The sequence below is a fragment of the Pogoniulus pusillus genome, chromosome 15 (assembly GCF_015220805.1).
Source record: "Pogoniulus pusillus isolate bPogPus1 chromosome 15, bPogPus1.pri, whole genome shotgun sequence".
In the NCBI taxonomy this organism is placed as follows: domain Eukaryota; kingdom Metazoa; phylum Chordata; class Aves; order Piciformes; family Lybiidae; genus Pogoniulus; species Pogoniulus pusillus.
Window position 1 is genome coordinate 16,281,249 of NC_087278.1, and position 288,358 is coordinate 16,569,606.

The 288,358-nt window shown below is 41.1% G+C and overlaps 1 protein-coding gene and 1 long non-coding RNA gene across 4 annotated transcripts; one reads left to right on the forward strand and one right to left on the reverse strand.

Annotated features, from left to right (window-relative positions):
• Nucleotides 1–902: 902 nt before the first annotated feature.
• LOC135181968 (uncharacterized) lies at nucleotides 903–3,297 on the reverse strand. Its single transcript, XR_010305028.1, has 2 exons — nucleotides 2,805–3,297; nucleotides 903–2,119 (listed from the first exon to the last, which is right to left on the reverse strand). It is a non-coding gene; the product is annotated as an uncharacterized LOC135181968 (long non-coding RNA).
• On the forward strand, nucleotides 2,455–241,160 carry DGKI (diacylglycerol kinase iota). Of its 3 annotated transcripts, XM_064155536.1 has the most exons (34): nucleotides 2,455–2,828; nucleotides 88,550–88,658; nucleotides 95,812–95,907; nucleotides 98,779–98,853; nucleotides 101,099–101,155; nucleotides 102,061–102,126; nucleotides 108,726–108,797; nucleotides 109,427–109,543; nucleotides 115,255–115,350; nucleotides 115,652–115,726; nucleotides 116,876–116,971; nucleotides 118,664–118,746; nucleotides 120,096–120,156; nucleotides 125,841–125,954; nucleotides 126,530–126,667; nucleotides 128,311–128,389; nucleotides 132,579–132,634; nucleotides 133,488–133,550; nucleotides 133,771–133,844; nucleotides 135,446–135,557; nucleotides 137,651–137,850; nucleotides 151,092–151,192; nucleotides 162,556–162,635; nucleotides 164,402–164,446; nucleotides 170,981–171,050; nucleotides 172,515–172,555; nucleotides 173,950–174,077; nucleotides 174,623–174,748; nucleotides 191,252–191,277; nucleotides 224,150–224,187; nucleotides 225,700–225,820; nucleotides 234,088–234,124; nucleotides 236,008–236,107; nucleotides 237,339–241,160. In XM_064155536.1, the coding sequence occupies exons 1-34, from the start codon at nucleotides 2,638–2,640 to the stop codon at nucleotides 237,453–237,455; spliced, it is 3,060 nt and encodes a 1,019-aa protein (XP_064011606.1). In that variant the 5' UTR covers nucleotides 2,455–2,637; the 3' UTR covers nucleotides 237,456–241,160. The 3 variants fall into 3 exon arrangements, with proteins under 3 accessions (XP_064011606.1, XP_064011603.1, XP_064011605.1); XM_064155533.1 differs by lacking the exon at nucleotides 237,339–241,160 and having other exon boundaries at nucleotides 109,427–109,528; nucleotides 234,088–236,035; XM_064155535.1 differs by lacking the exons at nucleotides 115,255–115,350; nucleotides 237,339–241,160 and having other exon boundaries at nucleotides 109,427–109,528; nucleotides 234,088–236,035.
• The last annotated feature ends 47,198 nt before the right edge of the window (nucleotides 241,161–288,358 follow it).

A 288,358-nucleotide genomic window follows, 5' to 3' on the forward strand; every position in this document is an offset into this window, starting at 1 on the left:
TGGTCCAGTCATGGCAGGAACCTGTCCTGTCAGGCACTCTATCAGGAGCTCTTTTTCAAGGTGGGAAGTCTCATGATGGGAACTCTCAAGGCAGTAACCCTCAAGGCAGATACCTTTTCCCATTCTCCCTTTCTCTATTTATCCTTTTCTAGACAAAGTGTCCATTTACCATTTTATACTGGCCGTGAAAACCCAGCCAACCACCAGCCTGACTCCAGTGCAGGCTTCCACATGGGTCAGCACACATGTTGAAAGGCACCTTTTGCTGTTCCCCCTTCAAGCCCACAGGGCAAGGGGGGGAAAGCCGTTTTTGCACTTCTCCCATTCAAACCCAAAGAGGGGAAGGGAGAAGAAAGGAATTTGGGGACAACCCAGGAAAAGGAGCTTCCCACCTATTGAAGCTTGTCAGATCTCCCAGATGAGCAGGGTAATCACCCCAGAGGTGATGCGAGGTGCTCCTCCTAACCCAACAAGCCAGCCCTTGGTATTAAGAAATGCTTTTGCCAGTATGAGGATTGCAAAACACACTAAAAATCTTTCTTTTTTTTTTTTTTTTGATTTTCATTCTTTCCCTCCTGATCCAGCCATATGTCTGCAGCCACATCTTGAAGCAAACATGATGCTCTGACGAAGTGCTGCTGTTGCTGCCTTTCTCAAACCACAGGAATTGACAGCTCCGCCACAGGTGTAATTGTGTAAGCAGAGCTTTACTTCAGCAGCCTCAGATTCTCTCATAATTGCTCACATTCAGAGAAAAGCCTAGGAAGTTGATTTAGCACTTCAACTTGCAAATGAGTCATGCAAATTACAGCAGTCAGAGGGAAAACAGGTAATCCCAGAGCACAGTGTAATTGTGATCATGTGGGCAAAATGGTTATTGACAAGCAGGAGCTACCCTAGAGTTTATGCTGGAGGAAGACGTGGCTCAGTGGTGTGGATGTTTGCTAGAGGTGGGAGTAGGAAATTCTGATTAGCTCTTAGGCTTTGCTCCAGATGCTCTAGGTGAGGTGGAGCAATTAGCTGGGGCAGTGGCCACAGAGCTGTTCTCATGTAGACTAAAGGCTAAAAGAATAAAGCTGTGAGATGATGCATACTGTTCTGCTCTCCAAGTGCAAGATTAATTTGCAGTTAAAGTATTTTTTTGCAGATGCCATTGACATCTTGTCACAGCAGCAGAACATAGGTTTTTCACCACCACCCAAACCTCTAAGATACTATTGATGAGAGAGGAGCTTGTGGCACTACTCCTCATCCTTGAAGCTGGCTCTTGGGTTAGGTCTAAACTAGTCTTTGACAGTTCCATCTCAAAATGATTTTGTTTCTTTCTGAAAAAAATACTTCACCAGGGGACTTCCCACTGAAGTCCTCTCTCTCCATGGGAAAGGTACCACTGGCTTCAGTAGAGCTTCATGCTGGTTTGTAGATCTTGCTGCACAAAGCTCATATCAGGATCCAGACCTTCTTTTACCAGTTTTGTGTTATAGCTTAGGTTTTGCTTCAAATAAGCCATGTATTACATTGCTTAATTATGCCTTTTTTTAATGTGCTTGCTAAGTAATTCTGAGATTTGGAGGACAAAAAGGTCAATACGTGTTGGGGGAAGCATTTGTGCCTGTAGATAACACACACATTGCTTATGCTTGGGGGCAGAATGTATTTTTGAAAGCTGGTGAAACTTGTAAAAGGTGTGGTACAATGATGCGCTTCTCATTCTTTGCCACTGCCAATCAGGGACAGGAAAACATCAACTGTTTGTCTTGGAGAGCCTGTCATGTTGAGGCTGAGGTGAAAGATGTGTACACAGTCTGTTTTGAGTGTGGAGAATCAGAATCGTTAAAGAGGGTTGAAGGAATCGGGTGTAAAGAATATCTCGGCAGTCCTAAAGGTGACTGATGTCCAAGATTTTACAACGTTTGCTGTACTTTTTAATCTTATTGTTAGTTTAAGCTTGTGTGCTTAAATAGCCCCATGCTGACGCCTCTCTGCAAAGTATTCCTTAGTCTTCCCGGAATGAGCAGAAGTGGAGAATGAAGGGGGAGGACAATGCATTATACTCGGGAGCACCCATTACAAGGCACCTCTCTGGAGCTGGGAGCGTTGATTCTGAGCACATCGACGCCTGAGAGAAAAATTAAGGCGATTAAAGCGTGGGGGGTGTAAGCAAACGAGGACGGCACCTAATGCTGTGGGGCACTTGAGTTCGTGTCCGAGGGGGTTTGTAACGTGACGCTGGGAAGGAAAGGGGCGCGGTCGGGGCCAGAACCGGACCCCTAGCCCCTGCAAGCCGGTATGCCCAGCTTCGCCGCTGCCCCCAACCCCGGCCAGCCCCAAAGACACTTTGGGAGGGGGCGTGGCGAGACAGGGCGTGGCGGCGCGTGCGGCGCGGCGATTGGCGGGCGGCAGGGGGGACGTGGCGGGAGGCGTGGCGGCCGGGAGTTTCCCACAATGCCCCGCTGCAGTGCGGCCGCCGATGGATGCTGCGCGGCCGCGCTGCCATTTGCAGCCGCCGCGGCTCGCAGCGCGCCCTGCAGCCCCGGGAGCTGCGGCTCCCCGGCTACCGCCGCCCCTCTGCGCTTGCAGCCGTTGGCTGTCCCCCGCCTACCTCCTCCTCCTTTTCGGTCCTATTGCCCCTCCGCAATGAACCCTCCCACCACAGCCGGCGGGGAGGAGACGGGGGCGGCGGGTGGCGGCGGCTGCCGGGGGGCCGAGGGTGGTGGGGAGGCGGCGGGCACCGCCGGAGTCCCGGGGGAGCCGGGGCTGTCTGCGTCGGAGGAATCGCTGGAGGAGAAGCTGCGGACCCTTACCTTCAGGAAGCAGGTGTCCTACAGGTGGGTACCAGGCGGGTGGGGTCGGCTCCGGGCACCCTCGTTGCCCTTCTTGGGGACATCTGCCGAGAATGGGGCGCCCGCGAGTGGGAAGGTGACGGGCAGGGTCCGGCGGCGGTGTGGCCGGTAAAGCGGCGTGAGGCAGCACTCTGGAGACCGACGGGAGCTTTTTTCTTAATCCCGAAGCTTAAAAGAGCCTCCTGGTATTCTGTTAAGCCAGTGACCTGCGTCCAGCCCCGCCGACGCCGTCAGATTTGCGGTGCTCCGCCGGTGCGGCAGCGCCCGGGGAGATAGTGAGGAGGACGGTGTACGTGGGTGAACTTCAGAGTTACTTAGGGAGGGAGTCGAGGTTCTTGCCTGGCTGCCGGTGAAATAGGTGTCTCTTTACGTTTTGCCCTTTGCAATAAAGACGCGGCCGCCCGTGTTCCTGGCGCCTCCGAACGCTCACAAAAGAGGTCGGAAAAGTCTTCCTGATGGGTTTGTGTTTGGGAAGTCTCAGGGAACACAGGTGTTCTCTTCTTGCCCAGTCAGTCGTTGCGTAAGCCCCAGCGGCTAGCAAGACGGACAGGGGCCGTTGTGCCCGACATCCCCACGCATGACTGTGAACAGGCCAGCCACCGAGATGTCATAGGACGTGGTACAGCCAAAGCAGGACATTACTCTGATCACTAGGGTCCTGCATTTTTACGGCTGTGCAGTTATCTTGTATCTTTGATGTAAAATAAACGAGCCTCTCTTTCTATAAAGACACCTGTATCAAAAGGCTTCTGCTGCGGCTTCTCTGATATTTTGTTGCCACCTGGAAGCTGTTAATGGTCAGCATCTGCTGAAAGTAGTTGCTCTCCGAGGAGCTTCATGACAAAAAGTTCTTGAGTCTTACCTAATTTTGGCTGCCTCTGGCTGCAATGCCCCAACAAAGGCAGCAAACTAACAGTAACTAGTATTGTAGTGTGCTTAGAGATGAGCTGTGTCAACTAGGATGATAGAAAATACAGAGCTGCTACTTGTCTCTTCAAGTGAAGAGGGACTCCAGGTATGGGTAAAGGAGCTAAAGAAGACATGGAGATACTTCTAAAAATATGCTGTCAATTTACAGCTGAGGTAACTTAGTAGTGATTCTAGTCTCTGCACGTGGTAAACATTACAATTAATGTAATTAAACACTCCTCATAGCTGAAGTTTTATGTAAGACTTCATGTATGCATAGAGACTTCCTAATAAGCGCTGATGATCTTGCTGGTGAATGTGAAGTTTGGGATGACTCATAATAAGGCAAGTGGTGCTTTTGCATCTCTACACTCATGGTTTTCCTCCCAGGTGTCATTTAGGGGCAAGTTGTATATTGTAAGTAAAGGAAGATTCTGTAGGTAAGCTGTTGAAGTACCTGTTAATGAGAGGTTTGCTAATGTGTCCACTCTCGGTGTGGAAAGCATGGGTCTTGCAATAAATCTTGTAGGTGCTCAGGCTACACACTCTGACTTGTATTTCATTAGTTTGCCATCATCCTGCTTCAGGGGCAGATATTAAGATCTGTTTATAATGTCCTATTCTCTAGATTTTCTACAAGTGTGTTAAAGACATGGGCATGCTTGAAGTTTGCCCCACACTGGATATTTGTAATGGTTTCACAATAAATACTTATAGAAGGAAATATTGCATTCTTTTCTCTTCCTCCTCCAGCTAGGCAAGTGTACAGCAAGTCCTGAACTTTTGGTTATAAAAGCCTTTTCTTAAGTATCTCTTGATGCATGTTACTCACGGTACTTGACTTAGGATATGGGCAATAAAGTACATTTTCTTTGCATCCTTGTATTGATTCTTCTGAAGCTGGTTTCCTACGAATAATGTGAACACCATCATTTGTCCATAATGAAAACAGCTAGTGTAGACAGAGTAGAAGACTTCCACAAAGGACCTCCACTGAGATCTTCACACCCTGCATCCCTGTAAGCTCCTTAAATTGCTACTGTTTCTCTCAGTAAATTATGGTTCTAAAACGTAAATGACTGTATTCTATATAGGGAAACTTATTTATGTTGGCAGTTGGACTGCCTTATCCACTAGGACAACAGAAGTTATCCAGGGGTTCATACAGACTTTCAAACAGGTCATATGGGATTCTCTGTGTAGGTGCACTACACTGACATACACCCATGCATTTGCATTTACATGTGCAGGAGAAACACTAGCAGTTGGAACTTGCTTAAAATAATAAAGATTTATGGAAATGTCTATAAAAAATTCTGTCAGTAGCAACTGAAGGAGTGAAACAGGTGGCTAAAAGTCAAAGTAGCATTGTAAGAGGGGGGGAATTTTTCTTCTTTGTACAAAGTTGACTTTAACCGTTCCATGTTATGAAGTTATGGTTTATTTCAATCTGGCTTAAAGTCCAAGTCCTGTCTTTTTCTTCTCCTTTCAATTTTTTTTTGTTGTTGTTGATAAACAGCAACTGTTTTCATTATAATACAGATCTATTTAGCTAATGACAGCTGTTGCATGCAAACAACTTGTTAGTTTCTCTACAATTTTATAAAACTTATGAGTAACATAGTTCAGAGAAACATTCTGTAGTGATGCAGCTACTGGCTTACAGTGCTGGAACTGCTGTATTAAATATGTACTGATGATGTGTACTAAATTTCAATGTAGGCATGTTTGTCCTCCGTATTAAAGCGATGATCTTGGAGGTCTCTTCCAACCTGGTTGATTCTATGATTCTATCAGGAGGAAAAAAATGTTTCAATAACTCAGCTGTTTCTGTAAAAAACTCCCTTGACCATGTCATGTTCTTGGCCATACCCACCCTATACTTGACATTCATAAAGCTTGTTGTCTTTCATTCCATTATGAGTAAATGTTTGCTGCTTGTTTTCTTTCTGGTAATATGCTGTAATTATGTATACACACACAGTGGGGATACGCCACTTATCCCTGCTTGTGTATGAGCTAATGGATTTAAAGTGTGTCTGGTTCTGTGTATGCATGCTGCCAACACACATCTCTTAAGTGGATCTTAACTTGCAGTCAAGGCACCTGCCCTGCCTGCTGTAATGGGGAGTGCTGCCACTGGAGCTCAGGTGGTGCGGTGGGTACTGCTGGTCCTGCTGACGGTGCGTGTCCGACGATGGTGGGAAGGGGCTGCCATCACCAAGGTTATCTATCAGAGCTGGTCCCTGTGCGAGCTGAATGAAAGCCTCTCTTTTCAGTTTCATGTGCTTGCTTAAATGAAGCCAGCTAACTTCACAGTTGAATGCTAACGTCAGAATGCCAACAGCTAAGCAGCAGTAGTTTTTAGGGCTTTATTTTTCACCCTATGAATATGGAATTAAACATGTTAAAGACTTTTTGACATTTCTGCTTAAAGTCTGAACTATGGGCTCATAAAATAGGGAAAAAAATCATGATAGTACCAAAAGCTCAGTTTCCCATCCCAATGAGCACAAACTGGCAACTTTATGGAGGGGGAGGAGGGAAAAGGCAGCTAATTGAATATGTACCACTCTGAGAGAAATGTTCTTTACAGGCTGGGTCTTAGAATAATATTTGTCCCATGTCTAGATGTAGCAGAACATTTACAAAACGTTGTGGGTATTTTTTTCTTGCTTTTTGATTTTTATTGTTTTGTCACTATGAAGTTTTGTGAGGAACCTTGTGGTCTCTTTTAGCTGAAGTAGAGATTAAGGTAAATTTCCCGAAGTAATTGCTGAAATAAAGAGAATTTTGGATTATATTAAAGAGATGATCAATAAGAACATTTCCACAACAACAACAAAAAAAACCCTATAGCAAGCCTTGAAAATACAGCTCTATCTGGAAGGCGTCCTGCAGGTGTTTGCAGCTGTTAAAACTTATCTGAAATGTTGTCTTGCAGTTTAATTAAGCTTACAGAAATAGTCAAAGGTGTAAAAACCAAAACCAACAATGACAACCCCACCCCAAAACAACAACAAAAACCCAACCCAAACCCAAGCAAAATCCAGACAAAAGCATCCAAACCCAAACAAAAACTCTCCCCCAAAGCTCAAAACCAAGCAAACAAAACCCTTAGAAAACCAAAATAATCAACATAAAGGCCATCTGAATTATCAGTGCCTTCATTTGATTTTTGAGTTAGCATCTTGTTAATTATTATTTAGAAAATTACTGGCTTTGGAAATAAAAGTACAGTTGTAAATTTTAATGGCTGTCTTGTGAAAGTTCAAGTGGCATTTGGCAAACTTGTCACTAGGAAACTGTTTATCTAGAGAAATGTAATTTCATATTGACCAAGTGGAGGAGTCCTGCCTGGTGCAGGGTGTTGCTGGCTTTAGAGTTCCTTCTTGTGTGTGGCTTGGGGACTTCCAGAAACAGGGCCAGAACAAAGCATTTCAGAGGTCTGCTCTGTTAATGGGCAGCAGGTAGAAGCTTGGCTGTTGTATTTTGGCTTTGGCTAAGGTGCTTGCCTGAGCAGGAAACACCACATTTCAATTTTATTAATGGAAGTGGCTGGAAGCACTGGTTCCCTTAATTCAGTGTGTCCATTGACCATCCAGTTCAACTCAGAAATGTTACTGTCTAAGATAGGCAGTTTGAGTTTCCTTGGCTGATGTTTTACTCCCACTTGCTTAATGCATCTGTTTGGAATGTGTCTTACGTGCAAGCAGGAGCCAAGAACCAAGCTGGCCTCTCCTTCTGCATTATCAGCAATAACTGCTTGTCTATCGAGGCAAAAACTATCTGGAGTTTTAGCTAGAGTATGCTTTGTAAGTGCATTTGGAGGGGGAAAAGTAATGGCAGAGAAATCCTGGGAAATCCCTGATCACAGAAACCTCACTGCTGTTGATGAGCATCTAAGTAGATGAAGCTTTCAGTCAAAACAAAAATTGAAGGAGAGGGAACATCTTTTTTCTTCATTTATTTACAGACATGGTAGAGATCATAAAATACACATCACTTCTCTGTAAATATTAAGTAGAGACAGGATGGTAGAGGTGTCTCCTATTACTAGGATTTAATTATTTTATGAAATATGACAGCATTTACTAGTGTACTGTGAAGCATTATAAATAATTAGAGCTGAATGATACTTGCAAAAAATGAAAATAACCAACAGGAGCCTTTGATCTTTTGTGTTGATTTCTTTTACTTAAGTTTCCTTGAATCTTAATACATCCTATTTCTATAAATGACCGAGCTTGTTCTTCATGAAAATGATGGCTGAGCTTTTATCTTCTACCAAATGCCAAGAGTATAATTCTGGATCTCTGGCCTAATCTCTTAAGATCTACCACCACCTGTCTTTAAGAGTTGTGGGCATGTACTGTACAGAGTTGTTACCACCCACTCGCATAGCTATGACTCAATTTACTTTGTTGTCCCAAACAACCACCACCATTTTATCATTTCTTCTCGAGCACATCACTGAATAAGCAAAAGTGCCTTAATAAAGCTTTTTCATTTATAAAGCTTTGAGGTGGAAGTTCTGTGTTGGAGTAAAGTGCAGAACAGAGCAGTCCAGAAAGAAGAATACTATAGGAATAGCAATTTGACATCTGAAGTTCCATCCTGACGTGGAGATGTAGCTGTATGTCTGGCCATCAATGTTTCTGGCCACAAAGTAGAATGACTGTTTTATGTTCTTCCTTCTGTGCCTGAGATTAGCAGCACTTTGTAAAAGACATGTTGTGGATAGTTACTTGGGGTAAAGCTGCCTGTGAGATGTGGTGGAATTAAGTTGCCTACTCAGAAGGAAATAAATGTATCATGCTTTGAAAGGGGAAGCCTCTAGGAGTGCGTAAAGCTGTTGTGTTGCACAGGCAACATGCAATAGCATGTGAAAAATCTCATCATGTAAAAAGTGCTGAATCATGTGCCACATAACTGATGGAATGGAAAACCACTTTTGTTCTGACAAGTCTTTTGTCATAAAGAAGCAGGTAGTGGATTCTTCTTGCCTTGGCCAATCATGGGGATGGTGGAAGGATTTGCTTTGAGCTTCACTTGGCTTGTGACAATATTTTTTTGTTTGGTGTGGTGGTGAAGTTAATTTGGTAAGTTGACCAAGATGCTGGGAAGCTGAGGTGTGTGTAAGAGTCTCTTCGGCTTTTTCTGTTTATGAGTAACCCAGCACAACCTTGGTGTGAGATACTGCCAACCAGCCAAAGGATTTCCTAGATATTAAGAAAGGAAGGGGGATGGAACACTGAAAAAAGTATTGGGCATGGGAGACTTGCAGCTTTGTGGGAACCTAGTCTCAGAACTGGTGATGAGGAACTTTGAATAAAATGGATATGGAAACTTGTAGTTCATTTTTGTGTTGCATTCTACAGAGTTGTGCTTAGATTGTTTGTATGTAAGAGTGATGCATTAGCTCAGTTTTGTTCTTAACCTGCATGTCCTGATGGTGATGGTTTTTATTTTTTGTGTGGTTTCTGAATGATTTGATCATTTGTTACTCTTAGCAGAGAAAAGCTGGGTGGGAATGGTGTGTGTGAATAAACGTGTGAGAATATAGTAAGAGAAGACTGTGTCTGTGCATATGTATGTTTATAGAGTCTGTAAGAGCCTCCATGTCAGTTAATGTTAGGTATTTGGTGTCTGTGTACAAGTGAGGTGACATCATGGTGAGTGACTTTCAGAGTAAAGGAGGGTATATGACAGGACATAGGCAGAAGGACTCTGCTGAGTGTTTTGCAGGTTGCAACTGTGTTGGAAAATCAGCTGTGCTTTCTACCAAATAATTGCTGGACATTGTGAGGGCTGAGGACAGTGTAGTGGGGTGGGGGTGTGTATTTGGAGCCTTAGTGTGTGCTCTGTATACATGCCCAGGAATGTAAAGAGAAAGGATGTCATCACGTTGCTAATTCTGATGTATGGTGTGTGGGTTTTCTCCCTGTATTTAACTGTCTTTTCTTCTGAGGTAATACATATTTATGTATATAAAATGTTAATGTGTTTGCTCATGGTGCAGTCCTTTGCCAAGAGCTGAGTCCAAGGGTTGCAGGCCCATCTGAAGCTACCATATTTCTCTGGTTTCACTTGTCAGTTCTGGCTATATCACACTTTTTATTTCTCTCTTCCTGCTTCTCTGTGTGGATGTGCTGGCTTGTGGATATAAGTGCTTCCCTGGTGCCTCTGTTAGGCTGGGCCTCTGAATTCTCCCATAACCCTCTTGAAGCACTGAGAAACTGGTAAGACTGTCACTGCTGCGCTTGCAACCCACTTTATGTTGCCAGCAGGAAAGTTGATAGCATCTCAGCTGGCTTGTAAAGGATTTTTTCTTTTCATCTCTGGAAACCTGATTTTTGTTTTGCCTAAAAATTCAGAGAGAATGTAGTTGGTGAAGATGAAGATGTGTGTGCAGCCCTCACACTAGCACCACCTGATCTAATGTGCTGATTGCCCCCTGCCAGAAGTTAGCTGTGATCCTGTAAAAACTTCCCTGTTCAGCTGTTACCAAATATAGCAAGAACGACTGCAGTTAGGAAAGTGAGGTTTTCACCATACATTTCTCTCAAATTGTTTCTGTAACAAAAGGCCTCAGCTTCCCTCTCTCAGTCTGAAGAGATCTACAAATTGAGTAGGAGACAGTGTAGTGTCAAGGAAGAGGATTGTTTTCTTTGTTTAATTAGAGACGAAAATGTGATGTGCAGGTCCGAGCCTTGCATTAAAAGAAAGTCTACAGATTGTCCATGATACCTCATCTCAGCTTTTTCTGCCTGTGAATCTCTAATTTTTAAGTGACAATACCTGCTGAATGCACAAGTGTAGGATTCCATTATTTGTAAATCCATTTTAAGTAATGGAGACAACAGATCAAGTAATTTATTTAAAGTAGTAGATGGGAGTCTGTGTCACAAAGTGGGAACAGATCCTCAGCCCTAGTTTTAACAGCAAGGTCTCTCACCTAGACTAAAAGGAGAGGAAATCAGGAAAGTATTGGAACTGAAACTTTCAGAGAAATCTTGGAAGTTGGGGAAAAGGCAGAGCACAGCTGCATATGAATATTATATTTTGATCTTGTTTGGAGTAAAATATAACCAAGTTTTATCTCTGAATTATTTGTGCATTGAGTAAATGGAAGAGTTTATTTTTAAAGAGCTTTGGTAGCTTGAGGCTGCCACAGGTCATTGTTGTTCTGGTCTCAGCACCTCCAGCTAAATTACTGAAATGGCTCAGCATAAAGGTAGGTAAGGAGTTAGAAGTGAAGAGAAAGATTTATTAACTATTACACCCTCTGCAAAGTTAGCTGAGCCTATCTGTACTCGAAGATTGAGCTTCATATTTCCCAGATGCTCTCTGCACTGCTTTTTTGAGGAAGGCTGCTGAAATGCTTAGGCTAGAAAAAATGCTCATTACCAATGAGGTCCTGAGCCTTTTGGTCCTGGATTACCCTTCACACACCGTCCTGAATAGCATCATCAGAATCTCCTTCCATTTAACAACTTTGAGAAAGCTTGGCTAACTTAAAAAATTACAGTTCACAATGGGAAGGTGCTGTTTTATCAGCTGTTTCATCTAGGGTTTTTTTGGTTTGTGTGTGGTGGGTGGTTTGTTTGGTTTTTGTGGGTTTTTTTTTTGGGGGGGGGAGGGGGTGGTGTTATGGCTTCCAATTCCACTTAGAAAGCTTTCCAGCTCATTGGCCCTACAGAATACTTAACACTAATCCCGGTTATCATAGACAAATGACCATGTAGTAGGAGGGAAGGGAGGTTTCTAACTGTACTTGCATTTGAGGCAAACTTAATGCGTTGTTGCTACTGCTGTGTGCCTTTATGGACAAACACGAGACAGGATAAGGTGTAAGATGCTACTTTGAGACTGCTGATAAGACATGCCATCAGTGATGAATTTACTCACCAGCAGCGAGGGATGGTGACACTGGCTGCCCTATAGCCTCAGCTAAGTCATAGTTGCATTGCAGAGATAAATAATGATGGTTTTGGCTGTCTGACTGAAGGTAAGAGCTCTTGAAGAGGGTCCCTCTTGAATGTGGATAGTGGGAATGTGGTGGGTGAATACCTTGTCTTGTTTTTTGTTATTCTCTTTGAATAGATACAAAGTTCTGCATTCCTCCCTTGCTGTTTCTAAGGGATGTGTGTTTACTGTGCAGGTCTCGAGTACCTCTTGTTATGATGATACGACACATGAGCGGTTAGGGGTTTGACCTGATGCTTTTTATGGAAAGAGAGAAAGAAATTCTCATATTTCATACAGAAGCACCATGCTTATGTAGAACTCACTTCAGTACTTCTAATTTCACTAATTTAGAAATATTTTGGAACAGTAACATTTGTTTCAGTGTTTCTAATTTCTTTCAAACGTTCCATGATTGGCTTTTCATAAAAAGAACAAAGCCCCTAACAGCCAGATTAGATTTCTTCTAAATTGTATGATTCATCAGGAAACTTGACCCACTGGGGAACATTTTCCAAGTGGGGCAGGGATTAAAGTTTGGTTGCATAGATTCATCAAAGATGAGGAGTTGAACATCTTAGAATCCCTCTGTGCTCTGAAACTACTCCCTGATGCTGTGTACTATGCAGGAGATAGGACTGCCTGTTATGCTCTGAGAGGTGCCATGGGGTTTCTGGGCACCACAGGAGAGGGTGAGGAGGCAAAATGTCTTTGAAGCCTGTTAGCATTAAAAGATGATGAGAAAATACCATACTGCCATCACTTTATTTTATTATGTTGTTAATGAGTTTCCTCTAGGGATGGTAATGGGGTAGTTCTTATGCTTTTATCCAATTAGTGAATGATCCCAGGAGTATTCCTTTTGTTGTGAAAACACATCAAGTTTCATCCTACAGGTTCTCTGAAGGTAATGAAATGCCATGTGTAGGTGCATGCTAGGCCAGGTATTTGTTGAGGGAGCTGGGGTTGTGCAGCCTGGAGAAGAGGAGGCTCAGGGGTGACCTCATTGCTGTCTACAACTACCTGAAAGGAGGCTGTAGCCAGGTGGGGGTTGGTCTCTTCTCCCAGACAACCAGCAACAGAACAAGGGGACACAGTCTCAAGTTGTGCCGGGGTAGGTATAGGTTGGATGTTAGGAGGAAGTTCTTCCCAGAGAGCGTGATTGGCATTGGAATGGGCTGCCCAGGGAGGTGGTGGAGTCATCGTCCCTGGAGGTGTTCAAAAACAGACTGGCTGAGGCACTTAGTGCCATGGTCTAGTTGACTGGCTAGGGCTGGGTGCTAGGTTGGCCTGGATGATCTTGGAGGTCTCTTCCAACCTGGTTGATTCTATGATTTTGACCTGATTTATGATTTCAAGATGATGCCTTAGAGAGCAATGGACTCCTGTGAAAGTAAATGAAGTGCCAAAGATTTGAATAAGTGTCATTGTGAGTTTTGAGGTTTGTTTTTCCCACCTCCAAGGCCAATGTGGTCTTGAAAGCCCAGTGCTGCGTCTTTGACTCCTTGCTATCAAGATGATTAGGATAAGCTGCTTCCTGTAGTATTGGAGGTTTTAAAGCCCTACCATGATATACTATGTTGCAGCGCCTGAAAAGTGGTAAAACATGTACATAGCCTCTCTCTTTAGATTCAGTTGCATGTTATTTTTTGTCTTCTCCCTGTCACTGTAATGCAAAAAGAAGGCATCAGCTGATGTCTCTTTTTGACTTTTCCTCCATTTTTTCAGCTGTTGAAGGCACACTGAAAGGTGCTTGACAAACCCTGCTAATACATAGCAAACAGTACTGGTGCAGACTCCCAGTGGTTCAGTTGAAGGGTAGTGTTGTGATGCTTGTGCAGAGTCTGTTTTGGCCTTGTGAATCTTGATTCAGCCAGGATGGCAAACAGCAAAACAATGCTTTTAATTTCCCTGAGTGTGTGGGCCATAGCATCATCTGATAAATGTGCTTTGATCCAGAGAGAACAGCAAAATTACTGAGTGCTGGGTTGTTGGTCTCTGTCTTGTCAGCTCCTAGTTTCTCTTCTTTCAGCAGATAGTGGGAGGGATGACTAATATTGGCTGTGATGCTGGGGCAGTTATCAGCTGGACCAAGATCAACGTAGCTGTTAAAAAGCTCCCTCAGAAAGCTTACATGTCACATTTAGGAACTGCTAACTGGATAGTTTTTAGATGAATGATTTAGGAGTGACAGTTCTTTGCCAAAACCTCCCCCTGCTTATCAAACCTTAATCCACTTGAGAGGGAGGAAAACCATAAACGTCAGCAGGGATGAATGTGGGCAGTTTGGCCTGAAAGATTTTGGTGCTCTCCAAGGGGAGGACTGGCTGGAGGACAGCTTTTTCTCCTTTCTGGAAAGGATGCTGCACGTTTTTCTCTCCAGGAATAGTTCTCCCTGCTCACAGAAATCTAGAACCCTCCTGGTTGATCTGATGGCCATCAACAGTGTGAGCTGAGCACTATGTATGTTCGTTCAAGCCTGTGGGAAGTCTCAAGCTGGAAGCACTCTGAAGAATGCTCTCCTGGGCAGGATGGACCCAGAGAGCTTTTGTGTGAGCTCTCTGTTTAATGAATGTATTTCAGAAAATCCCTGTATGTATATCTATATACATTACTTTTTCTGAGGCAGTAAATTCTGTTTCTCTGTTTATGTGGAGTTTTTTTGTTTGTGGTTGGTTGGTTTGGTTTTGGGGTTTTGTTTGGTTGGTTGTTTTTTTGTGATGGTTGTTGTTGTGGGTTATTGTTGTTTGTTGGTTGGTTTTTTTGAATGCTATAAAGCTAAGCTATCAGTGATGATTGTTACTGGTAACTGGAAGAGAACTTTAGTATGGCACACAAATATTTTTAATTTCCTCATATGTGAGTACCCAGAAGCACCTATTCAAGATCAGGTAATGTATTCTTCTCAGTTTTCACTCTGGTGAAAAAGTAAGAGATCAGATAACAGGGAATTTAAAAGAAAATCCTCCTCTAATCCTTTAGTTGGGCAATATGGTCTTTTCTTCCTAATCCTTGGCTTTCACAGCATGCTCTTCTCTCCTTAACCCCGCATTCTTAGTGCCAAAAGGAAAACAACCAAATACAATTCTGTCATCAGCTATGATGGGACTATGAAAATATCTCCAGCCTGTCAATGTTGTAATGTAATAGCTGCTTACATTTCCAATCCCCTTTTTGAAAGAAGACTTTTGAGTTTGGTGTTCTTGTTGGTATGTAGTCTTGCACTGAATTCAAAGTGAATACAGAAGACTAAGCCACAGATCCTGAATCCTGGTGTCAGAACTCCTTTCTTTCCATAACTCCTGTTGTCTCTCTGCAGGAACAGAAGAACTCGTCACTAATTTTAGTAGGCAAATGGAAGCAAGATAGGAACTGACCTGGGATAGTGAAAGTGCTGGGTTCATTCCTCCTTGCTTCCTAGTTGCTAAGGTTCATTGTTTGTCCAGGGAGAATTGCATCACAGGCAGTGGCAGGGGAAGCTCTTGTGACATGCTGGTTATGCCTCTCTCCTGACTTTGCAGACAAAGAAGGTAATTCACTTTCTTTTCAGTCCTTGGCTTTTATCATGAGATTACTTGCATGTTTTGATTTCTGAAAATTTGAGATGATCCTTTCATACAAGTGCTAAGATCCCAGATGGTCCTGCCTTTCTGTCACAAATGACCTTGGTTACTATCCTTTGCAGCTGTATGTCTTACTAAATGAAAACTACAGCTGACTGTCTCCTGAAGGACTTGGATGTGAGCTCAGGGTTGGGTCTGTCATCTCTGGTGTGTGCCTGCTTCTTCCATCTGCTTGTTTGGAGCTGCAGATCATAAAAAAATGTGACCATTTCAGCCCCAGACAGGCCTTTGGACCCTTCATCTGACCAACTATAGACATTTCCAGTGGATCACAAGTAACTATGGATGAGATGAGGACAGGAAGGGAAGGTAGGAAGTTGTGCTTAGCATGCACTTGGTAATACTTTTTAAACAGTAATTTTTCCAAGCTTGAAAGAGGCTGTGAGGAATGTGAAACAGAGAGAAAGAAAAGGAGGAGGAAATAAACTGGAATGGAAAAATTGTGCTCTGATGTACCCTGATTTGATTCAAAATCTGAGAAGAAGAAAGATATGGATTCCTTTCCTGGAAGGGAAGCAATCTGGTCTCTCAAAGCTGTTTCCTGGCAAGTTAGCTCTACTGGCCACTCGTGCTGGCAATGGGGCATCAGCAACCAGAAAACATGGGTCTTGCTGTGGCCAAGCCATGCTCGGGCAGTGGCTCCCCCTCACTGCGTGGTAACACTTTCCCCAGCCACCCCCATCCAAGCAATCCAGCAGGAGCTTTTTGTCTCTGATTCAGTTTCTCTGCAAACAGTGTCACAATTTGTCAGGTGCCAAAAGTGGTATTTGCTTGATGGAAATGTTGGCCCTATTGTGAATCAATCCTAACAGCTTCTCAAAGCAAGGTTGTAAGACAATGAGGAAAATTTACTATGCAGGCAGACAAAGCAGCTTCTATTATGTGTGAAAACACGAATAATAGGAGGATAAATGCAAAGCAGTGAGAACACCCTAGCACTAGGCAATTGCAGGCACAACAATGTGCGTCAGTCTGAGTCGAGTGCCAGAGGTGTACAAACAAGGCAGTGGTGGGAACAAGCAGGTAATGCCTGGAGGGCTCCTGCCTGACCAGGCTGAGCTGTGGCTGTGGACAAGATCGTGAGGAAGATTTCAAAGACCTTCTACAAAGGGTCTGCTCAAACAGAACAGCAGTGGGAAAACACATGGCTGTTCCTTAAAGCAGTGACCCCTCTCTCATTCTAAATGAAGAACTGGGCATGAAGATACCACTACTTGGAATTCCAGTTTTCTGTGGTGGAGAAGGGTGGCTAAAAAATTTCCAGTGGAAAATAATTTTTTAAATGATTTTTTTTTAAAACATAGTCTTTTCAAACTCAAATCTTCTGGAGAAGATGATTGTATTTGAAAGCCCAGAAAAGCAATACATTTAATAATTGCAGTACAAACAGTTGATATTACAGTTCTTTGGAATTTCTTCATGCTGACTTCTTTTTTCACTCCATTTTAGGAAAGTTATTTTGTTTTGATTTGAGATATGAGAATTTCCTGAAAAATGGAAATGCTGAGTTCTGGCAAGATGAAGTTGCTGTTTGGTAACATCTGTAAAACTGTCTTGGTCATTATTTTCCATCATAGAAATGTGTTGTAATAACCACATCTAGTGTTAATCATAGAATGCTTTTGGTTGCAAGTGACCTTTAAAGGTCGTCTGGTCCAATCCCACTGCAGTAAGCAGGGACATCTTCAATGAGATCAGGTTGCTCAGAGCTTTATCCAACCTGACATTTAATGTTTCCAGAGATAAGGCTCCTACCACCTTTCTGGGCAACCTGTTCTGTTGTTTCACTACCCTTCTTGGAAAAAGGTTCTCCCTTCTATCTAGCCTAAATCTACCCTCTTTTAGTTTACAAACGTTACCTCTTGTCCTATCACAACAGGTCCTGCTAAAAGAGACCATCTCCATCTTTCTTATAGGTCCCTTTTTACTGAAAGGCCACTATATGATACTTAATCTCTTCTGAAGGACCGACCAATAACATGAATGAACGTGGCTGATGAATTGTCCTCTGCCTGTTGGGCAGGAGCTGCTTGATACCATGATTAAAGTATACTACCAGGGTAATACTGTGTAGCGGATGACCACCCACATTTTTATAGCTAAACGAGGAAGCCGTTCTCCAGGGATGTCTGAAAGTACATGAGGTGTCTGGTTAATGGTGGTGCATTTTTTCCCTTTTGTTTCCTTCCCTTTCTGAGAATGTTCTGTACCTGGGAGTCTGCTTCTGAAGCTGCTGGCATAGTGCACCTGGCAAATAAACCCCCAAATCACTTGTTGGACATCAACTGTTGTCTTACACGGGCAATGAAAGTGATCTCTGATGTCAGAGCTGGAAAGGGAATCTTGACTTGCTCTTTAGCTCTTTCCACTACTCCTTTTGGACCATGGAGCAGTTGGATCAGCACTTGCTCTCTCTCAGGGAGGGGTACCCAGTTGGCTGGCTGATGGTCTCTCCCACCGTGCTCTGGTTTCTCTGATTAACAGGTTGAGAATTTTGTAGAAATCAAATTTCCACCACATTTGAGTAGCTCCTATCCAACCAATCTGCACAGAAGAGAAAGAAGGTGACAACCTATGCTAATGGCTGTGTGTGAAGGTTTTACCATCTTCTGTTCAAGCCTGAAGTATGTTAATAACTACTGCCCCAGAAGGACTACACATGGCAGACAAAATAGGAAGGGCAGTGTTTGTTATAACAAATTATGTCTGGGCAATGCTTTGCTGACTCATCAGTCAAGGAGCAATGTCTGCTTGTATTGGTTTTGGTGTTTGCAACATCTGACTCCTGCAGGATTTAAGAACTTTCTTGGGAAGAGACCATGTGAGTGTGCAGTGCTCAACATTAAGACTAATGCATTTCCTTCTAATGGCTCTGCTGTGATGAATCAGTCCCCGCGTGTATGCCTGCATGATGGGTGCCACAGCTTTCTGGCTCTGGAAAAAATGTGAGTACCAATGTGTGTGAAGTCAGGAGGAGGAGGGGAGGAATTATTCCTGAAGGATAATTTCAGTCTGGGGAGGCTACCTTCTCTCAATGTCCTCGACAGTCATTTGCAAAGGAAAGAGTCTTCTCCAGAGGACCATTTTGCCAGCCTAACTCAGGCTCTGGCTCCAAACTGCTCTGTGGAAGAGCCCATCTTTACTGACAGCAGGCAGTCTGCAGAGACCAGGCTTGCAAAGCTAAGATTATTTTTTTTTAATGTGGGCCCCTCCTACAGCTAGGATGAGTAGATATGTGTGCTTGTTAGCTTTTGACAAATGGTTCCAAATCGAAAAGAAACAAACCCCAACCATGGGAACTTCTTCTTGCAAAAAGCATGGAATTTTCTTAGGTTTTGGCTTTTTTTTGGTTTGTTTTCACAGGAGATAAATCTGGCTTTAAGTGGAGGTGGTGACTTCTTTTAGTGGATACTGGCAAGTGTGTCAGTTTTTAAAAGTGCTGCAGTAGCTCTATCTCCAAATAAAGATGCTGCCATTTTGCCTGCTGTGAGATTCAGCTTTCTAAAGGAACTCCTTTGCCAGCTGCAGTGGTAGTTGGCATTTTTTCAGTCATGCAGTCCCAGTGAAAGTAAATCTCTTGTCCTATCCATATTCCGCCCCCCCCCCCCCCGAATCTGGGCACACTTGTCATATTTTCCATGAACTGCAACAAACTACCTGAAAAGTAAAACACATGAATTGCCCATGGCTATGCTGGTCTCTGAGGCTTGTGCTTTAGTGGTTCAAATCCAGATTTGGGTGGTGAAAGGAGCATCTGCTAAAGGTGGAGGGTATGATGCCCTCACTGCAGATCCTTATCTCATTCTGTGAGTCAGCTCCCTTTTTAGATAAGCTTTGTTCTTAGCTTAACTCTTGCTGTTACCCTAAGTCATTCACCTTGCCAGAATGGCATAACCCAACTCTGTGGGGAAAGGAAGAATAGGAATGAAACAGCTTTGTGCTGAGCATGTGACACCTCCAACTGATGCTGTGCTGAATGGTCCCTGGTTGGCATTTTGCCTCTTTGTTCTTTTTTCCTGGTTTTCTTGATTTTTTGTTTCAATTTATTGAGGCTTGAAAAAGTACAGATGAAATGGAGGACTAGAGAAGGGTGATGTAAACCACACATTCAGCTGTAGTCGAGATTATATTGCAGGAAGAGGAGAGGTTGAGGGAGCTGGGCCTGTTTAGCCTGGTAGAAGAGGAGGCTCAGGGGTGATCTTATTACTGTCTACAACTACCTGAAGGGGCATTGTAGCCAGGTGGGGGGTGGCCTCTTCTCCCAGGTAACCAGCAATAGAACAAGGGGACACAGTCTCAAGTTGTGCCAGGGTAGGTATAGGCTGGATATTAGGAAGAAGTTCTTCACAGAGAGAGTGATTTCCCATTGGAATGGGATGCCCAGGGAGGTGGTGGAGGCACCGTCCCTGGGGGTCTTCAAGAAAAGACTGGATGAGGCACTTAGTGCCATGGTCTAGTTGACTGGATAGGGCTGGGTGCTAGGTTGGACTGGATGATCTTGGAGGTCTCTTCCAACCTGGTTGATTCTATGATTCTAAGGGAGATGATAGACTGTAGTTTTTGAGTTTGAGTAGAAGAAAACAGAATGAAATAAGTGAGCTCAGACCTTCCTTTACTTGCCTTAAAGGATTGTTTTGTGTGTGTTTAATAGGAACTTCAGTGTTACAGCAAATCATTGAAGGGAAGTACTAAGTAGGGTCCAAAGGAAGAATTAGGCATTTGTAGGAAAATGAATCACAGCTGTAGCAAGTCTGACTACTGGGTACTCAAAATGTCATGGGAATTGCTAGTGTCATCTTGCTTCAGGGAGCAAGAGAATTGACCCGTAGGAGCTAGAAAAGTATTCTTTCCATGCAATACAACTTTCCATCCTTCACTGAGCACATGCTGCTGCTTGAGTTTCTGGCTGCCTTCCCTTAAAATACCAGGTATTGGTGGGATATTGAAAAGAGAATTCTTGAACTCACCAGCCAGTGATTCTATTGGGAATGACAGCCGGTAGGGACCTAACCAAATAATGAAGCAGCTAATTCTGTTCTCCTATCTAAAATTCTAATTCTGTTTGTGACATCATAATTGGTTGCCATAGGGACAATTATGGTATCATAAAAAGAGGATTAATGATGAGTTTAAGGAATATGCAGCTGGAACAGAAGAACTTTTCAATAACTCCTGCCTCCTGTGAAACCTACTATTTTGTGCATGAAAATTGTAACTCCAAATAAAGACTGATGGGCTAGAAGAAATCCAGTAAATATGCACTGAAGGAACAGTTGTGATACAAAAGAATATTGCTCTAAGCTTCTGTAGTCTACCAGGATGCTGTAGAGAGATGTTAGAATGAGCAATAGATCTCCTGTCTCACGTGGACTTTCCAGGTATTAAGCCACAGCTTTTCCTTTTATGATAATTTATGCTCTCTCCTTAACCACTCCAGCAGTAACACATTAGCAGAAAGGCCATTGGCAAGAACTATTAATATGTAATGGCACAGAGAGCTGTGTGAACAGCTTCAGACAGTGTTGAGGATGGACTCGCTGGCAAGAAACTCCTGGAGGGCTTGTGTGTATGTGTCAGTGCTTTGTGTTGTGTCTTAGTCTCCTGGCATTTGCTTAAAACTCCGTGTCTTCCTCCTGCTCGCTCTTCTTGGTGCCTCTTTCATGAGCTGAATAGAAACATGTTTCTGCTCACACAGGAGCTCCTGATGTCTTTTGGGAATCCAGTTGTCTTGTTCATTGCCATGATGTTGGTCTTTGCTGTGACTTTTGACAAGAAGTGAAAATAACACCAGATGATTATTGTTGCTGTGTTTGAGCATAGCTATTCATGCACCCACTGTCATCGTGTGTGGGCATCCTTACCAGAGCATGATGGTGATGGCTTGCAGATACCTATATCCAGTTATTCCTGGGATGCTGTGCTGGGACTGTCCTCTACCTCGGGATGCAAGCAGCAGCTGAGGTTGTGTCCTTGATCTTCATAGAATCACAAAATAGAAGTGGTCTCTGAAGATCATCTACTCCACCTCTGTTGCTACGGCAGGATCATGCAAGGCAAATCACACAGAAACTTGTCCAGGCAGGTTTTCAAAGCCTCTATAGATGGAGACTTCATATCCTCTCTGGGCAAATTGTTTCAAACCTCTGATGACATCCTCAAAGTGAACATTTTTTTCCGTATGTTTATGTGGAAACTCCTGTGTTCCTAATTGTGCCTTGTACTGTCATTGGACACCACCAAGAGAAGCCTGGCTCCATCCTCCTGACTCTCACCCTTGAGATATTGATAAGCATCAAGGATATCCCCCCACCTTTGTATCCTTTTCTCCAGGCTAAACAGACACAAGTCTCTCAACGTCTCCTAGTAAAGTAGATGTTCCAATACCCTAATCATCATGGTGGCTCTCTGCTGGACTCTCTCCAGTACTTCCTTGTTCTTCTTGAACTGGTGAGTCCAGAAGTGGATGCATTATCCACAGAAGGTCTCACCAGGACAGAGTAGATGGAAAGGAGCATCTCCCTTGACCTGCTGGCCACTCTTCTATTATGCTTCCTAGGATGCTGCTGGCCTTCTTGGTTTGATCTACAGTGTTTCCCCTCCATCTACCCGTGTGCCTCCACACAAGGAATCTAGATGCCAGGGATCTCTTTTTGCATTGCTTTGGGAAGCAGAGGTTACAAATGTCATGAGCAGGGCTCTACATAGTCCTACCCTCTAAGGCAGCTATTCCACAAAGTAGAAATGCTGTTCTTCTGAGCTGTGCAGGTAGGCTGGGGAGCTCTGTGCTCCCAGATCCCAGAGCAGAATGATATAAACCCAGAACAGGGTTGTGCTAGTTTGAAGCTGTCTAGAATGTTTTGGTCAGGAGGATTAGATCACAGGCTGTGAAAGGGAAACAATGGTGATGTCTACTTCACTCCTAGGCTTGCTGAGATGTATAAGAACAAGAGTATAAACACAGATAAGGCATTCAGGCACTGCCTGGACTCTGGGCTGCATTTCTTTCTAACACCCTCCATCTCTTTGATTAATCCACTTGCTTCCCAACCCTCCTGGCTGACCCTCCCTTCTTCCTTGGGGCACAAGGCAACATCTGGGGTGAGGTTGAGGGGTGGGATAAAGTGGAAGGGTGGTTGGGAGCCCCTTCTGGGGTCTCAGGTTTCTGGGAGGGCTGTTGTGGTTTTGTATTACCTCTTAACTTGTATATTTCTGTGTGTAACTGTATGTACTGTAAGTACCTGCTTGTATATTGTGCTGAGCTGTAAATAATAAGCTTCATTCAATTTCCAGAGCCAGATGAGTCTAGTCTGGGCGATTTCCAAAGTGGGGAGGCAGGTAGCACCCAAACCACTACAAGGGCAGATGTCTGGTGTCACAGAGACTGCTGCAACTTAGGCTTTGGCAGGGAGCTACATCCCTCTGCTGCTTAGACTTAGATAGTTGTCTTCAGAAATACATGATCTATTGAGTTTCTCACTGGATTAGAATAGTAATTCCCTGGGGAATAATTAAAAGGGTCCTAACAATTTTATCAGCACCTCCAGACTGAGGAGATGCGCCCACCATTGGGTGTTAAAATTCAGTTAATTTGAGACTGTAATGCCTAAAGAACTACTCCAATATTTTCTCCATCTATGGTTATCCAGTGATCCATAAGTTCCTCAGCACCCATTGGAGATAGGGGGCTGTGGCTATCCCAGGAATGCTGGGTTTCACTAAGGTTTGTGCCAGGGACCTGAGCAGCAACGTCTGCTCTTGGAGACTTTCTGAAAACTCAGGGGTGCATCTGGGAGCAAAATCTACACCAGCTTCTCAGATGTAGTTTTACACCTTAAATTGTATGAGGTTTGGAGACACTGCCCTTGTGGAATCATTGGGATTTTGTTTACAGCACGGTGCATCACTCTCCTCCAGTTTTGGTTACAGCAAAGACAAGATGTGCAGCTGGAGGGAAAAGTGCCCTGGTGAGAGCAGAAGGAGGTGTGTTATCCTGGTGGCAGGACTCAGCTGAGTTCACATCTTTGTTGCCTGGCAGATGCTTATATTGCACTCTTGCTGATGTTTTGTGGGTTAAGAAGGCAGCAAGCTAGTATTCCTCAGATAAAAAGAGAGTTGACTGGTCTGATACAGATTGCTTTGTGTACAGTAACTGCAACTGCTGTGCACATAAAACACCCGATAAGTATATCTCCATTGTGGCTTGGAAACTTGTGCCTGTCTGTGTGTGACATGTGGTCAGTGAGAGAACATGGGTACGTGCCCCAGAGCTGGGCAGGAGAATGTTATTCATGACTGATCACATGCAGCTGACAAACTCTGGAGGCATATGATAAACTGCACCCTTGGCTACCTTCACTGGAGGAAAACAGCCTTGCTCTTCACTGAGCTGTGCTGCTGGGGCTGGTGATGGAGGTGGTTATTGTGACAGAAGACACAATATGTGACATGCCTCCACTGTAGGTGAGGGATGGGATAAGTCTGTTGTCCCTATTAAATGGAGTATGAAATGCATTTGTAGGCTAGCATACCTTCTCTCAAAGTCACCCTTCCTGTGTCTTGCCCATACACTGTGCTTTCTGCCTCCCAGCAGAAGATTTTCTAGAGACCAGTCCCACCTGCTTGGCCTGTAAAACTGTCCACTGAAAATTATCTCACAAGACATTAAACACAGACTAAACTCAAAAACATGTAGGTGCAGCACATCTGGGTGCTAAAATCTGCCAGAGTACAGGGGAAGTACATGAAGTGAGAGGGATTTTTCTCTCCATTGATATCTAAGTAAGAATCATGAGCAAGAATGTTACATGTGTTTGTATGGGAATATCAAGGTCCCTGCATTTTGCTTTCCAAAGCAGGGCCAAGCCTGATTTTAAGTGGCAGAAGGTGAAACAATTTCCAGTTGCTATTTCAAAATATCTCTCTTCTGCCCCAGTCTCTTATCTCCTTTTCATCCTAACAGATGATTAAAAACCCCTACCCAAATCTAGTGAGCAACTTCTAAATTCTAGATCGAGAATTTAGATATGTCACTCCAGTTGGGACTGAAGTCTGTTACTGTTTGTAAGTGACTTCCCCAGAAGCCTTTATGTAGGAGATGTTATCTCCCAAGCAGGCAATGGCCTTGGTTTGGTTTGGTTAGTGGTCTCCAGAGCAAGATGAGGGCCAGACTCTGAGGCTAGCCTGTGCATATTTTGAGGAATGGTAAAGGCAAGACATCTCCCAGTTACCATTACTGTTGATAAGATCTGCTCCTCAGCTTTCTGTATTCCTCTAGCAGCAATTTTTCCAATGGTTTAACTGGATCCACCTTTTAGGAGCCTTCTCTGGGTCAGAGTTCTGAGTCTCTAGCAGGAATATTGATGCAGGGATGTTCAGACATGGGCACTTGCCATGGGTGAAGCAGTAACTGTTTCTATCTGCCCTAAATTTTAGTCTTGCTTTTTAGGTGCTCCCTTTTTTAGATATTTTAGCAGTGTTAAGTAATAAATTCCATGGCAAATTATGTGTAGGGGGGGAATAATTTCTGAGCTGCTATTTCATTTCTGAAGTACTGCCATTCAGTTTTATCATGACAATTTTGCTCAAGCTAAATGAGAAAAAGAAACCCCTCTAGCAAAATATCTCTTGTATGGAGCCCCCTTTCCATATGAATCTGAGAACATGAAACTGCAAATCTGTCTCTTGCTGAAAGATCTCATTTCTGTTCTAATTTGTAATAAGTCTCTGGGTGCTGAAACTATTTTCCTTTCTCTGCAGATTTATCTTGAATGTCTCAATAGTCTGGAACTGAGTGGATGTTTAAAGTACATTTTGCTTTCTCCTTTCTTCCCCATTACATGTAGTACAAGGATATGGCTAAGCCACTTGCTGACCAAAATGAGCCATGGAGATCAGAGTGTTAAATATGAGTCAGTATATCTTGCATTAGAGAATGAGTCAGCTTTGGTTTTTTTTAAAGACATTTTAAAGAAGCTATTTGGAAAAAATGCTGAATGGAAATATTTCAGAAGAGTCTTTCAGTTGCTGAGAAAAGATGGGGTTTTATTAATTTCTGTGCAGAAATTATAGCAAGTGTGAAAAGCAGTAGTAATGATGAGATCACTCTAAATTGAAGGTACTTCTTTGTGAGTATCATGCCCAGTGATTTACAGCTGAGGCAACAGTTATTCAAGGTGAAGGTCAGCAGTGCAAGCCCAGGTCAGTGAGTCACTTGATCTACTAGGCCCAGGTGCCAGAAAAATGTGGCTGATGGGATGTCCTAAGAGAAGAAAGACTGAACTTCTATCTGGATGGCTTAATGACCTTTGGAGCTGGTTTGAGAGTTAAGAATGTGGAGGCTTGTTAATGCCTCTTTGGCAACAAAGTCTGGGCAAGCAGAAGAACATGGGATGCTATCATTGTCTCATGGCAGGAGACTGCTTTTTGTGTGCTCTGAAGCTCAGTTCTTTTGATAGGGGGTTGGATGGTTTTAAAGGGAAGCATGAATTTAGAGAATGGAAAAAATGAGAGTTGGCAGACATCTTTGAAAGGTTTTTCCTCTCCAGATTTTTTTATACCTGCTTCCTGTATCTCACAGCATTACCTTTTCAGAAAAAAGAATGATCAGCCCAAAGGGATAATCCACATTTGTGAGGCTGGAAAACAGAGAAGAGCTGATGCTGTGTGACACAAAATGGCAAACAAACCACCTAAATGGCCAGCCAAATTCCCAATAGAAAGAACATATTGACAAAGAACAGAAGGGTTGCCATTAGCATGGGATGGACTACTGCTATGCAATATTATTGTGCAAATTTATTCCTGAATCCACTCTAAATTTGTGTGGCTGTAAGTAAAGCTCCTAATATTTCCCAGATGAATTCAGTAGCTTATTCCTGCTCATGTAAAGATGTACCAGAAAACTGTGGTGTTGTATTATTATTTCACTGTATTACAAGGGTAAGTGTTATAATGTGCTTTGCCTGGCATTGCTACTTATTATGAAAGGCTACAACATTTAGAGCTTTTAGCAAAGCCACAGTGGCTATTATCTCTTTGAGAAAAAAACAGGGGATTCTTTATTTCCTACTCTAACTCTTGGTGCTCAAGATCCCTGGATTTAAAACAAGATTTCAGGAAGATCTGCAAATTTTATGGGTTTTATTTGTCTTCATGTTCAAATACTGTCAGGTTCTGCATATCAAAAATAAGCTAAGGAGGTTTGTTTTGGTGATGTGGTTGGGGTTTTTTTTCCTTTACAAGTAACTTCTCATGTTTTGAACCAAGTATAAAAAATGGGAAGTGAACCCTACTGATATGACATTTGTTCCAGTGACGTCTCGGGAACTACCTCTTCTCTCCCAGCTCCATCCATTGTCCAGTTGGGTACTCCTCCAGGTTCCCTGCATCTACTGCTTTCCTGCTGGGCAGCTTTAGCAGTTGTCAAGAAAGGCAGGCACCAGGTTCTGGGAACAGGAGGTGTTGGAGTCTGCAGAACTTCTCAGGGATGTGGGACCGGTGGAAAGAGAAGCATCCTTGGAGTAGACGGAGGTTGGAAACTTTTACATATGCTTCTGTGTATATATCTATGTGGCTGAAGTTGTCATGTGTGCATATATCAAGGTGCATTATCTACATGGTCCAAGTTGTAAATGTGTGTGTCAGCATATTGGTTTCTATAGGTTTCTGTCATGACAATTTGAATGAGAAGTCAAAGAAGAATTTTCTCTTTAAACATGACCAAGGACTAAATGGCTTTGGATGTGTTGTGTGGAAAACCAGAACTGTGAGGGGGTGACAGAGGGCTTTGCAGGCTCTGAATAATGTTATGCTTCTAATAACTTCTTGTGAATTTATGCTTTGAAAAGCAAACATTTTACAGAGGCTTTGTCAAGGGTGAAAAGACCCAAATTTGACCCACCCTGAGAATGAAGCTTGCTTGAGGCTTCTGATCCTTGTGGTTCCCGTTCCCTCTGCAGTTAGGGTGTGATGTTCTGAATGTGGCAGGTGTTCTCTGCTGCCAACTTGCTAACAGCAGGCACGGAAGGATGGGCTACCTTCATATTGCCAGTGCACTGAATCAACCTTTCCTCTATGCCTGCCCCTTTGATTACCTGACTGGACAGAGCAAATGCTTATGAGGGTTATTCCCCACACAGTTTCCACCAGTGGGTGAAATTCTTATGCAATCCATAGAAATGGCTTTCCAGTTGTTCTCCTTTTGTTGACGTGGATTTGGTTTTGTGTGTTACTAGTTTGAGCCCCAAAACTAGCAGTTTCAGAGCCACTCAATTTGGTTTGTAACTCCTCACAGTCAAGATGTTTTTCACTTTGAATGCAGATACATTGCAATGATTTGGAAGACTGGGTAATGAGTTTGAAGAATCCCTTCACAGAAGGTATTAAACACAGACTAATTTTGGACAGAGGAACCCAAATTACTGGTTCCTAACTCACTAATGAGTTTGGTGTAGCTCTTAGTAAATGTTATTTATCTGATGACTTTATTGTCTTCTCTCATCTGCTCTATTGAAAGATGAGGCCCTGTACAGGGGTTGAAGCTGCTCTTTTCTCACCTTGAGTGCCTGCTCACAGGCAGACATTACAATCCTGCTCTGCCCTCTGTTCTCAGCTGTTAAGCCCTCATGCTGCAGAGTGGTTTTTTTTTTTCAGTTCATCAGTTCACTGGTTCCCACTTGTCTTACTCTCTTGTCTTTGAACAAGTCTCTATGAATGTTTGTTGTTGTTTCTGTCTCAGCAGCATCCCTCACTGAAAACAAAGACTGACTTAGTATTAAAGCCTGTAGGACTCTTTTATTCAGTTTTGTATTCACACCATATAATATTAGAAGAAAAAGACTATCTCAGAGATTCCTACTGTCTCTGCACTGGTCTTTGCTGGTGTAATTAACCATAGGAGCAGCTGTAGCTGGGGTCCAAGACACTGACATGTCTGTTACACTTTTTTTTCAAGTTTCATGGATTATCTTTTTTCCTCTTTTGGACACATGACAAGGGATGGCAGTGTAGAACCCAAAGGGATATTAAATTTTATTTTAGTTTCACCCAACGTGGCTTTTCTCCAGGTTTAAAATTGTTCAACTAGCTAAATATCTAAGCACTTGGTGTTTGATATTTTAAAGTTAGAGAAGGTCTAATCTCATCTGGTAAGAAATAAAACTTTATGTAAATGAATAGCTGGGATTGTTTAGCCTGGAGAAGAGGAGGCTCAGGGGTGACCTTATTGCTGTCTACAACTACCTGAGGGGTGGTTGTGGCCAGGAGGAGTTTGCTCCCTTCTCTCAGGTGGCCAGCACCAGAACAAGAGGACACAGCCTCAGGCTGTGCCAGGAGAGATTTAGGTCGAGGTGAGGAGAAAGTTCTTCACTGAGAGAGTCATTGGACACTGGAATGGGCTGCCCGGGGAGGTGGTGGAGTCGCCGTCCCTGGGGCTGTTCAAGGCAAGGTTGGACGTGGCACTTGGTGCCATGATCTAGCCTTGAGCTCTGTGGTAAAGGGTTGGACTTGATGATCTGTGAGGTCTCTTCCAACCCTGATGATACTGTGATAAAAGTTGGTTTGGGTCTTTTTCATACTATCACATTTAAGAAAGAAATCCCATTTCATGGTTGTGACCTAAAAGCATAACACTAAGCTTTCTGATGGCATTGGATGTGGATTTTTTAAACAAACAAAAAAATAATAGCTAGTTAGCAGTAAAGGTTTTGCTAGATCTGTTCTGTGTATGGCTGCTTTTCCCCCAGCTGCTGATAGCCATGTAAAGTAAGTGCATTTAAGTGTTCTGATGTCATGTTATGGTAAAAGAAAAGGAAAATTTCGATGGCTTTTTCTTCCAAGTGTTCCTGGGACAGAAAATTTGTTTTTCTTCATCCCAGAAAGTACTTGTATTGGGAAAAATTTTTGTTCCTCATCCTGTCATTTAGGTTACGGCAGGGCTGCTGCTGGATGCTTCAGATGTGATGTGGTTCAGAACAAAATCAGGAGGATTTGTTGCTGGTTTTGTTTTCTTCTTTGACACCTGCTTGCTCTCCCTTTGGCTCTATGTGGAGCTGCAGTAAGTGGGGATGGATCTTATGGGGTGGGGAAGAGGAAAGGTGTATTGTATGGCGTGCTGCATTAATTGCTGTGGGAGATGTTTGTGGGTTTTGTCTACCTTCCAGATCCTGCTCTATAGCTTAACCTGAAGACAGGACTGAGGTGAGGAAATAGATCTGTCACCTAGTCTGAATTTGAATAGTGGTAATGATGATAGTGGTTTTCTTAGAAATGAAAGGTTTAAATGTTCCTAGAGAGAGCAGCTAGATGACTTTGAAGCTAATGTGTACTTAACCCTCCTGTCCCCAGGCATACAAATTCTTGCCGCTCTCTGAATCTCAGATCTCCAGCTTTATTTCACGACTTGATTGATCACAAACTTCCTGAAATAAGGGAGAAAGCTCAATGAGGCTGTTAAATTTGGGTATCCAAAAATGTTAATTGCAATAGAACCAATTTCCTAATGAGAGCTCTTCTCCACACAAGTCATCTCATCATTGTAGAAACAACACCATAATTAACAGGAGAGAAAGCACTTATTGGCAGCTCATCACAGAGGCCTAGGCTTGTATGTGTCCAGATGTCAGTATCTCCTTCTCTGGCATCAATATCATCATCACCACCATTATCATCATGATGCTCAAAATGAGGTGTCTTGGATTAGCTGCTGCCTCTCTGTGACTAATGATTTCTTAACTGTTCTCTTCATAATGAATATGTGGTCCTTCTGTCCAGTTATCAGGATCCATAATTACAGTGATTAAGCATCTGTCTGACCAAAGTAATCCAGTAACTTTCTAAAATGTTAAATAATCAACCCAGTAAAAAAATGAAGAGGACAACCTTTGTCCTGTGTCTCCTCTACCTAGATCTTTTTTCTGTCTGGTGTTTTATGTATGAGGATTATGCTGCACATTTTGATACTGAAGATAAATGCAGTGTGTCTGCCTCAGGCTGAGAAAGAAAATTAATCCAACTCCTATTATCAAAAAAGCAGGCTGGTATGGGGCAAATCAAAACTCCAGTCAACTGGAGAAGGTGGTTGGAAGGGTCGCAGTGCAATTAATGATGGGCCACAGTTCAAATGCTCTCTAAAGTCTCCAGCAGGGTCGTTTGCTTATGCACATCATGAATTAGACTTAGAAATTTTTACTCAAGAAAAACATTAATTTTGAAGTGGAAGTGGTGCACAACTAAAACAGCTTTACAGATCAAGTAAGAAGCAAAAAAAATATTCACAGAACGTGGAGTATTTTGCCTCACTCCAGGTGTTTCCAGCATTTTGCTAGTGCTTATGAAATGAAGACACGTGGAAGTATGGTTCAGAAGTGAACACCCTCTCTTAATCAGTACGAAAGAGTGATAGAAGATAATTTTAAGAGCAACTACCTTTGGTACAAAGGATGCAGATTCCCTTTTTACGTCTCGTCTGTGTGCTGCTTCAGCTTCAACTTTCTCCTCAGCCTTTTTCCCTACTCCCACCTAATGCTGCCAGAATTAGAAGTCTGTCCTCATTCCTATCAAAGCGACCCACGGCATAGCAGTCCTTTTGTGTCCTCAGTGTCTTTCTGGTTCAGGAAGATAACTCTCCCCACATGTTCCTGAATGTCAGGAACATGTTCTCTGCTCCCACCCTGTCCTCCTCCTCTATGCACATCCCACTCCGCCCCACCTGTTACTGGACATGGAAAAGCAGGAAGAAAAGCAAGAATGAGCATGTGTCCAGAATCCTGTCCAACAGCAGAGATGTTAATTTGAGCAAATCCCTAGCTCTGGAAACAAAACAAAACAAACCCAAACCATTTACCCCTTTAGTGTCAGTATTTCTTTGCAGACTGTTGTCCTTTTATTGCCAGTACAGGCAATGGCACCCAGGGGCTGGAAAGACTTGTCATGTTTCAGCTTCCCATTATGTCTACTGGAGTCCAACTGGCCATCCAAGCACTGCCTACAGAGTATCCACAGTGTGCTTGTAAAACCTGATGAAAAGGTTTCATTGTCTGAAATTCTTTAAGCAGATGTAAATAGTGATATAGAAATGACTCCTGTTGCATGAAACAAGGCTTTGCTCTGCTAAGTAGGTTCCAAAACAATGAACAACATGACTGTGGTCTGCACACAGCCTATAGGTGCAGACCTCCTATGCAGCATGTGCATTTAGCTGTAGCACAACCCTGTGACCTCTTCCCACTGCATGCCTGATCATGACTGGTCTTCTGTTTGTGACAAGCCTTGACTTTGCTGAAAGCTGTGCTTAGGGAAGAAGAGATCTGTGCTACCCGAGACCTGTTTGTCCTGGTGTCACAAGCACCATCTTGCAAACAGCTGCCTGAGAGAAGCCAGGGGTGTAAGTAAAGCTCATTTGGGTGGATTTTGAATAGTTTTGTCATCCTGGGATGTGGGAGTGCAAAACTATAGGAGGGAAGTTGGATGAGAGAGGGAGGTTGGGGAGGATTTTATGTATGTGCAGGAGTATGTGGCTTAATGCATTGTGTTGGAGGTGGTGAACTAGAAAAAAATAAGTGATCTCAATACATCTGAGTCACCGGGAGGGGTGGGGGTGGTGGCAGGGAAGTCTTAGCACAGCAGAGATTTATAAACTTAGGAAGACCCCATGAAGGTTTTGCATGGGCCGAACTGTGGAGGAGAAGGCAATGAAAACTGCTGTGCCAAGCTCTTGCAGAGAAGCCCACAAGCTCTTTGCAGTGCCCACCTATTCTGTTACAGTGCTTATCTTGAAGTTTTGAAAATAGTGTGCAAACCTTCTGAGTGACTGCAGGCCTCATTTCAAATAAACAGCAAATGATTAATGCTCACTGAATAGATCTTACACAGTTTTCTCCTTGGGCCCTGGCTCCCTCTTTCTAATTCAGTTGCAAACTCAGAAGAAACTTTATCATTTTCAAGTTCCTTTTTAAGGTTGTCCAGAGAGGAAATTTATAGGCACAACTGGAGGTGGGAGGCTCATGAGGATTGAAGAAGAAATAACCCCTACAATGTTTTACTGATGATTTCTGCATTCTGTCAGGCTTGAATATATATTATAAAAATGGGCTATCAAGCCACTTTGGGTGTCCTGTGTGCACCTCTTCAAAAAAGCAGCCCTTGTGGAGAAACAGAAAAAGCAGAGCAGAGAGGGAGAGGAACTTTAGGTTGAATTAAAAAAAGCACTTTTCTGAGGAACAAAGACCATGTTTATCAAGGAAAAGAGACTTCTGACAGAAGACACTCAGTTAAAGTAGATTTTTTTTTTCTTTGAGAACATGAATGAACTTTTGCTTGATGTTATTTTATTTGCTTGTCTCTTCTTTCTATTTGTGGGCCTGACCATACATGCATAAATATTCTCAGAGAGGGCTGCTTCAGTGCTGTGTTAAACCCTTCTGGGAATGGGAAGTAGCCTGAGTGTCAGGAGGGTCTGGATACTAAGAAATTATGGTTTGGTAGAGTAGGGATTAAATTGGATAAAGTCTACATTAGTAGACTTGGATAGTTGAACTCTGAACTTGCATTAAAGGACTGCTAATTTAAGAAAGTGTATTTCTCAGAGAGCAGTGGGGGAGCCTAGCTGCAGTCCTCCTATGGAGAAAAGCATCTGTGTGTGCTGGACAGGCAGGAACCTAGGTGTAAAGCATAGAAAATAGGGCAACTACTTGTGAAATGCACTGTAACAGCTCTTACAAGATGTGATTTTCCAGAACTGCTGGGTCTTTCAGCTAAATGCAGGCCAGAGCAAGACTTAAATGAGCTAGAAATCGGCAATCCAGCTGCTTTCAAAATTGTGCCTTCATTCTCTGGAGGCAGGGGGAGCATTGCCTTTCACGAGGACCATGATTCATATGCCAGTGAACAGCTGCTGAAGATCCCTGGGTATGCCCAAATGATCCTGAAACTGATGCCTATGCTATGGTGTGAGGTTTTTTTTATTGTAGTATGAACAAAGGACTACCTAAATTGTTTCAGGTAAGTAGGATGCTGGTTTGGTAACCTGCTTCATTGTTGCATGCAGTGGGAGTTCACCTTCTTGAGATTCCCCTTCTGCCTGTTCTTTCTCATCTTGACACTACTAATTATCTAGGTCTTTCCTTCCATGCAAATTAGCAAAGTAGGGTCACTCTCTCTGGATGATATCTGTTGCACTAGAAAGCATTATGAAGGGAAGAACAGCTTCAGAATCTCTGCATATAGCATATGTGTGTGCCTGCAGAGATGGAAAGCATGGTTAGACTATTGTGCATGCATACAAAGCCAGGCAGCCCTATTCCTTCAGCCAGCATCCCTTGCCACTTCAGTTGTTTGTCTCTCTTTCAAGTGAAGGCATGGGAAAAGAGATATGTCTTTGAGTGGGAGTTACCACCTTCTCGGGATTGGCTTAAGATCAGCTGAAACAAGGTTTGCTTGTGACCTACATAATTCTGTCCTAGATCTCTGGTCCATGGAAGGGAAAAAGCCTGCTTCATGTTAAAAAGCTCTAGGCCACTGCAGACACCCTGTGTTTTTGGTGTGGTGTTCCTTTGTTTTGTTTGGTTTTTCCCTATGTTTATCTTACTTTGCTCTCCATTTTCACCTTTCAGCTTTGAAACATCTTTTGGGGCTTTCCCCTCACTAACAGCATTAAAACTGCACTGTTTAAGCATAGTAGAGTAAGCAAGGTTGATGTTGCAGAGTGCTGAAGGTGGAAGGTGTCATAAGAAGGTGTTGGAAAGCTTTCATCTAAAATAATTTGAATTAGGTGTCTCTGTCATTGTAGTGTTTGGCTCTCAAACTGTGCTGTTTAACTTGTTGCTCTCTTGGCACTGCTTCTTTTCCTATCTGTTGAATCCAGAGAACATACAGGTCTGACTCACGCTTCTGCACCTTGGTGGCTGCTTCTGCCAAATTCGAGATTTTGGACTTGAAAAGCTCTGCTGAGAAATGGAGAGAGAAGGAAAGGAGGGCTGTCAAATATTCTGTTCTTTCTGATCTCTTTTGGGAGCGTGGAGGGTTAAAGGCAGGAGAAGGACTGAGCAGCCCATAAAGACTACTGATACCAGTGTATTTGACAAGTGAAACAGATAAAGATTAGGGTTCCTATGGCAACTGTCTACTAGCAGAAGCACCTCAAGGATTTGGGGGATGATGATGAAATGGTTTAGCACAAAGCCCAAACATTTTGGATTAAAAAGACCTTATCCCAGCTGCAGCAGCAGAATCAGCTCATAGATCAATATTTCTGCCTAACTCTGGCATCAAAGGCAGGACAGATTCTCTGGTGGTTCAGCTAGGCCTTAAAGTCACAAGGCAGAGTATTTTACAGGTAGTCCTCAGTCATGTTCTCTGTTTGAAAAAGTAGGAGATGGCAGGTGATGAGGGGAGAGAGAAGGGCCCTAGAAGATGAGTGACAAGTGCACAAGGGGTGTTAATTAGTGCTTGTGGATATGATGGTCTAGTTGTTACCCCTGCTCTGGGAGGTCCTAGGAGCCATGCTCCTTCTCTTACATCTGGGGAAGCCTGGAGAGCAGTTTGCTTTGCAGGCCCTCAGACCATCCCATCTCAAAATCAAAGGGCATAGGTCTATGTGTAAGCTTGCTCTTTCATCAGAAGCTTAAAACATCAGGTTTGGTGGTTTTTTGGTTTAGTATGTGTGTGTGTTGTGGTGTTTTGTTGTTTGGTTTCTTTTCCCCCTCAGTGGTGCTCCAGTAGCTTCAAAATCTGGGCTCTTGGTGCTTGTTTTCGCTCTCTGCTCAATGCCAGACCTCCTGCTGAGAACAACATAGAATCAACCAGGTTAGAAGAGACCTCCAAGATCATCCATTCCAACCTATCCTCCAGCCCTATCCAATCAACTAGACCATGGCACTGAGTGCCTCATCCAGGCTTTTCTTGAACACCCTCAGGGACGGTGACTCCACCACCTCCCTGGGCAGCCCATTCCAATGCCAATCACTCTCTCTGTCAAGAACTTCCTCCTAACATCCAGCCTAGACCTACCCTGGCACAACTTGAGACTGTGTCCCCTTGTTCTATTGCTGGTTGCCTGGGAGAAGAGGCCAACCCCCACCTGGCTACAATGTCCCTTCAGGTAATTGTAGACAGTAATAAGATCATCTCTCACTGGGTACTGTGGTTTTTCCTTTTGGAGTGAAAATGCCAAAGCATGTAGTCATATGACTGTGGGATTGAGAGGAGGCTGAAGGAGCTTAAGCATAGCACTTGTTTAGATTGGCACAGTATGGAAAACGACCGTCCTTATACAGCCTCAAGGCTCTGTATCGGAGGTCTTGCTGAATAGCTTCCTGATCAGCTCCAGCCCTGGAAGGCTGATTGACTGATTTCCTTAATTGGACTTTGTTTGATCTCACTTTCTTGATTTTTTTTTTTTTTTGCTTTTAAAAACTTATTATTATGCCCTTCTGTCTACTGGAAAGATACCCACACTTCATGCTGAGAGAGCTGTATTCGTCCTTTGGCATCTGGTGGTTGATCACAGCTTATGTTACTGCTAAGCAGTGAACACAGGGAATTTTTCTCTGCTTGTCCTGAGGTATGCACAAAACCACATGCTTGTGGCAGCAAGAGTGTGAGAGAGATTCTATTAATCAATTGGCTAGTGAAATCCAAAATCAGGATGATGTTGGTATTTATGAAGTAAATTCTAAGTTGTGAGCTTGTCCCACGAGAAAGAGCTGTTGCTTGAGTTGTGTGGTGTAATCTGTGCCTGATTTTATGAGCATGGCCTGGATCAGGAACAGTGTGGAAGTTATTCTTCCCCTGTACTCAGCACTGGTCAGGCTACACCTTGAGTACTGTGTCCAGTTCTGGGGCCTCTAATTCAAGAGAGATGTTGATGTGCTGGAGTGTGGCCAGAGAAGGGTGATGAAGCTGGTGAAAGGGCTGGAACACAAACCCTATGAGGAGAGACTGAGGGAGCTGGGGTTGTGCAGCCTGGAGAAGAGGAGGCTCAGGGGTGACCTCATTGCTGTCTACAGCTACCTGAAAGGTGGCTGTAGCCAGGAGGGGGTTGGTCTCTTCTCCCAGACAACCAGCAACAGAACAAGGGGACACAGTCTCAAGTTGTGCAGGGGAAGTCTAGGCTGGATGTTAGGAGGAAGTTCTTGCCACAGAGAGTGATTTGCAATTGGAATGGGCTTCCCAGGGAGGTGGTGGAGTCACCGTCCCTGGGGGTGTTCAAGAAAAGACTGGATGAGGCACTTAGTGCCATGGTCTAGTTGATTGGACAGGGCTGGGTGCTAGGTTGGACTGGATGATCTTGGAGGTCTCTTTCAACCTGGCTGATTCTATGATTGTATGACTATTCAGAGCTAAACTCTGTGGTTCATCCCTGGTTAGCTAAATATGTGAAAGATAAGGACCTATCATGATATAGTTAAAAGTAGAAAGGATAGATGGGGAATGAACATGGATGAGAAACAGATAGGAGGTGGGAAATAATGCAGTAACATGCTGAAGGCAGTATGTGAGCCTAGAGAAGACTGACACAAAACCCTGAATATAATTTGGGAAAATAAATTATAATATGAAGGTTTTAACTGGGGCAGAGGGAGAAAAGCACGATATATGCTGTGTGGGTAGGATTGAAGTGGAGGAGTAGAGAATGAACAGGATAAAAAGGGAATGGAGAAATGGTTCATAGAGGAAATGAACTAGGTAAGAAACAGAGAGATTTTTTAAGGCAATGGGAGGTAGGAGGTTTAATGGAGAAGGTGGAAGAGGGAAGGTAGGCAAAGAAAATTAGTATAATGAGAATAGTGAATTAAAGAGGTGTGTGGGGAGGATACCAGAAGGTAGGAGCAGGGAGGAGAATATGTCCTATTATTTAGGGAAATAAAGGGTTTTCAGAGAGATATAGTTTGCATTTCGAAGTGCTTGTTTGTGTGTGGGGAGCAAAGGTTAATTTGAGACATATATAGACATAAAAAACCTCAGGAGAAAAAATAAAGCTATAAAAGAAAAAAAGAATGGGAAAATAAAAGGAGAAATTAAAAAATGTACTACTTTCCAGATACTGCCATTAGGAACTCCTCAGGCAAATTCTTGTGAGCTCCCATGAAAGTTTAGACTTCTCCTAGAACCTGTAAAAAGCTCCATGGAGATATGAAGGTAGGCAGCCAGAGCACAAATGTCTTTCCCAAAGGTAAGTGAAATCTCCACAGCCACAGGGTATGACTGTCTTGAGAAGCTAAGAAAAATATCCTCCATACCACCTCTACCTATACATTTGGTGCATAAATTTAGGGTCTAATTCCTTCCTGCTGTTGTAAAATACCATTAGTGTATGTAGGGCTGAGTAGCTTGAATGGTTTAGAGTGATGTGTACAAAGCCTGACTTCAAAGATTTGAATTTAGAGTTTATACTGTCTTGAAGAAGATGTGATTGGTGTATCTTAAGTGGATGACTGAATGAACCATATAGTTACATGACCTATAATGCTCGATGTCTGTCCTGTGACCAATGGCCAAACTATGTTAGAACTCTGTTCTCTTTTGCTCTTCTTGGCTGCCCTAGGGCAGCTATGACAAGTTGTGGCAGGCAGAGTTGAGGGAAGTGCCTGTTAGCTTGAGCTGAGCAGCCAGCAGTGACAGAAAACATGAGGATGTATGGAATTCCTTGCGAATCTCTAAAACTTGCAGTAGCAGTGATGTGCCTAGAAATGCTACCACTTCTACACCAGACCTCAATGCTTCTTGCACTCTGGATGAATTCACGAGTATAGCCTGTGGCATACTGTTTTTCTTGTGTTCAGGTCTGCCTGCAAAACAGTGTATTAAGGAAAGCTGTGATACCTACCCTAGGAACTCACTTGTGGCTAAATTCTATCAGAAAGAAATGCCAAAGACACATTCTGGTTTGTAATCACCCTGAAGGAATTCTTCTAGAGGGGTTTGTAGTCATTCAACCCCTCTGCCTACCAGACCTTTCATAAATCTCCATTTAATAGTCAAAGACTGAGTCAGACTAAGTGGTGGATGAGGTGAGGTCTCAGGGGTCTGCAGCCAGACAGTCTGTCAGCTGTTTATGTGGAGTTGAATACTGACATGACTATGCTCTAAGCAGGTCTTCACTTTCTCAGGCTTAGTTCCAGCTTACTTGATCTCTCACCTTCTCTCTTCTGATCCCCAGTCAGAAGATTTCTTTCAGCATTTGTCACTGTCAGAAGCAGGTTTTAGTGTATTGCTCCTTTGACTGAAGGTGACAAAGGCTTGGATGGAACTATACTGGCCACTTGTTTCCATCCCTATGATTACAGGTAAACATACCACAATTGCACAGCCTGGATTTGCAGGGGGAAAAAAATCTCTCTGTTTTCTCATACCACAAACTGTAAGGAACTTTTACATTCCCATAGCAAGATGAAGTCCTTCTAGCACAAGGCTTGAAAACCTGCCCTGTGCCACAAGGAGCCCTGAAGAGATGTCAGACATTGCCAGCCAGCTGGATCCCTGTAAGGACTGGGTATCTGGGGATGAAAAATACCCAGATAATCTTAGGTAAAGGCATAATGTCATCTGCTGTAAGGAAAGGTGAGAAAATCTCTACGACTTCTAGCCTGAGCTTGTGGGAAAGATATTCCTGATCTTGAAGTGGGGAGCACCTCAATCATGGGACCAGACACCAGTTAAGCAGCTGAGGATCTGGCTAACAGCGCTAGTGCTCCCTACCCAAGATCCCCAGTAGTGGATTTTCACTGAAACAAAGATAATCAGGGTGGAAATTAAAGGAATGTAAGACAATATTTCCAGTCTATGTCAGCCATTAAATCTATTGAAGTCATTCAAGGGCTATAAAGAAGGTTAATGTGTTCTTTTACAGAATCTTGGTATAATAGCATAATCCACTGAGACTCCTAGCACTGATCCTTGCTAAATTGCCTCCCACCCTTCTCATGGTGTTAATGGCTTTGTGCAAGTGTAACAAAAACATGGGAGGTCACTCCTCTGCCTGATCCCTAGCTCTCTGCTACTGAAAATTGAACCCGCTTCTTTTAATCTCTAAATGGGTTTTACCTGTCCCAAACTCATACTAGTTCAGCTGCATTTAAAACCTCCACTGTCTTAATTGTGAGCGCTGTTGGTTTGTGTCGACCCAGCAGTCTTGTTTTGGGACATTTTTCTTTTGGGCATTAAATATTTAAAGATTCCATTTCGATGTGTATTTTTTGGCTGGCAAGAGACAAAGCTGAGTAATTTTCTACTTTGTTTCCCCTGTAGCGTGCCTGCCCTCCAGCACTGACTAGGTAAGCAATTTTATAAAAGGGAGGTTTTTCTTTTGCTCCTGACACAGCTTTTTTTGATAGCTTCAAGCTGTAGGTTTCTCACAATGAAACCTTATGCACATCTCTGGAGCTTTTTAAAGAAGAAGTCCTCCTCCCACTTCTCAAACTTTGCACCACACTATTCTTGCTGTGCGCAGGCTGCCTGTCATGAGTGGCATGGGGGTTTAGCTGAAGTTCTCTTTCTTCTTCCCAGGGGTCTGAGATACTGGCTTTTCTTGTGTGTCATGGCTGGGCACTGGCTGTCTGTGATGACAGTTTTGCCATGGTAAACTGAGAGAGATAAATGGTTTCTTTTATTGGAAGTGCCTGATTTTTTTTTTCCATCTGGATATCTGATTGATAATTGGGATAAATGGTTGTTTATTTTCACATAGCCATACTCTTGCAGTCTAAAATGGCTTTCAGACTGAGATTACCACCAAGACAGAAAATGACAAAGACCTAAATGCGTGTGCCAAGTTCACCAGCCCTGAAAAGGAAGGCAGCTACTACAAGGACAAAATCAGTGCTGGTACCTCAGCATGTGCTAGGGCAAGTATTTGGCTGCAGCTGCTTTCCTTAGGGAGGGGGAATTTTAGACTGCTGCTTGCCTTATTTGTATGGATGAAGCTTAGGTGTCTGTCAGTGAATGACATCTAGTAGATAGAAGCAGCCTATTTCATGTCTGTAGAAGAAAAGCACTAAGAATTTCCAGAAATAAGCATTTTACATTAGGAAAAAAAAATCTGCAAATTGCAGTTGGACTCAATGACTAAGACAAAAAGAGATAGACCCCAATACAGGATCAAGTAATTTTGGAACCTACACTGTGTTGGGATAACTCTGCATAAGGAGGGCAAAATGTGTGTGCTTGTGTCTGACTTCCAAAGCAGAAGAAGATTTTGAACAGTGCTTCTGCCCTACTCAGAGGCAGAAGATACCCTCATGAGGACAGATCTGGGGCACTGGGTCCATTTCTGGGCTCCCTAGCTCAAGAGGGATGGGGAGCTTCTGCAGAGTCTCCCATGGAGGGCTGTGAAGATGATCAGGGAACTGGAGCATCTCTTATATGAATAGGGTTAGAGACCTGGGAATCTTTAACCTGGAGAAGACTGAAAGGGAATCTTATAAATGAATACAAATACTTAAAGGGCAGAAGTCACGAGGATGGGCTTGGGCTCTTCTAAGTCGTGTCTAGTGATCGGACAAGGGGCAATAGCTTCCTTGAACTTAAGGAAAGTTCAGTTCCTTGAACTTAAGGAAAAACTTTTTTATTTTGTGGGTGATGGAGCATTGGAACAGGCTGCCCAGAGAGGTTGTGGTGTCTCCTTCTCTGGAGACTTTCAAAATCTGCCTAGCTGCTTTCTTATGCAACCTGATCTAGGCAGACTTGCATCAGCAGGGCTGTTGAACTAGATGATCTCCAGAAATCCCGTTCAGCTCTTACGTTTCTGTGGTTCTGTGATACTCTCTGGCTCTTGAGAAGCAGTTTCCTCTGGCCGGCGTCTGTTCCTTTGCGTGCTCTGCAGGCTGAGCTGGGAGGTGAAGTGAGCCACGTGGAGAAGTGAGTGTGAGGCTGGGCGAATTTGGCAAAGGCAACTGCAGGGCTGGACAGAACGGCGAGGAGGGTCAGCAGTGAGAATGTGTAGTTCAAGGCATCTGCATGGTGGAATAGTATATTTTGCCCAATCTTTACGGACCAAGGCTGACTTGAGTCAAGAAAAATGAAGGATTTTTTCCAGCTGGAAACCTATCACTGGCATATTAAATCAAGCACAGGTCAGGAGGTTGTCCCAAGAGTGTCTAGAACCAACTAGTGAAGAGGTTGGAGGTTTTGGTGCTGACTCGGTGCCTGAGGCAATGTCTGCCTCCTGCCAGCCACGCAGAGAGGCAGCTGTGATTCCCTTGCACTCACCAACTGACAGCCTTTGCCCTCAGAGCTCCTCAGCATGAGCGCTTATGTTTTGCAGGGACACTTTGGAGCTTAGTGCAATTGTGATTTTTTTCTTCTTTATTCTGTCTAGCCCCCACATGCTATGCACACCAAAGTGATCTTCTTATGACCCTTTTCAGCCCTGCTGACAGAGACCTCAGCACCCCCTAAATATTTTGAGCTTTGTGGTTACAACTGAAAAAGAAAGTAAAAGATTTCAAACTGAGCTTTGCAAACTATGCCAAGGGTTTCATAAAGTAGCTATTTTTAGCATGTCATAAAAATATAAAGCCTCATTTTTATCCGTTCAATCTCTGCCGAATTAATTGAAAGTGTTTTACCTTGCTCTCTGCTTCCCTGACTTTCAGAAACCTGCTAACTCTAGGACCCAGGAGGGAAAGCGTCATTGGATATTGGCAAAGCTTGGCCATGTTGTGCTTCTATTTATAGCAGGCATGTGTCGAACTACCTTGTCATTCTTTTCTTAGCATCAGCTGGGCGAGCTTAGCTATCAATTATCCATGAAGCTAATGATAATACAAGGAAAGCTATGTAAAACAGGTGCTCAGTGGAGAGAGAGAGAGAAAAAGGGAGGGGGGTGGTAGGTGGCAGGACAAGGAGAGATGATTTTAGGAGCTGAAAAAGATCCTTGTGCTCAGCCTGAAAACCCTTATTATCTGTAATAATTAATTACAGCTGTGCCTGCACAAAGTCATTGTGACTGCTTTCAGCTGGTACATCCCTCCCAAAAGTTATTTCTTTCATTTATTTTCATTGTGTTGGCAATCAAAGGCAGTGGGGTTTTCTTTCTCATTTTTTCCCCTCCTTTTTTTTTTTTTTTTTTTTTTTTTTTTTAAATCCTTTCCTTTGCTTTTAATAGACCTTAAGCTGGCTGTTCTCCTCCCCCCTTTCTGTCCTGGCTTCTGATATTTGGGTTGGTAATAGCAGGTTCTAGTTTCCTTGTGAAAAACTGAGCCTCCGGTGTTTTTGCTGCTTGGATATTGCACATCTACATCTGTTTCCTCTTTTATCTCTATTTCAGAGAGGATTTTGCCTGTACGGAATCTGAAGGGAGAAGAGAGCAAGCGAAGGGGTGTCAGTCCACTCGTTGCCACTGACAAAGCTGATTGTCAGCAATTTAGCAGCTTTTTTTCTTTTAATGGCTTCTCTTTGCTTTTGTCTCTAAGCACATGAGAGGAGGACAGCGTGAACTGTGCTCTTGACAGCAGCTCAGGTTCTGACACCATCTGCCACCTAATCCACTTCCAAAGGAAGGGTCTGACGTCTGTGTGCATGTGTGTGCACATACGTGCTGCCCACGTAGACATACATCATTTAGCAGACTCACACTGACCAGCTTGCAAGCACCATTTCTTTCACAAGAATTAGCCTTTGATACTTATTTTCTTCTTCCTGCTTTGTATTTCCCTAATTCAGTTTGACATACAGTGGTGGGAGGCAGGGAAAGGGAATTATGAGTTGAAATTGGAGAAGAGCTCCACAAAAACTGGACACCTTTCATTTTTCCTACTTAACCTGGCTTTTGGAGGTGCTGGACTTACAGATATTTTTTAATTTCTTTTCCTGGAAATTATGAATGTGGGGTGCATGGATTTCTTTTGCAAAAACAGCAGGAAACAGAACAGGTGTAAGTTGTCTGTGCCAGGCTCCTTGGATAGCTGGTAAGTGGGCTCTTGCAGTAACTGTTGAATTTTAAGCTTTTCAGTGACACAATGGCCAGTCTTGTTTGACCTGCAAGCAGTGAATGTATTTCAAGCTTTTCAGATCTCCTTCCTATAATAATATGTGAAGAATGACAGTTATTATCACATATGATGCTGATGGTTTTAGATGCATTATATTCAACACAGCTGATTGTGCTGGACTGTGTTTTCTCATGGCATTCAGTACTGTGTACACACAGTGCTGTTGAAAAATGGCTTGAGAATCGAGATGGGTAGAGAAGGAATTTTTTTGAGAGATGGGGAGGGATGTAATAGAGTACATTCATTTTGCCAGTCATCAGTTATGCCATTTTTCTGGGATATATTTGAATTGGCTTCTGAAAAACAGTAGCCCTCTCTGCTGCTGGGCAACCTTATGCCTGAGAGCATTGTGAAATCTTCCTGATGGGTGCCAGTGCATAATCTTTTTCTCTCATTTTTTTTTCCTGACTGAGGAGTAAGGAACAATACTCTCTTCAAAAGTTAACACAGCCTTTGGAAAGGCATCTCTACCTCTGCCAAACAGGAGACCAGGAATTCCACTTCCCTGCAGTATTATGCCATGTAATGCAGAGAGTTTGACTCAGGGCTTCTTGACAGAGTTGGGAAAAGACTGATATTATCTGCAGGGGCCTTTAGATGAGGCTATATTGAAACTTATTGGTTCCTATGCATTTCTACTTTGCTTTTTGGTTGGATGTTTCCCCCCCCCCCCTCTGTCTGCCTTTGCAGACCTTGTCCCTCATTTTCCAGGTTTATGATAATGGTAGGAAGTTATTTGCTCATATGACTTTCACAACAATTTCTGCATCATACTGAGCATGGACCAGAAGAATCTTGCTGTTTGGTTACACTTGGATTCATCAACCACACTTAAAAAAAAAGTTTCATTAACTAGGAAAGCAAAGAGATTTCATTGTTAAGGTGAGACAGATTTCTATGTAAAACCCAGGGAACTGGCAATCTCTGTGCTGTGTTTTAGTCTCGTAACAGAAAACTGAATTTTTGACTCTTTAAGACTACTTGTGGAGATCTCCAAAGAAAGGTTTATATTAATACCATATTGACAGGTACTGATGACACCTGAAAAACTTCCTCCCTTTCCCATTGCAGAAAACGTCTTTCATTTGTCGCTTCTAAAGGAGGCAGGGGAATAAACCTCCACTCTCGGCTAGCAATCTAATATTGATCTGATGAAGACAGACTATTTCAGACAATTGATTAAAGAACTTGTCTTCTAATCCTTGTTTCAGCTCTTATGTTGGATTGTATCCTCTTTCCAACAAGACACTTACAAGCTTCAGAACAAAGCAGTAGCTGAAGTGGCAGAACGGTGTGATGCTGTGGTTTCATTTGAAGGAGGTTGTCCTTCATATTTCGCTCATGTCTGTGTAGGGAGAACAGCAGTGTGCACATGGAGGAAACAGTCTCTTGAGTCGCATCTTTTTCTTGACCATACAGCAATTGTTCAGTGAGGTGTGTTCTACAAGGCAATGGAAATTGTGGTAACTAGTGTTCTGTGTTTGTGAGAATGGTGTCACATTGTGCATTTGCAGTATTCAGAAGGTATCATAGTAGTATCATAGTATCATCAGGGTTGGAAGAGACCTCACAGATCATCAAGTCCAACCCTTTACCACAGAGCTCAAGGCTAGACCATGGCACCAAGTGCCACATCCAACCTTGCCTTGAACAGCCCCAGGGACGGCGACTCCCTTTTACAGTGTATTTGTTTTCCAGTAGAAAATATTGTCTAATGCTACCCATTAATCCTGATATTGGTCACCTAAGATAAAAACAAAGCTACTTCCATTGCTGAGACATCTCTAGGGAATTAGAAAGTCTTCCTTTCAATTCTAGAAATTTTAGTGATTTGTTGTCTTCCAGTTTTACCTCTCTGCTTCTGTCCCTACTGTTCTGTCCCAGCATGAGGATTGTGTCTCACAAGCATAAACTTTTGCCAACCTTCCCTTGAGATTTTGACAGGTCTATGCAGGGAGGGATGAGGAATCCCCATGGGCATAGATATTCCCTTTATGCTCCTAGCCAATTAGCAAGAAGCCCCACAGGACAGCTGATCCTCGTGGGAGGTACAGATGGGTTTTTCAGTGGAAAGGTTGGAAAATTACAAATAAACTTCTGAAAAAGCATGTATGTTTGAGCCAAATCCAGAGAGATTTCATGTGTGAGAGCAGAGCAATGTTGTCTGGATGCATGCTTTCAGAAGGCTTGCCAGCTTGTTGCAGTCAATCTTATCCAGCACTGTTAATCTGAAACCCTAAGAAAAAGAAAAAGCCCAGACAAACAAAAAACCTGATATTCCCTCCCTCCTTCCAAGACTGGGAGTAACTGTTGGAAAAAGAGTGCAACGGGGAATGCTGAACATACTTCTGGGGCTGAGAATTGGAATAATTCTTATTGCATTACCTGTATGACCTGTTCAGATGACTACAGCTAGATGCGCCATTCTCTGTGGAGATGAACGCTTCACTGCTGCTGTTCAATTAATTAGAGAAAATAGTGCAATTTCATAATTTTAAATCTGAGTGGGGTGGGTTGTTTGTTTTTTCTTTCTTTTTTTTTTTTTTTTTTAAGACAAAGGACCAGTAATTTTGGATTTTGAAATAGATAAGCTAATTTATGGAGCCTGGGTGCATGGCAATTTTTGATAATGGTGTCCCTTTCAGTGTGGTGTTTTTTTTTTTCCTGAACTTTTTATGTAAAGTGAACTTAGAAAATGTAAGTAAAAGGAAGTAATGTTTTCATTCCCTTTATATTGGGAACAATGAGAGTAATGGAAGCTTGCTTGCTTTGCCTCTAAAATGCACATATATTAATTATGGTCAGCATTTAATAAATTGGTTTCAGGCCAAATATTTTTAACAAGTTTAGTCTCACCTGAACAAAGGTAATAGCACAGATCAGGTTCTTAACTGTAGCTCTGTAGACAACTTGAAAGTGTTTTTTTCCACTCAATCTGTAGCTGAAAGTATAGTTTGTCATAGCTCCTTAAAGGTAACAGTAGTAATTGATCTGCACAGGAAACTCTTGTCCTTAGTTGGGCAACTTAGTTAACTCAAAACTTAGATTTGTGCTGCTGGGTCTGTTTGTTTGTTTGTATTTTGTTGTTTGGTTGTTTTTTTAAATGAGGGGAAGAAGCGATCAGAAACACCAATGAAGAAGCTGCAAGTCTGATGGGAGTCATTAATTTACGAGAATTATAGCTTAATACTATTTTCATATTTCAAGATCTTTCAGACAGCAGCAGTTTGAAGTCTGATTCAAAATGACAGCTCTAATTTGTGTGTGCTTGTGGTGATCTGAAAGCAAACTGGTTTTCCAGGATGATTATTTAAAATTCAGGTTGTTAACCTCATGTGAAAATATTTGTTGCAAGCAAACTCAAGATTTTTACACTAGGAACAAAACAGTACTCTGTAATACTTAACTCTCCCAATGCTCTGAGTTTTGATCTGTGTGTGCCTGATTTGTATAGAGCAACTTGAGAAGTCAAAGAATGGCAGATCATCTACACCGGATGATACTCGTCTCTGGTTACGGCAGGGAGCTAAGTGTGAAATAGCAGAAGTACTGTTGAGCACATGTAATACAACCGGAAAACTCAGCAGCTGTTAGTGACCCTTGACAAAGCACCAGTGTGGAATCTGCCTTCAAACTGGAGCAGCAAGATCCTAGAAACTGGAATATGGGCAAACTGCCTTTGGGCAGCAAGGGGATGGAATGAGAATCTCAGGACAGTGTAGGGTCATGGCTGACTGGGTGCATATCTAGGGTCAAATTACCCTTTCATTTGAAAGGAGAAATTGTACACCTGTTAGATTGTATAAGAATGAAATTGCAGATGTATGATTACACATGAGCACAGAATGAAGTCTATGTAGTTTAACAGGCTTGAGTCACCAGGTCTCCCAGAAGACACTTTCTTTGAGTAACTTGTGTCTATCTGGACTTGGAATATGTGTTGTGAAATGGTGACAATAACAATTATGAAGTAAGTGTGATTTCTGCTGCTCTCACCTCCCTCCTGCCAATGAAATGCTCACTTTAGATAGTAGATTCTTAAATTCTGTTGTTTTTGGACTGAAGTGGTATATATGTTTTATATCTTACCCTGGAGGTGAATGAACATAGCTCATCAGAGTATCCTTGTTCTTTGATTTCTGGGACATAAGCATGCAGTGGGTTGCTTCATCAAATCTTCTTAACACTTGAGTAGTCTTAAAACCCCCTGATGTTGCCAAATCCTCAAAGAGAAATGCAGTCAGGACACTTTCTTAGAACTCCATCTAAGTATTTGTGCCCATGCAGAATGCTGCAAGCACCTGAAAGCATGTGTACACAGAATGCTGTGGCTTTGTTTAAAAGGGTCGAGGAACAGCTGCATAGTTTGGAACTCTTGACTGCTGCCATTGTCCCTCTGTTCTCAGCACTGATGTTCAATGGCAATCCAACTGAACATGGACGACGAAGAACTTGAAGGGCTTTAGACTTTGAGCACACCCTTCCTTTAGGGGGATGATCCCTTTGAATGAATGGTATCAGCTGACAATGATAATGGTGAATATGGGTATTTCCATTTGTTAGCCCGCATGTGTGTTATTTGGAAAAGCAGGGTGTTTCATAGGCCTGTTAGCAGGGCAGTTTTCATTGGCAGTGAACTCATATTAGAAAGAAGAGAGAGGAGAAGGTATTGGTAGAGAATGTGAAGGACAACAAAAAAATTTCCAAGCAGATTTCAGTGCACCGGAGACTACGTATCATTGAGATGTTCTCTAAATGTCAAGCAGTGTGTGCTAGCAAAAACAGTCTGAATTCACATTCAGTGATGTGCTTTGAAACTGTGGGATTCTCAAAGGAATAAAAGTCACTGTGGATATTTCAGTGAGGATATCTTAAATGGAGTATTACTGAAGCTGGAAAAAAGAAAATAAAAGGCAAAAACCAGAGGGAAGTGTGGGAGATTTTTGAGGAACACAGAGAAAGTAAACTAAAAATTTATGATTAAGTGGGTATCTGGGTTCCTCCATATCTGTAATTTCCCAGGGATCAATCTCTTCTATAATAACCCTCTTATAGTTTAAAACAGTATATGAAAGAGTGTACTTCAACTGTAATTAACCAAAGGCAGTTCCAAGGTAGGAAAACTTTGGCTAACTCCTACACAGATCTGCACAGACCTTGAATTAAACTCACCAGGTGTTTCCATATTTACTGAAATTCTCTTAACACACAGCTTTGCCTTAGTTTCACAGTAGAAAATGTTCATCTAATCACACTGAATTGTGAATGAATCAGTGGTCTCCTTTGACTGGAGAGGGCTTCTTAGAGGAGCACAGTGCTCTACTACCAGAGATCTTTGTTGGTTTTCAAAGGTCTATTTTGTTGATTTAAAGAAAGCATCTGAAATGCTTTATTTTGCCACTTCTCCCTTTTGTGGTGAATACGTATGCAATTGTGAGAAATTGAGAGTAAGTAACGTGGTCCTGTACTTGAGTGGGAAACTACTATGTTAAACCAGGTTTGAAAAGTTTCTTTTAGAACTGAAGATTGTGTCTTTAGCAGAAGGCACTTACAGGAATGGAAGAAGTATAGGGGTTGTTGTGTTTAACCCTTTATAGAGTTCTAGTTTCAGATTTAGTATCAAAAATTAAGAATTATGAGTTATGACTATTAATGTATGTATGAATATTTTTGTTGCTAATATTAAAAAATCAGGGAAATTCCCTGAGGTTCTTTGGATTTTCAGTCAACAGGAAGCAATTACACAGAATTAAGCAGTCTAAACAATCAGAACTTGGAAAATAGGAATGCAAGACCAGGAAAAATTCTAACTATGTTTATGGAGTGTTGGCATTTAGTCCAGTGTATGTACTCATGACTCTTTTGGTCACTGAGTAAGTCTCCTGTATCAAAGACACTTTGAAACCGTGATGATGCCAGGGTAAAATACAAATATTTCAGGCAGAGGGAAGAAGATGCTGCCAAGCCACTAGCATTAGCTGCAACACATGGCCGTATTTAACGAGCTGCAAACGAGAGGCAGGAAGGCTCCGTGCTGAATGCAGAAAGGATGACTACAGAAAGGCTGGTTTCTAAATCATCCCCCTTCATATACTTGATTTTGAAAATCCAACTGGCCAATAGACACTAGCACCATTGTTCTGGCCAATGGATTCCAAGCTTCGTGCCTCCTCTGACCACACAGGCACGGTGAGGGCAGCACAAGACACCAGATACATGGTGCTGAGCCCCCTGGCCCTCAAGGCTTTGCTCATCTTACGCCCCGACCCCAGCACGACAGGCAGAGGAGAGCCAGGGTTAAACCTGCCTGGCAGGACTTATGCCATACCAGGACAGATTTGTGCTCGTTCACAGGAGACAAATAGGTGACTGGATATTTTTGAAAGACTGTGATGCAGAAGCAGAACAGAAGATGCACAACTTGGTTTACCCCTTGAGTTTAAGATCTGATATTTTGCATATGGCAATGTGAGACACGTTCTTCTTGTATTCAGCAGGTGGTGTCAAAATGAATGTGGTGGATATAAATTAATACTAAAAGCACTCAGCAATTCCTGGTGGCAAAAATATTTGCCCAAAGGAAAAACAGTTATTTAGGTACAGTGTTCCCTTTGCCTTTCTGGGGATGAGACTGGTAAGTCGCTCTTGTGGGCTGGGTAAGTGGGGGTGAGTTAAGGCAGGGGGGTAAGCAGAGTGAGATGCTCTTACTATTCAAATGGATGGGTTTGATGCCCCACTAGAAATACTGGCAGTTCACTGGTTTGTCTCTGGAAAGCTGTTTGGTCTAGGAATGCAACTACAGCCCCTGGGGTTTCTTGTCTTTTGACAGACAAGAAGGCTATCAGTGCCCTTCTGCATGCTTCCTGATGTATTTCATTTCACTTTCGTACAGGTTCTTGTGTATGTTTCCAGGTGAATCTCTTCTGCTTCAAGGTAGGCAGATGACCTCTCTGGCTAGCAGCTTTACCTAATATGGACTGTGCAGGTGTTTAGGTTTTACACTCACATATAAAATTATTAGCACAGTGGCATTTAACATTTGGGGGGTTTTCTCTCCTTGAATCTTCATATAGATCATCAAGTGTTAGCAGACCTCGTGTGGGGATGTGACTTCCATGAAATATGTGTCTAAAATTAGTTACAGAACAAAATTGATTCTTCAGTATTTGGTGCATAGGAGCTTATCGATGTTAGGGGTCAATTCATAATTCAGTGAACTTGTAAATATGTTTTTGATTCCTGTGTATTGTGGAAAGGGTAATACCCAAACTAAGTGAGACCTTGAGCAATTTAGGATTACCTTCTGTGGGACCACACAAAGCTACTGTTATTGTGGAGTTTATTAAGCTTTAAACTGATCTAGCCAGATAGTATCCTCTTCTGCTCTTTCCTATGTGTGAAGGAAACTATTTTCTGAAAATAGTTTTGCTGATACCAGTATTGGTGTTCCTAAACATGGAACCTGTGCAAATGTGGTGGAATTCAGCTACAGCCCAACATTTCTTGGCTCTTGTCAACATAAGCCTCAATTATCTTGTAAATGATCTTCCACACATTTGGAACTCTTTCTCAACTTTACCTCAGCCTTGCAAAGGGATACTGTTCAGACAGAGTTACCATGGCAATTTCTGTTCCATGAGGTGTACCCAAGTGTTAATGGTTTAATTTAACACAGTAGTCATTTTAGTTGCAGTCATATCTATGCTGCTTACACTAGAAAAATTGCTAGCAACAGTCTTTGTCCATAGAAGAGGGACCTCATTCTTTGCTTTACAACTATTTTGCATTGTTGATTAAGTATTTCTATGGAAAACAAATAACAATCTATGTTGTCCTTCCTATGATCAAAATCACTGACACAGAGGAATTGTAGTTACGCTTTTTCTCTCGGATCAGGGATGTTGCTGCTTTTCAGCAGAGGAGGCAAGGAAGGCTTCAGAAGTGCACTTCAGCTTAGAGATGTGTGTGAAGTTGAATAGAATTATAATGCTTTTCTAAATGCAGAACTGAAATCTACAGGGCTTGAAATTGGAAGAAGTCTGAGACAACAGATGAAGCTATCGGTCTGTATAGAAGATAACTGTCTGCCCAGCTGAGTAAACTGGGGGGAACTGCAGGAATAAAGAAAATATTTGCAGCTGACTTTCCAGATATTTCTTCATTGTCAGTGCTTCTCATTAAGCCTTATTCCTGGGCTAAAATAATGTAATCCTTTTTAGTATATTCTCCTTAGCAGCTCAGTTTCATGCCACAAAGATCACAGCACCTTCACTTTTTTTCTCATTTTTGCAATCATTCCTGTCTCCTGCAGACACCTGGGACATGCCAGCCTTATTTGTGGAGTGGTATGGAGCATTTACTGTGTCAGAGTAAACTGACAGTTGAAAGGCAGCATAAAATGCTGAGCAGTCTGATGGAAGCACCTATTGAAGCACACTTTGATTGCATGTAGTCTAAAAACCATTTAAATATACATAGAGAAAACTTTGAGCAATGCCTATGACCCCTGTTTTATGCAGTATTTGAGTTGCATTTGTACATACTTATTTTGAATGTACATCAGGCATGCCATTCCCTTGCATCCCAACCTTCAGAAATGCTCCAGGAGTTCACAAAGCTGCTGCCCTTTTACAGCTTTTTTTTTTTTTGACCACCAGTAGCTAAGCCTTTAGCAAGAGCTGCAGTATGTTAGAGCGTCAGGGGTGGGTGGCTAGTTCTTTATTTTCCATATGTGTGAGCTTTGAGACAGCTGCGAATCCTCTAGAGATTTGGATTTACTATTGAAATGCAGACAAAATCCTAAGCCTTACTGTAAAACCGCTCAGAGCTGCGAATGGACTAAGTGTGGCAGTATTCGGTCACATTGTTTCTGCTTCCTCTGACAAAGCTGTTTATTTTATCATCTGATTGACATAGTGTATCAGGATTTGCTGCCTTTCTGAACAGCACTTTTTAGTCTGAAGAAACAAAGTTATATTAGTCTGTGTGTGAAGCTTCTTGGTCTCATAACTGATTAAAGAATGAGGCTAGAGACAGGCGATTGGTTTTTAGTGCGCAGTGATGTTATCAGACATTCGTGTGGATCTAGAACTTGCTGCTAAATACACATTTGGAAATTGCTTGGAGACAAGAAATTAGCTGTGGGGTGCTGAAACTTGTCTCTAGGCTGTTTGAAATACAGATCTGCAGAACTATCACTTGTGAATGAATGGACTGTACAATGGGGGTTGAAATTCTGTGTTGATAGGGCTGCTTTTCTCTATCTGCATGACTTTTGCAGTTGACTGAGGCAGTGATGGACTGTGCATTGGTTACTACCCTTTTGGAGTGAGATTTAGCAGTCACCATAGATAATTCTATGATTGTTTCTGCTTACTGCTGAGAAAAATAAATGGAAGTCAGGGAAGCCAAACAGAACAATAATAACTTACCAATGAAGGAAAACAATATATGGTTGAGAAAAGACTCACTATATAAAGTTGTAGTAGCTTGAGTGGCATAAGGATCAAGTGGAAGGCAGGTAGGGAATGCTGAGTTCTTTATAATACAAAATCAAGAGAAGACCAAATAAGCCTGTCAAACAAATGGAAATCTGATATCATATGGTGGTTCTCCTTGCCACACAATGTCATGGAGGCAAAGATACTGTGGGAGGATTTGAAGCAGCCCATCTCTAGAAGATTGATGCTTTAGTTTGCTAAAGGCAAGAGGGAGATGTGGAAGGCAATACACCTTTCTGCTTTCCATGTTCTTATTCTCTCTGTATTAGCATCCATTATCAACTGGCTGTGGGCAAAAGCTGCTGCCTTGGGTAAATACCCAGAGAAATTGTTCTTAGGGTCTATCTACAGTAGACAAAAGTGACTTTATTGTACCTTTTGCCCTGAGCTAGTGCAGGCTGTGAGCTTGAGCCTGAAAACCAGCTGTTCTAGTTTGAGGCTAACTGGAATGTTTTAGTGAGAAAAATTAGATTATAGGATGTGAAAACAATGGTGATGTATACTTTACTTATAGGTTTGCTGAGATATATCAAAGCAAGGACACACATATAGATAAGAGTGAGTGAGAGTCTCTGTCTAGTCGGTGTCTGTGCTTTTCTCCCTGGGCTTTTGCTGTGTAACCCAACTAATTCTGCTTCTAATCCCCCTTGCAAATCCTCCAAACTCACCTTGCATGTAAGGCAAACTCTGGGATAAGGTAGAGGGGTGGAAAGAAGGTGGAAATGTGGTTGGGAGTCCCTCCTGGGACTCTGATTTCTGGGAGGGGTATTGTGTTTCTGTATTACTTTTCACTTGTGTATTTCTGTATATAGCTGTAAATACCTGCTTGTATATTGTGCTATGCTGTAAACATAAAGCTTCATTCCTTAACTTCCATCTGGCTGAGTCTAGTCTGGGTGGTTTCATAAGAGTGGGGAGGCAGGGCATTTAACTCCCAAACCATCACACCAGCCCACTCTGTTGACATAATATTGAGACCCATCCAAAATCCCTACAAGCAGGATTGCTGGCTCATACTGTATCAGCATGTTGATTGGGCTGATGTAAATCCAGCAAAGTAGTGCAGACACAGAGGTGCTTGCTGTTATAGAGGCATCAGAACTGTGTGTGAATTTTGAGCTGGCATGGAGATCGACCTAGTCATACTCTCCTGCATTTCTCTGACTCAGCTTAGTTGATATGGTACTTGGAAGAACCTCATTCCTTTCCTCTTCATAAAATAATATATAAGGAACCCGCATTTCTTAATATGGGTCCACATATTGAGAACTGTACATGCATTACAGAAGTCTGCATCAAGACACATGAATCTGAATCCTAGAGCTTTTGTTCTGGAGCCCTTTTGCTTTTTTTATTTTTTTTTTCTTCTTTAGAGATGGTTTCTGCTATATTTCAGTGCATCAATTTCTGTTGAAAATTGAAGTTTTAGCTGTGATTGTTTGTGGTTTAATGATATAAAACTAGTTGGCAACTGTGAAAGTTTAGTAAGGTTGAAATAATCTGTTACTCTCATGGTTTTGCTGTTGAATGTGTCTATCCCATGCTCTGAAAAACTCTTAGACTTCATAAAGATCAATTCAAAAGGAGGAATTCTGTTGAGCTCCCAGGCAGGGAAATTGTTTGTAAAGCAAGAGAACAGGAATGGAAAGTATTGTGTTTGATTGTTTTCACCATTTCTTGATGTTTTAGTCTGCATTGCAGAGCTGTATAGGCCACTGCACACTAATGTTGCTCTGTTGTGCCATTGCAGTTTATACCAGCTGAAAAGTTGATTTGTGAGAAGTTCAGTGGTAACTTTTTTTGGTCAAATTTGCAAGGAATTGTTTTGCAAGGCAGTGTTATCAACTTCAGTAAGGTCAGTTTATATTCACTTGTCCTTCAGCATGTGGCATCTTAGAGATTCATGCCAAATTTTCTTTTCTTTTTTTCTAATGGAAGCTGGCACATAGTTTCCAGGAAAAACAATAAAAACTCTAGTTCCTGTATTATGTGTACATGGTGCCCTCCATCAGTCCTCTGAGGTTTGAGTGTTACATTAAGGAGGGTGATGTGGTTTTGAGACTGAAAACACTGGCTGGCTATGAAACACATTTCTTGCTACAATTTCCAGTTCAGGAGTCTTTTGATTATATATTATACATTTATTTCCTTTTAAAAATAAGAAAATGTTGAGCTTCTTGACTAACTGTAGCTGGAGTTGAAGCAGGTGGTCCCCTCAGTCCTTTGACAAGATATATATGACTCCTATGGAGAAAACAGAAGTATTAAAAGGGCCAGGAGATGTTTTTATTTGCTTTTGTTTGTTTTGCTTGTTTGTTTCGGGATTGCATTGTCTTGCACACCAGGAAGAAAAAAAAACCACAAACAGTTCCTCTCCCCATGCATTGCTTTAAAACTTCTGCAACCTTCTGCAACCCATATCAAAAGTAAAAATCAACAAACAACCCCCCCTCCCCAATCCAAGCAACCAAACTCCAAACAACAAACAATAAATCAAAGCAACCACAAAAGCCTGAAATGTGGAAGGTAGGCAAACCAGATCTTACAAGAAGCAGTGTGGGAGATAGAAGAGAACAAGATACCCTGGACAACAGAATTTATTCTCAGATGTGTATAAAGTACCAGAAGTAATGTTTGTGAGGATGGATTATGTTGTCTCTGATGCACTGTCCATTTTAAGAAAGTGTTCTGTGCCCTTATGCTAGTCTTTCAAGGGTTATATTTGGCCATGGAAAGCAACTTTTCCTGGCTGTGATGTGCTGGGGGAAGACTGTCATCTGGTCCCCATGGTGTCCAGGGCTGACCTTTCTCATAGAATCATAGAATGGTTTAGGTTGGAAGAGACCTCAAAGATCATTTGGTTCCAATCCCCTGCTATAGGCAAAGACATCTCCCATTAGAACAGGTCACTCAAAGCCTAACCTGGAACAAGTGGTTTCTCACTTGCTACGCAGACCAGGATTGTCCAACTTGCTTTATTTTGGTGACTCTTGTGCTGGTTTGAGGCTAATTGGAATATTTTACTGAGAGAAATGAAATCCTTAGCTGTGAGAAGAAACAAAAAACCCCACAACACGTACCTTGTATCACTCATTCCTCTGGTGAGAAATGCAACTAGCCAAAATACAGGTAAGATGGGCACTTCCCACACATGCTCGGCTCTCGCTTCTGGCTGTGCCTTCTTTCTGGTGGTCTGGTCTCTGTTGCTGCCTCTGCCTTGGCTGTAGTCTGATCTAAACCTTTCCCTTTGTCACAGAAGGTAGTTTGGGAGGTTGTGGGGGAAATACGCGAAGGCTCACTTGTGGATTTTCAAGTGATTTATTGCTCAAACACGGAGATCCCCTCCCGAACTAAATTCCCCACGTGAATTCTTTTGGGATTGAAGTTGTAGAATAACAGTTCAGAAAATAGCAAATAAAGGAGAGTCTGTGATTTCTTTAGAGTTCTTTTGAGTCTTTAAAGTTACTCAGTCTTTAGGAGAGGAGTCCTTTCTTTGGTTTACTCACGATTCAGCGGTTCAGGTTAGCAGGATTCGAGGTTTGGGCGGTGTCCCTTTGTTCGTCAGGATCGGGCCCAAGCAGCCTCAGGCCTCTGCGGGCCCCTCGTTGGGCAGGGCCGATCAGGAGTGAGAGGTCACCGGGGCAGGAGCGAGGCAGGCAGGCAGCGAGCGAGCAGGTAGGAGCAGGCACCAGCAAGCTCCCGGTCCAGGAAGGCACACCATTTTTACAATGTTCAAAAGAGGTGTAACCCTCCAGTCCAGGCTATTCTACGTTATTCTTACAGATTGGCACAAAGTTACAATCAATCCATACAATTGGAGAATTCTTACCAAAACAATTTCTAAGACCACCCCAAGCTCGGCCCACACCAGGTGTGGAGCGGGCATGAGCACTGCCGTTCCCCCTAGCCAAAACAGTGGCCATGGTTTACCTTTTATCTCGACTAGGGAGAGACTTTCTCATGGGACTGAAGGATTGTTTTGGTTTTGCGATGCTCTTGGCATTAATGTGAGACACTACAACCTTCACAACAGGGAGGCCTGCTAAGGGCTTCTGCTACCCTCCATGACACCCTTCTAACCTCCTTGTTGTCTTTTTTTTGACATCTCATCTCAGACCTTCAGATTTATCATGTGAGATATACATGGGTTGATCTGGTTATTTCTGAAGGGAAGGAAAGAGGGAGATCAGATAGGGAGTCCTCCTGGGGACTGTTTCTGGGAGAGGTGTTGTGTTTCTGTATTACTTTTAACTTGTATATGACTGTATATATTTGAATATATATGCTCGTATATTGTGCTAAGCTGTAAATATAGCTTCATTCTTTAACTTCCAGTTGGCTGAGTCTAGCCTGGGTGATTTTTCTTAAGTGTGGGGAGTCAGGTAACTCCCAAAACATCACAACTCTTGTTCTGTGTTGGCCTTCAGAGGTTCAAGTAACGTGTGTGGTATGGAAACAGGAACATTGAGTCAGTGGAGGCTGGTGCTACATGATCTGTCTCTGTCCTCTTCTGAGAGCAGCTGAGGAATGGTGTGAGTGGTGCCCATTTATTATAACAGATCTTGAACATATTTGTGGATGCAATTACCAGCCAAAGGAGCAGGCAGTGCCTTTTGTCTGATCTCATGTATCTCATACATCTGCTTGGCAGCCTTCACTTCTCTAAACTATCAGCGAGGGCTTGGAGAATGAGTGGCTTACTGCTTTAGCTAGCTGGAGAGACGTTTTCCTCCCACCTACAACAGCCTAGAAAAAGAAAAACTGTAGGTCTTGCTAAATATTACTCTCATATAAGATATAGGAAAACAAAGTTTTGAGGGAGTTTAATTATTTTCTTCACAGTGTAGGTGCTGAGTGGGATTTGTTAGTCATTAGTGTAATACAAGTAATAAGGATATTCTGATTTGCCTGAAATGAACAACTTGAGAAAATCACATGAAAGATTGGTTACATGGGGTTCCCTCTTTTTTGTGTTGAAAGCCTGTAGGTTCACACAAGGATCTGCCCTTCTGGCTGCTCATTTTCAGAACCCTTTGGAGGTGTACCCAGTGCAGCTTCAGCACAGTATGTATCATATGGTAATGCGTCAAACTGAGAGAAAATAGATACTTTGACAGAAAGTTCTGCACTTAAAAAAAGTAACATACCTCTTTGCTTTCAATCTTTTGGCTAGGTATTAAAAAAAAAAAATCCCATGAAAGCAATTTACTGCTAAATCTATACCAGCAGAAGTGGGAAATGTAACAATTGTCTTGGATGTGAAAGGTATGGGAAGGATGAAAAGTGGTGCAAGCAGTGTGGTTTGTTAGTGATGGCTGCAACTGTCAGTCATGTGGTTTGTTAACTGTTGTTTTGATAGATGTTTGTTAATAAGTGCTGCAGATCTCAGTTGATTGTGCTGCAGATCTCAGTTTCCCCTGCCTTGGGCCTTGGCATGTGTGATAATTGGGTAAAGAGAACAAAAGCTATGCTTACCTACTTTTCCATAAGTAACGTGGGAGAAGGCAGCCTTCAAAGGGGATTTAAAAGGGAAGAGGATAATGATTTAATCTTGCACAGGAAGTAAACTAAGGGGATACAAAATCTAATCTCTGTGGTGGATAAGAAGTAAAGTAATGAAAATAAGGGTAATACTCGAGTTGCTCAAGTTCCTGGGGGGGGAGCCCTGGTAAAAAGGTCTAAGGAAACTAAATCACACTTCATAAAGCACCCCTGATATGGAAGAGCATATTGCATACAAGACAGATCTTAGTGTTAACACTGCACTTGCTTTCTATTTGAATCAGCTTGACTGGCTGGGTATTCCGTATGTCTCTCTAAAGATGAGAAACCTTTTTTGGGAACTCTTACATAATATCTGTATTTCATATTCCTTTTTGTGTGGAAAAAAACCTCATTAGAGTTCAAAGTGCTTAAGTAGAAACCCAGGGCTTTTTTTTTATCTCAGGTAATTTCAGGAAGATTTAATCTCTGTTCTACCAAGCTTGCATGGAATTAACTTTGTTTATCTGAAAAAGCTAAAGGAGACCAGCTAGGACTCCAATAGATCTTAGAAATCTAAGTAGTTTTTATGTTTCCTCTCTCATTAACATTACCATTGTGAATATCTGTGTTCTTCATGTTCATTCCTCTTGTTTTTTATTGATGGGTTTTATTTTTATTTTTCCTTCTAAATTCTTCCTTCTGTTCTAGATGCTTTATATTATGGAGTTTTCAAGATTATTTGGTGGGTTTGTTTTTTTTTCTTCTTGGAAGCTCTATAGAAAAGAGGAAGTACACATGATTAAGGACACAAATTACTTGAGACAGTGTGGTCATGCTGAGAGGAGAGGTTGGAGCATTTTAACTTCTGAGATAAAATTAAGCTTGTAGTATTAAAGTGGACCACAAACAAAAACCCAAACAAATACAAGCTCCCAAACTCAACCAAATGAAACGCTCAGGTGACTTAAGAGGTCTCTCTTATGTAAAACCTGTCCTCTCTGTGCACTGTCTTGGTGAGGACAAGGAGCTGTCATCATCCTTGCATACTGCAGTGGTTTATAGAGGTGCTGGGAGCTGTTTGGAGCTGTCGTGGGTCATCCCCAGAGACAGGTTGTCTCCAGGACATCACCTGATTAGTGGCTGTGAGACCAGAATTCTATCTTGGCACTGCCAGCTTCAAGCCTGTGGGCATAACCTGTCCTTCTCTCCTACTCTGGATGTCCCTGTTGTCTCCTTTTGTCTTGATTTGTGCCCTCTTTGACTCATCTCTTGTCACTGCCCTGAATCTGAAGGTCTAACTCTATGCTTGACTGCCAAATCATGGTGATTGCACTGAATTCCTAAGGCTATTTTTAGTTTTTCAGATCATTAGACATTTTTGACAACTGTACTGTATACCTCTCAAAATAGTGCCTTTTATTTTAAAATGGACCAAAATATTCACCAGCATTTTAGTCTGGTAGGATCACACATCTCTCACTGAAATCCATGGATTTCAATGTTGCAGAAAGGTGTTTTGTAACACTGATTTCCAGATTCACTTGTATATGGAGTTCAACTCTTAGCATGCATTGTTAGTGGTAGGCAGTAAGTGTACAAGTAAATATAACTGAGTGTTAGCCTAAGAGCAGTTAGCTGCGGCAGGTTGAATTAATGCTGAAGCAAAGATCTTGGTAATGAGGACATATATTGACTAGTGGATGGAACTGGGATTTTTTTTTAGTTGTAGTGGGATTTTTCACTTGTAACAGAGCCATCCCAAAGAATCTGCTGCCCTATTGCTTCTGTTTCATTTCCTCTGAAGCAGTCTACATGGCCCAGCAATGGAGACATGTTTCTGAGGAGATTCAAACTGCTGAATTGGAATTTATGCCCCAGTGTGAATTGATAACTCCCCTAGCAAAGGGAAAATAATATTTTTCTGAAGATAATCTCAGGTGAAAATGACTTACAGCACACATTAATCTTGTTGAACTCATTTTGTCATTTCTTAGTCTGTTGCTCATTTTACTTGTTAACATAGTATGTAGGTTTGATTAGCTTTGGCAACAAAGCTGTGAACTCTTAGCTTCATACTGTGTGTTACAAGATTTGGAAGGAAACTAGTTGAGAATATTCTGAGCAAAATGTGTCATTAATTTATTGAGAAGAGCCTATGATCTATTAGAATAGTCCTGCCCAGGGTATTGCACATATTGCGAAGTGTATGTGTTAGGATAGGATATTAAGATGATTGCTGTTAAGTGCATGCTGGAAGGAGGAAATGGATCCATGAGGTACCTAAAACCTTAGTGGTGTATCTATTTTGGTGATTGCTTTGACTTCCTGTTGAATTTCTCAGGATAGTTTTGTCAACATTATCAGTGTATATTGGACAAGTCTTAAGAACAGGGTGGGGGGAGAACAAGTACAAATATTATTTGGATACTAAAGCACATCCGCCTATGACAATGAAAGGAGATCATGCTAAGAAGATATTTTGTTTCCTATTTAGTTGTGTATCAAGGCCAATTGTGTCCTGGGCTGCACCAAAAGATGTGTGGCCAGAAGGTCAAGGGAGGTGGTTTTCTGTCCCTTTGCTCTGCTCTTGTGAGATCCCACCTGGAGTACTGCATCTAGTTCTGCAGTCCCCAACACTAGAAGGACATGGATCTGTTAGGAAGGGTCCAAAGTAATACCACAAAGATCAGAAGGCTGGAGCACTCCGGCTGTGAGGACAGGATGAGTGAGCTGGATCAGCCAGGAGAAGAGAAGGCTCCAAGGAGACTTTAGGGTAGCCTTCCAATTCCTGAAGGGCATCTACAGGAAATCTGGACAGGGGCTGTTTATAAGGGCATGTGTTAATATGACAAAGGGCAATAGTTTTCAACTAGAGCAGGGTAGATTTAGATTAGACATTAGGAAAAAGCTCTTTATGATGAGGGTGGTGAGATGCTGGAATGGGTTGCCCAGAAAAGTTGTGGACACCTCACTGCTGGTAATGTTTAAGACCAGGCTGGATGAGTTTTTGAGCAACTTAATCTAGCAAAAAGTGTCCCTGCCCATGGCAGGAGGTTAGAACTAAATGGTCTTTATGGTCTCTTCCAACTCAAGCCATTCTGTGATTCCATGGTTTTCCTTTCCCAGTACTTTTTTGCTCTGCTCTGCTTTATTTCCAAAACTGATCTTAACTGATCTGTTTTTGTGATCTGTAGCTCACTTTCCACAAAGAAGAGACTGCCAGCTAATCCCAGTTGAATTAGCAAGATAGGTGTGGTTGAATGACATGCTTGCACCCCAGGACATGGTCTGAGGATGGTGTGTCATTAAAAGAGGTAGGGATGAGGCATGCTACCTGAGGAAGATTGGTCGGAGTTGAGAAGCCAGGAGTGGGAGCAGAAATGCAGCTATTTCTAGGATGTGCTGATGTTCCATTTCTTGATATCTATTTTCTCTTCCCCCTGCTCCTCTGCACACATTCAGTGCACAGGCAGAGGAGGTGAAAATTACAAAACTTCCTATAAAATAAACTCCTTGTTTACTTGTTATTTAATAACACCTAATCTGAAGTTCTTCCAGCCATTTACATGTGTTCTATGGGTAATCCAAATGTAAAATGTGACCTTTCTCCTTTTTTTTTTTTTTTTTTTCTTTGTTCTGAAAGTGAATACAGCCTCTGGAGTCCTCAAGTTACTGTGTTGACTTTGAGGTGGAATAATTTAAACCAAAAGAAATATATCTGCTAAAGGATGAAACAATGCATATCAACAGCCTCTGAACTGTTCACATAGTGCTTCAAGTGGCAAAACCCAGACTACTGGAATCCAGTTATTCATTATCTCATGTTCTGTTAGCAAGAAGTGGTTATGGGAGGAAGGTGGAGAACATAGACTGTGGCTTGTGAACTGAATATGGTGACTGCAGCAATTACAAGTTCTTTGAAAGGAGACATTGTTGAGATTTCCCCTCCACCACCACTTTTTCCCCCCCTCCTTCTGCGCACTCACTGATGCTGCAACAACCCTGTGAAAATTTGATGTTGGAACCTATTCCCTTAGTGACTTACTTCTCTGTGTTCCTTTCTAATTTATCACAGTTGCTTTTGAGTGTTGATTTTTATGTACTAGCTACAGTCTTTTAAAGGCTATTCTTACTGTACCTACTGTTCATGATGTAATTTTTGCCTTTCTAGTCAATCGCTCACTTGTAGAAATGGACCTGTTCTTAGAATTCTGTTTCCAGGGTACTTCTATGGAGTGAAGATAAGACTAGTTGAGTCTGGGCACTCTCAGTGCCCAGTAGCAGTGCTCCCCATGATGACTGTTGTCGTAATGCAAGTACACCAGCTGATGGCTGCACCTGCAGAGCAGTGGTTTGGCAGAGTGCAACCACTGGGTTTGGGAAGTTCAATGCTGAATTACAACCTCAAGGGTTTGTTTATATACAGGATGTGTGTGCTGGTTTGAGGCTAATTTTTACTGAGAGAAAGTAAATCCTCAGCTGTGAGAGAAATCGGACTATAGGCTGTGAAAAGGAAACAATGATGTCTACTTTGCTCATAGGCTTGCTGAGATGTATAAAAACAAGAATGTAAACATAGATAACACAGTTGCTGTGTGTCTCTGACTGCCTGCACTCTTCTCCCTAATCTGCTGTCTAATCCTTCTGCTTTCTAACCCTCCTGACTGATCCTCCAAACTCACCTTGAATGTAAGGCAAAGTCTGGGATAAGGTAGAGGGGTGGAAAGGAGGTGGAAGGGTGGTTGGGAGCTTCTGGGAACTTTGATTTCTGGGAGGGATGTTCTGTTCCTGTATTGCTTTTTGTACTTGTATATTTCTATATATAGCTGTATATATTGTAAATACCTGCTTGTATATTGTGCTAAGCTGTAAATATTAAGCTTCATTCTTAATTTCCATCTTGACTGAGTTTAGTCTGCATGATTTTGTAAGAGTGGTTCAGAAGAGTGCAGCCATTGGGTTTGGGGAGTGCAATGCTGAATTGCAATCTCAAGGGTTTGTTTGCATACTGGGCATGCATCCATGCCCTGTGGAAAAAAGAGTGCTATTGGGACTGCAAAATCAAATGTATAAGTTAGGAAATGCCAGCATGTTGATTTTCCCACCTGCTTGTGCTTGCTTTATGAGTCAGTCCTTAATTACACAGTAGCACACTGCTTTTTCACAGAATTCCTGCTACACTTTAAGCACAGGTTGTCCACTGCTCTTTGAATGAAAAGCTATTAAATATTTTTTTTCTTAATGTTTTTCATGACCTTATTCAGTCTTCACAATAATGGAGGAATTATTGTTTTGCCTTCTTAGTAGTCTTGACCACAGTATAAGCGATCAGTGTGTCATGAACATGGTAGCCCTCTCTGATCCCAGATGCTGTGCTGGCCACATTTATGAACTGGGACACAAGCACAAGAAGTGTCTGCCTTGAACAAACTATCTTAAATATTTTTTTATTTCCTTACTTCTATTAGCTATAATTCTCAACACTCCACTTCAAATCCTAGTCCTAGGTGTTTCTTCCTCTCCTATCTGGCTTCAGTTATTGATATTGTAAAGCTAATTCTCCCATGTAATCCGATAGCTCATTGTGTCTTCATAAGAAGTCTGTTTTTCCTGTCTTTTGAATGTGGCTGGGATTATGGGAACAGAGCAGAGACAGATTCTTTAATTTCATTTCATCTGAACTTTAATTTATCAGCCTAGGCTGACAACTGCAAGGAAAGGCTTGTTCAACCAATGTGTAGGTCTTTTGGCAGCTCAGCAATTTAATTCAGAGCAAATTCTGCAAGGTGTGAGAGATGTATGAAATTAGAAAGGCTTACCCCTTTGGCAAGTTCAACTGTCTGTTACAGAGTCCCCTGTCCTCTGCCAATTTTTTCAAAGAGAAGGTTTCTGGATGTTTAAAATCCCAAATAAACAATGCTTTTTAATTATTAATAAAACCCAGACCCAACATTCTCCTTTTGGTTTGGATTATAGCTAAAATTCTTTTGTTAAAATTGGAAAATAAAATCATCACCTTAAGGTAGTGACCTGGTTTAGGAAAATTCAGGCTGTGGGTTTTTTAACCTTTTGGTTAGTGGAACTCACAAGCAACCAAGAATAGGACTTTAGACTGAAAATATTCATCTGACCAATGAACAGTTGGGTAACACGGGTGATGCATGTAGGCCATGTGTCATGGTGAGATTCAGAGGCATGAGCAGCTGCTACAGGGTGCATCACACCTGTGGGGCCACAGAGCAGCTTTGGGCTTCTTGGCAGGGTGATTATGCCAGCCATAGTGTCATACTAACGTGTCTGTACATCTTTAGTGCTAGATCAAGCTCTGGCATCTCAATAGAGAACAGCATGCTGCAGTTTAGACTTAAACTGAATTCTTGAGAGGTTTTCATCCAGGGGCTTTCAAAACCAGGTAGCTAAATTAAGATTGGAGGAGATGTGACTTATTTTGAAGAATGTTTTTACTGCTTTGCTATAGAGACTTGTACTTTGATAGCTGAAATACTCTCCAGCACAGTTCATGAGAATATCATTAGCAGCTTGGTCTTTTTTATTACTTTACCCTCAACATTCCTAACTGTGCTGATTACTATAATGGACTGCATTTTTACCCCAGAGACTGTATGCTGTTGTAGAGTAATGTTCATTTTTGCTTTTACTTGTTTTTTAAAGTAAATTGATATAGGTAATGAAACAAAAAATTATCATATGTGGATTTAAAATCCTCTCTGGATATATCCTGTACTGGAATAAAGCCCCAAGCCTCTACTAAAATCAGTGCTTACAGAACTACAGGGGAGCAAAAAAATTAAACAGGAAAAACAAAGTTGGTTTTATATCCACTTTCTGTTCCTTTTCACATTATGCTTAGTCTTACCTGCTTCTGTGAAATTTCTCCATTTCTTCCCCTTAAGTAGTACTTTGAGAATATGCAAACACCACCCACCAGCTTTCTTCAAGTTGGAAGGTTAGCATGGTACTCTGTTACCAGAAAGCAGTAGCAAATAAGGAAAATATGTAGGTTTTTTGACTTCAAGTAATGGTTTAAAAGTCTGACTTTGATTTCCTTTAGTGCTCTTGAGTTTTTGCAGTGAGTTGAGTAAGCCACTAGTATAATTGTGCTTCCATTTTAATTTCTAAAAGTCAGATTATTGCTTCTCTATTGTGTTGGCACTATTAGAAAAACCAATAAATGCCTGAGGATGCTGAAATACTAAATGAAAAAAAAAAAGGCAGATAAGTTGATTGCTATGCTCAGCTGGTTACATGTTCATTGATTTACAGGTATATTCGCTTCAGAGGCAATCCCGGTATAAAATATGTTGACATGTAGATACAGCACCATGACTCATACACTTACTGCAATCAATATCACAGATTGCGTTTATTGTTTACATTGTGTATCTTCACTGAGTTTACCCAAACCAGGAAGCTATTTCTAATCCTGGTCTTTATGTAAAGCAGAGTTCTGGAGTCCAAACAGGCAAAGCTCTGCTGCTTTTGATTAGTGTGGTCTAAACCAAAACAAAGCAGCTGCTCTTTTCCTCTACATTAAGTACTCCATTTCATCAGTGTCTTAAGAGTCTAATTTTGATGTTATGTATTTAGTTTGCTGTCATTATGACATTAGGCTTCAAGCTGGTTACTTGCATGATGACTGATCCAGAACTGGATTGGTGGTGGACAATTGCAGAGATTTTTTACTTAATCATATTTCAAATGAAAAGGAAAACATCAGAACTATAAACCAAGTCACTCAAATACTGATTTTTCACCAGAACATTTGTTTGTGTTTAGTGGTTTTAGGTAGTAGTGTATGCATGTATAATGCATAGCACTGAACAGCTCTTTGTACAACATGCTCTAAATAGACGTTTTTTGGAAAATAATGATTGTTTCTAGATTAATGTGTGGGACCACTGCAACACTTGGGGAATTCTGTATCTAAGATATTTCTTTTACGTATATTTTCTATGTTTCTGGTTCACAGTGAAATCTACTGAGAGTTTCATGTTCAAACCAACCTAACCACTCTTGAGTGTTTGCTGGACTTTCATTCTAATCTATGCAGAAGAACCACCTTTGGCATTGCTTCTATCCTGTTGTGCCCTAAGTTCACCTGAGGTGGGACCCATTCTTTTGTCCAGAATTGTTAAAAAAATTCCAACACTTCTAGATTTGCTACTCCAGACCTTCAGCATTTAACTTAGTGCAGAGGACACCAGGGTGATATGCTTTGTAGACTAACTTGGAGCCATTGTCCTTTATGGATCTAAAGTTGGGAGAAGAAAGGAAACTTTTTTTACTTCTCCCTTCTTTATATAGTCTCTCTACAGCTTTGCATGCCTAGAAGGAGCACACTAATAAATTAGGTTTAATTTTAATTTCCATGGTGACTTCAGTTTGGCAACCCTGCTTACAGACACAACTGGAATTTCACTTTACTGATATTAGTTCTGTGTTAAAAATTGCAACAATCATCTGTAGTTCCTAAGAGACTGGTCCTGGTGACACCTTAGGAGTTTATGCTCTGAACAGTGTTGAACAGAAGAATCTGAAATAGAAATGCTTATGCAGGAATAATCAGTGAATACTGAGCATTGTACCCTCTTATAATGTCCTGAAAAATAGTCATTTGGCAGATATTTTCTCTGATAAATGTACACCTGTGTGAGACATTCAGGTTTTATTTATCCTACCTGATATTTTTCTCCTCCTTTGGATCTCAAGGCACACTTTTGTTCAAGTGTGGTGAATTTTTTCCTTAACACTTCAGTGCTTCTGTGGTGGTACTTTTGCCCAGATTCCCTCCTTTGGATAAGCATTATGCAAACTTATCTTGCACGTTCTTAATTTAAATCCTTTTACAAGCTCTACCTCTGCTCAATGAAAAAGTTATAGTTGGGACAAAGGGAGAGTCAGGACACTGACACAAATAAATGAAGAAAGAGATATGACCTAAGCCATCTGAAGTTCAGACCTACCAGGCTGAAAGTTGTCTTAGCAGAGTGCCTTAGGGATGCGATGAGAGTCTTGGGGAAACCTGACTTCTCTTGTCTTGGCTGTGGCTGAGACTGAAATTGGACAGGTCATTTTGGACTTCTTGTTCCTTTTTACTTGCTGTTAAAAAACCAGCATTTATCAGCAGGCTTTGCAATATACTTTCTTAGCTCCATAAAGTGTATTTACAGTATACTTTCCTAGCTCTATAAAGTCTTGATTTTACTGCTTCAGCTCATGCTTTATTGATGATAATCTCAACCACAGCAATCCAGAGTGATACTTCCCAGTTCCCAGCATTTACCCATGGGGTGACCAGGCTAGGTAAAACCAAGGCATAGACACATTTTGAGGGGGCTGGAGTGTGGCAGCATATTTATAGTGTTGCTTTTATTAAAGCTGCCCTTTCTACTCTTCCTTCTCTTCCTCCCTCAGATCATGATGATGACATTGTTTTTTTTGTTTTACTTCTGTAGTTAGCAAACTTGTGTAGCAAGTCATTAAAAATAAGCCAGCAACTCTCGTCTGTTCTAACATCATGAGAACTGTTTCTGCTGAAGCTTTGTAATTTCAAAAGAAGTATCAAGCCCTACACCTAGCTGGGGAGGTTGTGCTCCAGAGTGACACATAATTGAGTAGTTGGTAATTTCTGTCCTCTTTCTCCCTTTTGTGTGACTTCAGGCACCTGATCATTAACGTCATCTTGGTTAAGGAGAGAGATCCTCATTTCCATGGAAACATGGGGAAAGGGCTTTGGAGCCTTAAAGACCCTTTGTTTGTTGTGTAGCATTTTCTCTTCTGTTTAAGCATTTGAAGCAAAGAAACCTACAGAGCTGAAATCTTTTAAGAGATACTGTGTTAAATCAGGTAGACAGAAAAATGGCTTTTAACTTTGCCCTGTAATTCAGTAACAATGTATCAGCTGGTAAAAAAATCAGCTTGCCTACCCTGAAACCAGTGGAACCAGATCAGTTTACAACAGCCAGGAATTCAACTGGCAGTGCATGGGTTAGATTTCCAAGGCAGGCGATGGGATTCACATCTCTTGAAAGTCGTAGGTAGACAAAAGAAATTACTCAACAAGTATTGGAAATATTAGTTCTGTTTCAGGTGCTACATGAACAAGGTTGTCTAAAATATTTTTCTTATTCGTTATTTCTTATTCATTTCTTATCCAGGATTTCCTGATGCGAGATTTATGCCTAAAGAATTTTTTTGTTTGCTTATTTAGTTACAAGCTTATTTTATCTTATGGGTTTTTTTGTGTGTAGGTCAATATTGATAGCCATTTATTAAGAAACATTATAAATGCATAGTTAAATAGAGTTCTAATACTGTGAATGCTCAGCCTTAATATATTCCTTATATTTAGATATTTGCAACGTGTTCACTGAAAAAGACTAATAAAATATTTCATAACACACTTGGTGCCATTAACAGTGTGTAAAAGATGGAATGTACAACAGCCAAAGTAAAAACTATGATTAAAAAAGGCATAACTACTAGTGGCACAGAAAACTATAATATTTGAACACAGTTACTGAAGCTGAGGACTAAATTACTGATGTAATTGATGGTGATGGCAACATTTCTACTGTCTTAGGTGAAAGCTGGTTCAAATGAAGTTGTGTGTGTGGGTTTTTTTTTAACATTATACATCCCTTTGCTGCTTCTTACAAATAATCAAATTGTTTCTATTTGAGTCAAATCCCCATTCTGATTTAAAAAGTACCCTCTCCACTTGAATAGAAAGTGTTCCTGTTTATTCTGCATTTGATATTGTTCATTTCTGTCACAATCTTCAGGAAACTTTCCAGCTGTAAATATTAAACCACATATAAATGTCCTATGCCAGAATGTCAAAAGAGCAGTGCAGAGAGATAAACCTAAAATGTGACAAGGTATCTGCATAATAATTATCACCTATAAATAGTAAAATGAGAATGCAGAAGTGGTTTTGGATTCAGTGCTGGATTTAATATTGTTTTCATCCGATCTATCCTTTTTTACTGTAACATTTACAAAGTCATGTTTTTGTCTCTAACCTTGATGGAAGGTAAAATAATGTAACTTTGAGCTTTCTGGATGTAGGACATCAAATATGGAGCTGAACCCAAGTGTATTTGCATTTACTTCAGGGTCAGGCAGCTTTTTCAAAATTATGAGAAGATACAGTTATGTAGGTGACTAGGAGAGTGTATTTCATATAGAGAGACTAGCACCAGGCTTGCTACTTGGTCAGTCCTCAGTGCAACAGAGTGTGGTGGTTTGGGTGTACCCCGCCCCCCCACACTTTAGAAGTACCCAACTAGACTCAGTCGGGCTCTGGGAATATAAATGAAGCTATTTATTTACAGCTGGCACAATATACAAGCAGATATTTACAGTATATACAGTTATATACAGAAATATACAAGGTAAAAGTAATACAGAAACACAACTCCCCTCCCAGAAACCTGAGTCCCCAGGAGGGGCTCTCAACCACCCCTGCACCTTCCCCCTGCCCCTCTCAACCTTACCCCAGTCCTAAAGAAGAACAGAGGTTCAGCCAAGAGGTTAAGGAGCAAAGGTGAGTGGCAGGTGAGGTTAGGGAGATGCAGCTCAGTTCGAAGCCAGAAGCAGAGAAGACACAAAATGGCAAAAGTGTTATCTAATGTTTTGCTTTTTTTCTTCAGCAAGGATCTGAGGGCAGTAGACATCACCACTGTTTTCCTTTCACAGCCTATGATCTAGTTCTTCTCACCAAAACATTCTAGCCTGCTTCAAACTAGCACACAGAGGAAATTCCTAAATGTGAGGATTGAAGAGAAAGGTTTAGGGTACCTGCAACAGACCTCTAAGTTCTGGACAGCTTTAATTTGTTTGCAAGTTTCTAGTTAGTCTAGTTCCTTCCGTATAGGCTCTGGCCTCACTTTCTTGAGTGTCTCCCTGTTAAATAAAATTATGGAGAGAGATGAAGTTGGTGAGTGTCCCGAGTCCTGGATACCCCAAAATTCTTCTCTCTCCATGGTTTGAATGGGAGAGGAAAGGCATGAGAAACCTGTTTTCCCTCCTCCTGCCCTGCTGGCATAAAGAGGGGGAGCAAAGTGCCCCTTTGGCACGAGGGATGTCCTGTGCAGATGCCTACATTGGAATTGGACTGGGGATTGGCTGTGATCTTTGCACCTAGGAAGTGGTAAATCGTCTCTGTGTCTGGGAAAGGTATAAATATTGGGGTGCTTCCCGCCTTGGGTTCCCACCATAGAGTTCTCTCCTGCCTGAATAGTTCCTGCAGAAATAGTTCCCTGGTCCTCCGAAGGACAAGCTCCTGAGGGACAGGACTGTCCCTGCTTTGGACAGCTTCCCACCATAAGCACCCTTTGTGCAAGCTTAATAGGCCTAATGAACCTCGGATGTCCTTTGAAATAGAGAGAGCTGACATGCATCTGGACCTCCCTTTCTCTCAGGTAGCCTTGGTCATCTATGAGTAAAGTTTCTGCTCAGCCTGATTAATAGTGGGGAATTCTGTTTACATAGCTTAGCCTTTTCTGAGTCCTGACTTCTAAAATAGTCACATTTATTTATGGTATCCTTGTAAGGTCTTCTCAATCAAACTGAGTCTGCTAATTAAACTAAATTAATTTCTGTATTTAGTATTGGGGATGGGATTTGAGGAAAAGAAAATATTTCTATTTATATATATATTTCTGACTCTTCCATGTTAATTCCCTGCCTCCAGAACAGTGTGCTGCTCAATTAGGGGTGTGATTAGCTTGAAAAGAAGCCCATTTGAAGGTGGCTTTTGAAAGAAGCTAATGTTAGTGAGACACATTATGCACATCAGTGTTGAATTAATGTTTCCTCCCTTTTCCTCATAGATATTCCCCAGAAGTATTTCTGAGAAAACAATTATTAGTGTTTTCCCTTCTCATTTGAATTTCAAGCTAGTAAAGATGGATAGAGAACATGATTCCCCAACAAAGTCTTGTACAAATTAGAAGAACAAGGCACTGCTGCAAACTTAAGATGCAGTCATTTGGGTGAGATAGGATGACAAATTCCATCTGATAGATAAAAATTCCTTTTATTTATTTTAAAAGGAAAAAAAATCCTAATCCTCAGCACATGTTGAAAATGTTACTGCTCTGAAAAAAGCTGTTGGAGATGCAGAGCTATGAGGGAACAATTAGGGCTGAGGAAAATTTCTTTTGCTTGATATTTACACAGTGCTGCTTTACTCCCTAGTTTATAATGCATCTGGAAATCTGCAATATGAACAATTCCATAGAAATGAAAGGTCACTATTGGTAGTACTGTAAAGTCCTGGATTTGTTATTGAAGAGCTTAAACTGATGTTATAAATTAACTGTAGCACCTTTTTGGCATCATAAATTAAGTCATGAGGTAGAACAAATAGTTACTGTCACATTTCCGTCGTTCTTTGCTTTTCTGCTTGCTGCTGCTTTTGGAAAAGCTCCTGAAACATTTTATCGATGAGGTAATGTGCTCTCATCTGCATGTAGTATATCTCTGTAACTCCAGCAAAGGTTTCTGATAACATGCTAGACCACAAAAACAAAGCTCAACTTTATTGTGTCCCTCAGATGGAATTACAATCTTCATCAGTTAATGCAGCACATCTCAACTTCAGAAAGTTAAATCTTGACTCGACAAGAAAATGAAGCTTACAGTATTGCTGCTGCAAACAATGTTGTTTTAAAAGCCTGCCCAAAATGAGCAATCAGTCAAATAGGCTGTGCAAGTACTCATTTTCATCTTACTTGCATGCTTTGATTAGCAGTGCATTGTCAACAGTGTTGATGTAATGTCACTGGCATTTGAATCATGACCCTTTTATAACCAAAACTACTGCATCAGTTTCTCTGAAAATTCAGGCAGGCATTGCTACCATATGGATGGGCTGTGGTCAGATGCCTCAAAACCCAAAGAGAGCAGAACAACAACATGGGTTGGGGGTCTGGAGGACCTGTGAGAATCTGAGGTGGTATGCATTATGTTTTGTGTTATTGTACATAACTTACTGTTACATTTTTCTTAGAGCTTTACTAAGTGGGAAGCTGAGACTTCATTTACAAACCAGTGTGAACCGGATGGCTTCAGAGTGCTCGCAACATCTTTCATAGGTACTCCTTTAGCAAGGCTTTTTCTTAAGGTTCCTTGAAGTCCAAGGGCACTTTGACCTCACTCACAATAAGGTGTTATTAAGAGGAAGTAGTTTTCATGTTCTGATTTGCACTAAACTAAAGTATTCAATATTGAAAGTTATTTGAAGCACTGCAATTGTCTTGGGTAAAAAAAAACCTGGGTTTTGTGCCCTTTTTTTAATCCATCCTTGGTGTTACTTTTAAAGAATTAATTTACTAGGTTACAATTATTTAAGAACAGGCAATTTGTGGATAATGCCTCAAGCAATACAGGATGGTATGGCCTCACTGAACTCCAAAGTTACACCATATCTGCCTGTTGAGGATTCGGTCTCTTGTTCCCAGCTAGGCTGCTGCTGATCTCCAAATGTTAGGGCATCCTAGCTCATTCAGAGGGCAGAGAGGTACTGCAGAAAATCTGGAGTGAAATGATGAGAGCGCTCAACGTTGGTGTTTTTGTTTTGTGGTGGTGTCGTTTTTTCATTTGTCTGTTCAGGTTTGGTGTGGTCTGTGGCTTTGTGGTTTTTTTTTAAATTTTATTTTTAAAATGTCTTTGTTTTGCCTTTTTTAAAAAAAAATGTTTTTCTGGAAAAAAAATCTCTCTTACTGCACAGCTCTTTACCTGTGGAAGAGCTTTAATGTGCTATTTGTTTTACAGAAAGTTACCCACCTGCAATTATGAGGATCATACTGGGTAGTTGCAAATGCCTCCCCAGTGCATTTTTCTCTGTAGGAACTTTTCTTAATCTTTCAGTATCACTTCATAGCTTGAAAGCCTGAATGGGGCTGTTGAGAAGCAGCATCATCTGCGGAGTTGTCATGACAACCTGCTGTAAGGGCAGCCAGCGAGGATGGGTCTTGTGGTCATATTAACTTTCCAGTCAGGTACTTTTTTTGAAAATTTGGAAGCAGTAGATTATCTCTCTTCCATGTTGCTTCAGTACATGGCCTCTCAATTCAACAGAGATGTTGAGGTACTGGAATGTGTCCAGAGAAGGGTGACAAAGCTGGTGAGGGGCCTGGAGCACAGCCGTATAAGGAGAGGCTGAGAGAGCTGGGATTGTTCAGCCTGGAGAAGAGGAGGCTTGGAGGTGACCTCATTGCTGTCTACAACTACCTGAAGGGAGGCTGTAGCCAGGTGGGGCTGATCTCTTCTCCCAGGCAACCAGCAACAGAACAGGGGGAAGCAGTCTCAAGTTGTGCCAGAGGAGGTTTAGGCTGGATGTTCAGATGAAGTTCTTCACAGAGAAAGTGATTTGCCATTGGAATGGGCTGCCCAGGGAGGTGGTGGAGTCATCGTCCCTGGAGGTGTTCAAGAAAAGACTGGATGAGGCACTTAGTGCCATGGTTTAGTTGATTGGATAGGGCTGGGGGATAGGTTGGACTGGATGATCTTGGAGGTCTCTTCCAACCTGGTTGATTCTATGATTCTTTGTCACCTATATGCACAGCACTGCACTTCTGTTGGTAGTGGTTGTGGTCTGCAGTTCCTCAGTCCACATTGTTGTGTCCTCTGTAAGTATTTCCTCTATCAGCAGTGACGACTGGTTATGACCTTAGGACTAGCGAAAGATGAACATTAAAAAGTGCACCCTAACCCTAAGTAAATCAGAGATTGGGAATGCTTTCCTTTGGAATGTCATGATTTATCTATCTTTTGCAATGTGGCATTTGTTGACGTTCTTTTTTCCACTGTGTTCTGTCTGTCCTGCTATGGTGAACTGGCAGCTGGCAGAATGAAGCTGGAATAGCTCAATGCAGGAGCACACTGGAATGGTGTGTAGGTAGTCTTATTCACACTCTCTTGTGCTGTGGGTCAGATCCCCAGGCACAGAGGCTGGTTTGATTTAGCTGTGCTGTTACCTCTGCTGAGGAATATCACTAGAACGAGGGCAAAATACTGTTTCAGTATCACTCTGTTCAAAATACTACTTCTCCCATCTCCTTTTACTGTCCATTAGTATTTTGTAGTCTTTATTTATTGAAGGGATAGGCAGGATGGACTTTGGGAGAAGAATTTATTTATTTTTCTTAAAGTAGATATCATATAAAAATCAGCATAATACCTACTGATTCAGTGCCTTTTTCAGACTGGTAAGTGACATAAGAATCAAGTATAAGTAACCCAGTTGTCTGAACTTGGATGCTTTTTTCACATGTTATGATCTCACTGGATCAGATGTTCTAAAGCAGCTTGGATTTCCATGCTAAGAAAGGGTTAGGTTTTATCTCGTCTGAGCTAAACATGTTCAGCAAGATCAGAGGTAGCTGGCCTGACATCTGTATCTGTCAGCAGCAAAACAGCACTTAGGATATTTCTGCTCTTGTTTGTTATAGCAATGATCATTTTCTTGTCAAGGTGTGATTTCATCCCTCAGATGGTTACTATCTGAAGAAATGTATGTGTTGGTTTGGTTTTTTTTTTCATGAGTGTGTGTCTTTTAGGGTAGGTGATGCAATGTTAAAATAAGTGAAATGCAAAATGGAGTACATTTATTTCTGTGCCTTACTGTCATTTTTGCTGTGGCTGATGTAATGAGGCAAAAAAGTACTGTTTTAATTCACAGGACTTGTATTTTTTCCCCTTTCTTTTAACAGCATGTTATCTGGAGAGAATGACAGTTCAAGGCTGATGATCAGTCCACTTTCTCTTGATGATTTTAATTCAGCAAGAGTTAGTTCTAGCTGAAAACACCATGATTTAATGACTATTTAGTTATGTGCTGCTGTAAAATGAGGCAGAATTTCTGCACAGATGAAATCTTAGGGGACATGATTTTTACTGTATGCAAGAAGGAAAAGGCACTTGTCTCTCTTGTTGAAAGCCCTAAGAAAAGATGAGGTCAAAGTTGGATTGAATTTGGCAATTGACCTACTTTCTCACCCCTACAAGTGTTACTTCTGGACAGAGGATGAGGTGTGCCAAGGTGTAAGTGGCCAGGACATTTGTACTGTTGATGCTTTCTGCTCTGATAATTTTGTGGTAAAGTATTTTAATCTCCCATACTGTCAGTTATCTTCACATCTTAACGCTCACTGATAGAAAGGAACACCATAATAAATCCACTACATAAACAGATATTATTTTCCTTCAGATCCCATGGTGGTCTTGTTCAGTGACTTCATTTTAAATCAGCAGTTCTCTCTAAATGACTCCAGCAAATAAATAATACACCAACACAAGAGCTAAGAGCATGGCATTACAAGTCCCTCTTGTACTATCAAAAGATCTTTCAGAATAAAATATTGCCCAAGTAGTGTCCTGTCGTTAGGTTAATGTCCAGATCTCTTCCAACTCTAGGTGGGTAGAAGTGCCCAGGTGGCCAAGAGAGCCAATGGCATCCTGGCCTGCATCAGGAACAGTGTGGCCAGTAGGACGAGGGAGGTTATTCTTCCCCTGTACTCAGCACTGGACAGGCCACACCTTGAGTACTGTGTCCAGTTCTGAGCCCCTCAATTCAAGAGAGATGTTGAGGTGCTGGAATGTGTCCAGAGAAGGGCAACAAGCCTGGTGAAAGGCTTGAAACACAAACCCTATGAGGAGAGGATGAGGGAGCTGGGGTTGTTTAGCCTGGAGAAGAGGAGGCTCAGGGGTGACCTCATTGCTGTCTACAACTACCTGAAAGGAGGTTGTAGCCAGGTGGGAGTTGGTCTCTTCTCCCAGACAACCACCAATAGAACAGGGGGACACAGTCTCAAGTTGTGCTGAGGAAGGTCTAGGCTGGATGTTAGGAGGAAGTTGTTGTCAGAGAGAGTGATTGGCATTGGAATGGGCTGCCCAGGGAGGTGGTGGAGTCACCGTCCCTGGAGGTGTTCAAGAAAAGCCTGGATGAGGTATTTGGTGCCATGGTCTAGTTGATTGGACAGGGCTGGGTGCTAGGTTGGACTGGCTGATCTTGGAGGTCTCTTCCAACCTGGTTAATTCTGTGATTCTATTCTTTGATTCTAAGTGCAAAGGTTGACCATCATGGGGTCAAATTATTTACCTGATCCTGAAGGACCACTAGGAAGTTGCTGTACCTTTTCCTGAAGCTGTATAGGTACTACAGAAGCAACACTCAGTATTACTGTAGTGAAAAAGAAGTTGGAGGAAAAATAATTCTTCTTTCTCCCTGATGTTTACCCGTTATGTGCTTTTGACAGTGCTTTGTATTGTGGGGTGTGTTTAACCTGCTTGTGTACAACTGGTGAGTCAACAGTGAGGAAGAATAAACCCTGTATGTATATTTTAACAGAACTTAAATGAAAAAAATAAGCTTTTTAAAGGGCAGGTAATGAGATAAATTAACATTGAAAAAAATCAGCTCTTTAAAAAAAAAAGAAAAAAAAAGAGAGAAAAATACTCCAGTTTCAGAATCACTGTAATGAGATCCAGCAGAACTACTAATGAATGCTGAAGATCTCTGCTTTCTTCTCAGCCACAAAGATCACTGTTCTAGCTGATGCACTACCTGTACTTTATTGCCTCAATGTCCCCCAGAAAGCCTTCATTTTCCAAAACTGAGACCTAGTCATGGCCCTGTATAGCTGTCTCTTGGGGTTGAGAGAGAGTGAAATCCTCTGCCTTCCAACTGAGCGTGCCCTGGAACCTTCCTGCAGCACCATCTTAGTGGCTGCTGCACGCAGAAGGCAGCAGCTCCTCAGTGTGATCCAGTCAGATTTGTCTAACACTGCATGACACCGGTGATGCTGCTGTCTTAATCTGATGTGAAACCCTGCTCCAGGCAGAAACGTTAAAAGTTCAGTAGAGAAACTGATTTTTTTTCTTTCAATGGTTTCATGTAACTCCAAAGTTGATTATCAAGAAGAAGACTCAAACATAAGTATTTTTGGCAGACAACTCATACTTTGTTCAGGGTTAAATGAGTTTGAATTCACATTTTATAAACATACTGGGTGTTCTCAGGTTAATGCCTCTCACTCAAGCCCTGATCTGGAAGCCTCTTCCAGTTCTGGAAGTTTATTTTAAGCAGCTTCTTAAGTTTTCTGCTTTCTATGCATTGGAGGCAGGAGGAATATTGTCACATTGGGTGTTGGAAGGCAGCAAAGGGAAAAAAAGATTTGAGGGTCCTAGTTGATGGGACCATGAGCCAGTAATGTGCAATTGTGGCCAGGAGGGGCAATGCCGTTCTGGGGTGTATTAGAAGGAATGTGGCTAGTAGATCTCCTGCCCCTATGCCCTGGTGAGGCCACATCTAAAGTACTGTGTTCAGTTCTGGGCCCCCCAGTGCGAGGGACATGGAACTGCTCAAGAGAGTCCAGTGTGGAGCCACGAAGGTGATTAAGGGAATGGAACATCTTTGTTATGATGAGAGCCTGAGTGAGCTGACTCCAGTCAGGAGGCTGAGAGGTGACCTCATCAATGCTTAGAAATGCGTAAGGGGTGAGTGTCAGCAGGCTGGAGCCAGGCTCTGCTCAGTTATGCCCAACGGGAGGACAAGGGCCAATGGGTGCAAGCTGAGGCATAGGACATTTCACTGAAACATGAGGAGGATTTTTTTCATTGTGAGGGTGACAGGACCCTGGAACAGGCTGCCCACGGGAGTCGTGGAGTCTCCCTCCACAAAACCTGCCTGGATGCATTCCCCTGTGGTCTGGTATAGGTGATACTGCTCTGGCAGGAGGGTTGGACTAGATGATATTTCAAGGTACCTTCCAGCCCCTGATGTTCTCTGACTTCACTTTTTGCCTTGTTTCTGATTTGCCAGACAGTTGCTGGTGATGGGCAGAGGGGAAGCTGGTGACATTTATATTTTCTACACAGATTCCTGATTCCTTGTTTAGTTTTGGGGCATGTGTAAAGATCTGAAATTTTATCCCTAAGCCTGCAGTCTTTGATCCTAAAACTTGCTAAATGTAATCAAAACCTTTTGATTGAAGTTGAGCTTTGGATGGGCTCCTGCAGGAACAGGTTGCCACACAGACATGCTGGAGAATCGCCACTTGCTTTCTATTTTCTTCATCTGCTAGTCATGTTTTCTTTCTCCACACTCTGCTGAGTTCCTTCAGTTTGTTTCAACTAGAGGAACTGGAAGCAGGAGACATGTGCTCGTTCCCTTGGGACTTTGTTTGGTGCACACAAACCATTCCAGAGAAAACGGAAGAAAGTGAAAATGTTATGGAGGGGGTAAAGGCACAGGTGACTGGGGCACAGTGGTGCTTGTTCAGCCCAGCAGCTGCCAGCCCTGCTAGGAATTAGAGGCCTGTTATCCCAGGTGGTCAGAGCAAGATTATCTAAGCATAGCAGTGTATGCCATCAAACTGCATGCTTTGTGGTGAGGAGTGTAAAGAAAAAGGCTTTTTTTTTTTTGGGGTCTGTTTTTACATCTCATGCGGTCCTAGAGAGGAAAGGAGGGGCACAGAATCTTTCTTATCACATTTGCTGGGCTTCCGACTTCCTTCATTAGAGAGAAAATAGCATTGATTTGGTTTTAATTTTTATCTGTCCTTCTCAAGTGTCATTCTAATGAAGTCAATGGAGTGGTGGAGTGCTGTGGGCTTTTTTGCCCTTCAAGAGCAATGCAGCCAAAGCCTGGACAGCCTTTCCTGCTCTGTTATCTAGATTCACTTCTTTCTGTAGAAAATGTGTTTTGAATTCTGAAGTATAACTTGCTTTTCAGAAGAAAGAGTGTTTTCCTGTCTTCTGTAGTTATGAAATATTTTCTTTAAAAAAAGTTGGGTATTTGGATTGCTTTAAGGCTTGCTTTCATTCTGGATCATTCCCTGAGTCCTCAGTATTTCTTTGTCTACATTCATGTATCAATATTTGATGACAAATTTATTCTGGTATCAAACACAGTAATTGTTTTTCTTTAATCCAGAGTCTAAAACCTCTTGAAGTATTTTTCACTTGATTAGTGAGTGTGAATCTTCATTACCTTTTTGTTTGCACACTAAGGAATGCAAGTCTTATTTTTAATTCCCTTGAGATTCTTGCTTGCTCAGTGGAAGTTTATAATAGGGAAAAATGTGGAGGTGGATGGTGAGAACTTCTAAATTTTCTGGTGTTTTTTTTCCCCCATTTTTAAGGAAAAGGGACTACTCAAAGGAAAGAACACTGAATGACTCAGGGACATGAAAATAGGTTCCAAAAACCTCATCTGAAACAATTATGTGAACCCTACAGTGCAGAGCTTGCAAGGTACATAGTTCATGTGTTTAGAAAAAAATCAGAATGGTTCCATGTGATGTAGTTTGTTTCAGGCCATATAGTTCTGGAGTCATATGACATTTCAGCTTGTGTAAATAGCTTAAGATGATGGAGAATTCTAGTCTGATAGTGAAATTACCTTAAATTAGGTTATTTTCAAAAGCACCATGGTAGCATTGGAGAGGCGAGAAAACATTTTCAATGTTATTGTAGCACCGTAAAAACAACTTTCTGCTCTTCTAAACTGCTGAGGATTGAGTCCTCTCTCCTTGTCTCTTTTGTCTTGTCTTTTTTCCTTGTTCTTTATCTTCTAGATCAGCTGAAGATTATTTAATGCTGCCAAGAAGTACCCTAAAAATAGACCTTAATCATCATGTTTTCTTCTGATTGGTAGGCTGATAACACAGAATATCTGCAGCCTATTTGAAAATCAATATGTGTTATTTTAGCATATGATTAAAAACATAGCATGACCATATCTTTGTGTCCATCCAAGGCTTTGCCACTATTTTTTATTTAATTTGAACTACAGAACACAGATTCTGCATATTCTATGATTTTGTCTGGATCAAATGTAGTGCAAATTTTTTTTTGGTCAGACTTCATTTGCTTTTTTAATAGTAAAAACATACCAATCTTCTATAATGCTGATGGATATTCTGTGATGAACATGGAAATCATTTATGTTCAGTGTTTCCTAGGGCATTTCTTGGTATTTACTTGGAAAGAGTGATTAAATTTTATCATCCCAGTTACTCAACTGATTGTAGAGTCTTTGAAATGTAAACTCCCTTATGCACTTCTTCATCCTACATAGTCTCACTCAAAAGGTATTGACCTGAGAGCTTTAAGGTCTCTACTTCAGTGCTTCCAGATGCCTTCTGTTTTGCAGAAGGATTATATAAAAATCAATGACTGTTGTTTCAACTTTAAGCCTTTGGATGAAATGCAAAAATCCTAGTAATAAGATTTAAGGAAGATTCTGCATGGGGGTGGATATTGGATGAGAATTACCAAACAAACAAAAAAGCCCAAATAATGATAAGAATGAAGTTCTTTCATAGCTTCTCAGTCAGAATAACTGGGCTGGATCTGAGACAGGTTTTCATACCTTTATGAATTCAAACATACAGTAAGTTTGTCTGGAACAGAAAAGGCTTGGGTTTTTTTTTGGTTCCTGACATATAAGGAATTTTCCTGTTCTGACTTCCCTAACTTTGTAAGATAAAGGCTAAAAGAAATAAAAAACAGTGACACGCATAAAAAACCTCTAACCAAAACCAACCAGCCAAAACAACCAACCAACCAACCAACAACAGCAACCTGAACACAAATCACCCAACAACCCCCCAGCCCAATCAAACAACAAAACGACATAAATCCCTGAAACCAAGCAAGCAATCAACACTCCCACCCGATTCCCCTCCAACCCTCTCCTAAAACAAGGCTACTCTTAATCTTTTATTGCATCACCAACTCTATTAGTTTTTCTTATAGAATCATAGAATGGTTTAGGTTGGAAGGGACCTCAAAGATCATCTAGTTCCAACCTGCCAACATGGGCAGGGACAACTCTCATTAGGGCAGGTTGCTCAAGGCCTCATCCAACCTGGCCTTGAATACCTCCAGGGAGGGAACATCCACAACCTCCCTGGGCAACCTGCTTCAGTATCTCACCACGCTCACTGTAAGGAACCCTTTGCTAACATCTAGTTTGAATCTCCCATCATCTCTGGTCCTGTCATGACAAACGATTGTAAATAGTGCCTCCCCTTTCCTTCTCTCACAAATTAATGCTGATGTTTTTGTTACTGGAAGAAATCCTCCAAGATCTGTCACTTTTTGTGGTGAGGAGAATCATCACATTTTCACATATCTTTTCAGAAAGAGACTCTGCCCTGAAATTTTGTTGATTTCTATGAGAAATACCCTTGATGTTTTATCCTGTTTAGAAAGAAATATAGAAAATAAATTGAGAATAAAGAAAAAAAAAACAACAACAACAAAAAAAAACAACCCTGAAGAGAACAGAAGGATCAAATCAAGAAATGTGTGATACCTGGTTATATGTGTAGATCTGAGCTCTTACAGGAGCTCTTGGACACAACCCTACGTGATTTTGATCTTTCTTATGACAAAGTGTCTACCCAAATTGGATGTAAGTAATTTTCAGTCTCTGTGTTGCAGCCGAGGATTGTTATGGAGTTTTCAGGGAAATTTGCTAAACCTAGAGCCTGGTCAATGAAGGCATGCAGGTGTGAAATCACACTTAGTTTGATGCAGACTCCAAAGTGTTAAACAGATCTAGGCCAAGATATTGGTTGTCTTTATAGAAACTTACAGAGAGGCTTTCTCTGACTTTTGAGAAGATGAAGCTTTTATATAAAGATTTAAGGGATTCAGGAATTCTGTTCTGGATGTAATCAAACCCACAATTTACTTTCCAAAAGGAAAACTCTGGTGATTAATATATGCTTACTGGTGCATCTAAGCAGAGAATTGAAAAATTAACATCTTAGAGATTTTTGACTGGCATTTGAACTATTCTAACTTGTGCTGTTTTGAGACTACACCAAGCACCAAATGTAACTGCAGGGCAGTGATGATTTGTGTGTCTGCATTTAAGAAACTGTAAATGGACAACCATGATACAACTAGTGATGCCTTTTGATACACAACCAGCTTCATGAATCTGTTTGGTCTGTGTGGGATAGGAAAAGGAATCTGCCACTCTTGTACTCAGAGTTTGAGGGGAAAGAGTGGTCCTTCATTGGTAGAACATGGAAATGGCTGTGAACTACAGTCTTGACTTGTAAAAGACAGTATACTAATGTAGAGGCTATTTCTGTGTTGCCCTGATCAAACTTTCTGCAGGTCTTCGTGCTCCTTTTGCCTCGTCTTTTACTTTCATAGGATTCCTGTGTATTACTTATGTTTACTGGATATGTTACTGAAGGAGATGATCATAGAAAGGCTAGATGGCTCTGTTTGATATTGCACCTTATCGATACAAGCTGCATGTGGTGTTTGATGTGATAGATTCAAGTACTTCTACCAGGATTTACTTGGGAAGTTCATGTACTGTAGTCTCCTCTCAGCTCTGGGGTTGCCATTCAAAGTGCTTTGCCGGATTGTTAGTGGAAATTTCTTTCACTATTTTCAAGTTGGTATCTAGTGGATATAAGCTGCATATTAGGTATAGGAAGTGTGGGTTTGAGGCTGAAAACAAAGCTGGTCAGAGCTGCATAGAGCTGTAGTATTTCTTGGAGATGTGCAAGTTTCTGTGCAGTTTTTATCAGAGTGGTGTCTGATGAGGACCTGAGAGAGAAGGAGGAGAGGTCTATTGAAAACTTGGAGATGTCTCTGTTGGGCGAGTAGGAAACTATTGAAATATTTGCTCTTCTATACTCTGGTTCCCTGCACAACAGGCAATGACAGATGCATAAATATTTAATGAGAAGTTTTGAAAAGTCTATTTCTTTTAGTGCTAATTGAATTTCTTGCATCAGTTCACTTCTGAGGGTGCTTGAGAGTGTCCTAGGCTGAGCTGGATGAACCTGAAGAAAATGAGAAGGTTAATGTAGGACGATGAAGACCACACTGATAAAAGAGCCAGTAACTAGTTACTAAGATTTGATTTTGCTAAGTAACCGGATGGAGTTTGAATAAGAAATTGCTGAGAGGGTTTTATAATAGCTTCCCTTAAAACTGGTCTGCCCCTAACGTGGTGAGGTGGCCACACACAGGCATCTCATCAGCAGCAAGTTTTAATCGGAGAAACTGGCAGAGTTGCTGATCAGCTGAATGTTTGCTAACCCTGCATCTAAAGTGATGTGCTGAAGGAGAGTCAGCACAGGTTTTTCTAAGGCAGCCAGGACTTGTGAGTCTCCCAGAAATTGCTGATGGAGGCACAAGACCTACTAGGGCTAACAGGGATGGTGCCGCCATGGTTAAAAACCAGTAAAAACGTAGCAAGCAGTGGTATGGTCACCAATTTTTTTGAGTTGTAGAAATTTATTGATTGGGACCACTGGGGATATGTGATAGGAGCAAAATGTGAAGGGGCCTACCATTTAGCACTCAAGAAAGGGATCTCTGGCTAATTACAAGTACTCCTATAAAGTGATTAATTCAGTGCTCACAATGATAAAAATGCAAGGAAAGGGCTTAACATGAGGGAAAGGAGAACAATGCAGAAAGTACAATGGCATCATTGATGAAAATCTGGTCCAGCCAGACCTTGAGTATTTGTTCTAGTAATCCTACTCTGAAAATATTGATAAAGGTAGAGCATCTTCACTATCAGCAAGTGCCTAAATGGTGTTGGGTGTTTCTGCTTGGATGGGGGCAGGAAGGATGAATGAAGGGTGTTGTGGTTTTGACTCGGCAGACAGGGTATATGAATACATTCATAAAATCACAGAAGGTGTAGAGGGACAAGTTATTACTTACTGTTCCTCACAATATGATACACCAATTAAATTACAGGGCAGAATGTTTAAAACAGACAGAAGGAAAGTACTTTAAACTGCCCATAATAAAATTGTAGAGCTCATTATATGGGCTGCTGTGGAGACCAAGAGTACAAATGAGTTCAGGGAAGGGCCAACACATTCCTAGAGTAAAGGTCCATTACAGACTATTAAGCACAAAGGTCTGGAAACAGCCTCAAGCTCGGGAAGTCCTTAAATTACTGATTACTGGAAGCTGGGACTGGAATATGCCAGACAAAGACTCTCCCAATTTGTTCCAGTGCTTGTTCAAACACCTGCTACTCTCTGTCATTTGAAATGGGATGCTTGACTGGACAGATTATTTGATTTGACTGAAGTTGTCTCCTTTTATACCAAATGCAAAAATTTGGGAATCCTACTTGTTGGCCTGTGGTCACCTTGAAAAAGAGGCCACTCCATGCCCAGAAGGCAAGCTGGGAAAAGGAGGTTACAGGAGCACTGCACAGCCAGCAGAGATGTGTGGGGAAAGTTTAAATACTGTCAGAATTTAGCCAGTACATCTTATCCATGACTTTCATAAGCACCAAAAGGTAGAAGTGGAAACCACCTCCAGACAACTCAGGCACTTATCGTTCACATGGTGAGCAGGGACTGCCTGACCTTGTACAGGGACCTTCAAGCTGTGATTCACCAAGCTGAGAGCTGTCAGGTGTAGGGTTTATCTACACTGAATGTTCAATGAAAAGCAGAGTGATTGTAAGTTAAACGTTGTTATTCAAATGGCTGTCCTTTTCTAGGTATCTAGATTAACTTTGAGGAAATACTTCCCCAAGTCTTGCTCCTGGCAGATGTTCTAACCATAGGGTGTGTATCTCTGATTTTGTGATCTTTCGACCTCGCATCTGAAAGATCGCCCAAATGGCGACTATGAAAAGGAGGGTGGTACCCGAGCCTGGTAAGGCAGCAACTCCAACACTAGTGACAACTAAACAGGCAGACGTGTTAACCATGGGCAGTAAGAACTTACTCTTTCTTTTCCAGACAGATTTTTCTAACACTTAAATAAGCTTCTTACTGTTGACTAATTGTCTTTTGTGGCCTTTGAGGAATCAGGCATAACTATTCAGTCTAAACAACTCATTGGAGGATTTTAATTATGGCTTAGGTGGAGGAAGAGGCTCGGCGAAGCCAAAGCCAGGGATATAGACTCAAATCCCCCCTAATCAAATATGTATCCTTTGATCTAATAAGTAGGTTGAGTCTCATCTGAGTTCTCAGCAAAATGGGAATGTAATACTTAATAAAAAAATCAGTTGTTATACTTGAATAACTTGAGTGTCTGATTGCTTCTGGTTTCCAAGATAGGCAGCTGCTCTGTTAAACTTTCCTTAATCATATTGACCATGGAAATAGCTTCAGATATTTTGCTTGTTGGTGTATTCAGTGACATACACATGTATGTACACCCACACTTCACAATGGTGGTGCATTAGCTAATTTAGTAGTAACACCTACTACAAATTACTGATCCCTAGATATGAGAAGTAATTATCGAAATGCCACTTGTTATGTAAGATGTAACATTTCCTTGCTGTTGGTTGCTACATCATCAGGGTGGCTGCTGTGTTCATTTTAACATAGTTGTGGACCTTACAGTCTGAAGAATGGAATGAACCTTTTCTGGCTGTGTCTTTCTAGTGTAATGGTGATTACTTTTCATTCATGAAATCAGCACAGTAGAAATGAAACTGTAGGGAAAGATAATTAAAAGCCACTTGTGTTACCTTTCTGTTGGAAAAGCACCAGGTGGTATAATCTACTAGTCGAAGTAATATGAGCTCACCTGGATGTTCAGCATCTGTTCCATTATTGGATTTGTGCTACCTTCCCTTTTCCTTCCATTTTCCTCTCTCTCATCTGCCCTACACTATTAGGCAGCTGTGTGTGCTCTTTAGCCTGATCTCTTTTTTATTCTTTCTTTCTTTTTTAATGAGAAAGGCAGTGTACACAGTGTTGTTTGCTACTCTCTATTCCTCCTTGTTCTGACAAAAGGCTGTGCAAAAGTGGGCATTTTTGGCTTGCCTCTGAGCCCAAGGGTCACTTACAGGTGGTTCTTACACAAATGCAAACCTTGAGATAATTTAAAGACTTTCATATTAAAAACAAACCTGAAAGATAGATGTTACTGTCATACTTCTGTTTTGTGTGCTTTTCAGAGAAAGCTATAAACCCCGATTGGCATGCAGAGGCAAGGGCAGGCTGCTGGCACAAACCTGTGCCAAGCCTTCCCCAAAAGACTCATCTATCGCTGCTCACTTTTAAAGGAACATGGCCAAGTCTCAGGTTCTGCAGCAGAAGGCTTGCACATCTCTAATTCTGACTTGAAAGAGTATCCAGGGCTTGATGCTGTGATATCTGTGGCTGTTCATTAGGCATATTTACCTTTCAAGCCCCTGTTGAATTTGCCTTCCAGCTGGAAACCTTGTCCTCAGATCAGTCAGATAAATATATTCCTGGAAATATTCATTGCAGACTTTGTAATAGATTACTACAGTAGTAGATCAGGCTTACAGGCTGCATGACAAGTAACAAGCTGTAAGCTGTGTTGGCTGAAAAGGTTGACATTTTCCATGAAATAATAATTAATTGCCAATGTTGTACTGTTCAGCTGCCTCTGCCTAAGTACTGCTTTGGACAAAGAGGATGCTACCTTCCTGTGTCATGAAAGCAGGACTAAAGTATGTTTGCTTTATCGTGTTTAGTGATGTAGGGCAGATGATGTGATAGTGCCCTATTTCCACCAAAACAATTTATCATGTTGCAAACTGTGAAGAGACACTAATAACTGAATACTCAAAAGAGTATAGAAGGAGATTCTGAAATATTGTACAGTGTTCTGGACAAGTAATACTTTTTTTTACATTACACTTTTCTGTCCTTTATTTCTTTAAACCCTTAATCTGATAATTGAAAATATATGTGGCTTATTTTGTACTGACATATATGGTGTAAAACCTTTCTTGTTAAATCATTCTTTTGTGATACATTGCCAGGCAGCAAAAGTCTTTTCCTTGGACACCTTTCTCTCCAATGGATTTTTGTCACATGAAAAACATTTTAAAAAATCCCTTATTGTCAATGTCTTGCCTAAGTGAAAAGGGAGCACTGGATGATCAGAGGCTGATGTTTATGTTCTGAGTTTTTCATGCTATGCACAGTAAAGGGAATTGAAGAGATTCTGACTCAGCTCACTCAATTTTTCCAGACATGAACTGTGAGCAGAGAGATTTCCAACCTCTTTTACTGTGGATATATATTGCACTGTTTATTATCAGGACAATGAAAAGATTTAGTTAGCATATGGCTGACCTGGATTGTCATCATTGGCTCAATTGACCTTTGTTGCCTTCGGACAGTGGTAAGATTAGGAGATGCTATAAATAGCTGGTGCAGTGTGGGAGTGGTATCACAAAAATGCACTTTATATAAACAGAGTGCCATTTCATTTTGTGGCAGATAAGTGTATTTGGCTTACAATAGGAGATCTCTCCTTGAGATGCTTTTGTCCTCTTCTGAATCATTGCAGCTGAAGCTGTGAGTTTGTTTTGGCCGCCACCATCAGGTGCTAAAATATGCAACACAATAATGATATGAAGCTTTATGAAAGCTACTGCCCAAATGCAGCTGAACTTTGAGTTAGCAGTGTGCTGTGCTTCTACCTGATGGTTCACTCTCTGCTCTGGCAGTGCTGGATGCTTCTAACAAAACAGGCAGTGGGTACACCCTCAGCGTTTGTGAAGCTCCAGGATTTCTAGTCATTATCTGTGACTTTTGAAGAAGTCTGTATTGGTGCCTCAAGAGCTGTAAGAATATCTTTGGATCAAAAAAAAAAAAAAAAAAAGGTAGATTTGAAATATAAATGGAAAGAAGGTGTTATACATTAAGGGATGCTGATATGATCCAAAAAGTATTAGTGTATGACTCTTTTTCCTGATTAAGTGATGTCTTGTTTTACAAAGCTGGATGCTGAATGGGTGACATTTCCCAGCCTATGAACTAAGTAAAACCAACAGTTACTATACTTTTTGTATAAACCCACATTTAATCTCTTTGATAAAGTTTTTCTGGATTTATGAATAAATGGATTCAGAAGGTTCACCTGGAATACAAAGAATAGGTGTAATGAATGAAGGCTCCACTGAAACGTGCAAGCAGAACATATGCAGTCCACTGGATTTTACATTTCAGCTTAGCGCCAGACAAGTAACTGATCTTCATTAAACAGTAATTTTCAGTGATCAGATTACTTTATTCTGTTCCTAAAATGCTTTAGAAGGAGATGGCATCCAAGCATCATTTCACCCAAGCTGAAATGATATGCTGTACTGCCTCTTGTGATTTCTGGAGAAGGGTAGGGTGGAGAATTGTGTTATGTAATTATATTAGATATACACCCAATATGTTTGTGTTTTCCTTTTCAATTTGCAGGAAAGCCATCTCCAGGTCAGGCCTCCAGCACTTGGCTCCTGTGCATTCCCTCAACATTGCAGTCTCCAATGGACCTGTGAAGGAACCGAGAGCAGCCTTAGAGTGGACTGTAGGTGTTTGTTTTTTCAGCACTTAATTTGAGCAGTATTTCTGGGTAATGTTCTCTCCATCTTAAAATCTACATACAACATGGCATTACTATCAGAATTAGTGCTCATCATTATGAAATGAAGGTGAAACTTGTGCAGATTTGAGCAGTGCAGGATAGACCTGTTCAGATTTTCCAGCTACTTTTTCTCACTGCCTTCTTGATAAGACCTGCCATCCAAGGATGATCTGAGTTTAGCATAGCAGGGTTTTATAGCTCTGCTTGATGGGCCTGGGGCAAGATTCAGGGCCGAAGACATATTCTGAATTGGCTGGCTCTGTACAGTAGTTGAAATCTCTGGTCACAATGCTTTATAGGTATGGGTAGATTTCCTCCCCCCCACCCCCCCCCCCCCCCCAGGTCCAAGCTGGCATGTTGATAAATAGAGAATATCTTTCCATCCCTCTCATCTTTCTTTTCTTGTGTTTCTGATCTAGCTCAAATAGGACAGGTTTAAGATGGCCTAGAAATAGGATATTTCAGTCAGAAGGGACCCGTGACAATGACCTAGTCCAACTGCCTGATCATTTCATGGCTGACCAAAAGTTAAAGCGTATTATTAAGGGCATTGTCCAAATGCCTGTTCCAATGTTTGACCATCCTCTCTGTGTATAGAAATGTTTCCTAATATCAAACCTGAACCTCGTCTGACACAGTTTTGAATCATTTCCATGCAACTTCCATGTGATTATGCACTAGTATGTGATAAGAAAGTGAAACTTAAGCCAACAAGTCTCACTGATGTCCCATTTTAAAGCAAAGCATAGAGTAGATCTTATACTTGGCTATTGGTAAAGAATTCAGTACATTATAATATCAAGGCACCAGTCACCCATGTAGCTTTTAAGTGAAGATTACTTATGTTTTGGTGTATTTGCCTTATCTCTGTTCATTGTACCATGACTGAATAGCTTTCTAGATGGTGTTCTTTAGCCCCAGCTGTTGTGTTACCATTTAAGGGAATCAAAATTTCCAGGCTGTTTTGCAGAAAATGAGTGTTCTGCAATGCTGTATTTTAACATAAAGTGCAAGTCTTTAGTTGCGGTAAGATGGCATTAATCAGTCTGTGTTACACCCTGATCTGTATCATCTTGCTCTGCAATATTTCTGAGGATGATTCTCCCAATTCCCATGACAGGAAATCTTTCCAAACTCTGAGTGCCATAAGTGTAAGCTGTCACTTTGAAGATGATTCTTCCCTGTTATCTTCACAGGGATGCCCAAATTAAATTTGTTCCTGCTTAATAGTGACCTCATGAAGAAAAATGCTAAAGATGCTAACTTTTGCTTACAAACATATTTAATTCAATTTAGATTGATGAGCACTAATTTTACAGAAACCATAAACTTACAACCCAAATGTATACTGGTAAAGAAGATTCATCTTTCTCACTGGAGTGTTGATGGCAAGAAAATTGTAATGGCTTATTTAGAAATCTGTTTTAGGCAATTGTTCTGCAGAATGCCAGTCAGAGCAGAGTAGAACTCCATTACTCCTGTTACAATGGAAGTTACAAAACTCCTCTGAACTAAAAAGCTGGGTTGGTCAATGCATTTGTTTGGCTGAATATCTATAGCTGTTTGACATGGTAAATTAAATTGCTCACGTTAATCTTCACTGCTTTTGAAACCATACTGGCTGCAACCTGGAGACCACTAAGGTGTGAAGACTGATACTCAAATGCTCTAGAAAATGGTGATACTTGCTCTGTCATTTAAGCCTGCTGGGACACCTAAGAAACTTAGCTGAATTAGGAAAACATGCACAGCAAGTCACGATCATGCACACATAACTACATCATTCTCAAATTCCCAGTCTTTGAGTTCCTATTTTTATTTTGCTTCAGGGAGGACTATGTGCACTTTTTTGTTTCCTGTGCAAGGAATATTTGCTATACAGAAATTATTTTTGTTTGCTGTTAAGGTGGTAATGGGTCAGGGGCAATAAAAGAGGAAGTCTCCATCTAGGAGAGCATATTGAGTTTGTGCGTCCCCTGTGAGGCAGCCTGCATCTGCTGCTTCAGTGGGCAGGGGCTTGCTCTCTTCATTGGACACTGAGTTCACACACTGAGTTGGGAAGCCAGGTAAAGAAGCAGAGCTCTTAGTTCTCTTTTTAATTGCAGAATATAAGGCTGTAGTCATAGCTGGTTTATCCCTAATGATGGACAGTATCTCTTTTCTACATAGCAAGTCAAAGCACGTGTCAGTATAAAAGCATAATTTGACAGACTATTTAAGCTGCTTTAACACTGCAGCGGCAGGGATTGTATACTGTGAGATAGGATTTTTAATATAGTTTATTAATTTTGATATTCAGGACTCTCACTACCAACCAGTATTTTTAATAATAGGTTCTTTGCAGTGATCATGAAAACATTACACACAGGAAAGCAGAATCTAGAACACTTAATAAATAACTAGCAATAATATAACAAACATTAAACTGTTAGAGGTTCTGGAAAGAGATTCTTGCTGTTGATTATACAGCTTACCCACTAGAGGGACTGGAGAAGCCTTCTGCCTTAAGCAGGAAGGATCACTTGGATTCAGTTACAAGAGTGAGGCTTTAAGTATTTACTCACAAAAGTTATCCCCGGATTCCTGGAACTAGCTACAGTTTCCAAACAGTTCCCAAACACTTGCAGGGAGTTCTGTTGGTATCTTGTCAGCCACTGAAGCTTCTGAATCTTCCCAGGCTCTAACAAGGTGCTGGGAGAGAGGCAGATGATCTCTGACCTGATCCTGGTTCCTCTTGGACAATCTGTGTCCCTTCCAGGGCTCCTAGTCTTGATGAAAGATTTGCAAGTGTGCAGTCCTAGCATGAAGGTTTGCAGAGGTGCAGGTAGGATGTCTTGCAGATGTGCAGGTGAGCATAGTGTCACACTGGCTAAGCAAGCCTATTGCATGAAGGCACTCAATGCCTTCCCTTGGCAAACTTGAGACACAACAGGTTTCCAGGTATACAAAACCCAAAGTATCAAAGCTTGTTATTATGTAGATGGCAGAGCATGGCAGGATGCAACAGCAGGAGCAGAAGCTCTATAAGGCAGAGAACCAGCAGAAGCACAGAGCACATTGTGTTTATCTGCTCATCTCTTTTTATCAGTGTAGCCCAAGACCAATGGTTCTTTGGCCACAGATCAGCCAATCAGAATGGCAGTTTGCCAAACTTGACCATGTTAGGTAAAGTCAGGGCTTGCTTTATCTTCATAGGGCAGAACACAAACAAGTGTATAAACACTTGTGGTACCCTGTTTACAAGTTTGGAAGGGACATGGAGGAGACTGGAAAACACCAGGGCCTTTGTTTTCCTTTCCTGCGGTTAATTCCCCAAACAGCTGAAGAAGGGGGAACAGAAAACATGTCTGGAGAAGCCAGGACATGTTGAGGATTATTTTGGCCTATTTTAGCCTTCCACAACAAACACCAAATTTGTACCTAAAGCCTCTGTACCACTGAACCTACCACTCCTTGTGTGATTATTTTCCATCAGCTGAAATGATTCATGGTTAGCTTCACAGCCGCTAGATCTGGCATAAGGGAAATGCCAAGAGTATTAGACTGGGCTCAGCAACAGAAAGAGGAGGATTACCTCTGTACGAGCCATGTACTCCTAAGCCAAAATAAGGACATGAAGTGAAAATAAACCAAACTGGTAAATGATGTATAAAAAGGTTGCTGAACTCAAAACTCTTGTGGAAAATCCACAATTTCAAAGTAGCCTTTTGCTATATTTGCTTTAGCTTTGTGTTAAACAAGAACTCATACCAGAGATGATTCCAGTGACCTCTCTCAGCTTGTGTGCTGGTGGATGGAGCACGTTGTGAAGTTCTGCCTATAAATTCTAGAACAGAAAAGAATGCTTTCCTAAAGTAAAAATTCTCCATAGAAGTGGAGGGGTTTTGTCAAGGTTTTATATTAGAATTGAATGAAAAATGTGGCTTGGAAAAATGTCAAAGCATTTTTTTGACTAAGTGGCAGCAGAAATTCTCTTCAAATAAGTGCCCTGTAAAATTTAAAACAGTGAAATTTAAATTATCATCTTTTGACCTTAATGGCCAAAAATGATCACCAGGCAAAGCTTTCTGAGGAAGGACATTGCCTTCTGGGAAGTCTCAGCTCTTTACTTTGATTCAGGATGAAAGATTTTTTTTTTCAAATGTCAGTTTGCTGCAATTGAAATTATGACTCTTCACACACAGCACTGTGAAAATGTTTGTGACTGTAGGTATCTGGAAATGTGTCACTTACACTAGATTGGATTATTTACATTTTTATTATCTAGTCTTGTCAGAACTCTATCATAGTATGAGCTACAAAAGTCATCCTTGTAGACTTAGTGACTTTATTTACCTTGTAAAATAGTCAGATATGTGAATCTGTGATAGTCTGGAATAGTAGAGACCAAGCTCAGTCTAAACTAGGTTATGAAAATAGGCCACTTTATCTTTAGAAATCTTGGCTGGCAAGTTATGTGGGCATGATCTGAATGAAGAGGTGTTTAGTCTGTGGGTGGTGGTGTGGTGTGTTGTTTTTTTTTTTTTTTTTTTTTTAAAGTAATTTTGATCCCTCATTAAAAATTATGTCCCTTACATAGCTGTTGCAGAAGAGAAATTAATTGATGTGAGATGACATTTTTCCAAAATTAATATAGTTTGTTAATTTTGGTATTCAGAACTCTTGCCACCCTGACTATTAATTTTAATACTATTTTGGTTCTTACACAGTCATGGAAACATTCTATGGATAATATCTAGAGCTAGTAATAACCAGCAAAATATATCAACATTAATTGAACTGGAAGAGAAGATTTCTGCAGTCAAATGCCGCCTGCCCAGTAGATGGACTCAAGGAGCTCTTTCTGCTCATGACAGAAGGCAATGGAGAATTACAAAGAGGCATTTAAGCATTTACTCACAAATTATTATTACCCATTGCTGGGCTAAGCCACAGTCCAGACAGTGTCCAAACACTTTCAGGGGACTATGTCTTCTCAGACGTTGAGACTTGATGCTTCCTAGCTTCTGGGGAAAGAGGCAGAAAATCTCTGACCTTGTCTCTTGGCTCTTCTAAGCAGGACCTTCAGGTGTAGAGGCAGGATGTTATGCAGTCTCAGCACGACGTCATGCTGACTACATAGGATGATTGCGTGCAGGCATCCAGGATCTGCTCCTGGTAACTCGCAGCAGTGGAGTTTACCAGGCAGACAATAAGGTAGTAGACAGTTGCATCAGGCAACAGCAGAGCACAGCTGAGCACAGCAGAGAAGCATGCCAAAGAGCAGAGAAGCAAAGCATGTTGCTTACCTGCATATCTCCTTTTATCAATGTGGGCCAAGATTACCCTTTGGACACAATAGCAGATCAGGATGGCAGTTAGCCAAACCTTACCATATTAGGCAAAGCCACAGGCTCGCTTTTACCCAAATTTGGGAAAAGCACAGGCCTTGCACTAGGCAGGCACAAGCTAAGTGTGTGTACCTTACCACAGGACTCTGGGCAGGCCAGACTCAGTGGCTCCAGGTTCTTTTGTGTCCATTTCCCGTGCTTGGCTCTCTGGTGGAGCAGAAAAACATGCCTAGGCGAGGTGGGACATGTACATGTATAAACCTATTTTGGGCCTGTCTGACCTACCACAACAGTGGCTTTCACACTTGATTCTTCCTAAACATCTTTTATCATCTATAAGATTTAGCTCTGGATTATAATGTTGAATTTGCAGTGCTTTGTACACGGAGAATGTGCTCAGGTTAAACACTCTTTAGTGAGCTTATATCCCTTTGCTTTGGTCCTCTTGTCTGGCTCCTCCTAAACTAGACAGACATTTAATAGGTTGAGCCATACTGTGGACACAGACATTTTATTAATGTAATGTGACTTCTGACTCACTAGAAAAGGTGTGGTGTTGTTCTTAAGCTCTTGGTTGTTGGTGAGCACCATAGCTGCACGAGGCACCATATGCAGACTTGCACAGGTCTTGGCTAGTGTGGATGTGCTTGGACTCCAGAAGGCAAATGATTCTGCCACTTCTTCTCTTCTCTTCTCTGCATTACCCAAGAAATCTGCGTGGCAAGAGAAACTTTCTCACTTCATCACTTCAAAACTGTCAGTGGTATTTTAAATAAATTATTTTAACCAAGATGGCTATTTCAGAGCATCCTGCTGTCGGACGCCATCTGTTTGGTAAGCGTCATCATTTGTGACTTCTGCAGTGTGGGAACCAAATGTCAGAGATTGTCAAAGCGTTTTCCATCATGCTCTAATTCTGACTGCAGAGAAATCCTGTTTATTCACTTTGCTCAAGTCCTGAGACTTCTTAGTCTTTTCAGTTGAGGCAGGATTACAGTCACATGAGAACTGCAGTCTTTCTAAACTGAGTTTCTTCAGAGCAAGAGTTTCTTAAAAGAATCAAGTTACAGACTGGGCCAAATAAGGGTATCAAGGAAGAGCCTTGCCCTGATAGTCACTACTAATTGTCAGTGTGCTAAGTAGATTGTTATTTTTTGGAAGAGTGTTCTCACTTAAATGTATTATTTTCTTTAGGTATAAAATTAAAATCTGGTCTCTCCTGACCACTTGATGTTTTCCTAAGCATATAGAATTGATCTAGCCAGTTTATAGAAAGCATTTTGCCTTGCTTAAACTATCTTGTCATCCTAAGGCTATTGCCAGTAGTATAATTTGTGCTTCTGAGCCCAGTTCTCTCTTTTTTTTTTTTTTCCCTTCTCCAATTGGAAGTTCAGTAATTATGTTTTGTTTCTCCTCTCTTGATTTTCTGTTCCTTTAAAATTTTGTGCATTTCTCCTACTTAGAAAATCTCAGTTAAACTATGCAACATGTGAGAAGAACATGGTCAAAACTTCACTAACTTGTATACAAAAATACTTTGGTTCTGATTGGCGCCACATCAGTTATTATATCATCAGTGTCACTTTAGCAAACGTGGTCAGCCAGGCTGATAGTGTTATGACATTGTGCTGTAGAAAACCGAAATAACATGTGATTGGTGTTGGTGGTCTGCTTCCCCCCCCCCCCAAATTTGTGGTGAAAATCAGATTTTATTTTTTTTCTTCTATACTCATGTGGCCAAAGTTTACAAAGTATATTTTTCTCAGGAAAATGCTGTGAATGGAGAGCATCTGTGGCTGGAGACAAATGTTTCTGGGGACCTCTGCTACCTGGGGGAGGAAAGCTGCCAAGTCAAATTCTCAGTGAGTTTTCAGATTTCCTTCTCTTTCAGAGGTAACAAGCCTGCATTCAGACTGATACAATACCCAGATGCTTGCAAGCTTAAACTGTTTGCTGTTGATGCTTATATTCCAGAAGGAATGCAGAAAAGGGCAAAAGGCTGCTTGCTGACTAAAGATTTTATTGCTTGGGGTAAAAAGCCCCAAACAACTTTGAGTGACCCAGATATACACAGTGAGAATGAATAGTGTGTAGCTTTTTTAACATGCTAAGGTTAAAAAAAAAAGGGGTTGGAATATGAATATATTTTAGGAAGGGTCAAAGAAAGTTTCCTATTTTGCTTATATATGCAAATATATCTGTGGTTGGGATCTCCAAGAGCAGGATCTGTTTAAATGTTTGTGGTTTTAATCACTGCAAGGATTTGCACTGGATTTTCCAAACTCTTGAATGAACTCCTCAGGCAGTAAGTGCAGTCATACTGGAGTGTCTGCATTCTCCTGTTTGAGAATGTTCACGTTTCGCTGTCTTCTGATGAACGTTTTTTACTGCATCTGAAAAAAATTCACTGGACTGATTTCTAACTCTTGTGTCCTCCCAGCATTAACTAAAACTCTAGAGCTTCCCAGAGCTCTATGTAATACCTGTCCTTTGCTGCTTCTGGAGAAAATTAGGTGCTTTAAGGCATATAATAATCTTAAGGCCAAGGTTCACAAACAGTATTGATGAAAAATCCCAACAGCAATGAACTGCTGATAGTGGTAATACTCATGGAAAGAGTCACTGCTTGTTTGCTCTGCACTTTTATTTGTCCTGAGCCAATGGGTTTTGGCAAAAGCTGGAGATAAGATTTGTTTGGTCTAAGTGGATCTTTGGTCTGACCCAAATAGGACTGTTCTTATGCTCTTAATGAAGTTTATCTTTCTAAAACTGAATAAATACTTTCTCATAGTTTAACACATTGACAGTAGCATGGGAATTCAGTAATAAGTTGCATAAAATTTATGAGCTAGTCTCCCAGCTGTAGAGATGTGTCTCTCTAGAAGTTGGAAGAATTAGGCCCTCTGACTTACACCTCCATCTGGTAACTTTAGGAGATGTCTTACATGGCGACAAGCTCTTCCAGCCAATAGACCTGAAAATGTTGAATTATAACTAGGAAGCAACAGAGTTTAAAATTGATCATTTTTTTATTGTTCAGAACTCAGCGAAGATAAACAAAAAGATAACTAAAAAGCACTCAGGTTCTTTTTATTTTGAAATGCTGTTGTTTTGGTTCCCTTTGGGAATAGCTGCATTTATAGCATATTACAGTGTGTGGGGTTCTCATTAGACTAAGACCTACAGATGGAAATAAAAATTCAGTTACCTTTACTTGTGGCTAGTTTAATCCTGTCTGTCAAAAGGCTAATGCTTTTCCAGTTTGAATCTTCTGAATATCTTGCATGTTTCTGTGTCTGTCCAGGTCTTCCTTTGACGTAGCTCTTCTACATGTACTTTACTTAAGATCAAGTGTTTACAATGCTGAAGTGGTAGGAAATAATTAAGTTGTGGCTGCACAGAACTTGCATTAACTATTATCCTGTACAAAACATTAACTCATAATCTCTGGAATATAGAGCTGAGCTGACATTTCACAATAAATCAAAGAAGCGAGAAGTAATGGAAATGATAATCTGACTTTTTAGTAGTCTCTCACTATAAAGAATTTGAACTACTTGCAATGCCACCAGCGTCGAAAGATCATAAAAGCAATTTATAAAGCAGTTATTATGCCAGGGATTGAGACAACATACAGAGACTAAAACCACAGTTGAAGTTAACAAGTCACAAAACACATGAAAGCTTAGTCTGTTGTGTCAGGAAACTCCTGGTGAAATATTAGAACACCACTCCACATAAATGTGAATGTACACAGCTATTGTGTAGCTAGGTAATTATAAGAACCATAGTTATGACACAGTAAAATTATAATAATTATTCTATACTGTGACCTGAAGCTGTGTTGCCTGTTTATTTTTTAACTTATTTACAGCATATTGAAAATTCCAAATAAATAATTAATTAGATATTTAAATGAATATGCATGAATTGAATGTAAAAATCTGAAGAAAACCTGCCTCGGCTTACTCTGTGTTTATATATTTTTGTGTCCCTTGAGCACAATTCTGTAACAAATTTCTATGAAAATTAATTCCACCTGGTTTATTAAATTGATTGTATGCAAAGGGAAAAAAAAAAAAAGCAAATATAGCCTCTTTCTCCTCAATGCACTCTCTTGCTTTTTGATGTGCTTTGGCCCAGGGGATCTAATTGCAATTATATCAAAGGCCCTACTGAAATTAATAAAACTAACCCACATAATTAGATTGAGAATTTTGTCCCTGCTGTAACATTTCATAAGCATTTAGCAACATTCTGTAAGAAGGTTATCATTCTCTGCTAAATGGCCAAAGTATGCAAGTATTTTTCTGGAAGTCAGTGGTCAAGCTTATCAAATTACATATTACATGATCAGTATGAAAATGACATACTCCACCAAACTGGTCTGAGTTCTCATTGACATGAATGATTCTGGCTGTGCTCTAGGAGGAGCTTTCTAGGCTCCTCCATTTCAGAGGGATGATATTCACGGTTAACAGCTTTATCTGCTTACTAAAGGGAGCTTCTTACTTCTCCAGTACTTCTGGAGTACTGTGGCTGTCTTTTTCACAAAATCCTAATTAACTGCACGATCTTCAGTCCTTTTCTTCAGTGTACAGAGCAAGTGAGAGCAGCAAGAGAGGGGGAAACCCTTACGTTGTGCAAGGAGCATAATATCCTCTGTTTTATAGCCAACTCGTTTGCTCCCGGGGTAGTGCACCTTCATGCACGTATCTGTCTTTCTCTCACAGAAATCTGCCCTGCGAAGGAAGTGTGCTGCCTGCAAGATTGTGGTCCATAATGCATGCATGGAGCAGTTAGAGAAGGTAAGACATTGCCATCTTCTGGAGCCTGACATGGACAGCACTCGTTTAATTCTTTTACAGAGGTTTCAGGCTGGAAAACCCCAACTCCCAAATTAGGCTCCCATCGTTGTTTTAAAAATATATTTATTTAAAAAGTTGACTTAAAAAAAAAAATCCCAAACCAAAACCAACCCAAACCCCAACAAACCTCTGTATGCCCCACAAAGCAAAGCAACAACAACAACAAAACCCCAAAGTCCAAATAAAGAAAAACAATAATTAAAAAAATCCCTATGGAAAGATTTTTTTAAAAAAATATACTTAAGAAATAATTTCCTTCTAGACTGAAAATTGAAGGTAGAAAATGCAGTCTTCTGGCATGCACAAAGAGGTCCTTTCAAAATTCCTCAGCTGTAAACCAGCATAATTAATTACACAACAGATATATTTATTTTGAACAATGCAGCGTAAGATGCTACTATGAGCATTTTTCATTACATTTACTAGGCTGTATTGTTTTTTTCCTCAAAACTTCAGGAATCAAGTTCTTCTTTCTAAAGTTGAAAATATTAAGCCTTTCCTTCACAGTGTTACTATTTCTCTGAGCATCTGTCCTGCTTCTCAGTTCCTGCAATAAGCCCTTGTTACCCCAGGTGCCTATAAAGTATCTTTTGCTGACCTCAGATTTCCAATCAGTGATTTGTTTTGGTTATACCTAACTAGTAATGTGTTAAAGAAATTTCCCCACACAATTTTCTTTCTCAGTGGGATATGTGTAAAGAAATATGAGTGGGAATTTCCCCATTGATTTCATTAGAGCCTCATTTTCACTGCTATATGTTTTGCAGTGTTGTTCTTCATAAAAACTTGACACATAACACAATTATAGCAGCAAACCTTTGGAAACAGTTTTTCTCTTTCCAAGTATTTGGACGTGTGTTGACAAATGTCACAGTGATTGCCATAATACTAAGTTGGAGAAATACCATTTCCACCCCCGATGCTTTTACCCACAGTGAAATTAGCATTAGCACATGCTTTCAGCACAAAATGTTACCAGTGAATTTTTCATGACTTCCTTCATCAGAAGCAGTGCTGAGTCTCCTTAGTCTGGTGAGTTTGTGGCACTGTCAGCCGGAGCAAATAAGAACTTAGATAAAACACAGCCTGTTGAGCTTGTTCATGATGGTCTGGAGACCATGAAATTCACATCTTTGCAGAGAACTGCTACAAAGTCTACAGCCCTCTTAAACCCTGTGGAGCCTAAAACTCATATGGAAGTCTTCTGGCTGGCCCTCATTGCAAATATATAAGCTGCTAAGTAGAATAAATAAAAGCTGGGGGTTCCAGCCTGCCATGACCTAGAATTGCAATTCCAGGTGGAGAGCAACAGAAGAGGAGTAACACCACTGTGTCTTTAATTTCTTCTTAATTAATACTCTTTTGTTTAATATTTTTCTTTCCTTCCCTCCCTCCCTTTAGCTATTACTTTGAAAGCCATTACTAAATGTGGGGAAGAACTTCTTTATATGGGAACTGTTGTGTTTAAATTTTGGAAGTTCAATCCCTCTACCTTTAGAATAAAAGCATATCTATGCAGAATCCATAGGTATTCTTTGAAAGATATTCACCTCAAGCTCGAATTTATTTTATTTAGTGTATCCTTACCTCACCTTATTTAGTGTATCCTTACCTCACCTTATTTAGTGTATCCTTACCTCACCTTATTTAGTGTATCCTTTAGACTTTTCCCATGTCTCTCACTTAATTTGCTATATATTTCTCTCTCCCTCCAGCTCTTATTCTTCTTTCTTTTCTCAAAAGATCTTCCTTTTTTTCCCCTCATAGGACTCCCTTGTGGTTTCTCATTACTGTTGTTGTTTGGTTGGTGGCTTTTTTTTCAAAAAATAAGTTTTTCAAATTTACCTTCACCTTCCTAAAAATATTTTTCTCTTCGTGGAAGCTTGCTTTCCTCTTCTATCTGAAGGAGGCAACAGCACAGCATGAGGCAGCACAATGCTCTTTAAATGGTTTGTGGTTGGATAAAAGCAGCCCAATCCAAGCAAAAGATAGAAATTAAGGGTAATTTATGTAGTTTATTTCATGTGAATGAAGATTTCTCCACAAATTAGACCTTACAGAGTTAGATTTCAAACTCATATTAACATTTGAGATCTCATCTTTGGAAGTCTGCCCTGGACCAACATATTGGAATAAATTCTGTTACAGCTCACTTCCAGCTCTAACGCCTTTGTTTTAATACCAGATTAACTTTCGCTGCAAACCAACTTTTCGAGAAGGAGGCTCCAGATGTCCAAGAGAAGTAAGTAATGGACAAATAGTGATTACTTTTCATTTGATTTGTGCAGTGAGTAGCGTGGGGCTGCAGCAGTGCTTTTAGAGTCAGATGAATCTTGAGCAGAGTATTGGGTCCCAGTGAGTCCCTTCCCAGTATAACTTAAAATGACTTCTAGATGAGGCACTCCATTACTTACACTGACATGTGTAATTTCATCTTTCTGTTGTCTTTTTTCCCATTTATTCATCTCTCTCTCTCTGTGTATGTGTTGTATTTGTTTGAGGATTTTTTTGAGTAAAACATTTTTTTTTCTTCCTGACCTTTGAAATAGTGTTTGATTTCCACACACACACCCCACCCCAATCCATTTCACTCTCGTTCAGCTTGCCTTGCCTTTGCCTGCAGCAAGTAGGGGCAGAAATAAGGGCAGCATTCCTGCTGCCTCCCAGGATGCAAGCAGTCCAAATAGGGATAAAAGATTCATTCAATCATTGCTCCATGCTTCCCTCTTTCTCTTCTCGTTGCATTGACTGGCGATTTGTGCCATTGTAAGGCTGTATTTACAAGCAGAATAGAGGGGGCCTTTCAGTGAGACTGCACACAGCAGTGTTTGGGAACTTCTGTGTTTGGGTAATGATTGTCTCCACATCATATAATGAACTTTTTTCTTTTTATAAAAGCATATTTAAAGACTAGTTTTGGCTGTGTTTCAGCATGAATAAGGAACACCATCTCATCCTTATTACTCCCCCAGTTTTGATTGTGTTTGGAGTTTCCCAAGGGAACTGCTGCATTTTGTTCCAGGAAATTATAGCATTGGCTGAAAGGACCTTTCCTTTTGTGTCTCTAAATTAATTTCATGTAGATGGTACTGCTGAGTGAAAGTTACCACTGCTTCCTATAACCCATCTCTTGTCCTCCTTCTGCAGAACTTTGTTCGACATCACTGGGTGCACAGGCGGAGACAGGAGGGGAAGTGCAAGCAGTGTGGAAAGGTAAGATTTCCAGCATAGCACAGTCAGAACACTGGGCACTTAGGAATTTGGGGTAGCTAGTAGGTCCTTCTAGTTGCTGACATTTTTCTGTCCAAAACACAGCCTTTTTTAAGAGCTGATGACAAACCTGATATTTTGAATGGTAGCAATCCTGTCTCCCATGTAACATTTTAGTTGTTTCAAACCTGTCACTTAAGAGTTTTTCCTGATGCTCCATAACTCTTGTATTGGAAGAGATGGTGAGAAAATGCTCTCAAACTCCACCCTCCATACATTTCATGATGTATAAGAACTCATTTCTTTTTCATCCAGGTGAGGAAAAAAAGATAGCTTTGTAGCTTTTAGCTGTTATCAATTACTTGCCACCTGGGATCAGCAGAGAAATCAGACTATTTTTTTTCCTTTACAAAATAAAATGCAAGAATGTCCAGATGATGACCTGGCAACCAGTTTGTGACTGAAACTAAAGGATGAATGCAAAGCAATCCTTTCCTCATAATATTTCAGTTACCAGTGGCTTAAGGATTTTCTAAGGCTGAGAATGCATCTTGGACCATCATGCTAAACAGACATTTTATTTCCACTTGCTGTGGTATCTAAAGCAGTGTGTGTTCATTATCCATATGCAGTGTACAGCTGCATTGGTGCAGAACTGCATGTTTTCCCTGCATAGGATTGAAATGTATAATATTTAAAATTGGGGTTTATTTTTTTGTTATTTTAGCAGATATCACTTTCCAAGTGCTTCTATTGCTATCTATATTTCAGTTGCAATAATACCTGACTCTCCTATGGTAATGTTGTATTAGAATAAACTTGGTGAGCATTAAAAAGGGACTAACTATCATAGGAAAATACATGCCAAAGAAAACTAATATTAGTAGCACTAAGAATTACATGAAAATATTTGTTATTTGTAAATACATTTGAGAATCACAGAATGAAAGGGGTTGGAAAGGATCTCTGGAGACATTCAGTCCAACCTGCCATAGTAGGTTCACCTAAAGCAGATTGGACAGAATAGCATCCAGGCAGATATTGAATGACTCCAGAAATGGAGACTCTACCACATCTCTGGGCAGGCTGTTGCAGTGCTCCATTCACCACCCTCAACGTAAAGAATTTCCTCCTTCATGTTTATTTAGATGGAACTTCCTATGTTCAAGTGTATGCTCCTTACTTCTTGTCCTGACTCCAAGTGCCACTGAACTTGGGAGCCTAAACTGGAAGCAACAAACACAGTGAAAGGCTCACAAGGCTTTGAGCAACTTGATCTAGTGCTGGGTGTCTGTGCTCACTGCAGCAGAGTTGGACCAGGTGACTTTTGAAGGCCCCTTCCAACCCAATCCATTCTATGCTCCTACAGTATGAAGCATAGTAATCTCCATGTGCTTTGTTTGTGCCCATAGGTTATATCTGATCCCAGACTCTGATCCACTTTATTTAGATTGTAATCACCGGCACAGGCTGGGAAATCAGGTGCTCTTTTCCTTCAGATGTATTTCCATTAGTATGCACAACTGACTATCTCTACAGGAGCACCTCCTGTATTTTGTGTGTTGTACAGGAATTCAGTACCTGTGACTCAGGGCTGATCAGTTACTGTTAGGCTGATATTCTCACAAAGGTGAAATTAATTTCTTACCCCAAAGTTTCAAAGCTTGTGCAGAAGACCTTCTTGCATGAGCCAAGAGCAAGATAACTGCAGTTTTCCCTCTCGCTGAAAGCAGGCAGAAGACATGATCTCTGGAGGAATGTGGAGGGCTCTAGTGTTTCCATCTGATAAGTCTTAATCCAATCTCACCATGACCTGTAGTGAATTGCACTATTTTATCAGCTCCTCTATTTGTAAAGCTAACTTTGAAATAATTGCTATCTTACTTCAAACATGTATCCTCAGGAAGAGCTAGCTCACATTTGTAAGGCAATTTGAGGAAGAAAAGTGGTGCTTTATTGCTATTTGTCATTAATACGTTTTTATTGCTGTATCATTTTCTCTAATGACTCCCTAAAACCCAAATGGCTCACTGAATAAATGAAGAACAGTCCATCCAGAACCAGACAAGCTGCTCAGTCCATATGCTTAAAATGCACCACTGATGGGCTGTGGAATTAACATCCTGAATTTTAGGATTTATTAGTGAAGGCTTTGGGAGAGAAGAATTTATCCCTTGAGTGTTTCAGAGCAGAACAAAACAAATCACTGCATGCCCATGAGAGGCAGAAATAATTTGTTTTTAATACACTTTGGGACAAGAAAGTGAGATTTGTGACAAATATTAAGAATCACTAGTATGAGTGAATGAGAACAATACTTTGTCCAGTATCAGAACTCTCTTCTACCACTCATATCACACATACTATGACTCTGTTCTTGTGCCCACAGTGAATGTCAGGCTAGATCTGCCCAACAAGAAGTAGCTTTTGGCTTGTCTTTGTGAAGTCATGTGAGCTTGCTCCATTACTAAAGCACAGTATGGTAAATTATGAAGAAGCTACTAATTTACATTTCTCTGGATGTAAACTCTGATAAGGATTAAAAAAAAATGTAGACAGAGGTGACACAAGCATCTTTAGTAGTAGGTCTTAGTTGATGGTGTCATCCATTTAGCAAACTGGCTTGAATATGTGCTAAGGACACTTGAAAAAAGCAAGTGCACTTCTGTATGGCTGCAGAGAGGTAGAGACTTCTCCTCTTCAGACTGCTTATAGGGCTGTCTTCAGCTACCATGTATGGAAAGACTGTAGCTCAGTCCCTCACTTATCAAGATCAGTGCATCTCTGAGTGATTTTTCAGTTCTTTTAGTTCTCCTTGGTGTGCTTGACATTGCCATTCTATTAATCACTAAAAGGCTCATATTTCCTGCAGTCATCCATCTTAGTTCTCTCAACCTGGTTAATTCTATGATTCTATCTTCTTGTTTGTTTTCATAGTAACTAGGATAAGAAAGACCTTACTTATAAAAGCAGTGAGGCTGTGTCCTTTTAAGTGTTACTAAATCACACTATATCTCTGCACTGGGTCTTGGGCATTGCCCAGCATGTAGGAGGCTTAGGTAACATTCAGCTTGTCAAAAAGAAAACTGCCTCACAAATTTGTGACTTGGTAGCAAGGCTGAATTAGAAAATTCTGGGTCGTGACAGGGGCATTTAATGTAGTAGAGAGCCTGATAGAAGCTAAGGAATAGAGGACCTAGACAACTGCAAATATGAAATTGAAGCAGTAAAAGTGACTGACAAACTGCTCAAAGTTCTAGACTCTCCATTTCTGCAGCCATTAACCAACATCAATTCCAGTGCCAGAGCAGTGGTGGGAAAGCCTTGGTAATGGCTTGCTGAGGTGTGCTTTGGATTTGGTTTGCTCAGGGCTTTCTGGGGTTACTTGGAGGCTTTCTATGGGCAGAAGAACCCCAGGGACAGGGCAGGACTGGCGAGGGCTGTCCTCAACATGCCTGCTCAGAAAGTGATGTGTCTGGGGGGTGTAGCCAGGGAACCATGCAAAATATCAATGCTCATTAGCATGAGACCCTCCTTGCAACACAAGAGCAGTGGTGGGAAAGTCTTCTTGCTGGAATGCAGCGAGTAGTGCATGGGGGGTGGAGAAAAATGAAACGACCACAACCCAAACCCCCAAACCTAACCTACTCACCTATAAACCACATCACCATAGCAGATAAGCATTGTGGTCTCCATCCAGCAGAAGGAGGGCAAACTCTTGGTGCCAGCTAAGATGGAGATGGGAACACAGATAGAGGATGAAATGAAGCAGGCTGTGATGTGGACTGAATGCCTTAGTCTCTCCTCAGTACCAGGGAATTGTATGTGCTGGTAGATTCTCTACTCAAAAGAGCAGCACAGCTGGAAGATGAGGTTGAAAGATTAAAGGATGAAGTTCACAGGCTTAGAAGAACCAGGGAAGCAGAAGATGAGATAGACAAGTGGTGTCAGGCTCTGGCAGCCCTGATGGAGAGGCAGGATTACCCATTAAAAGATACTGAGGGTCAAGTATCCCCTGTATCCATCCCTTAACAAATTGAGGCCAGTAACTTAAAGGAAATTAAGGAGTGGAGGCAAGTCCATGGTCAAGGCAGTAAACAAACTCCTGCCTTGTCCACCTCCCACCCCCTTGAAATCTCCCTACCCCCTCAACAAGGGGCTGTGGCAACAAGTTCCCATCCTATGTGGTGGAAGTGTTGCTTCAGTTCTTAACAGTGCCCCCCCAGGTGCCCTTGCAGAACAGGTTTGATGCCTTGCAGGTATGATCTGCCAGCAAGGAAAGTGAATCATCTGGCTTGGAGAAATTCCCAAAGTTAAGGAAGCCTAAACCCACCATACAAACATCTTACATCAAAAAAAAGAGAAGAGTCTTTGTCATAGGAGACTCTCTTTTGAAGGGAACACAAAGCCCAATATGCAGACCTGACCCACTCCAAAAGGAGGTCTGCTGTCTACCGGGGGCCCAGGTCAAGGATGTGATAAGAAGGCTTCCCTTCCTGGTATGGCCCACAAATTACTGCCCGTTGTTAACTTTCCAGATAGGCTATGATGACCTTGAGGGAAGAAAATCAAAGGCTATAAAGGGACAACTCAGGCCTTGGGTCAACTGGTCAAGGGAGAGAGTGCACAGGTAATATTCTATTCTATCCTCCCTGTTGGAGGGGCTAACCCAGAAAGAATGAGAACTACCAGTGGAGGTAGACTACCTTGACCTTAGCAAGGCCTTTGACACCGTCTTCCATGACATCCTAGTGAGCAAGCTGAGGAAGTGTGGGATGGAAGAGCAGACAGTGAGGTGTGTTAGGAACTGATTGCAAGATAGAGCTCAAAGAGTGGTGATCAATGGTGCTAGGTCCAGATGAAGAGCTGTAACCAGTGGAGTCCCCCAGGGATCAGTTCTGGGTCGAGTGCTGTTCAATATCTTCATCAATGACATTGATGAGGGCACAGAGTGTCTGCTCAGCAAGTTTGCTGACAACACCAAGCTGGGAGGCTTGGATCATACAGCTGAAGGCTGTTCGGCCATCCAGAGAGAGCTGGGCACAGAGGAACCAGGTGAAGTTCAACAAGGACAAGTGCAGAGTCCTGCATCTGGGAAGGAATAATAAACTGCACCAGTACAGGCTGGGAGGTGATCTGCTGGAAAGCAGTCCTGTGGAGGACTGGGGGTCCTGGAGGATAACAATTTAACCATGGCACAGCAATGTGCTCTTGTGGCCAAGAAGGCCAATGGGATCCTGAGGTGTATCAGGGAGAGTGTGTCCAGCAGATCAAGGGAGGTTCTCCTCCCCCTCTACTCTGCCCTGGTGAGACCTCATCTTGAATACTGTGTTCAGTTTCGGGCTCCCCAGTTTAAGAGGGACAGGGATCTGCTGGAGAGGGACCAGCAGAGGGCTATGAGGATGATTAGGAGACTGGATGGCATGGCTTATGAGGAGAGGCTGAGGGACCTGGGGCTTTTTAGTCTGGAGAAGAGAAAAGTGACAAGAGATTTAGTAAATGTTCATAGACATCTGAGGGTTGGGTGTCAGGAGGTGGGGGATGGGCTCTGCTCACGACTCTGCTCACTTGCTCCCTGTGAGAAGACAAGGAGCAATGGGCATAAGTTGCAGCACAGGAGATTCCACCTCAACACAAAGGGGAACTTCTTTACTGTAAGGGACACAGAACACTAGAACAGGCTCCCCAGAGAGGTTGTGGAGTCTCTTTCTCGGAGACTTTCAAGGCCTGTCTGAATGCATTCCTCTGTGATAGATTGTGTGGTACTGCTCTGTCAGGGAGGTTGGACTCAGTGATGTCCTTGGGTCCCTTCCAACCCCTAATATCCTGTGCATTCTATTTCTGGCTGAAATAAGGCCTAACTGAACTTAAATTTCTAGATTGTAAATTACCATTTGTTACCTGTGCTACGTACAAGAAGGCTGTACATGTCCCAGTGCTCTTTTCCAGTCTTAGAAGTTATAGAAAAGTGATATGTGTGCTGAAATTGCATTCTACAAAATGAAGCTCTTCTGTAGGAGAATAAAGTCTAATATTTACTGCTGCTGGTGTACTTTTCTTCCTTTTTGAAAAGGTAAAGAAATACTTTCTTTGCTGTATTTAACCTGAACCAGACCACCTTGCTTTTCTGGTGCTTATTAAAAAGATTTTGATCCAAGTCAGCTCAAAACAATAAACTTAGTTTCCCAGTGAGAACATTTCCATGTCAACTTTTCAACTGATTCCACTGTGTATTAAAAGTAAAAATCCTGCTTATGTCTTTAGAGCAGGAAAAACTGCTGTGAGAAAATATTTTGTTCAACAGAAAATCTGAATCTGTCAGGTCTGTAGAAATCCATTAAAACAGACATTCCATCTCTAGTTCTTCTTCCATCATTTCTAATTATGAACTCTAAAAAAGCACAACATTTTTGAGAAATGCTTTCAGAAGTGTGTGAAAATGTCCCAGTTGAAGAACTTTTTCTATGAATCCTGCCACAGCTTTGTTGCCACCCCTTCAGTGAACTGATTTAGCCTATCACAGTCACCTGGCAGCAGCTAAGGGTGTACATTTTCTTGTATTCAGAAGGAATTTAATCTGTTTCCCCCACTTTTTATTCTAGGGCTTTCAGCAAAAATTCTCCTTCCATAGTAAAGAGATTGTGGCCATCAGTTGTTCCTGGTGCAAGCTGGCGGTAAGTGAATAGTGAGGAGAGAGGTAGCAACTTCAAGAGGCCACACTGCGAGCAATTTACTTTTTCTTGGCACTCAGTGGTCCCCCTCTGTGAAGCACCCTCAGTTTTGCCATTTCTGTTTCCTTTGCTCAAAGACACTATGCCTTCACCTAACTGACGCAGCTCCTCAAGGAAAAGTTTTGTTGCACCATGTAGTTGCTGGCTACCTCCCATTTATGTGCTGCTGCTGCTGCTAGCTCAGGCGGCCAAAAGGCTCCTTCATACATACTGATACATCAAACTAGGTTGTGGTCTTCAGTCTCGATCTGTGTTTAAGTGGGAGTGGTTGTTTTGGGGGGAAGGGTTTGGTTTTTTTTTAATTGTTGTTCATTTGTGTTGGGCTATAATTTTTTTTGTGTGTTTTGTTTTTTTCTTTTTAAATTTTTTTTCTTTTTTTTTTCCTTAAGTCATGCCTAGGGAATATTACCTTTAGATATATGTTCCTAAAAGTCTGCTGCTTGAAGGACTTGAAGATGGTAGAGTTGGGAATGTTGCCGCAGCTTTTGTGCCGTCACTCTCCTCTTCCTCTCCATGCTTTCCCTTTGTCTTTTTGCCCTCTTTATTGACTCTTGTGTTTTCCTCTCTTCCAGTTTCATAACAAAGTCACCTGTTTCATGCTACATCACATTGAGGAGCCATGTTCCCTGGGGGCTCATGCTGCTGTCATTGTGCCTCCCACCTGGATCATTAAGGTGAAGAAATCTCAGGTAACTGCATGCTGATGTCTGTTTCTGAAGCTGTATGGCTGTGCCATTCAGTACTCCTTCACTAAGGCATGCTCATTCAACCCTGTCTCTACCCCTGGAACCTAGCATACATCCATGGTGATTATGAACCTATATCCCCCTGACCCTTCATCCAACCTTTCAGTACATTTCCCTGTTTGGGACCATTAGCAACAAAAGTGACTTTTGTTCTGAGTAAATCCAGCTCAGATTTGTTCCTGTGAGTTCAGTGAGCTTACTGCAAGAAGTCCCTTGTGATGTAGGCAGCTGAGCATGTTTCATTAAATAGAGCTGACAAAATACAGGGGAAAATTGTCCACAAACATTCCCTTGAACTCTGCAGAATTCACTTTGAAGAACTGGCTGTGGCTGTACTGGCACCCCTCTGAATTTGCCATCAATGGATATTTAAATGATCAGGTGTTACTTACATCAGTGCTTGCTGAATGTCAGCAGTAAGCCCATGTGATCATTTACTTGTAGGTAGCAAGCAATAGACTTCAAGGATTTTGAACTGGATGTGATATATCTAATAGAATATTATGCACTTTGCGAGCACAATAGGGAGAAAAGGTATCCAAAAGGGAGCTGGCCAAAAATTAAGAGAGGATTCATATTGTGCAAGAAATACTTTTGCTTTGGAAGTCTGTTTTCATTCCAGGTTGAAATGAAAGAAAAAAAGCCAAACCCTGGGCACACCAGGGAGTCAGAAATGCTGGTATATATATCCTGAAATAAGGTTTATTTCAGAAGCACTGGAACAATTTTTTGTTTGTTTTTTCAAATGAATAGTGGCTGGGATGTTGAAACTTCCCACTCATATTTTCTTGTACTTGTCCTCCATTAATAGGAATGCTGGTTTTGTAGGTTAGTGATGTGTGGTTGTTAACATCCATCCTTGAGGAGTGACCCAGAACTTTCTGGCTGTGTGTCCTTGTCAGAAAGAAGCAAAAACAAATCAGCCTTTAGGCAAAATGATATGACAAAATTAGTCCAAATAAACTCTTATTGTAACACTGCTCATTTTTTCAGTTCCAAACTGTCAGATTTGTGCATGAGCAAGCTGGCTATTAAAGATGAGAGGAAGGGAAAATATACATACAGAGCAAAAACGTACATGTAGAGTAATCAAAAAGTCAACCGAGGAGACCACTATTTCTCCTTTGAGTCTAGAGAGAGTAGGTCAGATTCTTATCCACATCCACTCTAAGAAAACAGATTTATTTAGCAGTCTTATCTTTTCCCCTACATTCTTTCTTCTCTGTTAGTTCTACTCCATCCTCCCCCAGAGAAATCTTTTTTTCCTCTGTTGTTGAAGAATCTGGTTGAATCCTTGGCAGGGACTTAATTCCCCTGGCTTGTTTTCAGTGTGTGTGGTATTTGATAGGTGTATCCATGTCTGACATTATTAAACAAAAGTGTCTTCAATCTTGTAACTTCTATTTAATTTGTGGTTTTAAAAGTATATTTGACACTTGTAAATTTGATTTGATATCAGGTTAAAGAAGGCTACCCTTGTTAAGTTTTTGGGTTTGTGTGGTTTTTTTAAAGAGAATTTTCTTCTTTTTTGTCCATTACTTTTTTTTTCCCAGAAAAGTATAAATAAAAAAAATTCTCATCTAGTAAAAATTTCTCATGTTACATTAAAAGCATAAGTCTTTTACTTTTGTATGCCTGACTCGTGAACAGAGAGGCAGTACTTCAATATTCCCTTTCTGTCACGTCTTGAATCCTTGAAATCCATGGTCAATAGTATGCAAAAAACATATCTTGAATAATTGAAGCATTAGACACATCAAAATTATATTTGGCACAAACAATGGGCAAATTTCCATGAAACTTCTTACCAGTATCCATTACAGTATTAGTTCTGGGGAATGCATCCTTATTGTTGGAGGAAATACTGATGCATCTTCCAGATTTTTGGCACAAGTCTTGTTTTCTTACTTTTTTTTTTTTTTTTTTTTTTTTTTTTTTTTTTTATGGGACATATTTTCTCCTCTCCTGTTGTTTCTGGCCAGCTCTCCTTTTGTTTGTTATGACACTCTTCACCCTGTGTGAGTGTTCTGTAAATACTCGCTACATTCAATCCACAGAATGCAAACATAATATTGACAAATATGTATAGCCAGCAATCTGGTTTTTTGCATATTCCACAATTAGAATCAATTTGGATAGAAGCCTTTTTGATTATAAAAGATTTCCTCAACTGCAAGGAATTATTTATATTGGTCACAGGCAACATCTGAACTGAATTCTCTACTTATATGAAATTGATTTTAGTGGTACCTTCATCTATTTGTTGGTTGTTTCCTTTAAACAAATAAGATGGCTTTTGTAGCAAAATCTTTTCACTGATTTTTGATTTTAAATTTTATTGCTACAAAAATGATTTTCCATACTTGTTTTGTACAACATGGGTCACCACCTTTCAAACAGCTTGAATAAAGAGCACACTCCATCTCTGATTGCCAGCAACGTTGTAGTAGTGAAGTGTCGTGGTGTAATTGGTTAAGGACAAATCTCTTCTGGCAACTTATATTTCAAATGCGAAGGTTTTGCTTCTTGCAAGCAATTGATTGCAAGATGAAGAATATCCATAATGATTCAAATAGCTTTGGGATTGGTGGTAGCCCTGTATGTAGTGACCATTTACATGAATGAAAAACTCAATACCTATTCCACGCTATTCATAATGTGAACTTCTGTAACTTTTTTAACTGAATTCCAGTGTTTCTGTACTGTGTTAGCAGAACTTTGATACTAGCTCTGGGATTTAAATCAATTCCATCTTCTAGATTGTGAAATTAGGTCAATCCTGTTGACTGGTGCCATTTTGTTGTAGGTAAGGTTTGGGAGCCCAGGTGTTAGGTCTAGGAATGGACTTTCTGTGTGCTTATGTTGTTGGAAATGTAAATAAGGAGGATCTGACTGATGAGCTTACTGATTCAGTCTGCCTTCTGTGTGGGAAGACAAAGGTAGTAACCGTAAAATCCCAAGTGTTTTCTGTTCAAGGTGAGTAAAGATGGTGTTTCCTTGTCCTCTTTTTGAGGGCCTTGAAAAAGTACTAGTGGATATTTACTTTTCTGGATTTATTTCCTCAATTGCTGAGTGCAGATGGCTTGTCTGACAGTGGCATGTGAATGACCAGAAGATGGTCTAGATTGACCTTAAAAGAAGGTTTTCATTAGTTCAGTCATTTGAAGCCTGACTCTCTAAAAGCTTTGAAAATGAAGGCTGAAATGTTGTAAAGGAAAAGGTTGGCAGAGTCCATTGGATTTCTCTGAGGTAGTCTGTGGCACTCACACCACTCAGCACACTGGACGAGAAGGACCTCAATTCTCCTGTTTATCTAGCTAAGCTTACTGAGAACTATGCTGATAATTCAATAATACCAAAATCTCTTTAAAGATGGCCAAACTGACATCCACAGAGGAGAGGTTTCCTCTCTAGACGCAAATTAGGATTTACATATGGTACCCATTTGAAGGTATGCTTTACTACTGGATACTATGCTGCATAACAGTATGCACTTATGAAATATTCATCACCTTGTTATGTGGACAAGGTGGTATACATCCTTTTCTTCAATGTGCAAAGGCTGCTGGTTACTCTTGGCTGTTATTCTTCTGCATGTTTGCAAAGAGATATGTTTAAGCAGCTTTTTTGCTTTACATCTGCTATGGACATGCAGTTGCAATCATTATAGCACAGCTTTTAGTTTTTCTTAATGCTACAGTTGTGGGCATGTTTAAAAAGAAAAATGAAATAACATAGTTGCAGTGTAGCATATTTTAGTATCTTTTGAGTGGGGAAAAGAAAATTCTTATAATCTTGAAAGGAGGGCTAGATTAAATTTTTTTTGTCTAATATAGCTGTATACCTCTCCTGACCACAGCCATAGGCAAGAAAATAAATACATTGTAATGGAATTTAATGGCAACTATATTTAGACATTCTTTAATTTTTTTTTTAAACCAGTTAGGATTTTTTTGGCTTTTTCCAGAAGAACTTCACTGGGTGTAGGTTCTCCATTTGGAGGACATTATGACAAGTACAGTCCTTCCAGAGGTATAATTTAAGTATTTGTCTAGTACAATACCTCGTCTGAGTTACAGAATAATATTGTCAAGCAGAATTCCCTGCACTTTACCAACAAGAGAAATAGACAGAATTCTATACCTGAACAGAATGAAGCACAGGAAAAGCATCTTGATATGCTCATGAACTTTCAGCAGGGTGCTCGCAAGGCTGAGCATAGACTGGACTTCCTCTCTCTTTTCTGACTTTTACTCCACTGAGAACAGCTGAGGAACTAGGCTAAGGCCCTCATGGGAGGAAGCATTAAGAGTCCAGTTCCTATCTTTCTACAGATAGAAGGTTCTTGTCTGTCTGATTACTGAGCTAGGGCAATGAAAGAGCATGCAGATGGTATTGCAAATGCACTTGAACAGTCAGTGTGGTCTTCATGTTTTTTCATGCTCTCCAGATCATCTTGTGTCAAGAGTAGGGATGAGTACAAAAGGTTCCTCAGCTGGTTTCTCAAAATCTGGTCTAGAAGGGCAAATGTCCTGTAAATGCTCTACAGAGCTGTCTTGACTTCAGTATTTTCAGTAAGCAACAAGACATGACTCTACTTGGAATCACAATGAATGTTGAGAGGTGACAAAAAGCTTGGGGCCTTGTACTTTACAGCAGGCTTCTTGTGGTCTGTGTGAAAAAGGACAAAACCTTCAGCTATTTGAGTTAGACAACAGTGATTCTAAAGTTCTCAGATGTGGAAACACAGTTCCATATCTGTTGTATAGCACTGAAGTTTTGAAATTCTGGAATTTTTTGGTAGGTAATAAACAGGATCCAATAGCTATTCTTGTTAATGGTATTTAGCAAGCAGAATTAAGAACAGACACCAATGCTTACAGATTTGATGATCTCTGGCCATTGACTTTTTTGCTAGTGATACACTTTTGAATAAGGTCAGAACAGAAATGAAATTTTGGATGAGCTGAGTGATGTTGTTTACACTCTTAAAGCCAGGGGAAAAAAAAGGGAAATCAATTCCCCTTATTACTTTATTTCCTGATGAATGCTAGACTGGAAATTAATTGAAGGCTAGACTGAAAGTTAAAATAGTGAGAAAATATTTACAATGTTTCCTAAACCACAGAATTTCAATCATATGGAAACGCTGAATGTTTCCTGCAGTTACAGCTTCAGTTACTGAATTAAAATAATAAGATAAATTTCCCCTTTTTGGACTGTTCTTATCACCTGAGAGCACTTTTTGGTTCTGTATCATTGACTGACCAGGCTGTTGTCTGCCTGGAGAATAACTTTGATGGAAGTTCTATTTGAATAGGTTCTGCAAAAATACAAGCCTTATGGGTTTTATTCTGTGTTAAGAGATATCGTTGCTTAAAAAACAAAGCCAACGGAAACCCCACAAACACCTCCTTCACTCAAATCCTTAAGTGTTAACAATTCCATTTGCTCCTTAGCAGATAATTACACAAGGTTCTTGATAGGCTGGAACTGATTCCACAGTGCCAGCATCATATGCCATGGTGGCCTACGTTATGTTGAATCATAATGGTTGCCAGAGCTAAAACTTGTTGTTTTCTTTCCTCAAAACAAAACAAAAAAAACATGAAAAAGTCTCATTTATCATGTTTTTTTATTACATCTTTATGCAGGTGGTCTCCATACCAGGAGACGAGCCTGATTGGGCAGGAGACTGGAGCCCCGAAGGGGAAATGGGCGTCTCCTACCCCTATTGGGAGGGTTGGCAGGTACAACATGTGGTGTTATGTGAGTCTATGGGAGCATCTGATCTTTTTCCCCCCTCACAGCGTGGGAAAGTTTCCAGTTCCAAAGCACCAGTCTGGTCTCCGTGTGTGGCTTTCTCCATAAACGGTGATGTGGAAGTGTATAGCATGCAGCGCATGTAATTTAAATCTTGAGCATGTGCCAGATACTCTTATCATTCTCCAAGTGGACATGCATGGAAGAGCTTCGTAAAGGGGCTCTGTCCGGGCCTGTCTTCTAAATTTTGTTTTGCTTTTCATGTATTCTTTTTTTCTTTTGATCTAGAACTCATTAAAGACTTCAACACGGCGAAAGAAGAGAACATCTTTTAAAAGGAAAGCCAGTAAAAGAGGCAATGAAGTAGGTATTGAAGTGCTTCGGGAACCAGGATCCTTTCTTTTGGATGTCTAAATGCAGGTGTCTAGTTTAACTTCCCCCTCCCACAGTGTTTAATATATATTATCCATCTTATTGGATCTGTCATGAGAAGAAATTTGTTTTGATAGAACTGGTATGAGAAATTTTGAGTAGATTGTTTTTTTTAAGAAACAACATACCAGACTCCAGCCTCATGAAGCATCGTACCTATGGGATGTGAGAGACTCAGCTCACACCCCTGATTTTCACTAGACAGAGCAGGGGTGTAAAACTGGTTGTGTGAAATCCATGGTGAATCCCCTGATGGTTTGGTCTAATTTGGGGCTGTCTCCCTAAGGAGATCTCATATTAGAAACATGCCACTTTTGTCAAAATTGACACCAGGCCGCAAAGAGAGAGAAACAGATACATGTTTTGATGATTTGATTTGCCACACAGCTTACAGAAGACCTTCTTTCCAGACCCTACCTAGTGGAGTAGTTATATAGGTCAATAACATCTTCATGAGAAAGGTGAAGGCAGACTCACTTCTGCATTACTAGGGCTCTTTGGTTAAAGTCCTTGCTTGAGTGGTGGGAGAACTGCAAACCAGAAACTTGAATCTGTGTCTACCATAGCCCAGAAAAGTGCCCTCACTACTGGGCACATTGGTGTGCTGCAGGGATAGGGAGTAGGAAGGCAGTAGTTTTCTCATTGACATGTTATGTTTGACCTGTGGTATTTGTCCAAAGTTGGGAGGACAGCAAAGCCAAAATTCAAGAGCAAGATGTCTGTAAACAAGTGCTGATACAACTTGCCTGTTGGATGTAATTAATGAAATGACTGGCTTGGCTCATTCTATTTTCCATTTGATTTTTTTTGTATTGCAAACAGCACTTTCTCTGACACATTATTTACTCTGTGTGAATAATTACTGCTTTGGGAAGTGACATTGAATAAAATTGTGAAATGATTTTGTGCAGGCAATAACTGATTTTCCTCCACACACCACTCTCTCACTGTATTTATGTGGCTGCACTATTCCCACTACCTGAGGTAGTTTTGTTGGAGATAAGTTGGGTCTCCTGTGTGTGTTACACCCAACAAAGGTGCATAGTTTGTGCAAAATTATTTCTTGCTTCTTTTTCTCAGGATAACAAAGGTCGGCCATTTGTGATAAAGCCTATCTCCTCTCCACTCATGAAGCCACTGCTGGTTTTTGTCAATCCAAAAAGTGGAGGGAACCAGGTGAGAACATCACATGGATCCAGGTCACAAAGTTTTAGTTTAACAACAGTGTTTCTGCAGATGACACTAGCTCTTTTTGCAGTCACATAGGAGGAATTCTATGTCTAAACTGCAGTTCTCAGAAGTCATGTCTGTTGAATGCCTTTTCCATTACAGTAGAACTGGATGGACATAATGAATACTCGAGTATCTGAGCAGTTGTGTTCCTATCTTCAGATTCTTGAGAGCAATGGAAAATGATTTTCAGAAGGTTTAATATTTTCACAGAAAATTTAGATGGATAATGAAGTCTTAGACATTTCTCATATGCAAAAGTGACTAAATTATACTAGAAAAGCCTAGTGAAATTAGTGAATGTGAAATGACACATTCCTATGGCATTTAAAAAAATCCCTAGTTTTATACTGTACCACAGAGAACCAAGTTTCAGCAACTTCAGACTCCTCTCTTAGAGTTCTTGGAATTAAAACTTAACCAGGTTAGTTCTGCCACTTTCTGAATATCAAATAATCAGAGTGCCTTCTTATAAACAGGACCTTCTAGTTGAAGATGGAAGATTGATGTAAGGTAGAACAGAGGCCTGCAGCACACAGAAAATAGGATAGCCATTGCTCATTTTCTCCTCTGTCAGAAGAATTAGGGAAGATGTTAAACAAAACTGCTAAGACTGATTGGAAACAAAGAAAAAGATTCTCTCTGAGTGTAGTTCAACTGCAAAACTTTTTGATTAGGATATTGTGGATGTTGGAAGTTTACAAGAACTGAAGGATAGATTTGGAAGAGAAAATCCTGAAGGTTATTCATGTCCTGTACCTTTTCCTGGCTCAAGGGTACTACAAACTCTAAATAGTTGAGAATAAAGGGTTACCTACACATTTATTTCCCCTGTTCCTGTACCTTTTCCTAGGCACTTTGCTATTCTCGCTTACTCACTTTGGTAAGGTGTCATACAGAAGAGCCATCCCTCAGGACACACTGAAAATTCCTAACTCACACCCACAGGCCACGTCTGAAAGGCATTTTAAAAATACTTTGGAATACAAGCTTGCCCCATAGGATTCTTAGCCCTTTTCTTCTAGTAAGACATCTTGCCACTTTGTGTTTGGGCAGAGAATAAAGGAGTGAATTGTGTATTTTGGGATGGCCATACTTCTCTGGAGTGAGGGAGCATTAGGGCCACTGTGGCCCATAGAGAGAAACCCCTTCGTGAGATGGTAAAGTTATGAGTGTTCGTGGTGGTGGTCAAAGCTGTGTCACTTCTTGGATGTTGGATGAAACACTGTAAATATGATAGAGACTTTACCCTCAAGCTTGTTCATCATCTTGTTGTGAATGGCTGAGGGTGATGTGGGACAACAGAGGTGTCTTGTTGCATGTGGCAGAGAGGCAGAAGAACAGGTGGCTGTGGGAGCTGAACATTTGGTCTATTCCCAAATGCATGTTCTTATGAGCCATTAGCTATGTTGTTAAATCTAGGCTACACGTACACAGGTGCACCCTGCCCAGACCAGTGGGTTGCTATCCTATAAAGCAGTCACCTCCCGTTTCACTTTCTAGTTTGTCTTTCTCTTGATTAGTTCATTTTATTTGACAGAAAAGCAATCCAAATATAATGAATAATGACCACTCTTATTTCTAATAATCACCAAATTATTCCTAATTTCCCTTCCTTTGATTTTTCTCTCTTTCCAGGGCACCAAGGTTCTCCAAATGTTTATGTGGTATCTGAATCCACGCCAAGTCTTTGATCTTTCTCAGGAAGGGCCAAGAGATGCGTAAGTTCTCAAACCTTCAGCACTGTGGACTGTAATTCTTTCTCTGGTCAGAAAACCAGACAAATTTCTAGGTTGGATACACTAGTAGACTGTGTGTGATATTTATGTACCTGGGCTTCGGTAGCAGTGTGGAGGGCTGCAGTGGTGGCTTCTGTGAGAAGAGATTAGGAGCTATCAACGTGTCAGAGCCAGTTCCAGATGGCTCTAAGACAGAGCCACCTTGATCACAATACCAGACCATTCCCTAATGGTTGAGAATTAGGGAGTGAGGCTGCCTCCAGATTTCCATACATGACAGCATCATGCAATTATCTCTGCTTGCTGAATACTTAGCTTAGCTTATCTGGGTAGGAGCTGAAGTATAAGCCCCTTCCAAGGGAAGGAGGACCTGTCTTTAAAGGGCTGACTCTCCCCTCAAACCACTCTATGTTACTTGAGATAAGGATAATTGCTTCACTTAACCTTCTATTCAGAGTTACTTTCACAAACTAGAAAGCACAAAAATAAAGTAATAGTGTGAAAAACCAAATATTTACTTGTGTAAGAATCTACTATTCAAGGCAAACAAGACTTAAAAAAAAATCATAATGTATAGAAGCTTTAAGGTACAGATACAGTTTTAAGAACTATGTAATGGAGTTGGAGGAGGATTAGATTCTCTGATCACTCAGCTCTCTACATGTGAATGTACCTACCTTCATCAAGACTAATTTATGCAACTGAAAGAGCAGGTCTTCAACAGGCACTCTTTAGCCTCTGCTATTGGTATCTTAGATGATAAAAAAAGGTTACCAGCTGAAGGATTTGCCATGTTGCATGTGTCTCAGAAATAGCAACTCAGCAAACCCTGATAGGGAACATGGCATTTTGTTTAAAAACATTAATATTGATAGTTGTTTGCTTTAGGATAAGAGAAATGTGATTTTTGTCATCTTCAGAGGGAACATGCAAATCTGGGGTTTTAGGTTTAGCAGAGGAACATGATAAATTGATAAAATAATTGTCAGGCAGTGCTGTCTAATCACACAGCAAGACTCCATTTCATATCCTAGTGGTTTTGTGTGAGTGTGGAAACGGAGTGTAGGTGAAACGAGACACAGGGCTGAGATAGGCTTGGGGCTGATGCTGCTTGTGGCTGTCAGACTTGCTGCCTTCTCACTACCAATGCTCTTGCTAGCAGTGAATCTAAAAAATATTTTATTTTTCTGTCTCTATTTGCAACTTCAGTAATAAATATTTCTAACTGCAATAAGCAGTGGTTAAACTGTCACTTAGCAAAATGTGTTAAAACTGCCTGTATTACTCTCCTGACTTTCCCCCTTTTTTCCCCCTTTCCCTCCACTGAGTAGGCTGGAGTTGTACAGAAAAGTGCCAAACCTGCGGATCCTGGCCTGTGGTGGGGATGGGACGGTAAGTGGTCAGTGCCTCTCAGCTCCATGGTTATTGCCCAAATGGTTAAAGTCCTCATAGTTGTGGCTTTCCCACTTTGCAATGCCAGCAGAGCCAGATAATGTACCTTATGTTTGCCAAAACTACTTTTGGAATTGTAATTTTCTGTGTGTCCTGGTCCATGTAGTGATGAGGCCAGATCCTAATGTCCAAAGTCCTATGTGTTTTATGCATAAAGATTTGGTACACCTGAAAAAAAATCACAAAGACTAACTTTGCTGGCCTCCTCTCACTGTTCACACAGATGGCTCTACTGAGAATCTAGCAGGTTAAGTTAGTGTCTGGCAATCATTAAATCTTAATTTCTGCTCCTTCTGTCTGAGTACAGTCAAATAAGGTTTCCTATGTGCCTAAATAAAATGATTAAGGCTGAGAGATCTGGGGCTGTTTAGTCTGGAGAAGAGATGACTGAGAGGAGATCTTAATAACATTTAAAAATCCCTGAAATGTGGGTTCTAAGAAGAAGCTAGTGTGATGGTTTAGGAGTTACCCCCTGACACACACACAATGAAATCACCCTGACAGATTCAGCTGGCTGGAAGTTAAGGAATGAAGCAATATTTACAGCTTATCGCAATTTACAAGCATATACACACACAAATACTTACAGTTACATACAAGTTAAAAGTAATACAGAAACACAATACCCCTCACTAGAAATCAGATTGCCAGGAGGCTACCGACCCAAACCTCCTCCCCACACTCTCACCTCTTTTCCTCCCTTCGGAAATAACCAGATCAGTCCACATATATCTCATGTGATAAATCTGGAGAGATCTGAGGTGAGATGTCAAAGAGATGACAAAGAGCTTAGAGGAAAAAAGGTTAGATCGGATTAAAGAGTTAAGGCAGATGCAACCACACAGACCAGACTGCCAGAGAAAAGAAGAACCGAGACCTGAGAAGTGAATATCTTATCTATATTTTGACTAGTTGTGTTTCTCAGCAGAAGAATGAGTGATATAGGGACTGTTTTGCCCCTTTCTTCTTACAGCTAAGCATTTAATTTCTCTCAGTAAAATATTCCAGTTAGCCTCAAACCAGCACAGCTAGTCTCTTTTCAATAGTGTCCTGGGACAGGAACAGGGGCGATGGATACAAACTATAACAAAGTCAGTTCCACTTTTACATGAAGGAAAATTCTGTACTGTCAGTGTGACAGGGTGCTGCATCAGGCTGACTGGAGCGGTTGTGAAGTTTTCTCCTCTACAGCCTTTGAAGACTTGTCTGGATGCATTTCTGTGTATCCTGCTTTAGGTGATTCTGCTTTGGAAAGGGAGTTGGATTTGAAGATCTTCTGAGCTCCCTTCCAACCTCTTCAATTCTATGTTTCTATGTTTTTTCCTGTACAAAGCCCAGGATCTAGATATAGGATTTTTCTCTGCTACTGAGTCTCTGTGTTTTATGGATAAGCAATTAGGGTCAGATCTTCAAAGGATGTAAGTACCTCCAGTAGGAGACAGCCTCTGCAATTCAGGGTCTGAAGGATGTGATGGGTAAAGGAGGTGTTACAACTGCATTACTCTTTCCAGCACTTAGGAATATCATAAATCTCAGTCTCTGAGTGCTTTAAGGGTCAGCTTCTCAACTGTGTTTATCTCTGTGAAGATCAGTTCCCCAAACACACATTTGATAGTAGTTGTAACATTAATTATGGTAAGCAAAATGCATTATTGCTTGAAAGGCGAAGTGACTGCCCACAACAGATACATGTAGATATTTAGGGCATGGGGAAGGACTTTTATTTTACTTATTTTTATTTTGAAGACAAATCCCCACCCTTAACCCATCTCTGCTTGAATTTCTGGGGGAACTTTCTGTTGAGATTCTGTGGGTACTTTTAAACACCTAGATGTAGGGTTGCAATCTGAAAGAAAAACACTTGTGGTTAGACTTCGGTTTTGCTGGTGCTTGGGGAAATAAGATATTAGCATTACTGCATTCTGAACTTGCCTTCGGAAACGTACCATGTGTTGCTTTAGTAGGAGGCATAAACTGCAAAAAGGGTGTTGCAGTGCGATTCAGAAAGCCTTTCATCTGTCTGAGGAAGCCAATGTTTTAATAGAGGGGGTGGGCAAGTTTGATCCCTAAAGTATCAAAGTAGAAGTCAATACCACTCCCTCGCGTGTGACCAGCCTTTGCTTTCCCCTTTGCTGAGCAGTGCAAACGACAGGTGGCAGCACCTTCTCAATAGGACGAGCAGCGCTCCGCTGCTAGCTCTGCTGCTGCTCTGCTTGAGGCAAATTAGTACCTAGTTATTCCCAAAGCTATTACTTCTAGAAATGAAAAATCTGTCTCGAACGCACTTTGTGAATATTCAGTGAGAGCAGATGTTACCTTGCATTACTGAGGTGAATCAGAACTTATTGTAACTTTTTCACTGTCGCTGCTTGCTGCTCCTTTCCAGGGCTTAAATGAAAACCTCTGTTTTCAAAGCAGTCAGGAGCTTTCTGTTTACAGTCTGTGTCATCCTTGATTGTAAAACTAATCTGCAAGGTTTAGAAACGAACTCATACTGAATAGCAATGTTGTATTTGTAAATTAGTAATTTGAAGTTTCTGTTTATCAGCTAAAAGCATTTGCAAAAGTGGTAGGTATTGTAATGTTAACTTGTACCAGTGGGAGGCTGAGGCACAGATATAAAGTCAATGACGGTGAAAGAGAACACTTTTAGCTTAAAGTCCTGGCCCGGTGATGGTACAAAAAGTCTTTATTTCTCCTGTTATCAATAGAGAGGGATAGAAGGTTACTAACCCCTGAAAATCCCTTAAGGACTCCATTTTGTCCTACTGTGGTGTCTATGCTGAGCTTTAGTACCTTTAGCTCATGAGAGCTGTGATTCAGATGACTGTTAATAGACAATGAGCTCTAATATGAGATTACTTCCCAGATGAATGAGTCAATAATTGGACAAATGGTTATGATAAATAACTGTCTGATAAATGATGTTTATACAAAGCAAAGTTGACCATTTGAGACTTGGAGAAAGACATACACCTGGCATCTTCTACAATATCAAGGTGGTTACTCATCAGACCACTCCTACTGCAGTCATTCAAGTACCAGCTGTTCCCAATGCCTGAATTATGCTCAGTGTCTTTCATTAAGCCTCAGTATTATCCCAGTTTGGTTAAAAGTCTGTTTGAAGTCATAGTAATATTAGTTGAGGGAGGAATAATCTTGTCCGGCTACAGTCAGGATTTCAGATTTCTGTCCAATTTCCACTAAAGGCTCCATCTTTCAACACTGGCAGCACAGCTTCCGTCCAGGATTGTAAACATAACACTCTTTTTAAGGTGAGAAGTAGTTTAAGGAATAGTCCTATTTGAGGTCCAGATGGACAGTGGAGCTCAGGAAAGCTGGACATTGTTTAAGAAGGAATTCTTAAAGGTGCAGGAGCAGACTAGTCCCATGTGCTGAAAGACTAGTAGGTGGGGAAGACCATTTATCCACAGTCCTGGCTGACTGGGGAGGTCCCAGTTGTCTGGATGTTAGCAACTGTGGTGCTCATCTATGAAAAGGACTGGAAGGAGGAGGATCCAGGGAACTCTCAGTCTGATCTCAATACTGGGGAATGTTATGGAACAGATTATGCTGAGTGCAATTATGCAGTATGTGCAGGGCAACTGAGTGATTAGGCCCAGTTGTCATGGGTTTATGAAATGCAGGTGCTGCTTAGATCACTAACCTGATCTCTTTTGTGTGTGACAAGGTAACCTGATTAGTGGATGAGGGAAGGCTATGGACGTTGTTTACATTAGTAAAGCTTTTGACACCACATCCCACAGCATCCTCCCAGAGAAACTTGGCCATTCATGGCTTGAATCTTACATATGCTTTGTTGGGTTAAAAACTGGCAAGATTTCTGGGCAAAAAGAGTTGCAATGAATGAAATGAAATCCACTTGGCTGCTGGTCACAAGTGATGCTCCCTGGGGCTCAGTATTGAGGTGAACTCTCTTCAATACCTCCGGATTGATAAGTAAGTTTATAGATGATGCCGAGCTAGGCAGGACTGTTGATCTGCTTAAGGGTAGGAAGGTTTTACAGAGGAACCTGTACAAGTTGGATTGATGAGCTGAGGCCAGTTGTGTGAATTTGTTAGGCCAAGTACCAGGTCCTCTACTTGTGTCACAAACCTGTGCTATGCTACAGGCTTGGAGAAGAGTGGCTGGAAAGCTGCCTGATGGAAAAGGCCCTGGGGTGTTGGCAGACTGCTCAGGTGGCCAAAGTGGCCAACAGCATCCTGGTCTGTATCAGAAATAGTGTGGCCAGAGGGAATAAGCCCTCTGAGGACTGACAGAGGGAACTAGAATTAGTCTGGAGGAAAGCAAGCTGAGGGGAGACTTTATTACTCTAAACAAGTACCTGATAGGAGGGGAGTGAGAGTTGGTCTGTTCTACCAAGTAGCAAGTGACAAGCTGAAATTAAATCACCTCAAAGTGTGTCAGGAAAGGTTTATATTGGATATTAGGAAAAGATTTCTTCACTGGAAGGGTTGTCAAGCATCAGAATGTGCTGCTTAGGGAAGTAGTTGAATCATCATCCCAGGAAATATTTAGAAGACATGTAAATGCAGTGCTTAGAGGTGTGGTTTAGCAGCAGACTTGGTAGAGTTAACAATTGGTCTTGGTGATTTTAAAGGTCTTTTCTAGCCTAAGCATTTCCATGATTCTATGATTCTTTTCTGGCAAGAATTTAAGTCATAAAATGTTTGATGACACTTCAGCAACAATTCTTCCCCCCCTCGGAAATTACTATTTAATAAACCCAAAATATTTTGTAGTAATTTGTTCCTTCTGATTAGATTTCTGTTTGAAAACTTTGTGTAGTACAGAATAGGGACAAGAGAAGTAATTCTCTAAAATAACAAATAGATTTTGAAGCACAGGAGCTAGATTAATTGTTTCAACTCAAAGACTGAACATTAGAGTTTGTCTCTTATTCTAGTCTTTAAGGTTTTTTTAAATATCTTTATATGTATGTGTTTACATACATATGAATAGAATGCATTTGTGTTATATATATTTTGTGCTTTGTACTGAGTGAAATAATTCAGCACTCAGGTCTCTTGTTTGATGAATAGGAGACCTGTGGGCAAGCCCATGCCTTACGTTATTTGAACACTGTTACAGGACATACTCTGATATACCTTGCTCTTGTAATGTGTCTCTTGCATCTATGTTCATAACAGTTGTCAAAGGTTTAGCTTCCTTTAGCATTAAAAATGACTGAAAAATGTTACATTATTCATTTTATTCTTCACTCATTTTTACATGCAGTGTTTTTCATGCAATATTTAGGTAGCTTTATACAGGTCTAATCTTAGGTGTTTTCATTTCCTGCTTAAAGAAAGGCAACTTGTTTGCTCCTTCTTCTCAGTATCTCTGTGTGCTGCTAGCAACAGCCAGTGTTTACATCCCATTGCTTCTGCTTGCACAAAAGCTTCAATGCAAACTGCTACACCTGTTCTCCAAAAGGTGGAGCTTCAGATGCGGCAGTTGCAGTTGTAGAGTTAAATTTTACTCTCCTCAGTTTTCCTTCTCCCTTCGCTTGATCTTCTCTGTAAAGGGAATATGATCACAATGTGCTTTTTTCCTCTTTCATCTTCCTGACTAACACTTCTCTGCATTTGCCATCTTATAGGTGGGCTGGATCCTGTCTATCCTCGATGAGCTACAACTCAGCCCCCCACCTCCTGTGGCTGTCCTTCCCCTTGGCACTGGGAATGACCTTGCCCGCACCCTCAACTGGGGTGGGGTAAGCAGTGACTGGGGTATCTTTAGTTGTGGGCTCTTTGTTTGCTACTCTGATTCAGTTGTAGAGGCTGGAAAATTCATTTTGCCTAAAATGGCAGGCAGGATTGTGTCCAAGTTCTGCTTCAGTTAGGCACAACAATTTGGTTCAGTTTCTAGTATGGGATCTTGAATTATTAATGATGAAGTTGTAGTAAAAGTGTATATAGATGTATTTGTCTGATATTTCATGTCATCTAAGGAGAAGTATATGCAGACTTCTAATTTAAACACAGTTTGAACTCTATTTCTCTTTATTTTTCTCTGACTACTCCACTGGAGTTATTCTGAGCAAGGCAAAATATACTTTGAGTTCCTCTCCATATGGTCTTGTTTTGCCTGCTCAAAGACTTGTGTGTGTGTTAGCCAATAGCTTGTTAAAATGCTTGATATATCAAAACATAGCAATATGTTATCAGGAACATTTGGTCTGATGTTTTAGTCCTGTGGGAAAGGAGGGTAGTCTGCCAGGTAGTTGGCGAACAATTTGTTTTATTTTCACTCTGTGTGGTTCATAACCTGGTGATAATTTGTTCTCAGGGCTATACAGATGAGCCAGTGTCCAAGATCCTGTGCCATGTAGAAGATGGAACAATCGTCCAACTGGACCGCTGGAATCTCCAGGTTGAGCGCAACCCTGATTTGCCACAAGATGAGCTGGAGGATGGAGCACGTAAGGTTAGAGCCTTCTTTTCCCCAGGGATGTTATAGGATGCTTCAGAGCATCTTTGCAGCACCATAGATGGCACAAGTAGGAAAGCTCTAAAACTTTTTTTTAGTGCCTCTCTTAAGTGATACATCTCTTCCTTTTACTTTTATCATATATTGCCTTTTGTAACTCCCAGAGTTGGAGAATATTTCAGCAGAAATAAATCCTGGGGAAAAAATCCCTAGTACTTTATTTGAAAGGTTATTATTATTTTTCCCTAATTAATCTGAAGTTGCAGGAGGAGCAACCCCTTGACTAGAATCCATTCCAGAATTAGACAAAACGTACAAAAAAGCAGGCAAATGTTATTGGTATTGTGATGGTTTGGGTGTTCCCCAGCCCCCCCACACTTTAGGAATCACCCAGACTGGACTCAGACGGCTCTGGAAATATAAATGAAGCTTATATTTACAGCTGGCACAATATACAAGCAGATATTTGCAGTATATACAATTATATACAGAAATATGCAAGGTAAAAGGTTATACAGAAACACAACTCCCCTCCCAGAAACCTGAGTCCCCAGGAGGGGCTCTCAACCACCCCTACATCTTCCCTCTACCCCTTTCAACCTTACCCCAGTCCCAAGGAAGAATAGAGGTTCAGCCAGAGGTTAGAAAGCAAAGTGGGTTAGCCCACAGTGCAGGGTGAGATTAGAGAGATGCAGCTCAGCCAGCAGCCCCAGTGAGAGTGATGCCGAGAGTGTTATCTGATGTTTTTATTTCTTGTTCCTATACTTCTCAGCAAGACTGTGAGCGAAGTAGACATCACCATTGTTTTCTTTCCATAACCTGTAATCTAGTTCTTCTCATCAAAACATTCTAGCCTGCTTCAAACTAGCACAGGTATTTTGCTGGTGGATGCCAACTGTTACTTACTTTACAACAAGGTGTAATGCATTTTTTATTTGTGGGAGGTTTCTATATAATCTCCATTAGTGTATCTTGGTAGCTGAAGAATAGGAACGTTTTCATGTGAGGGGATCATAGTATGGTACGTAGTTTGGAGTGGAGATGTTGAAAGTGTTACAGTCAAAATAAATATTTTAAAAAAGAAGATTCTGTGAACTATTTTCCTCCTCTCATTTATAATTTCAAGCTTATCTATTGGATGCCACAGTTCTCTCTATACATCTCTGCTGGGCACATATAATGATGAAGCCAGATGTGTACCTTATAAGCCTTCATTAGAATTAGGGCTTCTTGTCTGGGAGTTACATTGCTCCGGGTTGTACATGAAGCAGGAAGAACACAGCTCGCATTTCAGTTCCCACGCTAAGTTTGAAGTGCCAGCAATTAGGAAATGTTTTGTATTGCCATGGTAAGTGGTGCAGCAACATGGGAAATTTCAATGACAACATAAAGAACCCTTTGATATGTTTATAAACATAAAACACTGTAGATATATTTGTGTTCTTTGGGCTTATGTATCTGATCATCTTCCACAAGCTATTACTAAACTTTAGAGCAAGCTTCTGCATACAGTTCCCTTATACATTCTACTTTCATCTTCAGAGATTTTAAAGAGATGTCAGCTTTAAAGTAGTTAATCCCTGTGCATGGGATGCTTCATTGAAGTTATTTTTATATGACTTTTTATTATCCAATTACAGCTTCCTCTTAATGTCTTCAATAATTACTTCAGCCTTGGCTTCGATGCGCATGTGACACTGGAGTTCCATGAATCTAGAGGTAATAGGAACTTCTAATTTTCTTAGTTTGGGGAATGGATTTAAAAAAAAAAACAAACAAATAGAATTTGATTTGGCATCCTACTCTTACAATTCAGAAGGAAAGCTGGAACATAAAAGCCTAAGAGACCTGCAAGTAGGAAGGATGTGATTGTGTCATGAGTTTCCAAAAGGGCTTCATGATTTAAAAATGAAAAAATATCAAGGAAAGATTCAATGAATGAAAATGGCTAAAAGGGAAGCTTCTCAAAGTTTTTACTCTTCTAAATGGAATACTAAATAAAGATACAAAGGAACTTTATGCTGGTGCAGAAGTGTGAGTAGAAGCAGAGAGAAAACTAATGCAAGTCAGATGCAAATGTGGAGGTGGAGGGAGAAGCTGCAAGACTGTGTCAGTAACAGGACAATAATTGTGCTTTGAGTGTGAACAGCTGTAACCTATGCATAAGTATACCATATTATAATTGGACCTGGTAAAGATCCAGAATGTCCCTATAAAAGTGAAAGGTTTTAATGTCCACAGATTTGTCAGAAATTTAAGCTGCTGTAGCATTCCGTTTGTTCCCTTGCCAATGACAGTTTTAGTGCCCCATGCACTAAATGGGGCTTAACAGGTGGACTGTGAACTGTTCTATTTATATGGTTTAGGAAGGAATGCTTGTATAAACAAACTTTATTCAATTCTCTGTGTTCATCTGTTGATAATTTCAGCCTCATATGCAGGTATTTTATCTGAATTACAGTCTCACTCATCTTCACTTCTATCCTGTCAGAGTGTCATTTCAAGATGAAAAGATAGCACTCTAGTGCCATGCTAAATAAAGAGCAGGACACATGATGGAATGAGCTAATGCATATTTTATAATGTTTAGAACTGCTTCAAGCTTTAGGAATAATAATGAGGGGCCACAAAAGGGCACAGAAGTGAAAAGATGACAGCTTTATGCATTTTTTTTATTAATGCATATCATTATACATTGTTAATGTGACTGTGAATATATTGTATAGATTAAATGCATGAATACTTTCTCACTTAATGGAGTCATTACTTAATAATGAAGTTATGAAGCCCTATGAAGAATAGATGTTATTCTAGAGATGCCAGTGTTTAAAAAAATTACATGGATGAAAAAAATACTTGTCAAAGGAAGATGTGTGTCTGTGAGTGGCTATGTGTGGCCAGGAGAGCTTTTCATAGCAAGTCACTGCTCTTACAAATCATTACTATTGATGTCTTCCTTACCCTCTCAAATGCTAAATTACACAAAGTGTGTCCTATGTATTTTAGGAGAGAAAAGCTTGTAGCCTTGGAGCTGTTGCTGCTGTGTTGGTTCTATTGTTTTTTTGTGTGGACTTGGAGTTCTGCAGGCTTTCGGTAATTGAAGGAGGCTTATTAGAAAGATGGGGATGAACTTTTTCGGGTCTGATGTGTTAGGACAAGGGCTAATGTTTCAGTTTAAAGAGGGTAGATTTAGATTTGATATAAGTAAGATTTTTTTTTTTTAAATCATGAGGATGGTGAAACACTGGACTAGATTGCCCAGAAAGGTGGTACAAACCCCATCTCTGGAAACATTCAAGGTCAGATTGGATGGGTCTCTGAGCAACCTGATCTAGTTGAAGACACCCCTGCTTATTGCAGGGGTTTGGACTAGATGATCTTCCAACCAAAACTATTTTATAATTCTGAGTTAAACAGTGCAAACTGGATTTTGATCTCATCTGGAACTGATGACAATCTAGAGAAACCCTAGCAAAACTTAAAGTGCTTTCATGGCTGTGACTCTTGGTTTGTTCAGGTGATTGGTTGTATGTTACTTTTCTGGTGCAGTTGTAATCACATGTAGTATTAAAACAAGCAAATACAACCCCCTATCACCTCCCATTTAACCCTACTTCCCCACTCCCTCACTCAACTAAAAAATAATTTGAACTTTCAGCCTATGATGGCACTATAAGCAACAGAGATTGATCAATTGGTATACTTGGTATAAGCAGTGATTGTGATGTCTCAGAGGAACCTGTAGGTGAATGCAGCCTTTTCCATGGCAACTTCTACATGGTTTTTTATGACTAATCAGGTTAAGCCCTGAGGGCTGGCTCCAAGCCTAACATATTCAGCTCTGCTTCTTCAGGAAGTGTCCTGCATAGTAGATCTTTCCAGTTTCCTTCCATGGTACCCTCATGCTTTGGTGAGCAAGGGAGATACAATTTATTCTATCCCTGTTGACATGTTATTTGATCCCTCAGCTCCACAGGACTACTCATTTCCAGGACACTTCCCCACTACACACATAGATTCCATTGATGCCTTGAGAATGGCAAGGATGAACTGAACCTTGGATATGCAGTGATTCACTTCTACGACCAAAGCTGCACTCTAGGCTGTATTCTACACTGCAGAATGAGTCCTTCTTCCCTTCCCATGCTTATCTGCTATGCCAGAAATAGAAGCAGCTGAGAAACTGATGAGTCTCTGACCTCAGAAAACCTTATTTTATGTTCAAAACTGGGGCTTTGGTTCTGGTCAGCATTTGTCATAAGTTCTGTTTAAGCCAGTGCTCTGGTGGCTGCTGCACAGAGCCATTTGGTCTCATGTGCAGCACATGCCCTGAGCCTTCGGGAGCCTCCAATTCTCAGCACAGGATGTTGAGACTTTTGACAAAGAGCTGGCAGCTCAGTAAATGACTTGGGATTTACTTATACAGTTAAATCAATTGTTTGAAGAAAACGTGGCCCTTATAGCATTCCAGGCTCACTCACAACACACAAATGGATGATAAAATAGCTGAGCAAACAATGAAACAAGAAATGCAAAGCAGCCCGTTGTTATAAAATGGAGCCTTGTACTGTGCAGTGTAGTATCTTTAAAGAGAACTGGAACTATTGTTTGAAGTGGTTACTTGAGAAGAAGTAATTCTAAGTGTTCGCACCAGTATGATGCTTTAGCCAGGACTCTCTTGGTAGCTGGACTTCTTCACTAGAGAATTGCTAAGCAGAGGTATGGGTTGGTACTACCACTGAATACAGTGTCAGAAGGGCTGCTTCAGAAATCTCTGGATGCCACAGATTAGGGAAAAAAAATCCCAAGGAGGCATGAGAATAACCTGTATGATGTGAAACATGCCTTACATTGGGAGATTAAAGGAGCTTCATTTGCTTACTGGAAATAAGGTTAACAGATAATTTAATCACTGCCTATAAGTATTTACTCAGGGAGAAGATATCTGATAGCTGAAGGCTGTTTAATCTGATGGAAGTGTATAATAAAATTTAGCAGCTGAAATCTGAAAAGTTCAAGATAGGAGAAAACTCTCACATTTACTTTAACAGTGAGAAAAATTAATCATTAGATGCGCATTACTACTGGGCTCTAAAAAAATTCTGTCACTCTTTAAATGGGTTTTAGAGTTACTACTTACTTTTTTTTAATTTTTTTTTTTCCTTTTCCCTGCAGGAGTATTTGAGTAGAGATTTCTATTCCTCAGTATTTATTTGTAACACTTCAGAATTTAAAAGTCTGTTTAATCTTGTAATTTATTAACACTTTATTCCTGCTTTGAAGAGTGGGTTAATATTTCATGGATTTCTAGTTATTTCTAAAGGTCTGTCCCTGATTGGTAGAAACAGTTTCAAAAATCTCACATGTGGTACTGATGGATCTTAAAATGAGCAGTCTCATGAGCAAGCTACGTCAGGGGAAATTTAGGCTTGAGGTGAGGAGAAAGTTCTTCACTGAGAGAGTCATTGGACACTGGAATGGGCTGCCCGGGGAGGTGGTGGAGTCGCCATCCCTGGAGCTGTTCAAGGCAAGATTGGATGTGGCACTTGGTGCCATGGTCTAGCCTTGAGAATTGTGGTAAAGGGTTGGACTTTATGATCTGTGAGGTCTTTTCCAACCTTGTTGATACTGTGATACTGTATTAAAGTAAATGGTTGTATTCTTCTTACCTCTTTGCTCTTGTTTCCATCTATTTTCAGTCTATAGGAAAGGGGAAGAACTCAGTATCAGTGTTTGAAACCTGATAGCAGATAATGGCACAGATAAGGAACTCGCACCAGAAAAAATATTTCTGTTAATATTTTAATGGAGTGATGTATGCTAAAAGCACTGCAGGGAATGTGAAGGTACAATGGAGTCTACATGTTTTATTAGGGTGTTCATATTTTTCCTTTTTATCCTTTCACAGAGGCAAATCCAGAGAAATTCAACAGCCGATTTAGAAATAAAATGTTTTATGCAGGGGTGAGTTGTGATTTGTCTTACAGAACGATGCTAACTTAGTTCTTCAAATGTTTTCCTAAGTACTTTCCCCCTCACTTGCTCACATCAGGAGCTCATGCTTGTTTATTTTTCTTATGGCAACTTAAGTGCACATTTACTGCTTTTAGTGATGTCAGATGTGTGTGTCTTGTTGGAAAGTACCCAAAGCACTGTTTTACAGAGCTTAGCAGGTGAGAGAGATGCTACTCTTAGACACAGTACTGGTCATGTCTTGTTCCCCTGCTTCTGGCTCAAAAGTTCTCAGCAAACTGGTCTACTTTCAGGGATTGGGAAGCACATTGATGTTGACTTTCTGAGAGAGATTCCCCAAGTTCTGACTTGTATCTTTGTAGCTTTAAGGAGAAGATGTGGATGGAAGGTCATTGGGAGTGGAGGGCAAAGATTAGGTACTTGGAGTGATTAATTTTCATGTGTGAATATGCAAATAAAATTACCCACCTCTGCATTCAGGGAGGTTAGATGGACACTTTACTCAAAAATACAGGTTTTGAACTGAAAACTAATTTGCTAATGCATGTCTTTTTTGATGATGACTCCCACCATACCTATGTGCCTTAAACGTGGAAACATATGTGAGCAAGAATTTGCACTTAAATCCTTGGTTGTCCAAGGGTCTTCTTTGGTTAACATCTCAAAAAGAGAAGTATTATAACTTAATTGAAAGTTATTTCTCCTAAGAGCAAGAAAGAATAGGCTTGTCAAAAGAATGGCATTTAGGTAACAGGTTTGTGATGGGATAAGACACGAGGAAAGAGGAAAACATGAGGATGTGAGGAAGCACTGATGATAATTCCTGCACTTATTTCTGTTGCAGGCAGCCTTTACAGACTTCCTGCAAAGAAGTTCAAGAGATTTATCCAAGCATGTTAAAGTTGTGGTAAGTATAAGAAATTGTGTTACAGTATTGTGGGAAGAGTGGGGAATGGAAAGAGAGTGAGGTGAGAGTTTAATGGCTCTGTTACTTTTCAGTTTTGAGCATGACATTTGCAACACATTCCAAGGAAAGTCTTGGGAAAGTTGTTACAAAGCAGCAACACTTCTCTTGTCTGTGGCTCCATTCAGCAATTTCTCTGTGCTCTGTCACTTTGGCTTTGTAGTGTGATGGTACAGACCTGACTCCAAAGATCCAGGAGCTGAAGTTCCAGTGTATAGTGTTTTTAAACATACCCAGGTAAGCTCAAGACAGAGATGCTTGTAGTTACAAAATAATGATAATTTTTTTGAAAAGGCAACTAAAAGTTGTCCTATACTGAGTGAATGTGCAGCAAATGTATTGCCACTGTGCTGTTGTCTTGAGAGCTAGGTACTAATAACACTGCTAATTAGCAGTACAGAATGGGACGAATGAAGAGTGCAGCAAAAACATCCTTTAAAAAGTTGAATGTCCTGATACAGAGGTAGTAGAAATGATTTGCAAACAAACTTTCAAAGGTTTTGGCCAAGTTGAATGAGTCTTGTGAAACTTTGTCTAGTTGAGAGGTGTCCCTGCTCATGGCAAGGAGAATGGATTAGATGATCTCTAAGGTCTCTTCCAGGCTGTTCTGATTCTGTGATAATCTGCAAACAAGGTGGTATAGCTACATATATCTGGCTTTTCACTAATTAGAACTAGAATGTGAAAAAAAGCAGGGGAGGGGGAAAGGATGAATATTTTTGTTAAGGGAAGATCAAACTGTAGAAAGAAGTACCTTATTTTTATCATATTAGAAGGTGTCTCAAATAGAAATATAGCTGTATCCTTAAAAATTCTTTATTCTCTAGAGCAATACTCTTCTAATTTTATTGATTGTGCATCCCAATCAGTAACAACATTTTTGAGCATCACCTCAATGTATGTAAAATTATATAAATTCTAAACATACACTACTCTACTATTACATACATTGTAAAATGTATGTATTGCAATAGAGTATAAAACATCCACAAAAATAGAAATTAAGAAAGGATGTGACAAAGATGAAAATGAAACAAACAGTGTTACAATGTTTGAATTCTTATTTATTAAAAGTACAAAGAATATTTTCTTCAAATTTACCAGTTTTGGAGTTTTCTGGCAGACTCCCTGTGTTGTGTGCGCTCCATTTTGGAGACCACTGCTTTAAGGCAGCTTACCACTTCGCTACATGTGCAGTCTCAAGCGCTTGATCTTTTGAGTCCTGCACTGCCCTCACTTCAAGCTGCTACTTGGTGTCAGTTCCCCTTTCTATCGCTCTTAGATCACGTTTACATCCATTATGTAATGTTAGGAAAGCGAAATGTCACAGCTGCATTTGTTTCTGCTTCTTATTTTTCTCTGCCTCTTCAAACTGTGCAACATTTTGTACTCCTTGTGCTGTTACTGCTGCTCAGCCAGCAGACAGACAGAAATTGAGCTACAAAGCTGAAGGTGCTGCTGATGCAGCCCCAAGCCTGCCCAGCTGAGCTGCTAGGCAACCCATCTATAGAAAGCAAAGCAAGTGGGAAGAACAAAGTGCTACTCCGTCATGTATTCCCTAGTGTTTCCCCATTTTCCTCTCACGAAGAAACCTGCTGAAGAAAGTGATTTGTACACTATGACATTGCACCAGCTTGTAAACAAGAGAGATTTTCCCCTTTTGTCCAGTTCTTGTCAGCATAACTTTTAGTTGTCCCTGATTTGAACCCTGGAATGGATCTCTAATACTTCTGGAGGACAGTAGAATAGTGACAACAGGTGAATAGTCAGGCTACTAGTCAGGATACATTAGGGCAAACTGGTTTCTCAAAGCTTGCATTCCAAACCTCTTTGTGTAGGTATTGTGCTGGCACAATGCCCTGGGGAAACCCTGGAGATCACAGAGACTTTGAGCCTCAGCGCCATGATGATGGCTACATTGAAGTCATTGGGTTCACCATGGCCTCGCTGGTGAGTTATTGCAGGTGCTACCCTTCCTACAGGTGCTAGGTCCTAGCAGACTTGGTGAATTCTGTGGACAATGTTACAGAGTGTAAAGTTGTCCTTATTATTGAAGACCCATTATGACTCCACATGTTAACTTAAGGGCACACATGCTCTGCTGTTAAATAAAGGAGATAAATTGTAGCTTTCTAATAAAATAAGTGTTATTTAACAATACAAACATATGCATAGTAAAATATGGCTAATTTGCATGTGCAGCATCACCAAGTTAAATGGCAAAATTATTCCAGTAAGAGCAGCATGCAGGAATGTTACTACCGTGGGGATGTTCTATGGTTAAAATATTACTGGATTTTTTTGGTTTACCTTTTGTATATTTCAATCCATGGCATAAATCTGTATTTATTAAAAGCTGGCTGTTGAAATTAAATACAAAATATTACATAAAATTGTATGCCCATACACTTTCCATATGCCCACTAAAAAATAGTAATAGCTGTGGAAAATTTTAGCAGTTCTTTTCTGGCATGAATATTCTCTGTTCATTTGTTTCAGCAGAAAAGCCAGTGTAAAGAAGGGCAATTTGTCAGTGCACTTTCTCTCAGCATTGTCTTGAAAGCTAAGTTACCATAACAGCAATCTCACTGTAAACACCCTAGTATCTTGCTACCACAGTGGTCAAATACAGTGAAAATGTCTTTAGAGGATTATTAAATGCAGTCAGAGTTGGTGGATATCCCTGTGCTAGCATTAATCTACCTAAGGTGCTGCAGCTTAAATTTAATGTGGCCAAGAAAAGGCAAGTATCTAGGTGTCCTAGCACAGTTAAATGGAGGTCATAGTGAAGTCCATGTCTGTTGCTACTGCATCTTGTGTGGACTAAGCTAACACCTACATGCATAAGACCATTTTCACTAAACTCTATTTTGTTGTGTAGCCTGGTCTCAGTGCACAGCACTTTTGGTGTATACCCATGACAGTGATGTTTTTCTCAAAACCAGATTCAAACAAAGCTGATCTTCAAAGTAAGCAAAAGGGAAATACTATCTTGATCAGAACTAATTTCTTTAGAAGTCAATCTGGGTTGAAGACTTTGTTTTTTTGGGGGTGAGGGGTGTTGCCACTAATGTCACTGTAGCCACTTGCAGTGACTAGAGTGGTCTCAAAAGCTACCAGCAGCTTTTGTTGGGTCTGAGTTTAAGCAGGACCCTTTGAGCTACTGTTTATCTTTAAAAGTAGCGTGGTTCACAGTTGAGCATTTATTAGTCCATGTGGTCTTTGAGACCAAGAAAGTGAGGTGCTTTATAGGAAATATTGTTACAAGCACAGAACAGGGTTAAGGTCTTGACTTGTGTTTAAGCTGCTTTGTGTTAGTGCATTAGTATAGGATTTGTTTTCCACATCTGATGGATGAGAGCTAATAGTCACATAATAGACACAGTCATCAAAAACATACATTTATCCATAATTATGCCTAGAACTTGAGGGATCTCCTCAGTTCCCTTCTTGTTTCGTTTCTTTGAAATGAATTCTTGAATATGATCTTTAATTGTTTTTATCACAGGCCTTCTGATAGCTCTTTCCAGCCTGTCTAGTCTCAAGGTTGAGTTGCTGTGTAAGCATTCATAATAAAGATTGTGAATTTATTTAGCTGACATTAAGGGCTGTATTCTGTTCGGGAAAGGGAAGTAATTTTTCTGTCTTGCATATGTATCTGATTAGAGTTGTTATTCTAAAGAGCAAACAACAGCATTACTGAGTGTAAAAACAAACCAAATTGAACCCTTTAAGAATGAACACAGGCATTCATTGTGTGTGTATATGTTTTTATTTTTGTGTGTATGCAATATGCTTCACATATACCAAGGAGATGAGACACACAATGCGTGTGATTAGGTATGTTCTTATTGCTTTGTGATTTTTGAGTGAAAATACATTCATTGTGGTTTGTTAGAAACTCTTACCCGTGGGACACTGTAATGGATGCAAAACTGAATTTTGGATTTAACTGCCTCAGCTTTTTGTTCTGAGATACTTTTTGTCTCTTTCCTGTTTGCCTTTGGTTTTGTTTGTTGGTTTGTTTTGGTTTTTTTTTTAAGGCTGCTCTCCAGGTGGGTGGTCATGGAGAGAGGTTGCATCAGTGCCGTGAGGTGACGCTTTTAACATACAAGTCCATCCCCATGCAAGTAGATGGTGAACCATGTCGACTAGCTCCCTCGCTCATCCGAATCTCCCTGAGGAATCAAGCCAACATGGTGCAGAAGAGCAAGAGAAGAACATCTATGCCTTTGCTGAATGAGTGAGTTGGATATGTGCATGTTCTGGTGGTAGGAGGCCTGCTTGAGGCAGTATGTTCAGACATAGATTTTGCATGTCATGGACTTGCAGTGCATTTAAACAAATAAAAGCATACACCTTACAGTCTCCAACCAAAAACAAGAGCAAAAGAACCACCAAGACCCTCCATTTGGCCTTATTAAGCTGGTGTGGGAGCATGCTGTCTGTCACTGTTGATGAAGGACCTGAAGGTCCAGAAAGGACTGTTCATACTTTGTAAGGAATCATTCTCCAGTATAAAAACCCAAATTAGAAACGAAAGTTGTAAAAGATGTACAGTGAAAAACTAAGACTGGAAACTAGGGACGTGTAGAGTAGAAAACAGAAGAAATTTAGACCTGTGACAAGAATCATCAAGTAAATTAATTAAGATTATTTTGTAGGGCTTACTATTGTACTACTTCTGTAGGTTTCACTGCTAAAATGAGTGATGTAGGTAAGTACCTTTGCTGGTTTTCATAAAGTATTGTCAAACGAATCAAACCAATCTGTCCCTTGTACACAAATACCAAGCTAAAGGCCTAGAATTAGGAAGGATCCATGTTTTATTCAAACATTCATGCACTGAGATTTTAACTTTTTTCCAGGGAGATGGGTGGGGGATTTTACTGTTGCAGCTGTTGTGGTGAGACAAGGTTTATAAAAAAATGTAATACCTTTAATTGAACTAACTTGTATGACTGGAAAGCACAGACAAGGTCTCAGGCACACCTTTTCTCTTCAGGTATCTTAAAGGTTGTCTTTTTCTCAACTGTATTATCTATTAGAAAATACTGCTTCACTGCAAACTTTGACTCCAGCCCTGTAGAACTTCTTGTCATCTGCTGACTGTTAATCTGTTTATGCAATCAAAGCCTCTCTGGTTACTTCCAACATCTCTCTGTTCAGTTCAGCACTCTGTGTTCTCTTGCTGAGACTAATGCTTTAAGTTTAAGTAGAAGCCCATATCTGTAATGTGCAATTCCTATTTGCCTGCAAAACACATAAGGTACACTCATCTCTCCTGAGCAGTGAAGAAGAGCAGATGCTTTCCTGTGGGCAGCAATGTCCAATTTCATCCAACCACAAGAAGTCAATTATTTGCTAAAGCTGGACTCGAGCAGAGAGCAATTCTGGGGTATCTTTTTCAGCTCTGAGAGAGGCTAATGGAAACATGAAAAGAAAATTCCTAATATTTTGATCTGACAATTAGCATGGTTAGGTTTGGAAATTGAGATCTGAATTTAAACTGTGGTACGGAAATACAAATGCATAGCATATGCCAGATGTCAAGAGGATATTCTTTGTGATTTAACTCTATTTGAAAGTCCTGTGGTGGATGAATGTTGCTGTTGGAGTCCTTTGTGACATTTGTCTGCAGACCTGTGTTTTGGGAGAATACAAATAATCTGTCAGGAATTCTAATCTCAACTTCACCTCTCAGAAATGGCACAAACATGTATTTAGATCCCTATATATCTGCATATTTACTTTGCTCTCAAGTGTTGAAGGGGAATCTCCTGACATGATAAAAAGTACCTGACATGTTAAAGGTTAAACTCTGGAAAGCATCTTAGTCTTGTAAGAAGTTCACTCAACACGATGCTTATTTGCAGTATTTCACAGGAGAAAAAAAAAAATTCAATTCCATATCCTTATCTACATATCTTAAGTTGATATATGGAATGTAATGTCCTATTCCATTGAAACCTCCCAGAAAGTCATATGTTTAATTGAATGCAACAGACTATTCCCTTGTGACAGTCATCTGAATATTAGATGTGTGAGATAAGCAAGTGGGTCCGGAGCAGTCTCTGGTTGTCAGACAGATGGTTTCCAGCACCTTGCCAGGAAAGTAATGAAAACATTATCACCCATTACAATAATGTAAAGTTGCTATTATTGTTGTCTTTGGTGTTATTTCTAGATAAGGATAGTACTAGGAATGCATTTTGGAATCTTAATTGACTGTAATAAGTAGGAAATACTTAAGCACTGTGTTTCTGGGGTTTTAATGTGTTCTCCTTTCTTTTGGCAGTTTTCAGGAGGGAGGCTATGGAGAGGACAGTGGATTTGTTGTTTTCTTTAATGCACTTGAATTTCCATGGAATAATAGTGTTTTAAAATTGAAGAGCCTATGTGTAATGTAGTTGAGAGAATAACAAAGAGGTTTCATGTTTCTCTCACTTGGAAGCAGGAGAGCTTTGGAAACATGATTCTCTTTTGTAGAAGCTGCCCATCTTCCTGATTGCAGCTGTTCTTCTTCAAAACCTGCAGAAACTCCATTTTCCCTCTGTTGTGCTTTCAGTAGTTGCACACACTATTTTGTGTGGTTCTATGCCAACCTTCTAGGTAGAAGCTGCGATACATTGAGAGTCTTGGCTTTATCTTTTACTGCACAATTTTTCCTTTTTCAAGATGTAAAAGCTCCTAGTCTTTTAAGAAAATAAAGTATCTTGGCCATAAAATCAAATTAAGGAGCTTTTCTGTGGGGCTGCCTGAACTGAAGGAGCCTTCCTTTCCTGTTGAGAGCAGAATGAAAAGCTTAGTACAAGCAATTAGGGAACAAGTAAATATGATGTGCTGCCTTTTGTCATAGCTGGGTGAATTACCAGCAATTAATATTTCATGTTGTTATTTTGACTTTTACTGCTGAATTGACTACAAACAGATTTCTTGATATATTAATTATCTGAGATAATTCATGGACTAGTTGCTGCAATTACTGATCTCTATTTTTTACTGTTTATTGTGCAATTTTTTTTTAGCATTTCCTTTTGTAAATTTTTGCATTTTTCTTGTAACATACAGAATATGTGAGTACTTCTGAGTAGGTGTAGATGACCTGTTCATGATTTGTATTCTTCTGATAACTTCAGCATTTTGAGCTGTAGCATAGTGCAGGAAATTTGATGAATACACTTATAGAACAGTGCTTTTTTCTACTGGAGGCTATCCAAATGTAAAACAGAGGTGCAAAATTTTCCTCATCTTACAATTCATTGCCCTGCAATGGAGATGAGTAACAATCCAGTTAAGTCTTTTAAGCCAGAAGCAACTTTTTAGGTCTAAGGAATATGCAGGATAAGGTGATGTTGTTCACATCTGATTATGGATGGAAACAAGACTAGATAAGTGGGGTTGAGGGGAAACAGAAGGTGTGCTTCTTTTCCCTTCATATGTCTTTTTTGTTTGTACATCATTAGACTCAATTTTTCTGAGAAAGACTGGATTATGTGCTTATTCTCCTTCCTTTATAAGACTGGCTGGCTAAGTTCTCATTCCTGTTCTCCGCTCTTGATCATATTAACATGTGAAAGATACAACATACAGCTTGGTTTACTGTGGCCAAGCCATAAGCAAAATACACGTGGAATAAGAAGAGAAGCTGTGTCTCAGTTTTTCCAGGAGTCATTGGCTGATGAGAAACTAGTATTCTGTTCAGTAAGTTTCAGCTAATGGTCGCTTTCCAAACCTCAAAAGAGGTTTCACTGCTTTCACTGGCTTTTAGTTTGGGTTGAAGAAGAGTGTCCTGCAACAATGGGAGAGAAGGAAGAGGGAAGAGCTTATACATAAATCATATTCCATATACTTGAGAGAAACAAAGGGACCATTTGAGTATGAACACTAAAAGAGAGTCAGTCTTGGGAGTCACTATATATAAAATGCATGTTTCCCCAAGGTACTTGACTGAAGGATGGAGACAACAATTTGTCACTGTGGATGCAAAATCTCCAGTAAGGTGTTTTTTTTTTTGTTGTTGTTTAAATTTGATTTTAATGTATGTATTTTATCTTGAACATCAACTAAAGTTGGATAAACTTTGGAGACAGCTCTATACATTCAGATCTTGGCTTGGATGTTAGTTTGCATTTGTGGATCTGTTTCCAGAGTCTGTTGCCTTGAAATTTTGTAGTGCCTGTGAAAAAAATCCTGAGGTTCCTCACGTTCCTTATATAACCATGTGCCTAGCTTGTCATTGGTCCTCACCACTTGTGTCTTTAGAAGGCTCATGTGTGTCATGTAACAATGATTTTCACCATTTGCATGACTTCCGTTGCCCTTGTGAACTTGGAGCTCTGCATGTCTCTTCATTCAACTTTTATGTGACACATTCCTTTTGTTTCTGTTTAAATGTTGTATGTCTTTCTCTTTCTTTCTTCTTTTCCACTCTCTCTTCTCTTTTTACTTGTCTGTCCACACTGTGTGCTGCCTTTCTCCTGGCCACTCATTTCCTGCTGCCAATAGTATCCATAAAGTGCAATCTGCTGACCTGAGGCGAGTCTCAGCTCCCCCTGATTCCTTCACTGTGTGAGTATCTGGCTTTTTTTCTACTTTAATAGTACCATAGTTTTTTTTTTGCTGCTACCACATGTGTCATTCCGCCAGCAGATGAAGCAGTAAAATCCAGCAGCGGGATACAGGAGCTCAGGTGGCAGGATGACAGGTGCAGGGCAGTGGCCTCAGCAGCAAAGGAATGGTTCCCTAGTACCCAAGTAAGGTCAGCACATGTGTCAGGTGATGCTGACCAGGTTCAACAAAGAGTCCAGTTTGCCAGACAAAGCCAAAGCAACAGGCGGGTCTGAAGGTAAATGCCAGGCACCATCCCTGGAAACCATTGAGATTTCCATCCTTTTTTTTTTTTTTTGGTCAAAACCACACTGTGAACAAACTGCCATAAGACATGCCTCCAGAGGAAGCTGACCAAAACAGGAAAGTAGCCCCAGAGGAGCAGTGTGACATTGCCTGCAGCTGTATTGAAGATAGAGACATGCTCACCCAGATTTGTAGTATCTTGATTGCCAACAACTTCACTGTACTAACTTGCTGGATAGTAGCCAAATTTTTAAAGAGCCAAATGTCCTTTTGAAAGAAATGTGGTGAATTGGTACTTACAAACACTTGTATTATACTATGCTGGTATCTTCTAATTCATCTTACTTACAGAAACGTGCAGTATTGTGATAACCTGCATCCACAATTAAAAGCTAACAACAACCAACCAATGAGAAAGACCCTAACCATCCCCCACAACCCTCTTAGAACCCTAACTACCCTCCCTCCACATCCAAACCAAAACCCTCAGGCAGTGTAATTTGTCTTCAGAAATGCTTTTTTACCATTCAGTCAAAAAAGGTATGTTTTGCTTTGTGTTGGCATGCATTTTATCTTTCTCCTTTGCCACTCTTAAGGTGGACATCTTTTTAAACATGTTAGGACTACAAAAAGTTAATCTGAAATATATGTGGAAAAATAACAACTTTCAGAGTTTTATGTAGTAGGGAATTCAGAGTAGATGTATAATTGCACACATTTTTCTGTGATTCTTACCCTCTGCTAAGCATTGGTGAGGTTATATCTGAAGTACTGGCTCTGTAGCATGAGAAAGGCATTGAGAGCATCCAGTGAGGAGTGCTAAAGATGACTAACATGCATCCCTCCTATGAGAAAAGGCTGAGTGCTGGGACTATTTAACTTGGAGGAGAGAAGGTTCAGGTGGCATTTCATCAATCTTTATGGGTATCTCAAGGAAGGATATAAAGACAACAGAGCCAGACTCTTTTTAGCAGTGCCTAATGAGATAATGGGCACAAAATGAAACACAGGAGGTTCTCTCTGATCATTAGGAAAAGAGCTTTTGCTGTAAGAATGACTGAGCTTTTGCACAAGTTGTCAGGAGAGGTTATGTGGTCTCCATCCCTAGAGACAATCAAAAGCTGCCTTGCCATGGTTCTGAGCAGCCTACTCTAGGTGGCACTACTTAAGCAGTAGATGCAGCAGAAGGCCTCCAGAGTTCCCTTCCAACCTCAACCATTCTGTGAAATGTCAGAAATCTTCAAGTTCTTCATTGTTATTTTGCAAACAAGGAAAGATTTACAATTTGATGTGGCTTATAGCTGGGTATATTTGCTGTACTCTGCTATGGAGCAGAAATTAATAAACCAAACTTTTTATCTATTCAGTACCTAAGCAAGCTTCCAGGAAAAAAAAAAAGTTCAGATAAGCCTTGTTGCTTACACAGAACATTAAACTGTGTATCTGGAAGAATAGCTATTGTTTCTAAGTTGAGTGATGTCTCTTGGAAAGTGACCTCCAAGTTTTGATATGATTCAAATGAATGTCCCGTTTGATATTAGATGTCAGGATAAGGCAGGAACAGAGCTCCAAACTAACTTGTAAGTCAGAGATGTTGTGTATCTTAAAAGTCTGAAAATAGATTAAACATGCTGCAGTATTGTGGCTGCCAATTAATGTGTCTAGTAAACTGAAATAGGAACATGTGAGATACTAGGGAAGTTTGATTTAGGTTATATATCAGTATAGGTTGGGGATTAGCTTGCTGGAGAGCAGTGAAGCAGAGAAGGAGTTGGGAGCCTTGGTGGATGGAAGGATGGCCATGAGCTAGCAGTGTGCTCTTGTGGCCAGGAGTGCCAATGCCATTCTGGGGTGTATTAGAAGGGCTGTGGTTAGTAGGTCGAGGGAGGTTCTCCTTCCCCTCTGATGAGGCCTCATCTGGAGTGTTGTTTCCAGTTCTGGGGCCCCCAGCACAAGGACAGGGAGCTGCTTGATAAGTCCAGCACAGAGCCAAAAAAATGGTTAAGTTGAACATGTTCCTTATGAGGAGAGACTGAGGGAGCTGGGGCTTTTTAGCTGATCTCATTCATGTTTATAAATATGTAAGAGGTGAGTGCCAGGAAGATGAAGCCAGCCTCTTCTTGGTGATGCCCAGTGACAGGACAAAAGGCAGTAGGTGGAAATTGAAGCGTAGGAGGTTCCATGTGAACCTAAGAAGGAATTTTTTCACTGTGAGTGACAGAACACTGGAACCAGCTGCCCGGGTAGGTTGTGGAATCTCCCTCTCTGGAGGTACTCAAGAACCGTCTGGATGCATTCCAGTGTGATCTGCTCTAGGTGATCCTGCTCTGGACAGGGGGCTGGACTGATTTTTCGAGGTCTTGTCCAGCCCCTGACATTCTCTGATGGCTCTGAGATTCAGATGTTCCCTTTTTTTGATGCTGAACATAGAGCCTGAATTCCAGCTAATACTGAACAGCGGGACAGATTCTGCTGAGACATGACAATGCATATTACCTGTCTAAGAGAAATGTCTTTGTTGCAGAGGCAGTAAAACTGCAGCTCTCCAGTCTTATCCATTTAAAATGTTTATACAAGGCCCATAAGTAAATACAGTTGTGTTTTTAATTGAGGCTGTTTTAAGAGGAAATTAAAGAACTGCATTTTCCTTTCAGATGGATGTTCACAGATGTGAGAATATATTTACATTATGTGACTGGTACAAAGGAATTCTGCAAAATAATTATAATTTGAAAGATAAAACATAATTGACTTGCATAGCTCCTACCATTCTTTTACAAGTGCAATAAACACTCTGCATATGCTTGTGATTATTTCTTTTTATTACAAAATCCACATAAATGAAATTACAGCTATCACTTTATTGGTAAATAGTTGGTACTCTTTATAAAAGAGTTTACAGAGTAATTATTGCAGCAGAGTATGTGTTGGGTAGTGATAGGACTAGGGGCAATGGAGCAAAACTAGAAGTGGGTGGATTGAGATTGGATGTTGTCTTCACCATGAGGGTGGTGAGACACTGGAACAGGTTGCCCAGGGAGACAGTGGAAGTCTTCAGGCTAGGCTGGATGGGGCTCTGAGCAACCTGATCTAGTGTGAGGTGTCTTTGCCCATGGCAGGGGGTTTGGAACTAGGTGATCCTGGAGGTACCTTCCAGCCCTGTCAATTCTATGATTCAAAAGAAGAGAAGACAATGCATAAGGGAGAAAGTATTAGAGACTGAACTATTCTCCAAATGCATAGTTAAGGATGGAAATGCTTATCTATAATCTATATTCCCTGTATAATCTTTATCTTCTTTCATTTCTCCTTTACATGAATTATAGGGATTGGGTCTCATAAACTTTTCCTGTTTAGCATGTTGTCATCTGTTTAGTGTGATCATTACTATAGGAGAATCTGCCATGTTTGGAAGTGTAAAGTGTGAGAGAGCCTATAGCTAGCATGGGGGAGGAGTCTGAAAGGGAACATGAAGATTCTACCTGGCACTTTAGCTGCAGTTTCAGTGTGTGTGCGCCTAGCCTTTATAAACAAAACACTCAAGCACTTACTGAAGCAAGTGTGAAGTAAATGAAAAGAGTGCAGTACATATGGGTGAAGCTGGCTTATCTGTGTAACACATACCAAATGGAAGGAAAAAAAAATATGAAGCTTATGTTTTTAGAGTTTTTTTTTTTTTTAAGCAAGGAGCTTAGCAAGAACTTTGCCTTAAAATAAGAGTGGACTTTTGCGAAGCACTGAAATTTGTCCATCAGAAGAGACTGGATGATTGTACTGTGTTCTGGAATTTCTTATGTTTTAAGTAGATAAATGCTGTCAAAATTACAGATTTTTCACTATCATTTCCAAGGTTTTCCAGTGTGACCACAAAAGTAAGAAAAAACCCTATTTTTCTTCTCTGACTGTTGCTTTCTTTTTTCCCAGTTGTTCTAAACACTGGAAAATTTAAATAATATTACATGTTCATTAATCTACCACTGCAAACATGTCCCAGAGGAGTGTTGACTTTGTTATTTGTTTCATTTTTTTTTTTCCCCCTACAGTTCATTTTTTTGCAAGGAGGTGAAGTAGAAGCTTTCCTTTTCCTTTTTCAATTTACTGAATCATGAAAATCTCTATGTGTAGTCAGGTGTGGGTTGTATTTTGGAAGATCTGTCAGACATTTGTCACTGGATTCTGTAGAGCTGTTGGACTGTTTATTTCCATTCTCTCTGCAGACGCAAGGCGTGAGAAGTGGTTCAAAGGGTTCATAAATAATTGATATAGGGATTAGGACATGCATAATTTTCAGTCTGTCTTTCCAGCTGAATCAATCTGGTGTCATGGCAGAAATGTTATCAGGTTGCTGTGCAGGAGTGCCAGGCTTGGGAAGGACCCCATTTGCTCTGCCTGTTTTCTTTCCTGGGTGACTGAAGGCAGGAGCATGTCTCCTATGAAAACTACCTGCCCTCCAAGAGAATTGGCTGGCATCCTCTTGCCTGTAGTGGGATGATTAATAGCAGTGAGAGGAGGAAGGCACACCTTCACCATAAGCTGAGTGTGTTTTCTGGATGCATAGTAGTTTATATTCTCCTGGTAGCCTTGGAATAGCTATGTCTGGAAATTAAAGAGATTTAAAAAGCAACAAAAAGAAAAGAAAAGAAAGCTTTTCTCACATTTCCCCTGTAGACCCTCTGTGGTTTTAGATTTTGTTATGTTTTAGCCTTTTTTGTGGAGTTGAGAGTGTTGATGGTAATACTTCTCAAATCCCCCAAATGCCATAGCTCAGGCATAGAAAAAGAGAGGAAAAAAAAAGGCAATACTTTAATTTTGGTAAGCAGATGGATTGATAGTGTTAAAAATTACTTTGCCCTATAAATAGTTTGTTTAGCATGATGCTGATTTTTCGAAGACTTATCCCTGTAAAAAGAGAGAAAGAAAATAATTCTGTGCTACTGAAATTGAATATTCTTTTGAAGTGAGTGGAAAAATGTTGAGAGGACTTCCTAACATCTCTGTAGAATCTTTCATAGTTTGTTCTAGCTGAATAATTTGCGTAGGTTTTCTGCAAGCCTCATTTGGATTGTTACTTAATGCTCTGAGTGTGCAATTCTGGTTCATCAGATAAAATTCAATATGGTAAGTAGCCTATCTGTGCTCCTGATCTGAGAAGACTGATATGTAGGTTTGTGTTTAAGTGATACCGTTATAGCCCATCAACATGAGGGAATAGAATGCCTCAGTTGACTTGAATTTGTATTTATGGCCCCATGAGCCATATGACCTTTAGGATTTAATTCTGTGGATTGGTGTATTTGGGGTTCTTAATTATATACTTTAGGTGGTAATGGAATTTGTTCATATGTACCTTAGATTACTTTTCATTGACTATGTAATACACCATTTTGAAGAATAATAGGTGTAAGAAATTAAAATACTTTAGGTTGAATTGCAGTGAAGCAATCTCCCTGAATATAATTATAAATTGTCTGCTGCTCTATCTGGAAAATGTTTTTTCTTCCTTCCCTTACGACAGAGCAAGTTGTTTTATACAGTGTTTAGAAGTATCATTTTTTATTGATATTGTACAAATGATGGTTTCAGTGACATTCATCACCCTATTATTAGCTTTTGTATGGACATGTTTATGTACTTAATCTTTGTGGTTTCTGAATATGCTGAGCTTGAATAAGATAAATTATGCAGCTGGTCTAATACAGTGGATTACTATACCCTGTCTGTGAAGACTACAGAAGTATTGATAGTGGAAGTATTTTGCTCAGGTGCAAAATACTTGGTGTGGGGCTCACGAATTCTGTGAGTGAATGACTTAATTAGTTGGATGATGAGGACATTATCTCCAGGTGCCAACTGCCAGTCTGATAGCACAAGGAATGAATATTCACATAATAAATTTTAGAGCCAAAGCTATATTGAATAGGTATTAAAACTTAGTAAGACATAATGCCAGCCAACAAATGTATTCTGACAGCATTTGCAAATAAGTCATAAATAAACCCCCTCAACTTCAGTCATGGAATAAATGGGATTTATTTGTGCTTGTATGTGTGTGTGTATATATATATTTGTAGTTGTGTATATATGCATACACATATGCATTTAAGTTAGATTATCTATGTTTGGTCCTAGCTAGTATATAAAGGCTCTACCCTGTAAAAAGGACCTCTGAGCATTCCTATTTCTGGTAATAACATTATTTTCTACAGGAAGTTGAGGTTTTGAATTTTACATTTTTTTATGGCCAATATAGCTAAACTTTTCAAATGGAAAAAAGCCCAAAGTTTGTTTCTTTCTAGTTGTGTGGCTTAGCACACATTGCCTGCTTATGTAGTAGCAGTACTTTGTCTTTATGGAAAGGTGGTGAACAGGAGGGACAAACAGCAAAACATGAAATTTTGGTGCTTGGTAGCTGATAACCCTCCCACACCTGATAAAAGTGAGCATAGCTTGTCCTCCAGCTACCCATATCAGGCATGATCTTGTCCTGCTATGCACTAAGGAACATGAGAAAGGTCCATGCATAAGGAGAGGAAGTGAAATTGTGAGTGGGAAGTATTAAAGACTGCACAGACATTGCAGAACTAGAAAAACACATTAAACAAATGAATCTTTTAAAATGAAGGATGCTGGTAGGTTGCTGGGGGAGCCAGACTGATAGGATGCAGTGGTGGTTGAAAGACAAGTATCACTTGAGTATCTGCTATGCTAGATCTAAAATGACAAATCAAGGGAAATAAGGAGTCTGTGATCTTCTCTGAGGAGTTAAATTTGCAGTTTACCTCAGGAAGGTACAAAGTTCCTGAACTAAAATATTTCCCCTCAATTTGGAAGGCATCACAGGGTCACAGAGTGGAAGGGGAGAGTCTGAGCATCATATATGGATGAGCTCTGTAGCAGGGAAAAATGGGAAAAGTGCAAAATGGTGGAGGCTATGATGTGATTCTGCTTTGAAGGACAAATATCCCTTGTGCTAGGCTAACTGTTGCATAGAAGCATCAGGCTTTGGCTAACTGGTTATTTTGAGCTGGGGATTGGAAAGTGCAATTCTTTCTTGGGTTGCACAAAGATTTCAACACAATAGCACAGATCTGGTTCTGGTTTCAGGAGAAGCAGCAGTGTTGAGACAGCTGTTTTGGGTTGGGTTTACACTGGGCTTACTTCAGTACATAGCAAGAATCTTTGTAGCATGGTTGAACATTACAACAGAAATAAATGGATGAATTCTTCATCCTTCCTGTGTCTTTTCCTTCTAGCTGAGCTCAAAAAAATAAAGGTAATTCATAATCAGTCCCTTATAGACACCTGACAACAATCCCCAGGTTGCAAGCTGCTCAGCTGGAAGACTGAGTTACCCTCATTGCAATGTGTTGTGGCAGAACATTATGGCAAAAGCAATGCAGCTTCTGCCTGTGTCGTACTGGTGCATAAAAGGCTTCACTTTTCAGAGCTGGTAGTCTGTTGTTTTCCTGAACCACACTAGATGCAGTGAATAATTTCTTTTCTCAAAGACTGTGCAGTTAAATTACCATGTTTTTCATCATAAATATTTTGTTGTTTTTTATTGACTAAAACCAAAGTCTCCCATGTTTTTAATTTTTGAAATTTTGGTTTTAAATAATTACAAAGGGAACATAGCTCCTTAGATTACACTCATTTCACAGCCACTTATGAGACTTTAGAACTTGTTTTAAAAAGAAAAGAAAGTAAAAACAGTGTCAAAGGCAGCACAATTATGTTTTGGATCCACCTGTGCACCTTTCCTCTCCATTTGCAGACACTCATCTTCTCTGGGTTTCTAAGCCAGCCTTGGAGTCAGATCCTATAGGATAGACATTTGCTTTCTGCATTATAATACTCATATTACTTATCTTTCTTTAAAAGTGAAACATGCAAATGTGGACAAGTTAATTTACTTATCTTTCAGCTAAACTTGCAAATTCAAGTAACTTTTCAGGACAGTTTTCTCTCAATATATGGGCACTTACAGATATGGACCCAGTGAGTGTCACAAAATGTTGGAAACAGTTGAGCTATCTAAATCTGCCTCATATCTGCAGAAATGTGGTTCCTATACTGCTGCTTGCTTTTGGAGGTCCTCCTGGGTTCTCCATATTGGACTCACTACTTTGGAAATTCAGTTCTTAGTCACATTTCTGGGGCCTGTCTCTTGGAACAGAGATGCTGAATGAGGATCATCCAGGAATGAGGGTGGATATTCTCATGGGCAGAGGATTGGTTATCCTGAGAGACTTCCCAAGAAAGTATCTGTGTCTTGAATTGCCACACGCAACCTGTGGTAGAGCCCTAGTAATGTACAAAAATGCAACCTGCAGAGGGAAGGGGCAGCTTTTTACAGATTAGAGAACTCAGAAAAGCCTTTTCAATTCTGGACCACACAGCCAGCAAATGGGATTCTTGATCTTGCCTATCATTTCAGGTGTAATGTCTATACTGTCGTGCAGTGGGTAGTTGTTATTTTAACTGTATTGATGGGGCTGTGAGGAGCTGACAGTTTTGAAGGGGCTTGCATTTATTTTTTTTTTTCAGAAAAGATTAAAATCATATCCTGTTTTCATTTTGCACTTTCTTGGAACATTTCATCTAAGAAGCTTTCTTCTTTTCTTGCAGTCCTCATTCCATCCCAGATCGCCTGCGGATCAGAGTGAACAGGATTAATTTACAAGAATATGAGGGACTACATTATGACAAGGAAAAACTCCGTGAAGCTTGTAAGTTGGAAGAAACCAGGTTGTAGATGCTTTTGGTAGAGTATTCTGTGCAAATCTTCTGCATGAACTAAGAGCCATCCCCCCACCTCAAAACAAAATGACCACCATCAGACAACATAAACACAGTCAAGCATACACTTGGATGAGTTGTGTGGAATTTATGTTTATCTAACTGTGCCTATGCACAAATATATTCTGTCTATAAAGAACATATGTAGAGAATTCACATCTTTTCTTACTATACCTTCTGCAAGTTGATTTTATTTGCTGTAAAATAGGTGCTCTTCACACCTGCTTTATTCATGTATTTCTGCTTGTTCTGGTGGGTTTTTACTAGTGTGTGGTATTATTCTGGATTTTATGCTTAATATCAGATTTGAAACTAAGTTGGGGACTGCGATAAATTTCATATTGAGAATATATTCTGCCCTTGAATGTGATTTGTACACAGGTGCATTTATTTTGGGAAACAGATTTAGCTTCCCCAGTCCCTTATTCTTTAACAACCCACTGTTTTCCATATAAGAGAATAATTACTGTTTTGTTTCCTCATGTAATGGCTTAATTGCCACATTCAGTGGTAACTAAAAAATGGACACTGGTTGCTTTGGCAACGTTAATGATGACAATCCACACTTAAAAATGGAGTTCCTTCCCTTGGTGCCACATGGAGTCATTAATCAATGAGGGAGACGGCTGTGTGTAATAACAATTTAATAGCTTTGTTCATGCATCTGGCTCATTATTCACACTAAATTACAAGCATGACTGTTTGTTGTGCAACAAAGCTTTAGCTCCCTCTGTAATAGAAACCGCTGTGGTAATTAAAGAATGGCAATCCTTTTAATTGTTTTGCTTCTCTTACTGTTGGAAGATAGTTAAACTGTTTCAATTTCCTCTACTCCCAGTGCTTATTCTTCCAGTTCACCAGCTCTTCCAACAGAAAACCTGAAACTGCTTAAATTGGAATATGGGTCCTAACAGCCTTTTCTGTAGTTAGTGGATTTTGTTCATAAAAGAAATCAAATCTTTCATCACTGGACTGAGTTTTGATGGATGAGGATTATGGCTCACTGAAGAAGAATTTTTTTCAAGTTTTAAATTGAGAATTGACTCTGAGTAGACTTCAGGCCATACTGAACCCACATCTATCCAACTCTAACAGAAACAATTGATTCATTAGATGGTTCTTGTGATTTCATACTGGAGGAGAGCTATTCTCATCCACCCTCACAAAAGACACAAATTTTATGTGTGTACTTTTAGTATAGATTATGTGGTCCTTAAGAGCCTTTTTCATCTTTTGGCACTAAATATACAACTTTTTATACTGTAACTGCAGTTGCAATTGTGTATTCATATTATTTGTTAACTGAAAAAAAAACCCAAACCAAAAGCCAACAACCCAAACAAAAAACATAACGTTAACATTTTAAGAAATGCCACAGAATGATCTAGAACCTTGGAGATATGGTTTTAGGTTTCAACTGCATTTGATCACTTGCTGGATGTATACATAAGAGGTTTTCTTACAAAACATAGATAGTTGTCCATCAAGAGCTGAAATGGTTGATTTGGGGCATTGCAAATCATTTACAGTAAAACCCTTACGTATCTTTCACGTTGCTGTGTGGCCATCTTAATAACATAACATAACTGGACTGAAGTATTCTCCCCAGAGATTTTTTGTGAATTTCCTTTTCCTATCTGTTCTTCTTTAGTTCTTTCAGTAATGGTTATACATGAACACTTTTACATTACAATATGGAAAAGCATATATATATATGCAAATATATATAAGCTGAGGAAGTGTGGGATGGAAGAGCAGGCAATGAGGTAGGTTAGGAACTGGTTGCAAGACAGAGTTCAGAGGGTGGTGATCAATGGTGCCAGGTCCAGCTAGAGAGCTGTGACTAGTGGTGTCCCCCAGGGACCACTGCTGGGGCCAGTCCTGTTCAGTATCTTCATCAATGACATTGATGAGGGCACAGAGTGTCTGCTCAGCAAGTTTGCTGACAACACCAAGCTGGGAGGCTTGGATCATACAGCTGAAGGCTGTTCGGCCATCCAGAGAGACCTGGACAGACTGGAGAGCTGGGCACAGAGGAACCAGGTGAAGTTCAACAAGGACAAGTGCAGAGTCCTGCATCTGGGGAGGAATAATAAACTGCACCAGTACAGGCTGGGAGGTGATGAGGTGATCTGCTGGAAAGCAGTCCTGTGGAGAGGGACCTGGGGGTCCAGGTGGATAACAAGTTAACCATGGCCCAAGAAGGCCAATGGGATCCTGGGGTGTATTAGGAAGAGTGTCTCCAGCAGATCAAGGGAGGTTCTCCTCCCCCTCTACTCTGCCCTGGTGAGACCTCATCTTGAATACTGTGTTCAGTTTTGGGCTCCCCAGTTTAAGAGGGACAGGGATCTGCTGGAGAAGGTCCAGTGGAGGGATATGAGGATGATGAGGGGACTGGATGGCATGGATTATGAGGAGAGGCTGAGGGACCTGGAGCTTTTTAGTCTGGAGAAAAGAAGACTGAAGGCTGGCCAGGGTGGGGGGGGGGGGGGGGAGGCAGTCTCTTTTCACTTGCTCCCTGTGAGAGTACAAGGAGCAACAAGTGTAAGTTGCAGCAAAAGAGATTCTGCCTCAACACAAGGGGGAACTTCTTTACTGTAAGGGTCACAGAACACTGGAACAGGCTCCCTGGAGAGGTGGTGGTCTCCTTCTCTGGAGGCTTTGAAGGCCTGTCAGGATGTGTTCCTCTGTGATTTGTGTTAAATAGTATTGTCCTGCTCTGGCAGGGGGGTTGGACTTGATGATCTCTTTGGGTCCCTTCCAACCCCTAACATCCTACGATCCTATGATATCCACCAACAAAAGGTATCTTACTTTGCCCTTTGCAGTTATTAGGAATGTCCCATGTAAGGACATATAACTCACAGCATACACTGATAGTCATCAGCCTACTTCTGTGGACATAGATCTTAACCATCTGCCATAGGAATTGCCCAGCCTTTATTTATCAGGAGGCTGTTGTTGGTTTTAGGACTCTGGGTGATGCTGATTACAACAAAAAAAAATTATGTGTGGGAAGAAGAGGAGTGCTCTGTCAACAGTCAGAAACCAAACTGTTTTAAACCTTCTAGCCAGCTCCTTGACTTAATGAAGTAAAAGATGGAAAAATCTCTGCAGCTCACTGAGCATAGACCTCACATCTGAGTTTTCTTGTAACTTACTGCAAAATGCTTGCATCTCTCTTGGAAACTGAGGCATATTCAGCCATCAAGCTTCATGGTTACATTAGAATACTACATGACTCATTTGGTTTTTTTCCTCATAAAAACTTATGAATAGGAAAAGATGGAAAATCACATAGGTATTCCTTTTAAGAGTAGTAGGTAGCCATTTAAATTGTATTTCTGACACAGACAATTGCATAAATTTGACACATTTGTCTCATGACAGGTCTATGGATTTGTGCCTGCCTGGCTGTATCATATGAAATAAGCATGCTGGCTATGTCCTCATCTGCAAATAATGCCATGGAGAATTGCCAGGAAAAGTTATCTGGCTAAAGGGGAAGGAGGGAAGTGCTGAGGGTGGAAAAGTGATTGGCAGGGAGGGACAGTGGAAATAAATAAATTTCCATGGCAGGTGAATAACTAAAATTTCATCAATCTGAATTAAGGAGTTAAATGCAGATAAGACTTCTGCACTAATAAAACACAAGAGCACTTGTATTGGGCCTGATCCTATCGGTGGGGTTAGCATCCTTCAGCATGGCTGCAGCTCCCAGGTACATGTGTGTCTCACTGGACGCTTGCAAAACATTCTGCTTGTGTATCTTTCCAGGTGTAGTGGTTTGGGTGTTCCCTGCCCCTCCACACTTTGTTAATCACCCAGACTAGACTCAGCCAGCTCAGGAAATTTGAATGAAGCTTATACTTGCAGCTTAGCAGAATATACAAGCAGATATTTACAGTATATACAGTTATAGACAGAAAAATATAGAAGGTAAAAGGTAATACAGAAGCACAACAGCCCTCCCAGAAACCTGAGTCCTCAGGAGGGGCTCCCAACCACCCTTCCACCTTCTCCCACTCCTCTCAACCTTACCCCACTCCCAAGGAAGAATGGAGGTTCAGCCAGGGGGTTAGGAAGCAAAGTGGATTAATCAGAGAAACAACAGAGAGGCTAGAGAGAGAAAAAACTGCAGCTCCGAGCTCCCCATTAGAAGAAGACTCCCTTGTCTATGTTTTTATTCTTGTTCAAGCCTATGAGTGAATTAGACATCACTCCTGTTTTCCTTTCACAGCCTGTAATCTAGTTTTTCTCACCAAAATATTCTAGCTAGCTTCCAACTAGCACACCAGGTTTTGACAGAATATCTGCAACTGAATTCCAGAACCCTACATTTAATATCTATTTCCTTCTGACAAAGATTAAAAACAATTCTATCTCCTCAAATAATTTGAAATCCAAACCAGAATCTCACAGAAATTTGAAAAGGAAAACAAAATCAGTTAATAATAAGTTACCCCTGAAGGAAAATAACAAAGAAGCTATTATGGTTTTTGCATGTTACATTACTTTTGTGAACTCACTGTAATGATCTGAATCATTTTAACTCACTGTAAATACCTTTCACTCCCCTTGTTTGCTTGAAATCTTGATTTGATTCTATGAGCTACTTCACCTAAAATTGCATTTGCTGACATATAACAGCTCATTATACAAACTGTTCCATGAAGATTAATTGTCACTCTGCTGGAGGTGGACACCTCATTTTGAAAGTCTCCTGAGCAATTAAAGCATGTCATTTTGTCTTCTGAAGGGCATGACTGTTCTTAGCCCATTCTCTTTCTGTTTCTTTCTACCTTTCTTGTCACTGCAGCTGACATTTAACCAAGATCCTGTTTATGAATTGTCTCTTCCCTCTCCACGCTCCTTCTTTTTTTTCTTCTGTCTTCTCTTACTACCACGAAAGTGTGATCCCAAGCAGCGTTGTGGGGAGACATCATAATGTGCTTTTTAAATAACATGTTTCTGTTTCACACCCTGTTTTCCCCTTTCCAATGGGTCTTAAATTCCTGGTAATGGCAGTATATGCAAAAACTAATCATAAGATGACAAAACAAACAAAAAACCCCAAACAAAACCAACTACAAGTCAGCAGCAAACAAACCAACCAAACCAACTATGAATTTGTTAGTGACCAAGTGGTCTTTGAGTCTTCTTAGACCTTCCTGCCAGAGCTGCTGTAGATTCGCACTATGACGATGAGTGGTGAAAAAGCTCACCATCAGCAGTAACTGCACTGTTTGGTTTCATGTTTTGTGATGAGGGTTTTTTGTGTGCTTTGTTTTGCTTTTGGTGGGTTGTTGTTTGTTTTTTTTTAATAAATAGAACATCAGTTCTTATGACCCTTCATCTGTGGCCTTGTATGCCCTAAACGTGGAGAGCAATCTTAGTCTACTCAATGCCACTAAGACTAAGAAAATCATACCCAACTGTAATACTGGCAGTATCAGAAATAACTCTCCACTTTGTAGTAGCTCTGGGTATCCCACATGGTCTTTTACAGAGACAGCTGTCCCTTATTGCTTCTTGAAAGATATTGGCACAGTAGGTTAAAAAACGAATTTGAAACAAAAATTAGTCCCATGTGTATAACGATTGAACTCTCTGTAAGCTGACAGTCCTTTTCTCTGCAGCAGCCTTGCTTTGTGTCTGTGGTGGTGTTAACAATATGTGATTTTAACCTAGAATTCTTGTCTCTGATCATAACTAGTCAGATGCCTATGACGTGTGTCCTTGCCTTTGATTTCTGTGGGTTATCTGAGGGTTTTGGGGTCATCGTAGGAGTTTTTATCAGGTACACAGAGTTACTTGGGATGTGTACATGTACGGAGATGCTGTAGAGATGCTTACTTATGCCATGCTATTAGAATAGTTTGAGACACCTTGACCTGTGAAATATATTCTGACTCTTTAAAGTTCAGGGGCACAACAGGTGAAGTTAATTTGAAGGCTCCTCCTTGTGATTTTGAGCAACTAGCTAAATAACAAAAGATCAACACGGAGGACTTGGTATTTATATCTAGAATATCTCTAATGTAGAGAAGAGAGTGGAACAGCAGACCTGATTGATGGTATCATGAGAGAAACCTGAATTAACAAATGGAGTAAGGACTGGGGAGAATAGCCCCTGAAGGAAATGTGCTCATGTAGGAAAGCAACTTTGATCTGAGTGGGTTAATGTGAGATAGTTTGGAATCTAATAACATACTCTTCTATAAAGGAAGCACTGAGGACTGCTTGTCAGAAGGTCTCTTGGACAACACAGTGGCTTATCTGTAGAAACTCCACATTTGACAGTATTACCTACAGACTGCCTAATCAATTTCACTCTGAAAATTAAATTGAAACTTAAAAGCCACTGCCTTGCTCTAGCAGTCTTGTACCTGTTGTGTAGACATTCGCTAGCTCATGCATTTCTCTGTCACAGTCATAATAAGGTCTGAAACTGGAAGGGTTACTTAAAATCATGCAACAAGATGAAACTAAGAGGGTTAGAAATTAGTTGTGAGTGAAATGTTGGAAACTTTGCTGTGACTGGGCTCTCAGATTCTCATGCTGGTGTATACAGGTGCAAACTATCAATACAGGTAACTGAAACAGAAACTGGAAAAAAAAAAGAGGAGGTTGTTCAAGGCATTGTTTGTGTCAGAGGAAAGATCTCTTCTTGCCTTTTGATGAATGAGACCTTGTGGTCTTTGTCCAGGCAGTAAAGAGAACTGCATTTCTTACTTCAAGTAATACCCATACACATGGAGAGATTCAAAGGTTAGAAAGACACAAGAGTCCAACAGAAGGAGAAGCCAGCATGTTGTTGGATAATTAAAGATACAATGAATATCCACACAGGCAACTTAACCTCTGGCTTTTTCAACTTTCAGATATTGATTTAGTAATAAAATTTATTTAACAGGGCATGTAATTGCCTGAGTCTAGAGGAAGGAGTAAATCCAAATCACTGAAATCTCATTTTGTATCATTCAGTTATAGAGTTGTATAATGGTTTGGTTGGAAAGGGATTTTAAACATCATCTAGTTCCAGCTCTCCTGCTGTGGACAAAGACATCTTCCACTAGATAAAGTTGCTCAAAGTTCCTGAACTTAAGCACTTCCAGGAATGGGGTGTCTACAGCTTCTCTAATCAGCCTGTCCCAGTGTCTCATCACCTTCCTTTTCTTCTTTACATCTAATCTAAATATACCCTCTCTTGACACCACATGGATCATAGCTATGTTCAACACAGTCCTCTGCTTTTTGAGCTAATGGGAAACTGTCAGTGTAAGTTTGCCATTTCCTTTAAACTAGAAGAGGTGGACAGCATTTCACATAAATATAAATAGCCTTTTGCTCTAGAGGAGTGGGAAAGCATGAGAGGATTAAGTTTCATTTCAGGTTTTTCCAGGATAATGTGCTATAGCTTGTCTTTCTGGTATAGACTCTGAGATTTTTCTGTCTATATCCTATTTCTCCTATTTTGTTTCCTTATTGCTTTTCTGATTTCCTCTTACCTTTTCAGTACTGGTTGTCCCCTTTCACTGAATCACAGAAACATCCAGGTTGGAAAAGACCCTCAGGATGACCAAGTCCATCCTATAGCCCTACTTTACAAGATTCACCTTAAACCGTGTCCCCAAGCACTGCGTCCAAATGGCTCTTAAACACATCCAGGATTGATGGCTCAATCACCTCCTTGGACAGCTGATTCCAGTGCCTGACCACTCTCTCTGTGAGAAACTTTTTCCTAATGTCCAATCTAAACCTATCCAGTCTCAGCTTAAGACCATTTCCCCTTGTTCTGCCTCCAGCTACCTGTGAGAAGAGACCAGCACCAGCCTCTCCACAAGGTCCCTTCAGGTAGTTGTAGACAACAATGAGTTCTCCCCTCAGCCTCCTCTTTTCCAAGCTAAACAGCTCCAGATCCCTCAGTATCTCCTCATAACATTTATTCTCTAGGCCTTTTCATCGGCTTCATTGCCCTCTTCTGGACCTACTCTAGCTTTGTCTCTTATCCTATAAACGTTCTTCCTACTTATCTCAGTCTGTTTTTGCAGATCTTTCAGCTCAGATTTCTGTTATTTTTTTCTTAATCATCAAACCTAATTCATTGTTCAGTCAGACCTCTTCTTTCAGCTCTTACTTCCAGTATAAATCCATGCCAGTTTCAGTTCCAAGACCTTAACAGTTATCTTTCCGTGCACATCTCTTCCCTTTTGTCTTGTGATTAGGACTCATTTGACTTGGTCAGCTTCTTTCTCTTTGTGGCAGGGTCTTGGAGAAGTCATTGAGAGCCTGGAGGGGATGGCTGCCTTCTCAAATATGGTCTGGTTTAGTGTGATAACCCCCCACTGTGTTTTCCCACATGTGAGCCTTTCAAAAGTGGACCACTAGTGCTATGAAAGCAAGCAGCCAACGAACCTAAAGAGGCTTAGGGCTTGTCAGTATAATAATGAGGAGAAGATCTGAAAAGACACAGGGCTTAGATTTGCATGGTGAGAATATCCTTTTGTACAAACTCAGTTGTATTATAACATACAGAGAGTACCAAACCTGTTAATATAAATGCCTGAATATTTTAGAACTTTCTCGGTCCTTCACATTTTTAATAACAGTGAAAATCCCTCAGGAAAATTACTTCCTGATAACATAGTCAGTAGTGAGGATCCTTTATTTGCCACATTAAACATTTACAGCCCAATGTCTACTCTTCCCAATCATGCAGAATGAGTTTTCCTACCATCTACCTCAATCATCTGTCTGGAGGCAGTTCTGTTTAAAATTTAAGCAGGCTAATCACTGTGTTTAGATGTCAAACAAAGTCCTTTTGTAACAATAAGTGGGGAAGTTAACTGGATTTTGGTTTTTGCCATATATTCTTCAATTTGCACCCTTTTAAAGAGTTCACTAGCTTTAGGTATTCAGGATAATGGACAATTAATAGCTAATTTAATGAGAACTTAGGAAATCACTATTAATCTTGCAGTTAGAATATTGTGGGAGCCATAACTATGCAAGCTTCTTCCTGCTGATACCTGATTTTGGTTAGTGTTGCTAGGAACAAAAAGCTTTCCACATGTCTCGTTCAGAACATTATGCAAATGTTTCCCTGTTTCATCTCCTGGGGTTCTTCCACTGCTGCTCATCTGTGTATCCACAGCTCCCTAGACAAAGTCCTTTTTTTTTCAATGAGAAAGAAGAAAGGAAGTGGAAGTTGGATGCAAGTGACCAGGGGAGTAGATACCTGAGGAAAAAAAAATGTCTGGCAATTGAATGCTATGACTTGGCCATGAGCTGAGACTCTCCTTACTATTGGCATATTCTCATGTGTGGCTATATCCATATATTCACAGAGGCAGACAATATGTGGCTGTATGGGAACTTTAGTTTGCAGTGCCTCTGCTCTTGATACAAGACTCTGTCTTCTTGTCTCTCACCTGTGTATCTGGTAATCACTGTGTCCCACAGCACTCTTCTGTATTGTCTTCATCCTCACTCACACAGAGCTATTCAGAAAAGGTAGTTGCTCCTTTATTTCTGGATATATCCATGATGATATTGAATATCATGCATGTTAACCTTGTATTTTTAACCAGTCTATCCCAAGTTAACTCATTTTGCCTCTGTTGCACAGCATTGCCCTGTATTTAGAATGAACAACAAACCCATGGTTTCCGTTCATTATCAATCATTGAGGATTTGCTTTTGTTTTCAAACAGCAGCTATTGTGAAACAGTGAAAATCTTGGCTGTGTGGTTTATGATAAAAAAGAGGGTTGCCAAATGAGTCTTGCAAAAAAAAAAAAGCCCAAACTCACCCCAAAGCAGCAACCCCACCCTGAAACAACCAACTAATCAAAAAAACCCAAACCAAAACAAACTGCAAACAGCAGCAGCAACAACAAAAAAACTCTACCAAAAAAACCCAAATAAGAAAAACTTTCCAACCAAGATTTCAGCATATACTGTAGCATTATCTGAAAGGGGGCTATGAGAAAGCTGGTGAGGGCCTTTTTAGGATATTTGCCCCCCGAGGCCCCAAGTGACTGTGACTGGCAATGATGCTCCCCACTTCTCCTTCCTGAAACCACTGTGCTTCTCTTTGTACTTCTGGCCTTGGTGGTCTGCAAAAACATAAGACCTGTTCCCCATTATCTTTTTGTGCTGTCTTGTTCTTTTATCAGAATAAAGAGCTTTTTGGTAGATAAATAACTTTCCCTCTTACTCAACTTCTTTGGAACAGCAAGAGGTGGGCTGCAAACCTTTCTCTTCCCCCCCCCCCCCCCCCCCCCCCCCCCCGCCCTGTTTACCTCAAAACTGTCCATGACTTTTACTTCTTGTTATCCAGTTGCCAAAATTGTTACTTGATAGTCTACTTTCTTTCTGGAACATTTCATATGAGGATTTAAATCAATCACTTTTCTGTTACTTCCCTAATTTTTGTGGCCATTGTTTGATTAAAGACCCTCTGGGGAGAAAAAAGATCTTCATTCAGTGATTCAGTTTTAGCAAATCAGGTAATCAAGAGTTTTCACTTGATTTATTTTTATTTAATGAGATCTTAGGTAACTCTCTTGGTACCTTTCTTATGGACTCAGGTATATCTTTTTCTCTTTTGTTCTTTTTGTGGGTGTCTTTTGGGTATCTTTTTGCCTGCAAAAATAGTATGGCTGTGAAAACCCAAATCCTCTGTTAATAAAAGTGCTGCCTTCAGCTGAGGGGAATTATTTATTGTATTTTTACAGGTTGTCTTTTTATTCCCTGAGAAAATATGGAGATGTTGTGTCAATTTTGTGAGTAGATGGAATAATGTCTGGTTTGATTTCAAAGAAGCCTTACATCAAAATAATGTGGTGCTGGATAGTTTTCTCTGAAATCAAGCTATAACTTTCATTGCTTTAAATCATTTTGGTGGACTTCTAAGAGTTCTGAAAATGAAAAATCACTCTCTTATTCCAACGTATAAGAGCACCTTCCTAAAATCTTGTGTTGGGTAATGTTCCTTTGTTTGACATTAGCAATTGATGTTGACAGCACACAATGAAGTACACAATTTAACTGCATTTGTTTTAGCTTCATTGGTATGAAAGTCAATTGAAAACTGAAATCTTTGATAGATAATAAACGGGTGAAATTAATGAAGACTAAAGTGTTCCTGGTTTTAAATGACACTAGATTTAGGTAGTATTAGCTGTTGTGAGAATGTGAAAAAAACCCAACCCTAAAGCATGCTGCAAATCTTGTAAAGTCCAAGAGACTCCAATTAAAGTGGTTTTCCTTTGTTTTTGAATTCCCAGCCATTCCCCTAGGAATTATAGTTGTACGAGGAGATTGTGACTTAGAGACCTGTCGTATGTACATTGACCGTCTACAAGAGGTAAGGTTTTTCGGAGCTCAGCTGTCATTTGTTAATCTATATTATGTTTCTTTCAGTTTTGAGTGCAGAGGTCTAATACCTGCAACAATCACATATTGAACATACTGCAATTTTCCTAACAATGAAAACAAAACTTTGTAGTTATGTTGTGATAATAAAAGCAGGAGTAGCACTGAAATATATTTTCCAAGCATTAATTAAAAAATCACATTGCCTCCTTTTAAATGACAGCATAATTGATGTGGATGGGTGTGTTTAATTCTCTTTGAATTGGAATGCAATACCAGCACACTCCACATATCTTGCTGAAATGACAAATTATTGACTGGAGGGTGTATTACGTAAGGATAAGCAGGATGGTATTGAAGTAGGTCTAATTATGCAAATATCTCTCTCCAGTACTGTCATGGAGCAATCTGAGACACTAGTAAACACTACAAATATCAACTAGATATTTCCAAACATGCAAGAATATATGCACATGCAGCTAATAATAGCACTACTCCTATTCTGTTGCACATCTTGCCTCCGCAAGTGTTTGTTCTTCAATACATTTGCAGAATGGAGATTCTAAGTGCCTGATTACCTGAAAATTTTGTTTGCATGACTTTAGTGGAAAAAAAAAAAAGGATTTTCATTGATATAATTGTCTCTGTAGTCTTTTACTAGTATCTTTTGATAAAATTTATAAGTGTTCCTAAATGCATAGTTCAATTTACATAGGAGGTAGGAACTTCATTCCTCCTATTGGATTGTTTAGGATCTACTGACTGCCCTGTAGCCTTGAAACCCTGTACTTGTAGCCTGAATTTGGACCTTAGTATCTCATTACAGGCTTTCACTTCTTCACATTTCAGCCAGGATTCCTTTCATCAAATATATTTCTGACTGTTCAGACCTGAGGTGTGGTTATTATTATCAAACATAAACTCATGTTTTAAGGTGATTCATATTTGAAGCATCCAGTGATGGAAAATCATGAAATAAGTGAGATGTTCTTAGCAGATTACAAATGTGATCTTATACTGAACTCAGGCAACTTAATGGTCACTACTGGTTGGCAAGTAGCTGTATAGTCCTGAAGTCCTGCACAGCCACGAGCCTTGGTTGCATTACCTATAGTGGTTGTGGAGGAACTGTGTTTCTCAGACATTTTGCAATGTTTGTGCTGCTTTCCTTTGTGTGCTTGATTTGGCTCAGGCCCATTTGTTAAGAATGGAGGTGCCAAGGTTTTCTGCAGTCTGCCAACTTGCATGCCAACTGGGGAGCTATAGTGTATAGGCCAGGCTTCTTAGTAAGCTATGTCATGAGCTAAAACTATTCACCAAAATCTCTATTAAAATCGATTCCAGAACCCTGCTAAGCACCTGGCTTGTTCTGATATGATTGTCTTGATATGAGGACTGGCAGTGGTTTTCCTTAGTGAATTAATTACTCAGGAATACTTGGGAAAAAAAGATTTCTAGACTGTAGAACCTTTTCTTTCATTGTGTTGGAGATATTCTAAATTTAGATAACTTGCATGGAACAAATAGGTAAAGAGCTGCTAACAATCTCAACGTTTTTTTTACTAAATGGGTGCAGATCTAAACTTTAAGTCACCTTTTCATGAATGTCCTGTGGTATGTGTTTTGTATGCTTAAAACCAGTGAGAAATACTTGCAAAATTCTGTTTGCCTGACTATTTCAGATAATAGAACTGCATGCAATTAATTTCCTTGATTTTTTTTCCCCCATCATTGCTGTGTCTTTCATTTTCCTCCTAGGACTTGCAGTCTGTACCTCCTACTACACAAAGAGTTCATTACCAGGTAAGATAAGCTTTCCTTTTAGTATCAGAGCAAAATGAGGCTTAACAATGGGACTGCAATCTCTTCATTTAGATGAATTTCTGATTATCCTTTATCCTCGCATGTTGGAGGTTTGATCTGCCTCCCCCTCAGACAGTCTTTCTCCTTGCAGGCCTTAATGGAATCATCTTTGGAATTAGCACAGCATGATGATCCAATGATATTGCAATACCAGTGCTGTGTATATCGAAGTGAATGAGAGAATGTGTCCTGTAGGAAAATTATGAAAATAAAGTCATTTCCTTGCCTGAGAAACTGAACAATAACATTTTGTGTTGAACAGCTGTAGTAATAAAATCTATCACTGTGACAAAAGATGGGCCAGCAGGTATATTGCAGACCTCTTATCAATTGTGTGCACCATAGTCACCTACCCTAAAGTGTGCAAAATTATACTCAATACAGGAAATGTACAAGTGGTTGCACTGAACAGGAAAAGCAATCTTCAAAAGCAGGAGATTGAATAAGAGCAGAGTCAGGAGAAGCCTGAGCAGGACATTCCCCCATCCTCAACAAAATTTCCTCTTTATACTGTGTGGTTTATGGTCTGCAATATACCTGTAAGCCAGCTGAGGTCAGCTGCAGACCATGGCTGGCCTCGCATTCTGTCCCAGCAGAACAAGGCCAGGTGCCTAGGTTTAAAAATTGATCTCTGTGTATTTTGAAACTTTATTCTACAATTTATACAACACAGAACTTGTCTTTATATTTGGAAGTATTCACAAATGCACATTTCTCTCAGTAAAATATTGCACAACAGAGTGCTTAAGTTGACTCCTGAACTGATCAGACATTTGGGCAGAGACTTGACACAAACCATGTCCAGTTGCCAGAATGCCTAGGATCTCAAGAGAAGTTTTTACAGTGTTGATAGCCTTTTCCTAGATTTAACAATGAAAGTCTTGTTGAGATCAGCAGGAATGAGTTCACTGAGAAAGTGAACAGAGATTCAGCTGATAGCATCTCATCACAGTGAAAGTGCAGATAATTCATTGAGGCTTAATGATTATCTAGGTGATAAAATATTCTGCTTGGCAAGAATGCCTGTAAATGTGCTTAAAGCAGGGAGGCTCTATGAGAAAATGCAGTTTGGCATGTTTTCCTGGAGTTGCCTCCTTCACATCGCTTCATGGTTTGTTTCTGCATTTCCCTGTCCAATTTTAACCTCATATTTTTGACATTTGTGTCAATCATTGCCCTGGAACTGAGTTTTAGAGCAGTGTTAGTGTCTAGTGAATTGGGTAATAGAACAGCATGTATTATTCTGTTCTACTCATTATAAATTAACCTAAGTGGCTGCTGACTGCTCCATGCTTAGGAAACTGCCTGAAGTAAAATAAAGAACTAAATCTGCAGGTATGGGGAGGTTCGAGAGGGATTATGTAATGTCACAAATCAGCCTCATACTGCTTTAACCTCTGCAGTATGTAAATTAATTGACTACCCATCCTATCTCATGCATATCAAAGTGAAATCCCTAACATACTCTCAATTTTTTATGATGCTACGTTTTGAATGCATTTTGTCTTCAATACCTGCTTATCCTGGATTCCTCAAACAGTGGTTTATTCTCTCTAGGTCATTTCTACAAACTGTCTTGTTAGGTTCCTTTGAGAGTTGTTCCATGTTAGGTAGTATTTCTCTACATATTACAGAAAAGGAAAAAAACCAGCAGATAATCAGGACAAGAAAAAGGTGCTTGAGTTGATGAAACTGTCTTCTTACCTCACTAATAAGATATCATTGGTACTTTTAGATCTTATACATGTAGTTCTCATGTGTGATTCCTCTGCAGCTCAAACATGCAGAGTCAGCAGAAACATCAGCAAGCCTGGGTTCAAATGAGAAAAATAGTAGAGTTGTTCTTTGCTCTGTTTTGTTTCTCTAATGAGTTTAATACTCGTATTCAATTCTCATTTCAAGGGCCTGAGACTTCCTAAGCTAGTTCTGCATATGAACTGTAGTGAAGCCTCGGAAGGAGCATATCACAATACACTATTTGTGACTTGAATTTACAGTTATCATCATCATCATCCCTCACTTCATTTACCCAGCGTTATGTGCTCTGCTAGGTCTATGCATTTTTACTCATTTCTCCTCTTTGTATCATCTAGTATTTTAATATGCACTGTTATCTCTGGATGTTTTTTCCCTTTTATCCTTTATATCCCAGTCCTTATCTTTCCACAGAGGGGCTAAATATTGAGACACTTAAAGCTTTGTGCATGTAAGTGTGTAGGCATTAGTCAACCCAGTGGATTTCCAAAGCCTCTGTACTCTCACACACACACCCCTCGATTGTGAGACAAGCAAGCCTAAGCATCCCACAACTCCATAAACTCCTATTAGAGAAAGGCATAGATGTGTTTATTTAGCCCCCTCGTGCAGTTCTCTTACTGGGATGTTGTGCAGTTGTTAATCTTTATCTTGCCTGTAATGCAGAGAGGTGGGAGACTAAAACTTGTACATGAGAGCAAGGTTTATGGAATCAAGTAAAACCTGTGATTCTAAATCTGAGAGAGAATTAGGGCTAGTTTATTTGTCAGGTTGGCTATAGATGCAGGTATTGTGCATCAGAAGATAAGTGTATGTGTGTACATATATATATCTTTTCAACTCACGCAGAGTCTGTAAGTTGTTGCAGTAACATTTCAGATGAGATATGTTGCCAGAACTGTAGCCAAACTTCAGGCCACTGAGGAGACAACAGATGAGTTGCCTGGAGCCATTTTTTCTTTTCTGTCCTGGATAACCAGAAGGGAAAGGCAATAATAAATGGTTTCAGTCAGTTCCAAAGGCAGAAGCTAATAAGATGAATCTTGCAAAAGCTGTCATAGTACCAAATGTAATTAATAACATTTTGTAGCATCATCATCCCAGTCACTGATACGCATTCATCTGGCTGAGAAATGAAAGTCCATCAAAATGCAGAATTCTTATCATCATAGCTGCTTGAAAAACATGCAGTACATGCAACAAGCACCCTAGAATCATAGAATACACTGGAAGGGACCTTTGAAGGTTACTTGGCCCACTAGATTTGGTTAACTAGATCCCCCTGATGACCACAAAGCTGGAGAAACTAAGAGCTTGTGTGTATCTGAGCAACATCAGCATGACCTCAGTTTTTCCTAGGTGGCTGAAAAAGTGTCAGATACCTTTATGTAAATTGAAGATCGATGTCTGCTGTAACATATGGGAGCATTATTTGTCTGTAATCCATTTGGAAATTGTTCTACTCAGTCAGACTGAAATGACAAATTCCTGCAGCATTCTCTGAGAATTTCCCCAGGCTGAAGAAAGAAAACTGCTTCTTTCCTGTGGTCTTATTGACACATGTTAGGCAGACCAGAGAATTGAACTGATGAAACACTCATTTTTCTGTTGTTATGGGGTATGTTTTTGCTGTAGCTTTGATTTTTCCATAACTTTTTCCTCACACATGGCTATCCATATGTTGCAGAGGGGGAATTCAGTACCTACGCCTATTTGGTGGAGGGGAGAAATTAATTGGGATGATATAATTTTATATAAAAATATGGATTTATTGAATTCAATATTCTGAGCTCTCACCACCCCCAACCACTGTATATGAATATTAAAGGTTGGCACACAGTTATGAAAACAATTTAGGATAAAATATGTACAGGAATTTGTTATTTAACTAGCAAACATTCAAACTATAAACAGAGAGAGGAGCTTTCACCATGGTTTAATGCCGCTTGGGGTCATATGCTATTTGCCCAGCAGAGCAGGCTGAAACTCTTTCTGCTCTACGGCAGAGATAACTTATGTTTACAGAGGTATTAAAGCTTTACTCACAAGTCTTACTAACTATTAATCACCCTCCGGGGCTGCATCACAGCCTGTGTCTAATGTCCAGACTTCAGGGTCTCTGCCTGTGGACTCTGAGGCCGGAATCTTCCCGGCTTGAGGGGAGAGGATAAATCTTCCCAGCTTCTGGGGAAATAGGTTTTCTCTAACCTTTGTTCTCCTGGCGAAGAGGTGATCTCTGCCTTTGGTGCTGCTGGCTTCTTCTGGATGCTGTGTCCAGGACTTCTCAGATGGCAGGATCTCAGGAGCAGGAGGAGAATATTGTGCTGTCTGTGGCACGGTAGTTCATGGCTAGCAGGCTGTGTGTGTGTGCAGACAATTCAGTCTGCTTCCTGGTTACCTCAGCAGCAGTGGCTTTTACCAGGCAATGATAGGCAGCAGGCCTGCAAAGTGTGCACAGCTGCTGGGAGGCTGAGCTCCGTAGGTAAAGGCAATGCAGGATCTGGTACAGATTACACAGTAGTGTGCAGATGTGCACAGCTGGCTTAGGAGACTATAGGCTCCTTATATATATATTATGTGCAGGCTTAAATGAGCTCTGCAAGAAAGATACGCAGGCAGGTGAGCTGCCAGTGAGTCAGAGCATGAGGTCTGAGCCTCTGAGCATCAGAGCTATGCAATGGCATCTGAGCCTGGGGGTCTGAACTGAGCACGTTGTTTAGCTGTGCACCCCTATTTGTTGAATGTGGGCCAAGATTAATGGTCCTTTTGGCCACTGGAATGACCAATCAGGCTGGCAGTCAGCCAAACCTTACCATAATAGGCAGAAGCTCTTGCCTGGCTTTCCCAAACTTGGGGATCATGTGGGCTTACCCCATGTTTACAACCATAGGTCCTGGCAGAAAAACCTGTCCAGGCATGCCTAGGTGTAAATAAGCCTATTCTCGGGCCTACAGGCCCTCCATGACACCATATAAGAAAGAAATATTTTAGAGATATGTCAGATTTTCAAAACAGTAAAATAAATTGCTGAGAAATAACTATGACTTCGAGGTTTTCTTAATGGTACAAGCATGAGGGAGTAAAACCAGGACAATATATAGGAAGCTGTGAACCTCTTAGAATTTGTGCTGGTGTGCCAGATGTGTAAACTTTTTTTTGTTCATTCTGCACACTTTCTCTTGTGTACAAAGTACCCTTGCTTTCATCCTTCAAACATGCTCATAGTGGCAGCCATCTGAGGGAATGGTGGGGTTTGTGCCACTTGGAGTCCTCACTTCATGCTATTCAAGAAGGTTTATTGCAGCTGAGGCTGGAGTGGTGGATTTCTGTGTGATGCCTGGGGTTAAGCATTCATAGCCCTGTTGTCCCTTCCGTCTGAAAGTGCACGTTTGTTTGAAATATCCTTTTGGAACTCACTCTTTCAATCAGCCTTTGCTTTCTGGTGTTGGACCTTCAAACAACTGATGATCTGATACAACTGTGCAGTTCCTCAAAACAAAAGTTTTGTCCCATATCTTGCTGCCAGGAAAGGTGTTCAGTCCTGTGTGGAATTCTAAGAAATCTTAATGACAGATCACTGTATCCTGGAGTGGTTTTCACCAATCTAGTGTGAATGTGTGTACACACACACTATTCACTTTCTGTGCTTCCTGTGCAGGGCAACACTTTTCTCAAAGATACCTTTCCTCCCCAGTGCATTTATGTTTTCTTTTCTCACCTGTGATTTGGTGCAACAGACTCTGCAGTCTGTTGTCTGAAGGAAGATTAATCTGGAGCTAGTATGTGCCTGAATTTCTATCATTTGCAGATGTGCTGATTTTATTGCTTAAGATGTAAATAAAGATAGGATCTGGCTCTATACAGATTATAGGTATGTGTCTGTAATCCATGCTGTTGTATTTTGTCCTGTGCAAGTTTATTTGTGTTTAAATACTGCATCTCAGTAGCTGTAGGAAGTTGGCTGACCACCACTGGCAGCATGGAGCAGAGCCATATCCTGCCTCTGCTTTCTGAAATCCCACTTGCCTTTCTAGCTCTCTGAAAAAGCAAAGGTCAGCCTGACATTTTGGCAAGTTTAGGTCAGGTAGAAGGCCTTCATTCCTCCCTAACCGTTTGGTTTTGTTCCCAAGAAGCCTGTTCTCTTAGCTAAAATGGGAAGATGATCATATATGATGTCTGTTTGTTTGGACAGCAGTGGTCCCCAGGTCTGCACACACTTTTATTCTGAGTAAAAATAACTGAGCTGTGATAAAGGAAGATGATAGATACACAACCAACAAACAGCAATGAATGTTCATGGCTATCATTTGATAATGATGTGTATCTTTAACTGCTTTCATCCTTCTTGGTTCCTGTGTCCCCACAAATAAGAGGGGCTGTAGACAGTTGGGAAAGCTCTTTTTGATGATGACCTGAAGGACCATGAATGGCCAAAGGAACAGCCAGAAGCTAGTCATGTCAGTTTACTCTTTTTTACTGCACTCAAACCACAATGTCAATGAGGAGCAAATCCAGTGAGCTATGTAGGTTTTGCACATTGTGGCATGTTAGTAGAGAAAATTGAAAGATGCAGAAACCAGCTAATAGTCCTTTTTAGAGGAAGAGTGTGTTGTTTGTTGGTTTTGTTTGGGTGTTTTGTTGTTGGTTTTTTTGGGGGGGAGGGATGTATGTGTTTATTGTTTTGTTTTTATTTTTAATGTTATTTCCCTCCCTATCCAGGACCAGGAAAGCTCTTTCCCCAGAGTTCTTTCTGTTCAGAGGCTATCTCCTAGATGGTGCTTCCTAGATGGTAAGTGAATTTCCCTTCCCTTGCTCCTAACATGTTGCTTGCTTTTGATATGAATGTGAGGGATAGCATATCTCAGAGTATTACCATGGGAGGTGTAATTGTTCCTTACTATATGAGCAGGTGAAAAAGGAGCTGGGTGGCCCCCTTTTCCCTCTGAAAAATTAAATGTCTGCTGTAGCACTGTCAGCCTCAGGAGTCTTGTTCTAAAGATGGGTAGAAATTTGGGTTCTTTAGAGCCTCTGCTACAATGAGCAGCACTTGTTTCATGGCAGTGCTGTGACTCAGAGTGCAGCTTCTCATGGCAAAGCGCTGTTGCTGATAATGTGATGATCTTTGCTCTGACTTCTTTTTAAGTACTGTAGTGTTTCCATACTAAGGTGTTCAGGTGATAGAAATATACCTCCCTCTCCCAGTAAGACTTTGCTTCATGTAAATCTATATAGAGCTGCACTTGTGATTGACCCAGGCTTTGCTGAAACTGATGGCTTATCTGGGCATTAGATCAGGCTCCAGAGCACTGGACTTAGCAGCTAAACTGGATGCTACCTGCTTTTGCAAAAGCTTCAGCGTGAGAAGACTAAAATTATTTATATTCTAAACAAAATCAATTTCTCCTTGGCAGTTTCTAATCACTCTTTCTTGTTTCTCACAAGGGAAACTGATAAAAAACATAATGAGAATCTATTTGGGTTTTGGAGAAGGATAGGTAGATAGATGTACTCATTTTCTGTCCTTAGGGATTTGATATTCCCTTGCAGTGCCAAAGCATATCATGCTACATCACTGTGCTCTTGTGTCCAAACCCCAGAATGAATGAATCTGATTTCACTTGTCAAAATAAACTCAAAGCAGAGACAGAAGTATTATATGTGATGAAGCACATTGTTGCTAAAATGCTTCTGGGTTTAATAACATAAATTATTTGCCAGTGAGAAAATTCATATTAGGTGCTTTATTTAGTGGATCTCCTCTATTTTCACGTGTAGCATAAATTTTCCTTGAGTATAGTTGTAATTCAGAGAGGATACCTGTGTCTACAGATTTTATTTGCAGAGAGCTCCCAAGCATGTTATTGTTCTCTAGATTCAAAATTTGAATTAATCCTACTATACCCATCATTTTCATTATATGCTTGCTATACTTTCATCAGAACTTTTCTGTCATTTTTAATGAAATAAATTCTTCTTATAAGCCTGACATCCAGTTTGCTTTTTAAATTATGTTTTATATATTTATTTAAAGTTAATGATTTCAGTGAATATTGTTTCATTTGGTATCCCCTTAAAATTCACTACTGAATGGGATAGGGATAGGAACATAATGAACAAAGCAGATAATGTTCACTGACTTCACAGACACAGAGGTTGTCCTATGTGGTAGTATGTTAGCTCAGTTCAACTTGTCCATGCAGTTCTGCTCAGACCATTTCGTTCACTGTGGCTCTGTTTTTATTCTGTCTTGCAGCAACTTCTGCTGATCGTTTTTACCGCATTGACAGATCTCAGGTAAACCTTTATTCAGTTACTCTTTCTGTCGATTTTTATTATTATTATTATTATTATTATTATTGCCATGGCAAATGCAACTCAAAATGAATTATCTGCAGTTCCTCCTGTGTATTCTAAAATGCTGTTAATGTGTCATGAAGAGTAGAGGCTCTGGGCTATTTTCAGTTGATGTAATTCACGTTGTTTCACTGAAGACTTATACCTGATGACCATCTGCCTTTCTGTTTACTACCAATCTGATGTACAGTTCAGAAGTTTCTGCATTTGTCATTCTTGTCAGGTCTAAATAAGGGCATCTTTGTGGTACCAGAATATTGGAGTTTATCTTTTCTCTAATGTGTTTAGTCACCAGAAGTCCTCATCCCATGTGTAAGACATGGAATAGCAGTGGAAATTAAGGCAATATTACAAGTTGAGAATTATGGACAGAGTCATATCGTATTCCTAAGGAACCCCAAAACTCTGTAGCTCTGTTGAATTCAAACATGCAATATAGCTTTGACAATCTGAATCTATTCTTCTAATTGATAGTTCAGTGTTTCTGATTTGTAGCCAGAACACACCAATTAATGGTGCATCATTAAGTGCCTGCTGTTAATTTCACACAGTGACCACTTGTATGTAGTCCCCCTGAGAACTGTGTAACCTGTTTCTGAATCACATAAACGTATGACTGTTTCCTAGCAAAAGCAGCTGGTGGTTTGGTTCAATCGGGAGGAGCTGTGATTTTAGTTCAGAGGTCACATGCTCAGTGTCTGAATGTAGCCACCAGGGGACTTCTTTACACACTCTCATATAAACGTTTTGATTAAGTTGTACTGTACCATTCGGAAAGCAAAGGTGAAAATGATGATGTGTGATGGTCCCAGAACATGAATCGTGGGAATTTATTTGCCCACACACAGAGGACTGCTCACATTTGGTGTTTTCAGTGTCAGTAATAATAATAATAAAAAGAAACTGACAAAGAGAGCTGTGGTGAAAGAGATGTGGAAACAAAACATACAAGAAATGGAGGTCTGGGAGAGTACCTTCAAACAACAAAAAATTCTGTTAGCCACTATTGAAGAGCAGACCTTAGGTGTTGGTATTCATCTTGAAATGCAGACCTTGGCTTTTTTCAATTTTCACTCACTGAGTAGAGAGCCTTTCAAGTGTGAGCGTGAGGCTTGCTGGTTTGGAATCTTGTATGGTTTGAAATTGATGAAGTATTTATTAACGACTTCAGTGGTATTGGTTTTAATGTGTGTGTATGTTCATGAACTTAAATACACTCAATAATGCTCTTCAGAGACTTTGATGTCCACACAGCTTTTCTATAACCAGTTGGGTGCTCTGAGAGACCAATGACACTTCAGGTTCATTGTTTGCTCCTTATGTCATGCCAACAGGAACATTTGCACTTTGTGACAGAAATTTCGCAGGACGAGATTTTTATCCTGGACCCAGAGATGGTAATGTCACAGCAGGTGGGGACGCCACCAGGAATGCCTGATCTGGTAGTGGAGCAGGCCTCTGGGTGAGTCATGCTTGGATTTGGCTTTCAGCAGCTGTATTAGAGTTGAACATCTATTTTCTGGTTTCCTTTTCTGAAAGACTGGGAGCTGTGGAAGACATTAGGTGGTGAGCTGAGGAAAGGATCAGATGCAGCCATGGCAGTGACAGAAGGACAGAGGACTAACACTTACTTCATTAAGTGTCCTGAAGCACACAGCAGGAAAAATGGACTTCAGCATCTTTCAACCTCCTGTCCTATCATAAATTTGCATCGACTGAGCTACAAACCACTTCTCTGCATAGTCAAGGCTCTGATACCTCTGTATATGGCCCTGAAGCCTGTTGTGCCTAAGAACGATGGCACATTCTTCTTATCCTCTAGGGCAGACCGGAAATGCTCCTATTCGTCTTTAGGAACAGTCTCACACTCATAATGAATTAATCTATTTTAGCTTGCTATGGGCTGAAAAAAGCTGGGAACCAGTAAGCATAAGACTGTTTCAAAGTGGGGTGTGTGAGATAATTTCTGATGGGTGAATGCCTTTCTCTTCCTTCCTTTCTCCTTAGAATATCAGATCGGTGGAATCCTGCAGTTCGAAAGAGGATGCTGAGTGACAGTGGCCTTGGCAAGATTTCCCCACACTACGAGGTACCTGACAAACAAAAGGACGCCAACCAGACACATATGCTGCAGTAAGAGCACTCTGCGTTTCTCTGCTTGATGATGCACTGTCACCATTACCACAGACAACTCCTAGTGGCTCCTTTAAGCTTAAAGAAATGTGCTGATGTGCTGAAATTAGCAGAAGTTTTTTTGCTCCCCCTTCTTTTTCTTCCACTTTCTCCAATATGATACTTCCTTGCCTTTATTTTTTTTTTGCACCGTGTCACTTTGCACTCATAAAAACAAACCTAGCTCCAGTTTTTCAGAAGTACTTCTAGCTAACAGAACTGTTGTGGAAACTGGTTATAAGCATGGATTATGAGCAAGAGCAAAGCCCTCACCCTTAAGGTAGTTCTGATGCACTGGCAGAACACTGAGTGGGACAATTGCTCCCGTACTTGGGATTCTTGTGGATCTTTTAGGAGTCATTGGTGGTCAGTGTTTTTTATCAAGTCCAAAATACTGTGCAGCACTTTCAGCTCAAAGTACAATATCTTATAGCCTGTCTCTAGGAAAAGTGACAGAGGACTTGTGAAAGTGTCATCAGCTGAGTGGGGCTCTTCTCACTGGCTGTTTTTGATTGAGTGTGACTCTTAGGAGCAGATTAGACCACAGGTGGTCGTAGTATGGCTGCAGACTGCTTAGCATGCCTGTGGTATCACTGCAAAAATATGTGGGTGTGTACAAACATAATTATATATATGTATATATATAAATAAAACCTCTTTAAGATGAAGTCCTCACTGAAAAGCAAGGATTGTAGCTACATGTAAGCAAAAAGAGAGATCCTTTAAATTCCTTAAAGCAATGCAAATAGATAAGAGAACATGTGATTGAAAAATAGTTACAATGTTTGGTGTTGCTTTTGACCACAAGCTGTTGGGGTAAAGAGTAATTTTAATGTAATGTCTTTGGGGCAGGGGTCTTACAGAAAGAAAAGTATTTATACTTTCTTAAAAACATAGAATGGTAGGGGCTGGAATGGCCATGTGAAGATCTAAGTCAAGTCTAACCCTGGCAAAAGCAGAATCACACAGAAATGCACTCAGACAGGTCTTGAAAGTCACTGGAGAAGGAGATTCCATAACCTCTCTGGGCAGCCTGTTCCAATGTCCTGTCACACTTACCATATGCAAGTTTTTCCTCATGTTGAGGAAGAACTTCCTATGTTTTAGTCTGTATCCACTGTCCCTTGTCCTGTCACAGGACACCACTGAAAAGAGACCAGTACCTTTTTTAGATATTTATAAACATTAATAAGATCTCCTCTTAGTCTTTCCTTTTCTGCACTAAACAGGTCCAGGTCTCTCAGCCTTTCCTTACAAGACAGATGTATATCTCTGCCCATCTTGAAGTGAAGGGAGCCCAAAACTGGACACAACACTCCACAATGCTTTGTTTCTAATTAAGCGAGCTTTGTGTTAATTTTCAGATGTTTATTGGCTCATTGTATTTCATCATTTGTCCCCTTTCTGATGGCTCTTCAATATGTCACCCACCTGTGGAGTGGGCAGGACATGAAACAGCACCTTGATGCAGTAAACAGGAGCTGGGGAATATTGTAGCTTAATAAGAACATCAAATAGGTATGATTGGTGCATATGAGAACACAGTGGGAAGACAATTACTTGAACTACTCATGCTTGATCTGGAAAAAAGCTAAGTATTCTGGGCTGACTGCACTGAAATGTAATTTGGCTCACTCTTTCAACATCACTGGGTACAATATCCTAACTTATCCTGTGACCAAATGGTGCAGTGAGATGGAGATGACCATTCCCTCATAGCCTGCTCAGAGTTTTCATTGTTGGCCATATATTTCTCTTCCTAGTTAGGTATTTGTCACCCTGTTATGTGATGAGAGGCTGCTAAAAGGGGCATTGGAGGCTTGTAAAAGGGGGAATAGATTGAAGCTTGAGAAGGGGAGATTTAGACTGGAGATTAGAAAGAAATTCTTGGCATTGGGAGTAATGAGACATTAGAACAGACTGCCAGGGAGGTTGTGGAGGGACACCTCCTTTGAGGTGTTCAAGGCCAGGTTGGATGGAGCCTTGGGCAACCTGGGCTAGTGGGAGGTGTCCCTGCCCATGGTAGGGGGGTGGACCTAATTGATCTTCCAACATAAACCCTTCTGTGAATCTCCAAATTACTGTTGTAATGGTGATGTGCTTCCAAAGCTACTAGGTGTATTGTCTAAATCAAGTGCATAGCTCACGAAGGGTGGGTGAAGGTTGGCCAGAATACCATCTGGTTGTGTCAAAGAGAGGAAGAAAAAGTGCCTGTAGAAGCTGGAAGGTGGTTGCAGCCCTTTACACTAACTAGACATTAATTAGCTAGTAATACCACCCAGGAATTGCTTTATGAGGCAATAATAATCTAGTTCATGAGAAGGAAGAAGAAAAAGGTTGAATGCCAAGTATTTAAATCAACTGCAAGAATCAGATTGCCCAAGAAATTAATGTGACAATACAAATATTACAAGGTGGTTTGAAGTGGCCTTTTTTGTTTGTTTTGTTGTTTTTTTGAAAGAGAAATGTTTGTATGCTATGTAAGAAGAGCATCAGAGATGCAAGTTTGCATTTAGAAAGGAGAAGGCATGCTCATGTTGAAAGTTAAGAAAATCACTGTTAGGATTTGAACATGTTGGTGATAGCAAGCCTTTAAAATCTCAAAGGTGAAGTTTCAAAAAGTTCTAAGTGTTTAGCAGAATAGTGTGCTTTGATGTGCTTTGATAGCAAACTCTGGCCTAATTTTCTGGTTCAGATCTAGTTTAAGCTGTATTTGTAAGGCTAAGCCACAAGAATGAAGTACATATGTTTTAACCAGCTCTTTGTACACCTGTACGAATTACTTCCCATTGTTAAAAATCCCAGGTGAATTATCATCAGTACTAACTGCTTTCAGACAAATCTTATTTGAATGAAGACATAAATCACCATCTATCTCACTCCCACTATGCTCTCTTGTGCAGGCTTTAAAATATGAGCATAACAAAATGCACGTTTTGTCTTGCTCAACTCTCTTATTTCTCTTCTGTTGTCTCAGATACTTTCAAGAATAGCTTGCAAGATGCCATTCTTGCTGCTTAAAGTGGAGTATCAGAAAGAGTTTTCTAGGATTGCTCTGCACATCTTGCAAGAGAAATGATAATAAAATGGAAGCAGTCTTAGTGAAAGGAAAAATGTAGGCTCAAAGACAAGCAAAAGAGAACTGAGAATGACTGAGGGAGAGGTAAACATAATTTAAATAGGGAAAGTGCTTTGAACAACAAAACAAAGTTATGAGACTATAGCAAAGGGGTAAGAAATTGTTTTGAGGGAAATCAATTTTCCTGAGTGAGACCAGGGAGCAAGAAGTGATGCATTTCAGTGTGGCGTCTGCTCCTGCATTTTCAAAACTCTCACTATCGTTGATGTGAATTTTGTGCAAGTTCCAGATGGACTCTATGGTTTATCCACCATTGGGAAGAATTTTCTTCAGTTGCTGAAGCAAATCTTCCCCTGCTTTGGACACTTTCTTGGTGAAGAAGACATCTGTTAATTTTTTACACTCTAGTGCCCTTTCCTCATGTGAATAGTAATTCTATGCGTACATCTCAAGAGTTTATCTGCCTTCGTTGGTGCTGGAGATTTTCAGAGAGAGATTTTATTGATTTCTTTTGGAATTTTACCTTGAAAATAGATGCCTGAGATTCCGAAAGGACTTCTGGTCTTTCTCAGTCCCTTAAAACTTTAAAATATTGCAGTGAAAATGTAACAGAATTTTACATTTATGCAGGCATTGCTTGCATAATTTGTCTTGAAACTTCATTATACTCAGAAAAAAAAAAAAATCAGCCTGACAAATGATGGGATACCTTTTGAAAAGGGTGGAATTTGGCTGACAAAGAAGCATGTTTTCTCTGTGAGATCCCTATGTTTTTAAAATCAGACTGTTCAGCTATAGCTTGAATCTCCTATTTTATCTGTATAGTCAGTTTGGTACAGAGATACTCAAACCCAGGATGGTTAGTTTTATTTTGTGTTACAACCAATGGCTGAAAGAACAATCTGGAGACTGCAGCACCAGAGACAAAAATACTTCCCACTGAACTTCATACTTTTTCCAGCTTGACAACAAAGAAAAATCTTGTTTAGTTCCCTGTGCTGCTTTGCAGCCTGTGGGATTTCAAAAGTTTCTATAAAGGACAGCTACTGCTGCTGGTATCTGCTACTGTTTGGAAGCTAATTTGAATGTCCAGCTTTTAGAGTTTTTCTCAAGGAAGCACCTTTTCATTCTGCAGGGAATTGTTTTTCACAACAGCAGAGTCATGGTGTTAGATTTTGATTGAGACATCCTCATTTCATATAGCAGCTTCAATATGAATTTGTCAAATGACTTTTCACAGATTGAGAAATAAGACTTTTACCTGGACAAACATTAATTCACATGTTGGCTTTGAGCCTCTCCTGCATTATTACTTTGTCAGTGTCTACTTTTCCCAAGCAATGTCTCTAGTTCTTGTGATGTTTATCGCTATTGTAGCCAGGAGAAGGGACTCCTGGACATATCTGATTTGCAGACACACCTTGGCTCAGCTGCAGAAAAAAGAGGATGGAGAGGAATATTGGCACCAAAGTATTTTTTTTCCAAAGGCTGGCTCTCATGAGATTTATTTCTGGTATATCCTGAGTGTTTCCCATACAGACTGTGCAGGTGAGGTAAACACAAGAACAGATGTTCTCTACTCAAAATTCAAGAGGTGTTTTGCATTACTTCAACCATGTTAATACCATCTCAGGGATGGTTCTGGGCACTGGAAGATTCTGGCATTTTGCTCTGATGTCTGAAGGTACAGAAGCAGGACTAGGGAAAGTGTTATCATATACAATGCCTGCTGTGGCAGGGAATGAGTTCTGTGGTGATTGTACCCACCAGACCCGAGGTGCCTTTGCAAAAAGCAAGAGTTAGATGCTTCTGGTAACTGTTTAGCATGAGCTTTCAACAGCTTCTGGTCTCACATTCAAGTGATTGAATACATGAAATGCCTTGTTTAATCAAATTGTCCCCTGTTAATTAGCAATTTTTTTATGTCACTATTACTACTGAAGTATAGTCTTATTGATGGAGAACTGGGTGTAGAAAAATCCTAGGGTTTATTTATTAACATTTCTGCAATAATCATTAGTATTTGGCACATCATCCTGATGAGCCCCCTCCCAGAAATCCTAAGTTTTAAACACTGCCTTTTGCCTTTACTCTTGTTGACTGTAATTGTAAAAGGAAGACTTCAGAATCTGGTTTAGACTTGCCTATCTATGGCCTTATTTGTATATGTGAGTGGAATGCAAATAGTGTTTGCTTTCTTCCAGAATTAAGTGTCCAGCTATGCTGCTGAGGTGCCAGATTTATAAGAGGCTTTAACAACAGTAGGCACATTTGATGAGCTGGGTTTGTGCTTCTGCCCCTTCAATATGTGGTAGAAATGGAGTACATCCTGTACTGCATCTTGTAGGATGTTTATTTTCTCATCAGTATTTAATTAGCAAGCAATTTTATTATTCATAATGTGGGTCTCCAGAGTGCATTTTAGCTTTCTCTTCTCCCACTCACTTGCCTCAAGCCCTCAGAATGAAGGTTCTTAATGATTTTTTTTTCTTAACATCTCAACACCTGAGGCAGAGCTGAGGATAGTCACCCTGCTAACAAATTATTTTAGCAGGCAGTGACGTGCAAAACACTCCCACATGCAATGAAACTAGAAATTGGCTTCTTTAGAGAGATCCTGCTTCTTGACTGGCATTCCAATTTCCAAAAGGGAAAGGCAAGCTCTCCAACTCTCCTCTTCTCCTTAGGGTGATTTCAAGCAACAGAATAAGCATGCCCTTGACAAAGGGGACCTTCCTACCTGGGTGTTGAAAAAGCCAGCTACAGACAACCTTTAAAATGAATGCTTTCTGAATAGTTTCAGCAGATAAGGGGATGAAAAAGAGTTTTCCATGAAGAATGCAGTTTGAGTTCTTGGTTGGTTGGTTTGGGTGTTTTTGTTTGTGTGTGGTGGGTTTTTTGTTTGTTCTGGTTTCCCCTTGGAGTGTATTTAAAGGATAAAGCTGATGTCAGAGTAGAGATAGCTAGATGTCTTGGTTTTCTTTAAGTGGTTTACTAGAACAGCTATAAATCTGTTTTCTGCTCTCTGGCTGATAGCCAAGGCAGAAGCAGTAGAGTTCTTTCTTTTTTCTCTTTTATTTTTTCCATCTCTTTCTTTATTCTTTTCCCCTCCTTGCTTTTATTCTTGCCTTTGCCCTTGGATTGAGAAGTAAAGAAGCTTTATACCAAAGAAGGAAGGAAATCATATTAAGACAGTCACTTCTTGTACCCTTGTTTTCTGTTCGGTTCGGCAAAAGAAAATTACGTTTGATAATTTGATCTTTAGGGCCAACTGCTTTACTGCAAGCATCAGGCATGTGTTAACTGCACCTAGCAAGAGGTGGGTAGAGGAGAAAGTGGAGCCAACAATACCACTGCACCTTTATGGAGTGGAAATAGCAGACCCATGGCCCACAGTGAGATTAAATGCGCTCAAAGAGGGATTAGCTGGGTTTATTAGCATGACATAGTACGATTGACAGCCTGTATTCTTCTGCGTTTGAATGTCCTCCAGCACAAATAGGCTTGCAGTCCAATCAAAACTAGAAAAGAAGTAAAACTTGTAGGGTTAGGTAATATATATATCTGTATTTGTGTGCACTTGTTACTATTTGTAAGAGTTGAAGTAAGAGGAAAAAAAAAAACCACCATGCTGGTCCTGGTTTCCTGAGCACTGCACACAAATAGCAAACCTGTGCTCATGTGCTCTGTCACTGCCATAAGGAGCTGCCATCTGCTGAGAATGGAGACTGCTTCTTAATGTGCTCTCGCTTGGAATCAAGCTGTCTTACTGAGCCCATAACTGATAAGCTCTCAGGGCACAGGTACAAAACACAGTCCTGTACATATGTAACATACACATCAGAATACATACTGTATCCAAGCTTTCACAGTAGGGCACCTCATAATATGCATTCTGACTGGATTTACCGACAACCCATTCATATCCCTAAGTTCTGGTATAACAGACTTGTGAAAAGAATAGAAACAGTTCAGTAAAAGAACTGCTCTAGACTATCACACAGAAGTACTTTGCCTGAGTTGACAGCGTTAAAGTCCAAAAAGTCAGACCTCTGTTGACTGCCTCTAATTCTTTGGACACCTCCATGTTCAGATTTCAACTGTGACTGGAAACTGGAAAGTGTCAAAATCACACAATCACAGAACATTAGGTGTTGGAAAGGACCTTGGAAGATCAAGTCCAGCCACCCTGCCAAAACAGGATCACCTACAGTAGGTCAGACAGGAATGCATCTAGGCAGGTTTTGAATGTCCCCAGAGAAGGAGGCTCCATGAACTCTCTGGGCAGTCCATTCCAGTGCTCTGCCACCCTCACAGTGAAAAACATTTTTCCTTATGTTCATGTGGAAGCTCTTGTGCTTCAGCTTGCACCTGCTGCACCTTGCCCTATCATTGCACATCACTGTCAAGAGCCTGGCTCTGTCCTTCTGACACTCATCCTTTACATATTTCTAAACATTAATGGGGTGATCCCTCAGTCTCTTCCAAGCTAAAGAGCCCCAGCTCCCTCAGACTTTTGTCATAAGGGAGATGTTCCACTCCCTTCTTTGTATTTGTGGCTCTGTGCTGGACTCTTTCAAGCAGTGCAACAAAAAGCTGGAGACAAAATATTGTCAATATTGAAAATTTGTATTGATGAGCTGTTTTTGCTTAATGGAGTTGTGCATGAAAGAAGCTTATTTCTTCTGGAAAATCTGTTGCTTGAAACAGAAAGTACCTGTGAATGTGAACTAGTTTAGTGTGTTTGGGTTGAGGAGAGATTCTCTGGTTTGCTGTGGGGCTGCTGAGAGGTAGAAAATTCCCCCAAATGTCAATCTTGGCTTGGCTGCTCTGCAGGGAGCTGCTCTTGCCCTTCTACGTCTTGCCTATCCTAGTCTCCTGGATTCAGGGGGCATAGAAAGTGCTGCCTCTTTTTAAACTGCCCGCCAAAGGGTTGTCAGGTGAGAGGAGAAACTTCTGGAAGCTTAAAAACATTCAAATAAGGAGGGAGAAAAGTTTTCCCTACTTGCTTGCTGCTACTCTGCAGTGGGAAAGTAGCACTAAACCCCACAGCTTTGTCTTAGTAGCTGAGATTGAGTGAGCATTTAACAGTTCTGGCACAGAAGTTTGTGCGTGAGAAGGAAATACATGAGGAGTGGGGCTGTAACACATTGCCTTACTGAGATTGCTGGCAGCATTAATGCCCATGGGCAAGTAGGGACAGATGGACCTGGCTAAATTATGCCAAGAGCTGAAATCAGAGAGCAAGAAATGGCTTGAAGCCAGTATAACCCTGACTCTCAGATCCTTGTTTCTGTGCCAGGCGTCTAAAAGTGCAACACGAAAATCATATCTGAAACTCCTATTATAAGTTTTGTTCTCTATTAATTACTCTATAGCAGGAGTTTAAAGGGCCCAGCAATTCTGCTTCGAGTAGGACCTGTGTGCATTTTAACAGGTGGGGTTTGGGTAGTTTGTTTTTTTTTCATCTGTGTACATTTGTTTGGTTTGTTATTAATTTATTTCTTTGGGGTTTTTTTTTGTTGTTGTTGTTGGGTTTTTTATTAGTTAACAAGAAAGAGAGGGTTGCTTGGTGCTTAGAGTTTGTAACAGTCAGACCATATATTTAGGAACATAATTGCACAAATCTGTTTCTGAGGGATTCCTATGTTTCAATCTGTCTTCTCCCAAAACTGCTAAAGGCTATTTATCAGGAGACACTGCTTTGCTTTGCTTTGCAGTAACAAATACACTACTTAGAGTAGCTTCTAGATTATTTAGAAACCTAAATTGGGAGGTGTTTTAAGACACCAAGGAGTTGATGTGCTTCATCTCCATTTAGCCTGAGGGCCAAGTGGAGGTGTGACTTCTGAATCAGAATGTACCTGATGTGCTTTCAGCATGGCAATGAATTTGCAGCTACCAAATTCCTTTCTTTGGGTTAAATAAGAAGTTAAAGTCATAGCAAAATGATGTCTGAACTAATATTTTTCTGGCAAAAGTAGAAGCACAGAGATCCATTACTGAGGAAAGAGATCAGACTGCTTGTGCCTAACAGCCTTAATTGCTTTTCATGTGGAATCAATCTGTGTACACCTATCCCATTTCATTCCCATCCCAGTTCTTTTTAATGAAACACTCTTTCAAGCAGTGTTCAATCCTTTGACATCCAGTCTGTAGAGCCGCATCTGCTACTGCCTTCCTTTGCCTTTTGCCCACCGAATTTGTCAAGCAATTGACAAGTAGGTCACTGAAGATTTTGAAGATTTAGTTCAAATCTGGAGATGGCAGAACAACATTTCAAAGAAGTTTCAATCGAGACCTCTTCAAAATGAATGCCTTACACTCCCCTGAGATACTTAGCTATCATGTGCTAATAAGAGAGTATGCAGGCAGAGTATAAAAGGACAACACATAATCCAAAGCAACCAACCTATGACCATCCCATATTGATCCTCCTGGTCGTTTGTGAATACCTCTTTTTCAAGAAAAAAAAACAAACCAGCTTTCTTCTTCAAGGTCATATTTTGATCTTGATACCAAGGTAGAGCTCTCATTTTTGTTTGTTTGTTTCAAAATAAAAAAGATCCCCTGAAGAGCTCCTATTCCCTTGTGAAGCAGCAGTTCCCAGGCAGCCCCTCTGGGTGTCAGTACAGCTTCAGGTACAGCTGCGCTGCGGCTTCTCAAGCCTTCACTGAAACCTCTCGGCGGCGGGCAGAAAAATGTCAAGAAATAAAAAGTTAGGCGGTAATGAGAAAATAGCTGAACAATATAAGGGGCACAGGTGTGCCTGAGACACAGCAAGGAGTACATCTGAGCTGTAATGTTTTCCTAAGAAGCCTCAGGCTAAACTCCTGCAGTTTGGACTGCTTGCAAGGAGCCTGAGACAGTAGTTTCTGTGCAGGTAGGGAATGAGTTTGCAGAAGGAAGTTACAGAGATCCTAGGCAAAGTACTGATCTTTGCTGATAACAGAATTAGACAAAAACAACCTCTCCAGGTTGCTCTTGTGGAGTAACATTAAGTGTCTGAACAAACTTCTGTAAAACAATATGGAATGGAAGGGGTTTTTCACTTCAGGGAGCATTGCTGGCTGACACTTTCCCATGTGAGAGGCAGTATGGCCATTGTCTGTGAGAAAGACTTGAATGAAAAGAACTACAGGAAAGCTGGAATAATAAAGCAGAAAGCTTTGTAGAGACACTCACAGAATTGCAGAAAAATTTAGGTTTGGGGGGATCTCTGGAAGTCATCTAATCCAAACCCCTCTTCAAAATAGGTCCAACCAGATGAAGTTGCTGAGAGCCTTGTCCAGATGGGTTTTGAATACCTGCAAAGCTTGAGATTCTATAATCTTGCTGTTCAACCTATTGCCTTGTTTGAGCATCTATGTGGTGAAAGTTTTTCCTGATGTCCCATTTGAATTTTTCACATTCCAGCTTGTGTCTTGCTGCTTCTCCTTCTCTCTCCTCAAGCAGACTCTGGTTCTGTCCTGGTTATGTCTTTCCATTAGGTAGCTGAAAGCAGCAATAAGATTTTCCCTGAGCCTTTTCTTCTTACTGAACAAACCCAGCTTCTTCAGCCTTTCCTCATATGTCTCTCCTCACATGCCCTTACCATCTTCATGCCCCTTTGCAGAACTCAGTCCAGCTTGTCAATATCTATCTTGTATTCATCTCACAAATACTGAGTAGAGGGCAAAAATCACTTCCATCCTTGCTCATGGCTGTGCTCTTGCAAATACGACTTCAATATGCCATTAGCCTTTGCTGTCGCAGGGAATTCTGCTAAGTGACATTCAACTTGTGCTTGGCTAACACCCTGCATCCATTTCTGCAAAGCTGTTTTCTAGGTGGAAGGCCCCCACCCTGTCACACTGCATGGGTTTATTCCTCCAGAGCTGCAGGACTTTGTGTTTGCCTTTGTTGAACCTGGTAGGTTGCTGCTAGCTCTCAAGGTCACTGAATTTTCCATGTAAAGGGTCGAACTGGAAGCGTGGGGAAGCTCTCAGTAGGTCTTTGGCTTTTATTTTTCATCAAGTTGGATGACAGAAAATAGTGATGCCCAGGCTGAGCATTATCTTATTGATCACCTCCAATTAGGAGATGCTGAGGGATCAGGAAAGCAAGCAGTGCTGCCTTTTTGCCAGCAAGACGTGAAGGACTGTCTGCACCCGGGGCTGCAGAGAACTCACTAGTCACAGCGGTTTTGATACAGATTGCTGAATGAGAGGGCTTCCTCACCATTACTTTAAAAATACTTTGTGTTAAAAAATTTCTTCAATTGCAGTCAGAAAAGATATGAATAAACCTCTAAAGGGACACCACTTTTGGTTCTAGAGAGGTGTATACGCAAAATGAGAATGAGTGGTTCTCTTCCTTCATCACAGGCAGCTGATGTTAGACTGAATTCAATAGTTTCCAGAAATACATTGCTTAAGCAGGTAAAAGGGGAAATGGCTGTAAACCCCAGCAGAATTGCAGTGCACAGATTGTTATTTGGTCTTTAAATTGCAAATGGCTCATTTTAAATAGGCCTGGTGCAGATGCTTTCTGTTACGGGTTTATTGATTAACATAGCTGCTTTACATCAGCTCTGGGCTTGTTTCTCTGGAGGCTCTTGTCTCCCTGAATAATGTACCCATTTTCTGAAATTTTGTTAAAATTCATCTGCTGGAGGCTGGTTGAATTTCTCTAGGTTTCTAAGCCTCAGCTGACTAGGCTCAAAATTGCTACGGTCCCTGCCCTTTCATCCTTAGAAATGAATATTCCTTCTTCCACTTTTACAGTGCTGAGCAAATCTAGTGCTTGCACACTAGAGAGCATACTTGGAAATAGATCTGAGGGTTTGGCAGTTTGAGGAACCTTTGCATGGTTCTGAAGGCTACTTTGACTATACTGAGGATCAGAGTTTGGCCAGCAGTTGATTCAAAGCTTGTAAGAGTGAGTGGGAAAATATCAGTGATCTTTGGATCACAGTGGTCTTTTAGTATCCTTGTGCTTTCAGTATCTGAATTCTTCCAGTTTGCTGGAAGTCACTAGTGTATATATGATTAGGGACTTTTTACATTATTATTCAGTTTTGTTTGTTTGTTTTAATGTGTTTCTGAATATATGTACCTCATTTCCTGAGAGATCCCTGTGCATTTTGTGCACAGAGACTGCTTTGCTTACACAGAGCTTGGTGGAACAAGCAATGCGTAGATTCCCCTTGCCTGCAACAAGTGCTGTTGTCTTCTGAGGAGAGATTGTGACCCTGGAACAAGAGGAGAATGCTTCTGCAGGACTAGCGAAAGGAAGGATATGAAAAACATGGAAAGCAGAGGTGATAATGTACTTCCCTTCCTCCTCCCTTCTGAATCCATTCCCCTACCATGATAGTCATATTTGCCTTCCTCTTAACTAGTCAGTATAACAATAGCTCATCATGAAGCAGCTGTCAAACCAGAGTAGTGCAAAAGTCAGATTAATGCCTTTGGTGAAAATATTTGAAATTGAGCTTCCCACTCACACATGGTAAAAGAGTATTGTTGCTATAAAAGCTAATTTAAGCTTATAATGCTGGAAATGTAACCAGTCACATACAATCTGATCTTTCTCTACTGTCTTGGAGGAAGAACTGATGAACCTTTCTTTCTAAAAGTTAATTTTACACCAAGATAAAAGCAGGAAAAAAGTAACAGCTGATATAAGCAATTCCATTCTGAAATGGCAAAGAACAGAATACTGCAGTGCCTGAACCTCTTCCTGAGTGCTTTTGGGGTTTGATTTGTATTGTTTAACCAAATCTCTTCAAGATTTCTTTTGGCAAAATCATTTGATTTTTGATTGTAGGACCACAAATCTTGACAGTTCTTCTGAAGTATCTCAGACTTGACTCTACCTTTTTGAAGTATGTAAGTCATAAGTATGATAACTTTGTGTCAGTCAAATACACATCTAGAATTGTACCAGGAGGGCAGTTGACAGGTGCTGGATAGATGGTTGCTATGCAGATGTTAGCAAGTAAGAATCCTTCATTCTCAGGACACTCATCTGGTGACTGTTGCTTCCACAGAATATCCCTCACACTTCTCACACACCTGAGAGAAGGATGTGTAACCCAAAATATGAGTATTGACTGGTTTTTTTTGGCTGTTAGGAAAATGTCCTCTGGGTGTGGATTATGTAGCACAGAGCAGGGCATTAGACTTTATTTCTTTCCTCCCTCAGAGCTCATCATAAGCACTGGGTAGACCAGGCAATGCATGAAGTGTCCCATACTTAGTGTGTACTTTTTAAGAGCACCACTTCCTTCTATTATAGTTGTAAGCAAGACTTCCCATGGTGTACCTAGGTGAGTATTGGAAGGGTTTGGAAAAATCCTGCTAAAACATGTGATCTGAAAATGTAGGAGAATGCTGAAAGTCCTCTCCACTTCTTGCCAGAATACTTTGTCAGTAGTGAAACAATGGGAGCCTGGTTTATTGTGGTTGGAGCTCTGGTATCTCCAATGACCAAAGCTCTTGTTGAGGTTTTCCTGTGGCTGCAAGGTATTAAAAACTTTTCTCTTTGTGGCTTTGAAGCTACATCAGAAACTTTTGAACTTATTGCTTTTCCTTGTGAAAGCAAGAATTGATTCTTCAACCTGTTTGCTAATGATGAGTGAAATGAACCAACAAGCTCAAACTTTATTAGGATGAGGCAGAGAGGTGCATACACAAACATCAAGGTGCTGTGATTATATTAACCTTATTTTCTCAGGTTCCCAGGCTACACAGTTCCAAAAGATGATTGATAAGGTCTTTCAGATGAAAGCACTACTTGTAGCAACAGTAGTAAGTGTTAGATCTGTTGCTGTTCAAACACTGTGTTCAAGGCATCCAACAAAGATACGTGGCAGTAGTATTTTGAAACATACATACTAAGTTTGGGCACACTAAATATGCACAAACATATTCTTCATCCCTTCCTTCGACCTTTTAATTGAGAAGGCAGTAGTACTCTATTAGTGTCTCTCCTGTTGTTTATGCTTTAAGGAACTAATGACATCTGTTTTACCAGGAATAAAGGAGAGTCAAATTATAGGACAATTTTGTTGTTTATTATTTCCAATAAAGATCTGAAAGATGACAAAACTCTGCAATTAAGAAAAAAAAAGAGGAATAAATTCTACTTGTGCTGTGGGATACTGCATTAGCAATGGATGGGGGGTCAGGATATATGAGATAAGGAACATGGCATGACTCCTGCAAGCAAAAAATAAAAATTAAGTACCTAGACATTTGCACTTCTTGCTATGTCTCATTCTACACTGTTTAACCTTGTAGGAAGCACTATGCATTGAGATTTGACCTTCAGTAAGGCTTCTGCTGGGAATCATGGAGGAAAGTCTATTACTAACTGGTAAAAGCAGTGGGATGGAGTCCTGATGCCTGCTGATCCTCAGGATTACCTCCAGGCCTATTGTATTTCCAGAGACATGGCTGAAGTGCAAGGGCAGAGCTGGCCTGGTTGGCAGGAGAGTGGCATACATGGCTGGGATGTTCAGCAGCAATCAGAGGATTTAATAGGAGTAGAGGATTAATTAATTCTGATCCATACAGACACATTGGCTTCTTGCACAGTCAGAATCTTAATTAGGCAATCACATTTTTTCCTTTCACAGTGACCACTGCTCCAGCTGTGCTGTAACTCTTTCCTCTCTTTCTTTGCAAATCTCTTTCTTTTTTAAAAATAGAATTTGCATACCTCATTAGAAAAGTTTCATTCTTTTCTTGCCATCTTTCCTGTCTGCATCTATATATTTGCATATCTGCTTCTGATGTCCCTATAATCCCTCAAACTTCATTTTCAGATGCCTGTTATGGAATGAGATCATGAATCCTTCCTTAGCTCCTTTATTCCTTTAAATCCAGAGTTTCTAACCCTTTTCCCTCACTCCAACCCTCAGCCCCTGCTGACTCAGTTAAATATACATGTGCTTTTCCTCTCTTTGTGCCTTCTTTTGCCTTCACCCCTGTGTGGCTGCTTTTCTTACGTCAGATTTGATCTGTTTGCTGACAACAACACTAACTTCAAATCTTTAGCAATTTGTTATATTTGTACACTGGTGCAAAATTAAATGTATCTTGGAAAAGGAAACATGGATCATTCCATTCCCTGCAGGAACAAACTCCTTGTTACTGGGTGGAAAAGGCTATGCATGCATTTGGAAGTCTGCTGGGGAAGAGTGAAGGCAATGGTCCAATCCATTGTGTGCTCTTTGGTCTAAGTAACCAAGGCACGTCGCAGATCTGGCTGTACAGTTAGCCCAGTCTTGCTACGCCAAGCTATTGCATAAGGGAAAATGGAGGGCAAATAGTTTACACTTCTTTGTGTTCCTTTGGTATGGGTGCTGACCAAAATGATGAAGCATGTGATCCTTGTAGCACAAAATCTCTGTAATTCAGTGGGAGCCTTCTGTTCATCAGCAGAAGCACTGAAAGGTTCCTCATGTTTTATAACACACTCACTCTATTGGAATATTTTCAGAACCATAAGCCATTGGTTAGGGTGTCCTGTAAATCATGTGTTGCTGCTATTATGTTGTTCTTATCACAGTATCATCAGGGTTGGAAGAGACCTCACAGATCATCAAGTCCAACCCTTTAACACAGAGCTCAAGGCTAGACCATGGCACCAAGTGCCACGTCCAACCTTGCCTTGAAGTGCCCCAGGGACGGCGACTCCACCACATCCCCGGGCAGCCCATTCCAGTGTCCAATGACTCTCTCAGTGAAGAACTTTCTCCTCACCTCAAGCCTAAATCTCCCCTGGCGCAGCCTGAGGCTGTGTCCTCTTGTTATCATACTTATATCTGTCCAAACCTGGATTGGTTAGGGGTTTTTTTTGGGAGGTGCTTGGGGTTTATGGTTTGTTTTGGCCTGTTTATGTTGCTTTTGTAAAGATGTCATGAACTGTTATTAATTATGGTTAGGTAGCCACTACATGACTTGTGGTAAGAAAAATGGACACCTTAATGACTGAGTTCTCATGAAGCTGTGATTTCCTCAACCACCTCTAGCTGTAAGCTTTTCTACTGGCCTACACTTAATTCTGGTCTCTTCAATAATATCTGGGGGACCAAGACTTTCTCAACAGTAATATCAGTAACAGTGGAAGATAGTTATTATGCAAATGCCAACAGAAACTCATGCCAAGAGTGCTTCCCAGTGCAGCTGCCTGCCGCTATATAGATATGCCTTGCAAAACTTGCTGCTGGAGTAGGTCCCTGCCCTTTTCTGCTTCTTCCTTGTCAGGTGGCTTTGAGCCATCTCTTCAACGGAATAAAGAATAAACCCTTCATGTCACATCCCCCACAGTGACACTGGAGTTATTTATGGTCTTTTCATTCCAAAGATTGACTAGACTTTGTTGTTTTGTTCCAGGTCACCGGTCTCCTCAGAAGATCAAGGTAAGATCTGTTTTATAGATACTAATAGCATATGTAAATTGAGTCTAAAGACAAGCTAGTAAGCTGTACTTTAACACAATTGTAGTGGAGAAAAAAATAGTTTTAAAAATTGAATCTTTGTTGTTGCTCACATGCTGTTCACCCTAAATATCGATTGCTTGTCCATTTGGGTTGATTTAGCTGGGACTGACAGAAGTTAAGCCTGTGTTGCATTATTTGTAAAATGAGTCATAGAATTCTTTCCATTGAAAAAGACCTTTAAGATAATTGAGTCCAACTATTGTCAAACTCTGGTGGTAAAACGTGTCCCTCAGCATCACATCTCTGTGTCTGTTAAACACTTTCAGGGACAGAGATTCAACCACCTCCCTAGGCACACTATTCCAAGTGTTTGAGAGCCCTTTCATCTAACATTCAATCTAAACCTCCCCTGGTGCAACTTGAGGTCATTTCCTCTCATTCTATCACTTAAACTACAGAGAAGATACCAATACCTACCTCGCTACAACCTCCTTTCAGGCAGTTGTAGAGAGCAATGGTATCTTCCCTTAGCCTTCTCTTCTCCAGACTAAATCACCCCAGTTTCCTCAGCCACTCCTATGACCACTTCTGCAGACCCTTCCCCACCTAGGTTGACCTTCTTTGGACCTGCTCTAGGACTTCATTGCCGTTCTTGTGATGATGACCCCAAAACTGAACAGAGTATTCAAGGTGTGGTCTCACCAATGCTGAGTACTGGGAGAATCTTGCACAATCAAATTGAACTAACAAAAAAAGTGTGCAATTTATTAACTCAACTGCATAGTGCTTCATCTATGGAAAATTATGCATGAGACTAAGATTCTTTTTTATTTTGGATGAAGATGACTCTTAAACATTTGTAGTCGAAGAGAGTGTATTATGCTTTAAAAGCTTGAACCCGTGTTATCTTGGGCTACCACTGAAGTTGCTTTGGTAGTATGGTGCAGAATTTAATGCAGACAACAGCTTTTACAAGTAAATCTTCATATCTTGGATAACAAGACTTGCAGGTTATGGTTATATGTTTGCTCAGAAGGAGAGATACTGAAGGATCAGATCTTTTCTTATGTAGGGAGTTTGCAGTGACTATCTGGTTAATAATTTGACTAGCTTACATACTACAGTTCAGTGGTATAAATATTCCTCCAGAGTACATTAAATTCTGATTGTGTTGGTACTGAAATCCAGGGACACAGCTTGCATGAGATGGTAATTGCACTGGCAGAGTTGCATAAGGAATAGGAGGAAAAAAGAGAAAAAAAGGAGACTGTTACTGAGAGGAGAAAGATCATTTCATCTCTGAATCGACAATATTAATTTGGACCACAAAATAAATGAATATATGTTTTCTTCTGGCATTCAATTTGTATGAAGTTAGACAATCAGCAAAAATTCTGAATAATACAATAAGTAGCATTCAAGAAAGTCCCAGATGGGAAATAGTAAGGACTGTTACAAATGAAGACATAAGGACATGTGAGTCTGGAATTTTGTCCTGGAGTATGTTCATTCAGAGTGTAGAATGACTAGTTAGGATCAACTTACATTGTCCTTGGCTGCAGCCAAGATCTTTTTAGTCCAGTATAGTGACTGTCAAATGTATTATCATTAATACATTTTCTTCCATCTCCTTAATGTGTCATTTCTTAGTAAAAAAAGTTACAAAAAAAAAAAAAAAACAAACACCACACAAAAAATTCCCAACAACCATAAATTGGGCAAATTTATCAGCCCAAAGATATATCTAATCCATCTAGTCCATTTCTAGTGTCCAGTAGTAGTGGATCCCCTGATGAATAAGAGCATGATAATGGCAGAAATACACAGTTTTAATTTCTTGGTGTACTCTCAACTTCCCATAATTTACAGCTCACTGACTCTATGAACCAAGGCAGTTTTCTTGCTTAGTAGTTCATCTGCTTTTTACCATGACCAGAGTTTCTTAATATAAAGTACTGGAAACCTGTGAGAAGTTAACAGCATATTCCATTTCTCCCACCCTCAGATGAAATTTGAAATCATTATGTTCTAATTTACTGTTTCAAGACCTGAACTCAATTTGCTTGTCAGAGCACAAGCTTGTTAGTGAGCAAACTGCTTTTGCTCTTTCGTTTCCTTTCCATCTATTCTGCTGCACAATTTTTGTCTATCTATTAATGGAGCAACGGACAGTGGAAATTATTTTCTTTTGTGTCTTTAAACTTCAGTATTTTCTGCTGTCATAATGCTTAGTTTCTACCATTTTTATGCTGTTCTAGTTTTTCACGAAATCTTCGTGTTTGCCATCTACCATCTGCTGCCGAGGTCTGGCTTTCAGATTTAACAAACATCTCTGAGTATCCCGTTCCCTCTCTTCCCTTTTGCCCACTCTGAAATGCAGAGTGAAAGGCCTATATTTCCTTGTCCAATTAATGATGTGATAATACTGCTTATTAGAAGTTTTGTGGTTTATGACTATGAATTATCCAACTAGATTTGTAATCCATGTAAGTTTGTAGGAGCTTCTCTCAAGCACAAAACATTTCTTGTGACCCAATGACTTTTCAAAAGAGAAGTCCAATGCTTGGATTTTTTTCTCTTCCCCTGTGATACATCCAGAATCAGGACAGTACTAGAAGGAAAATGCAACAAAGTGCCATAACACAAGTTTCTTTGAGTCCAGGTATTTCTCAGTCCTTTTTATGTGTATGTGGAAGCATCTCAGATTAGTCTTTCATCTTAAAACACAACAAAAGGAGGGTCCAGGAGAAAATGAAAAACTTTTCTTTGTATTGCCTGTCTTTTGTAGTACAGAACTCTCCTGGTATATTTTTACTGGTGTAAGCATCCAGGAGTCAGTTTTGAGACTGTTATTTTCATTAATAATCACTACTCAAACATGTGTCTTTTCAAGATGTCAAATATTTATATGTAGTTTTACAAGACAGTAATGGTCTGAGATGCACAATGGAGCAAGATTCAACTATTAAATAATGCATCCTTACTGATGTCAATATGTCCTGTGCTTCTGGTGCTTTTCCTTATTATGACACATCTTAGTAGTGATGATTTTCTGATGATGTGATGTCTGTCACTGAGAAAAGACACTTTCTCCGCTGCGTTGGATCTTTTGCTTTAACTTCCCTTCTTCTCCCTGGTCTTTGTTTTGTTTTCTTTTATCTTTAGTCCTCATTTTTAGCTCTACTGTTTCTTTGTGCATTTTTAATTTCCATCATCCTTGTCCTCCTTTTCAAATGGTTCTCTCCCCTTGACCATAAGGTTGTATGGTTCTCTCCCCTTGACCATAAGGTTGTATCTGCATACACTCTTGCTCCTAACTTTGGCTTCTGAATGTGCTGCTTCTCCTTCAGTGTGGACTGTCTGCTTCAAGCATTGGTTACAAGCAGTTGCAGTAGAATCTGTAGTGTAGTAACAGAGCTGCTACCAGAAATAGTATCTACTATGAGTGGCACTTCCATTAATCCCTGACAGGACAATGCATTACACTGTCTTGAAGAGAGGGTGAGGATAAAGCACCGTGTGTCTGAGACTGGACATCTATTGAACAATTGTAACAGGACACAATGCTTCTTGCTGTGGACACAGGTTAAAGGCACCTTTATCAGTTGCAAAACAGCCATTTTAACTGGCACAGGAAGGAAAACAGTACTGCTAGAAAATCTCACATTTCAAAACAAAAACCCAAGCCTCTAAAAGATTTTAGAAGGTTTGTGGTTTTGTCCTTGGTACAGGTAGTTAGGAAACGCATAACTAGAGTGGAATCCATATTTTCTTTCCTTTTATTTCCACTTTTCAAACAAATAAACAAACAACCCAAGCCATGCACACAAGACCAACCAAATAAAACCCAAGCCAAAACACCAAAAAGAAACAAAGCACAAAATAGCAAACAACTTTTAACACCCAAATTCCTTAACAGACTGATAAATATGGAACAAGCTATGCAAATAGCAACTACCAAAGCATAGTCATTTAGATGGGGAATTAGAGTAATGGCTCTGGAAAATGCAATGGAAAAGCTACTTGTTCAGTCATGTAGGGCCTGGTGAAGTTCTACCATTCAGCCTTGGTGGACAATAGTCTATCTTTGGTTATTGGGACAAGCTGAATGTCAAGACTGGGCAACTGACAGAGCCACAGAATATCTGATGGATGTCATAAGGGATGGGACAGGCAACTCCCCTGTTAGTGAATGATATCACCTGCAGTATTTTGACCCTATAAAAATCCCTGTCTTATGCTCAGGAGATCTGAAGCTGTTGGAGATTACTGAAAGAAACTATATCCATTGGTACAATATAGGTATGGTACTCTGGTGAGAATGCAGACCTCTAACACACTGCTTGGTCAGTACACAGATTGCCAGATTATCATTAGGTGAATGGTTGAGACTTACCAAACCCTTACTTCAACCAGCACCTTCCAGTACTGTGCTGTACCTCAAATGTAAGTTAGATCATGCCCTGCCCACTCTTAATCATGGTCAGCCTGCAAAAATCTGACTACAATTTCCCAAAATTAATTTAAGCAGAGGAGCCTTGTCTCTCATGAAACTAGTCAAAGCTTTAGGTGGCTAAACTAGCACATCTCAAGTAGTAGTCAATCCAGTCCCAGTGGTTAATCCTTATGCATCTGAGTTGCATTCTGATCTGGAGACAGGTGGTTCCAAATATTCCTCTCTTCTCTTGCTCTTCCTGTTTCTTTGTAAAAGCAGGAAACTAGCTTTTCTGCCTTGTTTCCTTCTAACAGATGCTTTTTTCTTTGCTGCATCACTGCAATTTCTAGGAAACTTTGCTCTGGTAAAGCTGGGGTTTGTATGTTTGGGTGGTTTTGTGGTCTGTCATAGATTCCAAATTCTTGAAGGAATAGGGGATGAATGAGAAATTAAGAGACAAATATATTTAAAGAAGACATTTTGGAGGCAGCTGGCTCTTACAATGTCATAATATTATACAAAAGATAAAGATTAGGGATGATTTTTCTGCTTGGAAAGACAAACTTCAACTAACTCTCAAAAGTCTTTCAGATTCTGGTAGATGATTCTGTCATGATACATAGAGTTAGCCAGTCTGGTTATCCTACCCTTAGGAGTAATTTATGCAAAGCCAGGAGTGTGGGTTTATAATAGTGTCATGGAGGGCCTGTAGGCCAGAAAAGAGGCTTGCTTATGCCTTGCCTTGCCTGGACATGTCTTTCTGCCAGGACCCCTGGTTGTAAACAGGTTGTGTAAGCCCACACACACCCAGCTTGTGTCTCCCTGGGGCAAATCCATGTGACCCCCATATTTGGGAAAGTCCAGGAAAGAGCTTCTGCCTATTATGGTAAAGTTTGGCTTCTTGCCAACCTGATTGGTCAATTCTAGTGGCCAAAGAGGCCATTAATCTCTGCTCACAGTCAATAAATAGGGGTGCACAGGTGAGCAACGTGCTCTGACTCTACCCGCAGCTCAGCTCGGACCCTATTGCAGCGCCCTGCTGCTCTGACTCTCTTGCATGGTTCAGACGTAGCTCTGACCTTCACCTGCAGTGCTCAGTCACTCAGACCCCCACGCTCAGACGCCATTGCATAGCTCCGATGCTCAGAGGTTCAGAGCTCATGCTTTGACTCAATTGCAGCTCACCTGCCTGTGTACCTTAGATGCTGAGCTCATTTAAGCCTGCACATAATATATATATAAGGAGCCTATAGCCTCCTAAGCCAGCTGTGCACTTTTGCATGCTATCATGCTACCAGGACCAGATCCTGCATTGCATTTACCTATGGAGCTCAGACTCCTAGCAGACACACACACGGCCTGAAGCCATGAAGAACTGTGACAGAGACAGCACGGATATTCTTCTCCTGCTCCTGAAATCCTGCCAGCTGATATCCCTGGACACAGCATCCAGAGGAAGACAGCAGCACCAAGGCAGAGATCATGCCTCACCAGGAGAACAAAGGTCAGAAATATTTCCCCAGAAACTGGGAAGATGTATCATTTTCCCTCAAGCCAGGAAGATTCCAGCCTCAAAGAATTCACAGACAGAGACCCTGGAGAATTGGACATTAGGCACAGGCTGTGACACAGCCCCAGAGTGTGATTAATAATTGATAAAGAGTTGTGAGTAAAAGGTTTGATACCTCTTACTCTTGCCTCTGCCATAGAGCAGAAAGAGTTTCTGCCTGCCCTGCTGGGCAAATAGCATAAGGATCCCAGGCAGCATTAAGCTGCAGGGAAAACTCCTCTCTCTGTTTATAGTTTGAATGTTTGCTAGTTAAATAACCAAATCCCTGTACATATTTTATCCTAAATTGTTTTCATAATCGTGTACTGAACATTAATGTTAATATACAGTGGTTGGGGGTGGCAAGAGTTTGAAAATATTGAATTTAATAAATATATATTTTTATATAAAATTTATATCACCCCAAATTAATTTCTCTCCTCCGCCAAATAAGTGTAGGTACTGAGAACCCTCTCTGCAACAAATAGTGACATTCAAATTTGCCTCTGTTAGAAGTTTTCCACAGAGGATGCTTGGCCCGGGTTTAAACTGGAAGCTTGGTGCAGGAGATGTAATTGTATCCCTAAATATCCTGGATGGAGAGAGCTGCTGTATAAACTATATGGAAAGGAGTGATCAAATCTGGAAACTGGTGGCAGCTCCACACTGTACTGCAAAATGCTTTGCTATACAGTACCTGTTCCTGTCTTGGAGGCAGATGTCTTGCCATAATGGTGTCTGCTCCATTAAAGAGAGGAAATCTGAACCCATGCAAGGGAAAAGAATGGCTGTAGGAGCCACAGAAAATAACAAAATAGCTGAGAGCACTTCATCGGACCTCCAGTGCATGCTATTTCCTGTTATCCTTGACAGGCAGTGGGGACATGGACTTTGCTCTATCAACTTTCTACTTTCTATATTCTCTTCCTTGTCATAGTCTACAAAGGGATGTACTCTTCATAAGTTTTTTTAAAGCATCCTGCCATCATGAATAAAAGGATGAGCAGAGTGCTGCAGATGAACCAAATCATCTCAGGGATGGCAGAACTAAAATGAAAAGAGAAAGAAAAAGCCACCTCTGGTTTGTGCACTAGATTCTTTCAAAAGAGAGTCATGGTTTCATGCAGCTCCAGCTGAGAGGCTGTATTCTTCAGGGTGATGTTGCAGCTCTTTACCTAGCAACAAATTGAGACATCTTGGAATGCTTTCTCTGAACAAATCAGACAATAGGGGAGTTGCTCTTGACTGCAGGTATTTATTTTGATTAATTAGTCACATTGGAGAGAAAGCCCTCCTGGATAGTGTTTTGAAAGTGTCTGTGGACAGCTGAGCCAAAAGTTGCCTGGGGATCTGCTCTGTGTTTGTTCATATACTACTCAGCTCAGCAGAGGTTGGTATCAATCCAGACCCATGGTACCTGTAGCAAAAGCAAACATTCTGTTTCGGCATTTCTGAGGGAGATCCTTTCTGCCTAAAAGCTTTAAAAGGTGCCTGCACTCAACCTTTCGTGGTATTTAAGTAGGATGGGGGGGGAGGGGGACAGGGGTCAGCAGGCACTCGGGAGGGAGAAATCTGGCAGATGTGATCATCTTGACTGAGTTTTCAAGCAGGCAACCTCACATAATCTGCTTTGATCCTGGTTTCTTTTTGTTTCTGATGGCAGCTGGCCAGATCATAGTCAGGTAAGAGCAGCAACTTGTTAAAGTAAATCAAGAAAACAATTTACTCCACCCACCAAACACTCAAATGAGCACTTTCAGATTATTGAACTGTGAAGCCCTGGCTTGCTGAGGAATTGTTACTTATATGCTGCCAGGGGAAAGCCCTGCAGCCAACCTTGAAGCAACAAAAATGTGAAGGGAGTATGTTAGGATTGCCTGTGATAGTAATGGTCTACCAAGCCAGGGGATGGGGAAGCCCACAATGTTCTTTTATCTGCAACCCCTTTTCATTTTTAAATAAAAAAGTAAATCATTGCTTAATTAGTTTACCTACATTTCTCTTTCTGCCAAAGTAATTGATGAGGTGGTGGCATGAGTCAGACAAAGTCTTCCCTGCCTCGTATTCTTGCTTGCTTAGAGACATTTTTCCCCACCACATCACTCCTAAAAATGACATTAGTTGTTCCTCTCTTGGCTTAAAAATGAAAATGGTGGAAGGCAAAAGGAAGGGAAAAGACTGACGATATCTGCCAGATGGTATTTAGTTTTGGACTATTTACAAAGGAAGTCCTTTTTCTTTGCAGTCATCCCCTCTTTTTATAAATCTAAGTTAGATGATCTCTCAGGAAAAAAATGATTAGCATCAGGCTCTGAATACTTGCACTCTTAGCTATCAACAGCACTCTCAGCTCGGAACCCAAGCCACATAAACCATTCAGGGTGGGCTCTAATTAGCATCAGAGTACCTTTAAACTAGTTTGACAGTGAAAATGGGACCTTAAAGGTAGCTTGGGTGCAATTTACATCTGCTTTTTCTTTCCAGAGATGTATGAAGGGATTTCTGTGTAAGTAAGAATGTAAGAATTTAAATCTACTTTCCCTCCAGCAAGCCTATGTGTTTTGGGTTTTTTTTTAACCTCTCAGTGGTTTGATGCTTTGTTTTGTTTGAAATCTAACATTCTTAAAAGAAAAAGGTTGCAATGCATATTTATAGCTACTTGAGTAAGTGGATGATTTTTTGCATGTTAAAATTTTTGTCTTATTCTCAAGTTAGGCAAACAGATGCAGTCAAAACTGTGTCAGTTCTATCTTCTGAATCCACACAGAGTATGATGCTTTTGTAGCTAAAGACAGTCCAGAAATGTGTAGAAGGGTTTTCTACCTTAGTGCAATCCTAGAAATGGTTGTTATGGTTGTTATTGAGATATTACATATTCAGAGGGCCAGTATGCTTCAAAAGTCTTTCAAACCACAGGAGAATGTGTGCTTATGCACAGGTTTTCCTGTACAGATGGATTTGCTTGAGATGCTATGTGAAGGCCTTCATAATATTTCCCTTGCTGAATAGGCATCAGACATCTGTGCTTAGCTGCTGTTCAGCTGATGTGCTTTTGAGCTTTCAGTTGCAGCAGGTTGCCATACCGTTGGTGTTCTTTATCTCCTGGGAGCATTTTGAGTTCTTAGGCTCTTTATTTGGTTTTCTTTCATGAAAATAGTGCCTCACAGCACTGCTGCTGTGAGCTACCTAGACTGGTGCCATCGCTCCCAGATTCCCTCAGATGCCTAAGCCTTTCCCAAAGCTGAAATCCTGTGGAGAAATCTTGTTCACCACATGTTTCTTTAGGACAGCGGATGGTGGCAGCAAACAGATGCATTATGGAAAACAATTTAAAGATGAATGAGCTTTTGCTCTAGCCAGCATAAGAAATACTCTGTTCTAGGCATAAAAGCCTCTGAAGTTTTTGTCTTTGTAATATTTCCACCATGGCTCTCATGCAATCTTTAGGCTGAGGTGCAACTTCTCTAGCAAGTCCAGGAACCTTCCCCATTCTTATGCAGAGAGCTGCTTCATATGTAGGCAATCAGCATCAGTGTTCTCATGGCTGGTGTTAGATTAGAAAGAGATGTTGCTGACACATAGGGCTAGATCTTAAATGGCTACTGAGATACATTTTTGGTTTTGTTTTAATTGAAGCTTTAATAACTTTTAGATGCAGATGTGTTTTCAGGCTTACAGGCAATCAAGTTCCCTGTCAAAATGCCCATTGTGTATATATAATTGTAACGGTATAGGCAAGATCTAATAAAAAAATTAACAGAGTTTAATAATCTCATGTCTTGGGTTCAAATGCAAGTTCCCAGAGACTCTTATAAATTTGGTAGACCCAATGACAATTTATAGAATTTATAGAGTTTATAGAGTGCCCTCCCCTCCTCCCCCTCCTTTCCCCAAAAGACAGGGAGAGAGATAAGAGGTAGGGACACCCCAATAAATCAATCTCACTCGATTTGGAAGTTAAAAAGGAAAAGTTTAACAATAACTTAGAAAAAAGGGATTGGAGGTAGGGGAGTTTACAAAGGATGAGGAAGGGAAAACAGCAAAATACAAAACAGGGATGGATACAACCCGAGTAGTGTGATGGTGTCTCTGCCTCGTGGCTGGTATGCAGTATCAGTGTGTGTGTGCGGTCATGAACGCAGGTAGGGAGCAAGAGGGCGAAAAGAGCAAGAGACAGGAGAACTCCTGTCTTTTATACCACAGGAAGTGGGGGGAGTGGGCTAACCATCACCTGGAGTGTGGCCCACCCCTGAGGAGGGGCCGAGACCCCTAGGGTCAGGTTCAGGGTCACTCCCCCAGGAGTGTTAACCCTATACATTCCACCCCTTGGTTAGACCACTTCCACCTTCCTATGAAACAGTCTTCTTCTCCAAAGATGGGAAAAGTGTCCATGGGTTAAGAGTTTGTGAAGTCCTTCTTGGTCCCCGGCTGTATCTCAAGGCGATGTGCTCCTCTGGCCCGGTGCAGGTTGCTGAGATGTGAGCAGGGCAGGAACGGAAGAAAAGTCAGTGAAACAGGAACAGTTCTTGTTGGAACTCAGGAAAGTCTTTTCCCTCTGTGAAGAAAACATCAGGAACAGTCTCTCTTGGTGTCTGGCATCAGGGGAACAGGTGTAGATGAGATGGCTGTAGACATCCTCTGGAGGGAAGTCAGGAACAGTCTCTCACTGCAGGGCATCAGTGACGAATCAGATGCAGGGTTCTGGTTGGACGCCGTGGTGTGATGCGATGCTGTAGGACTCTGGATAGCTGCGGCTGTCATGTAGGTTCTGTTGGACGCCGTGTGGTGGTGAGGGTATAACTACAAAAACAACTTGTAATCCCTTATGAACTATAATACAAGTATTGCACAACTATGGTACAAGTATTGCACAACTATGATACAACTATTATACAACTATAATACAAGATAACCTGAAAGTATCTGGAACACATGGAATCAACTCTGAGATTTCAAAACCTTTTCAGCTAAAGAGAGGTTTCTCTGAGGGACACACTCGATAACACCAGTTTCCATCATCACCCAGTATGTGTGACCAGGACCCTCTGCAGATACCACCCCTTTGATAGGTTTTCCCCCACCAGAGGCAGGAGCAACCCACACAGTCTTTCCCAGTAGATTCCTTTCACAGACTACAGGAACTCCATCTCCCTCAACTATGGGCAGTAGGGCAGACTGAGCAGGACCAGCTCTGTTAACTGATCCCCTGCTGTTCACCAGCCAAGTGGCTTCTGCAAGGTGCTTCTCCCAGTTTCTGAGAGTTCCACCTCCCATAGCCTTCAGGGTGGTTTTCAGCAGGCCATTGTGTCGCTCAATCTTTCCTGCAGCCTGTGGGTAGTATGGGATGTGGTAAACCCATTCTATCCCATGCTCTTTTGCCCAGTTGCTTACAAGGTGGTTCTTGAAATGGGTCCCATTGTCTGACTCAATTCTCTCTGGGGTACCATGTCTCCACAGGATGTGGCTCTGCAGACCCAGAATGGTGTTACGGGCAGTAGCATGAGGTACTGGGTACGTTTCCAGCCACCCCGTGCTTCCCTCCACCATGGTTAACACATACTGCTTGCCACTGCGAGACCGAGGCAGAGTGATGTAATCAATCTGCCAGGCCTCCCCATACCTGTACTTTGACCACCTTCCCCCGTACCACAAAGGCTTCATGCGCTTGGCTTGCTTTATGGTGGCACAGATGTCACATTCATGGATAACCTGAGTTATGGCCTCCATGGATATGTCCACGGACCTGTCTCGGGCCCATTGGTATGTGGCATCTCTTCCTTGGTGACCAGAAGAGTCATGTGCCCACCGAGCTAAGAACAGTTCACCTTTGTGCTTCCAGTCCAGGTCAATCTGGCAGATGTGGGCAGCCTGGTCAGCTTGGTGGTTATGCTGCTGTTCTTCAGTGGCTCTGCTCTTTGGGATGTGAGCACTGATGTGGCGGATTTTAACTGGCAGTTTGTCCAGGCGTGCAGAAATGTCTTGCCAGAGATCAGCAGCCCAAATAGGCTTCCCTTTTCTCTGCCAATCATTTCTCTTCCACTCCTTCAGCCACCCCCATAAGGCATTTGCTACCATCCATGAGTCGGTGTAGATGTATAGCATTGGCCACTGCTCTCGTTCTGCAATGTCCAGGGCCAGCTGGATGGCTTTCACCTCAGCATACTGGCTGGATTCGCCTTCTCCATCTCTTGCCTCTGCAACCCTGCGTGTGGGGTTCCAGACGGCAGCCTTCCATCTTCGCTTGCTGCCTACCAGGCGGCAGGATCCATCTGTGAAGAGAGCATATTCCTTTTCCTCCTCAGGAAGGTCACTGTATGGGGGGGCTTCCTCGGCACGGGTCACTGTCTTCTCTTCTGCTGGCTTTCCAAAGTCAGTGCCCTCTGGCCAGTTGGTGATGACCTCCACAATGCCTGGACGCTCGAGAGTCCCCATCCTAGCCCTCTGAGTTATCAGAGCCATCCACTTACTCCAAGTGGCATCTGTGGCATGGTGCGGAGTCGAACCCTTCCCTTTAAACATCCAAGTCAGGACTGGAAGCCTTGGAGCTAAAAGGAGTGGTGACTCCGTCCCAATCACCTCAGAGGCAGCTCTGACTCCCTCATAGGCAGCTAGGATTTCTTTCTCTGTGGGGGTATACTTGGTCTCTGAGCCTTTGTACGCCTTGCTCCAGAACCCGAGTGGGCGGCCTCTTGTCTCATCAGGAGCTTTCTGCCATAGGCTCCAGCTAGGACCATTCTCACCGGCTGCTGTGTAGAGAATGTTCTTAATCTCTGGGCCGGTTCGGACTGGTCCCAAGGCCATGGCATGGACCACCTCTCGTTTGATCTGGTCAAATGCCACCTGCTGCTCAGGTCCCCACTCAAAGTTATTCCTCTTTCTTGTAACGTCAAAGAGGGGTTTCACAATTTGACTGTACCCGGGAATGTGCATCTTCCAAAAGCCCACAAACCCCAGGAAGGATTGTGTCTCCTTCCGGTTAGTGGGTTCCACCATAGTGGCCACTTTATTCACCACATCCATAGGGATGTGGCGTCGGCCATCCTGCCAGCGAACTCCCAGGAACTGGATCTCTCTGGCAGGCCCTTTCACTTTGCTTCTCTTAATGGCAAAACCTGCATCCAACAGGATATTAATGATCTTCTCACCCTTCTGGAAGACCTCCTCTGCTGTCTCACCCCATACAATGATGTCATCGATGTACTGCAGATGTTCCGGAGCGCCACCCTTCTCCAGTGCAGTCTGGATGATGCTGTGGCAGATTGTAGGGCTGTGCTTCCACCCTTGAGGCAGTCTGTTCCAGTGGTACTGGACTCCTCTCCAGGTGAAGGCAAACTGCGGCCTACATTCTTCTGCAATGGGGATGGAGAAGAAAGCATTAGCAATGTCAATTGTGGCATACCATTTGGCCTCCTTCGTTTCCAGTTCATACTGCAGCTCCAACATGTCAGGCACGGCTGCGCTGATTGGAGGAGTCACTTCATTCAGGCCTCGGAAATCCACCGTGAGTCTCCACTCCCCTGTCTCCTTTCGCACTGGCCATATCGGGCTGTTGAAGGGCGAGTGGCTCTTGCTGATGACAAGCTGCTGCTCCAGGCGGCGAATCAGCTGCTGTATGGGTAGCAGGGAGTCTCTGTTGGTGCGGTATTGCCTGCGATGAACTACACGAGAAGCAATAGGTAACTTAACATCTTCCACCTTGTGGGTACCAACCACGGAAGGGTCATCTGACAAGCCAGGCATGATAGACAGCTGCTCTTTGTCTGCAGTCTCTACAGCTGCTATGCCAAAAGCCCACTTGTTCCCCTTTGGATCTTTAAAGTACCCTTCCCGGAGAAAGTCAATCCCCAGGATGCAAGGTGCATCAGGGCCAGTTACTATGGAGTGCTTCTCCCACACATTCCCGGTGAGGCTTATCTCAGCCTGCAGCACAGTCAACTCCCGAGACCCCCCTGTGACTCCTGCAATTGTAACAGTATCTGTCCCCCTGTGGCTGGAGGGGATCAGAGTGCATTGGGCACCGGTGTCTACCAACGCTCTGTACTTCTCGGCTTCAGAAGTGCCAGGCCATTTCACAAACACGTCCCAATATACTCTGTTATCCCTGGCCTCCGCCTGGCTGGAGACAGGGCACCTCTAATTCTGAGCAGTGTGACTGCATGAGGCACATGGACCTGAGTTACTGGCTTCACCACCCCTTGAGCGAGAGCGCTGCCTGCGGGACACTGGGGCAACCCCTCTTCTGGAGGAGTTATTCCCTGTGTTTGTCCCCTGCAGTTCCCTTACCCTGGCCGATAGAGCTGAGGTGGGCTGGCCATGCCATCTATCCATGTTTTCCCCATGGTCACACAGTGTTCTCCAGAGTGACCCCCTGTGTGTACCCTGTCTGCTCTGGGCTGGTCTCCTGCGGGGAGGAGGAGGAGCACGGCGGCGTGTGTTCCTTATAGCTGAGACTTGCACCCATTCTGAAGGTGAGGAGCAGTCATCCTCTGCCTTCTGCATTTCAGAGAAAGAGGCTTTCAGCTCGTTCATTTCTTGGGTGAGGGTCTCTACAGTGGCAATTAAGGTTTTCCTCGACAAACTGTCTTCAAACTGTCTTAGGTCATTCACAAACTCCCTGATTGTGGGAAGGTTGTTGGGGTCTCTGCCCAGCAGCAGTGCTCCCAATGTGGGGGCATATGTGGAAGGGGCACACTGAGTCAGTTTCTTTAAGAGGGCTGGCTTCATGCGGACATCATCAGGGTCCGAGGGCCTCTGGTCGGCTCCATAAATTATCTCTTGAACCGCCATTTGCCTCAGGTATGAGATACCCTGTTCCATATCTGTCCATCTAAGGGGATGGAAAATCATGTCATCCTTAGTCGGGTACCTGTACCTCACAGCTATCAGAAGCCTGGCCCAAAGTGAGTGGGTACCATCGAGCCTTCCCAGCTCCTTATCCACACCTCCATCCCTCGACAAGGATCCCAGCTGTTTCGCCTCCCTGTGATCTAGGTCCACTGTTTCTGCTCCTGCATCCCAGCATTTCAAAAGCCAGGCTAAAAGGGACTGTCCGTTTGCCCTTGCATACTCCTGCCTTATGTGCCTGATTTCCTTTCTGGGCGTGGAGCTGATAAGGATCACTCCATTATCAGGTCCATTTCCAGCTGGTTGCTGTTGCTGGGGGGTGCTGGTTCCCGAAGAGGTCCCTTGCCCTGGATCGGTATCTGCGGGAGGGTTTTGATTTGATCTTGCTGGCCGCGTCGTAATTGGTGCTAGGTGAAGGGGGCTGGGCTGAGGGGGCAGGGTCCGGGGGGCTGCCCTGGGCGGGACCGGCGGCGGAGTTCGGGGCGGAGCCGCGCTAGGGGCGGTCTGCCCGGTCTGCCCTGTCGCCCAACCCCCGCAACTGCAGCTCGGGCAGTGAGGACCACCCCTCCCCCTAAGCACCCTAATGGCGGCGCCCACCCGATATTTCCACGTGTCCCAGTTCACCGCTATCTTATTAATTCCCAAACCCAAATTTACACACAGTGAAATAACAGCTATCCAGTACCATTTTTCCCCCAAAATATCTGGAGCTTCTGTGCTCCAATGCATATACTCAGATTGATTCCATGTTCCAGAAACATTTCTAAACACAGTGATATTACTAACAGAATTCAGGAAATAGGCATAGACTCGGGCAGGCAAATGCTTAGAATATTCCCAGAGCATATCAATGACAATCCAGAAGACATGGTAACTTATAAACTTTAACAGCCAGCCCCACAACAGCCATGCAAATGCGTTAATGATTAAGACTTTCAGAATATCCATTTTTTAACTTCCAAATCTTCTCTGAAAGAATTCTTTCTACCTAGCCCCACGTTGAGACGCCAAATAAATTGTCTTGGGTTCAAATGCAAGTTCCCAGAGACTCTTATAAATTTGGTAGACCCAATGACAATTTATAGAATTTATAGAGTTTATAGAGTGCCCTCCCCTCCTCCCCCTCCTTTCCCCAAAAGACAGGGAGAGAGATAAGAGGTAGGGACACCCCAATAAATCAATCTCACTCGATTTGGAAGTTAAAAAGGAAAAGTTTAACAATAACTTAGAAAAAAGGGATTGGAGGTAGGGGAGTTTACAAAGGATGAGGAAGGGAAAACAGCAAAATACAAAACAGGGATGGATACAACCCGAGTAGTGTGATGGTGTCTCTGCCTCGTGGCTGGTATGCAGTATCAGTGTGTGTGTGCGGTCATGAACGCAGGTAGGGAGCAAGAGGGCGAAAAGAGCAAGAGACAGGAGAACTCCTGTCTTTTATACCACAGGAAGTGGGGGGAGTGGGCTAACCATCACCTGGAGTGTGGCCCACCCCTGAGGAGGGGCCGAGACCCCTAGGGTCAGGTTCAGGGTCACTCCCCCAGGAGTGTTAACCCTATACATCTCAATATTCAGGAATCTCACCACAGACCATGATTTTTAATGACAGGATCTTTGCACGGTCATGAAAAGTATCACACAGAGGAAAAACAGAGAACCTAGAACACTTAAGAAATAACTAGCAATAACATAACTAGCATGAAACTATTTTGGAAGGAGAATCTTGTGGCAAATATGCCACTCGCCCTCAAGGGAGCCCTGAGAGGCTCCTTTCTGCTAAGGCAGAAGGCACAACAGAATTCAATTATAGAGAGGCTTTTGAATATTTACTCACAAAATACCATCTCAGGATTCCGGAGACTGAATTATAGTTTCCAGACAGTACTCATATACTTGGAGGGAGTTCTGTTGGTGTCTTAATAGCCATTGAGAGGCTTCTAGATTTTCCCAGGCTTTAACAGGGTGCTGGGTAAAAGGCAGACAATCTCTGACCTGATCCTGGTTCCTCTTGGACTCCAGACTTGGCATAGAGATTTGCAGAGGCACAGGCAGGATGTCTTGCAGATGTGCAGAGAGCACAGTGTCGGTGGTACTTCTCGCTATGTTGTGAGGCACTTAATGACTTCTCCTGGTAAACTTGAGTGTCGCAGAGGGGGGTTCTCAATACCTTCGCCTATTTGGTGGAGGGGAGAAATTAATTGGGGCAAGATAATTTTACATAAAAATATAGATTTATTAAATTCAATATTCTGAACTCTCGCCACTCCCAACCACTGTATATTAAAATTTGATACATGGTTATGAAAACAATTTAGGATAAAATATGTACAGGATCTGGTTAATTAACTAGCAAACATTCAAACTATAAACAGAGAGAGGAGTTTTCCCCGGGGCTTAATGCCATTTGGAGTCTCTATGCTATTTGCCCAGCAGAGTGGGCTGAAACTGATTCTGCTCTATGGCAGAGGTACCAGATATTTACAGAGGTATTAAAGCTTTTACTCACAACTCTTATTAATTATTAATCACCCTCTGAGCTACATCACAGCCTATGTCTAATGTCCAATTCTCCAGGGTCTCTGAGGATGGAATCCTCCCGGCTTGAGGGGAAAGGATAAATCTTCCCAGCTTCTGGGGAAATAGGTTTCTGACCTTGTTCTCCTTGGTGAAGATGCAATCTCTGCCTTTGGTGCTCCTGGCTTCCACTGGATACTTCTGTTCAGGAATTCTCAGCTGGCAGGATCTCAGGTATAGCAGGAGAAGAATATTGTGCTGTCTCTGGCACGGTTCTTCACAGCTAGCAGGCTCTGTGTGTGTGTGTGCAGACAATTCAGAATCTGCTTCCTGGTTATCTCAGCGGCAATGGCTCTAACCAGGCAATGGTAGGCAGCGGGCATGCAGGATGTGCACGGCTGCTGGGAGTCTGAGCTCCGTAGGTGAAGAAAATACAGGATCTGGTCCAGATTACACAGTAGCGTGCAGATGTGCACAGCTAGCTTAGGAGACTATAGGCTCCTCATATATATATATTATAGGCAGGCTTAAATGAACTCTGCAAGAAAGATATGCAGACAGGTGAGCTGCGAATGAGTCAGAGCATGAGGTCTGAGCCGCTGAGCATCTGAGTGGCTGAGCGTCTGAGTGGCTGAGCGTCTGAGTGGCTGTTGCGGAGGGCAGTAATAATTCGTGGCCGAGTCGAGAATTTATCAAAAATAGATATTTTTTATTTTTTCAAAACCCGCCCCCACAACTATATATACAAAGATTAATTTCGTTTGATAAACAGGTTCAGTTGCATGAGAATTCTACGAGGATACCATTAATAATCTGACTATATATATTTGGAAGTCAGTTTTTGGAAAAGGAGTCTGCTATTAATTAATAGCGGTTTCTTACTAAATTAAGCTAAGCCAAATAACTCACTCAGGCTGGCTCGTGCAGTCGGTCTTCCTCCTCCAGCGGCTACAGGAGTCGTTAAGGGTCGTTAAGGGTCGTTAGGCAGACAAAGGTGTGCCTAACACCAAAGCAAGTCCTTTATCTCTCTGCAGTCCAGGCACAGGAGAGTGAGCGAACTCGTCCCGGCACAGGCAAAATCCAAAGCGGGAACCCCAAAGGCGGGAAGACCCCCAATATTTATACCCTTCGCTAGACAAAGGGCAGAGTTACCACACTTTAGGCGCGAAAGCGCACGGCCAATCCCAGCCTGGCTCCAGCGCGGGAACTCACGGGGCAGTCCCCGCCCCCTTCACGGCTGCAGGGCAGGCGAGGGGGGGGGAAACCAGGCGGCTTTTCCCCTTCCCCCCCGAAGTCCGGGCAGGAGAGGAATTTAGGGGTACAGGACTCCAGGACATCCCACCCCGGTGGTAATGAGCATCTTTGTCTAGAACTTGAGTGAGAGGTGATCCCCCTTCAATTTAGGAACCTATTAATATATATATATGGCTTAGCCTTTTCCAACATTAACAATAGGTAATACATTAATCGCCCCAACAATATTTAACAATACTTAACAAGGCCTAACAATAGCCCAAACAGTATTAAATAAAGCTACACAGTCAATTTGAAGATTGCTCTGTTCCTGGTAGAGCAACCAAGTTCATGGCAGAGCCTTGGATGCTCTGAGTCCATGGCTGGAGGTCACAGTCCGTGGGTCCTGATGCCATCATCCACTGGCCACCCCGGTGATATGACTCCATCTTTCGTGTAGCTGGTTCTCCCCTTCCCAGGTGCTGGTCAGGTGGTCAGGAACTGGTCCTCTGCCTCGGCCTTAACCTGTAAGGAGATAAAACCTGCCTCGGCCTATAAAGGCCAGGCTTGACAATTAATAATTTGGGACGATCCACCGTGCACTGATCCGGTGGCCTTTTGTACTGGGGCAGGTGGTCGGTGACCACGTGGCTCACCTAGGCAGCAGGTCTTTATTCTGGGGGCTTCTGTAGCTCTCCCCGTGACTGCTGACCATTAAAAGCTGCCGAGCCACTATTACGGTAATTCAGTGTTTTGCCTCCCGTGTGGGACACGAGAAAGGGTTAACCTTTCTGTCTGGGGACAAGCTGCAGTTCCCAGCGGGGGGGCTGCCGCTTCTGGGCGAGCCGCTCTGGGAACCACCGCTGGGCGAGCCGCTGCCGCTGGCCCTGGCGCGGCTGCCTCTGGATTTTGCAGCCGATTTCTGAAGGCACCGCACTAGATCCTTCAGCTGCCAGTCTGCCAGCTGCCTTAAAACAGTTTTTGGTACCCCTAAAGTCAGGGCTTGTCTATACCAACTGTTCTTTTCTCTGGGTCTCCAGTCACTCTGTTGGTCTCTGCCCCTTTCCCTCGGGGAGAAGCCTGAAGGACCGGTCCCCCTGGGGGGGCAGTCCTGCACTGGCCGGACCTGCCTGCGCAGAGTCCTGGGATTTTCTGGGGGAGAAGCACGAGACTGTCTCTCCCCAGCCCCTTTTCCTTCAGGAGACCCAAACCCAAACTGCAGCCCGTGGGCATTCAAGTCAGTTAACAGTTCAGCCCAAGTCATTACGTGCTCTTTAGCACCATCGTTCTCTGCATTTTCTCCAAGCACACGTTGAATTTTCTCAACATTCTTCATTAGTTGGATTTGCAGAGTTGCTGGCAAACCCTTCATAATAGGGTGCAGTCTCTCCGGGTCCACAGGGGCATAAAACGGGCAATCATAATGTCCCTTATCATAGATAGCCTGGACACAGGCAAGTCTGCGGAGAGCAGTGATGAGCTCAGAGGAGCTGGTGACCTTTAGTTCCGTCGGCTCCCCCCGGTAGGCTGGGCGGACACTGCTTGCCCAGTAGGCTATCCGGGCGGTGAGGCTGTGTGTCCCCTCGGGTTCACGTGTCAGGAACACATCGTCCCCCCAGTCTCCAGCAGCTTCCTGCGAGTCTAGAAGGACCCGGTCCCCACCGGCTCGGGACACTCGATACACATAGTCAGCGACTGAGTCCCCAGGATCTCTCGCATATTTGACTTGTAAGTCACTGAGCTGTGCATCTGTAAACTGCTTTTTGATCACGGTGGTCCCTGCACCGCCTTTCCTGCCCTTCACGGACTCAGTTCTTATAACAGGCAACACGTGCCTGTGCCCCGCGGCGCCCTCCTCACCGGAGCTCTCTTCTCCGCTAGCTACAGGAGAGTCCGGTCGGGACCTGCGCTTTCTGCGTGGCTTTGAGGCTTTCTGCCGCGCAGAGGCATGTGCAGAGGAATTCTCTGAGTCTCTAGCAGGGTCTTTTGTGCCTGGTTTCGGGGAACTCCTCTCCCCCGAAGAGCCCCTCGGGGCATTCTCTGCCTTTCTCCCCGATTCCCGCGAATCACTCCATTCAAATTCAGACACGGAGACCGAAGAGGTGGTGTCTGCAGGCGTTACAAGCCTTTCTTTCATCCGGGCAGTCAGTGCCGCGGTCAGGCTCTTTGTCTGCGCCAGCATGCTTTCCCAGATACTTTGGCATTTAGCTTTTTCGGCTAATAAATCCTTTTCCAAGGCCTGAATTCTTTTTTCATAATTTTCAAATTCGGCCAGAGTCTGGGTCACGACTGACCCCAGAACAACAGAGAAATGCTCCGTTGGAGACTCAGAAATCACAGGGTCTGAGCGCTCAGCTAATTTCTCCAGGATTTTCTCCGGATTTTTACAATTTTTCTGAGCCCAAATTAAATCAAGACCTGTGATTAGGCATCCCTTTTCTTGTAGAAATTCTATGATTGAACTACCCTGCTCGCTGCGCCATAATGTTGCGGAGGGCAGTAATAATTCGTGGCCGAGTCGAGAATTTATCAAAAATAGATATTTTTTATTTTTTCAAAACCCGCCCCCACAACTATATATACAAAGATTAATTTCGTTTGATAAACAGGTTCAGTTGCATGAGAATTCTACGAGGATACCATTAATAATCTGACTATATATATTTGGAAGTCAGTTTTTGGAAAAGGAGTCTGCTATTAATTAATAGCGGTTTCTTACTAAATTAAGCTAAGCCAAATAACTCACTCAGGCTGGCTCGTGCAGTCGGTCTTCCTCCTCCAGCGGCTACAGGAGTCGTTAAGGGTCGTTAAGGGTCGTTAGGCAGACAAAGGTGTGCCTAACACCAAAGCAAGTCCTTTATCTCTCTGCAGTCCAGGCACAGGAGAGTGAGCGAACTCGTCCCGGCACAGGCAAAATCCAAAGCGGGAACCCCAAAGGCGGGAAGACCCCCAATATTTATACCCTTCGCTAGACAAAGGGCAGAGTTACCACACTTTAGGCGCGAAAGCGCACGGCCAATCCCAGCCTGGCTCCAGCGCGGGAACTCACGGGGCAGTCCCCGCCCCCTTCACGGCTGCAGGGCAGGCGAGGGGGGGGGAAACCAGGCGGCTTTTCCCCTTCCCCCCCGAAGTCCGGGCAGGAGAGGAATTTAGGGGTACAGGACTCCAGGACAGTGGCTGAGCGTCTGAGTGCGGGTCTGAGCTGCAACTGAGGGTCAGAGCACGTTGTTTACCTGTGCACCCCTATTTATTGAATTTGGGCCAAGATTAATGGCCTCTTTGGCCACTAGAATTGACCAATCAGGCTGGCATTCAGCCAAACCTTACCATAATAGGCAGAAGGCTCTTGCCTGGACTTTCCCAAATATGGGGATCACATGGGCTTATCCCAAGGAGACACAAGCTGAGTGTGTAGGGGCTTACACAACCTGTTTACAACCAGGTGTCCTGGCAGAAAAACATGTCCAGGCAGGGCAAGGTGTAAATAAGCCTCTTTTCTGGCCTACAGGCCCTCCATGACATTGAGATGTGGCAAATTTCCAGGTAGTCAAAGCTTGTACATCGAACTAAGCTAGTCAGGAGCATGAGGCAGAGCGGAACACACTGAGGCAGAGGAGAACAAACACACTGAGGCAAAGCAGAGCATGTTGTCAGAGCAGAGCCCATTGCTTGCAGCTTAGCTCCATTTATATAATTCGCCCGAGTGTAATGACTCCTTTGGCCGCAGAGATTTACCAGTGAGAATGGTGCTTTGCCAAAACTCACCATATTAGGTGAAATCAAGGCTTGCTCACCCTTATTTGGGCAAGCCACTAGCAAGTGCATAAATGCCTGTGCGTACCTGTTCATCACTGTTGGAGGGGACATAATAGCCCAAGCCTTTGTTTTCCTTCTGCCCTTGCTTTCCCCATCAGCAGAAAGGTGAGGCAAGCTAGGACATGTTTTAGGCCTATTGGCCCTCCACAACAATAATGCAGCCTTTCTTGAGTACTGAATTGCGAGACTGAATCTCCTGGTCCGCTGCATCTTTTTTTTCTAAAGAGGTTCTGTTCTGATTGCTCATCACCAAAGCTTAAAAATAATGCAAAATGTTCTTCTGTTTGGTGCAAGATTTTCTTTCTCTTATTTTAATATATGTCAGCTTTAGTTCATATAATGGTTTGAGTGTTACCTGTCCCCCTACTCTTTTGAAATCATCCAGACTAGACTCAGCTAGCTAGAGGTTAAAGAATGAATCTTTATCTTTACAGCTTAGCACAATGTACAAGCAGATATTTCCAATATATACAGCTATATACAGAAATATACAAGTCAAAGAAAAGTAATACAGAAACACAATACTCCTCCCAGAAACCAGAGTCCCCAGGAGGGGCTCCCAACCACCCTTCCACCTTTTTTTACCCCTCTACCTTATCCCAGACTTTGCCTTATGTGTAAGGTGCATTTGGGAGATTGGCCAAGGGAGTTAGAAAGCAGAAGGATTAGTTACACAGAAAGCAGACCAGGGAGAAAAGTACAGGCACTAGCTGTGACAGAGACTCACTGTGTTACCTATGTTTATGTTCTTATTTTTACCTATGTTTATGTTCTTATTTTTGTATGTCTCAGCAAGCCTATGAGTGAAGCAAACATCACCATTGTTTCCTTTTCACAGCTTATAATCTAATTTCTCTCACTAAAATATTCCAGCTAGCCTCAAATTAGGACAGTTCACCATGGAAGCAAAAATCAGCATAAAATAGAAATCAAGATGGAGATTAACATCTGACACACATCATGGAATGGTTTAGGCTGGAAGAGATCTCAAAGATCGTCTAGTTCCAAGCCCTTGCCATAGGCAGGGATACCTCCCACTAGAACAGGTCGCTCAAGGCCCTGGTCTTGAACACTTCCAGGGAGGGAGCATCCACAACCTTCCTAGGCAACCTGTTTCAGTGTTTCACCACCCTCACTGTAAAAAACGTCTTTCTAACATTTAGTTTAAATCTCCTCTCTTCCAGTTTAAACCCTTGTCCTGTCATTACAAAGCCTTGTACATAGTCCCTCCTCAGCTTTCTTGTAGTCCCCCTTCAAATACTGGAAAGCCATGACAAAGTCTCCTTGAAGCCTTCTCTTCAGGCTGAAGAGCCCCAACTCTTGTAGCCTATCCTCATAGGAGACGTGCTATATACCTTCATCAAACAATGCAATTTCAGGATTAGGCAAACTCCCCATCACCACATGGGCTGTATTTACAGGGTATTCAGATGAAAAGTGACCATTTTTTGCCCCTGAGCAGAGCTTTTCCTGTGCACAGCTAGGAAAAATTCAGTCCTCTTAGTTATGATAGAAACAAATGTTTATGTCCTTATTTTGGCGTAAGTTGTGCACTCTTATAAAAATAAACTCCAAGGGGATTGAGTGTCCCTTGTTGTGAGCATTTTTGGTTCAAGTCATTAACTTGTATTCAGTGACCTTTGCCCCGTTCTATCAGGAGGAAAATTTAGTTGTAAGCATCAGACAGCTCTTTGATGCAAAGTACTGTTTTGGTGAACACAGAAGTGATTTTATTGTACAGACATTTAAGCAAGTCTGTATAGTGGATGTTTTGCTTTTGCTGCTTTTATTTTTGTGAGCCTTTTGCCTCTCTTATACCCACACAAAGATTTAGCCATTTATTTCTGAAGGTTTTGCCAACATCTAGAAGTCCTCTTAACCCACAAGACTTAGCTTCCATTTACTTTTTTTGTGATTTTCAGTAGTTGCTTCCAATATGTGCAGGTGCATTAAATAAACTAAGAAACATTTAATTGCTCCTTTCACTCAGCTTAGCTTTGAAAAATGTTTAAGCATCATTAGCTTTGGTGTTGACTTTAGATTGTCAGTAGATCAAATACCTGTGAGCTCACTGTCATTCCAACTGTCATCCATTTCATAATTTAATTTCTCAGTTATGTAGACAGTTTGGCATACATATTTTAAAGTGTCTAGTGGTTTTTGCTTTGGTTTGGGGGTTTTTGGTTGCTTGGTTTTTTTTTTTTATGATTGTTTTGTTTTGTTTCCTTGTAACTTTAAAGTAAGGTTAAAGTAAGGTAAAGTGTTTGTAAAAGCTTGAAAAGCTAGAAAAAAAATATTTCTACAGGACTGGCAGACCCTTCAGGTATGTCAAGGCTATGCACTGCTGTGTATCTTAGACACTTGTTTTCATAGTCCTCTTGCAAGGGAAAGAGTTCACAAACTGACTTCCATGGTGCCCTTTCATCTGCAGCCCAGTGTTGAAGATCATGCCTAAAGTAAGTCACTTTTGTATGTTTCTGGATAAGATCTGAGCTTTACAAGATTGTACAAAGCTGTTACAATCAAACTCTTGTTTAAAAAGAATGTCTTTCTGAGCGATAATATATACGGACTTCACACTCACTTGAGGGTGTAGCCTTTTGAGTGATTGAAGTAGAAGTTGTTATTGATTTCTAAAAACTAGTGGGAAATTAGAAGGATGGCTTGTTCTCATATAATTTCTGTAACACTGATCTTTAATGGCTCAGAAGACTCCAGTCGTGTAAAAGCTGGGGTCAGCTTTTAACTGTTCAATGTGTAAAAAAAAGAGGTAACTGCTTTAAATTTCTCACTATGAAGTTCACTGTCTGCAACAGCAATAAACAGCTATAAATGTTCTGGAAGATAGGCCAAATGAAGTTTAATAACTCTCATAAATTTGATAATGTCATGTTCTGATGCAATTTCTTCTTCACCATTGCCTCATAAGATTTGAGTGAGGCACTATTTCAAGAGGTGTTCCTTAAGAGTTCCTCTAATCAAATCTAGAAAGACATGGTGGTGGACACTGGAGCTCAAATTCTGCACACACACCCCCCCCACACACACCCCTCAAAATGCTGCCTCTAACCAGTAGGAAACAACCAGCATGGAAATGTGTATGGCATATTGATTCAGAGTGCTGAATCAGTGTGTTAGTTGTAGCTGTTTCTTAGAAAGAGATGGACACTTGCAAGCACTGCCCAAGAAATTAAGTTGCCGTGGGGTCCTGATCACTTCGGGTCATCAGCTGTCTCACTGTGTCTTTTGAAAAAGCTAAACATTTTATGAGCCTTAATTCTGTTGGTAGTTGAATTCTGTCATAATTTTCGATGTGTTTGAAAGTTTTCAGCAATGATCAAATGGATTGCTAGCTGGGCATTTTTAAACCCCTGGTAAGAGTGTTATGGCAATGATACTTTGCTGCCACATTATGTTTAAAGCATAGTTTTAATTATTTTTCTCCCTTCAATGACAGTTCTTAGACCCTCACTGAAGAATTGCAGGGAGATGGTGAAAGCTTCAAAATAGCCATACATTTTTAATCGGTATTCACTGTTGTGGTGAGTTAGGAACTACCTCCCCTCTCCCTGAGTTTAAATTTACCAGACTAACTCAGGTGCCTTGGAAGTAAGGTGAAGCTATATCTACAGCAAAACAAAATTTACAAGCAGATATACACAATGGATTTACAAGTATTTACAACTATATACAAATTAGAAATAACACAGAAATTCATATGCCCTCCCAGACAAAGGAGGCCAGAAGGGCTCAAAGCTACCCTTTCTTTCTCCCTCTACTTTCTCAGACAGACAAACAAAACAATCAGCAAAGCTTACCTTGTTATGTGGTAGTTAGTGGAGAGATACTAGAGCAGAACAATGGGAGGAAGCAAATAGGTCCAGCATCCCAGACCAGAGTGGGACAAACTACAGAATCACAGGATGTCAGGGGCTGGAAGGGATCTCAAAAGATCACAGTATCACAATATCAACAAGGTTGGAAGAGACCTCATAGATCACCCAGTCCAACCTCTCTGCCAGAGCAGGATCATCTATGCCTGATCACACAGGAACATGCCCAGGTAGGTTTTGAATATCTCCAGAGAGGGAGACTCCACAACCACCCTGGACATTCTGTTCCATGTTCCTGTCACCCTCACAGTGAAAAAATTCCTCCTCATGTTTACATGAAACTTCCTATGTCTCAGCTTCCACCCACTTCCCCTTGTCCTGTCATTGGGCATCATGGAGAAGAGGCTGGCTATATTCTCCTGGCACTCACCCTTTAGTTATTTATAAGCATTAACGAGGTCACCTCTCAGTCTCCTCTTCTCCAAGCTAAAGAGCCCCAGCTCCCTCAGGCTCTCCTCGTAAGAGAGATGATGCATTCCCTTAATCATCTCTGTGGCTCTGCTCTGGACTCTCTCAAGCAGATCTGTGTCCTTCTTGAACTGTTTGTTTTGGCATTTTTATCTCTCTCAGCAAACCAATGAATAATATAGACTTCATAATTATTTTCTTTTCACAACCAATGATCTGATTTCTCTCATTAAAATACCCCAGCCTCAAACCAGCACAACTGTGGTATAGTTTGTATAACAGCAGTGGGTGCAATCCAGCTGATAAAATCTGGGAGAGATTAATGGTTTATGATTAACTTATGTAAAATGAGACGTTAGTCTTGTGCCATTGACAGTGGCAGACTGCAGAACTGTATTGCTCTGAGATTCCTTCCAGTGAAAACTAACTCTTCTCACTGACTCATCTATGATTATTTAACTAACTTAATAGATATTTTTCATCTCAACCTACTTTAAACAAAGAATCTTGTGATTCTGAGAAGCTACCTACAAGGGTAGGACTTTTTTGTCCATGTTCTTTGTGAAAGTATTTTACTAGCAAAACTGCAGTATGATAGTGGCCTACTGCCAAGCCCTGAGTATGTCCTTGATTTATGCTGATTAGCAGCTTTGGGATGAGGAGGAAATTTTGCTGCAGGGCAGGTGGGAAGGGGTAGTTCTTGGTTGAGGCTTGCTTTATTTGTGAATTGTCTGAGAATTCTCATTACTTGTGAAGCAAACAAGATGCTGGCAATCACTCTCCTGCTGTTTTCTTTGTTAGCCCTAACATGGTCTAGTTGATTGGATAGGGCAGGGTGATAGGTTGGACTGGATGATCTTGGAGGTCTCTTCCAACCTGGTTGATTCTATGATTCTATGATTCTAATTCTATGATGTATGAGGCATTTTCATGCTGCACCTCCCAAAATGTCTCAGAGTATGAGCATTGCCTGGTCTCAGAAGTATCATCTCTTGGAAACCCTGAAAAGGAGGACCCATTTTGTCCTTGTTTGGTCATCCTTGCATGTGGTCAGGCTTTTCTCCTCACATGCCATTCTGAAGGAACTCCTGTGTCTTAGTTTGGCTCTTAATTTAGTCACTGTAAGTTGTGGTTCATTTTCTCTAAAATTTCCATAGTCTGTGGAAGGGAGATGCACAGCAGGAACCACTGCAAGCATGCCAGGTTGCTTTTTATGTGGAGTTATTTCCTCTTCATCTGAGCAGCCCCATGAGAACTCCTAGGCATTTTGCAGCTTCTGACATGACTGGGTACAAATATGTCATTATTGCTTTCCCACTGCTTAAAGACTGCTTCTGCAGCACTGTTTCAGTGCTGCTGACATCACATGTAGAAACAGAGAGCAATTGTGATTTAGTTGGTTAATTTTATGACCAGAAAACAAAAATGCTTATTGAAACTCAGTGATTTTAACATGTATTTTTAGCGTATGAAATAAAAATAGCTGTTTCCATTAGGCACAAACACAGAAATAACAAGGGACAACGCCACAGAAATGGTGTTGTTTCCAGCATATGTGGATGCACCTAACAGGTGTTTTTCCTATGTCTCAAGCTACACAAACTTGTAATACTAACAAAATTCAATTAGTAGCCTTTCAAACATAGTTTTCTTTACTTAGTGCATTATCCATTTGTGGCTATTCAATATTTGAGTCAAGTGTTGTTGTGAAGGGTTTTGTCTGGGTTTCGGGGGAATGAAATATGAGGCCAAATTTAAAAGGGTTTAAATAATTTAATATTATATACTCAAGGAATTCCTCCTTCCCCAAACTATGTACAGCTACCCCACACAAGTTCTTTGGATGCGGTTGGGAAATTATATTACAGAATGGCTATATACAGCAGAATTGGGAGTTCAGCAGTGGCATGAAAGTGCCACTGGTAAAATTACTGAGAGTCTGTGCTGGTTCAAATCGAGTTTGCTCAGTTACTCACTGGCTGGAGTCAGTTTTGATGATCCCAAATATGTGCGGCAAAGCCACGTTGTTAACCCTCGTGGGTCTGAATAGTTCAGTTCAGGGATTACTGGGGCGCGCTGTCTGGGGATTCCATGGGCATGATCAAGCTGGGAATGGCGGGCTGGAGCGGCGGCTGGACAGGAGCACCTTGGTCAGTTTCCCTGGGCTGGTGTGAGGTGCTGTGGGCTGGAATCATGCAGTAGCTGTGGTCCTAAAAGCGTCAGAACGGCTAGGAGCGGCGGGTGGTAGAGGAGAGGAGAGAGGGGTGGCAGGAACACTGAATGGTCCCTTTTATGAGGTATGACCTCGAGAGTGATGGTTCTTGGCCACAATTCTGTCCAATAGGGGTCTAACAGCAGGCCAAAACATACCAAATAAGGTGAAATCCAAGGGTCTGGTACCCCCAAATATGGATAGGGGTCAGGCGGATCCCCACCCTAGGCGCCTGAGCTTACATGATGTGTTTATTTCAACCTTCAAGCAGGCCAGGCCAGACTGGATGGCACCAGTGCTATTGTGCTCCTTTGTCCCCCTTAACTTGTTTTCCCCAAATTTGGGTAGGGTAACACCTTTCAGGGGGACAACATGTCCGGGCATGAATAGATTTGTGAACACGGTCATTCGGGGCCTGTGCAACCCTCCACCACAAGTGTGTATGGGATTTTTGTTCATCTGTTTTGGAGTGGCATTGAGGTGGGGGTTTTGTTTTGGTGTGTTTGTTTTTTCTTTTAAATGAGGTTTATTTTTTAAGTTGGCCTACAGGACTGGTTAGAACCACTAACCAAATTGACCCAGTGGAAACTACAATTTGCTAGTCTCTAGCATCTGTTACACACTCAGTCTGTGTTTCTGGCTATCCATATCCTAGCTTGTAATTGTGTCTGTCAAGATCCATAACTCTGGGCAGTGACTGACATATTTGCTGGGAGTTTCAGCAATGATAGAGCAGGGATAGAACAAGGGCTGTCCACATACGTGTGCTGATAGAGAGGCTTGAGCTTCACAGAGAAGGCAGCCTTAGGAGTCTACCACTGCAGCAGACTGAGTGCTTCCTCATTATATGGACAGGAAACTTCGGTCTCCAGTCTTGTCAAGCTGTCACCTTTCATCAGCAATAAATCTGCATGCCAAACAAATGAAAAAAATAATAAAACAGTTTTATTAGTGATGACAAATACTTATCTTAGGAAAAGTTAAGAAAATAATGACTTGATTTAAATATTTATTAAATCAAATATTTATTAAATCAAGTAGTTTTTGAGGCATCTTTAAGACCTGAAGGTATTTTATGATATGATAGAACAATTGCATAATTCATGTTATATATTGCCACAGTGGTGCAGTGTTGCTCAGAAGAAATAAAACTATTCTCACTTTAATGTTTTTAATTTTAAGCCAGCCTGGCATTGCATGTTAACAATATTTTTGTTCAATTTCTCAGTCTACTCCCTCTTGTGAGTGCCATCTGCTTGCTTGGTTTACCACCTCTTTATCAACTAGGTGATTTTTGCCATCTTAACCCTCCTCCTCAATATGCCCATCATATCTTGTTTGAGTTTATGGGGTCAGTGTGCTAAGCAATATTCATATGCTTCTGGAAATGTGTACCCTATTCTAAAGAATCTCCCTCCACTTAGGTTCAACAGCTTCTAAATCTTTCAGCATCCAAACTTACAGCACGAGATTATTTTATTATAGTCTCATCTGCTGTTGTACCAGCTGGTTTTGTTTATCTGTAATGTATTCATTTATGCAATAAGTTCTACTCTAGCAAAGTCCTTAATGTTAAGTGTGCAGGTAGACTTGGTGAAAAGGAGGTAATTATCTCAAAGCCAAGCACCTGCCTAAATACTTTGCTGGATTGGAGGATTAGGAAAAAGAGGAAAAGATCAGTCTAATTATGATGAATGTGTTTCAGGGTTTATTTATCCTAATGGCTTTTTCACCAGGCCAAGCTCTTGTTACAGATACTCAGTGCAGAAGATTTTTCATGGTTTGCCAGGCTTTTTGCTTCACTTCATAATTTTCTAGATCTCCCTCCTGGTTTTTCTGAACTATAATCTTCAGCATCATTTACATAAGAAAATACATTTCCACCTCTTAGGAAGTAACTTCAGGGAAGCCATGTCTTAAAATGCTGGACGCAGAAGGCAATGAAAAACTAGTGTCACCTGTTTGTTTGATTTTCATGTGTGTGAGGAGAGGAAAATATTTACAGAAGTCCAAACTGTAGTAGCCCACAGAATCATAAAATTATTGAGGCTGGAATAGACCTCTGAGATCATCAAGTCCAGCCTATTCCCTGTCTGGGAAAAGAGCCCAGCTCCCACCTTACTACACCTTCCCTTCAGGTAGTTGCAGAGTGTGCTAATTTCCTCTCTTAATCTTCTCTTTTCTGGGCTAAACAAGCTCAGCTCCTTCAGCTTCTTCTCATAAGACTTTCCCACCAATCTCGTCACTCTCCTCTGGACCCAGCACCTCAATGTCTTTCTTGAAATGAGGGGCCCAGAACTGCACACAGAAAGATTATCTCAGTGAGACTACATTGGCAAAAAAGGAGGAAAAAGACAAAATGAATGACATAAGAATTAAAATTTGCTTTACTATTAATTTGAGCTGAACCAGTATTATACCTATTGGGTGAAAAAAAATGGTGTAAACTATGAAAATGAAATCTGAAGATCCTACTCCCAGTTCTAGCTCTTACCTGCTGATGTTTGTCTTTATTCGTTCCTTAATCGTTTGTGCCCTTGCAGGGACGTTTGCAGGACTTGGTTTAACTGACTGTTAAACTGTCCTAAATCCAATGTTACAAGAATTGATGCTACTGCTTTCCCAAGTCAGCATTTAACTGGACTAGGTTTTTACTTTTCCTTCTGCTGCATGGCCAGGGCACAGGGCATTGTCAAGATCAGAAAGCCATACACAGCCGCAGGTGCTTTCAAAGGAGTCAACATTTGTTGATCAGTCTGTGAATGCCATTCCTGTTCTGCAGTGCGTTGTCGTTTCTGAGGCTCTGACAAGTCCCTCATGGAATTCAAACTGCAGTTTCCTCTTTGTTATCTTTCAGAGGCAAAGACTTGCTATGGTGTTCTTTCCTCCTTGTTCCTCTCCATGTGAGCTTTTGGCATCTTTATCAAGGATGGCACTTGAGTGAATGCTTAACTTGATTGTGCTGCCTAGACTAGAAGAAAGAAATGAGTTTAAGCACTCTTGAAAGAGTTTGAACTGAGTTAGATGCTTAATGCTTTCTAAGATGCAAACCAAATAAGTTTTCTCGGAAAGATCATTCAGCATTGCCTTTTATTATATATGTCATACTAGGGAAAAGAAGGGGGAATGAAGGAAATAGCTGCACAGCAGTAGATTTGTAACACATCCTCATGTTTGTTGGTACTTTTCACCGTGTTTTCAGCTGAATTGAGCCTGTGCATAAGGCAATACAGAGTCCCAGCCTCTTGTCCTCCTCCTTCTTTTTAACAAGCTTGAGGCAGACCAGCAAACTGCCAGCAGCCCCTAGCCTTGTGCACAGCTCTACCCTGCCTTGTGAGCCATTGTTCACTTTGCTTCTCTTTCTCTCTCTTTCTTTCTGTATCTGTTTAAATTACAAAGGCTATAAAGGTGAGGACTGGCTCCTGATTTCTTTGACCCTACCTGCCAAATCTGGTGTGCTTGCTGCTCACTGTCATGTCAAAATGTTTATGTAGTGCAAATTATTATTAAGAAATTTCATGTTTGCCACCTAAGCATCTGCAGCTTGAGACTCTCAATATATTTGAAATGAAAAAGCAGTGTAAATAGTCTGAGATGTCTGAGGATGCTTTCAGGTTCTTTGTATGTGATTTGGTGATGTTTCAGGTGTCAGAGACTTGGACACTATTAAAAGGTCTCTGAAGTTTCTCATGGTAATAATTCAGATAGAAGCATGCAGTTCCAGGGCAGCTTTGGAAGTTCTGGCCTGATGTCCCTACAGCTTTTGTGCAAGTCGTGGGCAGTCATCCGTCTGCCAGCCAGTGCAGGCTTCACATTGGATTTGATAGCATATGATAATGCAAGTAGATTGAGGCATCGGTCCTGCACACACTGTGGACTATGTTCCCAGCTGTGACGCTAAATGCTTAATGCTTCCTGCCTAACACTGGCTTTCTGTTTGTCTTTTGCAGCACTTTTACAAGCAGTCATAGCTGGTGATCTGCTGAAGGTAAGTGTCCACCTTTTCACAGCTTTTTGCAGGTTTGATACACCATAAATTTTATCACACCTCTGCTCAAAACAGAAACAGACTGCTCTAGGGATGGCTGGCAAGTGCCATTTTACAGCCTTTCCAGGAAGTCCTGAGTATTAGGGGAACACATCAGTTAGGTGAGATGTGAAATTCAAGTGAATAAGATCTGGTGTTAGACAGCACCTTTCAGCCCAGGATTCAGAGAGTGTTGCACTGAGCAATGTGTCAGTTGCTAACAGAGAAATTACTGTAGTGGCAAATGCAAGTGAACAGCAGTGTACTTCTGACACAGATATTTCATGGCAATGAGCTTGGTGTCCAAGCCCCTAGAGTTGCTAGAGACATCTTAGCTTCTACTTAGGCAACCACTAGAGCAGGCAGAACAAACCTCAGTTTATTCTGTGGTCTGATGAGTGTCTCAAAATGTGGAGTGTTTTGGTGTTTTTAGTTATTGGGAAGAAAAGGCAGCCACGCCAAAATGTTTTGTGCTTAAAGTTTGAAGTTCCATATCTGACAGTTACTCAGGCTACACATTTTGGCAGCCAAGTTGGGATTTGCAAACATGTCCTCACTAGGATGAGGACTGTGATTAATGATTGCAATTTTATCTGCAAGGAGGCAGCTTGGAGCCATTTGTACAAATGATAGTACGGTTAAGCTAAATCTCTGCCTGCATCTATGCCTCTGTCCCTGTGCTTGTGGCTGCAACAAGGGAGCAGCTCTTCAACCAGCAGTCCTAAAAATATTGTCTCCTTTCCACTCTTGAAGGCCTTTTGCCCATCTTTGCTTTGAGGGGGAAACTTCTCACCCTTCTTCAGATATACTGCATGATAAATGATGCCACACTGTCACAGTCCTCTCTCTCTTTTCTGTAGTGACCTGCATGGCAATCCTCCCCTCGAGTTTGTAGCATTTCTGTAATCTGGACAGTTGCTGTTTCCTGCCTGTTTTACCTCACATAGTGCTTCCCCCACCACCAGCCACGAATGAAGGGCAGAAAGTGAGAAGGGAGATCTGGAGCAGCTGAAATCCATATCCCTGCAGATTTTTGAGTTGGAGTTTTCTGATTTAGTAGGAAAATGTTTCCTGTGCTGATGGAAAATGGGAATTTTCAGCAGGGAAGGCAGATTTTTCTGTCAAATACGCATATTTAAAAATACCCTAACATCTTCACCAGAATCCATTTGCAAACATTCTGTCAAGCAATAATTAATCACCAGCATAGTAGTAATGTCTCATTGTTTGGAGAATAGAAACTGCTGTTCTTAACTCATACAAGTGTCAGTTCTTCTAGATTCAGATATTTTTTCCATCAGAACTCCAAAGCTGATTTTAAAGTAATATTTAATTTAATTTTATTCCATTTGTACACTGACCTCCTATGAAAATTAGTATATAATTTACCTGCATATTTGTTTTTCTACTCCTTCCATCTTATCCTTCTGTGTGGTGGGTTTTGTGTTTGTTGTTTTTTGTTTTTTTTTTCAGTTCATAGAATGCTGTAAGAAGGGAGCCAATTTGTTAATCCAAGGACCTGATCACTGCTCCTTGTTGCACCATGCTGCCAAGACTGGGCAAGGAGAGATTGTGAAATATATCCTGGAGCATGGTGAGTCACAGTGGTTAAAGCCACAGGGAGCTGTACTCCAGCCAGGTGCCAGTCAGGTAAAATCACACTGTGAGGCTGGCAGTGCCCTCACTCATCTATGGTCACTGTCAGCAAAATCTTCACCTGCAGCATGTGTGGGCAGAAAGCTAGGAATGTGGCAGCAATGACAATCATGCCTCCAGATAAGGGAAAGCATTGAAACAAAACTAAAGCTGCCTTTTGAAGAAAATGGGCATGTTTACAACTATGTCTGTTGTGGAGGCTGTGAGGAAATATTGTGTAATGTTCTCATTAGAACCTCTGGCATAGAAATCATCTGAACTAATTTGGTTTTCAACTAGATCATATATTGTAGAAAGCATTTAACCTCCATTAAAACCTTTAAAATGCTAGGGAGCCCATGCAACCATTGGTGTTATTTTAGTGTTTAGTAACACACTGATTAGGAATCTGCAATTATTTGTAGACTGAGTTCACTTAGCTTGCCCTCCACCCTTACAATACTACGTCTCTGTTAGATTCAATCTCACTCAATAATAAAAAAAAAGTATGATCTCCATTTTAAATTCATACTTATTGGCTGTGATCATGGCATTTCATTGTTTTTGTTTGGTTGGGGTTTTTTTGCTTGGTTGGTTGGGTTTTGACTCTTAATCTTTCATAGAATCATAGAACTGTTTTGGTTGGAAAAGATGTTTAGGAGTACAAACATTACCTAATTCCACCAGCTCTGGTGGTAAACCATGAACTGTGTCACCTAGCACCATATGTATGTGTCATTTAAATGCCTTCAGGGATGGTGATTCCACCACCTCCCTGGGGAGCCTAATCCAGTATTTGATAACTCTTTCTAACCTCCCCAGTTAGCCAGAACTTCTGGTAAATGATGGAAAGTGGCTTGCTGAGCACTTCTGCCAGCTCCCTCCTTCCTTGCCTATTCCTTCTGAAGATTTTGTGGCCATAGATTGCAGCATTTCCACAGTGTGAGGCATCCCACCAGGTTTCTGTGGTGGCCACAGTATCATAGTTTTCTTGATGCACAATGGCTTCCACCTCCTTCTGTTTGTGTCTGACGGTGCATGCATTAGCGTAGATGCACCTTAACTGTCTAATGGTCCTGCCATCTTTATGCAGAAAGAAGCCTTATTTCCTACATGACTGTTCTCAGGTGATCCCATAGTTAGTAACTCACTTGCATCTTCGCCACCATGTGGGTCTTCATTCCCTACCTCCACTGATAGCAGACTGACAGACATCACTAGCACACCATACTTCAAATATTGGTGTGCAGCTCTTGGGCTTGTTATAAATAAATTTTGTGCCCTTCCTCTTTCCAAAACTGTTTAAATTTCTTTTGATGAGCCCTGCTAACTACTGTTCTAGCATCCCTTTCACCTTAATGAGGAAGGTGTTGCCAGCAGGTCTATCATGCTGTAAATCAACCCAAAGTTCTGCCCATTACACCAGGATCAAAGCTAGGCATTGATCTGCTGGCGCTTGCTGTTTCTTTTGTCCTCACTCCCCACAACTTGAGGGATAGAGAACACTACTTGTGCTCCTGATCCCTTAACCTGTCATCCCAAGGTCTTGAAGTCTCTTTTTATTACCCTTGGACTTTAACACTGCCTACCTGAAAGATTAACAATAGATATTAATCTGAGGAGGACCAAACACTTGAGTGGGTGTACATACATTTGAAGCAGTCACATGTATGTGTCTGTCTGTTGAACTACTGTAATCCTGATTGCTGGAGAGCAGTACAATAATATTGTCATTGCTCTGCATGCAGAGTTAAAGTCATAGTGACCAACCTCTTACACTGTTGGAATTTTTTTCTAGACCTTTATACATTCTTGTAACTCTTCTGTTATCCCTCTTGACAATGTTCATGGCTTTTTTTGACTTCTGGATGTCAAAATCAGCTCTGCTATTCCATTAACAGCATGTTAGCTAATGCTTGAAAGTTACTGAAAATTGTACAGGCAGAAGAAAAACCACAACTCATAAGAAAGAAAGAGAATAATAATCCTTCTGTTAACATTTGTGTTAAATGGGCTGTGATTCAGCTCAAGTTTGAGTTCTAAATTTAGGTGTTTACATACAGGTGTCAGGTAATCTATGGGACTAAGTTCCTGTACTGCCAACAAAGACCTCTGATTTGGTTCATTTTCTCATGTATGGAAGAGGTAATAGAGAAGATTTATCCTCTTTCAGTGGCAAATGGAAGTGAGGAGGGTACCTTAAACATCAGCAGACCTCTAGCATGCCTAGCTCAAGGTGCCTCTAGTCAAAGCAGTCACTGCAGTCCAGCAAGCAACTCAGCTGATGGATACCTGTGCACTTCATTAACTTAGTTAACATTAACTACCTAATGCTGTTTGCCTTTGGATACCCAAAACATCTCCATGGGTCTATAAGATAATACATGCAAGGCTTGTAGGAGAGACATACTAAACTAGCAGCTGGAGCCCAAGTAAGTATGTCTGTCATTCCAAATGGATCCCAAGACCTGCCAGTGGGCATATCAAATGGCACAAAATATCTGTGTGGGCAACTGAAGTGTGTCCCAGATATCTCACTGAGATATAGATGCCCACACTTTGGCACCTAAGTGCAGTTGGCCTTATATCCAAATATTGGCCAATTTTCTCACCAGTTGTAAGAAACCTTACCAGTCCTAACTGCTTCCTTCTAACTTCTCCAAATTACCTCAGAAGTCACAATGCATATATGAGCCCCTGAATTCTGTAGACAGACAGGATTTCATTTGATTTTCTTACTGTCTCTGGTCTCTTCTGACAGGGCACATGACCTCTGCCAACTCACTGTCATGGCTGCCTCTCCAAGACTTTTGTTAGGCACATGTACCTCAACCAACAGTTTGACCCAGTTGCCATTTCTTTGGTGGAGGTTTAAAATGAGATCATTTAGGCTGGTAAGGATGTGAGCAGGGACTCCATGGGAATTTTTAAAGTGAACAGAAAAATGTGAGAGATTATGGACTGTTAGACAAAGACAAACCAGAAGGTTGAGCATATGTCAGCTCAGTTCCTCCCTACACCCTCTAGCCCCGAGGACGGCAGGAAGTTTTTTTAGCTTTCCAGACATGAGTCCTCTGGGCTTCTGCAAATGCATTGTTTGTTGAACATTCTCTGGGGATCAGAAAGCGCACGGGACAATGTTCTAATAGGGGCCTCTTCTCCCACCAAGCAATTAATGAAACTAATTTCTACCCTGGACACTTCTCAGTCACAAACAAGCTCTCTTGCTGAATCATCATCATCATAATGTCCTTGTTTTTCTGTTGCATTTTCTGGCATCTGGCATCTTCTCAACGTTTAATTAGTGTGTAAGACCCAATCCAACACTACCAATATTTGAGGCTTTCCTTGTATCTAGCCTGTCATTCCTGCTGATATCCATCCTTGATAAAAATGAGCCTTATTCCTGCTCTAGCAATTACCTCTGCCTAGCCATACTTACATTGCACTTTGTCTGCTTCCCATACGTGGCTGGAGATAGTTTTACTGCGAAATACTCTCCAGCATAAAGTACAGAAAACCTATTATTAAGCACAGAGGGAAAATTCTTCTGACTGTCTTTTTAAAAACAGCAACAAAAGAAGACAAAGCCCATCATATAGGGAATTTTAACTACCTAGTGTGAAACTAGTGGGGCAAATCAAATGCAATGCAGGAGTGGGGAATCTCCCCAGCAAATAGCATCGAGGTTGTGAAGGATTAAAAAATGGTGTAGTGATGCTATGACTGATCATAATTGTCAAGATGGCTATATGCTTTCTGCAAGCCTGTAAAGGACATCAGTGCAAGAGATTATTTTGTGATCTTCATCAGAATTATTTCAGATGTTAAGGAGAGGAAAATAGCCATTCTTAGATTAGAGAAAGCAGAGATGAGTCACAGGAGGAGACTGCTGTGCAGTGTTGTCAGAGACTTAGCAGTTTACCATCACAAGCCTGGAATAACAGCTGAAGTACCAATGCAGTAGGTGGCAGGACAGCAGCTGCTTACTGCTACAGAAACAGTTGTGTTGGCTGCTGTTCCTTCAGAAGAGTTTCTCTGTATCCCCCTGTGCAGGAAGAGCAGATACACAGACCTATCTGCTGTTCAAGATTGCCTTCCTAAATCATGAGTCTTTTACTCGTGGGAGGAGGGTCACCTTTTAAGATCTGTAGCTGAGCTGAGGAACACTTAGTTTGAAACTGAGGGCCAGACTCAGTAGGTATCAGAACCACATCTGTTTAGTGCTACAATCAGCAACTGTTTCATACCCTAATGCATGCATATTAGAGAAAAATTAACTGCTTATTTGCTTAACACAATCAGAATTGGGGATGGCTTGAGAAGCTCCATTAGAAAAACAACCTCCTAAATAATCCATGATAATTCTAGCTGTATTTGGAATCAAAGTTGGTTTACAGTCTTTATCAGTTCTGAACTATTTATAATTTGTAACCATTATACAAGACATTCCAAGGTATGCCTTCTTGCCTTCTCTAGATAGTCACAAGACAAACAAGAATTCTATTGTTCAGTTAGGGCACTTTACTTTTAAGCAAAGGAAAGAATTTTACAGCTGCCTTAGGAGTCTGTGGTACATGGGAACTTCTGGTGGAGCGGTCAGTCAGTAAAGCATCTTATCCTGAACATTCCTGTAACCTCCAACCTTAATGTCCTTGCTCTGTTAGACAACATCCTGTAGCAAGAAGGAAGGTGCTTTCATTACTATTAGTGCTGCAAAGTCAATAGTGAAAAGCCATTAGTGAGTTTATATTTGCACATCTGGCTAGATTCTGGAGTTGCAAAGAAGGCTCTTGTAGGATTTTGCCCTGACAAATAGGTATGTTAGGGAAAAAAGTTTGAATAGTAATCAAAAACAATACTGGAATAGAAAGAATTTGACTGACATTTGCTAGTATGTCTGGACTGCAGAATGGTTTAGAGTAGTTGACATTTGTGAGGGATTTAAACAGAAAATGCCTTAGTTTGCATAAAAGATCTAAAATAGTGTATTTTAATGTGAAAGTTCACCAAATTTTGCCTAACGACATTAATCAAATTGTTAGATGAAGAGGATTTAGACAGACAAAGACTCAGAAACGTTGCTGATGTCCAATGTTACTGCTTAAAGCAAATACTCGTCCTCCCCAGTTCTCCCAGGGACTGACAGGACAAGAGGCTGGCAAGAGTTAATAGCCGTGGGTCTCCTGTGGGTAGCAGTAACCACATCCATTGGAGAGGGCAGGCTGTGCTGTGAGCTGGAGGCCTTTCAAACTGCATGGTGCTGTATATTTTGGAAATGCCTCTGAAATATGGTCATCTGTCTCTCTTTTATGTTGTAGTGAGCTCAGCTAAAGGGCAACTGCTTTTGAGTGTCTCCTTCCCTCCTCCCAGCCTCAGCTCAGGCAGCTTTGCCTGATGAGAAACCGGAGAGAGGCTTTAGTGGAGTGAAAGGGGGGCAGAAGGAAAAAAGTTATTAATTCTACACAGACAGTCTATCGGAGATGTTAAGGAAAGAGAGTGATCTCAGCTGGGCTTCCCCTCAGTGTATCATGCTTTTCAGCTCCTTTCATGTGAACTTCTACCCCTACCCCCCTGTCTCCATCCTGCCATTCTTTAGCCCCCCAGTCGTTCTCTCTCTTTCTCTCTCTTTCTTTTTTCCCCTCCCTCCACCTCTCCACACATTTCTATCTTTTGTTTTTATTTCCTCCCCCGCTGTTTTCCTTGATAGAAATCTCACTCATGCATTTCCCTTCCGGATTTCTATTGGGTTATTTTGTCCTCTCTTTCTCTGCGCCTTGGTCCCCTTTTCTTTCTCTGCCTCTTGTGCTGGAGTAAAACGGCTGCCTCCCTGCTGGGTCAGGATGACAGTGCCGTTAGCTTTCCCAGTGCCAGCCCTTCCCACATCTGTGCAGCTTTTGTCCCAGGGCAGAGGGGGATTTGGAATGGTCGGTTGGCAGCGCCAGGGAGACTGATGTAAAAATGAGGTCCAAAAAAGAGGGGAAAGGGAATTAAGAGGAGGGCGTGAGATGGTTTAAGAGAAGCACAAGTGAAAATAAAATAAAGTAGTAAAGGGCACAGCTCAGGCTGTGTGTGAGTTGGGACATTCCAGCTTCAGAGATAGGCCAGAGAAGAATGAAACAAATCTATCTTGGTATCATGATATGGTGCTAATCGATTAACCCCAATATCTGACCCTTATGTATGACTGGGATGGGGCACTTCCATGCAGTGCTTTATCTGGAACAGTATCCAGGAGAGCACCCTTTGCACACAGGCAGGGTGTACCTGGCAGCTTCTCAGGTTTGAACTTGCAGGCTGCCTGCTCAGTCTTCCGCACTGAGTTCCTTGGTCCCAGCTTTGTTATTTTTTCCTGCTCCAGATCAGTTTTCCTTCATACTTGGCTTCTTGTCTCTCCAGACCCACCCTGCCCCATCTTATTCTTCCTTTCAGATTGTACCCTTGTACCTTCTCTCCATCCTTCCTCCTAAAGGTTTAATGTTTTTTCCCCCATTTAACCAGGGCATGCAACTATGTGTTCAATGCAGCCAGCACAGTCACACTTCTCCACTTTTGCATCACAACCTTCTTTAAACCTTACATCCATGAACAGAAATAACAGTTTGCTTGGCAGTATTTTTTCTAACACACTTTAGGCCATTCCTGTTTATCTATTACTGGGATGTGGCATTGTAGAAAGCCATGAGGAATTGACTCTGTTTTTGAGGGAACATGATTTTCTCCTGGAAGAGAGTATTTTTCTTAATCTGTTGGGAGTTTTGTTTGTTTGTTGTGGTTTTGCTGCTTTGTTTGGTTTGGCTCTATACTTTTCCTTTTTTAGTTTCTCAGGCATTATCTTTCTTTTCTCTCAACAAGGGGCCCTCCTCAGCTCTCTGTATTCTCCTTTATGCTTGTGGGAGCTCAGAGGTCCTGAGTGATGTTTCTTTTTGGTAGGAAAGAGTGAACCCTGCATGCTAAATGCAAAGTTGAGGATGTGCAGTGCTAGACTCAGGGTGTTGTGCCTAAAAACTGACAATGTCTAATGAAATTGGAGAACTGTCTTGATAGGTATGCAATGTCTGCTGCCCTGAAGATTACGCTTGCTACTTTTGTGACCAGACCTTTCTCATGATGACAGACAATGAAGCCAAGGAAGTACCGGCAGCTCCAAGAAGTGAGGCAGCTAGCTGCCCCAGTGATTCTGCATGTGTATGTTGTAAAAGCAGAGCAGGAGAGACAGGCTGCTCTGATCGATTCTGACACACACTTGGAGTGAAAGGAGTGTAGAGGTTGTGTGTAGGCCTTTGTAAGCAAGTAGTGTGAAATTCCTCAGTTTCAGGTGAGATTTGCTGTAAGCTCTTGAGGACTCTTGAATTTCAAAGTCAAAGTATGCTAAAGAGAAATATTAATACACAGGAAGAAAAATTCTGTAAAGTTTCACTCTTCGCCTTGCAAGCCACCCCATACCATCTGGCACTGTGCTCCAGAGTGGTAAGAGACTGCAGAGGGACAGTTTTTTCCCTTGTTTCAAATGATATCCAGATCCTGGCCTTTCCAGTTCACTGTAATTCAATGATAGAATTTGCTGCAATAAACATCTGCCTGTAGTGAATATCAAGGACAAAAGAATGTTAGCATAGATGCAGTGTTTCTCCCACTTAACAAAAATCTTTTCAATTTTTCTTAATCTTACTTTCCTGATCATTGGTAACCAGTAGAGTACAGGATTTGCATATCAATATAGAGACTGCTGGGAATATTCCACCCTGATCTACATTCTGTATAACACTATTAAATGGAGCAGCACAGAGATGTCATTCAGGACAGAATTTTGGCTAATTTTAACTTCCTAATGACATTTTCCCTCTAGGACTAACAATAGATTTTAAGTTGTAATATATCAGGGTTTCCAGTGCACTAACATTTTCAATGCACTGTACTTATGTGAACTATTTAATTGAGCAAGGTGAAGAGTGAGAAAATAAACTCCATGAATATTCATTCCCAGTATAATTTTGAGGCAGCTACTCACTGGTGCTGAGAGTCTAGCAGTGACTATGCATTCAAAATTTTGCTAGTGCAAGAGCTGTCACAAACAAGTATTACCTTGAAGCTTGGCATATTTGTGTAAATTGAGCTCTTCCTTGGCTTCTTTTAAATATTTACAAGAAGAGTGTTTTTCTGGTAGTTTTACTCTTCTACTCATGCAGACAAATGCTATATGATGTATCTGGCTATCTTTTGTAGGTCCGTCTGAATTACTGGACATGACAGACAGTGAATCGTAAGTACAACATACCCTGCCCTTCACATTAGGTTTGTTAACCTAGCAGACTTGTTTTTCAAGAGCAAACTTCCAAATAAAAAAGCTTTTAAAATAGCACAGTTCTTTATAAACAAGCAAAGAAACAGAAGTCCCCCTAAACCTAAACAGCAACCAACTCACATGTGGCTTTCCGATGTGAAAGAAATGTTTCTTGAATTCCATTAAGGACTTCTCTCCATTGCTTCCCATGCCTCCTTAATCATTCTAGAAAAGCACAAATCCTGCACTGTGCTTCAGTGTTTCTGATATCAACTTACTAAAGGACCAATCTGAAAAGTAAATTCCAGAAGTCAGGAAATCACTTTTCTTGCTCCATATCTTTTCTTCTGCCACTTCTTGATTCACCCAGGGTGCTCTGCTACAGCTGTCCTAAGCAGCTGCAATCTGTGCAGCTGAAGATTTCTCTCACGTAGCTAGAATCTATTATAATCTCTATTATAACAAAACAAAGAAATGAAGCAAACCAACCAAACAACCCCCCAAACTTTACGTTCAATTTCCCAACTGTTCTACATCACACTGTATATTCAAAGTGTCCCAAAGGCTATGTAAAGAAAGCATGAATAATCCTGCAAGTATGTGGAATAAATGGAGGGAAAATGTTACCTTTCTCATAGGGGTTAAATCTACCATTCCTCAATCCATAGTGCCCTCCTCTTCTACCACAAAACATCAGGAAGGTTCTGCACAAGGTATGTGTGTGCAGTCCAGGGGTGATGGAGTCTGAGAGGACTGCAGGTTTCTCTTCATCCAGTCGCGCAGTTCAGCCACTGAAATAAACTGCAAGTGAACAATTATGAAGGTTGTGAGGGCCTTTACAAATGTTCCTCTGCCACTAACCCTTGAAAAGCAAAGTTTTAAGCTGTAATTTGCAGCACAAACTTATCTTGTGATCCCCAGATAGAAATGTTATGGTATTTCATTCTGAACGTAACTCTCGTGCAGCAGAGGCAGATTCATTGAAAGGCTGCCTATTAATATTTCATCTTGTCCTGTTATGGACCAAGGCTGACATTCCTTTATGAACTTCCTTTCCACTTTATGGGTGGATAGGTAGAGTCAAGATTTGTCTTACTGTATATATTTCTTGTCATTTCATATTTTGAAGGTTATGTCATGTCCCTATTTGAACACTGGTATTAGGGATGCTTTTTCAATCAATTTGAAGCATTTTTTCTCCTCTTCCTAGGCAAATCTTGATAGATTTCTCTAACCTTGGTGACTCAGCCAGTCTCAGAATCCTGTTACCTGTAGCCTCAGCCTGAATGAGGAGTTTGTAAAAATCTCTCCCCACTACACAGCCTTCTTTTTTTGAAAGAGTTGTTTTCAAGCTTTCCCGGCAGCAGTTGCTCTCACGCATCCAAGAGAGCACATATAAGAACCAGGGCAGCAAGTATACTACTCATGGCTTTGATGGGAAACATTTGTCTAGGATGCATGCAGGGATGAGATTGAGGAAAAAAAAAACTGCAAGACAAAACAATCACTGTTGCTGTTTTGCCTCCTGTGGAATAAGCAAATGGCTAGTTTGCCTTTGCAGTAGACAGCAGAACTGGTGATTTGATGGGACTATGACATTCAGCCCTCTGAATACATAAAAGCAGTGCATGTTTCTATCCCAGCCCTTAGAAGTTCTTCACTTGCTGTTTATACATTACAAGCTTTCTTACCGAGCTGAAGGACGTAGATGCTGAGGGAGAGAATGCACAAGTCTACCTCTGCCAGCAGGAGGGAACCTCACAGAAGTATAGCATCCTTTTCTGCTTGTTCTTTGTAACTCATTCTTTGTAATGTGCATTGGTGTGCTGCGTCTCACTGCTGGTTTCTGTACTTTGGTCCAGGGGTGAGACAGCACTACATAAGGCAGCCTGCCAGCGTCATCGTGCCATCTGCCAGCTCCTGGTGGATGCAGGAGCCTCTCTGAGAAAGACAGACTCCAAGGTAACCCAGCTCCATCAGCCAGATAGAAAATCCTGCAGTCAAGCGAGACCAATCAGCATCCGTCCCTGCTGTTTGCATGATGGAGGCTTCCCTGTGTGGGCCAAGAGGCACTCTTTCAAAACAAGCTATTTTTATTTAGAGAACTGTATTGACTTAAGTACAAGAGGCTTCAGTTCAGTCCTCAACATGGGTCATCTTCACCATAGTGAGAGACTGGCCTCAAACAATTTGGTGCGTTGGGTGTGAATGAGGCATGACTGTGACGCAGCAGCATCCAGCATCCTCCTCCTCTTGTGTGGTCAAAAAAGAGGCCTGTGGGCAACGACCACCTGGGGGAGCCTTGGTTTGTGATTGCATAGCATCTGTGTGGCTTGATTATTGTGGCTGACTTGCTTTGTGAGGGTGACTAACCATTTTCTTTTTCCCTTGCTTGCCCTTATATTCACTGATGTGATACTAACCACAGCCTTCTCTTGGTGTATGCTTGGCTGAGAAAGAAGTCTGGTCAAAATTAAATCCTAGGAATATTCTGTCAATACAAGAGTGTGATTGCACAGGAAGCATATTCCAGAAGCTGCACCTCTGGCATTTTTGATGATAAGCATCCAGTGGTCAGCAGCTGAGAGGTGGCTGGATCTCTGAGTTCCAGTCAGAAGCAGCTAGACTGCAGCAAAAAAATTAAAAACAATTCCTATGACTTTATGCCATTTGAGGTAGGCTATGATGGGGAGAGAGAGATCTGTTTTTCAGATGAGTCTGCTGTACATTGCAGAAGATCATATCTGCAACAGCTAAAATCCAGACAAGTGGCTTTTGAGATAGAATCAAGCATACTGAACTAATCACAAATGTTGGGCGTCTCTCTGCACATGCTTAGCAAAGTGTGTAGTCTGTAAAGTGCACTTTTCAAGTGTTAGCTGCTGTGCTTTATATTCATTCACACAAGGCTTGTAGCCCAAGAATGAAAAATTAGGTCCCTTCCAGCATGTGAGCCCTTCTTTGTGGTGTATAACTAGCATGTCTTTGCAGAACTAAATGGTTTGCCCTAAACCACACAAGGACTTAAAAAATCTTTGGAATGTCATGTCTCTGATAGAAAAGCTTACAACAAATAAATAAATTATCCAAATTTGGTCCCATCCTTCCTGTAGTAATTTCTATGGGTCATACATTCACCTATTCTTCCAAATACGCTAGCACATGACCTTCTCTTTGTGTTTGCTTATTGTAGGGTAAAACCCCTCGTGACAGGGCACAGCAAGCTGGTGATCCAGATCTGGCCTCCTACTTGGAAAGTCGGCAAAACTACCAAATGGTTTCCCATGAGGATCTGGAGACAGCAGTCTGATGTCTGAAAACCTCAAAGAGGATCCTTGAAAATCACAAAGCTGCAGCTGAGGCACTCAGGCATTGTGTGAGGAAGAAGCTGATGGAATCCATGTGTCTCTCGCTCTCATGGGACATACCTGAGGATATGCCACCAGTTTCTAAGGGCTAAGGAGTCTTGCCATGGAACAGTTAAGTTCCGTAAGTTAGCCCATGATGGATGAGGTGGGACACTCAAAGGTCTGTGGAATCCATGGGCCAGGAAAATTTACCTTTATCGCTTCCAGCAAGTAGCATGAACTTCTCCTATGTTCATCTGTACAATTTCTTAAAAAAAAAAAAAAATAAAGAGGGGAAAGAGAAAAGAGGGTGTGGGGGAATCAAATTAGCTGGGACAGCAAAACATCCACCCAGGCCTTCCTCCATTCCTACAGATTTCTGCATTTCTTTTATTCTTTCATTCCTCTCACTTCTCATCCATTAAACAGTACCTTTTATCTCTGTGTTAAATCTTCACAAATGACCAGGCAGTAGCAAAAAATTTGAGGAACTCTGGATGCCCTTAGGAAAAGCTCATCATTTTTACTGGTCACCATTCTCTACCATGGTGTCCTCTCAGAAGCCTCATTCTCAGTGCTCAATCACCAGGGAGTTTTCTCGCTTTTAGAGAGGACTCTGCCTTGTTTCCCAGGGTGTAAGGCACAGTTAGATTTACAATAGTAACAAAGCCTAACCTCATCAATGCTTCTGAGTATCCAGTTATATTATCATTAAGAGACAGCTGTTTGTATGGAAGAGAGCTATATGGGAAACACAATAATGTGTGGCAGAGCAAAAAGTTACCAATAAGGCTTCTTATGACACCACTGCGTTGCATAATGACTGGCTCAACTCTGCTCAGATTTCATGTCTGCCTAGAAGCTAGTAGCTACTTTTTACATCTGAAATGATGGGGTTTACACTGACTTATGAACCCAGTCTCCTTCAAGTTACCACCAGAGGTAGAGACCTAGAATATCAGCAGTCAGCCTAGGCTTGCTGCCATCCATAAACAAGCAAGTGCTGTCCTAGGTCACATTGGAAACTGAGAAACCTTCTTTGACTGATTATGTAAACAAGGACAAGGGGCAACAGGTACAAGCTAGAACACAAGGCTTCACTTGGACTTAAGGAGAAACGTCTTTACTGTGAGGGTGATAGAGCACTGGAACAGGCTGCCCAGAGAATCTTATGGAGTCTCCTTCTCTGGAGACTTTCAAAACCTGCCTGGCTGGATACCTGCCCTAAGTGTACCTGTGTTAGTAGGGGGTTGGGACTAGATGATTTACAGAGGTCTCTTCCAACCCCTACCATTCTGGGATTCTGTCATTTGATTCCCCAAGGCAACAAAGTTTCAGAGAGTCTATCCCACTGGGAAGAACAAATGGCAGCTCTTCATCTTGTTACCCTGCTATAGGCTCAGAAATGTAAAGTTGATTAGCCACCGTAAAGGCTAGCCATGTCTTCTGTACTCATCTGTCCTCTGTCTTACCTCAAAAATTGTAACCACAAAAGAAGATAAAGCAAATGTATACACACAGGCATACACAAAATGTCCACATGCAGATTTTCAAGCACTACTCAGCTGCCAGAAATAGCAGAGCTTCCACTTTGACTTTGTCTAGCTGGTTCCCATGAAGATGCTCATGGCCCACCTTTGGCATAATTCTTGCAACAGATTTCTGAATTTTGCTTTACTGTCTGTTTTGAAAGATCCACTGCTGTTTTCACATGCCTTGCTAAGTGTAGGTCTCTGGTAGATGGTGACCACTGGAATTATATGCAGTTTGGAAGTTTGGAAACCATGAAAATAACTCAGGACATTATTCAGATAAGTTTTTTTGACTTGCTAGAAGTTGTAGAAATGAAATGAATGCAATCCTTTTGTTTTCTTTTTCCTTTTATTTTTTTTTTAAACCCAAGAATGATTGTTGTGCCAGAGAGGGAGGAGCTGAAATATATATTTATTTGTTTGTTTTCCTGTTTTCAAAGATTCATTTGATATGAGCAAAGTATTTCTTTAGTATTTCTTCCTCTGGAAGGAAACTATATATATTTGTAATCTATAGATTAATGGCAACATGAAATGTATTTTGTCTTATTTCCTGTCTTTATCTTGTTTAAAGAATAAAATATGAAAGCCAAATTCCTTCCCTTGATGATCACCTCGGGGCTTGTGCTGAAGGCCAGTATGTGTATATAATAGAATGGAATTTGGCAACTGTTAAAATAAAAAAAAAATCAATGAGTATAATTTTTGTGTATGTGGAGTTTCCACAGGGAAGATACACTGTGGTTTCATGATAAGCCTTGCATGAATTCCCTGCTGTGAGGAAGACTTATTGTAATATTTATATACATTTGATGAAAATATAAATTACATTAGTATCAGTTTTATCTTTTTTGCTTTATTTTACTGATATGAGAAATAGAGGACATTTCAATGACACCAGGGACTTGGGTCTGTCCTGTGCTGAGGCCACACCTGTACTGGAGCAGAAGCTGGTCAGCAAGCCCATTGCAGCTCCATGGTCCTTTAGTCCCATGAAGTAAAGAGCAGAGTAGTAGAGCCTTGCTTTAACCACATTTAGCTTCCAGATGCCACATATGAATGATATTAAAGGAGCTGGATCCAGTCCCTCTCTGGGGTCATCCTCTCAGATGTTCCTTGTGCCCAGAGAGTGGCTGCAGCAGGGACTGGCTCTACAGCTGCTTAGCAGGATAGGTAGATTTCCTGAGCTCCTTTGTGCCTTTTGGACTGCTCAAAGAAGCTTAGAGAACACAAGAGAATCTGATGTGCCTTTTTCCATGGCAGCTGGAGTATGATGATGCTATGATCAGAGTGAGCCTGTTGTGCCTCTGGATAGCTGCCCGTGCTGTGTGCTCAGTAGGAGGCAGCTAGGATATGACAAAAATTAACCCCAATGCTGAAGGTAGGACAGAAAGTGCCTCTACACAGTTCCTTTAATATTCAAGGCGTCCCAAAGCACTGAATGTGTAATGTATTCGATACTGGCCATGTACTGTACTTGTAGATAAAAGAGGATGCATACAGTTTTCTGCAATGGCTCATACATGGCATGGGATATCAGAAGTTGGTTTGCTGAGGCAAGATGTTTGAGGCCAGGATTTTGCAGGATTATTCATTACCCCTTTTCCAAGAGCAATGGGATTCTTGATTTTAGACAGCCACCAGAAGCAGGCAGACTCTCAGCAGTTAAAGATGACATGTACGTGTTGAATCTCTCAACACCTGGGATCTAGCTTAGTGTAGTACCATTTCGCCTGCACCGTGCAGGGCCCAAACTCTAGTGTGCAGCTGGGAATCTACTTAAATTACATGTAATACATCTTAATTTACTAAAAGTGACTGTTCACTGGCTGTGTCTATGTGTGGGTTTATGTTACTATGTATATGTATATTTCTAATTATCAGTATACATATATATAGATCTACACACACTTAGAACTGTGCCATCTGAATAATGAAGTACCTAGGGATGTTCAGCTACTGAGGCTGCTGGACTGACAAAATGTCATTTTCAACTTTAACTTAGTATTAAAGGGGACCCTTTTCAGTAGAACTGAGGAGTTCCTTGATCATTCCATTGTACTGGACTTCATTTTGGAGTTAAATGGAGGAAAATATTTATAATGTTGATAAAATAAACTTACTTTTGTTATTTAATAGTATCATTTACTCTTATTTCATGTTTTAATGATAGATGTATCTTTATGTGTTATCCAAGACATGACAATGTCACACCTTTCTCATTAATAATGTCCCTCAGTATTGTGATGAGTTCAAGGCAAATTTTGCCTATTACAAAACAGGCTTCAGACTTCAGTGACTCTTTTAACATTTTAAATAATGGCTTGTCTGTGATTCAGCATATTAGAATGTCTGTAGGTGTTTCTGCTGACACCTCATGGTTGCTTTTCACCAGCAGCCATAGAATTACTCCTTCTCAACTCATGGTGCTGTAGCCTGGATTTGGATTACATGAGATGTGCCCTGCTACATGAGGAGTGTCACATAGAAGCATCATGATCATAGAGCAAATGGAACAAGATTGATTTTTTTTTTTTGCCATTCCCAGATGTATTTGCAGAGCTGCTCCTGTTGTGAATGAATAGATATGACACAATTTTTCTGGTGGCATGGCCATAGGATCTTGGTTTTAGTAGCATTTAATAGCCTCTTTTGTTCATTTTTGGTTTTGTCTTTGCTGTGACAGTAACATGCATGATAGTGAAAGCCATTAATGCACAACCACCCTTAGAAGGTTCCTGTTTTCCTTCCAGCCATCATAGATGCTTATGTGTTGATCCTTTCATACATCAAAAATATGCTGAGATGATCTAAATTTGAGCAAAAGCTATGAAAAGGGCAAGGTATGAAGGTAGCCTTATGATTGCTGGGAGTATAGCAGTGCTCAAGAAATGTGTGGACATGCTTAGAATTTGAATGCCTTGAAAACGCTCCAAGGACAATTCTTGCACTCCATGCACTTCAAGAAGGAAACAGTTCCTTGTGCCAATCCATTGTCATTTTCTTTCTCCAACTTTTTGCTTCTATTGCACCAAAGTAACATCCACGGAGAAGTATTTTCTACAAATGGCTTGCTGAAGGTAACATTTCTGTCTCCATTATACCTTTTGTTTTCCATTCATCAGACATTATTTCCTGCATGTTCCTTGCTGAATCTGAGTCAAAGCAATATTTGGTTACTAGCTTCCTAATTAATGCAAAGCATCAAATGTGAGTATCTTCAACAGCCCTGGAAATAACTTATCATATACCTGTGCTTTTCTCTCTGCCTATGAAGCTATAGGACAAAGTACTACAAGTGTTCACTGTGGACTCATCTTACTTTGCTTTCTTAACAAACATGTAGACAATTGTTTTACTTAACAATGGATAACTACAGCTTTAAAATGCCACATGCTACCTGTCAAGATATGGTTGCAACATCAGCTCAGTAATATACTAAACTTCACACACTAACATATTGGTGAAGACCAGAATTTTATGTGGAGGATGTGTCTCTAGATTTGGTGCTTTGACTTCCTTTAGAATAAAAGGGCAGAATTCCCTTTAGAATATAAGGGCAGGATGTAGCTTGTGGCAGATCATTTCAAACCCCCTCATTCTGACATAGCACATGATGACTTCTGAAGTCTAAGTAGGCAAATGCTCTGCAACGTGTAAAAGTGTTTAATTCAGGAAATAATTTGATATTTAGCCCTTTAAGTCAACTTATGGTCTTGGATACCCTATATGGAAGAGATTTTGGGAATCTAAGGCAGCAGTGATTCTCTTGATAGACATATACAGGAAGGTGAATATCCCAGAAAGTGAGAGACCAACTTCTTGAGAAACTTTTGTGTTATTTTGATCTCGTTCACTAGAAAGAGAACCTTGATTTGGAAATACTGTTTCAGAGCTCACCAATATGTTAACAGCTTCAGCATTCATATGCAAAGTACATAAAAGCTGTAGTATTTTGACATGCAAAAAAAAAAAAGTACTACTTTTTTTAGCAATATAGTACTACATATGTAATTGCTTCATCTAGAGCCTGTCTCCTTCTGCTGGCAAAGTGTAACACCTGGCTCTTGAATTAGTCCCTGTCTAGGAGTCTGCTTGACGTATATCCCCACCACTTACCGAAGTGTGTGTGGTGGCAATCCAGTGCTCGGTTATGATAAGTGCTGCAGCAATTATCTAACTACTAATGCATGAACCACAGAAGCAATTAATTTCTTAGGGTTACACTTCAATGAGAAAAATGTTCTTCAGGTTCCAACTGCCTTAATGACCTTCAATTCTCACTTTTTCCCCTCCACCTCTGGTCAAGCAGGAGAAGGCAGTCTCTTTTCCTCAAACTACTCAGGAATCCAGACTGTGTCTAAGAACTGTAGGAACCAGGTACAGAAAAGCAGCTCAGGAAACTTTTGAGCTTGATGCAGCAGACATGAGCAACTTCCGCTTGGCTAATTAGGCTTAATAGATAGTCATGCTTTCCTTGTATTTTTTTTTCCTGTATGGCAGTCACACAGAAAAAGAGAGAAAGCAAAACTAGAAAAGCAAAACTAAACTAGCCCTTGGTAATGGGAATCCTACAGAATGGTTTCTATTATTGCTGCTATTTTGTGAGTAGGAAGTTGCAATGCTAGCTATTGACTATCACCGTAATGAGTAATTATGTACCATAATTAGATGTATCTATCTACTTTTATTAAAGTGAGATGGGTGCCACTTCTTCTTCAAGCTCTTTTCTGCCAGTATTTGTGTCATCCAACTGCAGCAATTCTCTTGTTCCTGCCCTTACTGTAATCACACCACAAATTGATATGGCACATCCTTCTATCTGCATATATTGAAGCTTCATAAAGTGAGACATGAGCCCAAAATTGTGCAGTGACACCTCTCCCTTCTCCTTACTGATACTGGATTTTTCCTTCCAAATTAATAGAAGCAACACCACATTAAAAAAATCATTCCTATAGGCCACAAAGTGAATAGCTCTCTTTCCTTTCCCATTCCTTGTTTCAGCCCTTTTTTTCAAAACAGGGGTTTTGTCTTGATCAAAATGGGAATACTGGTGTTGATGTTCCTGTTTTTTTCATAGGAAATGGATTTTGTGGTGAATTGTTTTCTCCTGTGGTCTTGCCACTATTATAACAGCATCCTTATTTCCATGGCACGTAGGATCACTACATTCATTTCAGAGCTGAGAAGAAAGTGAGCTTACTAGTAACTAATGGCAGGGAGGTAATGGACCATTATTTTATGGAAATTTTATTTTGAATAATCTTCAGTGCTCTTCATTTTTCCTTCCCCCCCTTTTTTTTTTACCTTAATTACTGATGTGTTTGGTCTTTCATCAACTCTTATTTCCTTAGTTCATGCTACTTTAATTTTTGACCAGAAAGGTCAAAATCTTGGTCATGTGCTTGCCTCTGGGACACATCTGCTTGACCACTTACGGACAGCTGGAGCTCCTCTGCCCATGCCCAGACATATTAAAATTATGAGTTGGATGTGTAGCATTAAAGGCACTTCTGAGGGCAGTTACAATGTTTTGGGATTAAGCAGAAGGGAAGCATGATGGACTCTGCTATTTCACACCTGAGGGATTGGGTTTGACTTTTTTAGACTTAGTTTTAATACCAATAGGGGAAAAAACCTATATGTGTGGGGGAATCTATTCTCATGTTCCTTCCCTTTGTGATTTTCCTGTTAAATAATCTTTGCCTGAGCAAGGTGATTGTGTGGCTTCACAGCATGCACACAAGTGTGATCTGCTTCCAAGTGGTGAGTGAGTGTGCTAGTGTCCCATGTGAAATGGCTGGCCCTGCTACTGTACAGTTTTCTGCTCAGCATGTATCTCAGAAAAATCACAGGGTAATGGCAGAGGCTTATCAGGTTTTTGTTCCGTTTACACATCACTGCAAAGTGATTCTCCTTCATCTGCCTCCTTTGATCACACAGCAGCTTTGGGAAAAAAAAGTTACTGAGCCTTTAAAGCACTAAGCTGCTCTTGAGAGCTTTGTCTCTCTAGCTTAGGGCTGCACCTCACAGATCTGGGGAAAGGGAATAAGGGGTATGTCTTATGTGCTGAATGATCTTTCTATCATTTCACGAGCAAGTGTTACAAGTCCCTGGAGGCTGTGTACTCTGGACACCCTACCATATGCCAGGTAGAGTGTAAAATACATATGGGCAGCAATAAGCCTCTAGGAGCTGCTTCACTTTCTTGAGAACTCTTCCAAGACCTCGTTGCTTCTCTTCCCGTGTAGGGTCGAGGAGCAGCTCCAGGATGGGAATTTCTGCCCCTCAGAGCAGCCAGTGGAGGGCTGTCCTTTGTAATGGCTAACATCTATCTGCCCTCGCACTATGGGCTGCATATGCTGTCTGTCCTGTCACTCTATCAAAAAATGAAATATCCAAGGGTTAAAATCCCTTTCCAAATGGACTTGGGAGCTGCCAGCCTTGGCAGAGTGCAGCGAACTGGGGAGGCAAACATGAAATATGACTGCCAACATTTCTTTGTAGAGATCTCCACAAGGTGAAGCATGCTTTCATACAGGGAAATCTAGTGGGTTCTTTCTGCCCATGTTATTTTGCACTGTAAACCCTATGCCAGCTATTGTAGATGCAGCTGGCTTTTTGGAAGCAGGGAGATTTTGAAAGATTTTGGCAAGTCTAGCCAGTGATATAGCTGAGGACTCATGTTTTGCACCTCCCACACAACCCTCTGGCAGTCCATGGAGGTTTCAGTGACCTCTCTGAGTCAATGAGCAGAATGTTTTGCACCAAACTACAGGCCACTGTCATTGCTACCTTGCTTCTGTACTGCTTTTACAACAGCTCTAGCTCTGTAGCCTGACACTGGGAAAACCCAAGATGCATTGTGAGGAAATGTAATTCTTCTGTGGACACAAGTACTCATCAAACTGCAGGTGTGTGCTAATGAAAAATGCAAAGTACATAAGGCCTGAACCTGGTTTATGAGACTGTCACTGCTAACTCAGTGAGGATTTATTCTGTCTGGGATTTGACCTGCTGTTTTATTGTAAAATATAGCTATTATGCAAAAAATGAGCACTCTTTCTAAAAATCTTTTGCTTCTGTTAAGATAGTTTGAGAGTCTGTGCCAAATGATTGTGTCACAGAATAGAGAGAGCACTTGCTGTGTGTTATAACTCATCAGCACATCTCTCTGGCAGTATTGTGGTTAGTGACAGAGAAGGAGGTAGCAAATCAAGGGACTGAGATTTTATTCCTTCTTGTGTCATCGTGTTGCTTTGGGTAGATCATTTAACCTTTTTGTTCCCCAGTTTCCTTACTAGTAAAATGGGGATATGATCATTTCCCCACATGCACACAGGCAAGGCACTTTATCTTCAAAGGACAAAATATGCTTTCTATTGACTATTTATGAACCGTATTTTGAAGAGGGAGCAGCCTTGTCTCATAGTTTTTAGTTTAGAAGGCTTAAATTGAGATAGCAAAGAGTACTGCAGGATGACAAGTTTCTAATGATTCCCAGGTTTGAGCTGTCTTTTATTAAAAAAATTAACTCAGGTGATATTTCCAGTCAATAAAAGCATATAGTACATAGTACATATCCTATTATCTGTACTCACATCTGTTCTAGGAGTTGTAATAACATCACAAAGGGCTCTTTTATGCTTCCTGACCCCATACATAACTCCATGAAGCTGTGCATCATGACTGATAGCTAGCTGACCAAAGGAATCTGAGGCATGAGGCAGCACCCATGAAATGAAGATATATGTAGAACACAGAATCAAGGTCCAGGTAATCAGCATTGAAGGGGAATATGGGAAGAAGGAGGGGGGCTTGTTACAAAGCAAGAAAGTATTTTCTTCCCTGATTTTCTTGCATTTCCTATTTATATGCAGTATCTTGATCACTGTACGGGGCAAAGAAAGAGTTTTTAATCTGGGGGAAGGAGGAAAGCTGTATAACGTGAAAGACCTGGTTATTGTTCCTTTGGACACTTCTTCTGTATTGTGACTCATGTGGAAATGTACAGAATAAAAGTGAACCAGCACATGCCTTGGCTGGGCTGAGTTTCCTTGCATTACTTTCCAAGGAAGCTATGTTGCTTGCTTCTGGCAAAGCAAGAAGACTGGTGTGACTCAAACGCTGCGAAGAAGATAGACAATTGGAGGAAAGGGATGCAAGGGTCAAAATTCTCTCAGTGTGTGAATGTAGCAGGGGAAGGATGAGGAGTACTAAGCCTCTGGATTGAAACTTATGGTAATGAAAAAGGTTAATGACACCCCTTAATATTTTCAGGGAACTATTCTCCGTCCCTCAGTAAGTCCAAATTGTCAGCACAGCATTCAGTGTGTGCAGCAGAGGTCCGGCAGAGATTAGTAAGGCTGTAATGTAGGCATATATATGTCACCTAAGGGTCTTCACTATGCATCTCAGAAGCATTTCTCCAGCATGCTCTCTAATTCACCCCTCAATTATCTTAGGTTCTCAGTTTAGTACCTTTACAGCAACACTTGAACATATAATAGTTCTGCCTGTTTCTGCCCAGTAGTGTGTGATTGAAGAAATTTCTGCCACGGCCATTGCTTGCTTGCTTCAGCAGCTGCCCAGCCTGCCCTACTCAGAAGCTTCTGCACCATTTTAAGCTTTTTGTGGCCTCACTCTCACGCAAGTCGATATTTCCTAACAGGTCCCTTGTCTCTGCTCTCCCATCCTGAAATCATATTTCTGAATAATTTTGTGATGTTTCATTTTCCTTTTCACTCTCTGGGACAGTGTCTGCCACAAAAACATCACCCTTGCACATGGTTCTGGCTTCCCTTTCCACACCAAGCTCTTTGATGCTTGCCACTGTTGCCAGCAGCCAGCTGTGCACTTTTCTCTTGTAAAAGGTATCTTAACCCCCTTTTCTTGCTGTCTCAGACACGTCCAGAATATTATTAATAATGACAGTGCTAAAAAGAGCAACTACTCTACTTGTGCAGAACTGGCTGGAGGTGGATGAAGATGCAACCTAGTCATGAGTTGCACTGAGCCTTGCTGCACAGTGAAGAAAGCACTATGAAGCACACCTTTGACATTCACAGGCACTGTGGTACAAAGCACTGACTCCTCTGGGGTCCTTTGCAAGTAACGGGCTGCACCAAATGGCTGCCAGCTGCTCTCTGGGAATGTCCATGGGAAAGAAATGCTTTTTGATGTGCTCAGAGCTGTTCTCACAACAATATCTAGAGATGTTCCATCACTTGAGTACAGCTTTGCAGCCTACCAGTTTTTCATCCCAGACTCTTGCATGTGTGTGGCCTTGTATGTATGCACATGAAGTTCTGAAGACAGTCCAACTGCTGCTTTGCTCATCCATTTTATTTTTCCCTTGTTGAGAAAAATACATTTCAGCTATGTTGGCTGCTTCAGGGAAGATTTCTAGCCAACTTATCCTAAAAAAAAAAACAAACCAAAAAACATTCTTTCAAGAGGCTGATGAAACTCACACATATATGCTTACATATATGTAAATATCTTTCTCATGGACTAATTTACTTTTTTTAAGTGGGAATTTTTCATGCACCCTTTCTTTACATATGAACTGTAATAACTTGAATTGTTTCTTTTAAAAACTAAACCTTTCATTGTAGGAATGTAACTACAATGAAAAAAAAATAATTGTGACAGGAATAATTTTCTTTTTAAACCCCCCTGCAGATTCAGTGCAGCCAAGTGACTTCAGTATTTCCCTGCAGTTAAAATGTGATTCTTTCTCACAAGGGATCTTTTAAACCAGGTAGTGGTGCTTTTAAGAGATGTTGCCAAGGTTGTCAAGTTTAAAAAATAGGTAAATATTGGAAGTGGTCCCATAATTTCCAGGTATTTGGTTTCTTATTTTCACATTTGAAGTATAAGTGTGTCAACGGCATGCATCCTGCTGCTCTCATTCAATAAGGTGAGCAATCCCACAGGTAGAGAGGTGAGCTGTGAATCCTAAGACCCAGAAAAATAAATATTTTGTGTCTCAAATTAGCAGGAGGTATGCTCCAGGAGTTAAACTCAGGTGGACCACTGGTAGCTAGTTGAAGCACTACTTGGTTAATATTTTTAATTTAGTTTTCTACCTAACCAGAGAGTTAACAAAAATCATTAGCACTGACTGTCAAAACTTTTGATTGCAGCATTGTTTGTTTTCCATTACTACCAAAGCACCTAATGGCTTGTCAAGTAACTGCACAGGGTAATTCACTCTCATTTCAGGGACACTGGCTTTTGGATGCAGTGTTGTGCAGAAGTTGTAAGACAGCAGGAGGCTTCTCATGAGAGCATGCATGTAGACCAGTTCAGGTGGATGTTCTGTTATGCCAGACAAAAGGTAGAGGGTACAGAGTAGCTGAAAGGATTTTTGTTGTTGTTGTTTGGTTATTTTCTTTAAGGGTGATAGAAGGATGGAGGCAAAGGTATTCCTGAGTAGTATTTTGGCTTCTGAACCACCATGAGCCAAACAGTGAGGTGAAGTGACTCAAACTAATGTTTGCTGTCTAGAATATGAGAGGTTTGTTGCTGTCAACAGGCTGAGGTCTGTTTGATAGAAACAGAGTGTGATTACCTGCCTGGTTCAGTTAGTGTTATTCTGAACAGATTTGTAAGCCCTAACAAGCTCTGGTCTTTCTCATTCCATATATGGACACATATTCAGCTCCAGGAGTATCTGCACTTTGTGAATAGGTTTCACTATCATCTCTGAAGTAGGTAATATTGGGGTGCAAGGCTCCTCATAGAAACACAGAGTCTTTATTCTTTATGACCATAATTTAGGTCTTATCAAGGCCTTCCATGGGCAGATAATAAAACAGAAAGAAAGAGGTACTTGCTCTAAGGAACTGTGAGCATGAATAGACAAATGAACTGCTATTGCCCCCATGTTGGTAATCTGAGGCAAGACAAAATGTGTGCAGCTTGCTGAACCAGGGACAGAACACGCCACAGCTAACTAAAGAAAGGTTTCTTTCACTCACTCAAAGGCACCCAGGAAATTACCACTAGCAAAACAAACAAACCTGCAAATCCCCTGGGTCCCACCAAGTCAATTCACATCTGGTAAATTTTATTGCACTGTGTGTCTTCTGTTGAAGTATCTCATTTCTGCAGTCTCTCTTGTGCTGAGGGATGATTCATGGACTTTGCTTTGAGTTGTTGGGGGTATTTTTGGTCCCCTGAAGCTAAAAGTTACATCCCTATTGTGCACAAAATAGAAAACAGATTTGTTCTTCTCAAATATTTTGGGCCTTTAAATGGAAACTGTGAAGAGAAGGAGGGGACAGCCTGCAGCCCTGACACATTCTTTCCACTGATACACATGGACAGTAGGCAAGAGTCTAAATCTGAGCCTCTAAAACAATAGATATGAAAATATTTTCTCTTTTGTTTGGTTTCTTCTGTTTCTTTTAAGATGAGCACAGTGTTGAAAAGCAGTGCACAACCTGGCCTAGGACTTGTGTCCTCTCTTAGTTCATAGAATAAGACAGAATTCCTTATCCTACAAGTTCAAATACCAGTGCACTGGCCAACAACAACAATAGCAAAATGGTTTTATCTCAGTATGAGCTAAGTGTGACCACTAAAAAATCAGCTGCTTCAGGGTACAGCTGTGTTCAGGCTTACCTAAATGTGGCCATGGAGAAGCAGTGTTCTTGACTGGAAGAAGCAAATACAATTTCCAGAGAAGCAGGTAATTCCTCATCTTTCTGCCACAACGGTATGGGGTATAGGTTCTTATGCAAGTGTCACACAATTGCAAAATACGATTCGTGCCGCAAACATTACTGCCTTTCAGTCCTTTTCTTGTCATAATTTTCTTGCATAATCATGAAATAAAGGAGTCTAGTGAAGTCTAGTGCAAACCTGAGCACAAGACAGGAGAGCAAACTGTGCTGCTGTTCTTTGTAATGGGTTAGGAGTGGACATGATGCATATGCTGCAACTCTGGTGTCAGATGGTGGCTGGTTTGTGTCCTGCACACACATTCCACTTACTTTTTTAGAAAGTGAGTGATGGATTTAAAGTTTCTTAACCATCAGTTTTGCCACCAGTCTTGAGCAGGTAATAATATTGATGAAACTTTCAGTTCTTAAGTGAAATCTGCTATAGTTATTAATGACAACTTAATAAAACTAATTATATTTAATGTAGAGCTACTGTTCTAAGCCTTATTTTTTCATTTGCCTCAATCTTTCAAACTCATCTTCTTGCAATAAATATGCTCATTCTTAGCTGTCACCCCAGAGTATTAATTAAAACTACAAAACAAACCCACAAAAAACCTGCTTCTACCACAAAGAAATAAACCTTAACTGGAAGTGAATAACTTAATCTTTTTCATCTATAAATCAAGCAAATACTTTTCAGAGGTCATAATGTAAAATCTGGCTCAAGAATAGTCATCAAAAATAGCAGCTCAGTTTTGTCCCATGTCTAAGGTATTGATGAGATGTAGGAAACAAGACTTCTTCAAGCTGGAAAACATTTGGTTAATGCCTTTTACAGTTATGGTTGTTAAAGTTTTCACAATATTGTTTGAGTAACTCTATGCACAGGGAACAGGGAATCACTTTCCATTTTCTTTAATTTGTCTTCATTTTTTAGACAGTCTGAGCTTTACAGTGGCCTCGGTTCTCAAGTGGTTCCAGATTCAATGCTCTTCCTCTTCTCAACTGCCCCAAATAACAAAGAATCTCAGTGTACTGATGTATTGTTGGCTTTTCCCAAATTCTGCTCCATAATTTGAGTGGGTGAGATTTCAATTCAGAAACATAATAATCAGACCAGAGTTCAAATCAATAATGGTTATGTAAAATCTTGAGTGACAGCTTCATGTTCGCTGAATCTGAGCACCTGTGATCTTGAAGTTTTCCAAACGCATTGTTACACAGCCTAGGAAGGTGCAAATTCCAATGTGTTCAGCATTGTAGGGATTTTTCCTTCAATAACAGCAAAGCTAGGGGGAAAAATGGCCTGAAACTTCCTCCCTAGATGAGTCCTACAAAGTGCTATGTAACCTTTCAAATTCACTCTTAAAACTGGCTTATGCTACTGGGTGAAAATCATAGGCAAGAATAGGTGTCAGCGTGAGGAGAGTTTGAATGTATGTCTGCCTACAATCTGATCTACACATCCTCACAGAATGAATCTGAGGATTACACTATGGGGAAAAATGTAACTGTGCATGTTCATATAGGATTGAATAAAAATGTTATTCCTGTTAGTAAACCAAGACTCCTTGAAGGATGACATTTTCCTGGCTGGATCTGGCAGTGTATCAGTTTTCAGGGACTTCTCCCATCTTCACTTTTCAATTTCATGAACAAAAAAACCCCAGCCAAATGAAGAAACACCACACTTCCTAAACAAATTCATAAGTTCCTAGCACTTATTTCATCATCAGAAGGACAAGGGAAAAACCATTGTGTAACGAACATTTCATTACACCTGTGACAGGTCCTGTGACTATGCTTCAAAATTAGGTGTTTCCTATTTTTTTGACCAACACTGTAGGAATAATTTGAAACACAAAGGGAGTATCAAATTACAGCATTCCAAAACAATATTTCATCTGGAAAATGAATAGTACCTGTAGATGCTAAAGGCAAGCAGTCCAGATATCAAAGTGCTCCTCATTTCCTAGCCCAGACAGCTGAAACAAAACAGATGTCACAAAAAACCTCCCACAACCCAAAAAAACTAAAAACCATCAGAAAACCTAAAGAAAAAGTATAAATAAAAATCTAAAATATATCACCAAAGAAAGAGTTCAGACATCGACACTGCTGAAGGGTTATAGGTCTATACCAAACTCCTTGTAAAAGACCCATGATTTCTACATCCTGAAAAAAATATGATAGAGGAAATGTAAATAGGCAAATTATACCAGGAACATGAGTGTTCTGTTAAATATTGTTAAATAGTGTGAACATTCCATTAAACATCATACATCCTGTAGGCATGCAACAGTGGTTCCTAACACAATTCTTGTATTGTTGCTGCTTTTAGCTCCTTGACGATGGTGCAATTTCCAAATATGCATTATTTATGCCATCCTAATAGTATATTAGCATTATCTAGACAAAGGGAAGGACACAGGTTATTGAAAGAGAATGGCAAGAATACTGAAGAGGATGGGGATGCAGAGAAGGAAGCAGAGCACCATTTAACTGTTTGGAAAGGTTTAATTTGCAGTATCTTAGCATTTAGCCCAAGTAATTGGAGAAAGAATAGCCTGGGGAGTCAAAAACAATTCTGAAGAGCTTTACATAGAAGTATATACATTGTCTTTAAGTGTTGAAAATCAAATGGCAAAACCAAGGATATTGCTATTGAAGTACAATTTCATTTTTCTTCATATGTTTTACAACATATGTATTAATTAGCATTTGTACTAAAATTAGGCCAAAAGGGTCTACAGACCTTAGGCAAGATTTTGGTCCTTTATTAGAAACATTGCATATATATTACTAAAAGACCATGGGATCTTCAAAAGTCATAAAGTTCTGGATGGATCTCAAAAGGATCTCAGGATGAAATCTGCCTTCCTGTCCATTTCCCAATAGAAACTATAAGGCCTAAGATCAAAATAGTTATATGTATAGGGTTAACACTCCAGGGGGGCGTAACCCTGAACCTGACCCTAGGGGTGTTGGCCCCTCCCCAGGGGTGGGCCACACTCCAGGTGATGGTTAGCCCACTCCCCCCCCTTCCTGTCCTATAAAACAGAGGAGCTTCCAGCTCCTAGCTCTCTTTTCTTCGCTCCCTCTCATACGCACTGCATACCAGCACACCACCTGGCAGCCACGAGGCAGAGACACCATCATATTGCTCGGCTTGTATCCATCCCTTTTTTGTATTTTGCTATTTTCCCTTCCCTATCCTTTGTAAACTCCTCTACCTCCAATACCTTCTTTTTCTAAGTTGTTGTTAAACTTTTCCTTTTTAACTTCCAAATCAAGTGAGATTGATTTATTTGGGTGTGCTTACCTTTCTCTCTCTCCCTATCTTTGGGAAAAGGAGGGGAAAGAGGGGAGGGCACTCGATAAATTCTATAAATTGTCATTGGGTCTATTAAATTTATTAGAGTCTCTGGGAACTTGCATTTGAACCCAAGACATTATAGATTGTGCAGCTACCCTGACCTTGCTTTTCAAAGTATGTTTGATCAGAACCACCTTCTTTTAAAACATCCATGATCTCACTCTTAAAATGAATGGTGTAGACAAAATGATTACCAGAAATAGCCTGTGGTTTTGTCAAAAATCAGCTTAAAATTAGGATTATTCGAGCAGTGTCAGAATTTGTTCTGCACAGGAGGAATCCCCTGGCTTCTACTACTCCCTTCAAATCCCTGACCTGTGGGAATGCCTAAAGTGAAGAATGTGCTGAAGAAGAAAACAAAAGAAAGTGATATGTAATGTAAGTATGTATATTTTCTTAAATGTGAGGAATTAAATATGTGAAAATACAGTATACCATGGGGGAAAAAAAGCCAACAAACACTACATGAGAGAGGCAGCAAATTTAAAACATTTACATGCATTATATTTCATAATATATGAGCTTATTTTATAGTTTTTAACTCTCATTTTTAACACTCTTTTAAAAACTATTTTTTAAACCCTATAAACTTTTATATTCTGGATTTTTCCTGTCAGGGGAAGAGTCAGGACCTTCTCCCCATTGTTTGCTTGTTCACGTTTTGCTATTGAAAAATATGCATCTAACACAATTACATAATGCTGGGGAACTGGGTCTTTGTGGAAAACCTCCCAGCATTCAGCAAGAAGTGCTAGCATTACCCAGAACAGTCCCCATCCTTTGACATCAGTATGGAATCTTTAATGTGGATGGTAAAGGATTTCATGTCCTCTTTTTGTTTGCTTGTTTGTTTTTGTTTTCAATAGCAACCAGTTGAGGTCTAGGTCTGTGAATGATGATGCCATGTTTTGTTAAACTCCTGAGCATGAAAACTTAGACTGTGCCGACTGTGCTAGTTTGAAGCAAGCTAGAATGTTTTGGTGAGAAAAACTAGAACATAGGCTGTGAAAAAGAAAAAAAAAATGGTGATGTCTTCTTCCCTCAGAGCCTTGCTGAAGAAGAATGTAAACATTAGATAACACTTTTGCCATTTTGTCTTCACTTTCAGGCTGGGCTTTGACTGAGCTGCATCTCCTTAACCTCTCCTGCCACTCACCTTTGCTTCTTAACCTCTTGGCTGAACCTCCATTCTTCCTTAGGACTGGGGTAAGGTTGAGAGGGGCAGGGGGAAGGTGCAGGGGTGGTTGAGAGCCCCTCCTGGGGACTCAGGTTTCTGGGAGGGGAGTTGTGTTTCTGTATTATTTTTTACCTTGTATATTTTTGTATATTTCTGTATATATTGTAAATATTTGCTTGTATATTGTGCTAGCTGTAAATAAATAGCTTCATTTATATTCCTAGAACCAGCTGAGTCTAGTTGGGTATTTCTAAAAGTGTGTGGGGTGGGGGGGGGGCGGGGTAGCACCCAAACCACCATACCGACATTGAAGCCAACAGCATCCCACAGAAGTTTCCATCAAAGATGTATTGTGCTTTATGAAGGCCATGGAACTGGCTCAAATCTCAAGCAAGAAATTGCCAGTAAGTTAAGAACAGATGTACTTAATTTTGTTCTTATGGGGGGAAAATCCTGCCCATTACATTAACTAATGAGGGCATTGCACAGGCACAGGTTATAACTGTCTTCCAGTGCCTGTGTTTCTTGCAACAGACCTTTATGGGTTTTTTTTTTTTTTTCCTTTTGTTTTTTTGTTTTTAATTATGTGTCTGCCTATATCTATGCATTATAGACCTCCTAAATTTCGCATTTGCCATAGTGATTTCTGAAAGTGATAGCTACAAAAAGGTACTACTTAAACTACTTAAATACAATTTCGCATTCAATTTAATTTTATTTTGAGGATATCTAGCTAGAAAGCTATCACCTGAAGAGCTTTGCAATCCTGTCAGCCCTGGGTGCCACCACTTTTAGAGTCTGAATTTTACTGTGTCCTACTTTATGAATGACTTGCCTTTGCTTCAACAACTGTCAGTGTAGGCTTGACTTTACTACAGGAAGTGGTACGAGCTGAAGTGAAAAACAAACTCCCTTCATTAATATCCACAAACTTTTACTGTTATCTTTGAAAAAATGAGCCATCAAGCTCACCTATAAACTGAGGATAAGCCTTGGAAAGGCCAGCTATAAAGAAATCTTGGTAATGGTATTTTTGAACACGTTTGATAATTACTTGTCAATATTATATTCTTAGTGTTTCTTTCAGTCCTATAATTTCACTAAAATTGATAATCAAGGATTTAACTGTCTGTTCTGCACTTGCACTGAAGGAGAACATCTCATCATTTGATTGCACGTACAGAAGACTTGTCAAAACCACTTATATTTGTCTTTAAATGTGAAGTTCAGCATCATTATAATTACACAGGTGAACCCTTTACAAATTGACAGGCAAATCATTTTAAAAGGGAAGAAGAGAACATTTTGCTAAGTAGAATTCCTTCTTTGTTCATACATTTAGTTCAAACATGTGCTGGTTACACTGTACTGTGGATGCAGAGTGTCCTAATGGATACTCCCCTCAGGACTAGTAATTAATTCTTAAGGAAATATATTACTAAATACTTCTTTTAATTATAGAAACAAGCATCTTTAGACTGAAAGTTACTGATTATGCATTCAAAAATGTGATTGAAATAGAAAAATACTTGCATTTCATGGTTCAGATCACTGACAAAGGATCAGAATGATTTTCATTTTCAAGTCACTTGTCTGCTACATATTTAGTGCCCCCAAACTGTTCCTGTTTCCTTATCACTGAGAATTAAATTGGCCATTTCAGTTCAGTGCCTAAGCAGAGGCTAAGGTCTCATGGGATCCTTTCAGTACTTAAAGAGAGCCTGTAAGAAAGATGGAGAGTCTTTTTTATCAGGGCCTGTTGTGACAGAACAAGAGATAATGGTGTAAAACTAAAAGAGGGTAGGTTTAGTGTAGGTAGAAGTGAGAGAGTTTTTACAATGAGGGAGGTAAAACACTGGCACATGTTGCCCAGAGAGGTGGTGGATGCCCTATCCCTGGAAACATTCAAGGTTCAAGTTGGACAGGGCTTTGGGCAACCTGAGCTAATTAAAGGAATCCTTTAAAATGACCTTTCATTAGTTAGAAACCAAAGCACACACAAAAAAGTTTCTATTTAAATGAAAGAACATTTGGTTTCTACAGATTTTAGTGACAAAACCCCAGGAAATGGAACAAAAATGGTACCTGTTATTCAGACCCTCAAAACAAAATACCATTTTGTTTTGGTTTATGCTTCTCTAGTAAAACTAAAGTGAAGAAGGTTTATTTATATAGGAGGAAAGGTGACAATACACATAAAGCAGCAATTTTTTTTTTTTACCCTAAATAAGAATTTGCTTTTTAGGTAGTAGACTTCATGCTTGAGATATATAGGACCTCTATTCCCAGGAGGACCAGTACAAAAGAAGAAAATAGTGAGAGATGCCAACATACAAACAGCAGTCTTTTAAATGCTGGGGGTCTGGAAAGGCCTGCTGTGTTGCATTATATTTGTGAATTTCAAACTGCAACATGCAGATGTATGCACATGAATAACGTTGAGCACAAGAGCTTTAATCCCCTTGAAGAAAATAGAATCAGTCAAATGTGTAAAGTTACAACATATATTCACACTTTAGAGACTGAAGCTTTACACTATGGTCCAAGACGCTGACTTTGTTTTCAAATATCTCCAGTTTTTGGCATATGTGCACAAATGAATAACACTTCTGGGTTCATGCTCTCTGTTTGCTGCCTTCTGCATACATCTGGGAATGCTGACTGTTTTAATATACTGGATTATTTTAATACTGGAGAGTAAAGGATGAACTATTATTTTTGACCTCCATAGATTTTTCTACTCTAAATGTGGGATTGATAGTCTCTGTCACAATATGCCTGCCACTGTGTGGACTTTAAGTGAAAGATAGACTGAGAAGGCACACAGCTCAGTAGTTGATTTCAATCTTCGATGCATTCACTAAATAATTCAGTATCACTAATGGAAATCCGATCTTAGCACAGGAGTGGGGATTTGGGGCACTTAGTTGCCAGGGTATGGCAGCTTGATACCTTGGGAAAAACATTGGATAAAAAGGTGACGAACTCTAAACTATTGTTGAGTTCTCATCTTTGCTTTCCTGGAATCCCCTTACATCTTCCTGGAGCTGCTGTTGCTGATGGCTAGGGAGGGCAAGAGAAAGAAATTTATATTTGCAGTGTATCTGAAACAAACAGAACAGCTCAGCCCAAGCTGATCTTTTTACTGGTGCACAAGTGGTGGTGCTTGTTTTTTGAAAAGTACAACCTTATTCTTCTCATCAGTGGGACTGAAAACAGTGGAGCACTTCTTGAGGGCAAAGCATAAAACTTTATCCTCTGACGTAGTAGTCTGAGTTTAAGAGTCAGACTTTTTCGTGGGCATCTTTGGAAAAAAGCACAAGCTCTTGCTAGAAACTGATGAGATCCAAATAACTATCTCCTTCAGGTGGCATGCAAAATGACTACCTATAAGTACTGGGAGCCCCAGCTTCAAAGTAAAAATTTGGTTCTTTTCAGAGAAAACCAATTCACTTGAGTGAGGATTCATTGTGGGTGACTCCATATTTTGGTAAAAAAAAACCCCAAAACATATCTAATGGTATGAGCGTCTTTCCCAAAAATTGTCTTGAGCATCTACTGATTGAATTTGTTTTCTCATTGGAATCCAATACTTTTGGATTATGAGAGCACTTGCTGTCATACATCAGAATAATGATCTAAATCAATTAGAAGTCCTTTTATAAATTCTTACAACCCTGACTATCACTTTTCCTTTTTAAAAGAAAATTCTTCCCTCTTTCACAAAGTTGACAATTTCTGGGTTGGGTAGCAAAGAGGACACATGAAAGTATAAGCTGGACTTCTACATCTGCCAGTCCGTCCCTCAACACTGGTTTTTGGTCAGAGTGGAACTAATATCTGTAATCAAATGCCAAGAATGTTAAAAGTATCTCTGTCAATCTGCAAGCAAATTTTCTTGTCTAGTTTAGCAGTGTGTTCAGGCAAAAAGAAAGTAATAGTCAAAACCTGTTTTTTGTAGCATGGAATTTTTCTGTATGTCACAAGAAATCCAGTTTCAGAGATTATGTAGAAAATAAATCATTGGCTGAAAAACAACATCAGGGAGAAGCAAAATATCACAGAAGTTTTGGAGATAAGCCTTTCCAACTTCACAGTTCTTTTAATAAGGAATATATCCTTGCAGTGAGTAAATGGTCATAGCTTAGGGATCCATCCATCCCTTTGCTTGATGCTGTCCTGTTCCCTCCCACTGGGAACCAGCAAAACAGGCACCTTTGCAGCTGTGGTTAACATAGAGTTGATGACCTTTTCTTAGAAAAAAAGTTACATTGGTCCTCCCAAGATTGCTGCATTCACCAAATGTATCACCTCCTATGTCTTTATGAGTTCTCTCTCAATAGCAAAAGGTTCAGTCAAGAAATTAAAGTGTTATGCTTTATTAATATCAAAACCATCAAACACAATGAGCAATCTGGGGCAAAGAATATGTTCTTGTGTTTTTGCAGTCCTTATTTCAGTGGAAACTTCATTTAAACCTCGAGGTGCCTTTGAGACGGGTGCAATATTAACATGAAAACATATTTACTTTTTATCAGTCAAAAACCTGAATTACTTTCTTTTTTTTTTTTCCAGTCACAGGTACTCCTGGCAATAATCTGTCCCCTGAGGAGCTGTGTTAACCTCATCTGCATTTTTTTATTTTGGACCTTCTGAATCAAAACCCAAACTGTATTACACAAAGCTAGTTTCTGAGCATGTAAACTCACCTTCAGGAAGTTATCTTCTGGACTATGGAAAACTAAGCATGGAGAAAGGCTGTGAGCAAATTTGGGCAAAGATTTTCTATTGGCATCACTTTTAAAAGTTAGTGGACAAATGAGACTTCTAATGTCATGCACATCTTTGTGAGAAATGGTTCCTTCTGCAGAAATTTTCCATTTTTTCCTGAAAAGCTGAAAATGTGAAGTTTCCATTGCTTTAGCTAAGACTCAGATTTCTGTAAGGGAAGGAAGGACTCTCTTACCGACTTGGATGAAACTTAATTTGGTTTCAGTTAAGGTGAGGTTACAGATCTCCCTTTGTCCTCTTTCCTGCTTTCCCTTTTGTTAGTCTGACATGATTGACCATCTGTAGTGTGCTGTTGTGGTTGTATGGAGAAACTCTGAGGGCTTAAAATGTCCACCACTACCAGGTGTTTTCTGATGGAAAGTGTCTTTCTCTAGATGTTTGTGGTGCTTAGCACTGCGATGCCAGGATTTTATTGAGAAGCCCTCAGGAAGGTGCAAGCCAGCTATCAGGGATCCATTCAGCTTTGCATGCTCTGAAACATGAAGTTTACTAGTGAGTGCTCATTTCCACTCATCCAGCTGCTAAAAAGATAATTCTCTCAATTTCAAGCCATCACTTTACTCTGCAAATCAAAACTGTTATTTTAAATTACATCACTATCATTAAATCTGCCAGTTGTGCAAATCCTGAGCAGCCATGCCAGAACTAAATGCATAACTGTGTGATGAAAAGAAGATGCCAAGGTGTGGATGGAAGGGACTAGTTTACTTTGCTGAGAAAGACTCCAGGTGGGTGCAATTGCCCACACTGGGACTAGCTGCACAGTGCTTTTCATTGTCACAGATGGTAGGTGTTAGATGATGTAATGAGTACAGTGCCAGACAAATTACTTTTTTAGCTCATTCCTCTGGAAACAGGAGAGGAATCTGAACTGGATTTCTGTGCAAACCTGGAGCAGGAGCTGCAAACTGTAACCCCAGCTGAGACCCAAGCAGTCAATGGGCCCTGTCTTTCAAACCAAAGGGAACTTGCTCTGGGGATCAAGAATTACATAGAAATTGCCTGAAGTTTGGAACAAGTCCAGTTAGTTTTAAATTAAGCTGTGGGTTGGGAAGCACTTTTATTCAATGGATGTAATGAACCTAAGAGTTGGAAAAGCCTGCTTGTAAATGAAAGCCTCGATATAACTCCAGCAACAACTACAACCAGAAGAGTTGAAACACCATGATGAAAACTAGTCTCATGGCATTTTCAGCCCAAGTGGAACAAGATGAAATTAAAACCTGTGGGATTTTTCGTGTTTTGTTGTTTGTATTTATTTGTTTTTTCTTTCCTTTTCTCATTTGTTTTGTTCCCCCACCCCCCAGCAGCGTTCCGCAGTGCAAAACAGCTGTGGGCCAAGTGCCAAGCTAGAAGTCGGGGGGCTCAAGTTAGAGCTCCCCCAGATCCCGAGAGCCAGAAGCCTGCGGAAGTTTGCATCTGGAAAGGTAGCTGAAGCCCCGGTGAGCCCTCGCACTGCTCAGAGAGTACCGTGAGGTCTTCCCCCCACCTGCGGATCAGCGCCTCGGCAGCCGAGGGTGCCGTGAGGAAAAAGAGGGGAAGACGCTTAGGCTTAAACCCTCGTTACCGGCCCGCGGGGCTCTCCCTCAGTGCTGGGAGCAGGGGGAGCTACAGCCGAGCCCCGTCGGCGAGAGGAGCCCTTCTGTTCCGCCCCCTCCACACCCCTCCATTCCCCTCGGCCCCCCAGTGACGACGGGGGCGAGGCTGCCCCGCGGGTGACCCGCCCGGCGGGTGCGCCCCCACCGCATCACGGGAGGGGGCAGCGCGGCCGCTCGTTCTGCCCGGACTCCCGCCTGTCTCCTTCCTCTCGCCGCCTCTCTCGGGCTCTGCTGAGCCAAAGCGCGGATCAGGTTCCCTGCCTCCAGTATAAAAATCTCGGCGAGAAACCTCCGGCTGGAGAGAGAGACGGGGCGCGGTAGGAGCGGGGCGTGAGGCAGCGACCGGCGAGACCGTCTGTGGGGAAGCGAAGGGACGCGCTGCGGCCACACCAGCGGCAGTCGCTGCTCACCGGGGACACCCGCGGCTCGTTCCTCTCAGCAGTGGAAGAAGAGCATTTTTCTCCCCGAAGTAAGTCCAAGAGGGCGGGGGGAATCGTGGGGTCCGTTAGAGGGATGGTGTCCTCCGGGCACACTGCTCCTGGGGGTGAGTGGCGAGCGCTTCGCTCCGTCCTTACCTGGCTTCTGCGGACTTGCTTCACCAGGGCTTCGCGGCCCGGGACCTACGTCGGCGGTGGGGTTCGGAAGAGGGGTCGTGGAGTTGGGTGGGAGCCCGGCGGCCCAGCCGGGAGGTGGTGGGCACCTGTGGCCCCGGAAACGTCTGCCGGAGGAGTGAGCTCTGGGTGCCCTGGTGGCGGGGCTTTGCCGTGGTGGGGAGCACTGCTGCGGGTGGTGGCTGCGGGTCAGTGAGTGGGAGCGTTACAAAGCCAAGGCAGGCTGAGGAGGGAGGTAGAGGTGGGGGACGCAAGCCAGCGGGAAAGGAAGGCAGGAGTCCTCGAGCTGGCCCTTCCAAGAGGACGAAGGAGAGCGGAGTGACCCCAACGCGGCGAACACCCTGCAGGACCCAGTCGTCCTGTGCCAGGAATATCCCGGCAGAGACTCGGGACGGTAAGGTTAAATTGAACTCTCAGACCAAGCACTTTGATGTTTTTCTTGGGTCTTTGCCTTCTTATCCCTAGTTTATTTCTGGTGGTACAGCTGCGTCTAGCCAGTGATGGTAGTAGATCTATTCAAATTGCAGTCATTAGTTTTTTGTCTCTTACTTCTTCTGGAGGCATAGGTTGGGAGAAAATATGATTTAGCAATGGTGAAAACACTTTCTTCCTGTGAGCATACAAGTTATTCTGCAAACATGTTATACTATACTTTCTGACATTGATGCTTCTATTCTTTGCCCTCTTTCATCCTCTCTTTTTGAAGTAGAGCTTTTTACAGGGGAAAAGTAGTCTTCATTTTTAGGGAGCTCCTGCTCCTTCTGCGTGTTCTACTTGGCTGTCAGTGGTGAATACTGCATGTTAGCTTAGTGATACTCTCTGAAGCTGGATTCTGGGATGTAAACTCTGGAGATGAGTTGGTTCTTGGGAGCATTATGGAAATGTTCATGATGTTCATTAATTCTTTCTTTCTGAGATAAGCCTGCAGCAATGGACAGTTATGTGTTTTAACTAGGTCTTTGCTCTAAATGACTTGTGTTATAGTGGAAGAACGCTTTGGCTGTGGCTCATTAACTGTTGAACTCTCTGCCCTTTCCTTGTTTCCCCTTTGGACCTTGACTTTTTTTTTTCTTTTTGAGGTTTTAGCAAAGTTCATCTTTTTGGACAAGAAATAGACCAAGTACATAACTGATTGTATTAGGGAGAAAGACAGAAAAGGGAAAGATATGGGAAAAGTTGTCATAAAGACATACTTGTCTTTTACATTTTTTGGCCAATGTTCTTGAGATGACTTACAAAGCAAAAAAAATATTTAATTTTTTGGGGTGTATTTCGGTTTCATTCCTGCAAAGAAATAATAATTAAAAAAAAAATCAAACTCTGAACTTTTTATCAAGAGGCATGATCTGAAGGGAAAAAGGAATCTCCGTATTTGTCACAAAATTTCTTATTTTGCTGTAGTAATGGAAATTTGTTGTGCATAAAGAGGGTACTTCTTTGGAGATGCCAAACAAACAAAAAAAGCAGCAGCAAAGGAACCTGATGCATAATTTAGTGACTTTTCTTAAAGAGTAGGTCTTTAATATACTTCTGTCTCCAGGCTAAGATAAACTCTTTTGTGGCTCTTTACTTAATGAAGCTTTGGATGAAATTGAAGGACAGAAACTTACTGACTTTAGTGTGCTCAAGAGCAAGCTCTTGGGTGAAAAAAAAAAGGAAGCCAGCAACCAGTCTTTCTTTTATAACTGGTAAGTATTTGTTTATAGTGTAAAAGTTGCCTGACAAAAACCCTTACTGCAGTTATCTAGGTATTTATCACCAGTTATTTGAAATGCAATTGGTGGCTGATACACTCCTGCCAGCAGAAGGTTGGTATTACAAAATATAGTGCTGCTATCCCAGTGCCATATTTCTATGCTCCTCTATGGCCACAGTGGCACTGAGGAAACTTTGAGGGTTTATCCTATTTCTGACACAGCTGTACTGACGGATGTTTTGTTTAGATTCATCTTTCTGTAGCAAACATGAATATTATTACTTAGCTGACCTCCAGCAGTCAGCAAGGGACTTCCTTGCCATGTTCTATGTGTCTTCTCAGTCATTCTGTGAATGGCCATCTAGGACTCCTGAAATTACTCGATTTAAGTAATTTTCTATTTTATTTTTGCATGTTTTTTTGGCAGGGAAGATAGGATTTATCAAGCGTTCCAGAGTAGCAAGTGTTTCAGTGTAACACTAGGGCATTAGGGATGGAGTTGGCATCGTGCATGGGATCTCCTGCACTCTTCAGGTCCCCTCATTACCTACGCTCCTAACTGTGGTGTTTTCTGAGAGAACTGGTCTTTAACAGTGTAAGCTTTGCTTCGATATTTGCAACCTCTTGCTGATCAGAGTATCCAAAGCATTTTCATTTAGGGGATTCGTTTCAGGACTTTAATTGAGGAAATCTTTTTGTTTCAAGCCTCTATAATAAACCATTCAAAATGATGTCTTTGAACAAACTAGGTCACTGTAACGCGTGCACACAGAGTGAGTCTCATCTACTTAGAGTAGCCTGCATTTGGTTGAGCCATATCCCTAGTGAGTTTGTCCCTGATTTATCCCTTCTTGGACTGGCTTGTTCACAGGGAGCTTATGCTGAAAATTCGCTGCTGGAGGTCATTCTCCATTCTTGGCATCTCTAGCAGCCTTAAGCTTAAATTGCAGCCTCATTTTCTATCCAATCAATACCACTCTTATGTTGCTGAGTTTCCATGGTGCTCCCAATCTTCTGTCTACATGTTGATGTCTGACAGCAGGAATAGCATTCTGTGTCGCTATATATACTTACAAACCTGTCAAAACTATTTAGGGTCTGTCGCACTAATTTATATCCATATCCTGATATTATTTGTATCTGTTGAGCTTTGACTGATGGAACTCGCTGCACTAAGGAACTGGCTCCAACAATGCACTCTAGGGATGGTGCAAGGAATGGCTGTTTTGAGAAGGGGGAAAAGAATCTCTTCTAGAGTAGCTGGGGTAGTCTAGAATCTTTTGAGGACAATAGGGTAATTTTGAAAACATCCAAGTCTCAATGGCTTCGAGTTAAGGCTTTGGAAATCATTCTCCATTGTGCTGCTCTGAACGCATAGAGGGTCCTCTCTTATAGAGCCGTGAGAGGAAAATATAAAAGTGGGTATTGTTGAGTGTTCAGTGTGTGTTTGAGGAGAATTGGGGGGAAATTTGTGTTAATTGTCTTGTGTCAGTTTCTTCAGCAAAACCACTGTGGAAAAATTAAATTGAAGGAGCAAATGATGTCTTCTCTAATGTGGATGTTTGTGTTTTGCTACACTAACCCATAGAGCATTGTAGCTGGCTAAGAAACGGTATGGTGATGTCTCTGTGGACTGATACAGCAGCAACTAAATAAGATGAGAAAAGGCTTATCTTCTGTGTGTTACTAACTTAAAAGGGACTGATATCTGGATCTTGTGCCAGTGGTAATAGATACTGAATAAAGACCAGTATATATATATATATGTGTGTGTGTCTATAAATTCAAATATGCTTTGTAAACCACCGATCATGTATCAAACAGAGGTGGTCATCAGCTGGAGAAGATCTTTAATCCCACTACTTTTAACATGAGCTTGATCAAGCCTATAAAGGAAGAGATGGCAGTCAGTAGGGAATGTTTCTGTTTAAACTTTTGTTTACTCTGAGTTACCAGAAGAACTGATTTTGTGATCAGTGTCAAGTTTATTAATACTTTTCAGACTCTTTTCACACTCCTACAGTCTTTTCAGTAGTGAAAAGTAAGGACTTCTAAGACTTTAAAGGCCTTGTTGCAGGTGTTGTTTGTCATAGTGGTAGTTCAGTTTAATTTTTCAGCAATGGCTTACCTTACAGTGGTAGAAAGATTCTGCAGGTCTTTACCACACTAGCCACTGTTTTGGCCAATATGTCTGAGTTTATTCCAAGGGATAGAATCAATGCTTTGCCTCCTGCAGTGGCACTATGATGATTTATTTTTAAGAAAAAAAACTTTTCTCATTTCCTTTCTTGCTTACATATGTGGGAGTGACTTTTGGAAAACTCTAATAATATTGCAGAGTGCTTTTTAATGTCATTCAGACTGAAGGTTGAGACAACACAGCTGTGGGCAGTTTCATGGGAGATGAGAAAGGGAAATGTGAATATAATAAAGAGCTAGATATATTACTGATGCAGCCAGGTGATTTCTGCCTGCTTCATCCCACTACTCTAAAAAGCACAGAATAACAGTTTGGTTTCAGTGTGAATAACCTCTGAAGTTGAGGAGTAGTGCTGACAAAGTAGAGCTGTGTGAGGCAAAACTCAGTTTCATTTCATTAAAAAGCATGTATTACTATGTTAATTTGGGGTTTTACAAGTACATTGCTTGGCAAGTGCCATTGGTTGCATGGCAGCTGCAACAGAAGTAATGATTTTTAGGGCAGTACATCATTACAAGAGTTGGGGATTTTCTGATAAAAACAGTCTCTGAAAACATACAATGCTTAGGGCTCGAGTCCACTGCCATTTAGTAAACTGCAAAGTTCAGTTTTAAACTGCACCTTTCTCTTCTGAGGCTTGCCAGCACTACTTCAGAGCTCATTAAGTGTTTCATGAAAGTGTTAGAAAAAAATCTTCCTTCTTCATTAGTTTCTGTAGAGTTCCAATATAGCTTGTACCTTGTAAACATCTATTTAGTTGTGGATGATACCATCATCAAATGCCTGTGGAGGGGAGAGAGGAAGAGGAGAAATTCTCTAATAACTCTGATCCAAATGCTTGTTGTGACACTGGTCTGCAGCTATCTATCAGCATAAACGAAGTAGATTTTTTGCTGTCTTCAAACTTTTTTTGGAGCAACTCACTATCTACAATTTCTTTTCCTTGGAGTAAGATTAGACAGAACAACTAGAAGGGAAGAGAAGGCTGGACGGACTCTTTCCTTCAGCAAGCTTCTTTCTATGCATCTGGGCTGATGCTCTTTTGCTTTAATAGGGCTGGTCTTGCTGGCAGTGGTTGTAGACAAGCACAGCACTAGTGATGCCAGCAATGAGGTGGATGTAGATCAAAAACAACTCTGAGTGCAAAGTTGGTCTTGATCTTCTGAGCTCACTAAGGAAAATAGACCACTCCACTGTCTTCACCATGTGACTTTACTATCTACATCCTCTCATTGTTTTAGGCTGTCCCTTAGGCTTAGAAAGATAAAAAGAAGATAACTGCTCTTTGGATATATGAAAGAGGAGTTCTCTGTGCACTGAAACAAGCAGTAAATATATAGACATCAGTGGAAGTCAGTGGCCCTGTCTGATTGCAAGCAATGAAAATTACTGAACTGGCTTCTCAGATTCAATTCTATTGGATATCAGGCACAAAACCTGTTTTGTTTTTGGGCTTTGTTTCTCAGAGCCATGTGAACAATAGCATTAGTTTCATAATGAAGGAAAGATGATCTACTACTGCATTTAAGGCTTCCTTGTTTCAATGGGACCACTAGTACAACAGATTTATTGATGTAGGTTTTTTTTTAGCTCTAATTATCATACATCATGTATCTTGAAGTGCAAAAGAGACTTAGCTGTGCAATGCAAATGTAGCTAGCAACAAAAAGCTCACAGTCTGGACTATCTTTGTCTTTGTGTGGGGAGTATCCAAAATACGCTTATTATTGTGTGTAGGTAGTTTTCATATCAAAACTTTTATATCTAAAGACAAGTATTTTATAGGTATTTAGTCCTGTTTGTTTGTGTGTTTGCTTGTTTTTTACAGGTTTTAAGCATGCAAGCAACATTGGCAAGAGTAAAATTGGTACACAACACCTGTTTTAACATTTCTGTGGTGTTCTTTTGGCCACTTTGGTAATGGATGGATCTCTTAAGAAAGGCTTACTGTCTTTGAAAGTGATACAGGAAGGGACAGTGACATAGTCTTGGTAAAAATATGACATATCTAATATGGCGCTGTCTCTTCAGCATTAGGGCACTACAAGATCGCAGTTTGCTTTTGGATGACTGAACTTCTAACATTTCCTTACTGACGTCTTTTTTCAGCTTCCTAAAAGTCACATTTCTTCCTGTCAAATATAGGTTAATATTAAACTGGTCACACATCCTCCAACCATTATTCAGACAGAGCTGATGCTTCAGCAAGAGTTTAATCAGAATAAGGACTGTAGAATTCAGCCTTTTAGGAAGGCTGCCCACCTTGTTTTGATAACACAAGATAAGTTAATAAGACACAAATGAGTGGAAATGCTAGAAAATGGTGGTGACACTTGTATTTTTTGCAGCAGAATCTCATTACTTTGGAGTAAATTAAAGACAAGTCAAGAGATTGTTCTGATACTGTGCCTTGATTCTGGTGGAAGAATGCTTTGTTCCTTTAGTCTGAGCAATAAAACTTAGATGTTCAAAAGTATCTGCCCCAAGACCACCTATTAAAACAGAAATAGTTTGAACTCTTGTTCAACGTACCAGGATTGTTTCTCCCTGAAACCCAGTTTTATGTGGCAGAAACTTAGGGTTCGTTCTGCCGCTGCTGATATGCAATGATTGCTTCCCAATAGCTTGTGCCACCTGGCTGCCTGGTTGTTTGCTTGAGTTGCTGCCTTCCCAGAGGTCACAAAGATGTTTTTGTTTGCACAAGAGTCACTTGCTTTTATTAGAAGCCTGCTTGGGTGCAGCTGATATGCAGTAGGGACTGAGAAGTGGAAAAAAAAATCTAAGGGCTACAGGCAGGATTTTCAGAAATCTTCCAAAAACACTGCAAGCTTTGATTTGGGAACTTCATGTCATTTCACTTATTAAATCCTTTCACTTATTAAATCCTTACATTCCTAAGCTGTCTTTTCAGCCCATGTTTCTTGTCTGATTTGCGCATTGTCAGATGCTTTTGCTAATCTCTGTAGTTGATGCTTGCTTAAGTGATTATTTGGCAGAAGCGTGTGAGCAGGCATGTGTGTGATTGCTGTTGGCATGGCAGTTAGTATGATATGGCATTAGCATACTTGCTCTGTGCTGCAGGCATCCTCCTCTTCTAGGCATGCTTATGCAGCTGTGAAAAAAACCTAACAAAACAGAAAACCAAAATAAAACCCAACAGAAAGCCATTGAGGAGCCAGCTATAATATGATGGTCTTCTGGTGAGCTTGAGTGTAAAGGCTGCTCTATCTTTCGTTCTTTTAACAGTCATGAATAGATGCCCTAACAGCAGAGGATTTATAAATTGCTGCAGGGATTATAGGATGCTGTTATGCCTAAATAGGAGGATCTACCCTAGATCTAGTTCTCAGACATTTCCCTGTATTTGCCAAATAGCTTGGCAACCATATTTATAGGGTGATAAAGACAAAGAGGCAAACTCCACCCCCTTCATGTTTGTTAGCTCAAGAATGTGTCTTTAAATGGGACATGAAGTTTAGTTTGTGCTTTGGACTCCAGTACTGAGTGGCCATTTGGCTTATAGGTGTATGTGTTTTAGGAGGCATCAGTGTCTTCTGTCAGTCACTTGCAATTTGAGCTACAGTCTTGGCATGTGTCATGTGCTGGAACAGCTTTATGGGCTCATTTGAGCCTCATTTGTAACAGTGAGATTTACTTAGACAACATAAGCGTAAAAAAGTATGTATGAAACATTTGCTTGACCAGTGCCTCAATTTATAGGATTAAACACAGTAAGCTCAAACAAAAAACCTGTGCTAATACAGCAGTCATTCAGGTGCGTGCCCTTTTATGAGTGTGTGGGGATGAAATCTCTTGTGATAAAGTTTTTATAGAAACACATTTTCTGTGGGGCCTTTGGCAGCTTCACTTGATGTTTTTCTGGACATCTGTTTAAACACAAGCGGATCCTGGATTTTTTTTGGTTAAAATTCAAACTATTGGAGAGCTGGCTTTCTCCTTCATTTTGCAATGTAAACTTCTTCTGTCTGTCTGTGTTAATAGCTGCACCTTTCCAAGGTGTGCTGTAGGCCTGACATAACTCTTTGCCAAAACTTGTCCCTCTGTTGTCTGGTGCTTTGAAGGGTCTGCTTTCATCACAATGAGAGATTGAAGCTGCCCTCTGGCTGGCATCAGCCCTTGATTTTACCTCTAAAGAGGGAAAACAGCTAGGCTTAACATCTGAAATGATTTGTAAAGCTACCCAGAATCAGAAATGTAGGAAGGTAGACAACATTTTCTCTCCTTGTTCCTCCCTACCTATAAAACCAGTCATATTTTCGTGATCTGGGAAGTTTGAAAGGGGATAGGAGTGGGAGGAAAAGTGGTTGAACTCCTTTCTCTTAAGCATAACTTTGATTTAGAAAAGTAATTTTGAAGCTGCTTTTAAGAAACATTCATAGACCCCTTTAGTATTTTAGAGCTGATGTAATATTCACAAACACATCATCTTATTTGGTAACAAATTTGAATTATTTATGACTATATCTACAAGGAAATAGTCCTTTAAATAAGAGCCTCTCTGTGCTGTGCTGACTACAACTGTAGAGGAGTGGATGTGGAGACTGTTTTTATAGAGAAAACAATCAGATGTATAGATGCTTTCTCCAAAGTTGGACATCATAAGTGAGCCTCTGTTTGGAGAAACTTTAAAAACTGTGGGGATGCACAGCAAAAATGTGTTATCTAACTTTAGACTTTCCAACTGTGCAACATGTACTATAAGTGACAAGTTCACAGCTTTCTGTATTGACACTTTCAGCATGTGCAATGTGGCTCTAATTCTTGTTGGGATTTTACCAACTAAAATTTCTCAAGTGGTTGTAGGTGGGAATTTCTTGTCTCATTTAAATAGGAAATTCTGAAACAAATGAAAAGCCCAAAGCAGAAGTCTGTGAAGTGTAAATTATCTAAGTCAAGAAAAAATGAGGTTGAAATATTTCACATAAGCTTTATCAAAGGGGAAAATAATTGAGTTATTGAATTTAGAATTTGTCTTCCAGGTCAGTTGAATTCTAGTATGTATCTAAACACTTGCAGCACTCAGTGGGTATTGAGGGAATGGAAACAAGAACTTGAGCCCACATATGAGATACACTGGCTACAGGAAGCTCTTTGTGGTGCCCTATGATGTCTGGCTGATGTTGTTCATTATGGCATTTGTATGATGACAATGTCTCGCGAAAAGAGTGTTATAGTATAGAGCAGTGGGGAATGAGGAGTATTTTCTCAAATTTATCTCTTCCTGATTGGTTTAATAATTTTTTTTTAATGAAGTATACTTTTCAAAATTAGAATGTAATTTATATATGCAGTTATCTATAATCATAACAATTGTAAACTGTGACAAAATTATTTCTTTAGAAAACAATTGCAAATAATTGTAATATTTTATAATTCTTTTTAATAGATATAATTGTTATGATTAAGGACACGAATAAAATTTAAATTGGGAACAAATAGAATCACAAAGTCTTGTGCACGTTCCTTTTGGTTTCTCCACAGGACATGGTGTTTTAATTTTAGCTTTTTCTCTCTTTCTCTCTCTTCTCCCCACCCCGTATGATCATAGTTTCTGTTGCAAAAGACATTTCAGGCTTTGTTCAGTGTTAAACAGGATAATGGTTTGCCTGATACAGAGTATGATTTTGTATCAAATGAAATGGAGTTTTTTTAAAATCTGCTTTCTATATGGCATCTATTCCCCCAGGTATCAAATAGTATACTGGGCTTAAAAGCTTGTTGGAATAGCAGAGTTTACAAGCTGTAGCAGCTGGATCCAGGTCAGCTGCCCAATTTGAGCAGCCTCACCTACTTGTGTAATTTCCTTGCTCAGATTCCTGTCTGATCCTGGTTTTGCTGCCTTGCAAAGCTAAACCACTGAAGGGTCATACTGCTTCTATAGCAGAAGCTCTATCAGTCTGTGAAATAAGTTTGGATTTTTCTAAGGTGTGAATCACACTCATTTAGTAACAGTCCAATTGTACAAGATATGAAAGGAGATGGAAGAGCATAGGTCAACTTATGTAAAACCAGGGTTATGTGAGTTGCTTAAAACTCTTTGTAAGTAGCATTCATCTTCCTTAGCTTTGGATGTGCATAGATCTGAAATGGATTTTTTTCCTTGAACAGACAAACCACACCCAAGCTGCTTTGGTTTAGAAGATGTATTTTCCTAACTCTGAATACCTGAGGTTTCCTTAAGATTAATTCTCAATTCCTGTATCCTTAATGTCCTTATTTTCATAACTCCAGCTTCTCTTTCCTTTAATCTCTCTAATATTTAAAAAGTATATTAGGTCACCCTTCATAAATATTACACATTCTCTCATGTTTCTCATGAACATTGTATAATTACATTCTAATTTCCTTTTTTTTTTTTAAGCTCAGAATTTTAGAAGCACCATTCCAAAGCTTTGTCTAGTCTGAAATGACTCTTCTGCTATGCACAGGGGTATGCCATCATTTGTCTCCAGAACTTTTTTGACATCTAGAAGTTAGTTCAGTCATCATAGGTTCACAGTGGTATGTAAGAATATTTTTGTTCCATTAGACTTTGGTGCATCAGCGGTGCATTTTCTCTGGTATTTGTGTTGTCCAGTTGCCTGCTTAGCTGAGAAGATAAGGATTTTCACACTACTGACTAATACCATTTTATATTGGCAGCACATTTTGTTGCGTTGTTCTCTGTTCTTCCAGATGTTTCATAAATGTACTCAGGAACACTGATCTTAGGCTGAGCTACAACCCCGTCCTTCTGTATGAAGAACTGATTATTGGTCTTACCCAGAGATTCTGAGTTGCTTGACTAATACTCAGAATGACAGGACCTTACCTCTTATTCCAAGATTACCAACTTCTCCTAATAGTTGATTTCCCCAAAAGCTTTTTAAAGTCTGAATGATTTACATCTACTGAAAAATAGTCAAGATAAGTTTTATAAAGGCTTCTTGTAGATTAGAGAGCCGTGATTCATCATTGTGAAAAATGTGCTTTTTTAGAGTTTTCTGGTTCGTGGGACATCTGTTTTAGTCTAGCTGGTTTACACTTGCCTGTAACTGATTTTTCTCAGATCTGGAAGTGCAGTTAGTGCAATCAGTTTTCTTGAGTTGTTTCTTCAAATAAAAAAACCAAAATAAAACTGTATTTTATTTTCCCTATCCCTGTCTGGCAGTTCTGCCTCAAAATCTTGATCTGTATAACCCTGGGGCATGCATCTGTCTTCCCTACTTTGGAATGAAAACTGAATCAGAGGAATCATTTAACTTCTCTGCAATCTCTTCCTCTGCCCTCACTGACTTCTTGCATCAGGGTAGTCTCCAGTATAGTCTGCAGGATGCACTGGCTCGTCTGGAGTTCCAGCTTCCTATATGCTTAGGGAATGCCTTATTACTTGTCACTATCTATTTGTCTCTCTGTTCCTCAGCCTTGCTGCTCTTAATCTTCATTGTGCATCTCACCTGCCAAAATTGTTCTCTCCTATTAGTTTCACTTGGGCTGAATTTCCATTTTCTTTCTTTTGAGGATATTCTGTGAGTGACTAAATTCTTAAACTACATTTGAGAAGTAATTTTCCTTATTTTTTTTCCTAAATGGCCAGAAGTATCATCAGTGATTGCATTTTGGCAACCTTTCAGATTATCTGTGCTCGTCCCTTGGGTGCTTTGTTAGAGGAAGGATTGCAGGGAACAGAAAGAAGTAACTTCCAAATATTGTGCTTCCCAAAGCCTGTTTTTCTTAGGACTAGTAATGACCTCCTGATCCTATAATCCACCACAATCAAACTTTGGGGTGAAGATTTCAAAGGATTGTGAGAGAATTCTGTTTGCGTCCTATGGAAATGTATCCAAGCCCTTTGGGAATTGGTCCAATTCCTGAAACAATTATTTTCCATTGTTTGGGACTAACTCATTGTAGCTTTTTATTCCGTAAGCTTCAAACCAGCTGCCACCGTTAGAACTGGTTGCACCAACAAGAAATAATTTATAAAGATTACCACATTTTCACATTTCTAGAAAAAGGTGATGTCCTTGTCATCATTTGATCACCAAATGTCTTACATTGTTTGTCTCTGGTCTGAACTGGAGGTTTGTATTCCATCATCTTCAAGACTGTCACTAAGAATTTGTAGTTGGAAGCACTCCCTGTGTACCTTTCTGTGAAGAAGTGTTCACTGAAGAAAGCCTGAGAAGTCAGATTTGTACTTTTGACTTCTTCCTTATATTAACTCGGTATGTATGCAAGTACAGCTCAGGATTGTATGTTTTCTCTTTAGAAGAATCCCCTCTAAGCGTTTAGCTCAAGGCCTGATTTAAAGTCTACTAAAGTAACTGAATATATATATATAAAAATAAATGTATGTAGGCTCAATGTGATTTAGGCTGACTGTGTAATTTGTCATTAACACTTTTTGTGTAACTGCCTTTTTTTGATTAACACTTGAGCAGACTGTGCTCCAGGAAGCTGCTTGTGATATCAGAAATGCAAGCTGATTGCACTTATGTACATCTAATTTGATGCCTTGATGCTTGCCAGCTGTGGTAAATGGACATCTATTTGAAAACAAGTATGTTGTCATAGTTGCAATATCCTGAGAAAGCTACTTGTTTTCCTGTAAGTCTGGCTGCATTCAATTAACCTGATACTGACTTAGTCTCCTTGCGTCACACAGATAGTGTTTTTAATAACATGTATTTCTAAAGCATCTTTCGTTTAGCTCCTAGAATTATTCATGTGCTGGGCAAAAGTGGTGTTCCCCATCGCCATTTTCTATTATGGAACATCTAGACTTAGCAAGATTTTAAGGTTATTACCTTTTAAGTAATGAATCCCAAAGGAAACCGAGTGACCACTTCTCAAGATTGCATCTGTGTGCACAGATGGAGTGAGTGAGACACGGAATGGTACTGCACTATCACCAACTGATGTCACAACAATCTCAAAGTCTCTCTGCATCTTTCCCCCCCATCCCAGTTTGATGTGTGCCAGCATCTCTTCAGTAGAAGCAAATCAACTTAAGCAAACATATGCCAAGAGCAGGAAGGGAAGGCTAATTGATCAGGAAGACTGAAATGGGCTTCTGCTTTTAACAGAATTTATTATTTTTACTTTTTTTTTGGTGTGTGCTAATGGAACAAGATTTAAAATAATTATTACAGAGGTCACTTGACCTTTTTCTTAAATCCATAGCTTTAGTGAAAAGATTCTGTAGAGGAATATGTGAAGAGGAAGGAGGTGGTTATGAACCTCAGCTAGGCAGTGCATGTATGTTCCCTAAGTTTTAGTAAAGTAGCGTGTGTGAGTTAGATATCTGTAAGCCCTGTCTCTTGGCGTTTTAGTGTAAGCCTTTTAACTGGATTGGGCTGGATTTAAGAGCCTGTCCCTATTCTTGACAAACTCAAGTGACTTTTATGTGGTGTGCTGTGAATAGGCATGAGGACTCAATGCTCTTTGTCATCGTGTGTTACTAAACGTGTTACAGCTTTTGCTGTGACACACATCATCATCAGCAACAGAGGCCAGCTGAGGTTGCAGTTAACCCTGTGCTTCTAATGGTCAAGCTTTTAGATCACTTGCCTTTGACACTTCTGAACGTGGCAAATGAATGGGTGACAACAAGTAGTTCTGTTTCAAGAAAGTAATTCTTTAGTTGGAACAAAAAGAAAAACATACCTGATTTGAATGGTAGTCCACTGCACATAGGCTTTGGAAATGAAATGACCTTTCTTAATAGCATACCTGTGATTCACATCTAGCTGGAATTGCTACTGGACTGAACCACATAGTTAGGGGATTTGGTGGGGGAAGGAAGAGCATAACTTAGTATGATGATCAGCCCTCAGTGGAAATGCTTTTATCATACAATAGGTAGAAACAAAGACTGCTGGTCTCCTAGGACTGGAGTGAGCTTCAGCTTTGGATGGTGGGTTTATGGGATTTGATGGCTCCGTTAACACAGCAATGCCATGTTAGCACTACTGCTCATGTTCTCTGCTGCTTAGGTGTCCACCCACCCCTGATTTACACAGGATTCATGATGTTATTGTATGGTGTGCTTTTCTGTATGTTTGGTTTCAGGCTGCTGGCAGTTCTGCGAGGTCCTGTTGTAGCCTGCCACTGATTCCATTTTCCTCCTTGCCCCTTCGCATAGTGGAGCAGAAAACATAGCAACAAAGGTGGCAAGTACAGTGAAAGTCAAAATTATTCTGAAAAATTGGACAGTTTCCTTAAAATTGAACGATTTTTTTTCAGAGAAATGAAACGTGCTGCCCTTTGGCTTGTGTTCGGCATTTTCAATTCCTGCAACATCTGCTGTAACAGTCAAGGCAGATGAAGACTGTGTCCAAGAAAGGACCAGAGGACTGGAAAGTGTTCTAAACCTGAGGATGGAAAACTTCTGTGATATGTAATGACACATGTTCTTACTCTGTTTTCCTTGGGCCAGGCCTGGGACAGCAGGTATGCTGATGAGGCTGGGATAAAAGGCAGTCACACTGTGGGGAGCAGCAGATGCTGCAGGCAGAGATTAAGAAGTGTTGGTAGTGGGGAGTATAGTGGCACAGATGACTGGGGTAGAAATTCCTCTTTTTTTTTTTCTTCCCCTTGAGGATAGCGCTGGACTATGAATATGGAGGAGGTGCTATTTAAGACACCACATGGTTTTATGGAAGTCCAGAGCAAGAGAAATGAAATGGTGAAGACAGTGTGAAATGCATTTGCAGAATTGTGTGTGGAAAGGTTACATTTCATTTGCCTGCAGCTAATTTGGTGTAGCTAATAGTATTTTAATCCTCTATTATTTGTTGTTTTGGGTTTTTTTGGTATGTGGGGTTGTGTTATTTTTTTTCCCCTCACCTCCCTCTAAGTAATGTATGTACCTTGTGAAGGAAAAAAAGAGAAATTTTGTGCATGCATGTAGTACCTTTCTGGGAACTGGGAAGAGCACAGGATAATTTTCAGTTGACATGAACAGATTTATTCCTGACTGAATGAGCTATTCCTGAGATGCTGTGAGCTTGTTCCTAAGCAAGCATGTGATTGGGCTTCCATGGAAATCTGACTTTGTCATACTGTCAATCCTAAATATTTCAGGAGCTTTTTAAAAGCTGGTCATGATCTGGGCTCATTTCTGATTGTTCTTTTCCTTTCCCTTGGCTATTCTAACTACTTTTAATTCACCATGCCTGAGGAGAAATTTCATCACAAATCTACCTGGAGTCTCTGGCTTCCTTAGTGCATACAGGCTTCAGGAATTCTCTTGCTTGCCATGGGAAACAGAAGGAAAAACGGAAACTACCACTAATAGCAAATTGGATTAAAAGGGCAAGAGATGAAATAAATATATCTTAACACAGAATCATAGAATCAACCAGGTTGGAAGAGACCTCCAAGATAATCCAGCCCAACCCAGCACCCAGCCCTATCCAGTCAACTAGACCATGGCACTAAGTGCCTCATCCAGTCTTTTCTTGAACACCTCCAGGGATGGTGACTCCACCACCTCCCTGGGCAGCCAATGGCAATGGCAAATCACTCTCTCTGTGAAGAACTTCCTCCTAACATCCAGCCTATTCCTCCCCCAGCACAACTTGAGACTGTGTCCCCCTTGTTCTATTGCTGATTGTCTGGGAGAAGAGACCAACCTCCACCTGGCTACAGCCTCCCTTTAGGTAGTTGTGGACAGCAGTGGGGTCCCATCTGAGCCTCCTCTTTTCCAGGCTAAACAACCCCAGCTCCCTCAGCCTCTCCTTATAGGGTTTGTGTTCCAGGCCTTTCACCACCTTCGTCGACCTTCTCTGGACACCCCTCCGGCCACGCCCTTCTCTGCTCCTTTGGATGTCAGGACAGTTGGGTCAAATGTCAAACTGTAAGGAAGATCCTTCAAAGCCCAGTCTCTAGCAGGTGAGGAGTTGGCTGGTCTGATGGCAGGAAGTTTGCAGACTATTTGAGGAGGTTTGCATTATGGTGCTCCTGAGAAGCCTGGGCGTTCAATAACATCTCTTTGCCATTTTCCCAGTCATATTGCTGCAAAAGATAAAAGCCTCATCAAGCTCCTAGACCTTGGACTGGTCTTGCAAATTCTAGCCAGCCATTGTGAAAGGGGTTAATTCACACCGTAGCCACAGAAGACAAAATGGATCTTTGAAACAAACGTGGTGGTGGGGGTAAACCCATCAATCATGTGAATACTGCTTTACAGTAACTCACAACTGCAGCTTTTTTCTTAAGCAAGGGCTGGCTGAGTCAGATCAATCCCTTGGCTCTCAAATAGGTCTCAGCAGGCACTAGCTTGCTCCTTCTGGGTTTGTATGTACATGAAAGCCCACTTTATATTAACTCTGTGGAACAGTATTTTTTTTTCCTCTCTCTAAACGTCTTAGCACTAATTCAGTGTAATTATACTCCTTGAATACAGTGCTGACAGCTCCACTTCTCCCCCTTTCCTGTCAGCGTACTGGCCTAAACATCGATAGATGAAGGAAATCCAAAACAATGATGGGATTCTTTGTTCTGACCTTCCACATAACTTTTTATTATTTTAATATAATATAATTGGTCACACTTTCAAGTGTTTTCTTTAAAGCTGAAGACTGAAAACATTTTTTTCTTTTAAAAATTAATGAAGAATTAGACTTTGATCTCTAAGGAAAATGCTAAATGCTACAAAACTCATTACTGACTGAACATTGGCATCATCGTCAACAGTCAGAGACTGCTAAGGACTTCTTTTTACTTTTTTTTTTGGAAATGGAGAAAGGTGCCAAGAAAAAGCAGGGAGCCTTTTCCCACCTCTTCCTTCCGGTGTCTGTCTGTGTTGTAGGAATGGGTGACATTTTCCTTGTTGTGTTTTCTGAGCTGAAAATGAAGATCTAGGTGGCTTAGTTCAGTGCCTTTTAGTCCTTTCTAGCTCTGTATGTATGAATGAAACTAATATAGTGGAAAATACCTGAAAAGAAGTGACTACAAAGGATTTTGGGGGGGGTGTGTCATTGGCAGATGATCTCTGAGTGTAGTCCTGTGGAGAAATGTCTGAAACCAATTTTTAGGCATATACATGAGAGGGTAAGGCCTTCTGTGTTGGTGTCATCATTTGCAAAAAATGCAAAAAAAGAAAGGAAAGGAAAAATCTCTCCAACAAACTAGTGACTGAAGGAAGTTTGCCCTGCAGCTTAAAGAACTCAGTCTTCCTGACTCAAGAAGAGCTGATAACCACATTGTAAATATCTTTTATGGAAGAAAAAATAACAAGTACTGAAGGTGTCTGTAACATGATAAGAAAAATCCAATTTCAAACTAATTTGCTATTTTACAGTGTTAATGGTGGGAGGCAGGTTGATAATCTCACAGAAGCTTTCATACAAGGCAGTGGATCCCACATCTCATGAAGCACAAATGTAGAGCTGTGGATTCAGGATCTGTGTGTGCGTTCGCTTTGGTTTGGTTTGGTTTTGTCTCCTGCTTACTTTGCTTTAGTGGAATGGTAACTAAGTGTCTGCTTCCCTTTCCAATCAAAAATGACTTTTTTGATAGCAGACAGGCAGGCTGTGGCCATTATCCCTGAACCACTAGTCCTTTGGCACAAAAAAATCTCTATCCAAGCATTATGTTACTGTATTTAAGCTTTGTCTTTATAAAGCCTCTTAGAAAAATGAATTTGAATGAAGAAAAGCATACATTTGTGAGGCAGGTAGAACTGTGTCATTTTTGTAGTGTAAACAAATCTCTCTAGACTGAAAAAAACTAAATCAAACTAAGGTTCAATTCAAAGTTCAACGAAGAGCATCTATACCATTGTGTGGCATTTCTTACATATGGTTGGGGAATGTGCAAGATATGCATGGGTAGGAGATCTGGATTTTACAAGACTGAGGAAATGGAGGCATTAGAGAGGTTGACAGCTTTTCTGGGCTTCCTTTGCTTATGGGATTGAGAGAAGTTGATATATGCTTTTCTAGTCATGTGGGTAAGCCAGTTCTCTTTGCAGAATCAAGAGAAATGATGAGTTTCTTCTCATTGAGAAGAATGAAGAAGCTTAACAGCTTTGAACTGGAGTTAATTTTGAGGACTGGCTATAGTTATAATAAATTACTGGATTTTTATGAGAAGATTCTAAAAGATCAAATCCGAAATAGTATTTTCCCAAATGGAACATGGAACTATTCTGCAAAGTAACTTTCCTGAAATTGAGTTTTAAATGTGTAAACCAACTTGGGTGGGGAAAGCAGGGGGCAAAAACCAGAAGTTATAAGTTTGTGATGTGCAGTATTTATAGCCTACATCAGTTTCCTTGACCTTAAGGCAGCCTCTGTTCTCTCTTTCTCCTGCTTTGTTTTATGCAAAGGTCATGCTCTCCCAGTGACCATTAGGACCTGTTACTTTTGTTTTATCTCTGTGATTAATGTTGCCTAATTTAATGATGAAGTTGATGTAGTGGAACCATCTGTTGATTCAACTTCAAAAGCCTGAAGCTCTAAGCCAAAAACTTTGGATAGAAATGCCAGCATTGAGTCAACCTAATTCTTGCAAAATGGAGGGAAAGTCATTCTGGATTTCACGAGCTGATGAGATATTTCTTCTCCAGCTTTATGCAGGTAGTTCCTCCCAGCTGCTACAAAATGTTTTCTTCCAGATTTATTGTTTATATGAGGGCATGTTAATTTTGAACTGTATTCTGTAAGTAGTTGCCTAGATAGCAAGCTTTATATCACAAGAAAGAACTTTGTTTAAACATCATAGACAGTAAGTATTACCAGAGCCAGATACTGCAGATAAGGAAGATAGCATTAGATACAACAGAGGCATATACGTTATAAGCTACTCTGATTAGCTTCTAATCCTTAAACAGACATTGCTAAACTTTTCCTGGTGGATTTGTGCTCTCCTTGGACTCTGTTTCTCCATTTGTATTGCTGACACAGAAGATCCACCCATAGTACCTTTTGGGTAATTGTGTGCTGCCAAGGCTGAGAGTTCAAAGCCTGAGGCACACTGAACTGGGGAACAGCAGCCAGGATCTGGTGCTCTTGCTGAACAGATGGTGACCCAGAAAGCTGTATGCTCAGCATTAAGTACTTAATGACATGCAGGTGTCCTTCATGGTTTGGGGCACTGAAGATTTTAAATTTATTGTAGGAAACTGGTTACTTTGAAGAACAAATGAGGCTTCCCACCTCAGTGGAACCATTTGTGGCACCATTTTCTACAGCCAAAATATCTGTTTAACATAAATGCGTGTGCAGCACAGTGTTAACCTGAACTTCCCTACACTGGGAATTAATCATTAATCAACCAGTGCTATCTTCCTTGAAGACAATTCAAAGCCTTAGCTTGAGTCCACCAGAGAGAAGAACTATGTATAGGGTAATTCTTCACTAAGATACTGCTGTTATCTGTTCTTAACACTAACACAAATTTTACACCAGAGCTATGTAGTTACCTTGGCTATGTGAAATAGCATCATCCTACTAACTTCTGCCATGCCCTGAAGAAGCAGTTGTTTTTTGTAGCTAGCAAACTCTTTTGTAAGTGATCTTTTTATTTGCAAGCCAGCTTTTGAAGGGGTGAATCTATGAGTCCATAGGGGTGGGGGAGAGGGGAAGAAGTTAGAAGGCCAGAGGAGTGAGGTGGATAAGGCAAGGTGCAAGAAGCAGCACTGTAAGTCTTCTTTGATTCTTTCCTTTCCCCCTCTGCTGTGTTTCAGTGCTCTCCTTTCTGTCCTTGGTCTATGAGCCAGTAGCATTACTTCTGGCACACCTACATCTGCAAACCTTCTCATGAAGATGAGGCATAGAGAGAAAGCAGTGATTCTGCATTGAACCTTCAGTGCTGGCATCCTTCTGTAGTATCCTCCTTCACCAGCTTTAAGAGGTGATACCGGTGGCCTTAGTGAGCCTTCAGGTAGAGGGAATGATTCCCTGGTAATGAGAAATGAGCAACAAGGGGAAAACCTACCTCAGTAGTAGGTATCCAGTAGGTGAAATGGAACATTTCATGTGGCTGCTTCCGTTTTTTATAAACATGTTCTGATAGGTGTGGAAGAGAGATCTGGAAACAGTGAAGAATGCTAGCTTTAGCTTTGGTTCATTTGTATACAAGTTGCCACTTCTCTTTTTCCCTTTTGCAAAAGTCTTTGAAAATATGCTAGGTCCCTCTTATTGTGACTCAGTATATATATACTATATATACTGATTGAGCATTTCTCCTTGTGTGCCTGAAATCCTCTCCCTGAGGAAACTGCAGGGTAGCTCAGGCTAGAGCTAGAGTATAAGCCGCAAGGGAGGGTAATAGAGATTATTAAAAAAGCTGAAGCTTGATTGAGCTTTTAGCTCCCTGACCAGCAGAGGTGCTAATACTGCTCCCAGGAACTTTGGTTTGATATCTTCACTGAATTAACAATGAATAAAGTTTAATGATTGTTTCCTCTTGGGTGATAGCTTTTCACTTGAACACTAAGAAAGGAATTAAATTGTGGTAAAGAGATTGGGAGAATGAAAGAGAATTGTGCCTGATTAGCTTTTGGTAAGAGAAAAAAGAATGCTTCAGAATGGTAATTACTCTACAAGGGCAAACTATCTCCTGGACTTATCACTTAATCTTGTGGTAGGCTCTCTTCTGAGTCATACTTAATGGGTAAGATTTGGACTGTTCTTCAGTGAAAAGGAAAACTGCATTATCATTTCTCTGTCAGCATATGGCAGGAAGGCAGTTTTAGGTAAGAATTTGCCTCTTAGTGAGATCTACCCTTTAGAGTATTGCTTCCATAACCATCCCAAAGTTCACTGCTGGCTTATGCTTAATTTTTGGTACACTTGAGATAAATTTCAAGTGGTTATTCTCAAAAAGTCATCAATTCTGTAAATATTCCACTATAATCTATGACACCCTTATCTGATACCATTGCAAAAGATTCTGGGTTTAGGGAATCACTTGCCACCATTTCTTGCCCTTCTCCTGTCCTGATAGTTTGTTTTTTTCAGGTGGTGCAGGCAAATAAGTGTTTTGGACCTGCTCAACCTCAAACCACACTTTCTTTCTTTCTCCCTTTATTTTTCTTACTGGCATCAGCAAGCTTCCTCAGCTCTATAGGATAGCATGCAGTAGCACATTTTCCTTCATCTGATGCTGGGATGCATGGCGTCAATTAATTTTATTTTTTCTCCAACTGCACATCTTTTCATATGCCCTGAAGGAAGGAGCTCTTTGCTTTGTTTCTACCTACATATTTTCCTTACAATGACCTGCTCATCCTATAGGTACTCATTAAATTTTCTTTTTGGGCATTTCTCAGTTCTGTCCTCCAATTTCTATCCTTTCCTAGTAATCTGACAAGAAATTCTATCTGCAGAAGGGGTAAGGAAATAAGTTCTCTTTCCCAAATAATAGCATCTTTCTTGGCAGAACCTGAAGTTTTTGCAAGTGGACTATATTCCTTTACACCTCCTGTGCTTTTCTTTTTCAAATCACATAACTTCCTGCATGAGGTAACCTTTTCTATCTCTCTGCCTCGCCTGCTCTCCCTCTGGCTTGCTTTTCAGTCAGCATTGCTCTCTGGGTCCCTTGCTCAGTGATGAATGAGTTTCATTCATCTTTCTTTTGGGGGCTCTGTGAAAAGCTTTAGACTTTGCCTGCTCCCATTTTTTCGCTTGGCTATTCATTTCCATGGTGATGGAGAAAAGGGCGGGGGCAGAGGGGGGAATGGCAGAGTGGGTGGCAGTGGGGCCAGAGGTCAAGAGTGACCACTTTCTGAATTAAAGCTTTGAATTCCATTAAAGGTGACATGTTGTAACCTGGAGTAACTCTCCAAGAACTTGGCTGTCAAAGTCATCAAGCTAGGGGAGAGAGGGAGATAAAAGACAGAGATCAGAGGAGGAGGGACCCAAGAGCTTGAAGTTGCTGTCAGGATTACATCTAGTGACTTAATATAGGGGTAGTTCATTCCTGTTGCTGTATATTGTGCTTCAGTGAGGCCATGCTCTGAAATCTGCATGTGGATGGGGTGTGAGAGGTAGAGAGGATTCCCCTCATTGTTTGATCAACAAATGTAATCTTCTGATTAAGTGAACAACTCTTCCTCTCTGAGAAATGGGAGGGGAGACTTGAATATAGGTAAGTTTCCCCACCACTCTGGAAGGTTATGAGGTTATTTTAAAAATTCCTTTCATAGAGGTGCCAGCCCAACAAAGTTGAGGAATATTTCCATGGCATTACACCGACAGTCACTGAGAGGGGGGTCTGTGTCCTAGAAGATAGTATGTGAAGTGTATCATGGTCTTTACAAACATCCAAAATTCAGGTGTTTTAAAAACATTACATTTGGAAACTTTCCAATCCCTACATTAAAAAAAAAAAAAAAAAAGAACAAAACCAAACCCACAATAGAGACCAAAGAGAACATACTGAATTTTGTCATTTGCAGATGTTTTCTCTCTGAAGGGTGATTACAGGGGGAGAAGGAATTGCAAGGAGGTACCAGGACCTCATGCTGTGTATGCATGATGTGTTCTAAATACACATCCCCTCTTTCAACAGTCTCATCATGGTGGTAATCAGGGTCTGTGTTAAAATGCCCCTTTCTCATTTGTGTGATCTGGTGAGCTAGTGGTTCAAAGCAGAACTTTGTTATTTCCGAAGCATGTGGTTTTGCTTTTGGTACTACTGAGTTTTAGAGCTTGTTACCCCTCCATTATCCAAGGTTATCCAGATCTTCTCTTGTGATGGCATCTTTCTAACATGTACTAGAAGGAAAGCCCATCAATTTTATAGTCTACATATTTTTGTCTCCTGTGTTTCCTTTATTAAATGAAAATCCTTAGGTTTGATTCTAAACTCCCTGTGGAACTGGCTTTGAAGCCTCCTGTCAGCATTATGTTTCTCGGTTTCCTAAGTCTGTCAAGATCTCAAACTGGACAATACTGTTCCTGCCAATCCTGAGTATGTGCTGTTTAGTGTGCTGTGCACTCAGGAACCAAGATTTTTAGAAGTCTATCTGTAATCTGAATCATACTTGATGTGAAATCTTCATCACCCAGGTCAAGTTGGGACATCTGGAAAGACTCAGTTCCTCTTCTCTCAGGGTACTTGACAGTTGTTAACAAGATCTTTCTCATCAGGTTCCTCTGCCTATTTTACCATTCAGTAGCACCTCTGAACTCCCTTGTGGTCCTGTAAGAGTGGCTCAACAGGTTTCAAAGTGGAGGAGGATTCTGGGTTTGGTTTAGGTTAGTTGGGTTTGTTTGGTTTTTGTTTTTCCATTTCTGGACTTGTTTAAAAAAGAACAAGGGTGGACTCAAAGCAAAAGGAACACTGGATTTTTCACACCAATTTGAACAAATTCTGTATCATTGTGATTCAGCAGAAATAAAAACTAGACCTGCATTAAGTGACCAGATGGGATAAAAATGAGGAATTGGAAAAGTCTTTTAGAAGAGTTTGACATTCATGTGCGTGATTTTGTTTGTTTATTTTGACTTTTGGGAGTAGAGAATGTTGAGGTAACAGAAATACCCTGAACTGAGAAGCAAAGGAGGAATAAATGCTTACATTACTAAATGAATTCATATATAGCTCTACAGATGTTAAATGTCCTTTAACTATGGAGAGAATCAGCTGTAAAAAGTATTTACTCCATGCTGAAGGAGAGACTGCTGAGAGAAACAGCTCTAACTTCAAAGACATACTGGAGCTAATAACGGCAACTAAACCAGCTGGGGAAAAAATCAAAACTGTGACAGTAGCCACTAGTTCACAGGTATGCAAACTCAGGCTGAAGGGACCTCAGAAATAGGGCAGAGACAAAGTGAATGAAAAATAAAAGCATTGTAGGTGTTTTTACATGAGAGGTAGGAGGAAGTAGTGTAGGGACTGAGGGTGGAGGGCTTCTATGTTAGAAAGGAAGATACTGACCAATTTTAGTAGGCTCAGACTCTGCCAGTACCCAAATAGGAGGGAAGTTGCTGTCATATTTGTAACTGTGGCATTTGATTGGTGATGTCTCTGTATCTGCATGATGGTGATGTTTGGTGCAGCATATTCTTAATGCAAGGACTCTGTGAACTGCTTCAAGAGCAGCTCTTGCACCAGGTGTACTGGCTGGTGAACTAGGGGCATTCTCTTTTTCTCCTCACAAGATCTGGCTCATTTTTTTTAATCTACTTTTGCTGGTGAGGTGCTTGTTTGAAACAAATTTGCTCCACCAGGACTTTCAGTCCTGCTAGTCCTCTCTTCCTTTCACCCGAAACATAATAAACAAGAAATTAAGGCAATGGGAAAGAAACATAGAGATCTGATTTAATGCAGAGACTTGATCTACTTCTTCTGCTGTGCTTGATCCTGCTTTTCTACAAAGACTTTCCTTCATAAGACAAGCCTGTATTTTCACCCTCTGTGGTGTTGCCTTGATCGCTCCTCCTACATTTCTTTGTATTTTCACTCTTGATTGTAATACATTCTTCCTCTCTCTAGCAGACCCGCCCGTTAATGCTGATGCTGCTTAAGAAAACCATTACCAGGAATAATCACAAAGTTGACCTCCTTGTTAATCTGTGTATTATTTGAGGAGTGGGAATACTCTGTCTTGAAGAAGCTCTAATAGGATTGATTGAGTAAAACACAAACATTTCCTTTTCTCCTGTCAAGTCATTTTGATAATTAAAATGCAAAAATTCATCACTGTGTAAAACTGTAGCAATTATGCCTTCCATTCAAAGGCCTCTCTTGCTGAAGAACAGGTGACAAAACATTAAACAACAGGACTTTTGCCTCTCTAGCTAGTAGGAGCTTGACTTTAAATCTTACACATGTTTATCTGTATGCTACCCAGTGGTGTGGGTGCTCCAGGCCTGGGAGATGCAAAGCTACACAGTGCGCTGTAATGAATTTGGTCAGGTCGCGAATGTCCAGCCTTGTATGAAACCAAGCCTACTGGTAGTGTCCGATGTAAGTGAAACTGTGTATCTCTTCCTGACCAAGTGCTGGCAAAGGTTGCTCAGAGACATTGTGGAGCGTCACTTCTTAGAGATATTTAAAAGCCATCTGCACTGGACCCTGGGCTCTAGATGATTCTGCTTGAGCAGAGTAGTCGAGCACAGTAATCTCCAGAGGTTCCTTTCAAGCTCAGTGAATCTATGATTCTTACACTGGCCCATTATGTGACTCTTGAACAACTGTCTGATTCAGGTGCTGTGGAACAGCAGTGTGTGCTGGTAGAGGCGAGGAGAAGGGCGTGCACTGTGTGTAAGGTAAGAAGAGAAGAGGAGAAATTCTACTAAAATAGCTTTAATTGGCGGAACTACTAGTAGAAGGATTGCCATTTCAGCTGCTGTTCCTGCTGCATGCACAGACCAACAACGTGATAAAGGAGTTGTGTCTGAAAGGATAATGTTCTTACTCCTTCAAAGAGATTGTATTGCAGTATAAACCAGCCTGGCTTCAGGGGAATTAGTCCTGCCTTGTGGTTTGTACCAGTGTAGTTTTAAGACTGGAATGCTTTCTAGGCATCCTGCTTGTCTTTGACCACAAAGCAGGCAAACAAAAGTAGCCAAGGGCTAGCTTTGGTGAGAAGTTGTTTGCTTTGGAGGAAAGGCCAGTTGTATACAGGGACATATTCAAATGTTTTGTGCAGTCTAGGTGGTGTACGGAGGTTCTGCTTGCAGGGAGTGTTTAAATGTGGCTTTCCTCAAATTCTTGAGGATGAACTACTACTAGAAAAAATATGTAGGAGTGTCCTTGGAATTGGCTGCTGTTAGCTGGGTACTGGAATGACTTGAGCTCCTTGGATGGTTTCACTCCTTCCTACCTCCAGTTTCCAGCCTTTGTCACTGAAAGCTCTGCTTCTCTTTCTAAAGCTATTTCTGGGTCAGTAAAGCAGAAGGTATAATCCTTGAGCCTTGTGAGGTAGTTACCTTAATCATCCAACCTTATTCTGACAGAAAGCTGCTTACAATGAGCCTATCCTGTGGCAGGGAGAAGGGGGTGCAGGAGGAAATAGCGTGGGGTAGCCTGGATCACAGATCTGGAAATAGGTTCTGGAAATCCCACTCTTCTGATGTAATTAAATCCCACAGCAACCTCTGACTTATGTAAATGTTTATACTAAGAGGAATCAAATTACTCTGATCTTTTAGCAGTTGAAATATGACATCTACCTGTAAATGTTTTCAGTTAAATTCTGTGGGATTTAGTAGTAATACCTATTAAATTCTATGTTTCCATG

Bases quoted from the DNA above. Each gene is read 5' to 3' on its own strand.
- DGKI (XM_064155536.1), top strand. From the start codon at position 2,638: ATGAACCCTCCCACCACAGCCGGCGGGGAGGAGACGGGGGCGGCGGGT. The intron at 109,544-115,254 runs GTAACTGCATGC...ATCTTTATGCAG, and splicing joins TTAAGGTGAAGAAATCTCAG to GTGGTCTCCATACCAGGAGA. The intron at 191,278-224,149 runs GTAAGATCTGTT...TGTCTTTTGCAG, and splicing joins GGTCTCCTCAGAAGATCAAG to CACTTTTACAAGCAGTCATA.